General features: G+C 46.8%; 8 protein-coding genes across 21 annotated transcripts; 2 read left to right on the top strand and 6 right to left on the bottom strand.

Annotated features, from left to right (window-relative positions):
* Positions 1-42518: 42518 nt before the first annotated feature.
* MN1 (MN1 proto-oncogene, transcriptional regulator) lies at positions 42519-74738 on the bottom strand. The gene is made up of 2 exons (XM_080628835.1): positions 70945-74738; positions 42519-43591 (listed from the first exon to the last, which is right to left on the bottom strand). Exons 1-2 carry the CDS (start codon positions 74366-74368, stop codon positions 43410-43412), a joined length of 3606 nt encoding a protein of 1201 aa, XP_080484961.1. The 5' UTR covers positions 74369-74738; the 3' UTR covers positions 42519-43409.
* Positions 74739-87540: 12802 nt separating this feature from the next.
* Positions 87541-106385, bottom strand: PITPNB (phosphatidylinositol transfer protein beta). Its single transcript, XM_080628275.1, has 10 exons — positions 106264-106385; positions 104413-104443; positions 103376-103521; positions 102611-102716; positions 100932-101006; positions 100504-100587; positions 95971-96048; positions 93552-93662; positions 93208-93330; positions 87541-89338 (listed from the first exon to the last, which is right to left on the bottom strand). The coding sequence occupies exons 1-10, from the start codon at positions 106281-106283 to the stop codon at positions 89288-89290; spliced, it is 825 nt and encodes a 274-aa protein (XP_080484401.1). The 5' UTR covers positions 106284-106385; the 3' UTR covers positions 87541-89287.
* A 3561-nt stretch (positions 106386-109946) lies between these two features.
* TTC28 (tetratricopeptide repeat domain 28) lies at positions 109947-233731 on the bottom strand (the record flags this gene model as incomplete). The annotated part of the gene is made up of 22 exons (XM_080628552.1): positions 109947-114054; positions 114519-114626; positions 115711-115840; positions 118727-118803; positions 119218-119449; positions 120506-120630; positions 121058-121778; positions 122260-122439; positions 123025-123169; positions 128326-128466; positions 130973-131138; positions 133180-133398; positions 133822-133951; positions 134230-134339; positions 135763-136286; positions 136665-138006; positions 145930-146437; positions 159931-160061; positions 161047-161319; positions 162843-162990; positions 226982-227260; positions 233639-233731. The coding sequence occupies 22 exons, from the start codon at positions 233729-233731 to the stop codon at positions 112442-112444; spliced, it is 7395 nt and encodes a 2464-aa protein (XP_080484678.1). The 3' UTR covers positions 109947-112441.
* Positions 233732-235445: 1714 nt separating this feature from the next.
* On the bottom strand, positions 235446-251709 carry CHEK2 (checkpoint kinase 2). Of its 5 annotated transcripts, XR_013957924.1 has the most exons (15): positions 251453-251709; positions 250780-250904; positions 250366-250513; positions 249519-249609; positions 248482-248587; positions 246721-246774; positions 245890-245951; positions 245319-245418; positions 244603-244689; positions 243841-244004; positions 243511-243626; positions 242060-242145; positions 241785-241923; positions 236187-236267; positions 235560-235585 (listed from the first exon to the last, which is right to left on the bottom strand). XR_013957924.1 is itself a non-coding variant. In XM_080628424.1 (14 exons), exons 1-14 carry the CDS (start codon positions 251700-251702, stop codon positions 235490-235492), a joined length of 1566 nt encoding a protein of 521 aa, XP_080484550.1. In that variant the 5' UTR covers positions 251703-251709; the 3' UTR covers positions 235446-235489. The 5 variants fall into 5 exon arrangements, 4 of the variants coding, with proteins under 4 accessions (XP_080484550.1, XP_080484552.1, XP_080484551.1 ...); XM_080628424.1 differs by lacking the exon at positions 241785-241923 and having other exon boundaries at positions 235446-235585; XM_080628426.1 differs by lacking the exons at positions 235560-235585; positions 236187-236267 and adding an exon at positions 238601-238637.
* A 176-nt stretch (positions 251710-251885) lies between these two features.
* Positions 251886-255307, top strand: HSCB (HscB mitochondrial iron-sulfur cluster cochaperone). Of its 2 annotated transcripts, none has more exons than XM_080628439.1 (6): positions 251886-252277; positions 252348-252444; positions 252868-252957; positions 253497-253641; positions 254500-254547; positions 255159-255307. In XM_080628439.1, exons 1-6 carry the CDS (start codon positions 252006-252008, stop codon positions 255248-255250), a joined length of 744 nt encoding a protein of 247 aa, XP_080484565.1. In that variant the 5' UTR covers positions 251886-252005; the 3' UTR covers positions 255251-255307. The 2 variants fall into 2 exon arrangements, with proteins under 2 accessions (XP_080484565.1, XP_080484564.1); XM_080628438.1 differs by having other exon boundaries at positions 252348-252717.
* A 154-nt stretch (positions 255308-255461) lies between these two features.
* On the bottom strand, positions 255462-265247 carry LOC308226588 (solute carrier family 2, facilitated glucose transporter member 11-like). Of its 5 annotated transcripts, none has more exons than XM_080628428.1 (12): positions 264715-265247; positions 263692-263790; positions 262546-262706; positions 261923-262047; positions 261532-261661; positions 260909-261057; positions 259724-259911; positions 259110-259220; positions 258895-258996; positions 257726-257801; positions 257211-257338; positions 255462-256355 (listed from the first exon to the last, which is right to left on the bottom strand). In XM_080628428.1, the coding sequence occupies exons 1-12, from the start codon at positions 264757-264759 to the stop codon at positions 256158-256160; spliced, it is 1512 nt and encodes a 503-aa protein (XP_080484554.1). In that variant the 5' UTR covers positions 264760-265247; the 3' UTR covers positions 255462-256157. The 5 variants fall into 5 exon arrangements, with proteins under 5 accessions (XP_080484554.1, XP_080484555.1, XP_080484557.1 ...); XM_080628429.1 differs by having other exon boundaries at positions 265029-265247; XM_080628430.1 differs by having other exon boundaries at positions 256140-256350.
* A 125-nt stretch (positions 265248-265372) lies between these two features.
* On the top strand, positions 265373-272279 carry CCDC117 (coiled-coil domain containing 117). Of its 5 annotated transcripts, none has more exons than XM_080628435.1 (6): positions 265373-265492; positions 265771-266096; positions 266759-266809; positions 267177-267410; positions 268823-268960; positions 269486-272279. In XM_080628435.1, exons 2-6 carry the CDS (start codon positions 265774-265776, stop codon positions 269736-269738), a joined length of 999 nt encoding a protein of 332 aa, XP_080484561.1. In that variant the 5' UTR covers positions 265373-265492; positions 265771-265773; the 3' UTR covers positions 269739-272279. The 5 variants fall into 5 exon arrangements, with proteins under 5 accessions (XP_080484561.1, XP_080484562.1, XP_080484560.1 ...); XM_080628436.1 differs by having other exon boundaries at positions 265392-265492; positions 265768-266096; XM_080628434.1 differs by lacking the exon at positions 265373-265492 and having other exon boundaries at positions 265503-266096; positions 269486-269762; positions 271821-272279.
* A 1819-nt stretch (positions 272280-274098) lies between these two features.
* On the bottom strand, positions 274099-276623 carry XBP1 (X-box binding protein 1). The gene is made up of 5 exons (XM_080628440.1): positions 276328-276623; positions 276162-276258; positions 275960-276088; positions 275241-275404; positions 274099-274438 (listed from the first exon to the last, which is right to left on the bottom strand). The coding sequence occupies exons 1-5, from the start codon at positions 276528-276530 to the stop codon at positions 274249-274251; spliced, it is 783 nt and encodes a 260-aa protein (XP_080484566.1). The 5' UTR covers positions 276531-276623; the 3' UTR covers positions 274099-274248.
* Between the last annotated feature and the right edge of the window lie 11735 nt (positions 276624-288358).

Here is a 288358-nt window from a genome sequence, read left to right as displayed (position 1 = left end):
CCATTAATGTCGGCTGGAAACAGGAGGGCAGAGAGCTAGGTAAGAGCAAAGCCACCCTCATTAGTGTCCAGGCACACCAGCAGCTTCACATCCTGCAGAGACAGCCCCAGACCCCACCACATCTACTGGAAAAGGTGCTGCTAAACACAGGAGCAGGGGCCAGCCACGTGTGCCAACCACCCATAGCCAAGGGATGTCTTTAGACAACCCTTCCACGAACAACAAGTTCTGAGAAACAGCTCAGGTAGCCCCTGCGACAATGCCAGGAAAGCAGATGAGACGCTCCAGGACAGATCTCCTTCAGGCTACAGTGGAAACACAAAGAGCACGATGCAGAGCATGGCACAGAGCATGGCCGGGTGCCGAAACCCCGGCACCAGCCCGTGCCTGCTTACACAACCACGTTACACAACACCCGCTCCAGCGCGTTGCGTAAGGACAGGACAGGCACACCTCGAAACCCCACAGCCGCAGCGTGCTGGGACAGCAAACCCACCCAAGAGCACCTTGCACACCTCCCGAGGGGAGGCAGCCCAGCACAGCACAGCCCCATGGGGCAAGAGAAGCAGCTCTTCCACCACGTGCTGGGAAGAAGCTGCTGTGACCCCAAATCACAAGACCAGGAAGCTCCTCCTTGTTGGACTATGAGAACGTTTTAATTCCTCAAGAATATGAAGCAGTTTTCATTAGAGATCGGCTGGAGGCACAAGCAGCAGTTTCACACACTCTGAGTTTCAGCTCAGTGACAAATGCAGCACCGTGGTCACCAGCAATTCAGAGCTTCTGCCATACAGCAGGTGTGAAGTTCTGGTCTCTGTTTCAACTACATCCACCCAGTACATCCCAATGCCTCCAGCAGACAGCACGTAGAGAAGGCTGCTGGCAAGGAGGAGGTTTGAGTTTCTCCCCAGCTGGTAACGTTTCTGTTTTCTGCACCCGAGCAAGGATTTATGACAGAGCAGGTTTCAGAGTCCCTCTGCTTCTCTAGGAAGTACCAGGAAATAAAAGGGCAATTGCATTAGTCAGTGTCCTGGTTTAGCAGTAGCAGTCATTTTTTCTACTGGTGCAGTGCTGTGTTTTGACTTTCGACCTGGGAATAATACTGATAAAGCCAATGTTTTCAGTTGTGGGTCAGAATGTTTACCCTGACCAAGGACTTTGTGAGTCTCATGCTCTGCCAGGGAGGAGGAGAAGCTGGGAGGAAGCAGGGACAGGACACCTGACCCAAACTAGCCAAAGAGGTATTCCATACCATAGCACATCATGCCCAGGATGTAGAACGGAGAGTTCCCGGAAGGGCTGGATCATGGCAGGGTGGGGGTGAGGTACCGGTTGGTGAGCGGTTGTATTCTCTTGCTTGTTATTTCCTTTATCATTATTACTATTAGTGGTAGCAGTAGTGATTTGTGTTATACCTTAGTTATTAAACTGTTCTTATCTCAACCCGTGGGAGCTGCATTCTTTCGATTCTCCTCCCCGTCCCTCCAGAAGCAGAGGGAAGAAAGGTGGGGGGTGAAGTGGACTGCATGGTTCTGATTTACGGCCTGGGCTTAAACCACGACAGTCAGTCATCAGGAGTTTGAAGTTTCTGCTTCGTTTCAGATGACAGCAGGTAGAATTGCTCAGCTGCCTGACTGCAGCCAGCGGTGTCCACACAGGCAGGACGGAGCCCCTGTTCGCATGTGCTACACACACACTACACACTGTTTAATGACTGAGCAGCCACAGCAGCACCACAGCAACGTGCCTGCTTCTGGGAACCACCAAGGCCAAGTTCAGGTAATTAGGGCAGGTCCTGGCACATGCCAGTGCCTCACCCTGGGCTCTGCTCCGCTCCAGCGGCTGCTGCCTGTGCAGGGGGATGCAGTGAAGGGTGAGCCTGCCCAGGGAGGTTCTCCTGCCTGGTGGGCACAGCAACACCTCTGCTGAAAGCTCCCACCACGATGAGATTTGCCTCTCTCACAGCTGCATCCCACCAGCAGCTCTCAAGCCCTCACCCTGCCATCAGCCAGTGAAACCAGCCCCTGATCCCGTGTGTATGGCAGTAGCACCCACAGCAAGACCACGTACCGAGCCCAGCCCCCACTGTGCCCTGCAGCCTGCTTATCAGGATGCCCATCCACACGTGTCGAGAATGCTTTTCAAGGTTACAGTATTACCAAATTTCATAATCCAATTCCAGTTTTTCTTGCAAGACAATTAACCCAACGCTGCCACCGAGACCCAAGACTAATCCTTGAGAACCTCACTAACATCCTCCCTTCAGCTTCCTTGTGCCACCCTCCACACAGCTCTGCTCATGTCCATACAGCCAGTTTCACCCACAGTGCTGTGCCAACTAACTTGTTTCTTATCCAAGTACCATCTCCCAAAAGGCAAAGGCTTCCAACAAACGCTGAGGTAGCCAAATCCAGCTACTACTGGCCTCTTTCCCTCTCCTCCCCCCAGATATAAATTTTATTCTTGAAACTACTAAAGTTGGCTGACAATAATGATAACTGACAGATGCTGGGTTAAATAGGCCACAGACTTTCCCTCGGGCCTAATTTAGACCGGATATCAAAATGATATAAAATATCATTGCTCGCCTTCACTCCATCAGGACAGACCGATATTAACTCTTTCCTAGGAGAGTTTTGTTTGCACTGTCACCTTGGAAGAAAATGCGTGTTCCATCCAACCTCTTCCTGCCCTAAGCCCAAGCTCCAAGGCAGCTCCACAAAGTCACTGAAGTTCAAGCTCACCACCAGGCATTGGGCAGGTCTCTCAGACCTGAACCTTCAGAGGAATCCGAGCACCCTGACACAACGCTGTTGAGATGTTCCATGTACAAAGGGCTGCGTGCCAAAGAGCCCACAGTAGGAACAACACACCTTGAGAAGGGTTCCAAAATGCTAAAACACGAGGAACAGGAAAATAGGGTATTTTATACTGTTTTCTAAACAGATTTTTATCATTACACTTCAAGCGAACATCTCCATCAGTGAAGTGTCACTGTACCTCAGCAGGAGTGGGCATCACTTCTGGGTACTACCACCTTGTGCTGCACCATCCAAGTGTTAAAGCAGTCCTGCACCACACATGGGCTCAGAGGCACGCTGGTGTAAGCTGATGCCAGCTGATGCTGGACACCAATCTGGCAGCCTCATGAGAGCCCAGAGCTGCTCTGCCCTCAGTGAGGAGCTGATGCTCATGTGTGACAGGTTTCCTCTCAACTAGACTCAGACAGCTGGAAGCTGTGCTCAGGAATGAGTAACTCATCTCTCTCCTTGGAGCCCATGCAACTGGCATTAATTAACACCTGGCTTGAAGTTAATCAGGAAAAGGCCCCACGCCTAATACCAAAATGCCAGCACCATTAACCCTTTTATTGCTGGTCCCAATCAGACTGGAGAAACAGGAGATCCCTCACAGCAGTCTGCTCTCAGCAATGTCTCATCAGCCATTCCTTGGGCTTTACAGCAGGAAGAAGACCACCAGCACCAAGTCACACACAATAGATGTTCCTTTGCTTATTTTCAGTGTGACTCCCCACATAGCAGGAAGACTCAACATCTAAACTTAAGGAAAAGCCTCTTCACTGCAGTTGTTTCATGTACTACTTGCACAAGATGCTTCTGGAGCTTCATCAGCCCTTTAAAGACATAGCTGAGGGAGGCATCAGGATAAATCCCAGCCATCCCTGACCAACAATGCTTCACACCTATGGGCAACATCGAGACCGTCTACTGGGTCACTAACTATGCCTTGCACAGATAAGCACTCCACTTGTGGGCAGTGCTGAAGAGGTACAAGACCTCACCAGCCTCCAGTAGCAACCAGAGGAATGTTTTCAAAGCACCATATGGATTTCAATAGAATTCATCCCTGCATGGAGGTACTAGGCAGGGCAAAGAGCTCACCTTAGCTCTAAACAGAAGAGCAAAAGCACCTCTAGGATACCATACACTTCTAACTGGCTTTAAACTGGATTAGGCAGCATGTAAGCTTAGTGCCAGTGCTGTATGTGAACACAGATCCTTTTAGTGCAAAGATGCTGCATAAGAGAGCACAGGTGGAAAACCAGCAATGAAAAAGTCAATATAATTCTGATGTTTCCAGGACATCACCAAAGCTGTTTCCTTCCATTTGTCTTATGTGCTATTTCTAATCAAAGAAGGATATTTTGAACAGCAGCAGCAAAACCTTTTAAAAACCCTCTAAGCCCATTTTCCAAGGCTAAGAAAGTCCAGCTGAGAACACACTGCTGCATGCTAATGGCACACACAGCAAGCGACAACAGCTCAGCTCAACAGAGCCCTTTGTGCCTCGCTGCTCAGGTCAGTTCTCATCCGTGTTTGCCCACAGAAGGGCTGGAGTTTCCTCATCCCTCTGGAGCAGGGCTGAGGCTCACCATGGTCTGTCTGCAGCCTGCACCCAGTCCACCCCACCAGCTCACACTGGGTGCCCATTGCCTTCAGCCCAGCCACTCCACATTTGTAACAGCACCAAAAGTCAGAAAAGACAGACCTTAAAAGTAAATGTCCATGGGAACGGGACAGATGCAAGTGCACCTCCACTGTGCACCAGCACAGGGACAGGAGTCAGACCTAACCCATGGCTGCACAGCGAGGCCATACATGTCTGATGTGGCAGAGCTCACACTGCAGCAGCCTCACACTGATAACCCACCTGGCAGCACAGAATCCACTTCTGCACTTGGACACACACAGCTCTGAGCTTCCGACATGTAATTAGAGACTGTATTTTAATGAATATGCACAAGGGGGCAGAGTCAGAGTTGTGCACCTGAGGTTACGTTTTGCATATTTTAGCTTCAACACTTAGCAGTGCAGTCTCACTTCATTAACCTGACCTTCTACATCTCAGTTCCTAGGAGGGTTGTTGGGTCTGTTTCTCTTAAAAGGAAAACACAGCATTACAGGAGAGGTTCCTTTGTTTCCATTGGGTGCCCAGGATAAAAGAGTTTTGGCCTTGGATCATTCTGGAAACAGGAGTTTGGTTTATATCACTGTTAGACAGTTCCTGCACTGAACATGCAGTAAAACGCAGTTCAAGTCAAAGCAGCAGGGTTACAACCACCTCCGCTCCACACCCACCTGCAGCTGCATGGCCACCATCCTCAGAGCTCCAAAGGCTCTGAGCATCCAGCATCTCCGCAGAGCTGGCCAAGACTGCAGAGAGCAGTGAGTGCTTTAAAGTGAAGCTGAATTCAAAGCAAATCAGTTCATCAGGTTTAAAGTTATAAATGTTAAACTCAGCAAGGGGACCACTTTTGCTCCCATAGACTCGTAAAACAATATTACACATTAAGTACTTTGTTAAAAGGACATTATTTCTACATTTCAAATCCAGCATTCAGCAGTCAGGAAAGCCTCTGCAACCTGAATTTGACCTTCTTGTTTCTCTAGATTGCAACAGACTGTTACACTGGTTTTCCTGCAAGGAGCTGGGTGCAGCACTGGCTGCTGGAGCTACTCTGCCAGTCAGCTGGAGATGCAGAGTGGTAGACACTGCTGCTGTTAAAACACAGCTTTACCTGCTGGAGCTGGAAGGTGCATGGATGGCAGAAAAACGTTTGGTGGGTTAAGGGAAGACTGCATATCCTGCCAGCACTACCTGCTGTACTCATCACTGGTGCTGAGCCCCACGGGGCTGAGAGCCAGGTACACCCAAGGGCAGCAGGGGGATGCGGCAGCACCCCAGGAAGCGGCTCCCTGCCCTCAGCAGCTCTGCAGACCCAGCAGCTCTCCCCAGCCCTACAGAGCCCTGCCCCAGGCTGGATGAGCCCTGCTGCATGTCTGACCCACTTTGCAGGGCTGCAGGGCACAGGCCCAGCCTGGCACTGGGCAGCACAGGCAGGAGCAGCAGGAGCTGCTGCGCTCGTGCACTGGCAAATCACACACTTAACTGGACACGGAGCAAGGCCGACCTGTCAGCGTGTCAGCACGGGGACTCCTAATCCGAGCCTGTGTCAGGGACAGCCAACAGCCTAAGTATAATTGTGGGGAGGCACATGCTAGTGAATCTGGCAGCAGAGATGCTGCTACTGATCTGATGTGATGGAGCAGGAGAAGGCAGCAGCAGCCACTAGATCATCCAACCTGACCTGCAGAGGAGCCCCCAGCCCATGGAGCTGTCCTGTCTGCCCACCAGCCCCCCATAGGCTGCGACACTTGTGCCCCAGCAGAGCCCAGGCCCTCACTGTAATTAAGCTCACTCTTTTCCAGAGGGCCGGGAAAGCAGGAATGCCACAGGAAAGGGATTGCCTCAGCCTGTGGGCTGCCAAGTGGTGCTTTACCTCTCAGAGCGGCAGCATGCGCGCGGTACCCACCGCTCTGCCAGACGGAGCTGCAGGCTGCCCATGTGGAGATGTCATGTTAAAGAGCCAAAGTGTGTCAGAGCCCCCAGCAGCACCTATAGTGGGTTTACTCATGTTATTAATTACACTTTGAGATTAGGAGAAGGAAACGGCATAGCTGCTCACCAGCACTGCCAAGGGATTGCACCTTCCCAGCAGGAGAACCTAGGCCTGGACTTGTGCTTCCTACCTGGTGAGGCAGAGGCTCAGGTTGTACTAAAGCACAGGAATACATTTCTCCTGCAAAATGAAGCCCTGTGCATTGCACAGCAGGATATGTTCTGAGCTGACATCACCACCAGCTCTCAGACAGCACATCCATATGGAGGGCCAGCAGCACTCACGTTCTTTCACTTACATTTCCCTAAAGTTTTGCCATTACACCAGGAGCTACAGCAAAGCACTTTAATGCATAGGCTGATCATGGAGCAGTGTTGTGGTGAAAGGGTTTTCCCCAGCAGCAGAACAAGCAGTGATAGGAGGCCGCATCACCCACCAACCAGGCTCAAAGCAGAGATATGTGTGAGCAAAACCTCCCCCCTTGCTCCTGCCTCAGCGCTGAGGGGGCTGCACACATACCCCTGCTCTGCCCCATACACACCCTGCATGCTCCCAGTCAAAGCAGACATGGGCCCAGCAGCAAAGCCACCAGCAAGGTGCCTGCATGTGAGCAGCCGCTCCTCCCTGTGCACTCCCACAGCAGGCACAGCCCCGGGGTGCTCCCATGGGCACCGAGGAGCAGATCCCGCAGTGCCCAGAGGGACAGACGGAGCACGGGGCGCTGGGGCAGGCTGGGGGCAGCCGATCCCCGGGCAGACACCCACCAGCACCTGGGTGGGGGTCTCACCTCCATGCCCAGCTCCTCCCCACCCAGCACAAGCCAGGCAGCGCCACCCCCACCTCCAGCCAGGTGCCGGTGGGACTGAGAAGCCATCTCCTCTCCCGGGCTGGGTGGCCTCTCCTCAGTGAGCAGACAGAAGGAGGCAACAAACTAGTTCATTTTTACTATTTGTATTTGACCTTTTTATATTGTTTGCTTTTTCCAGCATAATCTCTTAAGAACATGACTCCAATGATTTATAACAAAAGAATATCTCTATAGTGGGTGCCTTGCAAGACCTCTCTCCTGCTGCTTTAGAGTGATTTACTTTTGGATTAGCCTCTGATAGAGAAGGGCTCGGCTGACGATTTGCCCTCGTATATCAAAAGGGAAATCCTTAAGACATCACTATAAAACAGCAGGAAAGAACACCTGCCTGACTCATAAACTTATATGATGTGGTTTATTCAGATAGGCCATCTGCTTCCCTTACATACCCATATGTCCTTTGCTGTTCCCTGCTACCTCACTGTTAACTTCAGTGATTTTCCTCTTCAATTCTGCAAAGCTAAAGAGAAACAAATCGAATGATAAACTTTGACACAGATGGGAACAAGCAAAGTGGCCATTGTCTCTGCCTTACAGTTAATGGAATAAATAACGACAGTGAAGTTGAGGAAACACGCGTCTTCTCTTAATTAGATCCATATAATAAACTTAATGTGCCAAATCCTGCCCTAGCTTACACCCCACAGCTCAGCTCAGGTGGAGGGAGAAGAGAGCCGCTCTGAGTCCCTGCCTGCCCGTGCCCTGGTCTGGCCACGCTCCTGTGCCAGAGCCTCTGCCCCGCAGCTGATGGAGGGTTGTGAGCTGGGGTCTGCCCCAACCATGGCCCAGCCCCGTCACTAGGGAAAAAACCCAAGAAACCAGACCCAGAGACTGCTCCTTTCCCTGGGATGGGATAACACCCTCATGATTACCCATTGAGGGGCTGAGTGAGCCAACCCGTGTGTCAAACCATCACTACCAGTAACAACAAATAGACTTTTGTCCCATGAACTCACCCGTTTCCCTTCTGAATCCATTTCCGCTTTGGCTTCTATAACAATCCATAACCATTAGCTTCAGTAACATAGTCAGCACCATAACAAAAAGGTACTTCAGTCTCAGAACTGCTGGTTAACTCTATTACATGCCCCTAGCTCTTGCACTGTAACAAAGCAATTAATGAACCTTTACTTCTAATGAACCTTTGCCTTCCATACAGAACTATCCATGGCTGGCTAGCACTCTCAGGACCAAAAACACCATCCCCTTCCCAGCTGGACAGGCCTGCTCTTCTAGCCTTCCTCACACAGAATTCCCTTCTCCTCTGACAGATGTTGACCCCAGCCACTATCCCAAGGAAAATGCCAGTGTTCTCTCCCAGTCCTGGCTGGTCACTCACCAGCTAGACCAGCCTGGGGCTGAGAAAGGCAATGGTGGAGCAGGACAGGACCTCCAGGTCTTCCCCATGATCAGCACTGGGGTCCACAGGCCTCATGTGCTGGCAGATAATGCACAGCCAGCAAGAGGCTGTGCTCCCCTGGCAGGCTCTCTGCTCCCCTTGCTGAGGCAGGAGCCCCGAGCTTCTCAGTATGTGGCTCTGGAGGGGCTGCCAGCAGAGCATCTGCAAGCAGCTCTGGAAGCTGAAAGTGCCTCCAGTGGAGGTGGCAGCAGCACTAGCGAGGCTGGGGCAGGGAGCTTGTCCTGCAGTGACAGCACATCTGCATCCACCCAGCCCCAGTGGGCCACTGCAGCAGGGGAGAAGGGGGCTCAGACAGACCAGCTCCAAGGGCATGGAAGAATCAACCCCTCCACAGCTCAGCAGGGATGAAAAGCTCCTGTTATTTACATTCCTTTTTCATTCCATCTTGGTTTTTAATTTCCCAAAACCAAGACTCTGGGAGTTCATTTTCCCCCTCTGCAACAGGGTAAAGCAAGCAGAGGTTTTCCCAGCTCTCTGGAGAGCTGCCTATAGCCTGCCACAGAGTGGATAAAAACCTGCATGAAAAGACCACCCAAGGGACTGGGAAAAGTGGTCCCCACAGGAAAGAAAGAGGCATTTTGTTTAGAAAGGCTGAAGTGCAGACAATTACCCGAAGCAGAACAATGGCCTGAAGCCTCCTGCTCCGCTGTCCCCGGGCCAGAGCAGAGGAGCCACCTGCACCCAAGCAGGTACCAGAGTGCGCATGTGTGTGTTTGTGTGCACACGTGTGTGTTTGTGTGCACCAACATGCGTCGTTATGGAAAGCCAGGGAGGGTGTCAGCATGGGAAACCTCCCTGCCCAAGCACTCACACTGTTTCCCCTTCAGACACTCAGCTATTGCTCATGAATACTGTTGAGCAAAGGACCCCAGCCAAGCAGCTGATCTCCAAAGACTCAGCTATTGCAACACCCGGAGCCAGCTCACCCAAAACGTGTCCTCCTGTCTGCTCCCACACACCCCACAGCCCTGGGCTTGCACAGCCGCCCTCCAGGGCACCCCACTGCGGTGACACGGGGGGCAGCGGGAGCAGGCAAGGCTCGGGAATGGAGCAGTGGAGCTCTCCCACCAGCCTCCAAGGACATCCTAGAATTCAAAGAAATTAAAAGTAGAAAAGGCACCACATTAACCCCCTTAATTTTTCATTTCTGACACAGATTGTTTTCTCCTCATTTCAAAGAATTTCAAGTTAATGTCTGGAGGGCAGAAAATCCATTTCCCAATCCGCTGCTGCAGCTCTTTCACCAATCGACTGCCCTTCCTGCTACAATCACTGAGACATTGATTTTTTTTTTCTAGATCATCATCCAGAAATCTATCAATGCAAACAGCATCTTTGAAAAAAATACCAGCAATCCAAGAGGAGCGGCCTCCTCCACCCTTAACCCCAGTGCTGCAGGAAAACCTCCACCCGGGACCTGCTCCAGCAGCATCTCCACATCAAGGCAGGGACCACAGGCACACCCGTGAAGCACAAGTCAGCAGCAGCCTGTGGCCCAGGTCTCCTGTTTGGTGGGCATGGTGCCTGGGGACAGTGTCCTACAGAGGAGCAGGGGGGAAGGGAGACATGCCAGAGCCTGGCTATGAGGACTGAGCCAGGGCCACCTTCCCCAGGGACGGAGAGTTTCATCCCCCTCCTCACCCCAGGGAAGCAGCAGCCTTGCAGCCAGGCAGCAGACAGGCAGGAGGCTCTTGTGCCCCTGCATTGCCCTCAAAGGGGCAGAGCCTGCAGCATGGTTCCAGATCTGGTGAGCCTGGCAATAGCTGCCTCCTATTACTATGCTAAATAAACACTTCCCTCTACAGCCTTGGCACTTATTAAGCACCTGGGAGAGAGACTGCCTCATGTTGTCCAAAACACTCTTAATTACTGTTTAATCAAGATCTCTTCCCTTCTAGAAAAAAAAAGGCAGCTAAACATTTGCATGTATTTTCCACTGCAATCACATCACACATCTTGGTGACAGCAAATTCTTGGCAGTGCTCAGGAGGAACGCGCTGTCTGTGCAGGAGCATCGCAGCACAGCACACTAATCCAAATAGCCTTAGGTCTCCCCTTCTTTAGGTAGGGGAAAGGAACCAGGAGGATTTCCTGGCCCATGGACTAATGCTATCAAATGCTTCTTTTATTTGTTGTTGACACATGTATAGCAGTTGAAGAATCACTAAATAACCTTGTAATATCTTGATTTATGGATTATTCTTTCATACAAATAGCACATGGTAAGGACAACATGCATGCAGTTCTGCCTTGTATCTCTGCTCTTACAAGAGTATTTGATTCCTGCTATTAAGCACCTGCAAATCCCAGGCAGCACAGGACTTGCGGACAGGATGCCCAATCCCCCCCCATCCGAGTGGCTGAATGCACAAACCGTGTGGGCATTCCAGCGCAAATCTTTCCTTTGTGTAAACCAGCTCCTGGAGCTGGATTTTCTGCTTGGCTCCTGCACACAGCTTTAGAACTGTTCCCGGCATTCCACAGGCCAAAGACCCGAGGAGCACTCTGTGGTGCAGAGCAGGCACAGCACCTCCATCCTGAGCTCCCCATGGGCGCACAGCAGAGCCTCTCCTTTCCTTCACTTCACATCATCTCAGCTCTTCCTGGAGATAACAGGGATTTGTCCCACCTGATTTAACCGGCACTCAGTGCTCGGACAGCTCCAGCAAAAATGAACTTGCATCCGAGTAGTGTGAGGAAGAGAAGGGCCTTTGACAGCAACACCACACTGCTCTGCACCGAGGGCCAGTCCCAAATGGGCCAGGCAGGGCTCAGCCTGGGCTGCACCTCCACCACGGTGAGAAACACATTGAGCAGCACTAGTGGGAAGGCTCAGAAGAGCAGCAGGAACAAGTAAGGTAAAGCAGAGATGTGTGTTGATGGCAACTGACACAGTTACTGGCAAAATCACCCCAAGAAGCCCAGCTGCAATATTCCAGTGCAGATCTCCATGCTTTACGTGGAGGGGACTCTACTGGAGAGTGGACAGACTGGCTCCCTTGCACCCCTTACACTGTGACTTCATTCAGAACATCCAAAGCTCTTCATGACAGGCTTTGGGGAAAAAGAGCAAGAGTTTTCAGAGCTGGGCAAAGATGTCTTGTTTCTCTAGGACACATAAGCAAGATGTGGGTATAAGGGTCTCCAAGTACACATTAAACAGATTCATTTACCCATTTTTATAAATGACTGAATTTCTTCCATTTCTCCTTCCTATTCACAGTACAAGGGTCATCCTCATGCACACAAGAGGCAATTGGGTATGTTCACACCCATTAATGTGACAGCTACCTGACCAGGAGCTGCATGACAAAACCTAACAGCAGACTTCAGCTCCAGAGCAGTATTCCAACACAAACTGAGCCTGTGTCAGTCCTCTTGTGCAAACCAAACCAGTCTAAGATTACCTCTGTTCTCAACTCGTTTACCAAATAGGTCTCGTGGTGAGCATGTGCTGACTCTTGATCTAGGGAACGCATCCAAGGAAAACAGCTGCCAGAGGCTTCACGGCGAATGAACGCTGTGTGCTAAAGGAGTCTCTCGCCTGACACGGAGCTGGAAAGTTGGCTAGGAGGTTTACATGGGGACAGATGAAGAGCCAAGGTTTGCTCCCTCCTGTGCCACCTCGAAGGAAGCAACACATGGACACAAAGGAAGGGGCAGCAGCTCGCAGCAAACCCCAACCTGGACCAGTCCTCTACCGTGGAGCAGCCCCCTCAGCACAGCCATAGAGGTCTGTGAAGCAGCACTGCCTGCTGCATGTCCTGCACCAGTCACAGAGCTGCCCCTGCCCTGGAGCAGGAGGATGGAGCACCCAAAACCATTCCAGCCCCAGCAGCAGAGCTGGGACCACCCCCAGCACCCTCCAACCCAGCCAGCACTGCTCCCTCTGCAGCCTGAACCAGCACTGACAAACCTACCAATCAAGAACCTTGGAATGGCTTCGAATTAACTTTCCTGGGCAACAATCTGAAAAACAAAACAAATCTTTCGTTCATAAACAGGGAGCGGAGCCAGGATATCAGCGTGCTGCAGCCAGGAAAACTAGCCCAGGGACGGGGCTGGTGCTCTGCCCTCCTCAGGCCTTGCCTGAAGCTCCATTGCTGTGCTGCAAAGCTTTATCACCACAGGCAGAAACACACCAGGAGAAATGGGCCGGCTGCTGCTCTGCCATTTAAATGAGACACATTTCACATGTTTCCAGTTGTGAAATTAGCATCTGACTTCATCGATTTCTCCCTCCTTCACCCTCCAAAAATCTATTTCCTCCAAGATTTTGAGAACCTACAGCAAGGAAGACAGAAACCAGTTCAGGGTATGCAAAAGAAAGGCCAGCAAGTACATCTGGATCACTTTTAAAGATTGTTACTTATTTTCACATCCTTCTTCCATTTTTCTGGCTGGGAGCACCGGACACCCTGCAAACAGCCCTTCTTGGACTGTTTTCTTGGTGCACCAGGGCACCACGGGTCTTGAGAGGAAGCTCTGAAAGCATTCAGACCTGTGCTGTGATACCCTTGCATCTCATCAACATGCACATCCCAGTCAACAGCCAAAGTCTGGTGCAGACGTACGTGCGCTTCCCGCTGAACCCACCAGAGGATTACCCTGGGCTGGTTTAGCAAAGTCCCAGCACAATAGTGTTGTAAGGCCCTCAATCACACTGTGCTTTAACAGCATTCCTTGGCCCAGAAGAGCACACCAGCAGTATGAGACATGAACACTGGCCAAGCTTTGTTTCCATGTTCCTGTCTCCTGAGCCCATGAGGAACATCTGGTTGCCTTCCTTCCATTGCAGAGGGTGGGCATGGGTGGGCCTGCACTGACAGCAGCAAGGCTACAGCAGCACACCCCAAGCAGCCTATTGATCAACACAAGATGAGGCAAGATGAAGGGCGTGCTTGGAGAGGTGCCTGCAAGACTCAAAAGTCGTGCTGGCAGCAGAACCAAGGGACACAAATTAGGATCTGCATAAATGTCAGTGCAAAGAAAACCAGGATAATGTGAGATAAAAGACATCTGACCATGGCCTGCAGAGAAAGTAGTCACCCAGTTCCTCATCTCTGCAAACTAAAGGGAACCACAGCACTTTGCCACAAGACGCTTCCTGGTCCTTGCCAGGGCACGAGCATCCATTCAGAGGGGTTCAACCACATCAGAAGGTCAGCAGCAGGAGTGCACTTGGGTTCACCCCTGATCTGAAGGGAGAGGCAGGACCATAAAGCAGAAGCCAGCATCCCACAGCCTGCGCTTGGTCTTAGAAGGGTTCAGAAACTTCCACAGAAGTTTCCCAAAAAACTGCCTGTGCAAAACAGAGCCATGGTCCTGTCTGAGAGACATTCAACACATGGGATTCATCACCTAAGGCAGGCGAGGACACCCCTTTTCCACCCAGGAACACAGCAGCAGACAGAGCACTCCTTGCTACCAGCGGGTTTAAGCTCCAGGTTTATTCCTCCTCTCCGGCTAAGGTAGGTGCTCCCTGCGACAGACAAAGCAAGAGAGCACACACTTGTGTCTCTGGGGAAAGAGAGGCTTCTAGAAAATAAAATATCTTGATTCTGTGTTCTTTTACAAATACTTCATATAAAGCAACTCCAGAGTCAGCCTGTCTGATTTGAAAGCCAAGGCACAATTCAGAGAGGTTTGGGGGCCATGAGATCTTGGCAGAAGTCACCAAGTCCCAAAGATTTCAGGCACATCCCTGCCCCACAGTTTCCTGCCGAGGAACACGGGTGGTTCTGCTACCACGCTGGCTTTGGCATGCCATATCTGCAGGGACTGAGAGCCCCTGGGGCTGAGGCTGCAGACACAAAAGCCTGTCCATGCAGCGTGCCAGGCTCAGGGCAGAGATCTGCTGGTGCAGGACGGCGATGGAAAGCGGCTGCCTTGGCGTGCTGCTCCACCAACCTTACCCCATCTGTCCCAGGTCCTCAGGGCAAGGGCCCTGCCAGCAAGTGACACACTGGCTGCAGGCTCAGCAGCTCCCTGCAGCTGGGAGTCCAGCACAGAGGGAAGCCTGGATTAGCTGCTGGCACTGTAGGAAGTGCGATAATAGCAGAAGCAGAGCAGCAGGCAGCAATTGTGGAGCCTGAGCAAAATCCCTTGTTTTCACTGGCTAGTTCTGGTTTCATGTTTCTGATCTTTTAAACATCAGGCACTCCCTGAGCCTAGCCAAGAGCTCCCTAACGCAGCACTCTGCTCCCTGCCAGCAGCCTGACCCGTGCCAATGGGTTCCCTGCAAACTGCCAGCTCCAGTGGAGACCGAGCTCCAGCCCCACCACGTATGGACTGGCAGCATCCCGATGGCAGGAGCAGCCGGGCTCGGCTCCCTGCAGCAAAGCGGCACCATCCCGCCCGCCTCCAGCCAAAGCTCACAACAGGAAAAGCTTTTCCCAGCTTATCTCTGCAAGCAAACCCACAAGTGTCCCAAACCAAGGCAGCTGAGGCACAGGGAGCACCCTGCAGCAGTGAGACACGAGGCCAGTATAAAGCAGTGCCAGTCAGGGGCACTAACACGTGCTCTGCTTTCAGCCCAGCCACTTAACCATGCCGTTTTTTCCCTGACTGTTAAGGCAGCCACTAACACAGAGCTGCCGGTCCCCCTTTCCAGAGGGGGAAGAGAGAAAGGAGCTCATGGAACATAAAAACCACTCTCCATAGCCTAGAAAAAGCTGGGTGTTAGGAGACCACAGAGAAGATGAGAGGTCACGCAGGCAGGTGAAGGGTTAACAGGTAGAAGTCAATGTCCCTCTACCAGGCAGCCAATATTTCTATCAATAAATTATGCATCAGCATCTAGTAATAATGACCCAGCAGCCAGGGCTATTTAAAACAAACCAATCAATGGTATTAACATAATCCCCAGGAGAAAACAAGACACCACACACGGAGCTAAGCCAGGAGCAGACCAGGCCAAGGAGAAAGGGACCTTTTGCTGGGAGGCCAGGCAGGAGCCCTGGCCAGGCCAGGAGCCCAGAACAGAAACCACTGCCCAGCCCCACCACCGCAGCCACCGGGGCCTCAGGAAGGGCCAGCACCAGGTCCACCAGCCTGGCCCAGGCCCCCGCAGCTGCTGTGACCCAACTCATCTCCCAGGTCAGACCCTCCCAAGCACGGAGGCTGCGCAGCACCAGCTGTGCCCAAGGGTCCAGGCACCCACATCCCAAACACCCCGGTACCCAGCCCCCTTGTGAGGACACAGCTCCCCCCAGCACTGAGGCTGCACCCTGTGCCCCTCATCTCTGCTCTTCCGGAACGGACAGGGATGTCTCTGGTGCCCACTGAAGGAGCCATTGCATCCCAGCAGCCTCCCACTCTGCTCCTCCTCACTGTGGCCAAGCCCCAGGAGCACGGCACCCGTGCACCGACACAGGGATCACCAGCCCATTCCTACAACACTTCATGTGCATTCTCCATATTAATAAATGGGGAAAGAAGGAACCATAAATCTGGGAACTGCCAATTTGCACAGGACTAGCTCTTTTACTGGCTACGCACTAGCACCTTTTACAGCCCATTAATTACTTTCTCTAATAAAGTTTGACAAAATGATAACTTGCCCATGAAAAGTGTTGTAATAAATACATTTTCTCTAACTTTGGACCATTCTTGCATGTCTGGCTCATAAACCTCTCCCATGGTTCAGTAATTTGGGGCCTACCTGTACTTTTCAGCCAAGGAAGGAGGGGGTCACAGCGCAATGACCCCATGGACATCAGCACCAATGCCACCACCAGTGAGCAGGGCTCCTCCTGCAGACTGGGCAGGACTGGCCCTGGCCCGGTGAACACACCTCCTCCAGCAGGGCTGAGAAGTGGAGAGCACTTCCCATGCTTCCCACTGCACTTCCACTGCACACTGGAGCCCCTGCATGCCTGGCAGGTCCTGGGTACCCCCACCAAGCCTAATCCATGGCACCCCCTTCATTTCCCACCTCTCGACTCACACCCCATGGCATCTACAGCAGCACCAGCTCTGAGCTGGGGAGGGTCAGGGTCTCCACTCCTGGCTCCCACACATGTGCAGCACCTGCACAGCTTCTGCACACCCTCTCATCCTGCTTCTCACACCAGGCACCAAGAGGCATCACATCTCCCAGCCCCATGCTCACAGCTTGGGGTGTTCACTGCTCATGGTATGTACGTAGAATAGTTAGGGTTGGAAAGGACCTTAAGATCATCTAGTTCCGTCGTATTTACATAAAGCCAAGGGTGAGCTCAGCAGTACACAATGGCCAAAGCTGGTCTTTGGTAACACAGAAGCAGGAAGCAATGCATCTGTCTTAATAATCCCGAACTATAAACAGTTTAAGACTTTCTTTTATTATGATTCAAAGGAGCACTAAGAGACCCAACTCACCTCTGACACAGAAATTCAGATCTCTCTTACCAAGCCAGCCTGTAAACCTGACCACTGGCCCTGGCTCAGGCATTGTGACCAGCACAGCAGGTACCACGCAGCCAAAGCCCAGCACAGCCACCCGGTGCCTCTGCCTGCCCCGAGCAGCCGGCGCTGCACTGTTCCCTCTCACCCCAGCACAGGCAGTGCTTGCAGGGCCACCACCTCTGCTGAGGATCAGAGAGGTGCAGCAGCTGCCAAGCGAGGCCAGAGCAGGCTCATGCCATGAATCCCAGCACGCACCCACTGCACCCAGGCAGCCACAGGCTCCTCTCCCTGTTTAATTAGTTGAGTGACTCTGCTCTGCCCAATGAAGCCCTCACCCCTCAGCAGTGCCATGCCGGAGAGATTTATGATCAGAATTTAGAGGCTGAATTACCACTGTCAGTACCTGTGCCATGTGAATTACTCAGTCATATTAAATTCAACTGTTGATTTTGCAGGGTTATATGAAGCGGGAACACTTAGAGCCAATGAAATAACGGAGGAAAAAGAATTATGGTCAGGGACATTGCATTAGCTGCTCAAAGCACCCTGTGCAGGACCCACCCGCAGCAGTGCGCTGTGCCAGCAGTGCAGGCTTCCCAGGACCATCCCAGTGCTGCTGGAACCTGCCACTGGTCCTGTCCCCACTCCACTTCCTGGGCAGCAGGAGGGTCCTCTGCTGTCAGAGAACCAGAGACAGGAATTAGAGTTAAGGATCTCCATCAGAAGCCTGCACTGGCATGAAAAAGTCCTTCCACTCTGGAAAACACTGTTGCCCAGGGCTCATGCTATGGTCACATCTGGGCTCATGTCTATGTCCACACAGACACAGGATTTGCTGGTCTGCAAAGCCCCAGCAGGCAGCTCAGGGACACTCAGTACAGTCCTGTTTGCACAACCCAGCACTGATCTTACTTTCACAGGCAGATACTTTAGAGGAGTCACTCAGTCACTGATCTACCCTGCAAAATCAGATCAATGAGCTTCAATTCCAGCCACACCATACACACTCGGCCCCAAACTTCACATCCTAGCAGCTGGCTCTGACAGCACAGCTTGATTTGTGCAGAGGACTTAACCAGAGCCCTGCAATGCCACAAACTGGAATTTTGCATTAAAACACAAGCAAAACCCCTCTGACTTTAAAGCCTAAACATAAAGGAGCTGATTTTGGAGTGATGACTAACAGCTTATGGGTAGGTAGGATCCCTAATGCACAAAAGAGCAACATGCTTTTGTATGTGGAAAAGTATTAAGCAACTACTGCAGAAAAGGTCCATCGACAAAAAAGGCGCATGAACACCCTCACTTATCTCTGCTCATAGGCAGCTGAAGCTCTTGCAACAATGCAGAATGAGGATGTTCTCCCTTTCTTACAGACAAGCTTAACTTACGTTTACAGTGGGCAGCCCTGCAGGGGAAAGTGGCTGCGCCAGGGCCTCTTCCAGGTGCTCACACAGCCCAGATCTCCAGTGCTGTCCTCCCCATTCCCGGCATGCCAGAGACTGCCAGTATTTGTTACGAAGCCTCGTCTTCTACAGAGCTCCTAATGTCCACCCAAGGCCCTTCTAATCATGGAGAAAAGTGCAGATAAAAATGCGCATGCATGATGCCATCAAGTGCATTTATCTGTGCAGACAGCCCTTCGGTTTGCCAAGATAATGTCAGAAACTCTACACAAATCATCACAATTTACATCCTCCTCCTCTTTAGTGTAAGGCAGACTCTACCAAATCAAGGGCTAATATATCACATTATTTCTAGTAATCCAAGGGCTGCCTCCTGCCACGTGCTTTATGAAATACCTATGTCTTTGATTCATTGATCCCTGCCTCATCTTGGGGGTAGAAAAGCTTTTCTCCCTTGTACAACTTCCAGTTTAACACACTATGTACTGTGCTGCTGGGCCAACATCAGTCCTCTCCCAGGATTAACCCCTCCTGTGCTAATATAGGACCATGTGTATTGTGGAAAGCTCATCAGGGATTAATTTGTTAATAAAAAAAAAAGGCTTTTTTCCTCCTTCCAGTGACGAGCATGAACATTCCCCACTGCCACAGCCAATGCAGTCATCCGGCACTGGAGGGAACTGCAGAGGTGAGCACAGCTGGAGGGTGCCCCATCACCATGTGTCCCCCCCTGCTGCAGCCCTGCCCAGCACCTCTTTTTGCCTCGTAGGAGCACACAGAGCCCAGGACAGACACCCCTGTTCTGGGCATGCCACAGCAGTGCGGTAACAGCAGCTGCCCCCACACACTTGGGTTTTTAATAAGCCTTCTCTGGTTTGCATGTAGGAGCCGCTGGAGCTGCCTCCATGAGCCCAAAGAAAAACAGCAACCAAAAGCAACTTCCAGAGTCACATTGAAAGCGAGGAACCAAATCCAGCCAACCTGAGCACTCAAATCCCCACCTCTGGAAGCTGTAGAGTTCCCAAGCTCCACAGCAATGTGGGCAGAGGGCAGGCAGTAGCGAGGGCATGGCCCATGGCAGCACATCGAGCACATCCCTTTGACACCCCAACTCCTGGGCACCCACGAACCCCACCTCCTGAACCTCAGTCACTCAGCAGGGGAACCCCAGGCCTCTTCAGGATGGATGGTCAGACCCAAAAGTGCTTGGGAACAGGATTGAACAGTTCTTTGGCCTCCTCCGCAGGGTCTGCAGAAGTGGTGCTCATGCTGTTGTGAAGCACCAGCCTCCTGCAAGCATCAGCCCTGCCTTGCGATGGAGACAACTTAGTAATCCAGTGGTGCATCTCAGCAGCACGCAGTAGATGGAATGTGCATTGATAAATACTGCTTTTGGTGCAAGAGTCCACACAGAAGTTACCAAGAGGAAAAGAAAATGTGTACAGCAAACAGTAAGCACACTGGAGAATACAACTGCAATACAAAGCATGTCCTTCTCCTCCAGACACCAGCTCCAGGATGACTAATTCTGTGCAAGGATGCCAGTCACAAAGTCCTTAAATGCCCTCCTTCCACAGCTCTGAAAACTGAAATACAGGTATGAGACCATCTCTGTCCTGCAAAACTGTTGCCTGCAGACCCAGGTGCTCCTGTGTGTCCCCCTTCCACACCAACAGGCCTGTCACTGCTCCTCACACTCACCCATCACTCGCCAGCTCTCATGAAGCCCCACTCATCTCATCACAGCCCTGTGCTGGGAACAGCCTCCCTTGTGCCTCACATGTTCACAATGGCAGCAGGTCCAAGCTCCTTGTCCAGTCCAGGCAGACTGGTCCTTCCCCAGGCTGCCACAATCCCCAGCTTTGGGGTGAAAATCCAGGGCCAGTGGGGAACAGACGCTGAGATCAGTTCCTGACCAGGCATTTAGCACATTGTGTGTATTTGTCCAAGTTACCAACAGCAGCCTAAAGCTCTGTGCATGGAGAATAAAATGGAGAACACCAGGGAGATGCCCCACCACATACACGGGTGATGCCTGGCAAGGAAGGGCAGGGCTTTCCGGACCAGCCTGGATGGAAAGCACCCCCCCACCAGGACGGTGCTCCTGGCTGTGAGCACTGCTGCACAGCTCACCAGCTCCCACCACCTGGGCTGAAAGCATCTGCCTGCAGGGCCCTACCCTGCCACAGCCCCAGACCATCATCCTTTTGGCACACATAAGTCTACAAAAGGGCCATTTTACATATCAATAACAAAGTACATGATAATGCAAGCTGCAGGAAAAGAGAGGAAAAGGACATGGAGCATTCCCCCCCCAGACAAGGGAGGCTATGGCCAAATCCTAGGGAGGTGGGAAATGAATCCTTCCTCTCCAGAGCTCAGGCTGGCCTCTATGCCCAGGGAAGGCAAAGGCAGCTCCCCCTCCCATGGGGTGAAGGCTCCTGGGTCAGAGAAGCCACCTTGCCAAGGGGAAGCAGCCACAGCCTCATGCTCTCAGCCCCCCCGGCCCCTCTCCAGGAGGCTGCAGCCTGGAGCAGGGCAGGAACACGCAGCATACTCGGCATGGTTATTTCCTCAGGAAAGGAGGCTGAAACACCCCCCAGCCATTTCCAAGCCTCTTCACCAGCCCCAGCAGGACTCTCTCGCTGTTAAGGACTTCAAGGAAAGGAAAGCAGGTCTGAGCCCCATCACCAAGAACCAGCTTTCTCACCTCCTGCTCTTTTACAGATGTCTCTGGACCCTTTCAGCTAAAACCCCTTAAATGCAAGTTCCTCTCTGCTCTCCCTTAAAGGGCTATAGCCCCCTTGCTGGCAAGCTTCTTTCTCGGGCTTTCTGATCTAAAGGCACCCTCTCCATCTGCGGCCCTGCAGCACCCGGGGGAGCAAGGGTGCCTGCTCTCACACTGAGCCCAACGTGAAGGCACTCTGCACCAGGAGAGCACATGAAGGATGCACTCTGCCCACTTACAGCCTTTATCATGGGTGTAATTTCAGATGGGTTTTGCAGATTAGGAAAAAGGGGATTTCTTTTCCAGGAAGCAAGTCCGGGGCCACCATCTTCCCTGCATCTCATGTCCAGTAGCAAGGTCTCCTCTGTTCATTATAATTTTCAGTGTAACTTCTGCTCTACAGCTCCTTTAATCACATCAGATATGGGAACAGAAAAATGTCATTGTTCCTTGGCCATGAACAATGCCCTTCGCAGAGCCATGAGAAAGTGCAAGATGGATATAAAGAAGGCAGGCTCTTGTCTGCCCATAATCTCTTCTACAAATTGACAAAAGAGGGTTTTGTATAGAGAAAATTGTCACATACAGAAACAAAACAAAAATAGAGCATGCGAGCTGGGAGCACTTTTATCTGGAGAGGCACCACAGGGAGATATGCCAAACGTGATTCATTTTAACAAGTTCAGCCCCTGAGAGACAAGAGCAGAGCCCCCAGTTAAGAGTGAGGAGGTTGGCCAGGAGAGCTGGGGTGAACACAGCCCTGAACCCTGCTCCTGCCCTCACTGCAGAGCAAGGAGCTCTGGCATGGGGCAGGCTCATGGAATAGACTGGCCTGGGGTGGGGATGGATCTGGGGTATTTTGTTGTTATTTGGTTAGGTTAGCCTGTGCATTGGCTCATTTAGTAATTAAAGGATAGAAACAGAGAGGTTCTTGCTCTCCCATCCATGGCAGGCAGCTAGCAATGATTAACTACATAACCCTTTGGGGAGACTCTTCCCCTACACAGACACCTGAGCAAACACCCCAGAGCTGCCAAGCAGCTGTGTGCAAAGCACCAAGCAGCTTTGGTACAACATCAGACAGGCATTGCCTTGTGTTTGGGGCCAGCTCTCCTGCTCCCCAGGCTCTGCAGGTAGCAAAAGGCCCAGATCAATACAACTGAGAGACCCTTTGAATGAAATCAATGCAGCTGAACAAGCGTATAAGTCCTGGTGTCACCACATTATTTATTCCCCAAAGTCCCCATCCCGCTTCAGAGGAAGCACTCAAGCACATTCCCTCCCTTTGCTCTGCAGCATGCAAATAAATCAGCAGCTCAGGTTCTGCTTCCTGATATACAAGGGGATTACAAACTGCTGGTACCAGGCACCCTGTTAACCATCACCAACCCAGAATGAGCAGAGATAACAGGGGATGGTGGCACTGGAGCTCTCACCCAGAGGAGGTAGAGCCAGCACCCTTCTGTGAGCAGCTCTGAGCCTGCACTCCTCACAGGTTCTCCTCCTCCAGCTCTTCATGGCCTGCCTGGGATGTCACTCTGTTCACTGCCTCCTTTCAAGCCATTGTTAGTTTATTAAGTGCTTTTTAAGAGATGCAATTTGTGCCCCAGGAGAACAAGCTGCAGAGAAAGAGCTCCACAGTCCTGGTGGCCTCGCAGCACCAGCCAAATGTCACATCCAGGCCCAGCAGGCAGCAGCATGGAAGCAACCAGCACTGTCCCCCACTGTGCAGCCAAAGAATGGGTGAGATGGGCAGAGCCCCACCGCAGCATCACTAACACTGTGGGGCACAACAGGAGACGGCCACGGGGCCGGGCGGGAGCCGCCTCTGGAGCAGATGTGGAGGTAAAACATGCCCTGGCCCCATCCCACACTCCCCTGCAGCCGCAGGACTCAAGCAGGGCTCAGGCAGCTCCAGTCCAGCACCTTCTTCCCCAGCCATGGGGAAGGGCCCCGTGCAAGATGTGCCACCCCCCCCGCCATGCCCACAGCCCACCAAGAGCAGCCACCAGCTCTGCCTTCCCTCCCCTTGGCACAGCACACACAAGGAAAGGGCTGGCAGAGCTCCTTGGTGTGACCACAGGAGCAGACACACACCAGCTCCTTCAACACCAGCCCTGGTCAGAGCACAGCACCCGGGGAGCCGCAGGGCTGTGGGAGCAGGGGAGACCCCTCCAGAGCACCAGCTCCACCGGCAGGGATGGGGGCATGGAACGCTTCTGGCCTGGAGATGCTGCGGGAGCCCGGAAACACCCTCCCCTTGCTCTGCTTTCACGTATGTTAAAGTGCAGTTTAAGCAACTTTGTTACAGAATCCTTACACCAGACCACAAACATGCTCCATGTCTAGCAGTGCTGGGGAGCTGGATCTCCACAGCTGTGGGCTGCACAGTGATCCATAAGCGGCCATCACCTGAAGGCCCTTTCCTTCCACCAGCCAGGCAGCAGCTCAGGGACCAGGAAAGCAACACCCCCCAGCACATCATCACAGCCTCCCATGTCACCCGGTGCCAGCCTAGGCCTTCATTGCTCACCCTCCTGGCTGGCTCCAGGCCATCAGCACCCAGACCTCAGGCAAAGGGAAGGCCCCCTGGAAACACCTGCTTGTGCCAAGGATCATCACCAAATCTAGACATTACCCACAACCTGCACGACAAATAACCCATCCTATGTACTTCCTTGCAGGCTGTGAACTCCTTGCCCAGAGGCTCTGAAGGCGATGCGCGTCTCAGCCTCCTGTGCTCGCAGCATCCCACGTACACCTCACACACATTTGCTTTTTTCAGGTTAATCCATATTCCCACCCATGAACAAGTGACAAGTGTCTCATTTGCCACCTTTCACCCAACCGAGTCAGCCAAATCCCCAGTCAAAAGCCACATCACAGATTTGGTTATTTAGGATTCCTGACCAGCGCTGTTAGCTAAATCCCCAGCACTGTTAGTTATGTTTCCTATTGCCAATTTACAAAGCAACGCTATTGATCTTGCCCCTACTCTGCAAATTACAAAGAAATGGCCAGAATTAAACACCAAACATGCAGGAGAGAGATTTTCCCCCAGCAGAGAGGAGGCTGGGTCCTTCGCACAGAGCATAATGGCCAGGTCTGTCTGCAGGCACCAGCTCCCACAGAGGCTGTACCACCAGCAAATGCAGAGCCAAGGAGGAGGCTGTGAAACTAAGCCGAGGCCAGCCAAGGAAACCGTTTATTTCCAATAAAAGGACTGATCAGAAGAAACACAACAACTATTCCCACTTCATGAAGGCTCCAGCCAGGCTCCCACAGCCCCCAGCACCGCAGGACTGACACCTCAGCACTGCTGCTCTGCCCTAAGTCTTCCTGCAAGAATGGCTGCAATGCTGCCATGTTCTATTCAGGCACTGAAGCAGAGGTCTAAAGAGCAATATATTTCTTAGCTGTGGTTATAGCTTGGAATTAATGATCTTCCCACAAGCACAAAGCTAACCTGAGATAGAAGCCACATTTTCCATTATCTCATTGAGCGAAAACATTGCTATAAGTACCCAGTGCAGGCAGGGAGCCTGGGAATACTGGGAAAATTAGAATGTTCAAACAAGTGTAAGAGTTTAATTTGAAAGTGGGAGGTTTCCTCATTCCTTAAATGGGCAAATCCCCACAGCAATCTCCCCATGGCCCTTTAGGGATGCAGTAGCACCTCCGGGGCAGGCAACAGGCTGCATGGCCAAGGTCAGCACTGCTCCTGCTCCACTTCATGCCAGTCACAGCTCCATGCAGAACCAGGGCTGCAGACCTGGCTCTTACCACCTCCTGCCCAGGGCTGAAGCCAGCCCTAAAAATCTATCACTTGCTCTGGTAGGAAAAGGCATTCTTTGTCATTAGCTTTATCAAACCCTCATGCACATTGATCTTATTACAGCCAGAAAGCTCATTTAGACCCTTAACACAGAGAATGAGCAGTGATTCTGAGCACAGCCTACCAGCAAATCACAAATCCGCTTACACTGAGGATACAGTTCCTGTTGCATTCAAGCAAGAAATCTATCAAGTCACTTCAATTCTCCTTCAAAACATTTGTGTGCAGACTGGAAAGGTTGCGTCCCCTGCAGCAAAGGTGGCCAGCGGTGGTCACCAGCCTCAGGCAAAGCACTGCCAGCAGGCCAAGGAACAGCACTGCCATATGGCTCACACTGCATCCCAAACAGGCAGCTCCTGGGCAAAGGGAATGGGGCACATGGGGACATTCACACCTTGGTCTGTCATCACCTTGGCCACAGGGACCATTGCAGGCTGGTGAACACTGAACAGAGAGCAGAGGCTCTCCCATGCATCTTACACTGGGGATGGCTGCAGGCACATGCTGGAGCAGAGCACATTGCACTTGTGAATATCTACAGAGGGTTGCTCTTCCCTTTACTAGACTGTACAGAAATTTGCCTATAATTCTGTCACTAGAAAAATATTGAGTATTTCCTCATCTACTTACAGCTGCGGGTTGCAAAACTCGTAGAGCACGAGAAACATTCACCCAGACTTTGGGAAGATGAGCCCAACCAGAACAGGGGCAAAGCAACCAGGACTGACAAAGCACTGCAGAACCAGCCCCAGGAGAGACACTAGCACTGTCCAGCCACAAAAGACGAGTGTGTCTAGATGCTTCACTGACAGCACAGAGAAACAAAACCACTGGGAAAGAGAACCCTTATGGAAAATGAAAGGATGGGAAACTGCCATGGGAACACAGAGTGAGGGGCAGGCCAGGAAGAAACCCAGGCTAGAAAGCAGCAGAAAGCTTCTAGAAACTGGAAAGAGTGCTCCAGAGTGTTCTGTCCCTTCTCTCCACACAGCCTCTGTGTAGTGCCAGCAGAAGCTGCCAGTCCACAGCAGCACACAGCTCATGGACACGAGTGACCTCATCAGCCCAAGGACCTGCACAACCCGCCTCTCCCACATGGCTCCATCCCACCCTCTCGGCCCCCCTGGCTCTGCTGTGCCACAACCCCCTGCAAACACCCCCTCCCCAGCCCGCCTCAGCAGGGACCCGACCAGGCACCGAGCTCCCCCCTCAGAGCAGGCTGAGGACCCACAGCAGGCCCTGCCCATCGCATCACCACCCCCAGGGCAGCGGCACTGCCCGCCCCCGGCCCCCCCCGCGCAGCCGGTCCGTGTGCTCCCGTCGGGGAACCGAGCGAACGCCTACCGGGTGACCGGACCGGGAACGGCGGCTCAGCAACGCACGTGAGCGCCGCGCTGGGCCTTATATAGCTGCCGGGGGCAGGGCCAGCCGGGATTGGCCAGCGTGCAGCCAATGGTAGCCCAGGAGCCTCCTCCCACCTCCGCGGAGCTGCCGCTGCCTCGAGCCCGGCACGACCCTGGAACGGCGGCGGGACGGGAGGGGACGGGAACGGGAACGGGAACAGGATCAGGATCGAGATCGAGATTGGGTTCGGGATCAGGGTCGGGATCAGGGTTGGGGTCGGGGTCGTGGTCTCCGCGCTGTGGTCCTGCCGTGGCAGGAGGCCCCAAGGCACCGGCCACGCCACGTGTGCCCAGTCAGGGCCCTCCCGCGCTCAGCGAGCACCACACTGCCTATGGAGCAGCCCTGGGAATGGTTCGCTGTCAGCCGCACCAGGAATCCGAAGCACCAGTGGAGGCTTCATGTGGTCAATGTCTCCGGACACGACCCGTGCCCAGCACCGTCATGTTCAGACAAACTCCCGAGTGTCTCAAATTAATCCTGACGCACCCTCGCGGGCGGACGGATACTGCACAGCAGAGCCTGGGAGGTGTGCTGCCAGATTTGAGAAACACAACTTGCTCAGATCCCGTGACACATCAGTCCCCTCCCAGCTGCTGGCACATCCACACAGCATGGCAGTGGGCCCCATGCTGCTCACACGCTCGGCCGGTTGGGCTTTCCTTGCAAACCCACCCAGCATCTCATTACTGCCCATCACAAGGCCCCCAACACCAAGCTCAGATTCACTTAAGCAGTGTGAGCCCTGCACTGTGCTCCCTAGTGCAGCTGAATTAATGGGAAAAACATCTTCGGGAACACCTTCACCAAAATAGGGAAAACAGGAACATCCCCTGACAGTTCTTAGGCAGCAAAGCACAGATCCCCAAAGTGAGAGAAGCTCAAAGAATCTCAAGACCTGATAGGGCAGGGACCTCATGAAGATTCTTCATGACCTGCCTTCCTCTCTGCAGAAAGGTGCCACAGTTCAAGCACAGGAACAGGAGGTGCCTCCACTCTGCAGACAGGATTCCACATGAAAGGAAGATGGTAGAATGTCAGACTCTCAGCACTGCAGAGCGAGAACTAAAGTAAGATGGGAAACAATAAAAGTGTAAAATACAAATAAAAGAACTAAATTACAGTAATTCACTGTGCTGGAGATTTTTAAGACACCTGTTAGCTGAAGGACAAATATTTACCGTCATTAAGAGAAGCACTCAAAATACAGATGAAAGAGACAGATTGCCATCAGTATGCTCCCATCTACCTTTACCTTAGCTTTCACAGTGCTGTGGAAAGGACTCTGGGGGCTCAAGTCAGCTGTTAACCAAAAGAGATCCAGATTTGAAAGTTGTTGTCTTACCTCCCTGGGCACCTTCTGATAAAACAAGAAAAGAAATAATTAACTGATAAAGCAGAGGGTTTGCTGTTGATTCATGTCCCATTAAGTGCAGTAAAGAGTACAACTGCTCATGAGCCAAACCTCAGAGAGCAAAACAAGCCCTTCACACAATTAATAAAAGTTAGCAGCTGCCATTATAACTTCCTCCAGCACAGGGCCCCCACGTTTACAGGGCAAAAACTTGTGCCAACACACGAAGAACAAGGCAAATATGTGCAACAGTGCTTGACTTCCATGAACCCTGGCCTGCTTCCAGGCAGAAGGTGGCTTCTCCCAATCCTGCTCTGTGAGGGATGACGTGGGCAGAAAGGCTGCCACTCTCCCCAGGCACGTGTGTCTGTGATGGGATGCAGTGTGCACATGAGCAAGTCAGGGCATGGCATGAGTCTGGACCTCGAGCAGGTTCCCTGAGCTCCCAGGGGTGTTGGTTGGGCTTCCCCAGGAGCCAACAATGATCCCAAGACTAATTCCTGTGGAGAACTTGCATGTGGAAACAGAAATGAAAGCAACCAGTGAGAGGACTTCATGCAAACTGCTGTCTGGTTAACCTATGAGTGTTGTAAGTTTAGCTCTACCTGTTAGACACAGCTCACTCTAAAGGAATGTGCTCACCAAACCCACAGGAAAAAGTTGTGGTGGGAGCAGCTACTGACCAAGGCAAAGGAAAAAATCCAGCTTTATTCTCGCTGGTTCTCACAGTGCAGCCAAGGCCATTATGGTAACTTCCATGGCATCACTGGATGCTGAGGATCAAGTTACACGACCCATCCTCACTGTGTAGTGAACCAGGACCTTTTCACTGAATTCATCAAATTCTCTCCTCAGTGGCTGCTCCTGAAAGGAACAAATTCCCTCATCTGCAGGAGGAGAGGTGCTGTGCCTAGCTGTACACTGAATGAGAATCAGATTGGGAGCTGTGTTGTACCCTCACTGCAGCTTGCCCAGCATCAGGGAAATGAGAACCTGCAGCTCCAAATGTACACACAGCTCCTGAAACAGGAAGACATTGGAAAATCAGACTCTGGTCCCCTGCTTTGCCTTTCCCAAAACTAACAAATGATATTCTAAATGTTATCTTTTACGATGGAAGAACCAGGCATTAGGATGGCAAGCAATGGATTAGCAGCCTATGCATGAGGGTGTGATGGCACAGAGCACCACTGCTGTGGACAAGCCACCCAGGTGAGTTGCCGCAGTTCCTTAGATTCGATGCAGCCGGCGCTGTGTGCCTCCCACATGCTTTCCAGATCAGTCTGCAGTCTTTGGACCTTCTTATCAGCCACATGATCCACTGGGTCTCGCTCGCAGGATGCAGCCAGGCTGCCTGCTGAGCCCTCCCCAGAGGAGGCATGGCCCTGCCTGAGGGATGCAAAGCAGAGTGGTCGCCACACACAGTGGGAGTGCACCAAATCTGCTCCAAGGGTGGCAGCTGTGAAGGTGCATTTCCATAGCCTGCATTTCCATAGTGTCATGCTGGCAAAGAAAGAAGAGTGCTGGGGAAGGGCTGGCTCGGCAGGGCTGAGAAGAAGGAAGGTTCTTCTCCACCAGCCTTTCAGATACAGAGGTCGCGGGCTTGCAAGGGTCAGCAACCCCTCTTAATATTCACCAAAGTAGCAACAACAAAGGCAAGCTGGGGAAAGGGAAGCGTTCCTGTGGAGTCCCGTCTTCACTCTGGATACCGCTCTACAATGAAGTTATTTCAAACCACCCATAGGTTAAGCTACAGCTTTCATCCCAGTGGCAAAGTTCCTGCTGAGCTCTGCCTGCAAAGGCACATCAAGCAGAGACACTCCGATGACATCTAACCTCACCCGGCTCACTACAGCAGCCACCTTTCTCAGCCAGGCTGGTGATTTAGATAATAGAAGAGAGTGTCTCAAATGCATAACATTTAATAGGACCAGAAGAAGGTCAGCAGCCCTGCCTGAGCAGCACTTAAAAGCTCCTATCTGATATAAATGCTATCTTGGACATCTGCAGTGCTTGGTAAATAAAAAGAAAAGCTTCACCTTCCAAAGCAAATTCCATGAATGATGCTTGGCTTTGATGATGATTCCTGGGAGGCAACTCTCTTATTTCCCCTTCATACACCTGGGCATTAATCAGAAAGCGAAGGTCACTCACTGCTTTCTCATTCAAACAATCTGGGTTATGTTCTCCCTGAAATCGTTACCCGGCTGTGACAGCAGCTGAGAAGCCAGGGACACACTTCCCTGCACTGGGCAGCTGCCAGCAGCACTCCCGTGAACCCAGCAGCAGAGCAGCTGTGACCGCAACCAGCACGCTGGGACACAGTGGCCAACATGGAGCAGAGGGGCTGAATCCTGTCTTTCGGGCCTGTTGTCTTCATGATGTCAGAAGCCCTTCCAGGTCTTGACACCACCTAAAGCTGCACTTTAGAGCCTGGGTGTCAACAAACCTGTAGAGGACTAGGCCCCAAGAGTATTCCCTTCCCAAACCATGTCTGTAGAACCAGAGATGTGGCTGTCACTGGAACAGGTCACCTCCCAGTTGTTTTCCCTTGGGTGTATCAATCACTGAAAGAGGGATGTGGCCAGCCCTCCACAGCCCCAACCCCTGCCAGCTCCACACCCCTGCTCCACCGAGCCTCATGTCCCCCCCACGGGCACTGCATTAGCAGCAGGGACTGGCCAGCAGTGTCCTGTCAGCCTCACGCCTTGCCGAGGCAGAGGAGCTGTGAGAGCACACGAGGAGTTAAGCTTTTTCTCACAAAACGCGTAAAGATGTGGTCTGCGCACTTGGTGAGCTGCCGCACTTGGGGCCAAAAAATTCTACTGCATATTTCTGAAATTATTTGTCAGAAAAGAACGTCAATGACATAGAAAATGAGTTGCAGATGTAACCTTTTCAAGCATCAATAATAACTTAAGACATTTGAAACTAAATCTTAACTCACAAGTGACTACATCACACAGGGTAGTTTCTGAGGCAAGGGCTAGCAGATCAGCTGCAGCACTGTAACAGACTCCAGCAGCGGTGCCCCCTCCAGCTCCCCTACTAGCAAAGAACAATTACATTCCTGCATTTGCCAAAGCTGCTTCCCTTCCTGGGACCTTCCTTCCTGATTCCCAGGCTGCTCCTGGACCCAGTAGGCACTCTTGGGTGGGATAAGAGCCTTCCAGATCAGATCCAACAGCCAAGTCCCACAATGTGCTGAAATTGCTATGGCCAGAGTGCTTTCTCAGAGGCACTTCTCAAGAAAGGCTCATGTTTTAACCCTTCCTCATTCACACCACAGCAGCAAGTCCACACCCCAGACTCCTTGAGCTGCACGTGTGTTGCTCCTCAGACACATGAAAGATGAGGACTCCACTAGAACACACGGACGTGCGCATTGCAGCATGCTCAGACAGCAAAGGACAGAGAAGGGCAGAGAAGGACAGTGAAGGACAGTGGTGTGTTCCAGTACATGCAACAGCGTCCCCAGTTCTGTGCCCCAATGTTGTGAGCACCTCGGCGGCCTGCGGGAGCTTTTCCAATGGCTCAAAGTCCAATGGGGCCATCACAGCTTCAGGTCTCCTGACATGGCTGGAGAGCCAGCGCTGCCACCACACTGATACTTCTGTAATGAGTATCACCACCGTGTTCTCAGAGGCGCATGCTTAAGGAATTTAACTACTTTAATACAATGGGCTCAAATTGCCAAGGAATGTTTGTGCATCAGTGTGAAATCAGAAATTCGGGGGGATGGGGGCTTTTATCTGTCAAAGGCCAACATCAGGGGGCTGACAGAGCAGACAGTGGGAAGCTGGATTGCATTTGATACGCATCAGCCCATCAAACACAAACAGCCTTTAAAGTGCTGGGAGGTGGAGCCAGCCGCGTTACCGGCTGTAACTGCCCCGCCGGGTCCCACTGGGATCTCTCCCTGTGAGCCAAGCGGGACCACGGGGGCCTCCTGGCCTCATCTCGCACCATAAATCACCGGAAAAGGGACACTTCTTAACAGCTGAAATTGAGATGAAAATGCCTTCACTGTCAGGTCAGCAGCTCCCTGTGCTGTCCCCTGACCATGTGTGACTGTGCGGGATGCTCTGCCCTGGGATGCGCCAGGCACACACATCAGACCTGCTGCAGGCACCGTGGATGGGCCGGGCAGATCTCGCACCCAGCCAGGCCAGTTACCATCAGTTAACGACTGTTCAACTACAGCCTGCTCAGGATGCAGAGCAACAACACCCCAGCCCAGACCATGGGCTGCTGGCACCAGCACCCGCTGCTGGTCCATGAAGGAACATGACCCGAAACTAAGATCATGCCGGGACGAGCAGACATCAGCCAAGCACAGGCATCACCCGGATGGGCAACGTTCCTGTGGCAGGAATGCTCCCACTGCTCCACAAGCATCCTCTGCTGGAGGGTTACCAGTGCCTTAAATTATCCCAGAGGTCAAGGAACTCAAAGCCCTGCCTTCAGATTAACCCCCAGACATTCCCTCTGAAACGACCCTTCCTGCAGCCCCCTGGTGCTGAGCCCCGGCCCCCAGCCCAGCCCTCAGAGCTTTCCCAAGGGACTCCACAGTCCTCAGACCACGAGCACAGTGAGGAGAATAAATAACATAGCCCCACATGTGGAAAATGGGCTTTCCTTACAAAGCAAAGTCTCAAATAGTAACTGAAGGAAAAGGAACGGGGGGAACATGCCTGAGCAACCCCTGCTCACCCCCTCCTGTGCGCACAGTGTCACTCAGCTGACCAGGGTGCACGGCAAATAATACCCACTCTGCTGTCAGCCCTGCCCAGCTCCAAGACCCCACGCACCAGGGAATGCAGGGGAACAGATGGATTTTCCATGGGAAGGAGCTGCGACTGCTCCTTCCAGTCAAACACGTCAGCCCCACAGAGCCACGTGTGCAAACCATTAAACCCTTTGCTGGGACAGCAGCACTGGGAGAGGGCTTCTGGGAATGTTCGGAGAGAAGAAATTGCCTTCAGCCTGGCACAGGGTGGATGGGCAACAGCTCAGAGGGAGCCATTATCCCCACATGTCCAAACCTCCAGGATTGTCGTCTTCCAGGGGCTTCTTGTTGGCAAGATGGAGCAATGGTAGAACATTAAATTGCATTGAAGCCACAGTAATCTCTCCACACAATGAGCTGCCTTCACTAGGGCTTGTGAGCAAGAGCCTTGATAAAGTATATCAGGCTTACAAGGCAAACACATTTAGGAGGTTATTCACACACAGCACAAGCCACCAGGGTTATTTCAGGCCAAATCCTGCACGGAGTTTTGTGCCAGGCACAGGGAGATCTCAGAGCTGCGGGAATCAGCCGTCGATTAGGGAAACGGGCAATTCCCAATCTCACTGCCTCGAGCTGAGAACCTGGAAGGTCCATGCAGTGAGATTGTTTGGTTTAATTACAAAAACAACACACATCTCTATTAACCTTGGAAATTAAAACAGTTCGAAACAGGCTGAAAAGCAGCCCCTGCCATATCTGCTGATTGCTGCTGGAAGAAAGGCCACAGCTTGCAGGGAAGGGTAGCTCACTCCTTGCTGTTTTCCCTAGGAAGGTTTAACGACTTTATGTGCGAGATGTTTCCTTGCATTAAGAGGAGATGCAATGCTGATGGGCCAGGAGCACAGCCAGGGCCAGAGCACCTGCAGTTCCTGAAGGTAAATGAAATTACACCCCAAAAGAGCAGTGTTAGAAGGCGGCTCAGCCTGCAAGGTCCAAAGGCAGTGGGTGCCAGGGCTGATGCTGCCAGCAGCCCCCAGCCCTCGTGCAGATGTGCTGGATCCAGCAGCTGGCAGGATGTGCCATCTGGAGGGGTGGGCAGCAGAGCACAGCTGGGTTCGTGTGCCGGGTCCTTCCCAGAATACCTGGGTTTATTCCCCAGGGACAGGATTCACTTGCCTTGGGCAGGCACTCAGCAGATGGGCAGTCTCATGCAGTAGCAGGAAAGGCAGCAGGAACCTGATACAAACTCATTTTTCTGGGTTTCATCCCAAAACGCATTTCTCTGGGCTGACACTGGAGTTGCTCTGGCAGCCCAAGGCTTTGGAGCGCAAGCCACAGACCTCAGACCACTTGAAAATGTAAATATTCTAATAAACACCGAGAAGACCTTGCTGGTATGGGAGGGAGGCACTCTGGGGAATAGGTCTCTGCAAAAGCATAGTGTATATGTCCTGAGTAGTTTTTTCTCTCTGAAACAAGAAGAATGAATGAGGTTTCAAAGCCTAAAACGTTGCAAGAGGTGCAGCTCACACTGTGGCCACAGTGCCTTGTGTCTCTCCAGTGCCTTTCTCCAGCCCAGCGTGCTGCAAAGCACGCTGCAAAGAGGGGTGCAGGGCCGAGAGGGTGACAGCCCAGCTCAGCCACGGCTGGGGGGGACACGGCTCTGCGGTACAAATGCACTGGGGAGATGAACGCGAGGAAGGGCAGGGTTCCTGGAGCACAGAGGCAATCCCAGCGCAGGGACAAGCAGCCACAAGTTTCCCAGGCGCTGAGGGGCCGGCAGCAGGGAGGAGACGAGCGGGGCACCCTGCGGCAGGGGCAGGGACCCAGCCCGGACCCAGGCTGTGCCGCAGCGGTGCCGTTAGCGGGCCATCGCCGGTCCCGCACGTCCCCGCGCCGCACGGTGCCCGCGCTGAGCGCGTCCGGCGCTGCGGGTTCGGCCGCGCTGCACCGGCGGCTGTTTACTTGGAATCATATGTTTTCTGCCCCGGTCCGCACTGTGTTCAGAACAGTTACTTAGCTTCAATAAGCCCCTTGTTAAACCTTTTTCCCTTCTGTAATCTCATCAAACTAACCAAAAGGAGTTTGTTCTGAAATAGAGTCCCATTTTGTAACCTGGCTTCCTATAGGAGATCTCCCCATGCGCGCTCGGCCCCTCCACCACAAAAGGGCTCTGCTTGTCCTGGCGCGCACAAAAACAGTGCGTCTGTTTGGGTTAGTCAGCAGGGGGTTAATGAAAAGCCCGGCCCTGGGGACTCCCACCTTATCTGCAATCATGAATTTATTGAAGAATGTGTTAATGTGCTGGATTTTATTCATCAGGGGTCAGGGCTTTTCAAATTCTTCCTCCCAGCTCCCCCCCTTTCCATCCCTCCCCAGCAAGCTCACAATGCTGTTTAAACAAAGGACTTCCAACACAAAGAGCAAATTTACACAGTAAAGTTTTCTTGCAAGCCCAGAGCAGAGTCTGGAAGAATTCCAGCTTTATAAAGAGAAAAAGGGGTGGGGGGAAGAAAGGGGGAAGGGAGAGAGGGGCATTTTGCAGAGGATAAAAGGAAATTGAGAAAAGTTCCCACCTCCTGAAGCTCAGCACTGAATATTCTCCACCAGTTAACCCTGATGCCTTACAAATCCTCGGGGTGTTGCAGCAGGATATAAGCCCTCCCAGCACTAAACATTCAATATAAAATTAAGGGTGGCATTTCAACAGCTTCTTTATCTGTGCACTAGCCTCTAAAAGGACACAGTAAACACTATCTAGGGCTCACAGTTTGTCCTTTGTGCCAGGTTTACAGGTGGTGACATAAGCGAGATAGAACAGGGAATAACGAGGCTAAGCAACGGCTTACAGATCCTGCAGTGACAATGTGTCCCAGGCCAGGCAGGAATGTGAAGGGCCCTCCATTCCCACCCCATCCATCCCATGAGCTATCCCAGGACCGAGGCCACCAGGGCACTGTGGGACCATCCCCATGTGCCACCCGCCTGGGCTCCAAGAGGCACAAACCCACCACTGCTGCGAGGGCAGGAACAGAGCTGGCGAATGCCAGCGCAGCCTGGCCTGCCACGGGCTCTTGCCTTCCATCGCTTCCAGCGTTATCCCCATCTCCGCACCCAACAGCGGGGATAAAGGGTGGGTTGGTTTTATTTTCTTAACTAAGAGGTTAAGACCCCCCCAGCTGCTCTGCCAGGTTTAGTGGCGCTGGTCAAAGGCCTGGGGTTAGAGAACAAGGAGCAGCCCTGCTCTAACTGACCAAAGATGACCTCGATGGTTTTCTTCAGGTCTTGTCACCTCCGCTTTCCACACTATCGTTACTGAGCTCTGCAATGTCTCAGAAAAGAGGAGAGCTCAGAACAGACACCACCTCCATGTCCAGCTCTGCCTAGCAGGCACAGTGTTATGAGTTCACCTGAGCAAAGAGCTTTCGGCCTGTTTATGAACAAAATACATGTGATGTTATTGGCCATAAAGCTAAAACTGCTGGGGAAGTGACAAGCTCTGCTCACCGGGCAGGAAAGTAACTGCTCCAGGAATATAGCTTGGAGACTTTTGTAAATACTCAATTAATATTAACAGAAACCCATCATAATTCCATTTTCTAACAGGTTTCTGAGCCAGAAGGGTATAATTGACCCAAATTTTCATTCGTGTGATTATTTGCTTTGGTCCACAGGGAATGCAAAGCCTCCTGCCACACTCCCTCAACCAGCAGCACCCCGTGAACAGCCAGCACAGACAAACAACCCAGGATATGGGGGTTTAAATGACTCTGGATCTCACAGAGCCCACAGACAGCCACGCCAGAGGTGAGTCTGTGTACCTCTGCTGTGTGCCCTGCTCAGACACGGCCGAGAGGTTCACAGGGGAGGCTCTGCAGGGAAACAGCTCCTGATGCCCAAACCGGCTGCAGAGGGCCCAGGCAGATGTTGGCATGCGGGATCCAGCTCTGTTGGTGGTGGATCCCTGACTCTGAACATGCCATACGTATTTATAGGGGCTCCTCCATGACAGGAACACCAAAAGCCTCAAAGGAATTGTCGTGGTTTAAGCTAAGAAGGAGAAAAAGTGACTGCTGCTGCTGAACCCAGAACAGGAATTAAATCAGTTCAATGGCTTGGGAAAAGAGACATGGCTACAACCCTTGGCAGAGTCGCAGGGCACATGGCACAACCATTAGGAAAGCAAGAACTATAAAAGCTTTCTGACCAACTACTTCCCTTTCTATAGCTAATAAACCATATTCCCTGCTAACACTGACACAGACCAGAAATGAGCCTCTGAGCACAGAGCACCAGGACAAAGGCAAGTGTTGGGTGTAAGCAAGCACTGTGTCGGCATCACCAGCGGTCACAAACATTACCAGAAGACAAGTAAAGCCAGACAAGGAGCAGGAAAGCAAAGAGCAGTCAGTTATCTTCACCTGTTCATGTGATGAGGGTGAACACTGAGCTCCTGCTGGCTTCTGTGAGCCAGGAGCTTGGAGAGGAACATTTCTGGTGCCGAGGGGCAGCTTCACTGCTGGAGCAGCAACAGGAGCCTCTGCATGGAAGGAGATCTGGCTGTTGAGAAACCACCATCATGCACAGAAAGTCACTTGAGTCCAACTATCAGCAGGGCTCGTGGCCAGTTTGGACCATGTACAGGGTTAGCATCCCTTGAGCGGCCCTGGGATGGGCTGGAGAGAGGTTGGGAGCCATCAGTGGGAATGAGGAATATCAGAAGCTCCCCGTTGCCAAACCAGCACTGGTCCCACAGGGAACAGGCAGCTGGATGAGGAGAGGGGAAGGTCTCATCTCCTGTGGGTTTCCACTGCAAAGAAGGCACTGCACGGCCAGGAACGCTGCTTTTATTCCTCTCTTCAGATCAAAAAGAAGTCCGAACTTAAAAAAACACCAATATTGAAACAGTAATTTCAATAATTTCAATGGGTTTGAGCTGAAAGTTAGGGGGAAAACGTGCACACTACTTACAGAGCGAGGAGCAAAATGCTGTGACAAGATTCACTTCCCAGGAGGGTTGCATGCAGAAAAAAAGCCAGCAAGTTGTGTGTTTTTAAAGCTGGAGTTACAAAGCATCTAATGTATAATTACCAGATTTAGCAAGAGAGAAAACAAACCAGCTTTTTATAGCCAAAGTTAACAAATTTCTGTCTATCTCCACACCAGCCAACATAAGGAGCGGTGAGATCACGTCTCTAGAGCAGATGATTACACTTCTCTTCCATACATTGTTTTCTCCCTTCAAGGATATTGGAAGTATGGTTTGGAAATTAATCACAGCTTTCTCCCTCCACAGGCTTGAGATGGCTCAGAAGAGTTTCACGCTCTCACTCCTGCTAGTGGAAGGCCTGTGGCTGGGGCTGGAACTGGATGAGCTTTAAGGTCTCTTCAACCCAAACCGCTCTATGGTTCTGTGGAAATTTTTCCACATGTGCTTTCAGTGTCACAACACACTGTGGAGGGATCAGAGGGAGCACAGCGTCTCGGTGCCTCCTGATCCGATGCATCATGTTTGTTCCTAGGTTGCAAGGGCTGCTGTTGAGGTGCAGGCACAGGCACAGCATCCCCCGGCTGCACAGGACACGCGGTGGCCCCATTTCACACTGGGAAGCGCAGGGCAGCACCAAGGCTGCAGCTTCAGCACCTCACAGCAATGGGGAAACCCACGAGGCCGAGCACTTGTGTGCTTCCCCCAGGTATGAACCATACGCAAGGGTGTTTCTTCAGTTCAAACCGATGTGTTTGGACACTGCCTGCACTATTGCATTGGGTTTTCTTGCTTTGGAAAACATCGTGCAGCACTTCTTGTGAAGGACTCCTTGGAAAGTTCACAGGAATGTGAAAAGATTCCGAGTTCGAAATCTGAATAACAGAGATGTAGGGTTTTTAAGAACCTTGATAACAGCTCTGCCTGTTTACTTCTTGTTCACATAATTCAGCCCAAAAGTCTTTCCGGAAGTGCTGTGGCAGATCCAGCTCCCTGCTCACAGCGGGATCCGCCTCTTGTGCCGGGGGTGCTTGAACCCCAGAGGAGCCTCCTCAGGGCTGAGGGTTTCTCTTTCCCTGCACATGGGGCAGCTCAGCAGAGTCCTGGCTCTGGCATCTGTTGGATCAGCCCATCCAGCCCTCCCTGACACCCACCACTGCAGGGAGCCGGCCCCTGGCGAGGGGCTCCCTACACCACGGCCAGGACTGGTACCCACCACCGCGAGGCTCAAGGCTTACCTGTGTGTGACCAGATCCTTCACTTCTCACATCTCAGGGGAAGAAGGCCTTACTCCAAACACAAACGAACATGGCATGAAATCTACAATAGCCACCATTAACATCATATTTATTGTTATTTAGTTGCTCAGTAAAACATATACAGATATGTACAATATGCATGAATACAGAAGACTGCACTTTACATATTTAAAAAAAAAAAAAAAAGAAAGAAAAATACCACTCAGTTTCATGAGCTATTGTCACAGTCTTCCAACCAAGCATTTAGGAAATGAATTTAACAAGAATCAAAAAAAAATAAAACCCAAAAAAACCCGAAAAAGAAAAAGAAAAAAGATTACAGGATTGCCTAACACACAGCAGAGTCAAGTTTTCGTATTTTACATGTGCAATAACAGTTTCAGAAGAGTTTGCGATGCAGTACGGATTACCAGTGTTTTGAGGTGTTTTCTTCTTTTCCATGAACCAAATTCAGTACAAAGAAATAACATCCTTTTGCTTAAGGCTGTTTTAAAGCTGTCATATTCGTGGGTAGTGAATAGTGATAAAGTTATAACACCCGGAAATCACAGCCTGCAGTTTCATCAGTCAGAATCTATGAGCGGATGGACTCAAACCAACAATTTTAATAGAGGATTTCTAAGACAAAATTAGACTATTTCCTCCATTAGCCGTAAGCAATAAAGGAGAAACAATTCTATAAAAATGGGTTATGCTCTCACACTCCATCCATTGAGCAGCCGTGAACCCAGCCCTGGAGAAAACCTCACACTGCAGCTTCACAGAAATAACCCAAATTCACCAGGTTTGTCCCTGTCCGCACTCCGCCATGTCCCACTGCCCTGCGCTCCCCTCACGGGAGGTGGGAACATTCTGCCTCGTTGCTGGTGCCTGGAAGCCTGATCCTGACTCCTGGCTCAGGAAAGCCAAGCAGCCCCAAAGATGTACATGCAGATGTACAGCACCCAACACAACCCCTGACTGGCCCAATGGCACAATTCTGATGTTCATTCCCTTCCACCCTATCCCCACCACGAAACCCTTGACTAAATAAAATGAGTCTAAACCTCCTGTCAGTGATGTTCTAACAACCGAGCTAGAGGAGCATAGAACCAGTAACCCTACGAAAAAGTCATTTGGGGAAGAGTAACACGAGTATTTCAGAAGTAAGGCCTGTTCTTTCTCTTTTTGGCAGAGATACTTTATCCCTCCTCCCAGTTTAAATGCAAGAGACGTTTTGCTCTGTTTGCTACTACATTTTAACTTGAAGACCAAGAAGCCAGGGAGCTGGGCTTGGAGGTCAGGGAGGTTCAGGCAGCCCCTTCCCAATGCCTGGAGAACCCAAACCACCGAGCAAAGCGGGGGAAGTATCCAAAAGAAATGCAAAGCTGCATTTTAGCTGTTGTTCACAATACAAAGATTGGGCACAACTTAACAGGACAGTCACCAGTCTTTGACGTATTGGCACAGCCTGCCCCCGTTGGCACAACCTCCCCCCCATCTGGAAGCCCTGTGGGATAAGCAGGAGCTAGCTCATGTTGTTCTGGCTTTACCTGGTCACTTGGGGAACACATGGGCCGCTGCATCTGTGCCTCAGCTGCCCTCTCCATGAGAGTGCAACTTACCTTGTGCACCACAGGCTTTTTCCTACAGCTTTCAAATAATACTTCAGCTGGAAGTATTCTTATTCAGAAAATGAAACCATATCAATTCTTGCCATGTGGGGCTGTGCTGAGCCTTCATACGGTAAAAAAATATAAATCAATGCATTCAGTGTCAAATTAATGGAGAAGATGCCATGACTGCAGGCAACACAAGCTTTGCACAAAGTTCTAGCCTTCTGCGTGTGCCGTTAGTACCAAATACACCAGGTTGTGAGCATGAAGTGATGCTCCTCCTGGTCAGTGATATGTACCGTTTCTGTTCTGACTCTTGGCAAGAAGCAGAGAATCCCTGGCTTCAGCACAGCCCTCCTCACCTCACACGACTGGAAACTGTCAGGATTCCAGGGGGGGTTAAAGAATCACTCGCACTCTGTATTTCTATGAGCAAGTGAAGAAGTCGGTCCCAAGGGGATGAGGACAACTCCAGCAGAGGGGTACAAGCTGCAGAGAGCAAACCAGAAGGGTGGGTGAGACCAACTGAGTCACCACCACATTTCTGCTTCAAGGAGGATTTCTCTTTAAAACAGATCTGAAACACTGGATGCGTTCAGGGAGAGGTCTCTTCCTGGTAGCAGGGTGTGCATCCCTGACCTCAGGAAGCCTGAAAAACCTGTTCTCCTGAATGCAGCAGGAAAAACTAAAAACAAAGAAGTTGGCCATGGGGCTGCCCTCGGTGCAGGAATGCCACTGGACCACGAACTCTTCCTAGATTTTCAGCTGTAAGTGCTGAAATGCGGTATCATAGATCTAGGCGAGTGTTTTGCTGGGGTTCCTCCAAGACCCACCTGGCTGATATAGGCAGGAGCTGCCAGGATGGGGCAGAAGCCAAGGACGAAGCCCACCACAGCATCACTCCCGGCAGGCACAGCTTTGCCAGGCAGGATTTCAGGTTCAACACCATTTTGGGTGAACCAGGACTTAAATCACAGGAAAACAGGCATCTTCCAGAGTGGGGGCTGGAAAGTATTACCCACCAAGAGATATTTCAGTGGGATGGTGATGTTTTATTGCAGGTACAGGGAGGAGCTCTGAGCTTTCGGCAGCAAGCACACACCTACAGAAGGTACAGAACTCAGAACCATCCCATTCTTTTGTTCAAACTAAGTGGGTGTGAGGCAGCTCCAAGCCAATTGCTCCAGGATGGGCAAAAATCCTCATCCTTGTGGCAGGTCCAGCTTCAACAGAAAGTAAAATAGTATTGAAAATCAAGGTTCAAAACTATCCAAATTTATCCAAAATCAAGTCACTGTCCAGATCCATAAGAGGAAATCAATCCATGCATGGTTAATAAGAGCACATTCAAATAACACTTCCAAACACTGTGAGTCTCTCTGAAGCCACATACGACCGAGTGAGGATTTCAGACCACCCCGTGCCACTGGCCTTTTAGGCAGAATTTTCTCTCTATTGGTGCCTACTGAGACCATTACTTCAAAATAATTAAAGTCCCAGCACAATCATCAAAGATAAAACACAAAACAGTCTTCACACTCTGTCCCTTGAGCAGCGACACATTCTGTGAACTCATGACAGAAGTAATAAATAACCCTAGAGGCCAACCTTTATTTCACAGCTAAAACCTAAATCTTCAGTGATGTTCTAAGGCTTCGGGGAGCAGAGGGAAGGGAGCTCCCTGAGCGGGGTGGTGTGCGTTCCTGAGTGGAGGAACACAAAGAACAGGCAGTGGGAGGGTTGGATCATCGCGTCAGTCCGGGTTTTATCTGGTTTGCTTCCAACTTCCTTCTCAAATGAGCATTATCTATCTCGAGCAGGAAAAGTAGGGTTTTCCTTTAATTGTGAGCATGCAGTAGCACTGTTCCTTAATGCATGGCAGAACCAGGGCCTCGGATGAGTTCAGGGGTCTAACGTGGGGTCTCCCTGCCCTGGCAGATTAGGAAATGCTGACCCTGGGCATGCAGCACCTGCATCCCCTACATGGGCTGACCCTGACCACCACCACCACACCAGGACAGCTGCAGCAGGAGCCGGGCACCCACAGACAAGGGCATGGGACACTGGACCCCGCTTTGTCCAACAGTGTCTTCCTTCAGCTAAAATGGGCTCTGGGGACACAGGACACACTGGTGACAGCCCCAGCCCCAGCTCTGGGGGTAATTTTTCCGTCAGATATGAAGTGGCAGCTGTGGAAGCATCACCAGGACCAGAAGCTGCATCCCCGCTGCCCCTCACAAGCAGAGGGGGAGCCTGGGCACTTGAAGGAGGTGATGATGACCCCGAACTTTCAGCAAACTTCTTGACTCCTTTAGAAAAACTTCTCTCTCCCTTCCCCAGCCGCGCCTGAACCAGACCGCTCCTGACAGCTCCATCCCTGGCCTTCACCAGGGGACACACAGAAATGTGCCCTCGCCCCGCTGGGGCAGTGGAACATTATCAGTGGCAGCTCATCGCTGTCTCAGGAAAGGGCAGGCTCCTTGCCTGAATGTTCAACAGAGCGTTTGGCTTGTATGTGACTGGCAAAAGCTGGGTGCCAATATAATGTGTAATATAATGATGACCATTTCACTTTAACCGGCGTTTATTCCTGAACTGCTGTTCTTCAGGATCACCATTGTAATAAGCACTGAACAAAGCAAAACAAAACAAAAAAAAAAAGGCAAAACAAAGCAAATGAGGAGGAGGAGAAGCTTTGTCTTATTATGACATACATGACTTGGACATACGCTGAGATGAAAAAGGAAAAGGCCTCATCTATGAATGTATGCCAAGGTTACAGAATAATGGGAGAAAGTGGTTTAGCAGGAAAATCTGAAGCAAAAGTGTGCTAACTGCAGAAGGGTTAACACTGGTAACATACTGTGGCAGACGATTAAAAAAAACTTGAGGTTTACTTTAAATTAACCCTTTCCAGTCCATATGCCACTAAGCAGGTACCAACCTAGAAAAATAGTCCACCTAGCAGTAGCGGCCCTTTGAAATTAAAAAGAGAAAAAAAATAATTTCTTTTGTTCAAGTCAGGGCGGCCACGAAAGTCCCAAATCTGTTGGAGATGTCCGAGTGCAGGGACCTCCATGTCGGCACCGCAGTCCGGCCCTTCGCCTCGCCCACGTCGTCCGTGCAGTGGACCGAGAGGCACTGCAGGTGGCTGCCCGTCTGCGCCGCCGACGTCTTGCTCGGGGGAAGGTCGTGGGCTGAAAGGGTTCAGAGAGAGCATTAGGAGAGCTGCAACACAACACATCCACATGCACAACCCATCAGTGGAACCTCACCAACACGCACAACCCCATCCACACAACACAACCACAGCATTCAGGGAACTCCTCAAGCTTTGCTTCACGTCATCCTTCTTGTGTTCCACAAAGCCAAGCAGTACAGGTTTACCACCCTCCAAGGGGCAAGTTGTATTCCTTTCACTCAAGCAGTTGCTACACCAGACACCAAACAGGAACTGAACAGCTCATTACACAATCACAGTGATATTAAAACAATAAACTTAAACTAGTCTAGAAGTCCCTGGTTTAAACTAGAAAATGCTTTTAATGCTTGGTTATAGAATGCCAGAGATGCTCGTATCCAAAACAGTATCATAACACCAGAGAGAGAAATTTTAGAACCTGGGGACACAATGCTGTAAATGACGGGAGAAGGAACATGGCTCCAGAGCAGCACTGCTGCTGCTCCACCACACGCAGCATTAGTGCAACCATGTGCAAACCCCACACAAAGCTCCATCACACACCTCAGCCTGGCACAGTCATACTCTGGGCTTGCACTTCTGCGGGATGCCCTCACCCACTGCTTTGACAAAGGATCCAACACCACCAGGTCAAAGATGCTTGCATTCCCTAAATCCCAAACTGGATTACAGTTCCCTGTGGTTGGCATTGGTTTTTTAGTCAGTTTTGATAAATAAGCAGCACCAAGGAGCAGAGTTCATCACATAATACCCCAAAGCAGAGTTTAAGCAGGCAGAGATGAATTGACACAGCCTGCCCTTGCCCAGCACGAGAAGCTTCTACTCTTCCCTCCCATTCTCCCTGAGCCTCATCACACCCCAGACCCTCCCTGCACAGCCTGTGCTTGCCTCTGAGGGGTAACAAGCGGCTTTTCCTGCCTGGGGGTGTTTCCAGCTTGGCCCTTGACATGAGGGACACATCCGTGTTGCGGAGCTGGTCCACTGCATTCCATACCCTGTGGGCACAGCAGTCCCGGCCACTGCATCCCAGGCTGACATTAGGGTGCCACTTCGGGAAAATCACAGGGGAAAAAAAGACTCCCTAAATAAATGCTATATGATGAGATGTTAAATTTAAACTCACTATCCTGAATGTAAATATACCTGAATAACTTTCTATTTATAAAATATTTAAAACTCAAATGGGATTGTGCAGAGAACTGAGAAAGGGAAACAGTTTTTCTTATTTGTATTTGTTCACAAATACAGATAGCAAACACTTAGAGTGCACACAGTACCCGGCATTTCTTATTCTTAGGTCTCCCTGACTGTACAGGACATGCTGGTCTTGGTACAGGAAAAGCCAGCGCCTTGAGATTAGTCTTCGTGACAGAAGCTTTCTTCCTCTGCTGCAGAGAAAGAGGAAAGAGTCCCACTGCTGATCTGCTGTCACAAGGGGCCCCAGGATCGCGGTGGGGTTTCTGCAGGAGCATTTGCTGCAGGCTCCAGGGACCGGCCTCTCAACAGCACGTCCCCAGAGTGGGACCCAGCACTCAGCTCTGCGTGCCCGGTGCTGGGCCGGGATCAGAGCCAGGCCTGAGCTGCGCTGCACTGGCAGCAATCCCTGCATAAGCCATGCCCACACCACCAACACCAAGAACGGAGCAGGTTCTCACCAGTAATTAAGTCAGGAAGCTCACATGGTATAAACATCTAAAGAATAAAAAATTAGCCTTATTTACTCACAAACCAGCACATTCAGAAGCAAATTACTGATAAAGGAATCAATGCAAAAAGCTATCCCCAGCGATGAACAGGATTTGCTGGCCTCAGAGGAAAACCCAAGGAAATGAGGTGAATGGATATCATCCTGTGTTTGCAAAGTCAACAGCAATTGCCACTGTCCACATGATGCCACATGCTGTGTGGGAGCTCAAGCTCTCTTGGTCTGTTGTTAAAGAGCACAGAAAATGTGAGCACAGAAATCTCATTCAAACCCAAAACACACAGGGGATGAGAGCCTGCAGTAAGTCTTGCATCTGCACAGGTCTTCTCAAGCCAATCTGAAGGGACAAATTCAGCACAATTTACTTTTTTCCAATATTTCCATCTTGACAAAGCTATGATGCTTTTCTGAAGGAAAAAATAAAAGCAAACCCAATCCCCTTTGTATTAAAAACCTAAAGTTGTGCTGATCCACCTGATGAGAATCATGTTCTTAAGCAGGAGATACTGCCCAGTGCTTGTCCAAACTCTCCCAGCAGACCAGTCCCACCAGCCTTCCTCACTGCCTCTGCCTCCTTCAAAGCAGCAGTGCCCAGCACTTGCCTTCTGCAGAGCACACACACCTGGGGATTTTGCTAGTGGAGACTGATGGGACTCAGCAGGTTAAAATTATTTGGGTAATGCAAAACGGTGTCATCACATCACCGCCTCGTGGTTGCCAAGTTTCAGATAAATCACTGTCAGTCATGATGTACACCTAATTGAAACCAAGGAATTTTCAAACAAATTATGTTTAAACATAAGAGTGACCAGCAGGTCAAAGGAGGTGATCCTGCCCTTCTACTCTGCTCTTGTGAGACCTCCCTTGGAGTATTGTGTGCAGTTCTGGTGTCCTCAACATAAAAAGGACATGGAACTGTTGGAACAAGTCCAGAGGAGGACACAAGGATGATCAGGGGACTGGAGCACCTCCCGTATGAAGACAGGCTGAGAAAGTTGGGGCTGTTCAGCCTGGAGAAGAGAAGGCTGCATGGATTAGAGAGAATAGAAGGCTGCGAAGGATTCTGGGGAGGGACTCTTCATTAGGAACTGTAGTGATAGGACAAGGGGTAATGGGTTAAAACTTAAGCAGGGGAAGTTTAGATTGGATCTAAGGAAGAAATTCTTTACTGTGAGGGTGCTGAGGCACTGGAATGGGTTGCCCAGGGAGGTTGTGAATGCTCCATCCCTGGTGGTGTTCAAGGCCAGGTTGGACAGAGCCTTGGGTGACACGGTTTAGTGTGAGGTGTCCCTGCCCATGGCAGGGGGGTTGGAATTAGATGATCTCAAGGTCCTTTCCAATGCTAACTATTCTATGATTCTATGAAACTGCACAACTGCCTCTATTAGCAACTACTGCAAGAAACTTGTGCTATTAGCAAAAGCAATACCCTTCTAATAAGAGGCCTCCTCCATGCCCAGGATCTTGAGATGGTCTGGGTGGAGACTTCCTCTCCAAACAAAAGGACATGACACAACAGAACCTGGGACAGACACAAGTAGAACCAGCAGGTGCTGCCTGAAAATGGCAAATGTTAAAGTAGAGATAAGAGATAAAACGCCACATGCAAGCACACAACGTGTTCACATGGAAGGCACGAAAGCAAGGAAGTGACCAAAGACCAACACGAGTCTGGAAACAGCTCAGTCGTGACAGTGTCCTCAATCCAAAGCACCATCCTCAGCACACGCCCCAGCAGCCCCCCATAGGTGATGGTGGGGTCACTCCAGAGAGGACAGTCTCCTGCAGAGCAAAAGCCACCAACTGCCTGCGACCACCGTGGGTTCCTCTACCCAGGGCCCACAGCAGTGGCAACTCCTCACACCCCACAGTGGGGTGACATCGGGTGGTCCCAAAAGCCAGTTCCTACATGGATCGAGCTTAAATTCCAGCACTGGAAACTTTCTTCCTTTTTAATTCTAATGCCCCATCCTACCATTATCCTGCCCAGAGCACCAACCCATACTCCATATTTCAGAGGCAGACAAAGAGGAGGCAAACCCAGCACGGTGCATCCCAACCAAGTGTGCAAAATTGCTCACTGCAGAGAAAATTCCTGCAATAATGACTGAATGCCCTGGAAGTTAACATGAGGTTTGATTAATAATATTAGCTCAGCTTGTGCACAGGCACTTCCAAGAGGCAGCCACAACATCTGGAAGAGCTGGGTGGCTACAGCGAAGAAATATTTGCAAACATTCATTGGAACATGAAAGTGAATTAAGTCCGGCCATTTTCCCAGCCCTTGCATGTTTGTGCTCAGCAAACACTCCAGCAGGTTTGTTTACTGCAGTTCAAACCGTATGTTTTAGGTAAATATTTCCAAGCAATCCCTGCACAGGTTGCTAACATTCATGAGTTACAACAACAAACAGAAGCAATGGTAAGGATTGTAACAAGCCTCTGGGACAAACACACGGGGCTGCTCTCCTGCAGAGGCAGATGCACACTCGGACACCTTCCGCTCCCAAAAGACCAAAAAGGTTTTAAAAAATGTAACATTAAATTTTGTTTCTAGGTAAGAGCTGCCCATTGAGCTCCTGAGCAGGCTTTACCCACACACACGTTTCCATCGCCAAGGCATGGGGCATGGGCAGAGGTACGGGAAGGCTCAGGAGCCTCCTCCAGCCCAAGCTCCTGCTCTGACCTGCACATTTGGGAAGTTCTCTCCTGTCCTGCTCTACTCCCAAAGCCATGAGAGCCTCCAGAAAGCCACAGGGTGCTGTTTGTGTGCGCAGCAGTGATGGCAGCATGGTAAGAATGCAGGAGCCTCCCCAGGGGCATGGGCACCCACAGCTGGGACACAGGGAGAAGATGAGGAATCCTGCTCCACCACAAAATTCAATACACACACTACAGCTGCTCTTTCACATCAACACAGGAAAAACATATTTCTCTCTAGCAAGATTAGATCCTGACACTCTCCTCGCTCCTGAAGACACCATGTCCTGAAGACACTTCCAATCCTTCCAGCTTCCTTCTCTCCCTCTTTCCACAGCCCACCTTAAGCTGCTCTGTAAAGCCTCTTCCCTCACGCAGCATCTTCTCAGGCATTCTTTAAAAATAATGTGTTCTCCTACCCATGACGACCCCACCAAGCACTGTGCAAATCCAGATGTGCCCCGATTTTTAGGTAAGCTAATCCCATTAAAACTGAGTTCACCTGCTTCGCTAGCATGCATTATGTGCATCGTCTGGTGAGAGAAGAGATTAATGGAGGGAGCAATGGGGTGTAGCCAAGGCAACCGTGGATGCTACATAGCAGCACTGGCAGTTTCTGATGCTTTTCAGGTGCTGCTCATGCCATTCCTCTCATTTGCCAAACCCACCACCACCAAAAGGAACGGGAGGTAGTGACAAGCAGGCGTGAGTGCGCAGCCAGAGTCTGATAGCGGTCTGGTCGGGAATGGGTTCCACTCCACATTTCAGTGTCCCTGCAAGATGGAAGTGACAAACGGGAGGTGAGGATCCCTGGAATGGCTCCTCGCCCCAGGGCTCATCCCTTACACTTCTTCACCAGCTCTGACAAAGCCCCGGCTGCCCGTGCTGCCCAGGCTCCGGCCGCCCGCCCCGCTCAGCCCCGCTGCTGCCGCCCTCAATGGCCAGCGGAGCGTGAAGCCCTGCACTGCTACTGATCTTGTTAAAGCTAAATCGCAGGATCTGGCCAAAACCGCTCTATTCCCTCACCAGTGATCAGTTTCCCCTCTACCATCTGATAACTACTCTTAAAGGATGCGTTAATAGGCTTCTGTTCACCCTGTGCCGGTTAAGCAGAGGCTGAGCTACGGTAAGAGAGAATAGATTTGAGTAATGATCTCTTTTGAGGCAGCAAACCTACATATAGTGTTTAAAATTATTCCCTTAGGACAAGATGTTTTTCACCAAATCTCCCACATGACAGTTTGACATATTGGTTCAGGCACATAGCTCTGTATTTGTACACAGCACAGAATCATCTTTTTCAGTTTTCAAGAAAAATAAGGTCTGAAAACGTTTCATGTTTCCCTGCACACTGGACCGAGCCTCCACAGATTAATTTACTTCCAAAATTGTATTTCTAAACACAACTAGCTCATTTGTGTTGATAAATAAATGAACCATCTCCTCCCTTGCCACTGTAGCACCAATAAAATCCTGGACAAAGGCATTTTCTTGACCAGGAAGTGCACGTCTTGCATTTGATAACAAACACAAACATGGCACCAGCCATATGCTTACTCCATGAACTTGCACTACTTCTGGTCTTCACCCAGGGAACCTGTACTCTGCTTTGGACTGGACCGAACTCTTCTGTTTTTAATGTCTGGCTTTGGACGCTGCAGCACTGAGCACTCTGCCGGCGCTCAATGAGAAGCCCCATCTGCCAAAATCCTTGATGTATTTTCTGTAACCAGGGCAATTTTTAAAGCCTGTAAGATGCTTAAAGGTGCCACCTTCCCCAGCATTGTAATAAAAAAATAAAGGAAGTCAGAAGTGTTTGTAGTTAATAAGAAAAGCTGATCCCAAGGACTCGTAATGAGCAGCACAGCCAAAACAGGGACCAGGCAATTCCCCTCTTCGCTGGCCAGGAGAACTGTGCAGAGATACCCCAACACCAGGTATCGGCCACATCTCACTATTAACATTTCAAGAAGTCATTTGGCTTGGTCAGCCCATAGATTTATTGCCGAGATCGAGCCAGCTGAGCCTCACTGTGAAAGCCTTTCTCACAAAGGAGAGAAGGCTCTTCAGCCAAAAATGCGTGCACAGCACTGAGCACTGTCCCACATCACTAAGATATCCCTCAAACCAGGATTAAATTTGACTTTGCTGCACACAGATGAGACACCTCTCACCTGAAGGCATGGCACAGCCAACCCCGCTGGCCAGGGATGGGAACATAGCCTGTTTACCCTCTGAGCAGTGCCCTCCCCTCCATCAGCCCATCAGGTCTGGCAATGTCCTCTAATCCTCAAAGCCTCTTCCTCCACAGACAGCATGATTAATTGGAGGTGCCTGCGACTCTAAAGGGAGCATATATCAGCCCATGCTGCAGAGATGTTTATTTTGCTTTCCATGGCCTCAGAGCTGGCACGGAGCTCCAACCCCGCTCGCTGCTTGCACGGAATTCAGATAACAGGAGACACAGAGTGCTTGCTGCAAATACGTATTTTTACTTTTTCTCCCTTGACCTCTTTTCACACTCCTGTTTTCACCAGGAGCAATGGGAGGATGCTCACACCACAACAGGGAGGCTGCCCAAACCCACAGCAGCATTAAGGGTTTGTTGTTATGGCTGTAGGGCTACAGTCAGACAGCAGTGTCCTACCCTACAGCTCCAGCAGTCAGCCAGGGCAGATATGACTTGGGGACAAACTCAGCCTGTTGGCCACATCCTGCGGACTGAAGAAACTGGTGAAAACACCAGTAAGTAGGAAACATGCTAACCCCGCTGGTGGAGAAAGTGGCAGCCACCTTACACGTAGCATGACCTTGAAGACGCAGAATGAACAATGTGTGGACGAGAACAACACTGCTGTTTTAAAACACATGTTCCCTCCACCCTGACTGAGGAGACTAAGGAACCCACAGTTCCCCACTTTGCTGCCCACTGCCCAGCCTAGAGCAATATGTGCCCAGGGCTTTATAGGAAAGTGTGAAACTCCTTACACCTTTTATTTCTCTGGAGGCTACTGTTAAATTACTGATTTCCAGGTCTATGACTCTCTGAAAAGAAACCTAAGCTCTGTGTTGGAGAGGGGAGTCAGAAGCTCCGTACCTGGGGACAGCACTAACTCCTCCTAAACAGCCACAGGGACAACGGACTGTTTTTAACTCATATCCTTCCTCTCTTCTGGATACTTTCAGTTCCTCTTTTCAGTTTAACACATTCACTCTTGGTCTGGCTTTCTGCAAGATACAGAAGCCACAGAGGGGTTCTGCCTGGCCCCCTTGTGAAGAGGCGAGGTTGGGGTTTTGCATCTCATGTAATAAAAGACCATTCTTGCAAACCAAGTCCCATCACAGCTGCTGCTGCTTCCTGCTAGCACAGGCCTGCCTTCTCCCATGCAGGCAAACCACAGCTGTGTCTAACAGCCACTGAAAGCTGATGGCCAAACCTTCAACCATGGTCTAAGTCAACGCAACCCAACCACATGACTCTGAACCGCTGGTCAGGCTCCTCCAGTGCCATCACCAACACCATGCTCTTCTAAGCTGTGCGTGTTATGAGATGCTATAGCCCTGCCCAAGCGAGGAAAGATGGCTTTAAAAAATCAAATCAAACCAGCCGCCACCAACAGTAAAACCATTCCTGAATGCTTCCAAGAGAAAACAAACAGAGTCTGGCAACTGTAACTCATCCCAGCATAACCGATTTAGTGCTCCCAACATTCATACGCTGCCATCCGAGACCAGCAAATCCTCTGGGAGCTCTGAGCACTTCTGCTCATCTTGAAAAGGAGTTAACTGCCTAATCCTGCCTGCCGACTCCACCGCATTTACACTCAGACCCAGCACTGGGATGAAGGCTACAAACAGCTTCTCCTACCCCTCCTTCCAAAGTGCTGCAGCTGCCTCAGCCCTGTCCCTACCTCTGCATCCATCCAGCACATAACATGAAAAGGAGAACTCCATGGTAGGAGTGAATATTGGCTGACTGATCCCATGTTTTCTCTGCTGTTGGCGTACATCACTCACTTGCACTAACTAAATGCTTTGAGCCTATTTTCACCGAGGGTAACAACCCACACATCCATGATGAGTAAGGAAGTGCTGGTTTTTGCATCCAATACTTTCACATTTATTTCATATGTACGTAAATTATCACACGGCAGCCTTACGCACCACTCCAGCCCCTGGGAATCCATCTCTCGACAGCCAGAATGCACGAGCAAGGAAAAAGTTGGTCATAAGGCCAAAGGTTGGTCATTTTAGGCCTTGGGTGACATGGTTTAGTGTGGGGTGTCCCTGCCCATGGCAGGGGGTTTGGAACTGGATGATCTTAAGGTCCTTTCCAACCCTAACTATTCTATGATTCTATAAAACCCAAGGTGGAATTTTCTGCCTGCACAGAAGTCAAATGCAATTGTTAAATACATTCCAGTGTACTGAGGTACCAGTATCGCCTTCAGCCTAATGCAGGTTTCAATGCACAGAGCAAGCCTCCAAAAATAGCAGGAAAATGCCCACTTACCCTGGCAAGGGAAGTGGGTGCATGAGCGGGTTTGTAAAGGCAGTGAATTGATGGTGATTATGCACAGAGCGCAACAGAGGAGGAAACATGTAAATTCCAGCTCTCTCTCGTCAGATTTGTGCAAGGGCTTCTACATAATTGCTGGGGAAAAAAATAGAACTGCCAACAATAAGTAGGATATTTAAGCCCTGCACATTATACATGGAAGTCTTTATTTTCATTAAATGAAGTGAAAACAGAGTGAAAGAAGAAGTTCCCTTCAAAGAATTTTGTGGTCACTTAGTTTCAGGATGCAAATTAAATGAGTATAAGGCCAAGTATAAAAAAGGTCATTTGCCACTGAAATATCACTAGTCTCTTGTGAGGCAAAGGCCTGGGTACAGCTGACCAAAAATTCTGATGTGCTTAGTTGCCTTGTTCCCAAAGAAATCAACAGACATGGCTGTCCTCATACCCCAAAGCCAGATCTGCAGCCAGCTTGGTGGCCAAGGCCAGGACCAAGGGTCCTCCCGCTCCCATCCCTCCAGGCTCCTCCCAGCTCCTCCCACAGCTCCTGGAGGTGCCTCTGCCCGATCTATAACTCACAATTATGAGATTATTAGTAATACAAAACTGCCACAGGCAAAGTCAATCTCTCCCAGGGGCCTCACACATCTGAGGCTCTTGAACACCAAGAAATGGTGATCATGTGCATTAATGTTCCAGGTTAAACCACACGAGTTCAAGGATATTCATGAAAATACAACTGGAGTTTACCAAAGGCTAACAGTAAGAGAGAAGAAACATCGTCCAGGATCTTCAGCTCTTTTATCCCATTCATTTATAGTGTTACCTTGAAATACATCCCCATTCCTCTTTAGGAGACCTCTAACTGCAGTTGATGGGTTAGAAGTAGCAGCTTATATGAGGGGACCTTGGGCCTCCGTGAAATCAAAAGGAGCTCAAACAATTTCACCACTCACAGCGTAAGAGACCAGAGAGAGCAGAGACCCCAGAGCAAAGCCAGGTCTCACCAGGGCACCTGCAGAGGTGCAGTTCACAGATTCTGGTACAACCCCAGATTCTGCTATTTCTCAGATTTTGTCTTGGCCACAGAAAGACGGAAATGTTGTTGCCAAATAGTGGATTTGGTGCATTCAGAAACACCACCTAAAGCAGCAGGAAGGTGTGGTGATTCAGCTGGGGGTCACAAAGCTAATGGAGGACCAGCATTTGTTCAAGCAGCACATTTTATAATTAAATCGATCTGAAGGAAAAGCAAACCACTCATTAGGAAGAAGAAATCCACAACCATGTGAAGGACGAATGGCAGCAAGGGAAATCCATCTTAAAAAAAAACACACAAAGAAACTTGGCTTTCTGAGGTACGTCTCTAAGTGCCACTATTAGGGTAAGAAAATATAAGCTCATCTTTTTCTTCCAATTGTCACATCGCTGTGGAGAGACTTCACAAAATTCTCAGAATAGCAACGAATCAGGAGCAAACAGCTGCCGAGGCAGGGAAGGCACCGGCACACACACACTGCACTGCTCCAGAGGAAAAGTCACTCCAAACCAGAAAATCAACAAAATGTGCCAGTGCAACATGGAACGGACAAGTTGCGTTTTCACACCCAGCGCTGAAATACGGGCTCCCTTTCCAGCCAAATGCTCACAGGCTTTATGATCCACAACAATGTCAATGTCCCTGGAAGCTGTAAGAAGGGAATACATTCAGCTCAACATGTGCACGTTCCACACAAGCCCCCTCACTTCTGAAATAAAGCCAACTATGAAAAAGCTACATGCGATGGTGTAAGGACTACCTTTTCATCTCCTGCTGCAACTGCCCCAAGAAGGGCACTGTCTGCACTCAGAGCTCTGTCAAACCAGGCCAGAAGTTGCTCTTCAGCACCTGCTTCACTACCATAACACAAATGCAAAGGTGGCACCAAACAATCTCCTCCACGCCAGCGCTGAATCACATCGCTGCTGCGCACAGGCAAGGTGATGCCAGGATCACAGCTCGAGTCACGCAGCCACATCTCTCACTGAGCCCCAGCTGTGAGCCCCAGCTACTGCTTCTGCACCAGCCAGGGCTGCTGTGCATGTAAACCACCGCACTACCCACACCTTAAAGCCTGTAAGATACCGAGTCAGTTGGCCCAGCATCAAACCTGGTTATTCCAGAGGCAAAGGTATTCAGACTGGTCTCCAGGTACCTTCTGAATGCGAACCTAAGTCACGCTTCTGCCCAAAGACGTGTCTCCCAACAGCAGCATCCCACCCTTCACAGATGAGTGCTCTGTTTACTGGAAATACAGGTACACATGATAGCAATTGCAACAGATTTTGCCACCCTTCATCCTTCTCCAAGGTTTGGGTCCTCGCAGCTTCACCTCCCAGCTGCACAGCTGCCAAGGCAGATGAAATGTTGGGCCTGCTGGGCTTAGATAAGAGGGTGAGTGAAATGACAGCAGGAGCATCCATAACAAAGGGGACCAGAGGATTCATGGATGAACAGAGAGGAACTCAGTGTCTTTACATACCCACCTTGCCTCCAGTCCTCTTTCCTGGGCAGAAGGCAGCTGTGCTGAAAGAGTTAACCTTGCCTGGGACAAACGAATCTCCTGTTTCTCAGAAAGTCAGAGGCTGGAGCTAGGCTGCCTGCTCCCTGCCTGCAGCCTGACCCCTGACATTTCCACTCTGCTTCTCCCTGGCATAGAAAACTTAACCATAGACAAACAAACAGGTTGGGAGGGCAGATAAATGGAAGACAGAGGAGGAGAAAGGGAAAACTTCTCAGATTCCTTGTCATAGCCCTGATTAAATAATAGCAGCCACCACCAGCCGTGGGTGAAGGGCTGGCGTTTATCAGTAAACCCTGAAGTCTACAGCAAGACATCTCTAATTAATCCTGAAAGGGTCCCTTCCCCCTTCGACTTCCCAGGGAGGTTTTCATGCTTTAAAGATACAGTGAGTCCATTTTAGCTCTTTTCCTCACAAAACACAAGGGCAGAAAGCGCCTGTTTGAAACCACAGCCAGGATTTACAAACTATGGCAGATTTCCATCATGTGCAACCATGCAGGCAAACCCCAGTGAGAGAGTGTCTTGATTTAGTCATGCTTAACCTTCTGAAGTGATACACCCAGCAAGTAATAGTCTTACAATGACCTGCTGGAAGCATGCACACACGTAATCATAACCAGGAACAAGTCTGCAGATTTTACCTGAGTCTCCCACCGTTCCATCTTCACCTATTTTCCAAGGGATAATCTGCTCAGTGCTTGATGCAGTTCTACTGCCCCCCATTTATGTCCAGTTTTCCCATCACTGTGATGGCACCAACATCACTCAGTGATGGAAGAGATTGCACATACACCCAGAGCAAGACAATTACAAACACTAGCCTTGGTCTTTCATTTAGCTTGGGGAGGCTTCTGAAATCCATTTCAGAAGGTCTCCTGCCCTTTGATCCAAGGCGAACATCGTACTAGTGCAGAGCATCACAATTTAAGCCATCAACCATGAACAGCCACAAATTGTTACGTCTCTCCACACCTCAGCAGCAGTGGGAGAAGAGCTCTGCTTCCAAGGCACCTTCATCCTATCACCACATTCAGGGAGCTGCTACATGCCACTGAGCACCCATCACAGCACCCATGGAAACTCTTGTCCCTGGAAAGTAGACAGAGCACAACCAGTACACGTCACGTAAGCCAAAACACAGTTTCCAATGGAAGCCACTCTCAAGAAGCAGCATGGCAGGGAGGGCCTGACAGCAGAGCACTTGGTCCCCCAAGTCACCAGTCACCACAGCCAGCCAACAGCCCACGCAGGCAACAGCCGTCCACACACACATATACTTCTTAAAAGTTGGCCATGAGAGTTCATCCTTCCTCTCTTCCTTTTGCTTGTAACCATAAAAACAAGTGTTACTGTTTATTTAATCACTTACCTCCCCTTTTTCTTTTCCAACATTTCTAAAGCCTTCCCAGCTTCAGAAAACAGCGACACGCAAAACGGAAAAATCTAGTATTTCACATTCTTTTTTTGGTAAAAGAATAAGCATTATTTAATTTCCTAACCCCCCTTTTCCATTCTCTGTTTTATTTCTTCCCAAAACTCGTCTAAAGCTGAATAAACTGGTGCTAGAATTACAGAGATTTATTCTTTTTGGGTGGTGTAAGTTGCAAAAACAGCAAATGAGAAAGTGGAAGAAAATCTTTGAAATCATGATCTCTGGTGCCATCAAAAGCAAAAAGAAGCGTGGGGGGGAAAGGGAAATTTTGAAAGTCTAAGTTCAAATTGTAAAAGGAAGTTCTATTTCACATCAGCTTTATGAAATTCCCAGGAAAATAAAAAGTCAAAACCAGTTATTTTCTTGAAGATCTATATTCTTAAATACCTGTTTTCAACATAGTCTCTTTTATAAAGCAGCACTGGGATGGGGATGAACTGTGATGAACTGAAAAATGACTCCGTCTACCCAAAAAAAAACTAAATCATTCTGCAATGACAAGAGACAATCCAGTGTATAATCAAAGACAGAATCCTGACACATTCAAAGAGAAAATTATTGTAACAGCTGAGACTTTGAAGATGAGAAGGGGGGTTTTTTGATAGAAACAATGGCCATCAAAATTTCTACTGTAGCAACCAATACTTAAATGCACAACTTAGTATGCAGCGTGTCTGCAGGTACAGCAAGCACCACAGCAAAGTAATTAATAAACTAGTGACGCATAAGAAATCCCTACCTAGCGTGGAACCGAGCAGTGCTCTGGGTGAGTACCACCCACCCAGGGCAGCAAATGCTTCTCACGACAGGCTCCCTGCTTCTGCAGCATAAACCAGCACAGGAGTGTGAGAGCAGCCCACAGCCAGGCTGGTCGTACCGCTCTCCTGTCTCGGACACCGAGGTTTATGTCTCCTGACAGTACAAGGGATGCACAGGACCCAGGTCAGCAGGATCTCTGCACTCACTGGGCAGGGGCAGAGCTGATCTTGCATGGTGACGTGTCCTGCCCAGCTGGTGACAGCCCAGTGGCAAAGCTCCACAACTGCCCGCGGCTCTGCCCTGCGGGGCTCCATGCTCACCAGCACTGCAGAGCCCTTCTGGGGCATGATAAACCCAGCTCTCGCCGGAACTCTACACACCAGAGCGCCCATTTTCAAGGCCCACAGTTGAAAACACTGCTGCGACTCTTCAGAACCGTTTCCCTTCCAGAGTTACTCCAGACAATGGTTTCTGTGGGGTTTTTTTTAATTTCACTTTACACAAAACCCCTCAAGAGCCGAAGTCTCCAACGCAAACCTTGAAAGTTACAAAGGACCACCCAGAAATATTTAAATTTCTAATGTTACTGCCGTGGAACCGCACATTCGCCGCACAGTGTGAGCCGCAATCTGCTCTGAACTGCCATGATTCACAAAAAGTGAGTCACAAAAGGGAAATTTTGTGACTGAATAAATAGCTATTGTGTAACCCACCTAATGAGGAGTGTAGTATTTTTCTGTTCTTGGATTGGAAGATTATTGGAAGACGACTCTAAGTAGACAAAGCCCCACTGCCTATAAATATCCCTTTCAAAACCAGATTTTGGATTAAACTCAGTATTAGTTCGGAGCAAGAGAAAGACAACAAACAGATGCCAAGTCTTGAGTAAGGTACCCACCACCCAAACGTAGAGTCACAAACACAGAGTCCCTTGAAGTGTAATTTCTCACAAAAATGACGCACAAGGCTGCTCATCATTACTGCCAAAGTGATTTTTAGTTTGTACATAGAGACTTTGAGTTGTATCAAATCCTATCCATCTCTCCATCATCACAAGTAACGCTTATACAGGGGAGCCATTTCACTAACACTAAGAAACACCAAGCAATTTATTTAGTAAAGCATTTTCCCCACTGCAGCTCAGCAGTGAATAGCTGCTTAAAGCAGAAAACTTCCCATTAGCCCTATTCCTACGATACAGTTTTGCTCTTACCGTAAAACCCTTTAGTTGAAAAGGAAACCATCAAAAAGCACTAATATATGATTTGGTTTTCTGGTGCCTAGGACAGGTTGCTCCTGACTGTGGCACACTTACTGGGAAGGCTGGGATAACCCCAACACACTCACCTGTCTCCCAAAGGAAGGATGAGCAGATCTGCCACAGCATCCTCTGGCAAGCCAGGTCTCCAGAGGCACCTCTGCTGCCATTTCACTGCACCACCAAGAAGGATCCCTTCTTTTACTTAGGCATTTATTTACCTTCTAGAGAAAAGGGATGTATTAAAAATCGTGCCTGTGTGTTTGCAAGGGGCTGTGTGGTGCTGTCCGGTCACACCACGTTCAGGCTCATCGCCTCTTCTCCAGATGTGCAGTGACGAACCCACACCAGGTGACACTGGCAAAGGCCACAATGGGCTTCACCATTCTCCCTTTGGGACTGCTTCTGGCAGAAATGACCTGGTAAGTGACATATTCATGTCTTCATTGCATGGTGGCCACAGGCCCGGAAAGAGCACAGCTGGCATGTGCACCACAAACCACCCCACCAGCAAGCACAAATCCAGGTGTGGTCACACGGGTAAGAGGTGCTCCGTGACACGTACCCTGCGAATGGACTGGAGTCAAATGGTGACAATGGCCTCTAAACCCAACATCTATTCTCCATAGTGTATGCAGGCAGCCCACAGTAGTCTTTCCAGTGAGATTTAACTAAAGCGGGGGAGCACTGAGGATAAAGACAGATCAAGTTTGCTCTAAAATTTAAAATTAAACACTCCTGTTTTGGAAAGAATTTCATTAAGGTGAAAATATAATACAGAAGTACCCATTTAGGAAGAATGTGCTATTAATTCTTAGCAGTGTATGCAGAAGGGAAAATGGCATTTTTATCTAAATGGTTTTTCTGCATAACCCATTTACAGTATTTTTTTTACAGCTCAGTAATGGGAAATTTTCACATTTCTATTTGGGCCAGACCACTGTGGAAGGAAGGCAGCCTTCAAGAACACCTCAAATATAACCCCTTGAAAGAGATTCCAAGAGAAGCTCCACAAAAAGGCCAGTACAGCACATCCTAAAAGATGGTAAGGAAAAGGAATGGAAAAACCCCTCCATCTTAAAGATGTAAACCAGATTCTGAGGGGGAGAGGAAAAACCACGTGGTTTAGATTTTTTTTTCCTAGGGAACAATAAAAGGTCTGGTCTTCCCCTGTTTTCTTTACGTGAAGCAGGAACAGTTCCTTAGTGCAGTGCACAGGCTCAAACACACACAAGAAGCAAAATGGTGCTGTGTAATCACTGTGAAGAACTGCACAGGGATGTTCTGAGCTGTAACAGTTCCTATGACATACAATGAAAAGCAATGTAGGCTATGAAAAACTATTTTTATCATCATAAGCAAGTGCTCATTTCTCACCAGTTTCATACAATCTGAAACTGAACATAATCTAAACAATAATGTCAAACAATTGACCCCACGATCCAAGTTTGCTGATGTATTGCCATCAGGCAGCAAGAATCAAAAAAGCAGACTTGGCACTGAGCGAGCTGTGTTTTACCAGGTTTGCCCAACCCAGGACAAATAAAAGCAAACATTAAATTCAATGTTTTTAGAACTCTTCATTTTATCATCAACTCTCTTAAACCCAAATAAACACAAACCCAAAGTTTACTGGCCTCGTGTTTCATAAACACAGCGGCTGGTCCTGCAAACAAGGCAGCGGGGCTTACAAAAGCACTCAGCTGTGTGCTTTCTAAGCATTGTTCATTTGACATTCCTCACCTCTTCCCCCCCCACTTTGTTGGTTTTTCTCAGCTTACTTCTGAAAATCAGTATAACAAAAAATTTCATCTTTCAAAACAGACAGTTAAAAGTGCAGCAGTTATGGAACTGCAATTGGACAATGAGTAGTTGTTACTCCCTTTACCTCGCTCGCCATACTCCTCACAGCAAAGCAGTAATTACAGGCATCTACTTCTGTTTTAAGCTTTACAGTAAGCTTTTCCCAAACTTCAGGCCAGCAACCAACCCTTCATTATGCTTAATAGGTAGACATAAAAACGTAATTGTATCACAGTCTCTCCAACTGTGTGTTCTTCCAGCTCCTGCAGCTCACACTTGTCTGATTCAAGGGAGAGATTTTTAATCTCTTCTGTAACTCCAATATTTCAGCACCATCGGCATAAACCACCTCAGAAAAGAACACAGGAAAATACAGGAGGATTTGGAAAATCAGCTGGAGCAAAACTTTGCTCTGTTAAACCCCATGTTTCCAATGTGGCATTTGCCAGCCCACAGTGGCCAGGCATCTATCAGTACCTTGGGGTGCCCAGAGCATAGCACCCTCCTGGGAACCTGGAGCATCCCAGAACCTGAAGCACCCCAGAGCTGACGGCTGCAAGCGGCAAATCTGTTCCTGCAATTCCCACAACGCCCCAGCTGAAGTAAGTGAAAACAGGACGGAGCACGTTAACTGGATTCATCCACAGGACAAACCCCTTTACCATGTAATGTATAATGCTACTTTGCATGCACAAAGTGTAAAAGCAAAGACAAACCAAACAACCACGGCTGCCCTGAGCTCCCTGCGGCTTCTCCAACCGTCCCATTGCCAGCATTTAGAGCCATCACAACTCACACCCGATCCACAGACAGCTACAAGGAATTAACGACGGTGGTTCGGAACTTCCCGGTTGTGGCAAGTAACAATAAAAAAGAACCAAAACGAAGAAGTGTTTCGCTCTTCTCTCTTTTCCGTTATCTGCCCATCTCAACAATAGCTCCTATCGATTTTAATTACATTTGAGACAATCTTATTTTTTCCTCTGCCTCTAGAACGACGGCATGGTAGAGAGCACAGGGAGCTGGGCTGCGAGCTGTTCCACCCAACATAAAAAGAACAGCATGTGCCTATATTTAGAGGTAGAGAAGGGAACGACAGCATCCAGGGAAAAAAATCATACTGATTTTATCTTTAAAAAAGCACTTATGTTTTTAGTGTGTTTAAATCAAGAATGTGTTGCAAGTGTTTGACCCTATATCCAGCAACAATAAAATCTGTTCCACCATAAAATACCAGCTGCTTTGCACTTTGAAAGATAATACTATTTTTGAAGTGTTTCAGAATTATTGTCTTGTAGATTGTGGTAATTTTTATTATGATTACTGGGGAATTCCTTTTTTTTTTTTGTTTTTTTGTTTTTTTGTAGAATACAAACAATAGGCACATTTATAGTTTTCTTGCTTTTAAAACTGTTTGGTCTGAAATTTTAGCTACTTTTCAGACTAGGCAAAAAACAGTTTTTTAGCCTAACATGTTGGCACCAATAAAAATTAACAAAACAAGTGAGTCCAATCAAAACTACCAGATGCGAACAGTTACCTGATTGCCTGACACATCCAAGGGACACCCTGTGTGCAGCACTATGACATCCAGACCATAGGTTGGAATCTCACCAGAGTATGGACAGCTCAGAGCTCGCTCAGGTCCTGGTGGGGGTGGACCCTCCTCTCCCCTTGCCCAGAGGAGAACAGCAGAGCAGAGGAGCCCATCCATGGTGATGCTCCATCCCCAGGCACCTGGAGGAGTGAAAACCCACCTCGCATCAAGCTACTTTCACATCATTTTGATTTCTTTTCCTGTTGCTCAGACTGAGAAATTCATTTAGAAATTCACACACACTGGATCACCAGTGCTGCAACTGTGGGGTTTTCTTGCTTTTCCAGGAGAGGAGAAATGCCGTACTGGGGAGACAGCACAACTGCACCATCCCCACCACACACACTGGCAGAAGAAGTAATCGATGCAGAAATGAGATTACCAAGTGGAACAAGACACACTCAGCTCTACATTCCTCCCTGCACCCACAGCTCATTCCCACCCTGACCACTGCAGCCAGAGCCCAGTGGCACACTCCACCTGGCACTGTTCAGTCCCGAGTGCCAGCCTCTGATGGGCACCCAAGTACCCAGACTCATTCCCAGGGTTCCTCTGGCTCTGCCAGCATGGGACCCCACCACAACCCTCCCAGCATCCTCTGCCAATGTCCCGGTGGCACCATCGTCGCCGATTTCCTGGGCACTGGTGAGGCTCCTCCGGCCACCACACGGCCGAACGCCACCTGGTTTCTCTCATTTGGACTGTAAATCTTTAGCAATGGGAACATCTCCCGGGTTTCTAAAGCACTGTGACAATTTATGGTGCAATAAATATGGTCTTAATAAAAATAATAATAGAGTGGGACCTGAATATGGACTGCACAGTGATCTAAATCAAACATAAACCCAAGTATCCATAACTGCAATGGGAATGACTTGACCAACTGTGCCACCTAGCCAGGAGTCAGGAACGCTCAGGCAGACGCTCCCTCCTGCCTGCTCTCACCAGACAGACAATTCCAGCATCACCTCCAGCAGCAGAGGGAAAGAAGCGCTCAGCCCTGCTCCCCAGGGACATCCCCACTCGCAGTGCATCTGCATCTGCGCCTCTCAGACATCCTTCATCTCCAGCATTCCTGTTTCCCAGCACCTCTCTTGTCTGAGACCAAAACATTCTAAAATGTCATCACGGAGGAACATCACAACCAGCCCAAAAAAACTAGTGAATGATTTTTCTAGGAAAGAGATGCAAAAATTCTGACCAGGTAATAACCCCAGCCCACCCTTCACTCCCTGTGGGAATATGGGAACAGAGCATTTACATCTTTCTAGCAAAATGGTTTCAGGGTACAGTTAAAAAAAAAAAAAAAAAAAGGAGAAAACGTGGTGCCTTTCTCAAACTGCATTTTGGGAGAGGATCAAGGGGAGGCAGGAAGGATGTGACTGTTTCCAGGGGGTTTTAGTGTATTTGCTTCACACAGCAAATTAATATTCTCAATTTTAAATCAGGAATATATTCTTAATTAGGGTATGAAATGTTTTAAAATCTTCCTCACCTTACAAATGGCTGCTTTTTCAATTAACTGTGCTTCCTCAGCCTCAGGATGATCTTTCTATTAGCAATACAAATACTTTCTAATATTTTCTGAATACTAATTCACAAAATTAATTAAATGCAGACTTAACTCTGAAAACATATTATTTTACTACAAAAAACTGCTGCCTCCCAGCTCCTGACTGATTCCAGGCTTCTCAGTGATGAAGAGTATCAAGTCCTAAAGGCCCAGCAGTCAGAAATGAAGGTAAGAGAGTGAAAAGAAAACAGAGGAAGCAACTCAGTTCCCTCATCTCGCTTTTTAAAAGCTCATAATGGGGGGAAGTAAAGACAAATGTTCAAGAGTGGCCACAAAAGCGGGGCCAAAGCACTGTCCTCAACACCATGCTGTGCTGGGGAAACCCCGTCAGAGCTCACACATGTGCTCTTTGTGTTTAAACTCAAATAAACTGTTTTTATTTTAATGTAAAAAATTCTATCAAAGCAACTCTTAAATGTAACCGGATTTCTGCTTACCAAAATAAAAAAAAAAAAAAAAGAGCTTCTTTAGACAAATTTTCAAAGCTAGTAAGAACATAGACGGCACGGTGTCGTGCACAGCACTGTTCTGTTCAACACTGAGCAGACACAAATACATCTCCTCAAATTGAAACCAAACAGTGAAGGCTCCCAGCAGAAGGCGAGCGTGCAGACAGGGCACATTTCACCTCAGGAGCTTCCCATGAGTGACAGACACGTGCATCTTGGGGAGGGAAAGCATAAGGTGTGACAGAACAGCTACTGTCCAACGGGGCAAGACAGGACGTGGGAAAACATCTAAAAATGGCCAACATGGATCAGACCCAACCCCATGGGAGAGGGATGTACTGTAGGTCAGAGTCAGGTGTCTCACAAGGGCATGAGCCCAGAACACGCGGCTGCTGATCACAAACACTCTTACCATGACGCTTGTACCATCACACAAAATAACTCAAGTACGGGGGAGAAGATCACAAGAAAAGCAGCAACCAAAGTATTTTTGCATCAGTATATAGATAAAAAGTGCCGCACTAAGAGGGTGCATTTCTAGATCTTACCACTCATTACAGCAACTAAGGAAAATGCATTTCCCACATGCCTGTGCTTTTGTCATTTGCCAGGAGATGAGCAGAACGTGAAGACTCAGAAGGGAGGGCGTGGGGGCAGACGAGGAGAGGGGGTGCTGGAGGGGAGCAGCAAAGCAAAATCATCTAAGATGTTCGCTTTGAAGTATTAAGAAAGCTTGTAAAAATTAATGGATTAGACCTCCAGCTGTTCCATTCTCAGCTTTAAATTTAAAAGGTGCTTTACTTTGGAACATTGGCACGTAATCCATAAAATATATATTTTAAAAAAAGAAATAATATCTTCGCATTATGAATTATTAGTGACCTTTTTTAATGTTTTAACTGCACCAACACGAAAGTGTTTTGCAAAAGAGAAGCAGCTAACTACAAAGAGTATCAGTATTTTTACGCAAGTTAATCATGGTCTCACTGTGCAAACTGGGTCCATCTACGGAGCAGCAAAAATTCGGATTTCCATTTTAAAAGTTGAGAAATCCAACCAGGATCAGAAGGTCAGGACAGATCTTGAGTTTCCTGAACATTCCACAGCTTCACCTACTTTATTTCCATAGGGTTCCCTGCCCTGCATCCCTTACACAAGGAGTGGTGCTGAGGAAGTGCACAAGAAACCCATGTTCTAAATATACCTCATCAATGGAAGTGCTTGCTTCTAAAACACCCCTCAAATAAATGAAACCAGAATAATTCTGTATTTAAAAACCCAACACATCAATCTTCAAAATGTCCTGCAAACTGTTAGCACGTATTTACATGCACAGACTCTGCTCTTTCCAAGCAAAAAGCCAGGACACTTTGACCGACAGCACTGGAGCCAGGTGGCTGCGGGCACCCGCTGCACGGTGTCCATGCCGCCTGCACACAGAGCGCTCCAGCACAGGAAGGATGATCTGCTTGATGCTGGTGATAAAACATGGAAGGATCCCACTACCCACAGTCTGGCTGCTCTCTCCTGATATTCTCAATGTGCTCTAGGAATTAAGTAATTAAACTGTTTATGGTATTTCAGTAAATTTAGCATTAAAAAAGCATATGTGTCGGGCCACCTGAAGATTCATTTAGAGCTGGCTGTACATGTTCTGTGGAAATTCCACTCACACGTGTATTTAACAGAAATATACGAGAAACCAGACTGAAAATGCACAGTAATTTGTCTAGTAGTAAAATTTTATATGGCCACATAAAGACATTTTGCTGTAGCAAAACCTCCCTCTCACAGAACATTGCAGAAGCTCGAGTTAGCTGTTACAAATAAAACCAGCCTATATACTTTGACTTTTGTTTAATGCCTTATCCCTAGCTCTATACAAGTAACAACAAACTGCATCTGTAGGTATCGCTCATGAATAACATTTTTTAGCAAAAAGCTGTTGGCGGTTTTATGGCAGAGCATTCCACTAGCTTAAGGGTAAAAACACAGGTATCAAACGTTAAAAATTAAGAGCAGACATGGTGTAATACATCACAGATCAGAATAAATCTGTGCTGTCATCTAAGCTCATATATAAATATTAAGTCTAAATCATTTCCTTTAATATCGTATGTAAAGATATGAAGCACACTCACACACCAATTTCAAGAAATAAATCCCCCAAAGTCAGTCTCACACACTCGCTCACACTCAGTGTGCACAAAACAGCCCAGCTAAGACTAATCTCACCATTGAACATGCCAGCATGAAATAACAGACTGGTATATGACAGCACCCACTTGGTCATCTGCAATAATTCAGTGCAATCCACTAAAATAAGCAGAACAGGTAAATATGAAGACCAAAAATTAATGGACAGACAGACAGACGGATGGATGCAAAGGCAAATAGGGTGGCTATGGTAGTTACTGAAACGCCAGTAAATTCACACATTTCCTGCATTAAATATCTCAGTGCATTACAGCAGCAACAGCAAATACTATTGAGAACTCTGCCACTTGCCTCTCTAATGTTCGGCATAAAGGTCTACAAACACTCTCCTGCAGAGTGTTTATAAAACAAAGGAAAACGTTTCCAAACAGGACCATTTTCTATTAGAAAACATTAAAAATGACAGTTGCTCAAAGTAAACAATACAGTGTTCCTATCATCCACAGGAAGCCAGGCAGGGGCAACCTCTCTATTTTTATTAACAGGTCAGAAGAGTTTAAAAAGATCATATTAAACCCAAACCTCAGGCACACTGAACTCTCTCCTATGATATGCAACGGGAGTATTCCTTCCCCATAAATCTGCATGCTAATCCAGAGCGTTTATTAAAGATGTGTATTACATTTCTGTGGAGTAGATCACGTAACTTCTTGGCAAAGGCAACAGCATTTTTTTTTCCACTAACTGTTAAAATTCCTTGTGTAAGTTTAAACAGCCCTTTCGAGCAAACAAAGCAGTGTCAGGAATCACAGATCCATCGCTGCAAAGTGCGCTGAGCTCCGTCCCTGCGAACTCATTTCCAACACCCTCACTACATAAAACCCGTTCCAATCACACACTGCCTGCAATGATATTTACGTGTTTGAAATGCCTCACAAGGGGTCCAACAAACTCGATCTCAGTAACACAACCAGTCCCTTGGTAAAGCCTCCAACAAAATATAGCAGTATTTAAAATAAAAGCACACAGGTTTTATTAGCTGTGAACATAGTATGAACATAGGAAAAGAAAGAAAACAAAGGCTTCTTGCCGCATCTGGACCAAACCTGACCTTTATTAATGTATTTGGTGGTAATTTACAGACATTCCATGCTGGCCTGTGGGCTCGTTCAGTGTTACGAGGAAATATTAACAAAAAATCAGAGATGGAAACTAACTGTGCTGCAAACTGCCTGTGCCCATCAGACTCGGACAGACGAGCCCAATGGCCACCGAGCCACTGAACACATTCTCATCTTTTCCAGTCAGCACCTGCATGGCTCTGGGTTACACAGGGACATCTTCACCTGACATCTGCAGTATGGGACCATCAACATTTCAATTAAAAACTATAAACAAAACACCACCACCACTTGACTCCTGGGTTTCTAGAAAACACTGATCAGCACTGCACTGAAGGGGAAATTGTTCTGGTTCAGTCAAACCAGGCAAAGCAAAACCCCATTAAACTGGCCCTGGGTTTTTAAGTGAATTTGATCTGGTTATTCTTTGTCAGCTAGAGCTGCGACGCTGAAGTCAACACAACCTCTCTGGACTCAGTGTTATTGTATCTCACTCCCAGCTCTGGCTGCACAGCAGAGGAAGACCTGAAGTCCTAGAAAGCATTTTTTTTTTTTGAAAAAAAAAAAATAAAAAAAAAATCCCAAACTGTCAGCCACTTCACACAAAACCTGTTAGCGCAAGCTGTGCATCTGAGAGAACTCCTCATGGAAAATTCACATTTCAGCAAAGACCAACATCCAGCCAGCATTAATAATGTTAAATTCAGAAACAAAACGTGCACACTCACACACAGCTCGCTAAAGGCAACCACTAAATGGTGTCGGTGTGGACACATAACACAGGCACCTACAGCACGGTGCCTGCTTCCAGCCACCTTCCAACCTCACAGCTGGCACAGATTGCCAGGTATGAGCAAATCCTGTTAATGCCAGCAGGAGGAAAAAAAAGACGAGCTGTAAGGAATGTGACCAGACACTAAACAACTCGGACAGGTTGCATCCCCCCGTAATCCGCGCAGTAGCCGAGGATTTGAAAAGTTCCCGATCCGCCGTGGTCTGGGGAGCTTCCCGCGCCAGCTGCCCCCTCCCCACCGCCACCGGCACCGCAGCCGCCGGTTCCCGTCTTCGGCTCCACGGAGGAGCGCAGTGGGAATGCGATCGGACGCGCACACAACGCTCCGCCGAAGGGACGCCGCCCGCCGCCGCCCGTGCCTGCGTGGCCCGAGCCGTCGGTGCACGGCAGGGCCACACCAGGAGCCAATCCCCCAGTGCGTTCCTCCGCCACGGCAGGTGGGATTAAGCAACCACCGCCAGCGGCTGTGTGAATTTGGGGCTAACGACCAGCCTCACCCTTATCAACACGGCACAGCGCTGCAAACGGGGAACAGCCCTGAGCACGGTCAGGAACTGCTGGGAATTCGGAGAAGCGCTGCCCGCTGCCTGCGTTCACTCTGCCCGTGTACACCGGGGAGCTGCTGGATGCAAATCCCAGCCGGCCAAAACGCCTTAAAACCTAGGTCACTGGATAAATAAAGCCTTGCCTGCAACAGTTTCAAATACTCAGGGGCACGGCAACGTGAAGTTAAATTATTTCTACCAACAGCCTGTTCTTTTTCACCCATTGCATCTTTATCACTTCCAAAACCAGTTAATTATCTGCTGGTCTGTATGAATTTCCTCATCCAAAGAACCAGCCCATTCAAATCCTTCAAGTGACTAAAGTGTGAAACAAAATGAGTGCCTCTCTGCATTGTTGTAAAACTGGTTTGCTATTTTATGTTAAGCCTCCAAAATACTAAAACATATCCTTATATAGGAACATTGATTAAATGGTTTTCCTTCCAAGTGATGAACTATTTTAACAGCAACATTGTGGTTATCGTGACCAGAAAGCAACTACTTATTTCACTAGATGTTACTAAGAATAGTGGTGATCAAAGTGAACGTAGGAGTGCTGCTAAAGATGTTAAAGAAAGCATCGCTCCATATGACACACATACACAAAATATACCTGATTTTAAGCCAAATTACACTTTTAATACATGTGCTGCTCAGGATTAAATCACTTCTCAGAATTAATTTTTTTTTACCCGAAGTTACTCTTTAAAAATCTATTTCTAAACAGAGCACAGTGTGCGGCTCTGCAGATCTGTATGCGTGTGTGAGTGCATACATAACGGGGTGTGTGTATATTATGAGAGAACGTATATATGTGTTCCAGTCTGCCAAGGTAGAAGTGACAGGAACTGTGATTTGTGCTAACTAGCTATTGATCCAGTCAGTTCTAGATGTTGTGTACAAGAAACAATAAAAGAGAAGGGGCCAGGAAGGATGCTGTGTGCAACTCCATTTAAAAATGGAAAAGAAGGGCCCCAAACAAACCAATTTATGTCCTTGCCTGGGTGAAGCATGGAGAATGCTGATGGGCTTCCCAGAGTCTGCTGTGCATGCTAAACACTCCAGCTTGAAATGAGAGGCTCCTGCACTGGGCATTAAGCATGAACAAAGAGACAAACCGTGGGGGCTAGGATTCATGCTTCAGAAAGCCAAAGCTGGAAAGCCAACCAGAACCGGGGGCAGGGAATCACCCAGTTTTCAAACCAGCTCCCTCCTGATTTTCCCAACACCTTCCTTAGCAAAATTATTAAACGCGGAGGACTGTAAAAAGTCAGTCTGTGCCACCAGCTGTAATGAAAACCATTTCAAACTACCCGAGCGGCACCAAACCAGCAACTTTCCTAGGCACAAATAATGAGTTTATATCGCATAAATTACACACGTGTACTTAGCACATCAGAAATTGTCGCCGTGTGTCCACGCAGCAGCACATGCACTTGCACCTATTGTAATATTCACCCACATCATCAGGCAGTTTGGAAAATATGGCTTTGACAAGACAAAATAGAAGCCAATTGAATCTATAATAATCTTTATCTCAAACAGCTTTTCTAATAGACGGCTTTCCATTAAAATACTTTTTTCCTGAGCATGGGGAATTATGATGCCCTCTGAACACGGGGAAGGATCAAAAATGACAACTAATGTTGAAATGAAACATCTGTCAACTAAGCAAGTTTTCTACCAGCACAGCCAGAGCCTCGTTTTAAATTGCCTTTCTATTAAAGAAAAAGAAATTATGCTAAGAGCCTTTCAGCTCAGTATTGCACCACTGGAAGGCTTCTACTGCAAGCAGGGAAATACCTGGCACCGGGGAGGACAGCACCACTCCCAGCGTGGCTGCACGGCTCAGGAAGAGCCCTCTGACAGGTTGGGGGAACTGGCTGGAAGGCTTGGCCAGTGCGGGGCTTGAGGAGCTCCCCCTCACAGCACCCCACACCCACAGGGCTTCATGAGGAGCCCCCTTCTCAGTGCCCCATGAGCGGGAGCATGGCTGGGTCTGCACTCGGAGACCCCTGCTCAGCACTTGAGACCGCACGCCAGCCCCCTGGGAGGGAGGGGGTTGTCTGCCCCCAAGAGGTGTGATGGGGATGATGGTGGCAGAGACACCATAGGCCAGCATCACCTGGTGCTGGCTGGGCAGCAGGCGCTTCATCCCTACCACTGCCCCCCCCCCGGCACAGCCACCAGCATCCCATGCCCCAGCCTGGTGCAGGAATGCACCCAGCACCCACTGAGGTCCCCACCATGGGTCTGGGGTTAGAATGTGCCCAGTGTTCCAGGGCCAGAGCTCTACCACCTACCACCCCCCCTTCCCCAAGCAGCCCACTATCCCCTCTTCGTGGGCCAGCACCCATACAGGATGACAGATACCTTCTTTGCTGGGATTCGGGGGCTTGGGCTTCTCCCAGGGCACCATGGGCTTGTCCTCCTCCTGCCCCTCCATCAGGGCCTTCTCACCAGGCAGGTACCAGGTGGAGTTGTGCTCCGCCATCAGGGAGTCCAGGTCGATGGTGCTCATGGCGCCCTTGACGCTCTCTGAGCAGCAGCTGCCCAGGTCGCTGTCCCCGTTCTGCCCTGCACACTCCCCTTTCTTGCTCTTCAGCCCCAAGGGCTGGTCTTCCGAGATGCTGAACTGCTGCCGCTGGAGCTGGATCTGTGCCTGCAGGATCTCCAGGGGGTGGATCTCATCCTGGGCCGAGGTGCTAGTGGGGGTGCGCACCTGCTCCATGCTCGGTGTGCCAGGGTGGGCACCCGCTGTGGTGCTGAGCCCGTAGCTGTCAGGGGTCGAGGTAGACGTACTGAGGAGGCCAAGGGCCAGGGGCTTCTGTCCGTTGAGAAGTGCGTGCTCCCCACGGGGCAGCTTGGGTGAGCCGCCCAGCAGCGGGCTGCGGGTGGGTTTGGAGGCAGCGTTATCAGAGCTGGAGGACACCTCGTCCTCATTGCCATAGCTGGTGCTGACCTCATCGGGAAAGTCCACGTGCGGGGAGCTGCCATCCGACTTGGTCACGCTCTGGATGCCACTGTCCAGGGAGGACATCAGGTCGGGCTGCTCCCCCAGCAGCAGCTCGCCGCCCTTGCCCCAGGATGGCGAGGTCAGGGGCTTGTCATGGGGGGTGCCCCCACCACGCTCTGTGCCCGCGGCCCCTGGCGGGCCCCCCGCAGCCCCCGGCTGCCCCGGGCTGACACCGGCCCCACTGCCCTCGGTGGTCGAGAACTTCTCGAAGAAGGTGCCGGGGCTGACATGCCCGCTGTCCCGTTTCCGGCGGCCCCTCCCCCGCCCGCCACCCGCCTTCCCCTCGCCACCGGCCGTGGGCTCCAGCGCGAAGCCGGGTGAGAGGCTGCTCTCGGCAGGTAGCAGTGGGGCTGTGCCCGGCGCCTTGCCCGTGGATCCCCCACCAGCTGGCGGCCCTGGGGGGAAGTAGTCCGGGGCAGCTGGTGGCGGCGGGTCAGGCTCGGCCTGGCTGAGCTTGCGCTTGGCCTCGGCCGGGCTCTTCTTGTTGAAGGTGACGTTGAGGTTGGGGGCACCCAGGCTGGCGATCATGTTCTGGCAGGCGGTGGAGAGGGCGGCCAGGCAGCTCTGCCCAAAGACGTTGTCCTTGCTGGCCGGCTTGCTGAAGGAGCCCAGTGAGAGAGCGCCCAGCTTGCTGGCGGCAGGCCGTGGCGGCGGCGGGGGGAACTCAGATGGGGGTGGCGGGTATGCACCCGGCGAGGCGCTGAGCGCGGGCCCAGCCCCATGGGCTGCTGGCTGCCGCGCCGCTGCTGCAAAGGGGAAGCCAGGCTGGGCAGCGAAGTCGGCAGGGCCACGGCGCTCGGCAGGTGCACTGGGCAGTGCCACACCACTGCCTGGCGACTGCAGCTGAGAGAGGCCACCCATGGCAGGTGTGAAGGGCTGGTGGACACCAGGCGAGGGCAGGGCCTGTGCTGGCCCCTCGCCTGCCATCCGCAGCGGCTCCTGCAGCCCCAGCCCGCTGGCACCTGGCCGGAACAGCACGGCGGTGCTGCCCGGCTGTAGGCCCAGCTCATGGGGGGCCGCCTCAGCCGGCAGCCCTGGTGCCGCCATGCGCTGCGGCAGCAGCTCCCCAGGTGGTGGCGGCCCCGCAAACCAGGCGCTGTCGGGGGCCAGGTGTGGTGCTGGCGGGTCGAAGCCACGGCTGCTGCTGGCCTCGCGCTCAAAGGCAGGCGGGGGCAGGCCGCCGGGTGGGCCCACCTCACCGTGGTGCCCCAGCTGCTGCAGGCTGGGCGGCCGGAGGCGCTGCTGGCTGCGCGAGGCCATCTGCTTCATCACCAGCGCCGCGTTCTGGCGCTGCGCCAGCGCCGGGTGCTCGGGGCCACCATGTGGCAGTGGCCTCCCGAAGGCCTCAGGCGCCGGTGGAGTGAAGTCGCCAGGCAGGCCAGGGTAGGCCGTTGGGGAGAGGTGGCTCTCCATGGCTGGGCCATGCATGCCGCTGCCCCAGGAGGTGCAGCGCTCAACGCCGGGGTTGCCAGGGAAGTCAAACCGCGGCCTCTTGGCGATGCTCACATAAGGGGCATCGAAGTGCTGCAGTCTTTGATTTGGTGGCTGTGGCGGAGGAGGGTGCTGCATATTAAACATGGGGTCGGTGTAGGGATGCATATTCCTGTTCTCCAGTCTGTGAATAGGGTATTCAAACTGTGCATGCTGGTTCTGCATTAGGGGCCCATTGTCCTGCAGGTTGGGGTTGGGAGCGTTGGCTTCTGTTTGCTGTTGCCTAGGGATGGCTGGCGGGCAGGAGTTCTGTCTGGCCAGCAAGCCCGGCGGCGGCTGCTGCGGCGGTTGCGGTGGCTGCTGCTGCTGCATCAGCGGGTGCCTGGCGCTGGCCACAGGCTCCAGGCTGGCGGACATCTTCCGTGTCCCCCCAAAGCGCTCGAAGAAGACCCCGTGCTGCTGCGGCGGGTGCGCCTTGGCCACGGTCATGCCCGGTGCCCGAGGCAGGGCGGGTGCCCCGGAGAAGCTGCCGCCTGCTGGCACGGGCCGCCCGCCACCATAGTGCGGCAGCTGCCCCTCTGGCTCCGACGGCGAGAACACGGGCAGCTCGAAGTGGCCGGCGGGGCCGTCGCCGGGGTAATTGTATTCCAGCGAGTCCACGCTGCCCTGCGCGGGCAGCCGCCGCTGCTCCAGGCCGTGGGGCTCGGAGGAGCCGGCCGCCGGCAGCCCGTGGAAGGAGGCTGCGCGGTTGGGAGACTGGTCGAGGGGCAGGCAGGGCGCCGGCACGGCGTGGCTGGAGCTGCCGGCGCTGTGGTGCTGGAAGTCGGGCAGGTTCCCGGGTCGCTGCTGCCCGAAGCCCTCGCCGCCCTGGCCCTCGGCCATGTGCTCGTAGCCGTCGGCGAACGCCGTCTGCCCGCCCAGCGCGCCGCTGTAGCCCAGGAGCCGGCCGCCGTGCACACAGGAGGCGCCAGGGTCGGACCCGAAGTTGCCGCCGAAGTGCGGGGGATGCTGGTGCGGGTGGTGGCCGCCGCCGTGGCCGCCGTGAGCCGTCTGCCCGCCGAAGAAGCCGTGCACCGGCGGCTGCATGCCGCTGCCGTGCAGCTCGGCGGGGCCGCGGCCCGGGAAGCCGTAGGCGTCTGCGGGCAGGCTCATGTTCATGCCCAGGAGGGGCGGCTCTCCCAACGCTCCCAGGGCCGGGTCCACCGCCGCCGCTGCCGCCGGGCCACCGCCGGGGAAGGCCGGCGCCTTGAAGTGCGCGCTCATGCTCAGTCCGGGCTGGCCGAAGCCCCGTTCCGCCTGTCCGCCGCTCCGGCTGCTGTTCTGCGGCTCGAACTGCTCCAGCCCGAACATCCTGCGCTGCTCCTCAGCAGGGCATGGCTGCTCCGCTCCGCCGTCCCGCTCCGCGATGCTCGGCCGCCCCGCTCACATCCTGCCGCGCCTCCGCGCCGCTGGCATCGGCCGCCCGCCTGCGCTCGCCCCGGCGGCTCTCTGCTCGCTGCCCCCCCTGCGCCGGCCGCGCTGCGCTGCCCGAGAGCCGACGGGGCGGCGTGCCGCCGCTCATAGGCTCCGGCGTCCGGGAGCTGTGCGCCGCATCGCCGGCCCGCCGTGCGCTGCCCGCGGTTCGCAGGGCTCCGGCGGCGGCAGCGGGGCCGGGGCGAGCGGCGGGGCCGGCGCTGCGTGCGGGCGCTGGAAGGGCTGCGCCGCGCTCCCCGCCGCGCTCCCTCGCTCTCACCCGGCGCTGGCGGAGCAGCAACAAGTTTTGCATTTCAGCGATGAATTTCAGCCATCGGGGCTGCGCCAATGAGCGCGCACCGCCCGGGGCGGGGCTCGCCGTTAAGGTGGCTCCGCCGCCGGCCCGGCCCCGCGCTCCGCCCCGTGCCCAGCGCTGCCGCCGCTGCTCCCGCGGAGCCCTGAGAGCGGGAGGCACAGTGGCCGGAACCGACCGGCGGGACCCGGACCGGAACGGTCAGTGCCGCGCTCCCCGCCAGCCCGCGACAAGGAGCAGTTCAAGCGGCCCCGGAAGTGCCCGCGAACCCCCGGCTCGCCCCGTCGGGCTCGCCCAGGACGGCAGCCGGAGGGGAGCCGGGAGTTAGTGGCAGCGGGGAAGTCCGAGCCCAGTGTTCCCGTGCGGACAAACGCCCCTCAGGTCCGGGGCACCGAACCTGCCGGCGGGATGAGGAGCGGCTCGCACACGCGGTGGCCTAAAAAGAATACCAAAAATGAAAATTACTCTCACCCAAAAACCCGGGATCTATAAATAAGCGCCCGCCCGGTATTTGTATATGGCAGGAGAGTTTTAAGGGGATTTTTTTCTGCAGGATCAGGATGCTGCGTTGTGATTAAATATTGATTTTGTGTAATTAGTTTTCATGTGAACTATCCTCCTTGCTGATGGCTTGGAGATTTCAGAACTCGAGAAGAAATGGAATTGGACATGGAAATTATTACTTAGCAAAGTGACGGGGGGGCCGCGGGATGCGGGGCTGGCACCGGGGCACGGAGCGGAGCGCGCGCGGCCAGACAGCGGCACAAAGGAACGGGGGCTGGAGGGGGGTGTCCCGCTCCATCGCAGAGGGAACGGCGGTCACGGGGCCGAGGTGGGGAGAGTAGGGGGGGAGAGTAGGGGGAGAGAGGAGGAGGGAAGAGGAGGGAGGGAACCGCCGGCCTCTGTGTCCATGTCCCCGCAGCGCCGCCGCGCTCCGCACCGACCGCGGCCCCGCGCCCAGCTCTGCGCCTGCGTGCGCGCCGTCGGAGCCGGCTGTTCCGAACGGGCATAGCGCCCCCTGGCGTCCGCCCCACCGCCGGGCGGGCGGGCGGCGGCCAATGGCCCGGGAAACCTCGATGGCGGAGGCACCGGGACCAGACCGGTTTGAGTTTAGAAGAGACCTTAAAGCTCATCCAGCTCCAACCCCTGCCACGGGCAGGGGCACTTTCCACTAGAACAGCTTGCTCCAAGCCCCTGTGTCCAACCTGGCCTTGAACACTGCCAGGGATGGGGCACCTGCATGCTTCTGAAAAAACAGATATTTACTGATTTAGAAGATTTACCTTGCATTTCATGGAAGATTCAGAATCTGCCTGTTACTTGAGCAGAGCCAGCACAGTCTGTAAGTTTCTGTAAGAGCAGAATAATACCATGAAGGAGAGTGCAGTTAGAAGGATGGAGACATCCGCAGACTGACCATCTCAGGTGCTTCTGGGCAAGCATTAACCCTCCTCTCTCTTCTGTTCTGGTCCTTGCCAGGACCAGCAGCATGCTCCTTCCCCAGAGGGCTTTTCTGCTCCTCCACTGTGGGCCAAGGCTATGCTGCCTTCCAGGGGCAAATTTTAAGGCTGGAAGTTCCAGCGCTGTAACACACCAGCAGCTGAGGCAAGTGAAGTGGTAAGGTGCTCCACCAGACCAGCCCTATACAGGCTCCATTACTATCTGATAACATTTCTAAACATTCATGATTTAGTAGTGTTGTTAACGTTTGTAAAGGTTCACTATTTATAAGCATTCACTGTTTGTTACAGTCCAAGAGTGCTCTGGACTAAACACACCCCGGGGCCACAGACCTCCTATGTACATCTCAGCCTTCAGCACAGAGCTGAGGACAGCTAGGATGGGACCAGCACTGTGGGAGCACTTTGGTCCAAAGGGTCACTCTTATCCAGCCAAACAGAAGGAAACCTCTCAATTGTACCGAGTAGTGAAAAGCCCATTTTACAAAACATTTTTACTTTCAGTCTTTGGGTTCTGGTCATCCTGGGAAGCAGGGAAAGGCATTATTTAAATAGTTGTAGCTGCAGGGGATCATTTTCTAAATTAACAATAGTAATTGCCTCTGCCAAATTGAGAGTTGAGGGGATTCATTTCTTTCAGCTCTCAAGACAATAGCACGATTCGGGGTTTCATATTGCAAGCTCTGAAAACCAAATGGTGATGTTTTAAAAAAATAATAATGCAAACGGCACCAATTGCTGAGCTGGACCCTGCTGCCGCCACCGCTGGGCCCAGGGACCTCGAACCCAGGAAAGGCTGCTCAGCAAAAAAATCCTTTTTAACAAAATGAATGCATCATACATAAAACATCGCGGAGCGCACAATTAGTAAGCAAATGTAAGAGTTCAGCTCAGTTCATAATTATTCAGCAAACCTATTCAGAATTATTTTTTTCTCCCTGCAGCAATCAACTGTGTGGGCTCATTACCACTGAGGATCTAAGGAAGAAACCACCACATAAACTGCACAAAACAAGCCCAGATGCTGGAAAAGCTTCAGCCCAGCTCACCATTAGCAAAGGGCCTTTTAAACTCGTCCATCGAGCAAAACCACATCTTACTTCTCTGTGGTGCTTATACCCCTGCTCTATAAAGACACCATTTCATTAATATGCCAGGCCACAGGTATATAAATTTGAACTCCTAAATAACCTCTGCAGTGCTGGGGAGCGCAGCCATCTGGAACAACACAAAAAAGCATTCGGTTGCCACTACCTGTCACACAGTTGCTGTGGTGCTGAGTCCTGTCTTCAGAGCAAGGGCTCCCCCCACCAGTTACTTTGCAGAAAAGCCAATGGGTTTTTCCTGGCAGGGATTTTCAGTGAACAGAGTCTGAACATTCTGAAGGACAGGTTCCCAAGTCTGGTGGCTGACATTATGGGGAAGGTGCTCAACATTCCTGCCTGGAACAGTTCAGGAAGCTATCACCTCTTCTCCCTCCCAGAACTACTGCAGACACAGTGGCCGGACAGACTCAGAAGGCAAATCTGCAACACTATCACACGAGCTGGACAGTGCAGGGAGCACAGAGCAGGGTCAGGCAGCAGATCAGATGTTCCTCCCCAGGACAAGGTGTCTATTTGCATGTGCCTGCTCAGTTCCTGAGAATGGTGCAGAGCTTTGGTTGTGGAATTGCTCTGCCCTGGCAGGGTGCAGGCCCCTGGGATCTGACCTGCTCCATTGCTTCTTGTCCTTCCCCATGTGAGTGGGTGGGGGTGGCTATCTCATAACTGAGACTGAGGACAATTTCACCTGTAAAACCTATTACTGCCCACACAAGTTCCCCGTACTGATGTAAATATTCCCCTCTCAGTCTTGCCAACAATGTTCTGGAAATTTCTGGAAGCTTTAAACCAAATTCCTTCAGGCACTCGACTGTGTCCCATTTTGAAAAAATGCATGACTGAATAATAAGAGTTAAGGGACTAAAACTATTCCAGTTGTTTCCCGCAGAGACCAGCAGCGGTTTCAGAGCTCAGCCTTTCACAAGGGTTTTCCTGGTTGTTGTTCTGCAAGGCTGGTTGCCTGGTTCACTTCCTTTACAACTCTGAAGCTGTGTATTTCCCTGTTTGGGTTTCCAGGTGCCTCAGTATGGATCATGGTATTTCCACGCTATTGGTATGCTTTTCCATTGCTGCAAAGAGCGTCTTTGTATCACGTGAGTATACTGGGTCCCACTTATGTCAGTTCAGTGGAAACCCTTAGGGCATATGCAGCACTCAGGTGTACATGTGGAACACACTGAACTTTTTCAAATTCAGATCACAAAAACCAAGATAGTGCTGAAGTAACACAACACTGGGTTGTCCAGTTAGGAAAAATGCTAAAGCAAATTTTCCCATCTATAACAACTGTATGACAGAATATACTTCCTGGGCTTTTTCCCCCCTTCAATTTCCCAGCTCTAAAACACACACTGTAGGGTTACACATGAGGGTGTGTGTGGCAGAAATTAGGTCATATTTACAGCACAAAAGATTTAGCTTGGCTGCAGTAACAGTAGAAGTTTTATATTTCCTAAAATAACTCTGTGAAACCTAAATAAAAGTAGTACCTCTGTCAAGGTAATCTGCATTTAACTCTCCTCAGCATTTTATGATGGGGTTTGTATAACTGACTTGGTTCTGTTGTTTTCTTAAACTTGAGCCAGGTGGGAATATAGGTAAGTGTGATGGGGCAGGAGCTATCTTTGAGCACCTGGAAAGTCTGGCTCTCAGTGGGCCAGGCCAGCAAACCACTAATGTTAATTCATTCTTCTTCATCTTATAAATTAAACTATTGTGAAGGGAGAGAATCAGGGGCTATTTTGTAGAGTCCTGATGACTTCATTTTCCCTCAGTGTTAGCTTCATGAGAGCATTCATGCCTTTCTACATCCTGACTTCCCGTGACATCCACAAGCAGCATTTCCAAGTCCTTCTCTTCCACCACTTGCAAGATGTCGTCCCCTGCCTGGGCGGAAAGAGGCTGTGCTGGGGGAACCGCGGGGGCTGCTGGATGCTGTGTGAGACATCACCATTTCACAGCAACTCACCCAGCGTGGACTAGATTGGCCTATCCTGGAGAGGATGCGTGGATCCATGGGAGCTGAGCATCCCACATTCCCACCTAACACCCGCAGGATGCTGCCATCAAGATCCCACCACTGGGCCACTGGTAATGCTGCTCTTCCCAGTGCTCCTCACACAGGGGTCCCAACCACCTGGTCTCAGCTGAAGAGCAAGCTGCACTTCCTGCAGGTGAGAGGAACACTTGAGAATGTGATGCCCAGCATTTGGAGCCTCCAGGCAAACAGATATTCCTGTATTTATTATTGGTCATGTTACCTCACAAGATTTACAGAGAGACTCATGTTTCTGAGCAATTGGTGAACCTTAGCTCACAGTCCCAACTTGTCAAGTTCAAAAACCAGTGCCTCTGCCCATGGGAACTCGTGAAGTGCATCCCAAAGGCAGCAATGCTGGGTCTGGCAGCATCTGGGGTGCAGTGCTGAACCCCACAGCCAAAGGTGCCCATGCACCTCTGCCAGGGATCCCAGCTCCTCCCTTGGTCTTCTCACAGGGCTGGATTTCATCCATAGAAGTTGCTATCTGCTTTTCCAACAGGAATCACGCCGGTGATGGGCAAATGCTGCAGCCCTGGGTACCCCAACACAGCGCTGGCTGCCAACACTCCTACAAACACCCCCCTGGTTCCCCACCACAAGCACAACGTGTTAAACACCTGCTGCCATCATAACCCAGCTTCTCTATCGCATGGCCCCTCAACATCTCCTACAAAAGCCTGATTTAATGCCGGCTACAGACGACTCACGTTGTACTCACAGACTTCTAGCCATGTCAGGCTATCGGGTTTCCAACTAATATCCAAGGCACAACCCAAGCCCGGAGCAGGAACAAAGGCTTCTTTGTTACTGGGGAAAAAAATTCCCCCGAAGATATGAGCAGCACAGTAGAGTTCAAACTGTTAAATGATTCAAATATTGTTTAATGAATACATTTGAAATGAGGTCTCACAACCCGGAACACTTTTTAGATCATCATTTACAAAGAGCCCGCCTCTTCGTTTACTCCTATATGAAGTTGTTGCTTTCAGGTTTTCATTATTGCCATTCTCCTTCCAGGCTGTTGCAGGCACTTCACTTGCTGGAGTAGCTCTGTTCTTTTTGTGATTGGGTTTAGCTGGTGACTGCTGGATGTTTCACAAGTCCTTAGAATCACATCCCAATTATTTACCTTGGATGGCATTTCAGTGGCCATAAAAGACCTGGGAAACAGAGAGAACATAGCAGAAGCACCAGCCCTAGGTGCTGTTCTACAGGGTGCTAAAAGCAAGCTTTTAAAATTAGGAAATTTGTTAAATTAGATTCTCAAGATTTTAACTAGGATTGGAGAAGCTCTGCAAAGGTCAAATCCAACAGATACTTTGAGTTCTTGTTCAGGTCTTGGATATGTGATTCTAACCAGAAAGCCATGTAATTTTAGAGAGAAAAACAAAATTAAAGAAACAAGATCAAAACCAAAATGTGCCTGAGCTGGGAGATGAGGTTCTAAAATTAAACCTGACTTCACTGTGCTACAGCAGCACAAATCCCACGGCCACTGCGAGGCGCAGCGGGCAGCATGGTGCCCATACGGGCTGGAGTGGGTGCCTGGGAAATCCAGCGCATCCAAGTAAAGTGGGGAAAAGAGCAACGGAGCAGAGTAAGTACAAGAACAATGGCAGAACAGGCAGGAGAAGGAGGACCAGAAAACAAGGCACAGAGCAAAAGCAGAACTACTTCCAGCTCCGGTCAGCAGAGTGCATCACAAAACAGAACATCAAACACACAACACCCCTGTGCCCTGGCACAGCAGAACCACCTCGGCTCTATAGCGGGGGGGTTTATACATTCACATGGCCATTTCAGGTACATCCCTGTGGAGGGAAGGGGAGGAACACCAGGATCATAACCCACTACGGTTGCATGTACTCGATCTATATGAATTTCACTCTAGTCAAGCTGAGCTTGCCCTCAGGCAGGCAATGCCACAGGTGGAAGTCACTGAATATATGTCTCCAACAGCAGATGAAACATCCCCATGGGCTCAGTGCCCGGGTGACAGGCACAGCAGTCACTGTCCTCTGGACCATTTCATTTCCCACAAAGAACTTCTCATGTAAAGGAACACTTTCCTTGCTTTGGCAAGCTCCTTTAAAACTGTTTATTTCCAGCCTAAGCATGAATGAGGCTGAGTCCAAACTTGCAGGGCAACACTGTACGCTTGACAACTGGGGCTGGCATAGGAACACTGTAAAAAGGAATAGGAGGGCTTGAACTTTCACAACCCATCATCATTTGCTGAAGCTAATGTTAAATTTGGGAGACACCATTATCTACAAATATACAGAAAGTGAAAATAAATGTCTGCTTTAGCTAATTGCCCAACACAGATAGTGCACAATAGAGCAAAGGGTGCCACAGATAAGACTTTTTTTGAATTTGAAGACTGTGGAACAAACCCTCCCTTATTTCCCATCATCAAGCAGAGGCTGCAGAGTTACAGCCCACATCTCATTTTGTCAGCCCTAACTTTGGAGGCACTGGAGCATGTCCCCACAAGATACTTGTTCCTGAAGCCTACACCTGAACGGGATTTTAAATGTTTTCTAGCTATTAGAGACATAAAATGTGCAGTGAGCAGGTATTTCCTGGTTACAATTTAAATGCTTTCAAGATTAGCATTCACTCAATTACAGCATCTTCTTTGTATATCTATTGTGCAATCTGTGGTGCAGATCCACAGTAGGAAAAGCCTGACTTCTTCCTGCTCTGACCTCTGATACAGACACAGACAGTGGTAAAGCTGGAACAGAAAACTAAGGACAGACACTGTGTTCATACATGTAGCTTAGGGAAAAACACATGAAGGAGAGAAAAACAGTGAGTAACGTCCCTGAATGGTGCTATAGACAAATACACGCACCCTGTTTTCATCAGTCTGTATCAGCAAATACATTGCACCCAATTCTAACAGTTTCTTCTTAAAAAAAATAAAAAGGCAGGTCTCCTCTTTCAGAAGGAATGTTAATGCCACTGGGAAGTCAGAACAAACAGATAATGCTTGTTTACCTGCAAGAGATGCATCGAATCCCCAGACATTCAAACATATCTGTCATGTATGACAGTTTCAGCACTCATATTAGGAAATTGCTTAATTCTTACCTTGAAGTCTTACTTCTTTCATTTGCTGGAAACCCCTGGAATATATCATGCTTACTCCTACCTCCACTGGAGCAACAGAAATAAGGTTTTTTACATAAAGAGAAAAGCATAAATTGCAGGAAATATTGTAAATATTGATTTTGCCACCAAGGACTTTACATTAGAGACTGATTGCTGGTATGGAGCTCCAGGAATCAAATCTTTAAAAAAAAAGGATGTATTAAAGCGCATGACAAAGTGAAGACAGGCTACAAAAGCTCCTGGGAGCAACCCACCACTGCATGCTGCTGCCGCCACCAAGCAGCTTCAACTGGAAATCTGGCTTTGCTTTTGCTTCCTCAGCTATCTGTATTTTAGAACACAAGCAACTAGCAAACATTCCACCCCAGCAATGTGGGCTACAAATCCCGAAGAAAAGCTTCTGTTGATGGGTTTCAGGTGAGCAGAGACTGTTCTGGTTTCCTCCTACCACCCTATTCCAGCTGCAATCGTCAGCATGTTACAGAGGGGCTGGGGAGGGAGATGCTGTAGGAGCCATGGGACCAGGGTGAAGTTCAAATTGTACATGAGTGATATACAGTAAAAATGTTGCTCTTTTTAGCCAGTTGCCCCACTGAGGCTGGGTCTGGAGTACGCTGCGTGTAACAGGGTGTTTTGTGTGGCAGAGATTCTAGCGCCGCAGGAACAAGGCCAGGACAGAACAACCCTGTCCCCACGAGCAGGGGTTGCCAGGGCGCACCGGGAGCCGCAGACCCATGGGGCTCTGCAGCTGCGGCGCTGCTGTTAGCACTGTGGTTACACAGCAAGAGCAAGTGGACCTGGGTGGCATCTGCCCAGGAGGAAGGCAGAAAGGGGGGGGGGGTGTCACGTCTGCCAAACAGCAGGGGTGCTTTAAGAAGAAATGCTATTAAAGGTCTCATGAGCATTGCATACCCAGTTAATCGAGGGATAAACAACCTCGGAGCGTGACAGGCTTCACCTTCATGTACCACAGACTCGATAGGGAAGAGCAAATAAAAGCCATTGAAACCTTCAGCTGAATAAAATGGGAGTTTTAACATTGCAAGGCTTTCCCAGGCATTCCCTGAGCCCTCCCGTGCCTCTGTGGAGGTGAGCACCAGCCGCAGCAGAGAGGTGCTGCTCACCGGCGTAACCAACGTGGGCATTAATTTGCAATGTTCAAGTGCTTCCTACCCAGCCATCATGATCTAACGATGCACAGAATGTCGCTGCTCCACCACAGCGCACCGTGAGCTCCTCCTCTCTGCCAAACAAAGTGAGAGTGGCCGAGAGCGGGAGATGCACGAGGGAAAAGCCCCCCGGGGCTGGCCCCGGCCCCCTCGCACTGTGCGCTCCGGCCATGTGCAGCATTCCTGACTCGTGGTAAAGCTGCGGGGTCCGCACTGCCCCTGCCCACCCACAGCCCAGGGCTCTGCAGAGCCCTCTGCGCCCGTGGTGGCCTGGACTCGCAAAATGAGGCTTTTAGGGTCTGGTCAGAAGGGAAGCAAAGAGAGGATAGAGACCCCTGGAACCACCTGGAACAGAAGACGCTGAAATCAGTTAAACAATGACAGCAAAGAAAAGGAACCACAGCCAGAGGAGTTTGGCACCAGCTAAAGAGCCATTCCTGGTGCTTGTGGTGGATGGGCCCTGGCTGGCAGCCACGGGCACCACACACCCACCCGGTGCACAAACCTGTCCCACACACCAGCCTTTCTGTGAAATCACGACTGCCAAGTGAGGACGACAGCATCAGCTCCAGCACGTGGTGGTCAGTATCACTCCAGGCTGGTTTGGATTGCTCCTACATTCTCTGGGTACCGGTGCTGCAGCATCCGTGTGTGCCAGCAGCTCGCGGTGCCGGTTCATGTGGCAGACAATGGATCTCTCGTCACGCCTCCCAACACAAACAAGGCTTTATTCCCATGGATCCTCTGCAGCAACTCGTTCTGCAGGAGCCCATCCTGCCAACCAGTGCCCCTGGGGCTGCAGCCCCACAGGGACCTCTCTGCTCAGCCCCAGGCACCTGCTCCCCATCGGGGGGACCGGCAGACCTCAGACTTTAGTCAGCATCCAGTGTGCTGTCTTGATCTCCTCTGAGCAAGACCTGCTCGTCCTCTCCCACTGCATCACCCCGGGAGAGCCCAGGGATCTGGTGTGTGTCACAGCAGTGCCTGCAGAGCCAAGTGCTGTGGCAAACGGGTTGCAGCTTCGTGTAAGTCACAAAGCTATTATTTATTCCTCCTGACAAGTTAATCGTACTATTTCAATATTTAAAGTGAAGCACTTGCTTAGTCCAGCTCTCTGAGGACAAGTCACAATGTTAAAATCCATCTGTCGGGCATGATTTAAAACAAAGCAGCAATAAGGCCTCAAGGCAACACTGTGCAGCAGCTCCGGGCTTCAAAGGATGCAGAGCAAAGAAACAGAACATCACCACTGTCACCATCAGACCTGACACAGGTTTATCTGCCTGTTGGACACGCTGTGACCATCCTGCAGCGCATTGGTGCCATCCTGCTGCAGGTCACAAGTTCAGGTGCTGCAAACATGAAGGTTTGAGCAGCAGGAGCAGAATAAATCCTGTGCTTTTGCGGGTCGATGCTGGCAGGTGACAGCAGCGTGCTGAGGCGCTGCAAGTGCCAGGGTGACAGCTCAGACGGATGCCGTCCACGGCTGCTGGAGCAGCCCCAGGGCAGGAGCAGCGCTGCCTGCTGCTGACGGGACCTTCACCTCAGTCCCCTCTGTGCTTTACTGTGTGCAGGCCAGGCTTTAAATACCTCTGTCCCCAGCCATTGACCAAGCTCCAACCCGGACCCAGGGACCTCCGAGCTGTAGCTCTCTGGAGAAGCTGTTCCGCTCCCCTCTGTGGGACAGGGGCAGGGTTTGTTTGCTCAGCTCTGTTATGGAGCAGGATCTGCCCTTGGAGCAGCAGTGGAAGCACAACAGGAACCAAATTTGTGTCAGTTTTCAGAAGTGCTGTGGAAATACAACACCAAACCCCTCACAGCTCCTTCCCCACCTTGTCGTGAGGATTTCACATGGCCTGGGAGGGTCCAGCCAGAACAGTTTTGGCAGGGGATTAAATAATCCTTGTTAAATCACTGCAGAGTAATGGCCAGGTCACATCCCTCTGCAATTCCAGCATTCCCTGGGCTCGGGCTCCCACACTGGCATGTGCCCCCACACAGAAACCTCATCCCCTCTCCCTTGTCTGTTGTGTGTATCTCAGATGTGTTTATACTCTTTAGTGTGGTCTGGTGTCCTTAGAGAAACAAATGTGTGGAGCTGCTATAAATAGGCACCTTGTGGGGTTATTTTCAGTCCTTTTGGCATGATTCCATTTTTAAATTGTAGCCAAAATTAACACAAAGTTAAGGGACAGTTTTAAAAGCATTTACAGTTGCTTAAAGACTCTGTTCCTGGTTCAGGAGATGGGGGAGAGGTCCTTTAACACCAGCAGGTGAACAGACAAAGAAAGAAAAGGGCTCATAAGTCCCTTTTAGACCACACTCGTGTGCAGCCAAGTGATGGATTTAAAAGGTTACTGCTGGAATATGGTTCACAGCAGTCTATTGCAGTGAATAAGTATCACGTTTACATATCCATTATAACAAAACAACACTGTGCTTCCATTACTTCATGTTGGTTTGCCATCTGGAAGCTAAACAAGCTGTGTAGTAAAAAGAAGAATTCGATTTTGCATGTACCAAAAGGAGCCACACAAGTTTCGGTTTATAGCAGGCTGTTTCCCAGCCTTCACAAGCAGAAACCTGCCCATAGGAGAACCGATTTCACCAGGCGGCATCAGCCCAGAGGCTCTTCCCGTTCAGCCTGGGGGATGCACACAAGCCAAGCGTGAGCAGTGGCGCTGCCACGCTGTGCCCTGCACCAGGCTTTGTGCTGCACGTTCAGAGACACCCGAGGACGTGGCGCTGCCGTTTCCTGAGCCTGAGACAGAACCCGTGTGAACAGCGCTGCCCATCACCACCCGAGGCACCCTGAGGGCAGTGGCTGAGGTGTCTCTGAGCCCAGACCTGGCAGAGCACACCCAAGGACGATGCCATGCACCGCTGTTCCATACACAGCCCTTTGGTGATTGCTGAGGTGAACCGAGCATCTTTCTGCTGGCAGTGGAAAACCAGCTTGCCAGTTCTGAACTGCTTTTCTTCCCTGGAACCAGCTCTAGCCAAGATCCCAGCCCGCTTCCTGCTTGGACTGAGCCCCAGCGCCAGACCCTCTGCCCCACACGCTGCTGTGCAGGGAAATGCTGCAGCTCTGTGGTACCTCTGGTCTAAAGCAGCACCGGGAATCACTCGTGCAAAGATGTCTTGTGATATGCACCCGCTGCTCTCAGGCCTTTCTGTAACTGATCAGTTGTGTGACTGAGCAGAGGGGTTTTCCTGCCACAATTCTGATACCCAATTCCTCATTCCAACAGTTTGGTTATTTTTAAATTCTTGAAATAAAGACCAGGTCATTACTGGGATGCTCAATTGTAAGAAAGCTGAAGCCAGGAGGGGAGGCTAGACCCAGCTTCCAACGGGAGGAGATTGTGTCCAGTACTAACTGAGCACAAAGTCTCTTCTTATTTCACTCTGCAGGTCCTGCAGCCTTTTCAGGGGAGTGCAGGGAGCAAGAGGACCCTGCAATACCTAAGGATGACTGTCAAAAAGCCGTTCAGAAGTCACACATGCTTTCTGATACCAGCTTCAGCAGCTCGGCTGCCCACAGCCCTATTTTGGATTTCTTATCCCATGGGACAATGGCTTTAATCAGCATCACTGAGCTCCTGCTCCTTGTCTGGTGGCCACGGAACTTGCCAGGAGACACCTCACCGGTGACACAGCCAGGGAAGGTGGGAACATGACATGGCTGCTGGCATTCACACACAGGACTGAGCTCACAGTCTCCGAGCGCACCCCCGCAGCATTTCCAGCCTCCTCATGCAGCTCCACAGCACTAAACCCAGCTCATCAGCCACCTGCAGACACCAACACCTAAGACAAGAGACAGAGCACTTTATGATCAGATTTATTTAATTAAAGTCCATTGGCTGGTTCACTGTAGGTCACACCCAAGGCTGCCAAAGCAATCTGAACATGTTACATTCACTACAAGATGCTCCCAGGTTTTCTCAACTAGTCCCAGCCACAGAAGCCCCAAGGTCTCTTCCTTCACCTGGCGTCAGGATTCACGTTAAGGGCAGCGGGACTCGAGTTGCAGCACTGAGCTGAACCGAGCCCCTGGACCCCGGTGCCAGAGCCCTGGTGGCTGCCGGCGCCTCTAAAACCACCTGTGTGTGTGCACGTCCTTGCATTTACAAACCCACCCTCCTGGTACAGGGCACAAACACCGGCTTCACTGCTAACCCAGAAAGCAGAAACAATCAGCTCTGCAGGGGGTGGGAGGGGGCAGTGACAAGGAGCAGTCCCAGCGCCGCTGGCCCTGGCACACAGACCAGCCCAGCTGGAAGCAGAGGAAAATCCAATCTCTGCCCATCACCGGAAATCAGATCGCTCCCTTGGTAAAGCCAAGTAGGTCCAAATGACTCCAAAATACTTGGATGGATGTGGGATTATGAAAGTGAAGCTTAAGCAAGGCTCAGGCTCCCAGAGGTTTGTGGGGACACTGGAAGAAGCAAGGCATTAATAGAGCTCTATCTAACTCTGTCTTTAAAACAATCTGATCTGGCTTAGCAAGCATTTTGATAATATATCTATGACATGCTTTGGGTTATTTCCTTAAAAAATGCTGAAGACATTTTCCCTACTTGAGAGTTATCTACAGGAGGTCTCTATGACACCAGCTCCTCTTTTACATGTCTACCCCTAACAAACATCAGAGAAATACGTCAGATGCTACAGGTTAAACTTTCATCATATCTGAAAGTATACATCTCTTTTAAAGCGTATTTTCAACATGAAAAGAGCTAAAATTACAATTGTATCACATTGTGCAATGTGTGTGAAATCAAGACCATTTGCACAGCTTCCAAAGTGGAACTCCGGAGAACAGCGACTGGGGAACAGTGACCGTAGGGAAGGGGCTGCCACCCTTCTCCTTCAGAGCACGGAACTTTCTACACTGTTGTCAGTATCTTTGGCTGAGAAGCCAGCTCTTGGAGAACTTCAGGTTGCAACCACTTTCAAAATCACAAGCCACTTGTCCTTAATTTGCCAATTTTAATGAAGAAAAAACATTATTTAGCATTTCCATGTACAAAAGTCCAATAAAACATGATTTTTTTTTCCTTTAAATCAGTGAATGGGAAAAGTTCAAGTTAAACTTATTCAACAGTAAAAATCTTCCAATTTCCACTAATAGAAATTTTTTTTCTGATGTGACCATAGGATAATGACTATCCAGAAATAAATAGCTATAAATACATTCATTGTTCCTATTCCAAAAATAATCACATAGGGAAGACACAAAACTGAAATTAACTTGTTTGAATCTCTTTCTCTAAAATGAGATATGGGCAAGTTATAGCAGAGGGGCTCAAGACAGGAAAAAAAACCCAAGTAGGGAATAAATTGGTCCAGTATTGACATTCATGAAACATACCAGTTAGCATAGTTCATCCTTTAAATGACACTACTCAGTCGATTTTTATTTGCTTCAGATATACATAATGAAAGCAGTTTCCTTTGAATCTTTGCTGAGGACAGGTATAGTACCCTGGAGACACTGTAACAACCCCTTCAGTATGCATGTGCGTATATATAATTATATATAAATAATCATGCATCCACACACACATTTGTATATCAACACTGCATGTGACGGTTAAATCCATCATCATTCATCGTTGGCAGCACTTGTTCCTCTGACTTGGCCTTGATTACGTAACTGCGGAGAAAGAAAACACACCATAAAGCATCAACAGTTCCCCCCAACAGCAACTTCCAAAGAGGTAGTTTCATTAAACTCCAAAGAAAATAGGGCAGGGCGGTTAAAACATCACCAGGGCTGAGCACATCACACCAAAGCAATGCAGGACCTGGCAGGGAACCTCAGTTTGGGTGCTGTCCTCTCAGGGAGCAGCAGCTCCAGTCTCTGAGGACTAAAAAACTGCTTTGGCTGGGGATCCCCCTGCAGCATTAATACAGCCACAGTGGGAGACACCAGCGCTGGAGTCCTGGCACAAGGGCTCAAAGCTGCTCCTGCGCAGCTCTGGGACAACCTGCTTCCCGCAGGAACCGTTTTAACACAAGTTACTATTTGTAGCTATCTGTGTGGAACTCTATTTCCAAAACTTGCCCTGCTTTGAAGATGACAGGCCACAGCTGCCCTAAGTTCAGTGGACTAAGCCCACACATCACTTTGCTACTGAGCACATTGCAAACAATGCTCATGGCTTTTCTGATTTGTGCCCCAAAAGCTCCCTGCAGGCTTCAGAGCTCAGTGATGAACAGGTCGACACTTTGGTTTTCTGCACTAGATAAGCACAAAGAACCAGGTTACGTGGCCAGTGCCACAGGGATCCTGCCACCGCACTGAGCACTGGCCCAGCCTCACACAGTGCCCATCCCTGAGGCACCCTGGACACCGAGGGTCACCCCCAGCTGTTGATCACCACAAGGTTATCACACAGGAGGGAGGCCAGGCCTGGAAGCGTTATCTGGATACGCGTCCGTTTGGGCAATTTCTGCCATCAACTCCCATCCATCAGAACATTACTCATTTTTCTCCCTTTCCATCCAGCAGTTGACTTACACAGCTTGATTTGCCTCAGAACCTACAGAGAACTCCTCTAGACGTCAGCAGCCAAAGTGCCTCGAACGGAACCCTTCTTACGCATCTAAACGTAAAATAAAACTGTGAGCTACCACATAAAGAACCTGTCGTACCCATGTTAGTAAGAGAAGTAATGCTCATCATGACCAGGACTGCTTTTCCATGGACAGCACCAGAAACAGCCCCAGCTACAGCTGAGGGGGGTTGGAGATGGGGTACACACTATTTCTTTTTGGTGAGGAAGCATGTGCAGCTTTATAAATGATGCTTCTTAAATGTTTGACAGCCCATGATGCTTCACCATGGAGCCACCGTGCTTGAAATACCCAGTGTGGCATTTCCACCCTCACAACAGGGTGTCGTTTACACCACAACAAGGAGTCAGATATATAAACTACTAAATGAAAGATAAACAGTGAGAAAAGGATGGGTTGGGACAGAGAAACTCTGGAAGAACACTGATGAGGATTCAGAAAGGAACAAAAAAGTAACAAAAGCAGAGATCCTGACTATAAAAATCAACTTTAGATGAAGAACAGGACCAACAAAAGAAGCGAAATGTGCACAGAATCCAAAGAGAAAGATCAGTTCAAACCAGGAAGAAGAAAGGGTGTTAATGAGAAAGGGAATAACGACAGGAAGCGATGCAAGAAAACGGAATGCTGCCAGTATCATCAGGCTTGCCTCCTGCAGTTGTTTGGGTTTACGTATCATAGAACTGCACAGTGCAACACTCATAAAAGCTGACTGCTCCTCTGCAGGGATGGAAGCCTGAAGGTATTCCTGTTGTATAAAGCACCATATCACTGAGTGCTCACTTCCCCGAGGTCCTGGCCATAAAACCAACATTTTGTGGTGTACTTGGGATTTAATGAAGCTTACTGCTTAGCACACTTGCTGAAGTAGTTGAATATGAAACATAAACCCAAATTATTTGGGATAAAATCAGCATTCACGTTTATTTGGCATCATATATAGGTGTTAGTAGATATTCCTATTATAATAGTTGAGAAAACAAAATGTTTTAACAGTAGGTCCCCACTCCTGTCCCATTTCACAATACACATAGAAAAGGTGTGTTAGTGGAACTAATCAATAAATTTCTCTTGTGAAAAACTTCAGTTCCTGATGCTAACGTCTTACACAACAAACTATTTGAAATTTGCACTGCTTTGAAAAACAAGAGACTAGTAAATAAATACATTCAATATCTAAGCACAAGTGTTACACCCGGAAACATGTAACCCAGCTTTTGCTGAAGAACTAAAAAGCAGCAAACATTTCTCAAAAAATATTTAAAAGCCATTACTTACCAGTGAGAACTGGAAAGAACTTTCTCTACAAGATGACACATCCACAGTCCAGAGACACACAGAAGGGAAATTCTCTCATGCACAGAGATGTGTCAAGTGCTGCTCACTCTCTCCAAGACATGCCCTCCTCACACTGCCACTAGCCTTTCTCAGAGAAATGGGATGAAGTTGATCTCACTCCAGATAAAGAACAATGGGTGTGCAAAAGAATCCTTCTGACAAAAATCAGTTACAGAGAGGAAAGTGTTTACTTTTCCTCCTTCACAGACACCCAGGAACAGGTGACTCTAGGAACAGGAGCTGGCATAAAGTAGAACTAAAGAAGAAATCTTCATGACCTGAGAGAACACCTGCCATAACCAAAACCACCCAAATGCCACTGAGAGAACCCCATGTTTGCAAGAGTGCGTGAGCAGCATTGTTTTCAAACCATGTTGTGGGAACTGCCGAAGCAGCCAAGCCCTTCAGCTTATCTGGAAAGGGAGTTTGGTTTTGCCAACATCTACCTACCAACACTCAGAATAGTGAAGAAACTTCTTCCAAATCCAGAAGACATCTCTACACAATGTAAGATCATTCCACACAGATCATCCAAACATGGAGAGCAGAACAAGTGGGGATGGAGAAGCTACTGCTAGTTTTGATACTATTAGATGCGGTAGGCACAAACTAAAAAATGCCCTTCAGAACTGCTGTCTGTGGGACTAAACCACCAGGCAATCACTTTAAAGATGTTTGGCAGCTGAAATGAGTTAAACCACACAAAAAAGCAAGTTATGGCTGAAGACACATCGTGTTTTGAAAGAACCAAGACAATTGAAGGAAGGTGACAAGCCGAATGGGTTTGGGGCATAAAGCAATTGGCAAAATGGGAAGGAAATTGAATTGCAAATCCACAGACTGCAAAGAACCTAAAAACCCTGCAAGATTTAAAATGAGAAAGGCTCAGGCCAAAGATCACGCTCTAGAAAGACACTACAGAAAAGGCTTCCTGCCTAGTCTGTGATGTTCCTCCACCTCTTAAGGGAAAGAGTAGAGAAAGTGGCCTATGGACGAGTTTCCTTTTAGGCATCAGCCCAAACACAGACCACGCTATACATGTTTGGCCCTCACAGACACTAAAGCATGAAAAGCAATGCTCTCTCAAGCCCATTGATTTTACTGACTTCTTCTTTTCAGGTACTATTCTAATTTTTGGTGTGCTTCTCAGGATGAGTGAACAACTGTAATGTGACATGTAGCAGCTTGCTAGTAGACATGTTTGAAGAGAAAAGGTAATCAGATCTAATGATGATTAGGAGGACACATGATGGAAAAGCAAGATGTCAGCCCTTAATCCTAACTGATAAATGGTAAAAAAGCACCAAATGGGACTTTGTGCAATGGGTACGGTGCCATAAAGAAAGAAGTGCTCAGGGCAGACATTCTGAATTCAGTGACAACAGAAATATTTACCTTACAGCCACTTCCAGCTTGACAAACACATTATTCAGAAGCTTGATGTGCCTGGGTCTGCGCAGGACAGCCACTAAAGGGGCTGGATTGTTCATCAGCAATTGCCCAAACACACACAAGGGGAGGAGCACAACATAACTTCTGTCAACTCCCAAACAGATAAATCTACAGATAGATAGCACACACCCCTGAACTGCAAAAAAGCATTCTTACTGCTTCTAGCTCCTTTTGAGTTTCATCCTCCATTCTCCTAATGTCTTCCATGGTCAGGTCAATCCACTTGTCAATCCAACAGAACAGCTGGCGATGAAAGTTGGTAAATATCCTTTTTTCTTGCTTTAAGAAGATAAACAAGCATTAGATAACAGGCCTCATGTTGCGAAAGCCTGCTGAAGTGACTGCAGCTGCTCCATGGGAAAGGCTCTGATTAGAGTAGCTGTCAGTAGCTCAGGAGTAGCTGTCTCCCACTGCACTGGCTCAGCCTCCCCCAGCGCTGGAGCCACAGACCCACCTGCCTGCCCACCCCAACCTACTACCCCCAGCAAGGCAGCACTTACCTTCTGAATGAAGTTTTCCACTTTGTTCTGCAGTCCCCACCATTTAAATTTGATAGTCACCAACTTGTAAGCACACATTTTTGGACACTCTTCATCAGTTGCCAGCTCCTTCTGTTCAGGGATAATGGGAAGGAACCTTCACCTTTTTTTGAATTTTTACTTCAGTCAAATGAAATATAATTATTAGAAATTATAAGTCTAAGTATTGCAGTAGAATATGGAATCATATTATTATTTCACGGTAAATAAAAAACCCACTAGCTTACTATAATTATGAATTAGATTCTAAGTATTATTAAAGCTATAATAATACTTAGAATTTTAAGCACTAGTAAATACCTAGCACTGTAATGAGAACACAGAGCAACAGAGATTAACAATCAGGTTAAATCTGTAAGGCAGTTCCATCCATGTTGCAAACATACACTATCGATCTCAGTCGTTAGCGGAAGAACCAAGCAATCAACCAAGGAAAGCCAACAGTATTTAAAAAAAAGGTAAAAAATTGTGTGTTTGGCTTAAATAAGCAGCAAGTGCCATCAGAAATCCACAGATTCTTATTCTTTAGATCTGCAACAAACTAGTAGAAAGTAGAAATGCTTTAGAGCTTTTTTTAAGCTTGATTTCTTTTAACTGTCAAACAGACAACTCCAGTTGGACATGCACACAGTGAGCAGCAGATTGATCTGGTCACAGAAAAATCCGACGTACAAATATCTGGTGAATAACATGCATTTAACACAGAACTTTTAGCACAAATACTCATCATCAGAGAGCACTTAAATGAAAACAAATTATCCTGAGAAGACTGATGTTCTATTAATGAGCAAAAAAAAGTGCTGCTGTTGTTTGCTATTCCCAAACAATACAAGTCTATGTCCAGGCATTAGTAAACGGCCAGAACTAAATGGAACACCCAAGTTCTGTGCCACCAGTTCCAGGCATTCAAAGTTTTCCTGCTCATTCTACAGCCATTTATAAAAAAATCACACCAGTCACTCCCCACTTCTTTTGTGTCATGCAGGCTCAACCAGGCCATTCCTGCATCAGCCTCCTGCTTCCTTCCTGAGCAGGAGCAGCAAATTCCCAAGGCAGCATGCACATTTTCAGCAGTGTACAAAAAATAATCCCTGCGACACTTTTACCCTGCCAGGAGAAACACTTGGCCCAGGTAGAAGGAGCATTCCAACAACAGGAGGTGGAATAAAAGCCTCCCCTCATCATCACCTTTAAACACACAATATGCTTATTCTTCCATGAGACTAAGCTAACACTCAGGCCCAGGACAAACCCATCAGCCAGAACAAAGGTCTACCTGCCTCAGCATTCAACAGCGGCTAATGGCAGAAACCCATGGGAAAATATGAAACCCAAAGGAGACAATCTTGGTAATTCACTTACAAACTCTACCAATGTCCAGCTTTTTATAAGCTGTGAAACTCTGTGCAGCAGAACTCCTTTCTGTCCTTGGACACACAAAGGGAAGAATTAAAGCCATGCAGGTATGTGTAGATTGTAAAATCAGGGCACTGCGGAGGCTGGAGGGGATGTTCCCTGACCCCTGGCACAGGAGCCTGTTCCAGTGTTTGACCATCCCCACAGCAAAAATAGTGTTTTCTGGTGTTCAGGTGGAATTTCATGTTATTTCTGTGTCTGTACAAAGGTGAAGCATCTTCTGCCTACTGCTTGCACAACCACGTTTTAGGATAGGGAATCAGAGACTGAGAGCTTGCTGGTGCAACGCATCCTACTCTAAGATCTGATGCCTGCCTTGCTGCTTTGCAAAAAGTAGTGGTAAAATAACTGTGACATCTAAATAACAAACTAGAAGAAAATTCACACCTCTCAAGAGTAAGCCCTTCACATTGTATTTTGACAGAAACATTCATGCTGTATTTAGAACTTGTTTGGAAAATGAAAGACTGAATGTGTTTACAAGAAAATTTAAGAAACAGGGGCACCATTTGAAATGCATTCAAAACCCCATAGCACTTCAGTGTAATTCATCACAGTACACACTAAACACAAGTAAAAATATGCTACTGTCAATGACATTTCACTTACAGTAAAGAAAAAATTGAAAAATCATATTCTAATTGGTAACTAGGGGCCTGTTCCTGACAGGCTGTATCCATTCTGTGTATCCATTGTAGCATACAGCAGCTTTCTTCTCAGTTTCTATGAGGTTATCTGGTGTAACAGAGAAAGTTTATTTGGCTTTAGCAGAGATGTTGAACAAGTAGCAGACAGTACCTTTGCTTACTAACACACTCAGAATTTTCACTCAATACAAAGAAGAAAATGATTCAATTTCTGCTCTCTCTTCTGAGACTAACATTGCTGGTGCTATGGTTCTCTAAGGAACCGTGAACTTCTTTTTTTCTGCTGGTAAAGACTTTGTAACGGCAGCTCTCAGTACCTTCCAATTTGGCCCCAAAGGTCCTCTCTTCGTCTTAACCGACTGGAATAACGCAGGGTCTTCATCAGCTTTGTAGTCCTGTAACATAAAAAAAACCCACAAGAATTAGAAAAAACTCCAACTCCACTCTATTAAGGTTCTGTTCAAGACTAACAGATTGTTGGAAACACTGTAAAACCCCTCCTAAGTTATCTACAGGTAAAATGTATAAGCGAAAACAAAAAAAAAATCAAAGAAAAAAGATGAGTTGTGGTAAAATCTCCTATGCTAGAGCCTACATACAGAAGCTTTGAACCAAGATCTGTCAGGACTCAGTTAAACTAAATCCTGTTACGGACATTAAACACCCCCACCACCCCACCCCCCCGTCTAAAGAACGTCTGGATGAACAAGAGAGTATTGTAGGAACTCTTCTCAATGCACAAACCCTACCAGCATGTGAGGAAGATGACTGGACTACAGCCAAAGTACAAATAAACAACAGTTCTTTGCACAGTTTAAGGAAAATATCAGTGCAGTGCGAGCTTAACTTCTGACAGCAGCAAATCCTTCTTAGGAAGAAAAACAGGCGGCTGTTGGAACAAATATTACAGCTAAAAAACCCTGAAGCCCTCTTGAAAGCCAGACAGGCAAAACACCATTATGCAGCAGCTAACAGTACAGAGGAGCTAAAAACCATTTCAAAGAAGTACACAAATATCATTTCATAGGCAGTTTCTGCTCAAATTCTCAATATAATATGCATGAATGCAACAAACTGTCCTAAAGAATTATTGAGAGACTGCAAACCACACACGATAAAGTAATGATCACAACAAATCCAGGGCCTGGGTGCTTCTTTACAATTCTCATTCTCATTTATGAGACCTGCTATAAGTAACAACAGCATTCCTGCTAGCTCACAGTTCACTCTACCAAGCAGCATGAAGCTTGAAAGCATATACACAGGACAGAATGATTGTAAGATTTTTAGAACCTAACATTAAAATGATGCAAGTCTGATGCTTTATCTGCAAATTCCTGAGAAAAGCTTCCTGGACAATGAGTGGTGTCCTGACAACTCAGGACATGGGGACACAGCTTCTGGCTTTTCAACTCAGCATCCCATGAGGTTTTAAACAGGAGAACACTCAAACTGTTAGTCAGCAGAAAACACTACATCTGAAACAGCAGAGATCCACCTACCAGAAAGCAGCCCTACCACACAAGAATTTTTTAAGACTCTTTTGCAGACTACAAAAGAGGAGCATTTCCTATATTCCACTGTATTGCTTCCAATGGTGGAACAAGGGATACTACTTACTGCACAGCTCATAGAAATCCTATCTCTTGGTGCACGCATTAAGTAATTTCACTGATTTGTATAAAACTGTATTTTTAGAACTTTGTTTCAAGTAACATGAGATCCACCATGACTTAGAACAAGACCTTTCATTTCTTCATTGTACAAAAATAGCTATAAACCTGATTTCAATGTCTGTGTTTCCACAACACTCTACTTTCTTACAAATTGTTTCCAAAAACGTAGCCTCTCCTGATGTTAACTGAGTGTTCACTTCTGCTTACTCTTGAAAAAGCCTTACTCTCCTAGGAAGTGATTTTTATATACAAATATACAAAGTTATATACAAAGTTTATATACAAAGTTACAGAGATTGGATGCTGCAGATGATTAAGAGAAGGCAGGGTTAAATTTATATCTAAAGAAAGCCACAGATGTCAGCCAATTTCTTTCTATACATACTTCAATGAGCACTAGTCAGCATATGAATGCCATTAGTATCTTAAAGAAATTGACTATTTTTATATTTATGCTGATTGTAGTTCTGAAACTACAGTAACTGCTACACTACAATGGGTTGGACAAGGTTCATTCTCTGAACAAAAAGATAAATCTGGAATATATGAAAACTTCTATCAAAATTGCTGGATCTTATAAATGTAGTTCCATTCTTTCAGCCATGCTGTTATCCAAGATAGTGCATTTGAGCTGCTTTTCCAGGCAAAACTATGACTGAGAAAATAGATGTACAAACAAAACTTTCCTTTGGCAACACTATCCTTTGCCCTAAAAAAAAATATGAGGGCACCAAGAAACCTATCAGCCACTTAGAATAATTCCCAAACCACAAGCACAGTTACAAGAAAAAACCATACAACATGCCTGACTTCAGAAACCACCCAAGAGAGTGAACCAGTGACTGCTCCAGCACCACTGAACAAAGACACTATATGTCTGGACAAACCGAAGACACAGAAAACAGCTGATGCTTTCACAGGGAGCAGTTACCTTGCAAAACCAGTTGCCTTCTCTGAAGGCATAAAGTGAGAGTGTAGATCCAGGACATAGCTGGACTACCAAAACAAAATTCCACATGTTCCATTACCTAAATCCTATAAAGATACTGGCTTAAATGGAAAGTCTCTCTCATGGAGTCACAAGCGCTAAGAGAAAACAAAGGCCAGAAACTACAAATTCTCATAAGAGAAGAGATTACAAGAGTGGGTCCCAGAGAATTGTCTAATCCCCAACTGTCCAGGAAAGGGGCAGAGCAGTGGGGTGAGAAGGGCACCAGCCTACAGAGTTACCAATGGCTGCACAGGAGTTTGGGTACAAAGTCAGTCTTTGTTTAATGAAATCAGGACTTGGCAAAACTGAGTTTCTGGGAGATGAAATGGAAATGAAGGTTTGAATCACATGGTCAAAGCAAGTCCCAGATATTCCTACACAATGATGAGCTCTACTGTGAGCTTGGATTTCACAATATCCACTCAAAATATTTTCTACAAGCACAAATGGCTTTAGAAGTTACTAAAAAAGAAAGAGAATGGAGAAACATCAGAAGACATGTAAGAGTCTGGATGAAGCCACTCTGCATTCACAGATGCGATACTCTGCAAGTCAAATACACAATAGAAAACATTAAAAAAAAAAAAAAAAAGGAAAAAAAGAAAAAAGAGGATAATGGACTGAAAATCATTCCATGGATTTCCACACATGAAATCGCTGATAAACACAATAGGCCAGATATAATCTGGAGCTCTGGAAGCTCTTTAAATACAGATTTATCTTTCAGAGATATGCATCTCTCAGCTCCTAGTAGGTACTTCCCAAACTTCTTATTCTTCCACAAGTATCTGCTACAGGCCACTAACAAGATATTGGGTTGGATGAATCTTTGTTCCGAGCCAAAAGTAGAACTTCTTTTAGCACAGCACCATCTGTCAGTCTTCAGAACAAAGGAGGTGTGGAAGGCAGGCCGAGGAACAGTGCAAGAGGGTACAGCACAAGCAGTGCTGTTCACCAACAGTACCTCAAGCACAATAAATACTTGGGTTCAACTCACAGTAACAAGCACAACCCTTTGTTTACATGTATGGTGGTCAAGCAAGCTCTGACAGGTGACAGCATTGTAGCTGTCTGCCACAATTCCAGGCATGGAATAGTGAATGGACAACATTAATTTACCTGCGAGTTCAGCTCTAAGGTCATAAGGAATGTATGAAAGAACAAGGTGAAGCAAAACGATGCCTCACTGCATTAAAATAGGCAAGACATTTAATTTGGTTTACAGGGAGGATCTGCATACAAGGCATTGTCACACATGTAAATCCACAGACCACTGGTAAACACTGGCTAAGCCACAGTGCAGGCAATACACCTATACCAGTAATGCAAGTGGAAATTTAGGAAGCACAAACCTTTCCCTTTCACACACCACAGCCTTGCCTTTCCTGCCCTGCAAAGGAGTCCTCTCTTCACAATACAGGATATCCAAGTATTTATTTTCAGAAAATAACAATTAAATAGTGTAAATGTCTCCTTGCACAAAACCAAGACAACTACATTTATTGTGCAAACACAAATTGCTAAGTATCAATATTGGTGCATACCATTTTCCTACTATCCCAAAATTAACGATTACACACAAAATGGTCCAGCTGTTAAAACTCAACAACCCAGACAACTCCAGTAGACAGAGATGCATAGAAAGCAACAGCAGTAAAACCAAGTAAGGCAGCCACAGAAGTACAGCGAAGATGCCCTCTAAAGCTGCATGAACCAGCATCTAAAATCAATATATTCGGCCTTCTTAGATTAATCACATACACTACAGAGAAACTGGACATGCCCTGGCTGTGTGCACTGGCATCCCAGACTCCCCCTGTGTGCTGGGCTGCACTCCCAGAGTGTGAGCAGCCATTTGAGGGAGGGGATTCTGCCCCTCTGCTGTGCTCTGAGAAGAACCCCCCTGCAGTCCTGATCCAGTTCTGAGGTAACAACACAAGAGGGACATGGAGCTGTTGGAGTGAGTCCAGAGGAGGCAACTCTCTGGTCAAATTCAGTAGACTGAACTGTAAATGCATTTACTAAGTGTGAAACTTTGGAATGAATGACTCTATTCAAGATGATTTTCATTCATCTGCTGGGTAAAATCACTACCCATCTCAGTTTATTCACAATCAACACAAAGCATCGATGGAATTAGCTGCATGCTACATCCCTATACCAATAGCAGAGCATTTACTTACTCCTGGCTCTACTTGAGTTCTATCTGCAATGTCGATATGGACAACTTCAACTGTCTTCCATGTGTTTGGATCTAAATTGTGCACCTGCAAGAAGGGAAAAAGCCTTGTGAAACAAACAACTTATCAGCCTAAGTCACACTAGCATGCCTAAGGTAACAGAACATGAAATTAAAAAGAACTTACTGAAAATCTACTTAAGTATTTGAGTGACCTCAATATAAAAAAATAAACCCCTTCTCTTGTTCTTGCATCTCTTTAGGTGAGACCTTAAAAGGATTTAACTAATGCTTTTCTTGTTTTACATTAACCACTGCTAGGGCTTTGACTTCATGCAGTAGTTATCCACCATTACCAGGTATACAATGCATTATCTGAATGACACTATGTTGAAAATATTACTCATGCTTGGTATCCAAATCCCAACTCACATTTTCTGATGTTCCCAAATCTGGTTTATGCCAGGTCTCAATTTTTATGAAGAAGTCATCTTTCATGTATTCATTCTGCAACAATTAAAAAAAGCATAAGAGTGATTACACCTCTCTGCTTAAAGTATAGGTAAATGGTATTTACATCTAAGTCACCACTAAGCCTTGACTAGCAACACATTCTGTTTAAATAACAGAATAATTTTCAAATTATTAAGACAGTTAAAAAAACTAAAATATATTTCCATAAAATTTTTAATAAATGAGACAAGGGCAGGGGAAACAGCTAACGAAGAGTCCATGTTACTGTACAGCAGAAGTATGATTGTGAAGGTCCAGCTACCACTAAGTTGTGTTTCTGAAGACCAGCACAAGCCACTTCTCATGTCAGAAGTAAGGAAGCATACACCAGCGTGCACCTGTACCAAGACAAGTCAAGCTTAACAGTTCACAAACTCACTTGTTGCACCCATCTAGTAACAATCTAAATTGAGTTTGCAATCGAGCAGGTAAAGCAATTTAACATGAAACTTATCAGCTTCCTTGAACACAGCACTGAAATACATACACAGGGAAATAGTCTCAATGATCTCTTTTCCACGCATCTTAAAACCCCAAAAAACCCCAAACCCCCAGCTATTATAACCCATTTAGATTCTCAATTGACCTGTTTGAACTGAGGCTGGATTTCACTTTGCAGAAATGGGATTTCAGATACCAATTTTATTTCATTGGTCTTCCTGCATTCAAGAGTGCAGAAACCTTTGAACTGGCCTTTTTTTTTTTTTTTTTTTTAATTTTTAAGTATTATGTCTTACAGGACAGACATCATGCAGCTGTATGTAAAGGTACGTAAAGGCATAAAAGAAGATGTAAAAAATGAAAGCATTTCTCTGGCAAATTATAGTTCTTTCTAAATATAGCCATGTGCAGACAAATAAAGTAACAAGGAGCTGTATGCCAGAAACCCTAGCAAGACATACAGGAAACGTTGGAGCTTGCTTGCTAGACTGAGAGTCAACTTTAGCAGTAGTAACACAGAAAATACATTCCAAAAAAAAACCCCATAGGACTGATAGTAATTCAGATACTCACTGTCACAACTGGCCATTGGAAACACATGCAATGAAAATGAAAAGGAAACAAAGTATTATTAGATGCAATCCTTTCTGAAAAGTCTCACATATAATGATTGCTTCACAGTACAAGAATCATCCAAAATCAGTCTAACAGCATTTGTGTGCAGAGTCAGCAGAGTTCAGCAGACTTTGACTTGCTTGCCTTAACCTTAAAAGTTCTATGTAAGATACTTCAAACTGTTCAATAGGAACAGAAAAGAAACAGACACTTTTCCTAGAACTTAGGCAATCAAAAGTATTAAAATGAAGCAGTTGCCTTATTCTAACAGGCTCTGAGGAATTAAATTCTTTTCAAACAGGCTGTTCTAGATCATAAGAGAATCACCTCTTCGGTCTTATCCCAGGGACGCAGGATGCAAAGACTTTGTAGGAAGCAGCAAACTGGTCCCCTGAGGCTGCTCTCCAGAAGCAGCCCTCCTCTTCAGAGATCTCACAAACACAACATTAACATTTTAAACATATTTTCCACTTGATGGTACCCTCTTTTCTTTTTAACCATTTAAGACCATCCCTCAACTGAACACTGACAGCAAAACACACAATGGCAGACCTACTTGTTCTACAGTAGGGATACGCATTCCAAGCCTTCTCATGGAAGACCAGAGAGCCTTCTGGTGCAATCATCCTCACAAAGCCAGGAACTTTACTGTGAAAAACAACATTTTAGAAATGTTTGCCAGCTGAAATTCCTCATTGATTTCTTCCAATCTAGTAACAAAGGCAGATTTTACCTAAGCATTTTCAAGGTTATGATGGCCAAGTTGCCCACAGTTAAATATGCAGGAACCCCAACAACGTTACTGAGCTTGCTTTCCTGTTCAGGAACAGCAGACAACTGCTGACGGAGAGATCTGCTCCAGCAGAACTGCAGGCTCACCAGTGACCAAGCCTGCAACCCGGCTGCTCCGTAGCCTGGAGGGAAGGACTCAGGGACTTTAGCTGTGCCTGAGGAGGAAAACTGCAGCTCACCCCAGGCATCAGAATCACCATCTCTGGTAACTGCCCTCTAAGCCAATAGAGCATCACAGGTGGGAAAAAAATGGATGCTTGGGGGAAAAAAAAGTACCAAAAGCTGGTATAGATCAGACATTTCACATGGTTCTCCATTACTCCACCCCACATACTTCAAATCCACTGTATCTCACATCACTTACCAGAGCACTCATGCTCAATTCAGCACATTATACAGAGGTAGAAAAGCTCAAGGACCCACCCCAGAGCACGGAACAACAGGAGGCTGCCCTCACTTTTAACATTCCCCGCTCAACACCAAGCGACCACAATATGTACCAAAGTCCTCCTCACCTCTTTAAATGATAGATTTTGTGAGTATATTGCCCCTTCTCGCCATCCTTCTCATAAGGCTCGTTTTTTAAGACTTGAATTCCTTCACCACCTCCTGTTTCGTTTTTGCTAGCTTCTGCCACAGAATAAAGTTGCCCAACTTGATACTGAAAAGTTAAAAGAAGGAAAATTTCAATATTAAAGTTAGCCAAAACTTTTAACGCATTAAAAATTTAGATACTTCCAGTGAAAATTTAGTAGAATAAAACTATCATTAAAGTGATATACACCATATAAAAATATCTAGTAAAATATAACAATCTGCTGGCAAAATGTATCTGTAGTTCAGAGCACCAGGTCTGTGATTAGCAGTTTCACTTTAATGTCACGCTTTGGTAGAGCACAATAAACTTGTTATTCTTTGTTTTTCATATCCTAAAAGCAAAGTGCATACATTGTTCTTAGCTGTATAAAAGAAACGTAACTTTAAGTTTACAGATGGTAAAATAACTGATTTCCAGCTCTGAGCCTCCCAAACTCATACTTTCAACTGACTAGATAGGCTCTCACAGGACCCATAAAATGTGAACTGCAGAAGAAAGCGAGTACCCCGCTTTCCCTCAGAAGCACATTCAGACATCCCATCGTGACTTCCATTTAAATGTATCTCAGTGCCATTTAAACTGCTGGCTTGAGATTTTGGAAGATGATTTTGCCTTTAGGAAAAGGACTGGAGTCACTCAATGCCTTGATCAGCAGGAAAGTTTTGCTGTAGTGCAGAACTGCACAACTTTTCCTTCCTTGCTTGTAAGCATGGAGCAGCTCAGAAACAACTAAAGGTTTTTTGCGTGCAGGCATTTGCCTCCTTTGGATTTCACTGATCTACATGAGGTTAACCCTGCCTAGCTGCTGGCTTACACCTGATGTAACTTTCCTGCGGCAGGCTGGTGGGTCACAGCACAGGGAAAACTGGGATCCAGGCCAGTCAGATTTAAATACGACTCTAACATTGTCCCACCCATCACCCCAAAGCAAAAGCAAGCAGGATGAGGACGTACCTCTTGCACTGAGCAAGGTAAAATCACTCGGCTGAAAGAGGAAAAGAACAAAGTCAACAAAAGTAACAATTAGGCTTCAACAGCAGGTAACATATAAACTGTAACAAAGACACCTGTCGAAGGGACTGCCAGAAGAGTTCCTGCGAGTTTTCTTTTTAGAAACGCTCTGTGCCAGGAAGGTGCATGGATACACTGCAACAAACCCAAGTGAAATCCAAGACAAATGTGTTACAAAAGGAAAAAAGTGGTTAAGAACATTAGAAACTGCAGAGAAGGGCCACAAAATCTTTAATCTCCTTCCAGCTCTGCCATAACTCTGTACTGGGCTGAATGTGTTCAAACCCTGAGGCATGAGCTTTTGTCACACCACAACCAGTCTCATCTGTGCAACAGAACACGACAAACCCTCAGAGCCTACAAATGAATTTAGGCAACTACAGCAGTTACGAATCACCTAAGAAGGATCCACAGCTCACACCCTTTCAGGTGGCAGAAGCAAGTGCATTTGAGGTGAGCAGCTCAGTTCTAACACAACTTGCTGTGAAGCCAACAGTGGTGCCAGGGTTGCAGAGCTGGGTTTTCACAGCCACAGGAGCACAGAACCCTGCACTGACAGAGCCCCTCAGCTTCACCTTCATTAACAAAACAGACAAAGATGATGCAAATTATGATTGTGGCAAAACAACATCACAGAACAACTGCATTGTTCTTAGGGCTGAGAGTGACATTACCTCCTTGACTGACAACCTTATGGACATTAAAACTCAATGCAACACAATTCATCCCGAAAGCATGAATATAATCTGAGCCTATCCATGATGAGAACTTACAGGACATACACAGCCCACTGTCAGCTCGCAGGAAACACAAGACAGATAGCTTCTCCTACAAGGACTGGCGTGACCTCTTGTTCCAACATGAGTGGGACACTTAGTTCCATATGTCATCCCCTGGACACAGCACCAGTACCTCAGCCTTGCCCAGCTCCTCCAGCTCTCTGAAGTTCAGGAAAATCTGTGAAGTATTCTCAAAAGTCTGTTTGGAACCTAACACACATTTGCTACTACCTCCTGTTTTGAACCTACGCATCACCTTTACTCACAGCAGAGACCACTCCTGACTTGGAGACGAGTGGCAGGAACACATCAGCTGGTGGCTTGTTGACAGAAGACCTTACAAGTAAGGTCTACACAGCAACATGGAGCTCCTGGCAGCACCAGCTGAGCAATGCAGGGCAAGACACCGCTCCACCACTGCCACTCGAGTCCATTCCTAAGCAGACCAGGATCCTGATCCGAAACACCCGCGGCGGACCCGTCAGCCCCGCAGGAGCACATCGGCAACACGTCAGTCCCGAGGGAACGAGATCGAGGAACTCGTTGTGCGGGGCCATAGCCCATTGCTGCGGGCGGGGACTGCCGCGCAGGAGCGCCCGGGCACGTTCACCGGGAGCCAAGCCGCCGCTTCGGGCTGAAGCGCGGGACGCGGAAGCGCTGCGCCCGCCCGCGGAAACAGTAGGAGGCAGAAAACGGACCCGCGCCCCGGCCTCAGCACCAGCCCCCGCCAAGGCGGGGAGGCGGCGGCGGCAGCGTCCACCCGGCTTGGGGCCAAACACCGCGCTCCGCTGAGAGGAGGAGCGGCCGAGGCCGGCGGAAGCGGCCGGCGCCCCGCACAGCAGAACCGCGGGAGGCCCGGTGAGCCGCCGGCCAGAGGCAGGGAAGTGGGCCCTACCCCGCCGGCGGCGGCCGGGCCGAGCCGGACCGGACTGGACTGGGCCGGGCCGGGCCGCGCGGGAGGCCCCGCCGTGCCGTTCTGTACCGCACTATCGCGCCCCGCTCCCGCCGCACTCACAACTCCTTGGTCAGCACCATCTTCCCCCGCAGGCCGCACCGCGCAGGCGCCGCCCGCCCATGCTGCGCCGCGCGCTTCCGGGGCAGGCCCCGCGCTACGGCGCCACCAATCCCGCCGCGGCGTGCGACCTCGCGCCCGCTGCCGACCCGAGCGCGCACCGGCGCGCTGCGCACCCCACCACCAATCCGAGAACGCCTCACCCGCGGACAGCCAATCAGACCGCACCGCCACGGCGGCTCTGTGCCGCTGCAGCCCCTCCTCTCTCGCCAGTTCGGTGACGTCATCTCCGTGCGCCGCCGCTGGCGGCCCCGCCCTCCGGAGGCCCGGGCAGGGCCGTCACGCGCCGCTGCCGCCACCGCCCCGCCCGGTCTCCGAGCGCCCCCCGCTGGGCGGGGCCAGCGTTGCAGCGCCCGCTCCTCCGCGCAGCCCGGCGGCAAGACCGGCGGTCCTGAGCGCACCCGCACCGCTGCCCCGCGCCAGGGGAGCTGAACCCGCAGCTTCCCGGCTGGACCCGGGCGCTCGGGGAGCAGCGGGTCCGGCCGCGCCGCTCTGCGGTGTGCTCCAGCCCAGCCCAGCCCTTGGGCTTGGCCGCCGCATCCCCGGGGCTGCCCCTGCTTTGCCACACGAGCGGGACGCGGTCAGTCGGCACCGGAACCGCGAGTTCCCCGCAAACGGGAAGGCGCTTTCACCGCTGCAGCAGCCCCGAGGAGCCGCGGGTGCCCTATCAATGCCGCCCTCTTGTGAGAGGATTCACAGCCGCAGATGGGGACACCCGAAACTGACAGCAAACCCGGCTCAGCCTCGCCTGCACTCCCCGGGCCCGCAGAGCCGCCGGTGACACGGGGCCACCCAGCTTCTTTAAAAACAAGCAGAAAAGGGGAAGAGCCGACGAGTCCCGGGTTTTGGAGTCGTGGAAGGAGGCTGGAATCAGCCCCAAGGGCAGAATATACCCCATGAGGCTCCCGAGCCCATGTAGAACCTGAAACGCTGCCCCTCGAGGAGGTAAACTGCCGGCGGCCCTTGGGGTGCTGGTGCCCCTGCCCCGGCAGCCAGCCCTGCTCCATGCGAGCGAGTGGCAGCGTGAGGGCAGGGGCGGGACACGCTACAGGGTGAAAGAGCTTCACGTCTCCCGGCTGCCTTTATCCAGCACATTTCTATTGATACAAACAGGGGAAGCTGCCTAAAGCTTTACTCGAGGCATTGGATCCCAGAAGGGAAATACACACAGCTCCTCCGAGTTCAAACAGGGGGTCTCGCGTAGCACCAAGTCTTTACACAGGGACTCTGGGATACCAGAGCACAGTGTAGGATTCCAGAGCGAAACCAGAATTGTAATTCATGGGAAGCTGATGCACTTCAATTCTTCTGCAGGGAATTGGTGGTGGATTTCTGCAGCTGGGGTCTCCTGTTTGCACAGCCGTCTCCACACAGTGCCCATGTTCCCAAATTGCGTCCTTTTCTTTCTTCCAGACCCACCCCTGCCCACCTGTTCCCTCCAGGACCCATCTGCTCCAAGTTGTTTGCCAGCAGCTAGAGCTGCTGATGCATTTACACAACTCCACTAAAGGAGAGCAGAAACTCAGTAAAATTCAGTGTTGCCGAAAGACCCTCCCACAGAGGGCTGTGCCAGGGCAGGGCTGTCCCTGGGCGGTGTGATGGGGCTGTGTTGCCTTCCCCAAGTTCTCCACCATTCCCTATTTTCCTGTATTTGGTTTTCCCCAAGTCCCGGCTGAGCGCAGGCCTTGCTCCTTCCCCATACGGACAACAGTTGTCCTTTGCTTCCTCAGCCGGCTGCACTGTGTGCTCTCCCCAAGCCCCTCTCTTTGTTTATATCTAGATGATACCACACTCGATAGCAGCAGCCAAGTAGCTGCTTCCTGCTGATTCCAGACCGTGCGTACACACGCGCCACTTCAGACCTGCCCGGCCTCTGCACATGGAGAGGAAGCTTCCCCCCCGCAGGCCTGCAGCCCAGGCTTGCCCTGTGCCAGACCATCTGAGCCTGCTGAACACAGGTTTGTGTGCACGGAAGGGGGACGGTGGCATTAGAACACAAGAGCACTGCTTCAGGAATCCTGCACACAGGGACCAAGTGGTCCTCGAAGCTCCTTCCAGCCCAACAAGTGAGCAAATATCGGTGCTCCACCACCTGCAAGGGAAAAGAAAAGCAATTTCCAATCCTGGTTTGTAATAGGAACTCTACATTCTGCCACAGAAAGAGGAAGAAGTTCTCAATGAGCCCTCACTGCCACAGGGGAGGCTGAGCACAGCAGCCCAAGTTACTCATACTTTGCCACAGGATGATCGATGTGGACTGCTTTGCTTCTCAGCAGGCCAGAGGAGCACATCAGCAGTCAGCTGGGTGGCAGTGTTCTAGCAAGTTCTTTCCCAACACCATCCTAGACCATGAGACTGAAGTACTGAGAGAACTCATGCTTTAATAGACACAGAAATCACAAAGGAAGAAGGCCAAATGCCTTAGCAATTTCAATAAAAATATGAAAATCTTTTTACATGGTAAATTTCATAATATAAAAAGTTTAATGCTGTCTGGAAACAGTTTTAATTTACAAAGAAAGTCCATATAGGCCAAACATGGCTAACACTGCATACAAGGACAGCAAGTGCTAAAGGGCTGCTGCTTGGAGAGTCTCTGCTGACAGTCACTGTCCTCAATGTGCCGTGAAGGAGTTCTGCAGCCGCAGGGCCACGTGTTGCATGCATCTCTGCAGCCTCTCTGGGCAGCAAAACCCAAACCCAAACCTACCACCAGCTGACAGCCACCAGAGTCTCTTCACAGGTTCAGATACTTTTGTGCACCTGGATCTATGCTGCAACTTGAAGGAAATGCTCACGTAAGAAGTTTGACCTAGTGAAAGGAAACGTGGCCTGGAGTGATGCATGTGGCTGCAGCACCCCTTCGATGCTGTTCCCTTGTTTAAGTAAGGTGTGGTTAAAGAGAAGGAAAATCAGTACCAGGCCAGAGTCCAGGCTAACCAACATCAAATTAAAGTGGATTTGGTCAGAGCTTGTTACTGTTCCCATTTAGTTGGAGCTAAAGACAGTCAATAAAAATCTGTAACCTCACACAGTAAAACATACAGGGCAAACCCAAACTAAAATAGATTCTATGGCCTTGGGGAATGGTTGCATGTGGCAGGTTTAGTGTGAAAGTGGGTAACACCTAATTCTTATTGCTCACTGTATTAAGCAGTGTTGTCACTTGTACCATGCACAAATACAACATCAACAAACGCATTTAAACTTCACAGAAGGAATTCTAATACCGAACAGAGAACATGGTATTTCATTTCCTGAATTTCTCCACATATTGGGCAAACCTGATTAATTTTTTTTTTTCCTCACAAAGGGGTCATTTCTCATTCAGGGGGTGGAGGAGTGAGGCATGAGGTGTGGGTGTCCCCAGCCATGAGTAAGCATGCACCTTCATGGCTCTCATCAAGCCAATGGAAGTGCCCTGTGCAAGTCAATGGAAACTCGTTTCCCAAACAACTTGTTCTAGTGACACTCACCTTCCATATTTATACACCAATTTCCCAAACACTGAACTTCCTCTACATCTGAACCCTTCCCTGTTTCTAATGCTTCCCCCTCCCTAAAAACCCAGGGAAACATCCCACCCCCCACCCCAATATACCTTTTTCTGAAAACTCTTAGCCAGTGTGAAACCCACTGGAACATGGGGATGGCAACATGGAATTTCTACAGAGTAAAAGATCCTTTAGTTATGGAATTAGACTACAAATAGAGAGGCTTATTTCTGGCATGTTATGCAGCACTACAGGGAGCATTTGCCGTTGCTCTGCACAAAAAGCTGCCCACTTCCATCCTGGGTGTTCCTGGGATGTCATTTCACAACAGTTATGCTGGTTAGAAACAGAGCAGGTCACAGGAAGGCTCTGGGCAGTGTGGTGGCCACCACAGGGTCACTGCATGGGGGGCAGACCCTGCACCCATTAACCTCATTTTTCCTGCCAAGTGACAAAAAAATGGTATCCAGCACCAAACCATCACAGGGAGATGTAACGTACAGACACATAACTTGCATCATAGGAGCTGAACAGATTTAGTCAGCTGTTTTGCTACATTGTATAATATGAGTAAACGAAAAACTAGGCTTTGTCCTTCTGCACTGACACTTTTGTGATCACCCATCCCTTGTTAGCTGACTGTAACAACACAGCCCTATATTCTTTGCCTTTAGCGCTTGTGGTAATTTCTTGCAATGGCAAAAAGGAAAACATTCTCCCACACCCAGTGGATTATGGAACATACTCAAAGCAAGCACTTGATACATGCACTGTGAGTAACTGAGCCTATGTAATGTTATATTCCAATATCAGAATTGAATCCTCTGCCCTGCTATCATGCTTTTCCTCTAAGATCCCTATCACAAAGGATCAGATCCATATTTTCAAGAAGAGCATCCAGACATGGTAAGTGCAACAATTACCTGTGTCAGCAACGTGCCCCAGCATGTTTACAGAGCTGACTGCACTCACCATTCAGGTTGTCAGTCCCACAACCAGAGGCTGACTCAAGATCCAGGTAAAACTCAGGGCCTAATTAAGCCTCACATCACCTCTGTGAGGTAGGTAGGTAAGTATTACTATCCCCATTTAGATAGAAAGGGAAGATGAGGCACGGAGAGGTGAAGTGATTAGGCTTCAGTCACTCAGCGAATTTTGGGAGTGTAGAGTAGAACCCAAAAGCCTTGGTGATCCAGTGCTCCGACTTCATAGCACGTGGCCTGTGAAATTCTTGCTCGATCTCCGTGTGCCGGTGGCCAAGCTAACGCCACTGCCTGCCCAGAGTCTTCAGTGCACGTAAGATATCATTCTGAGTCTGGTTCCATCACTGCGTTCAACAGCTGCTTCAAAGAAACAATCTCCACCTTGCCGCGCAACACCCAAACACCGCCTCGCCCAGGAAAGCTCTGCTCACACATACCACCCAGGGTGCTCTTGGTTCTCTTTTCTCCAGGGATCTGAGGGTGCACAGGTTCTGCCTACAGCCACTCTGCCTGTTGCCTCATGTATGTAGTGCTTGGACTGCACCGACATCTGCTTAGACCCGTGTACCTGCTCCAAAAGAAACTGGCTTCCACAGCAGGAAGGGTTTGCAGACTCCCATGATGAGCTACTGGGAATGATTTAGCAGGTCCAGCGAAGGATTTATTTGTCAGGTGATTTCTAAGTCACATTCCTGCCTACTAAACAAATAACACTCTGAGCTTCAGTGTCTGGAACCCTTTCCTGTGCACGCTTCAGACAGAAGACATCCGCGCTGCCCAAATACTTGCCAAGATGAACATTTCACCATCATAACGCTGTGAGCCGGAGATCAGAGCACTCGGGAAAACCAGAACTCGTCTCTCTGACACACCCCCCCCACCTCCTGCTGAGGCTCACCCTGATCGCTATGCCCCAAACTTCTTTCTGAGCAGACCAACCAGCAAAATAGCACCTGAACGGTTTCCCCTCAGGAAAGGGTTACCTGAGATGCAGGTTTTAGAATGCGGCACTTCTGTCCTCTTGCCTTTGTTTCACCAGCCTCTAAATGATGCAAGAGAACTGCCAGTATCATGCTGCTACGGACTTTTACTGCCAGCAATTTCTCGTGCTTGGCTAACTTGGCAGAGATGTGGTTATGTTATCTTGTCCTCTCTAACAGCCTTCAAAAGCAATCAAATAAATGGCTTGTACTTCTCCAGGCAGAAGCCTGTGCATACTTTCTCTGTGGTATACATGAAGTTCTGCCGCCTCTCTGATCCCTGATATGTATAATTTCTGTAAAAAGGCCAGCTGTAATATACCTCCTGTTAGGTTAAGAAATACACGTACATGGCTTAAAAACTAGTGTTTTATGAACAGACAATTAGATTCATTGGACCTGTTGCTGCTAATACTGAACACTACATAGAACCTATTACCAAGTGAGTCTGGCCAAGGTTCTGATAAGGGAAACCAAAACCCATATGTGTAGAGCCCATGTTCCTGTACGGTGACAGACGGGGCCAATCTGTCACGTTCCTGTGCATTGCCAACTGCTGGTATGACCATGGCTTCGTAGATAATGGTTCTGTAATGATAAAGGCAAGTGGGCAGAAGCAGATACTTGAACAGATTGTGAGTCATCAGCTGGCACTCAAGAGATTTCAACATTTGGAGGAAGGAAAAAATCTTCCCGGTGACAGGAACTTATAACCGTTCCCAGACGGCAGCCTGACGGGGCGCATGGTGCCTGGAGCGCTGCTGGGAGCTGGGGAGTGAGTCGGCGTCACTGCACTGGTAGTTTCAGAGCGCTTGTGTCCATTTGGAGGGGAAGCAGCAAGGTGTTGCTCATTAGACAGGTCCTTTAGTTCCAGCTTATCGACACCTTCTTTGCTGTGCCGTGGAGATAAATTGAGCAAACTGAGGACATCTTTCTTAGAAGTCATTGTTCCAGGAGCCCCTCGCAGAATCTTTACAGGGCCAGAGGAGTGGTGGGGACTGCTCTGCCAGAACATCTTTAAGTTGTGAATTGCTTGCACTTTTTCATCAATGGCAGCCATTTTCAACTTGTCTATGTCTGGGGCATCAGCTGGACTTGAGCGAGCAGAACCAGCTGAGGAGTAAGAAAGAGCAGGAGATGGAGTGCTGCCACCCGGAGACTGATGCCCTGAGCTCGGAGAGATATTTCTGGGTGATTTAGAAATATGAGCACTGTAGGGAGAGCTGGGATACTTGAGCTTGAGGTGAGGCTGCTCAGTTAAGGACACATGTGAATCACAACTTGGAGATGGCTGCCCACTGTATTGGCCTGTGCCTTCTTTGTTTGACATCTCTGAAGATGTGGGGCTGTTATAGCCAGAACTCACTTTCTGAAGGGATGAACTCCTTGTGGGAGGCTTTGGTTTCATTGCAAGAGGTGAAGACTGATTCTTCTGGCTAGAGCTGATGGGCCGGCTGAACGCGCTGGTCTCTGAAGATCTGAATGCGGATGCACTCGCTGGGCTGGGAGCCCCATCATCGGAATTGTTGCTCTTGCTTATCTGGCTGCTGCTCCTCTGAAGACGTTCAACAGCAATGAGGTGACTCTGAGTTTCCTCCAGGATTTTTTGGGCCAACTCCTGCGGATCAAGCTTTGGATTACTGTCCTCCTGGGATTTGACAGTGCTGTCAGTCTCCGTGCTAGACTGGTCAGATTCCCCAGTATCAGAACTTGCGAGTTTCCCAACCTTTTGGAAAGGTGAATTTGGACTGGGAATAAGAGTAATTTTAACAGGAGAATTTGGGGTACTTATGCTTCCTTTGGAGTTGACAGACTCTTTAATGCCTCCAGTCTGACCAGTTTTGGACTGTTTGTAATCAGGGGAAAATCTTGGTTTTAAGTTTTCTTGGTAACTGGCCAAAGGCTCGTTGCTGATTATAGAAAAACCTTCATACTCTTCCTCATCTTTGCTGACTACAGTGCTGCTCTGTGGTGACAACTGGCTCTGTCCTGCAGACCTATGTGGATAGACATTCTTGGGCTTCTCATAGTCCTGGCGTCCTCTGTGTCCCACACCATCTGCCATGCTCTCTGGCTTGGAAACAAAACTCATGGAAGAAGCAATGGAGCTCAGGCTATACACAGAAATGGCATCTGATGCAATGTTGTCTGGACAAGTAGGGGAGAATGGAGAGTTTTGATACTGGGGTATGGGGTTGGAAATAGACTGAGCAGAAGCCAGTGACTCTAGTGATGAGGAACTGTCCAGGCTAAGGCGCTTAGGCAGCTCTGTGGAATCTAAAATAGAAGAAAAGAAACATGTACAAACATGCCCCTAGACACACAGTAAAACCAACCAAACTTGTTAAAGGAAATGCTACAAAACATACTCGCAGTCTGTGCTACTTCAGAAAACCCAACTGCTACGTAGGTGAGAAAAAAACTGCACAGCCCGAGAAATGCACAGGCAGGAACCTTAGTGCAGGCACCTGAGATGAAACTTGTCAATTCATTCTCATTTCACATCTCAAACCCAAGAGTTCTACATCCTTCAGCTGCTGGACTCTTATTCCCAGCTCTGGCGTCAGCCAAATCTTAGTGCTTGTTTCCCATATAAAAACCACACTTGCTGTTGTATGACCTACAATCTGTAGGACACGTGTGTGATCTCTCCAAAGGCAAGAGTGTGAGGTTTCTCTGGAAGCCACTCTGATCAAATCATCAGACAATATAGGAGAAACAACTACTGTAAGTAGCTTTACCAAAAAGTGCCAGCAAGGATTGTAGGGCAAAGTGCATGGTCCTCCTGTTAGCTTGTTTCCCAGTTTTCAGAATCACCTCCTCCTGGCCAACTTCACAAAGGTCAAAACCTGTAGTGGAACATGAAGCAGAAAATAACCTCAGAAAGACCCAGCGTCTTAAACAAGTGTAAACCCATTTGTAACACAGGTGGATCAAAGAGAGCTGAGATCCTGCAGTGTCCTGGAATGATGACACTGCACTGCAATTTACACTTTGTGGGTTTGTTTTTATTACCATTTATTACTATTTAGCACTCCTCCAGCAGGTGCTGGGAGCTTTATAGTGCTGGACTGCGAACACATACACATGAGCACTCCTGTCCAAACTGACAGACAAAATACAGTAGTCTGTACTTTATAACTTGAGAATTATTTGGAATCATTGGGGCATGACATGGAGGGGACAGTGTCCCCCATGCCCCCACCATTCATCAGTCCAAAGCTTTCTCACAGAAACCAGTCTGGAGAAGATCGCAGACCTCGGAATTTGGCAAACAAAGGCTGCACTGCAGGAGGCATGGCTGTGTGTAAGAAATGATGCCTGGCTTCTACAAGCTCCTCAAGCAGTTTTCTTGGATGTCTCTTCCTGCCAATGCCTTTTTACTAACTCTAAGCAATGTCCAAACCAGAATAAAATCTAGTTTGCTATTTAGTTCTCATATGTCTTTCCTGCAGGATGTAGACCCTGGTACACAGAATCACCCTGGTATGTCCTACCCCTGCCGACTGTACAGGTTTCTCTGCAAAAGGAATGATTAGTTCACTTCAGGCAGAAGGCCAGAAGCAAGCTCAAAAGTATGTGTCAGGAACAAGAGAAGAACAGAATCCTGACACAAAAATGGGTTAAACCAACTTGACAATACCAAGCTGCTGTCAGCCCTGAAATCTGTGTTCTGCTGACTTGGCAGATGTTTTCGTGCATGAGAGAAAAACGTCCCTTACCACTGGCCAGGGAGTGAGCAAGAGAGCCCTGTGGGTGTGAACTGAGATGGACCAAGCAGGCAGGGATCACACCCAGGGATGCAAGTACCAAAGAGCACCCAGACAAACAAATCTAAAGCTGTGAGTCTTGTCACTACTTGAAGCCATCATATGAGACACTAGCAATAGTTCTGTAGTTTTAAGAAGACAATAGAAAGAAGTGTTCTCCTACCTAGAGCTGCCAGGAACTCATGACAGCCGGGTAGCCTCCAGAGCTGGACACTGATGGAAACCTGGATTGGTGCAGAGGAGAAATCTTGCTCCTTCTCGCCTGCCTGAAGTTGAACCAGGACTTGATGCAGCTGAAGGTAATGATGCAAACATTAGCCATTGCTTACAATCACACCACTGCTTTTCTGACAGTCACAGCCCAGGCAACGCACTGCAAACATCCCTTTCCCTGTACATTCATGTACTCAGCTGCTACTCCTGAACAGAACAGTGAGACGAAAAGGTCTGGCAGGGGAACAGTCCGGGGACAGCAACAATGGACAAACTTGTACAGCAGGAAAGGCAAGGACAGAACAGGGGTGAGGGCTGGGGGAAGGGAGAGGAGGGGAAGTGTGTGGCCAGTGGAAACTGAACAAGAAGCACAGGAGGAACATCTGTGAACTGAAAGAAAAGCAGAGGTGCTTTGAGGCTGCTCACACAAATATACTAAAGCCCATTCCACGACTGAGCCGTACTCCTTATGCAAGTCCCAGGAAACTCCTTCTCAGCGTTTAACTGGGCAGAACAAGTCATATGAAACCATGGAAGACTTTCCTAATACCTCCATGGCCTCCAGGAAAGAAGTTTCTCAACTGTGCCCAAGGGACAGGAGTAGCAAAGTAGAAAAGAAATGTGTTTATGAAGATCTGACACAAATTAAGGTGCCAGGATTCCATATTATTCAAAAACACAGCCAGGGCAGGAAAGATGGAAAGTCATTAATGAGGGACCAGCTAACCTCAGGACCACCCATCTCTTACAACCCACACAAGCTTGCATGGTGTTTTTCCCACAGTAGGACATGAAGAAAATTCCAGGCCTGAAAGCAGGAACTCTGAAGGCACAGGGAAATGGATCTGCAGTGACTGAGGCATTCTATCCTGCACGGCTGTGTCATCCCCCAGCATAATACTCACCATTCCCACCATATTTTTAACAGCCTTCGGGCAGCATATAACAAGAAAGGAAAAGAGAGGAGAAAAGAAAGAACACAGGTTATTCTGTGCTACACAATGCCTGTGATCGGGAGCCCTGCAGTGACACATCCACATGCAAACCAGCATCCTGACTGCAAGATGCTCTATCCATAGAAAGAAGGGAGCAATGGAAGTGGCCTGAGCCACAATCAGGAGTCCAACAGCGTGGGAACAGGCAGCTGGAATCTGGGAGTGTCCAGATCACAACCAACTCCAACAGGCACACTCAGGCCAACCCATGTTCTGCCAGAAAGCTGAACATAAAACAAGCTCTTCTCTTGTTTTCCCTGGCATACATTATTGGCAATCCCTAACTTTTGCTTGCACATGTGGTGGTGCTGAAGTGCTCTCTTTGGTTCCTACCTTCTGCTTTGCACTACAGATAAGCATTTTCTATTCAGAGCAAAGACCAGGCTCCCTGCCTTGCTGCTTCACGAATGCCAAGAGCTGCTCCTGCAGGACACCCATCACCCACACAGGAGAAAGGGTGAGCACCAGCCACTGCCTGACTGGTCACCACGTTTTGGGTTTGAACAAAGTCTCCTCTCCTCTGAGACAGGCAGAGTGGAGCTGCTCACATCTGAGCTGTGGAGAAGTGGGAGGGGAAGAAAGGCAGCAGTGGCAGGGAAAGGGAGGGCTCAGCTGAAACTCCCCCAGCCTGTAGCTGGATAACTCTGTGCAAAGGAAATTCTGCCTGGGGCTTGGGCTACAGAGGAACATCTGCAAAACCAAAGCAACACCCTGCCAGCATTTACTGCATGGGGCAGCTGAGGAACCATGAGTGCATCTTTTGTTAGTTGTGTTCAGGCACCTGAATGCTTTTCCTTGGGTGATTAAACAATTGGAGGCAAGAAGGCAATTGTAAAATAATCTCATGGACACTAACACATTTGGATTTATTGGAATGTTTTCTTTTCCTCATCACATCCCTTCAACTCTTGAGCCTCCCTCTGGTGGCACTAAGGAAAATATAAACCTGTTACTCAACCACAGAAGTCTCAGGCACTGACAAAAAGAGCCAAGGCAAGAAAGCAAAATGCCACGAAGGACAAACCATAAGAAATATCTTGTGCACTACTGCAGATCATAACAAGAAACCCTTTCCTTGAAGCAGACTCAGTGTCATGGATTGACAAAACAGGCCTCTTAGTGGGTAACAGCAAAGCTGGGGCTCTTGTTTTGTGTGTTGTGCAGACAGGCAACACAACAGAATGAAGGGGAGTCTTCTGAAGCTACAGAGATAATTCCAGCTACCCACCATGGAACTTCCCTACAACACTTCTGCATGGGGAAGGAGAAAAGAAAGGTGAGCTGTATCCCCATTTGCTCTGTGCAGTGTGCTCATTCAGTAGAGCAGGCAAACGATCAAGATAAATGTCATTTGAGGAGCAACTGGGACAGCAAGAAACATGTAATGGAAAGCCAGCCAGGCTGGGGCACAGGGAAGGGTTAAGATAGGCACGCTAGAGAGACTGGAGAGAGGGAGGAAAGTGAAGGAGATTGTGGGGCCCAGGGAGGAGTCCCACTGCCTTTCTCCTGAAGGCAGCGATCCCGTCAGCAGAGCTATGAGCATGCACACCAGGAGCAGCACAGGCTCAGCAAGTTTTCTGACAGACCTTGCATTGTCCAAAGTCAACAGTACCTTGGGACTTTGGTAATTACAGTGGAGACAGACCAGCCAACACGAGCCCTAGACAGGATGGCCAAATAGCAATTAGTGGTTCTGCCACTCATTTCCCATATTTTGCTTCCCCCTCACTGCAGTAGGTATCATGTTTTCACTTCTGTCACAATGGTGAGGCTCAAGGCCATGCAGCCCAGTGATATACCTGCATTTTTCTCTTCCGGACACAGACTTCCATTCACACAAACAAGTAAGTTTGGAATTTCAACCCTGAGGTCTCATTGAGCTCTGGATCTATCAATCAGGGCATAAACCATTCTGGGCGTTCCTGAGGAACCATTCGGAAAATGGTACTGTGGGAAAACTTCCCAACTCACCCTGTTGATAAGCTGTTCTCCTGTTTCTGAAGCTGTGATAAGCTTACAAAGTGCCTGAAGTGCAGGGTTAGGCAAACCTGAAAAACATCAGCAGAAACAGGGGTTGTTCAGCATCTGTCTCTCGACTGCTAGACATGCAACAAACCTGAACAGAACACCGACTCAACTAATTCCTAAAATCTCTGCCCCATATCACTGACCAGAAGAGCAACAATTTCCAGAAAACAAAAGGTTTTCCCACTTTGCATCCGATTATACATTTTCTGACTGAGAGCTGGGAGAAAGGAATGGTCACTTCATGTTTCTCAGATTCTGGACCCAGGAGTAAGTGATTCCCATCTATGACAAAATTCTCAATAAGCACTGTCAGAACTTTTACCCTGCTAAACACTTCATTGATGTAAAACATCAGTGGTTTACAGCTTCCATCACAGGAAGGCAGAGGAAGGTTGATGTCTGCTTGGAGAGAGCCCATGCTGACCTGTTCTTACCTAGGAGGGACTGTATGGTGGTGCTGCAATGCTGCAGCCGGTCACCAGGGTCAGAGGTTGGGAAGAACACTGCTGCTGGCAGGCCACTGGCTGGAGGGTCCAGCCGAAATCCTACTGCAGTGAGTAGTGCCTGCCAGCCTGGAATGCCACCCACTTTATTCTCCACACTTTGCTGGGAGGTATACATGGAGTTGTGCTGCCCATTCTGGATTCGCTGCAACGATTTCTCCACCTTTGGGGAAAATACAGCATTAGGTTATTTTAGAAGAGATTTTTGTTAACTGGCTCTTTCTACACAGTGAGAAGGCAGGAACAGCAGGCTGAGAGACAGAAAACACATGGTTGAACATGCCTGTCTTACACAGAAGGATGTTAGTGCTCTTGAAAACAGGCTCCAGTAACTCGGCACTCACAGCTCTAAAATCACTGTGATGACTGTCAATGCTCTCTGGGATGCTGGGGAAGGTAATGCCACAGGAAACTAAGTACCAGTTTGTCTGTGACAGTTTCCCCTAAGCCTGGCAGCTGCATTTCTCCCTAAAAGATCTCATGTTCAGATTGCCGTTGCTTGCAGCCACTTCTTATCACCAAGCAAGAGTCTGCAGCTACATGGTAAACAGCAGAGATGTGTGTCCACAAAACACAGCAACTGGGAGCACTAGCGGTATTTGTAGGTTTCCCTCATCCTATGGACACTCCACATTCTTGTGGGACGGCAGAAGACACATTGGAAAGACAAGTATTAAAAGTCATGAAAGATTATTCTAGCCATCTGGCAGTTTGGCTTCAGCCTGGCTGCTCCCCACAACAGGCTACTCCACAGATGGGGATAAAAGTGCCTCTTGCCTTCCAAGCATGCAAAGAGGCAGCAGACACTGCTCTGCACTTCCACGCCTGCAATATTCAGAGCTAGTTTCCTTTAGAAACAATTAACCCCAATGATTACTTCATTTTTAAAGCAGAGACCCACCTTAACAGCTAAAACAAACCGGATGGGCCTGGGGAGGGTCTTGTCACAATACAATACAAGACTTCACTTACTTTGCCTCTTTTTGCTCTGGACACTTAATCAGGTGTCCAGGTCTTCCCACACTGACCCAGAGTTTTCACAGGAGATTACCTTATGGTAAGGGAGAGGGACTGAAGGTGCATATTCAAGTGGAAGTGGCTGCACATCAGGGTGTTTCTCTTTGTATTCACAATTTACAGGTGTATATCCACAGGTAACATTATCTCACGGCTACATTGGCAATGCCCTTTACCATGCCTGTGGTTTTCTCCCTCTTACCAGATGTAGCAGGACACGCAGAGCATCTCGTGCCCTGTCGGGGTGCTGCAGAATCTCAGTCAGGGCCTGTCCTACTAGTGAAGAAGGGCTGTTCAGCTTCATATCGCTCCCAATTAGCATGAAGCCTGCAGGATTCAGAGTAAGAGACAGTCAATCACCTTTTGTTATGGACAATGTTCAAAACAGAAGCAATAACCTCTGCCCTCTCAGACCAATGTTTCACTGCACTCAGCAGAGTGATACTCTTTTCCCAGAGCAGCTCCCTGCCCAGTCTCATAGACTGAACTTCCAGAAAGCTCTTAGATGCTTCTTACATGTCCACCTCTATTAAATCAATAGTGTTTTCCTGTTCAAGCAAATGGAAAAACACTGCATTGCAGCTAAACTTGTCCTAGCATGCTCCAGGAGTTCTTTAAAGCAGGACTGAATTCTGGGAAAGCACAGGGCACATGCTACTCCCAGCTACCTGGTGGCACTGCTCCTTGCTTAAATCAAATAATCTGGTGTAACAGCAACTAGAAGCCTGTCTTGTCAAAAGCAGATTCTTCCTACCTGCCCAGTTGGACGGATGGGAGAACTGCTTGCTGCCCTGTACGGTTTTCATTGCTTCTCCAAGGGCTGCACTGGCTTTCATCCCATTTAAAAGGGAGGAATAGAAGGCATGCACAAACATTTTGGAAGCAGACACAGGAACGGGCCAGAGTGACACTAGGACACACTGAGCCCCAGCAGCCAGGAACGCTCTTGTCAAACCAATGACTCCATCAGCAGTGACTTTGCTGTTGGATTCTTGGTAGGAGCCAAGAACCACTAATTTGACAGGAAGCCGCAGATCCAGGACATCAGCTGCTGTAAGCAGAAACTCCTGCAAAGGAGGGCAGTCCGAAATGCTCTCCACATCACTGGCATCATCCTGCATCCGAAGGGATTCTGGGATTGTGTAGGCATTCCCAAAAGAATTCTTGCTGCTGGCTGGAGTGCTGTCAGTGTTGGGTGTCAGGACCAAAGCAGCCAGTTTCCAGGAGACATGGGTTGCAAAATGGACGCATTCTGCCTGAGTGAGGGCACTCATGACCCTCTCTTTAGTTGCAGCAGAGCCAACTAACGGCTGGCAGCTGAGTAGCTCAGACACCATATATGCTTCCTCCTCTGCAGAGGGCATAGGTCCCCATAGCCACCTGTCCATAACTGCTGAAGGGAGCTTGGGATTTCCTATGACAGCTGCCATTGAGGTAGAACTGGAGTAAGCAGAAGTATTCTTCCTTGCATGGGACTACAGAGAGAAAGAAAAAATGGGGTTCAAAGATCTGTTTGTTATGGTGCTGGTAATGAAACAGCCTGTCTCTTTGCCTCTAAACAGGAGTCTGGTTGTCTTAGGTACAAAACCAACCCCTTTGTGTTTCTTTAGTTTCTTCCATTTAACTATTCCAAGGAACATCTGCTCTTGAGCCCAGTCAGGATTTCTATCCCAACATCTTGGGTGAACAGATAGGTAAGAAGAGAAAGCAACAGCCTTAGGCCAGGTCCCTTTGAGGGCTGTAGCAGAGCTCACAGCATGAAGAAGATCCCAGCCCCCCACCTACTTCACAGCTGAGGTGCTCAACACTCTCACCAGGGCTGGGAGTGCCTCGGCAGGGCAGCACATTTTGGGCTTCTGTTCTTGTGCCTGGCTGCTGCTTTTCTAGCACATGTAGGAACCTGCACTCCACAGGAGAGGTTCTATGAGAGTGAAGATTTATAAGGCAATGTCAGACCTTGGAGCTGGGATTCAGCGACTGGATGGATGGCACTGCAATGAGGCTGAAGCGCTCGTAGAGGTACTCATTGGAGGAACTGCCCTTCAGGAGAGCAAAAGGAATGAGGTACAGTTCTCCCTCCAGAACCAGGATCAGTTGGCGGTGGCGGCCAACAGGCCCACTGGAATGCATCAAACCCTAGAAAGAGGAGAAAGAGAATCAGCTCAGTCCTTTCACTCCAACCAGTGTCCCACCTGTGCTTCCCAAGGTTTGAAAATACCACATCAGAATTACACTCCATGTGACCACAGATGTGACAGGTGAATCCACACTGGAGTGGACACATCTCTACAGCTGGGCTGTGCTCACCTCTGCACAAACAACCCCACTGAGATGAATGAGCCCTGAGCGCACTGACAGGCTGCACAGACCCCACACAGCAGCTCCTGCTGCAGTACAAAACCATTGTGAACACCAACCACCGATATCTTGTCAGTATTATTCTCATCTTATCCTTTGAAAGGGAATATTTTTTCTGATACTGCATTTCAAACCAGCAGTTCCCTACATGGAACAAGCAGGGTTCACACCGTGATCCACCAGCACAGCACTCAAAGGTCCCTGGCTTCCACCTTCAAACACAGCCTGTCTCACTCTCTGGGAAGACCAAGTGAAAACCACCACACTTCAGATACAATCCCCAAGCTGCCTATTCTTGCTTTCCCACATTGACAGGGAATTTTGGTAAATGAGTCTCCATATTTGTCAGCACCAAAAGCTTACTCCTTCCATAGGTCCTATCAGTAAGTCGTAGAGTGCACGGAGTGGGGGTTTGGTGAAGGAAGTCTGCCTCCTTGGGAGAGATGATGTTCCATCCTTAACAGGAGACATGGTGCTGCTGAACAGACTGCTCATGCTCTGACAGCTCCTGTGGGCAAAAGGCAAGTGAGAGGTCAGCTGCAGAAATCTGAGGTCCACTGCAGGTTGTCCTGACTTTATAATGCTGACTTCATTCTCCCATTCAGCTTCATACCACAATGAACAACAACACTAATGGCAGGGTGAAGCAGCTGCAGACAGCATATTACATTGCTATGGAGCTTTTCTACAAACTCAAGTGCCTGAAGTGATGTTCACAGTTGTTACTGCATATGAATGTACAGCAGTTGTGTGCAGGCAAAAGAGACCCATTAACAACTGACTGCAACCACAGGAAGATTTGCGCTTGGGTTGTGCACCAACTAATCTAGCATGGCACCAACAAGAACTGTATCTATAGGCAAACAACAAGAAGTGATGATTATGCCTGCACTTGCTGCCACTGCTCTGAAGGGCTCCATAAAGTCAGATGAGAGAGCTGACCTGGAGCCCACTTCTGACATCCCCCCACACCCCTGCACGGGCTCCTGGCATCACCAGCCACCAAACACCATCATTCTGAGGAGACTGAGATGGCTACAGAAAGTTACTGCCCTGCTGAGGCAATGATGTTGCCCCATTCTGGTCTCACTAATCCAGCAGCTGTGCTCCCCAGAAATGTTACCCTTGTCTTGGTGCCACAAACAACCATTTTATGGGAAAAGGATAACTTCCCAGAGTTTTAACAGGTGGGCCTTAAAGAAAGAGCAGAGCGGGAAATAGGACATTGCACAGCAATGGCAGTGCACATCCCTCTAGTCTACGCTGTGGGTCTAGAAGGGCAGGGACACCTCACTGCTCACCCCCGCGCAGGTAGAGCCCCGGTCCAAGCAGAGCAGCCCAGCCCTGCCCTCCACACGCGCAGCCATGTGCCAGCAGGCGGCACTCGCCGCCTCCCCTGCTGCCAACACCAGGATTCACTGCGGGGAGCAGGGGCTTGATCATCCTCATCCGCGGAACCCCCTTCAGCTGGCTTTCACAGCCAACCAGTTCCAGATTTTTTCCTTCACCACTCAGACTGCTTTTTATTAGAGCAAAAGCAAGGGAGCATCATAAATCTTTCACATCTCTTGGCTGTGTGTTTGTGTACACAAAGAAGAGTGAGAAAATCTATAGGAGGAGGATGGACAGAGATCTCCTCTAGCAGGCAGCACAGACCTGGGGCCCCGGCCAGCCCACTCCATCCTCCCAAGCCAGTGCAAACAAATGGCTCTCTGGGTGGCTTGTCAATCTGATTTTGAGTGCAGGTGATTTCAGTGGGACAAGAGGGAGACTTGTCAATCTTCTGGACAAAAGCCCCTCTCCAAAGCACCCATGCTGGCTTCCCAGATCCTGCACTGACCATTTCTACCCTGCTCTTGCAATGTACACGGCTCCCGATTTCTGGGGCAGTAGAATCTCCCACTGGACATCTCTGCACAGAGTCTGCAGTGCTGCTTATGTAACCCTTTGTGTAAGGCAGCCTGACCTACAGCAAGCATAGGAAACAGCACAAAAGAAACAGCACAAACAGGGACTCAGGACTGCAGCATGGATCAGCATTAACTCTGCTTCCGCCCTTTGTCTGGGAAATGCAAGAACAAAGCAACGATCCCATGACAGCCTCAGAGAAAGGGGGAGAAAGCCCATGTCCTGCAAGCCTTGAGCTCAGACTGATCTGGCCTAGCACCAGCTTTCCAGGGCCTGGCTCTGCTTGCCAAGATGAACGTGGCTGGGCCTGGGCAGGAAGCAGGGACTCACCCCAGCATCAGCACAGAGCTGCTCTGGCCTTGGCACTCATCAGGACGCTGGACAAGTCAAACGCTACTCATGACCAAGCACAGCCATTCAGAAGGGCTGGGAGTCAGACTTAACTGCTGCAGTGGTCCAACAACAGACATCCATCAGGCCTGATCCTCTGCAAGCCTTCCTCAAAGAGGCTCTTCCTAGAGATACAGCCCCGAATCCACATTCAGGGCCCTGACACACTCCCAATACCGAGCTGTGGGAAGCTCCAGAAAACATTCAGATATGAGCTCCCTGCAGATGATTCCAAGGATCTGCAATTATCTCCAGAACCCACCAGTGGTTGCACAACACCCACAGACCACCCAGCACTGTGCTTGTGTGGTCTGTACTTGGGCAGCTACAGTGCTGCACCCTGCATGGAAGAGAACCACACAAATAGGAGATACTCCAATGCTGCTGCCCTATCTGTCCTCCAGAGACCCTTCTTTATCCTGGGCCAGCCAGCACTCCTGGAACAGCTGGAAAGCTGCCCAGTGGGAAAGGACCTGGGCGTGTTGGTTTACAGATGGCTGAATGTGCGCAGCTTGTGCCCAGGTGGCCAAGGACAATGGCATCCTGGTCTGTATCAGTAATAGTGTGGCAGCAGGACCATGGCAGTGATTGTGCCCTTGCACTTGGCACTGGTGAGGCCGCCCCCCGAATCCTGTGTTCAGCTCTGGGTCCCCCACTACGAGAGAGACATTGAGGTGCTGGAGCGGGGCCAGAGAAGGGCACCAGAGCTGGTGCAGGGCCTGGAGCACAGTGTGATGGGAACGGCTGAGGGACCTGGGGGGTTCAGTCTGGAGAAGAGAAAGCTCAGGGGGGAGCTGATCGCTCCCTACAGCTGCCTGACAGGAGGATGGAGCCAGGAAGTGGCTAAGCTCTGCTCCCAAGGAATAAGGGATGGGACAAGAGGAAACAGCCTCAAGCTGCACCATGGGAGGTTTAGGTGGGATATCAGGAACAGTTCCCTCCCCAGAGGGTGCTCAGGCATTGGAACAGGCTGCCCAGGGCAGTGCTGGAGTCACCGTCTCTGGAGGTATTTAAAAAGATGTGTAGATGTGGCACTGAAGGACATGCGGGCTTGGCAGTGCTGGATTAATGGTCGGACTTGATCTTAAAAGGTCTTTTTCAACCTAAACAATTCTATATTGCTCCTTACTCCCCAGTTTACCTTTTACAAATTCTCACCATGCTGCATTGCAGTAACTGCCCTTAGGGAAGTGTGTTTGACCCTCTGAACAGCATGAAGGCTGATTTTCATGTTTTCTGCAGGTGCATGGGAAGAGGACAAATTGCATCACCATGATGGTGGAGAGGTCATAGAAAAGGTGGGGAAAGTATATGCAGGTACAGACAGTGATCAAGTCCCTTGCTGGAGCAGAAGATGACCAGCAGGGAGAAAACCAGATTTTAACCTGAAAACCCAACAAAAGTCTAAGAGCTCTGAGCAGCTTAGAAAACAGAAGCTGCATTGAGACATGAGCAACTGGGACTACCCTGGGGGCTGTATCAGTGGCATCCACAGCTTAGGCAGCTATTGCCCAGTACGGAGACCACTGCAGCATCCCTTCAGTGCTTCTTTCTCCTCCAAAGCCCATGTCTTCTCAGAAGTTCCTTAAGCTAACTGCCAAACCCCCATGGTTTGGCCTTTCTAAGCAGAACTGCCCAAAAGATCTTACTGTTTTCTGCTTACAAGCCAGGTTACCTGGTGACAGCAGCCAGAGGGCACCCATCCCAAAACCAAGGGTTTCCTTTCAGTCACCCGCTTGTCGCCAGACATGGAGACTGGATGGCTCCAAACAGTCCCAGCATCTCCAGGGCCTCATTTGCTAACATGGGACCTTAACAACATGTGCAATTCCTGTGCGTGAGGGAACTTGCACTGGCCCAAAGCCATGAAAACTCCCTTGAGGATCTCCAATATTCAAGCACAAGATGTGAACATGCATTCAGCCCTGACATGAGGAATGCAGGGCCTGTCTTGGCAGTAGGAAAGACAAGCTCTTATTCTCAGCTTCAAGCAGGCCCTACTTCTCTTCATCCCCTGCAGTGCAGAAGCCAAAGCAAATAGGCTCCATACCTTCAATCCCTGCTTGTGAGCCACAGTTCTACCATCATCTGAAGCACTAAAGCAGCAACAATCCACTCAGCATTGACCTACAGCTACATAAACTCACTCCAGTACTAGCTCCAGAAAAAACATTGCACAGAGGAGGTGAGCTGGAGCATAAGGCTGCAAGATCAAAGCTTGTGCTCTAACCATTCAATCCTGTTACTTAACCAAAGTCTAAGAGCACAGAAATGCTCCCATTTCATTTCTTATCTCTTCTGCCATGTGCAAAACAGACGTGGCAATGAGCCCCCTGGTATGCCCCATCTGCAGGCAAAAGGTGGGCAGGCAGGCAGGTCATACAGCAGTGTCTTCTCATTCTCTTCATCTCAGTGCTCACGGTGAGATGTCAAGGACATGGTTGCTTCTAGTGCTCCTCTCAGTGCTTTTGTGAGAGTGCTTTTAGTTCAGTGCCCAAGTTGCCCCATCCCTGAGCTTCTCCTAAAAGCTGCAAACCAGTTACCTGACAAGGCACCCAAGGTAAGCTCCTGGATGTGGGTTCAAGGGAATACACTTAGCTCCTATGGAGCAGAAAGACACAGGTGCTGCATGGCTGGCCTCTGCAGTGTTCCTGAGGATTAGCATTCCCTGAAGCAGGATCAGATCATACTTCCCCCTGTAATCAGAGGGTCATTCTCCTGTCCTTCTAAGCCTGAGGAACTAGCAAAACATCCTGGCAATTCTGGGGATCTGCCTGTTTGATCCAAACCTCACAAGTACTCAACAGTTCAACCTCAGTGCAGCAGCTCGAGCAGAAATGCATGTGGAGTCTGGGAAGAAAAATCAGGGCAGTTGTTGGTGCCAACAGGCAGCTCCCAGTTTCACAGGGATGCTGTTACAGCTCACAAGCTCCAGCAATGGCTCACAGCACTGCAGGCTGATCACATTTCTTTTCCATCTGAGAAAGGCCTACGGTATCCTGCATTCCCAATCCATGCTGGAGCACAGATCCAATCAGAAACCCTGTGGTGCATCATGAACACAAAAGGACTGAAGGGAAAGGCCTACGGGCCCCTCTGCTCAGAAGCGGAGGGGGCTGCATGGTACTAACATACAAACCTTGTTCTTAAGAAAGATGCTTAATGCTCCCTTTACATCCACACTGTGAAGAATGGATGCATGAAGGACAGTACCAGTTTGCTGCCTTGTGCCCCTACAACTTGGAGCAACAGGGAGAGCAGGAGCAATGACACTGGCTGCACCCTAAACCTGCCATTAAGAGAAGCCCATCACCAAGACATGTCATTGTGCTTGCTGATCCCCACAATGCAGTGCTGTATTCTCACCTGTTCAAGAGGTTGTTCCTGCTGACCATCCGCAGGAAGCCAGTCGGGTCAGTCATTGCATTCAGTTTGTTATTCATCTCCTCAAACTGCTGGTCCATGATATCCCCAGCTTCGCTCTCGGTCTCGCTGCTGGCACAGGCTCTGCAGGGGAACAGCAGGGTGAAGAGCTCATTGATGCAAGACAGAGCAACAGCTTTGTGACAAATGCTCAGCCAGGCTGAGGGAAAAAGCTCTTTAAACAAAACCTCAACCAAATGCTCTCAATTTTGCCTGGTTTGCATCACCTCCTCCTGTTAAGACATACAAGAGAGTAACAACCCCATCCCCTCCTCTTCTCCTGGGTTCTTCAAGGTTTAAAGAGCGGCACACACTGATAGAAATACAGGATCCAAGCTCCCATGCACTGACAGCATTATGGAAGGTAGTGGCACTGAAATTTGAACACACAACTACAGTGAACTTAAGCAAGCAATGAACTGAGAAGTCAACCAGCAATTTTCACATGTGCTGTATGTATTTAAATCCCTCTGGTCTCTGCTAGCAGGCAGAGAACAGGTTCCAGGCCCTGCAGATGATAGCTGCTCCTGGGGTCTGGTGTGCTGGAGCACAGTGGCAGTCAGCAGTGCTGTAAGGAAGTGCCTGATTCACGTGGGGAAAGGGTTTCAAAGCAGAACATGACCTTTACCCACACCCACATGGAATACACAAGATTTGTTTAACTCCCTGCATATAATTGTGAAGTGGGGAAAGAGCTCCTGCCTGTGATCATACCACACGAGCCCCATGATCTCAGAGACAAGCATTAAACCCAGAATCCTTAACCAAAACCATACCACTACCATCACCATGAAGAGAGCAGGAAGACGACATCACAGTAAATTAGAAACTCATCCCTAAACCTAAAGACCGAAGGACTCTCTTCACCAGTAGGAGAATCTGTGGTGATAAATGGTTAATGGGACTGAAAACAGTGTCTGCAAATCTGTTACATGAGGCCTAACTGCAGATTTCAGTTGTGTATATGCATGTCTACAGGGTGACATTCAACCATCAACATGTGGAGACAGATATAATCTTCTGAATCACGCAACCCTGATGCTTTAGGAGACGGGTAGATGGAACCAATTCACTCCTGATTTTTTCCCCCCTCTTGTCCTTCCTGTCAGGATTCACACCTTAGGGTGAGCAACTCTGTTCTCCCAGAAAGAACAGAGTGCTCACAGTGCAAGTGCACATTAAGACAGAAGCATCAACATCAGGAACACATTTGCAAAACCCAGGAAACGAGAAGGCTGGAGGGAGCAATTCCTGCGTTTCCTTTAATGGGAATCACACAACTCGTTTCCAAGCAAGATTTGATATACATCATTCAGAAGGTGTGACTGAAGCTAATAGAAGCAGAAGTCTCAGAACTGATTTTATGTAAGAACCCCAAAACCTGAGATACTACCACCACCAAAGATCAGCCACTTCTTAACTGCACTACTCACGTTAGCAATAATGTCATTACAACGATCACTTGGATAGGCAGTGCTCATGGGCTTGTCGATTCTCAGGGGTTTAATATGGAGGAAGCTATTCCTCCATTTATGTCTCTTCCCTTACGTTTCAATTACTCAGCTGGCTGAGAGACTCTCTGCTTTTTCTCGGAGTACTTCATAAAAATCCCAGGCTAACAAGCAGCTTGTTACTGCTCACAGTGAAATGAATAATCCAGTCAGCAATAAAAAATATTGGTTTCCCTTCAGAAAGCCACCTTCACAATCATAAAAGTACAAACCCAAAATGCATCCAACCAAGACACAACTGTAGATCCAGTACACACAGACATGGGGATCCCTGGAGATGAGTTGTCTTTCAGTACTTCTGGTTTCCAACTGTCTCAACATGATGAATTAAGCACATGCCCACCTCGGCAGCACGTGTTATTTCCATCACTCAGTGCACACGTGAGATTGGTGGGTAACTGCACGAAACGGCAAGCTCAGGTCAAGTTCAAGACAGAGAACATAAGTCCAACATGACTGCTGACTGCAGGCTTGCTGTGCCAGAGTCACTGGTTTGGCTGCCAAAAGCAGCAACTCACCTGTCCATGCCCAGAATCCACTATAGATATTGACAGTATTTCAATCACACAAGGTCTGCCTTAGCTGGACTCCATCCTCGAATCTCTTGTCTCACTGCATGACTAAATCTCATCCTCTCCCAACGGCAATACTAAATGCTCAGGGATCCTTCAAAAGAATTTCCAGACTCCAATGTCATGCTCAGATAAAGAGGCTCAAACACCACATTCACCAGGAGTTTTCAGAATTGTAGTATAGATTTTTTAAATCTGTTTTTATCTTGTATCATCACTTACAAATAATCAGTGTCGTGGTTACAAAAAGCCATTTCACCCAATATAGAGATTCATTACCCAGCCTATGGGTTCAAACCTTACCTGCATACACCTATAGAGACACTTGGAGAAAACAGCCATACACAAGAAGATAAAGCAATATTTTTTGTTGTACAGTGAAAATTTGCCCCTGCTCTGACTCTCAGTTCTCAGACTGCTCAGCCCATCAGCTCAGCCCAGATTGCTGTAAACTGCTTTCAAGGGGAGAGTGGGAACCAGGATGTCAGACTCCCCATCCCAACATACCGGGTGTAGAAGGATTCCACTCCCAGGGCCTCCCGCACACTCGAGATGTGCTGTTCCAGGGCAGAGTTTGTTACTGTCTGCAGGGTCATGCTGTTGGCTTCATGGAAGTCCCCGGCATGTTCTGTCAGGCTGTCACCCAGATAACATTCATGGAATTTCAGAATTCCTGCAAGGCACCAGAATCACAGGTGATTTTTGCAGGGCAGACACAGTACTCCCAGCAGCTGGCTAAGAAGGTGGCACAGCCCCAAGCATTTGGCATTTCCAGGACAACTGAGGCACAGTATTCTGTGCCATGGCTCCACAGGGCTTTCCCAGAGTTCTCTATTAGAGCCTGGCTTTTAAAATCTGGTTTTGTACTTTGGAGATGGTGGCTCAGAGGTACAAAAGCAGAGCAGTACTTTTATGTAATGCTCAGAATGTATTTGCTATTGCAGCACTCTCATAAATTATAAACCAGATCTTTCATACAAGCACCTACCAGAGTAATTCACATTTCAGTAGATGTACATGAAAAATGCTTATTAATAGCCTCCCATCACATAAACTGAACACACAAGGCTGAAATGCTGAACAGGAGCATTGTTACTACAGCAGAGTCTCCTCATGTCACACAAAGATTTTCTTTTCACTCAGATGCATGAAAATACATTATATACAAAGAAAGAAAAAGAAGGATTAATGCATAGTAAGATATTAAAAGACAGCTTTCCACAATGGGTAAACCAGCTAAAGGACACTCAATGTTTTGCTAAGAATTCAACTATTACTGCAAATAAAACCTCTCTTCACTCAGACTGGCATATCCTTCCTGATACAATTAATACTACAGCCTGTGATCAACAGTAAAGGCTGCTCCGGATGCCCTGTTTGCCTCAACAGCATAAATTATTGAACCAGTTAAGAAGAGAGGAGGAAAAAGGAATAAAGCGACTCCTGCAGCAAGAGCAGCAAATAGAGAATCAGTGAGAAGGCTCTAAGGGTACCATCTCAGTGGGATAATGAGGCTCTTGGGTTGTCACAACAGCTACGCTCTCTTGTCAGCACTAACAGAACAAGAAGAGGTCATCAGGGCTGGGCTGGAATCACTGCTAAAGAGCTCCCCAGCAAAGCTGCTCAAGTGGAACCCTTGAAGCACCACAGCCCCTCTCCTGCCCAACACCTGACAGTGGCTTTCAGGAGGCAGTCACCAACTCACACACTTGAAGAGCGCAACTGTTTTTTATCAAGACCCAATGTGGGCAAGGAGAAGACTGGTCACAAAGCCTAGTAACAAACCCCATACCTCTGATCCACATAATTTCAGTAAGCTCAGCTTGATATTAATACTAGAGAATTACTGACATTTTACTGTGCAAACTGCAAGCCTGAAGAGCCAGTTAGAGACTGGCTGCATAGCAGGACACCACCGTCTTACATGTGTACATCCAACATTGCAAAACGCCTCAAAAAGCACATCTTCCAGTCACTGTCACCCCATCTGAAGTTAGGCAAATGTCAATATTTACTTCCCTTCACCAAGCATTTCTGGTGCAATCTCAATAGTGCTTTTTATCGCTTTAGCTGTGTCACGGCAAAGGGCTGCAATTATTAAATTATAGCCAGAAAGAACTCATGAAAATTTGCAGTCACCACTTTACTAGATAATGAAGAGCAGCTGCCTGCAAAGAGCCTTTCAAATTAATCCTCCTTGCTTCTCTGTGATAAGTATTCCCACATTCAGATGAGGAGAATTCAGAGGATCAGGCAGTTCAATGGCATATCAGGAAGTGGGGACGCCCTTCTGTTTTCTGCAATCCACTTCAGTGAATAAATGTCAAAAGCTTTTGGAAGGATAAAGCACAGAAATATAATTAAAGTAGGGATTCTTATGCATAGAAGATTCTGACAGAGCCAACATACTTGGAATCTCATTACTGCTCTGCCCTGTAGGAAATATATACAGATTGGAGGCTGAAAATGGAAATATTAAACACGTGAAACATTTCCATCTCCAGGTCAACATCAAAGCCCTGAAAAAGCACTTTTATGTCATTATTGCTGCAGCTATGCCACAGTTTTCAGTCTATTCAGCTTTAAAGTACTGGATAGAAAGGATTCCCTTGTACATTCACTCTGTTCCCAGACTTATTCCTAGGTACAAATGGTACAAAACTCTCCCTTTGTAAGGCTTGTTCACAGGCTCTCATCTCCAAACAGGACCTCACCTGCCCCAGGAGCCAGCAGCCAGCTGTACAGATAACCTGCAGCCAGTGAGTAGTAGAGAACAAGTCCCCTCTGGCCATTCACTGTCTCCAGGACCTGGTCAATGGTCACCGGAGAATAGGGGTCAGAGTCCTGCTGCCCAGTCTGACGTTCCACGAGCAGGTCAGCAAATGCCCTCGTTCGGCCTCTCTCTGCTACTGCCAATGCTTCATCATGGTGACCTGAAAAGACAAAGTCATCTCGGACCTGACACCAAAGTGGTGTGCAGTGCAATGTGCAGGAACTGGGACAGCTGCTATCCCAGCCTGAACTAAAACCTGAGGAAGCAGAGTCACAGCACTTCCTTCTGAAAAGAGTGGCCTTTGCCTTGGAATACAGTTCCACAGATCATCTTGGCTGCAGAAAATAACACAGTATGTGGAAAATGAGTCACATAAAAGCAAAGGAATGGAGGAAGCAAGAAAGAAGATCCAAAGGTGCCCAAAACCCAGACCAGGACAGCCTTATTTATGCTCTGGCAAAGAACTACTGTGGTGTGATGGACAGCTGGGGAGTGAAGAATGTAAAATGAACATGCCATGACATCAGTTGAGCTCTTGGCATGAGCTTGGAATTAAGACTCACCATATGATGGCATCTCTTACCGAGACTGACAAGTACTCGCTGCAAGGCCTGATAGGAGGATGTCTGCAGGTCAAAGAGTGACAGCTTGTAGTCTGTGCTGAGCTGCACCTCATGCCGGATGGTTTCAAACAGCGCTGAGGCCCGGTAGAGCTGGGAGGGAAAACAGCCACAGTCACATCCCTACAGACACAGCACAGAGCCCTGGCTGGGGGAGCAGGAGGATCCAACACACCCTCAGGCAGGGGCGGTCTGCCTCGACCAGCCCCTCAGGATGGCAGCACCCCAGCAGAGGGGAGGTGACTTCAAATGGAGCCTGAGCCTGAGTCAGCTCCTCCACAGGATGCACCAGACATTCCCTCCCCTGAGGACAGGAATGACCCACAGGGCTCCGAGGGCACAAGCCACCAGCACAGGCAGAGCAGGTATACCTGGTGCTGAGACTCCTCCAGGTTCCCACTCGCCCAGAGGGAGAGGCCAAGGCCATGACGGATTTTGGCTTCATCTTCTCTGCGTCCCAGCTGCTCTGCCAGCCTCAACCCTGAAAGGAGTCAGAGGGAGAGAGGGCTGAAGGCGAGAAGGGCTCCGGCAACCCAGGGGAGCCCTTCTGTGGGCTCACGTGGGCCCAGGGCACCTGTGGCAGGCGGGAGCTGGAGCAGTTCCCTGAGACACACTCAGTAAGCCCCTTTGGGAAGTTTGACTTTCAAACCTTGAAAGACACGCAGACAAAAATCACACTGAGCTGCCAAACAATGCCATAAGAGACACCTCCTGCCACATTAATGACTCATTTCCCACCAGCTTTCTGGCAGGCTCTGCAAGGTTCATGTACCGAGCCACAGCACAGGAGAGGGTCCTGGCATGAATGATCTGAGGCTCATTTCACTTTCAGCAGCACCTTGTGTTGTCCCCACTTCCATCACACTCCAAACCTCTCACTTCCACAGGCCCTGCCAACAACAGGGATGCCTCCTCTGAGGCACCTCAGGCTTCCCACAGGTGGGGAGCAGGGCCCTGGCATGCAGCTCGGCTACAGGCAGCCTCAGCAGGCTCCTCAGGAATCCTGTCACACAAGGAGAAGGAGCTGTATTCAATTTCTCCCAACTGAACTGAATTCCCTAAGCACACAGAATGCTGCCAAGGCCAGTTTCAGGAAAACCAGACTAACTGATGTAATTAATTCTTCGGCTTCCAGCTTCATACGCTCCAGCTATGCTGCTCATCTACTTCATCAAAGAGCCACCACCTTGAACAGACACTGTTTGCATGCTGGGATCCCCTGCAACAGCACAACTCCGAAGTCAGTGCTGGCCCTGGGGCTCAGCAGCAGCAGATGGCTCCAGGACTCTGAGGACCGAACCTCCCTCACCTCCCTATCAAATACAGCTTGTTCCCACTCACATCTTAGACGACACTTACCTGCCTGGTCTCACTCCCACCTGAACACAGAAGGAAAAACCAGGTGGCTATCAGGAAGGCACACATCAGTTAAGAACTTCTCTTAGGGTCAGACAGATCCATCATGACCTGACGTGACGTGGTTCTCCAGAGCCAATTCCTGGTATGCAGTGCTATTCTTAGAGAATGTTTACACCTTCTAGGCTCAGGGACAAACCAGCTTTATAAAGAGACTCTGCCAGGCACAGTCTGGATTAAAGCTCAGAGCTGAGGTGCCCCAGGAAGGCACAGATCATGCCTTGCAATGCTTTGTCTACAGGACACCAGGAAGGCTCTGACTGACACAATGTGCTGACCACAACAGTCTCCTTGGACAGCTGCTCACACGGATGGTCAGCAGTAGCTACGATGTCTGCAATAGCTTGTGCATCAAAGGCCATTGCCAGCCAGACACATCCTTTTAGTGCCACGCTCATAGCACCTCGCTTCCCTCCATGTCTGCAGGTTTCCCTCCTATCCCCCCACACCTATCACTGCATGTTGTGCTCCACAATTCAGCTGCTTACCTTCCTGCAGGTACATCACAGCCTGAGAGTAGTTCTGCAAGGCATGATGAGTCCTCCCCAGGCTGCTGTAAGACACAGTTTTGGCTACCAGGTCGTTCATCTGTGCTGCAATGCTGAGGTGCTGCTCCTGATAAACCACTGCCCTCTCATAGGTGCCCAGGGACTCATAGGTCAGGCCCAGGTTCCCGTAGGCTCGGCCTTGGCAAGCAGGGTTGTTGGTCTCCTCCGCAATCTGCAGGTCCAGCTGGTGGTACTGCAGGGCTGTGTCGTACTCTCCCATCTGCTGGTAGACGCCACCGAGCCCACAGGCAGCATCGCTCTCCAGGGCCCGGTCCTTCATCTCTCGAGCAATGTTGAGCTGCCGCTCCAGGCAGGAAATGGCTTGCTCATAGTTGCCCAGCTGGCTGTGCAGGCTGCCCAGCTCCCCATACGCCTGTGCTTTGTTAAATGCCTCCCCCAGCTCATGTGCCACTACAAGCCTCTTCTCAAAGCACACCAGAGCCTGCTGCAAACTTCCCATGGCCCTACAAGGAAAGCAAACAGCAGCATTTATTTTGCCAGTATTTTCCTGAAAGAAGGTGTTCTGTCATTTTCCCTAGAGGCCAGCTCAGGCCTTTCCAGCCAAGACAAATGCCCCCTCCAGGAGACATCCCCAGCACCTTTGAATCAACCTCCTTCTTCTGCCACCCTGTGAACTTCTCTTCCTCTCAAGGCAGAGCAGCATCAGCTTTGTAATTTGAGCCAGTAGCACAGTCCTCAGCACCCAGAGGACTCTTACGCACTCCTGTGCCACATCCCCATGCACGTGTACAATGGCCACACAAACACACCACATCAGTAACACAGTGCACCCGTTTGTACTTCCCCATTTGTCACTGGAGTATGCATGCAGTGCTCCTTACCTGTGCCCATTGCCCAAGCCCCGGTAGGCCTTTGCCTGATCTTGCATGCGGTTCAAGCTCTGAGCCACAGACAGGTACTGTTCATAATACTTGATAGCTTCCTCAAAATCTCCCAGAGCCTCGTAACAGTCTCCCAGGTTCCCATATGCTCGGCCCCGATCTAACACAGACTCATTGCCACTGAGCTGCTGCAGCATGGCCAGCTGCTGTTCAAAGTAGCCAATAGCCTCCTCCATGACATTCATGTTCATCTTGGTAATGCCCATGTTACCATAGACTTGGGCTTCTACGCTGGGATCCTTCAACTTCTGCCCAAGCTCCAGCTGTTCTTCGTAACATTTGAAGGCCATGGTGTACTTCCCAAGTGACATATACACTGCGGCAAGGTGCCCGTGTGCTCTGCATTCACCCAGCATATCTCCCAGCTCCTGGTACACCTCCAGCTCCTGCGTGTGGTAACCTAAAGCCTTGTCACACTTCTGTACCATTCTGTATGCAGAGCCCAAGGCTGCGTAGGCACTGGCTTCCAGTCTCCTGTCTTTAACATGATGGGCTAAGCTCAGCTGCTGCTCATAAAATTTTATTGCACCATTTACGTCTTTTTTACAGACAAAAATATCCCCCAAGTTCCCCAGAGCTCGGAATTTGGCCTGGGAATTGTTCAGAGACTGAGCCAAGGACAACAGGTACTTTTGACACTCCTCTGCTTTGCTGAAGTCCATCAAGGCTTTGAAGGCCAGACCCAGGTTGCAATAGGCTTTAGCTTGGCTCAGCTTGTCATGAAGATCCTTCGCTAAGGCAAGGTCCTGCTCGTAGTACTTAACAGCTTCCTCATAGTTCCCAAGGCAGTAATGGGCGTAGCCAAGGTTATGGCAAACCTTCCCCTCCCCTTCCATGTCCTGCAGCTCTGGGGACAAGCGCAGGTACTGCTCGTAGTAAGGGGCTGCCTGCACGTACTCTCCTCGTGAGCAGTGGAAGTTGCCCAAGTTGCTGAGGGCCCGTGCTTCACTCTGGATGTCTCGCAACTCCCGGGCAATGTTGAGATGATTCTGGTAGTGCTGCAGAGCACGGTCATGAGCACCCAGTGCTTGATAGGCAACTGCTAAGTTCCCGTGTGTGGATGCCTGGGAGGCACGGTCATTGACTTCCATGGAGATCTGCAGCTCCTGCCGGTGGTACTTGACAGCCTGGTCATACATGCCGAGCGCGTTGTAAGCATTGCCCATGTTGCCATAGGCCCGGCCCTGGGCTGCATAGTCGCTCAGCTCCTGAGCTATGGACAGATGTGCCTTATGCAGCCGCAGCGCAGTGTCGTAGTCGCCTTTCATCTGGTGAATGATTCCTGGAAAGCAACAGAGACGGGCTCAACAAAACCACTGCTCCACACAAACCCTTGTGCAGGACTGCGCCATGCCCAGGGCTCCCTGCAACCCTGCCCTTCCCCACAGCACCCAGTGCATCGCCAGCACGGCCCTTCTCACGCGAACCACTTCATTGCTCCTAACAGGCACATCCCAGAGCAAGTATTACACGTCAAGCACAGAATCACAACAACTGCACGTCTTGGCTTATAAAATGCCCATTTTCTGTTTTAAGCATGCTACTTCCCCTCACCCCCGGCACTGGTGGTAGCTGCTGGCTCCAGAGCTCATACTCCACATGCTGAACAAGGAAGCATTTGCATTTGCTTTTCAATTTTAGTCAAATCATCCTGTACTCATTAAGAGACAGGAGCTCTGACTCTGCCAAAACTAAATGTTCTGCTTCAACTGAACTCTGTGCTAGCAATACACGTGGCTCCTTTGCAAACACTTGTGAGCGGGCCCAGAGATTCAGGAGCCACTGAGGAAGCCCCTGCAGACACCAACCCTGCAGATTCATCAGTTCCTTGATACCTGAAAACAACTTCAGGTCTTTCCTTGCCCCTAAAAGAAAACAGCTTCCAATTTCCATCTCCACATCACACCCACCGTGGTCAGGGGGAAGAGATGTGGAGGACTGGGATGCGGCTGCCCTCCTGTCACTGACCAGTGCAGCATGCTCTGATCAGGCCTGTGCCCCAGCCCTGTCTTGGTTTGAAGACAGAGGTTTTCCAAGTGAGCCCAGAACATGAGGGCTGAAATTTGCTTCCTCGAGGCAATTTGGACCTTGCAGAGTGAAACCCCAAGTCCCATTACGTCAGCACAAAGCACTGTGGCTGCATTACCTGTGCTTGTCACAGCAAGTTGCTCAGAAATCCTGCTCACTTTCCTAACGAGGCATCAGGACGAGGCCATTTAGAAAACAGGGGCAGAAGAAACCAGGATCCAAACAGCAGACGCTTGGCTGCCGCTGACAGTTCATTTCTCTCCCCCGCACTGCAATCATGACCAAAGCTGGAGCTCATGGCAGGAAGGACTTGGATCCCCAGTGTCTTAGTCCACCTCTTGCCCAAATCCTTCCTCAGCTCCAACAAAGCTGGAAGGATGGGATTATTATGGAGGAAAGATGAGACAACCTTATGTACCAGTGCAACAAGAATGGGGTGATGAAAATCAGCAGTAAACTAAGCACAGACATCTACTTCAAAACTACCAGGGCAAAGTCATCATCTGGAAACAGGAAGAAAAGGAGCTATCCAGCAAATTATTTCCAGTATAGAAAGGCAAATTCCTGTTGGATGCAGAAGAGTTAATTTAAAGACCAATGCTGGTGTAACAACAGAGGGCATGAATCCTAGAAATTATTTTCACTAACTGAGCACCAAGGGTCCAGAACAGCTTTCTTGTTGTTCTACTGCCCTACAGTAGAACAACATCACTGTAAAATGGAGCGTGGTTAGTTTATGAATCATGGTATTTGTATTACATGGCATGTGCAGTAACAGGAGACTGGATTTGATGCCGCTGGAGGCATCTTCCTCTGTTCTCAGTTTAATCACTGATTCCCTGGGTAACTCTGAGCTTCTGCAGGTTTTCTGGGAGAGTGTCTGAGGCCAGCAACAACTACTCATGAGCTGAAGAATTACCCCAGGAACCAGCCATGGTGCTGCAGAGCACACAGACCATTTGCTCTTAGGCCACCTGCTTGAAAGTGCTTATGCCACCAAGTCATGACATGAGCAATGTTATCCTAGCCTGAAGTGCCTGCTGCAGGACAGGACTCATCGGCAAGCCTCTCTATAAACACATTCATAGATCATTTCCTTATGCTTCATCAATCCCAACTGTGTCATGCTGAGAAATAAAACAGAGCCTTACTCCTCATGGAACTTAGTAGGAAAAACGCTGCCAGGACACTGCCAGCAGCTCCCAGCCACAACCTGCTGAGGTTTGCAGATGGCAACAGGCTGAAACACTGAGCCACAGGCAGGCAGGAGGAAGACTGGCCGGGAGGAACTCATGCAGGCCCTTCCCACCATGGGGCTGGAAACACCCCCCAGATCTCACAGAGACCACACGGAGAGAGCCTGCCAGCGACGCACCACACACTGGCTGCTAGTCCCTGCTGAGCCTCGCTGCCCAAGTGCCTGCAGTGAGAGCCCTCACCCAGCTCACTCCCTGCTGTGTTGTTGCTACTCAGTGGTGCCCATCATCCTTTCTGTACAAGCTGCCATCCCTGCCCTGATTTCCAAACATCCTGCTCTGTGTCTCTCTGGCAATTGTGTTTTCCCATCCTCAGTCTACCCTCAGCTATACACTTAAACAAAGCTCTTGCCAAAGCCAGATTCAACGCTGGCTCTGGACTGGAGACACAGGGCTTGCTCCAAGGGGACACTGATTGCACTTTGCTACTGGTTTCACGTATGTTTTATCTGCAAGCCATATCAAGCACAAACTGTTTCACATTCCTTCCCATGTCCTGTGCAATGCAAGCTCCTTCACTGCAATCTTTGGCAACAAAACAACTGCAAGAAACAGACCAGAAACCTCTTAGGAAAAAAAGAGAGGCTCATTTTGGGCTGCAAGGGATTCTGCTCATTCAGAACATGCTTTATTTAATATCCATCTCCCTACACCTAGATCAGTTTCCAAGTTGATACCTTAGAAACCAAGACAACACCCAGGAAGGTCCGGCCTCTGACTTGGTGCCTCTATTGTTCACATGGCACTAAGATGGGAAAATTTACGCTGAAAAAACCATCTGCAAGCTGCCTGCCTGCAAGAAGGGTTGGAGCAGCATGAATTCACGTTGCCACTTTTAACATCTGATACATTAAAAGAATGTATTAAGAGATAATGTCAGTAGCTTGGTGTGAAATCCATACTTCGGCTTGCAATTTCTCTTGTGCCCAAGGAATCCTTCTAAACAGCTCTTGTACTAGTATATCTACTGCTGTGTGCAGAGCACAAGACGCTCAATCAGGCTGAGGTTCCTCTGGCCACCTCTGTATCACCAGCTTTAAGATGTGAATCATACTCCTGTCACACAGTTCCTCTCCTTATTTTTCCATCTCAGCCATCTTACCTTCCTTGGATCAATATCTCTCATAGCACTGGTGATTATTTTAGCAAATACACAGATGACTTGACAGAGAAGAAAAGTCTTGGGTATCCAATGTCTTTTAGGAGGCCCTAGTGAGCACACAAGATGCCACAGCTGAGCCTCAAAGGTAAGTACCCTGAAGAAACTCCACTTCACTATGAAGAACAAGAGAAGTCAGCAGACAGTGAACCCTTGTTAAAAAGCCATTGACAACTCAGGTGCTGTTTCCACAGGAGTGGTGGATAAAGGATGAGGATGCGAGTGAGAAGTCCTACGCTCACTGTATTTGCCACTCACCCTTAACATGGAGAAACTCACAATGGAGGAAGAATGTCAGGGATGTTGACCCAACCCAAACTCTCTCCCCCACTGCACTTCATACTACACTTCAGGATAGATATGAAACTGAGTAATCTGGGGCTGGCGATAGTGGGAATTCCTGCCCCAAGACACCAAACTCTCCTGTCCCACATGATGGAAAAAGCAAATGGGACAGGAAGATGGCAAATCAGACACTGAGCATAGCTTTGAAAGGCAAATGGCAGCCAGAGTAATACAATTTATACTAGACAGTTACTGAAACAGTCCATGCTGCCACTCTCTAGAGAGGCTATGGATGGAGTTTCACCCTGGAAACTACGTCCACCAAAAAAGCTGCTCTCTATCGCAAGCCCTGCTCAAGCAAATTCCCAAAATTTCATCTAAAAAGACTGAGGTTGCTCTTGGGGAAAAAAGGAACCTGGTAAGAGACTCCACACAGCACCTCCTGCTGTGCTTCCATCACTTGCCAGCAGTAATTACAAAGGACAGCCCAGGAAGGAAAGGTTCTGACTTGGACTCCAAAATCATCACCTACCAAATATATTCTCTCTTTGTGCATTCCTCAACAGACAAAAATGAGGTTCGCAGATGGATGGGAGATGAAGCCTTCAAAGTCCTAAATGTTTTAGTCATCCTCTTTACTGCCAAGAAAGGAGAAAAACAGTGAACACATGTTTACCAGGAGATACCCAGGACAAAACCAAGTCGCATAACAGAGAACAAAGCTGCACTCTCCTCACCCTTGGAGCCTGCTGTCACATTAGTTTGCTCAAGCTGTCACCCATCTGTTGTGGCACTTAAGAAAGAAGGATCCAGAAACACACTGTTGCATCAGTATTCTGACTCATTCTTACAGCTAAAATCATTGACTTCCAAGTAAAAGAGAGTCTTCTGGTCAGGGAATTAGACTACACTCTGGAACAGCACTTAAAAGACACAGCACAACAGACGTAAGACAAGAACCCAGCAGACATGAAGGGAGATGGCCAGAGACAGCCTTTACTGCCTTGTATCTAATATAAAGCACCAAAACCGGCACAAGTTACATTAATTCACAAGCTTTCCTTCCTTAATGATGAACATAGATCTGGGTAGAAACCTGAATAAGACATCAGCAAAATAATCACAGAAGATGTATTCTGCCTCTGCAAATCAGTGATTTTCCCAGTTCAGGCACAAATCCTGGGGTAAAGGTTGGACTTGATGATCTTAAAGATCTTTTCCAACCTGGCTGATTCGATGACTCTGTGAAATCGGCACAGTAAAAACTGCCAGACCAACTCTGGAGCAGTTTTTGTAGCTCCCGTGCTGGAGGCTGGCAGAAGCCAAAGGGGTCTCCAGCCCTCACTGGCGTTACTCAATGCAGAGCAAACCTCTGTGTCGTGGTGGGGTTACGTCGTGGTGGATGCACCATGGCTTGTAGCTTAGACTGAGCTAAGACTGCACTCCACGAACCTGCTTCCTTCAGAACATGCTGAAAGCTGACATGGAGCAAAAGAGGTTCTGAAGCTCGCACATGGTGGGAAAAGCACATCCCAGCCTCTGCGCTGGTGCTGACAGTACCTATGCATGCTGCACTGTGGCTGAGCACAGTCAGAGCGGGGGCAAAGGGAACTGAGGCGATCACTCACCTTCAGCATCAGGGAGCAGGTGGCCAAATGCAACCACCACTTTTTGACCCCAACTGAAAAAATGCTTCAAGAGAAAATACCTGGCTTCTTTGGACAAGATGCCAAGCACATGAACACAGGTAGAAAAGTTCTCTTGTAACTGCAAAGAGATGCTAAGCACCAAGGGAGACTTTAAACCGTGTTATTAATCAACTGAAGTGTCCTCTCTCCATCGCAGTGAGGACCCTGAAGAGCTGCAGAGGCTGACAGCCAGCTTGCTACATGGAGCCTTGGCATCTGGAACCACCATCTGCTTTGCAAAGGTTGACAGTCTGAGACTTCTGGTTAAACTCCACATCTCCTTGTTGTGGAGGGCTTGGTACGCTGTGACTTGTCCTCAGTCCATTACCTTCTGCTTACCGAGTCCCAGAGCGCATCATGTCTCCCTGCAGAGCACTACAGCAGCTGCGCTGTGTCACGCTCTGTGTGTGTCTTGCTCAGCATTAGACAACACACTTAAGAGAGCTCTCTATCTAAATCTGTGAAATGCAAACAGAAAATGTCTGTCACTTCAGCAGAGGCCAACTCCAGCACTCTGGCGTGGAAACACACTTAGATACATTTTTTTTTGCCTGTCAGCATGGTTATTTTGATGAGGTTTTGTTTTGCATGTGGATTAGATGAAAGAGACAATTAAGACTTGGCTTTTTAATTGGTACTGAATGCATTTTAAACAACAGTAATAGACTTTCTCAACAAGAACTGTATGTTCTCTTTCTCCAGTATAACTTAACCCTGACAGAGAAGACAAAAATACAGCCAAATAACGGCTGAAACGTGAGATCCTGCACTCAGAAGCTAGGAAAGCTATTCAAATATGAAGTGCAAAGTGGCTGAGTCAGCATACCAACTGAGAGTTAGATTTAGGCTTAAATCCAACACAAGAAAAACATTCTTTGCTGCATCAAAACTCCTTGTCCCCCCCACTCCCTCTTTTTTTTACAAAAACTGCTGGAATTACATGCTGAAAGCATCATTAAATCCAAAGCTGCTCTAAGATTAATAATGATATTAAGTTGAATTTTCTAGTTCTAACTTGATTGATTTTGAGCCAGCAAAACGGTGACAGAATTTAAGCTGCAAGCGGTTCCTGTGAAGGGTGAGGAGCAAGAGCAGTTGGTTCCTTTAGCAACAGTGCTTTTTCATTCTGGGGTGAGGCAAAGCAACTACAGCGAGTATCAGCACTTGCACTGAACTGCTAAGCCCATCTCCCCTCAATGTTTCTGTACCAGTTACCAGTTTGTTGGGCTTTTTTCATGATGCTCAGTAGCCCAGAGACAGACTCCACTGAACACAGAGGCAATTGGAAGAAATACTACAGAACTTGAATGAAGTTTTTTCTTTCAGCAGGATTGCTGTGGTCTGCCCAGCAGCAAAGGGCTCACAAAACCAGGAGGAGATGATAGGGAAACCCCAAGATGGCTCATCACCACACTGATGTAGGGAATTGAAAACCTAGTGACAGCTTCCATTTCCCTTTTTCCTCAGACTGCTTCTCCTCTGTTTCATGGATTCGCTTAGAGAGAACTGGGGCAATTCTCCAGAGAGCAGCAAGTGCTTCAGAAAGAAGGCAAATGAACGTGGATCTGACCTCTGCAGGTTCACCAGTGTTGCTCAGAGCACGTCCACCCCCATCTCACAGGTGCTCATGGCTGAACACAGCCATGCCACCAGAACAGCCTGCACACCCTCTGGTCAGCTTCCACTGGAAACAATCACATTATGTGAAGGTTCACAGCAAGAGGAGCTTTCCCTCGGTGCTGACCATGAGTTGGGAAGCCAGCTGTGTTCCCCCAGTCCAGCCGAGGACAACACCTCCATCTCCCCACCAAGGACGCAGAGTTCACACCTCACCCTGCTCCCTGCCTGGACAACCCAAGATCCTGCCCCTCCATGCGGGTCCCTCTATCTCCGTCACAGATCACTGGGTCCCTCATGTTTCTGCTTCTCCCCAAGACCAGCCCTATGCTGGCACCAGAAATGGGGGACATGGTTTGTGCTTTGCTGGATGCATCTGCTGCTGTTCTCTGCAAAAGCCCTTCCATAAACATTAGACGAATCCAGATGCAAGGCTTCATCCCCCCACCCTCTTGTCTGTATGATGCCTGCTGCTAAAAGAGTCAGTGCTCACTGCTCTCTAGCTAAGTAACCACAAGCACTTTTGCTTCACAAATCTGTTTTGCCCCACACATGCCCCAGTTCCTGTAAAGGAGCAGATTCAAAACACTAATGAGAAAGCCAGGCCTGTTCTGTGTTCTTCAGTTCACCTTACCTTCTTCATTCAGCTCCTGAAGACTCAGCTATTAAGAGAAATTAAGTAATTCATCAAGCTCTTTTTAATTACCTGCTACTGATAACATCAGAATACATTAGCACCTACAACAGAACCAAGCACCAACTGCCAGCAGCTAAATTTACAACATGGGGCAGCCTGCAAGAGATTATGGGGCTGCCAGCAAACACACATTTTGTTATACAGACACCAGCCCTGTTCTGCCACTCCCAGCCAGCTGAGAACACATCCCCGGTGGCAGCTGGAACATCAGCAGCACAACCACCACATCCCATGGCAGAGGTGGAAATGATTCTTTGGAGGCTTCCACATCTGGTGCTGTGAAGCAGCAGCACGAACGGACTTGTGATACACTACATCAGCACACAATCTGCCAAGTGCCTGCTCAACTAATGAAGACAGGCTGGTGAAAGTGGGTAACTGAGAAGATAGCTCACAGGAAACCTCCTGCGCCCTGGAAGCAGCTCTGACAGTCACTGCGTTCCCTGACAAATTCTGCTCCACGTCAGGGCCTTACCTAGATTGGAGGAGGCTCTGCCTTCAGCAGCTTGGTCCTGCAGACTCTCAGCGATGTGCAGCTGTTCTTCATGGTACTGCTTAGCCCTCTCCAGGTCCTGCATGCATCTAGCTGCATGGCCCAAGCCAGCATAGGCTCGCATCTCAATGGCCTTCTCAGCCAGCTCCTGGGCCAACTCCAGCACGTAGTTGTGGTAGGACATAGCTTTGTCAAAGTTTCTCCGGTAGTGGTAAGCACTGCCCAGGTTGCTGTAGGCTCGAGCTTCCTCCCGCTTGTTCCCCAGCTCCTTGGCGATCTTCAGGTGCTGTTCATGGCACTGCACCGCATTCTCGAAATCCCCCATTGCAATGTACACTGCCCCCATGTTGCCCAGCTCCCGTGCCTCGGAGAGCTCATCTTTGGACTGCTTTGCAAGGAGGACACACTGCTTGTGGCTTGCCAGAGCGTTTGGGTAGTCCCCAATGGCTGTGTATACATGGCCCAGACTGCTCAGTGCTGAGGATGCTGCCTGCAGGGATAAGAGAGAGAAGTCAGTCAAGTATTCATGGAAACAAGTCGGATGGCTCCAGCCTAGAAATCCAAGCCACAAAAGGCCATTCTGGAGAAAGAATGTGACTACCAGCTAGAACACCTGCTGAGTTCTTCTACACCCCTCGGAGCAGCTGAGGCAGGGGCAGGAGGAACAGGGTTGACTCAGGAAGAAAGGGCAAGGATTAGCTCTTTCTCTGAAGCGTACGATGTGTGCATGGTAGAGGGGAAGGACAGCGCTGCAGAAGTGCAGAGACCACTGAGGAAACAGAGAGAGCCATCACTGCAGGAAACTGCTTCAGGACCAACCTGAGCTGTCTCACAGAGCAGAGCCCCCCCTGAAGGCAGCCACACCTCACATCACCTCCCAGGACCTTTAACATCTTTAACATCTACACCAAGTCCTGCCAACATGGCAAACGAATCCATGTATGGCAGCTCTTCAGAAAACAGACAAGTGCTGATACTCGCCTGCAGAGTACATTGCAAACTAACGCCTTCTTCCATCCTCCACCAAGTAACCTCACATCCTGAGACCCTGCAGGCTGATGCCAAAGCACTGCCAGAGACGAGAAGCAGAAAGTTTAACCTGACATAAGGATGCTACAGGCTGGGCCTCTGTGAGGACTCTGCAGCCTTTTCTTTCCAGCACAAACACCCGTTGAATACCTGCTGCTGGAGAACCTGCACACTTGCAGCTAGCATTTGCTTGAAGACAGGAGATGCCTCTGCTGCTTACCCTATAACACCAGCAGGCCAGAGTGCATTCACCAGCATCTTTACATACTTCTGCTTTGCCTATCACCCCATGGCTTTGAAGACCACAGTCCTCAATGTGCAGCACCAGGGCTCTTTTAACACAACATTGTTATTGACCCCCGAACAACCTTGGGACTGCAGCAAAGACAATGGTGTTCCAGTAGCTGGAGCATCTGTTCCCTTGGGACATCTTAAATAAACGCAGCTATTTGAAAACTTGAGTTCTTTACCACTGAAAAGCAGCTGTAATTTAACAAGAAAAACTATCTGAGAAGCAGCTTCCTTTGCCGGCTCTATCTGCCAGGACACAGGCCTTGCTTCCCCCTGGCAGGGCCAGAGCAGATGCAGCCAGAGCAGGGCAAGGAGCCAGAGCAGGGACATGCTCCTCCTGCCGGATGCACATGTGCTGCCTCAGCACGGCTGCTCCCGCCAAGGCCCTGACCCAAGTCCTCGACAGTCCCTGCGTGTGCATTTCCTTTGCTGCCCAGCTGCTGCTGTGACGCAATTCCAGAACAGCCGTCCCCAAACCTCCAGGAAGGAGCAGTCAGGGTGAGTGAGTGCACAGAGATCCATCTCTCTTCTCCCTAGCACCCTGCTCAGGAAAGATCCAGTCCCCCCTTCCACTCGAGATGGTGATAAGGTATCTCAGGACACTTGTCCTTGCTATTTGAAATAGCATAACCCTGTGCTACCAGCGAAGAGGCAGCCTCACCCTTCTCCCCCCTCTATGACTTGGATGGCCCCCCAGCACACCCAGCACTGGTGCTGTTTGGTTAAGGAGCTCAGCACCTCACAGTTGGAACCACACTTTGCTATTGAAATTGCGTCTCTGAAGAAACAAGCCTTTTGTGACTTTCAAAACAGTGGCAGGAAAAACCATCCTCAAGATGATTTCTACTAAAACTATTACCCCAATTGGAAGTCGTGCTAAGGCAGGAAGATCTATTGGCCAGAGTAAGAGGCAGCAGCATTAACAGAGCAGCATTTCCACACCAAGGAACTGTAAACATGTTGTGCTGATTCAAATTAACAGGGAAACCATCTTTTCTGATGCAAGAACCCGAGGTGACAGATTAGCTATTAAACACAATTTACAGGTCATGAGATAGAGAAGTTATAAGAAGCTCTGTCAATAGCCAATCTGCATTTGCTCTCCCTGAGGCCTCCTTTCAGGCAGCTTAATTATAATGGAAGAACTGCCACAATTCTAACGGTCTTAATTCTTTTCACTTAGTGCTGCAGACACACTTCATCCAGCACAAGGGACACTGGGAGAGCAGCAGTGGCAGAGCAGGAACCGCTCCACAGCATCTCTGTAGCACCACAGCACCGCGTGTGGGTCGGGCAGCTGTGGGTGCAGTGCTGACTGCATACTGCCAGGACATGCCATAACCGACTACGAGTAAGTTCCTTCTGCTGCTGTTAATTAACACAGACCAGTGACGGGAGCAGCAACTCCACAGTGACACCGTGAAGGGCTGGGGACTCAGCTACTGACATGCTGCCATGTGGTCAAATAGTTTCTTGGGCTTGGGAGGTGTTTGGCCAACAGCAAGCACCTCAGGTGCGTGCAGCATCTCTTCTCCAGCACAGTGAGGATCAGGCACTCATGGGGGCAATCAGTGGAACAACTGTGGAGCTTGACATTAAAGCAGTGTTTAGGAACAATGTGGTGGTTACGTCTGCTGGGGGACACCAATGACTCACTTTACGGGGGTAGTAATAGGATTCCAGAGATAAATTCTTCACTGTGGACTTAATAAATCCTCCCCAAAACAGGATCCACTGGGAGCTCCAAGCGGCTCACGCACTGCACCAGCAGGTATGGCTATTCCCAGATGCACCCACCAACTAGTCTAAATTCTGCAGCAAGAGTGAAGGTTGGTATGACTGAAACACTCCAGCTGTGTTAGCACAAACCCCTGCTTGGTAGCAGGGTGATGGGAGCTATAGCTTCACACCAGCAGGCTTTGCACCCGCAAACAAAGAAAATCAATGCTTTATATATCTGACAAAGACAAAACAGTGGGGGTTGCTCACACCTCCAATTACGCAATTTATCACTTTAATAGAAAGCATATTCTTCTGCCACTGAACTGAGGCACAGAAGGGAGTTCTGAAAAAGGTTTCTAATTGCTCTTTTTCTTGGGAACAACAGGCAGCGTCAGTTTTTCAGCTGAATAAGGGTGATGTTAAGCAGATGTACATCACAGAATGACAACTAATAGGGACCTGGTGTCTGGGAGAGATGTGTTTCTTAGATATTTCACCCTCGCAAGAGAACAGCAATTTCCTAATTACGTTACATTTAAACAATTCTTTAACTGATTGCACAGCCTCCTTAAACAAGAACACTTTATAACAGGTCTAAAATGAGCAAGGGGAGAACTCCGTGCCTGGTACCTTACTATAAGGCAGTCTTACACAGACACCAATTAAGACTGATCAGAGACTGAGCTTTTACAGCCAAGGCAGAAGAATAATGGGCATGTACTAAGCATTTGTGAAACTCAAAAGCCCGCTGCAGCATGCTCTTGCATGCTTTTTCCTCTCCACTTCCCTTCTCCCTCTGGGCATGGGGCAGCAGTGCCTGATCCTACAGGATGTGGTGGGGCTGTCCCCAGAAGATCAGCGATGCACATTGATACCATCTGTAGTCAGGCAGCAGCGTGCTCTCCTCGAGAAGCAGCACCTCCTCACAGGCATGTGCTTGCTCTTGCATGTAAGCAAACGTTTCCTGGTTCACTGAGTGTATTCTGGCGGTGGTGAGGGGAAGGCAGCTTCAGTAGATTGGTTCTGAACACACGCAAAAGAACACCTAAATCTGAAAGCATCACAGGATGAGTTCTGCCTTCACCAAATCCCACCGTATCTTACATCAGTGTAACTGTTCCGTGTAGAAGTAACAGAGGTTACCTTACAGTTAATGCAACACTATAAGCATTTAACTTCTTTGCATGTGTAAGCTCTGCTCGTGTTACAGGTATGGGCTATTCCACTGCTGTGCACACAGGCAGGACAGCAGCGTAACAGTGCAGCGCATGAGACCAGGAACACTACGAAGTAGACCTCAGCATTGAGTATAAGCATCACCCAGCACTCACATATCTTGATTCCAAGTAGACAGAATTTGGTAGATTTCTGGACATGTCTAAAAGGCTCCTGTGTGAAATCACTTTAGGGAGGATGGCTGACTTGACAGTTTTAGTGGTGATGTAAGAAAAGAAGCCCTCATTTAAAACCACAAGCTTCTCCGAGATGGGACACTGAGGTGTGACTCATGCCCTAGTCAAAGTCAGTCCTGGAAGAAGCAGCCACCATGTTCCAAACTTGGATCTCACAGGACCTGGAGCAGCTCTTTGTGCAGGCAGAGCAATCTCTGAACTCCTGCAGTGGGTGCTGCCCTGTGCCAACCCCAGCACTACTCCCGCTCGTAACAAAGCTGGGTACCACTTTCACTGGAAACTCCATATGGGAGAGCCCTGGCTGAGGCGGGCCTGCTGAAACCCAAAGAGCTGCTCCCCGACGTGCAGCCCTTACACACGTTTTCTGCCTCATTGTTCTGCTGTGATCAGGTACAGGCCTCAGCAGAGTCTGGGCCCTGCAGACACTGTGAGAGGTAAGTAAAACCAGAAGACTGCGTTTCCTTCAGCTAAAACCCATGTGCTGTGGAGGTCAAGTGGGGACATTTAAAGGAGATCCTCAGGAAGTATTACATTTCCCTTTTGAGTCAGAAGTCCAAACAAAACAAAACATATGACCTTTTTAGTGCATTCCCAAATTTCCTGCACTGGCCAGACTTCCCTTTGTTCTGTTTAATCCTATCACATTTGAACTGGACAAACCTGTATGAATCCAGTCAGGCTGACTTTGTCCAAAAAGAGCTGCTAAAGACAGGAGAAAAGCAAAGGATCCATGGTCTCTTATACAAATCCAGCTACTCAATACTCAAGCATTATGGTTGCTCACATCGCCGAACTCACCTCTCAGCCAGAGGTAACCAAGGCTAAGATGTAATGCAGCCATAGTGCCTCACAAGACCCAGAGTCCTCAAATGACCTCACATGGCAAGGGTTCTCCCAGCAGTTCAGCCTTTCTCCAAGAAAGCAAACCTTCCCCCAGGCATGGGGAGCTTGTCCTGGAACCCTCATGAAGCAAGGTTACCATCTGGAACCAGAGGCTGAAACCACTGAGGCAAGGGGCAGAAGCACGCTTTCTAACAAGCGTTTCAACGTATACCTGCATCACAGGTCAGGCTGCTGAGTCCCAGGGGTTAACCAGAGGCCTCTCAAACACCAGCTGTTTTAAGGGTAAGTCTACGTGGGAGCAGTATGAACTGGCAAGTGTATGTCTGTAACACTGTACACCCAACAAAGCCAAACATCTGGAGCAGACAAAGAGTGAGCTTTGGGGAACTGAACAATGCTGCAAAAAGCATCCAGGAAGACATTCTACAGACTGAGATAGATCTCCCACAAGTTCTCATTAAGCTGAAACCACAACACCTGCAGAACCTTAGACTTTAAGGGCAGCAGCGGCAAAAATAAGGTTTCTGTCCTGTTAGGAAGTCTGGAAAACCCATCTATCCCAGGCTCACCTAACTCCACACTAGCTGCTACACACCCTTCCTCAGCAGCCTCTGCAGAGGGATTCAGTGGTCCTTCACTGCCCGATCTGCTCAGCCAGGTCCTCCTTGCAAGTGGCCAGAATTGAGGCTTCAGGTTGATAAATCAGATCCCACTCAAGCCTAGCACAAAATCAGTGATGATTCCAGAAGACAAGACCAGGATCTGCAAACGCCTCCTCAGAAAGTTGTGAGCCCTGCTCCAGCTCAGCCTCCTGGCTGACCCCTGGGTCCTGTGAGACCCTCCACCAAGTCAGCCACCCACTGGGAAGCCACCCGAATGCAATGGAAAAGGATCATCCTTCCTGAGATGATACTGGGGACTCTGAAACAAGAACACGACACTCCTGCAGTCATTGTCTCTGTGATACACATGCACGGGACTTAAGCAATGGGCTGTAGCCTCTTGATGCTCTTGTGGTATCAGTAACAGTGAAACTACGCTCTTAACAAAAGCTCTCATGTTGTTTCCAGTCTCTTCTCTTGAAAAGCTCGAGTGAAAGCTATTTGTTGTCTCATACAGTAGCAGGGGTCACAGCCTAAACTTGCCATTCCTGCTCCTCCATTAGCAGTGGCTGCATTAATAACCAATACATCAATTCGCAAAGCCCTCAGCCTGTTCCTTACTTCTGGAACCCCACTCAGCTGTGACAAAGCTATAAGGAATAAGGCATATTCTCTTCTTAGTCTTTCCTGTTCGTGTTGCTACAGGCAGCTTAATCCACTTCTGGCAGACAGCTACATAATGGATTACTTTGAAGCAGCGGCTTCACTTAAGGAGAGAAGAAGGGATAGAAAATAGAGAAGCAGAGAACAAACACCTTCCTTGCTCAGTCTCTGCAAAGCCCTGTCACTTACTGCAGCAAGTACAATTTCCCTGCTTTTGCTTCCACAGCCTGTTTCTGACATGTTAGTCAATGTTTTCGTGCATGACAAATTACTTTAGCCTGAAGACTCGTTTCAGTTCTCATTTGTGAGATATTTATATCCTGTCCTCATTTTCCAGACTGTTTGCAAACATAACAAAATAACTGCGGTATAAGATTCCCAGACTGTTCCTGTCCAAACAAGCCAGGAGGCCCAGCACTGGGCAGCCCTTCCCAGGGCCACGGGCAGCTGATGAATTCACCTGATGAATTCACCTGATGAGCAGCACTCCACCTGGGACTGCTGATACTGAAGCACAGAGAGGCAGCAAGGGACCAGGGCAGGATCACTGCAGGATTTTCAGTGAGAAAGAGACAGAGTTGGTCCTATGAGAAATTGTATTTCACAACACCTGAAAGCCACCTGAATGCAATGGGAAAGGATCACTGCTATGAATTATAACCCACGCAAAGCTAAATTCTCCACCAAACAGGAGCAGCACCCAGCCCACTGCTGTGCACCTGAATAACTAAGGATACATGAGCAGAAGAGTCAACAGGAAGGGTTTCTTGGCAGCAGTTAAGATGCTGCTCAGAGAGAACGGGCAGACGCATAAAGAGCCTGTTTCACTACACAGTATGGAAAGTCTGGGTTGGCTCTTCATTCTCCCGAAGACTTGCTACAGAAATCAGAACCTAATACAAATGAGATGATGCAAGCACATGTTCACTAACACAGGAGTCTCCACCTTTCTGCATGCATTTCTCCAATTCTCTTAAAAGCTACCAACAATTGTAAGAAAAATCACACACATGCACAATGTTTCACTCACGTTAAGCTCAGGATGTGACTGGGAAGTGGAATGGGGCAGTAACGGGCCGGCCCACAAGGCTACAGAACAACAGGCTGCAGGGCTCTGGCCTATGTTAAGCTGTGTCTCATGAAGCCGGAGCCGAGGGCACGGCTGGGGATGTACACTAACCTAGTCTGGGCTTTTGGCACAGGCGTGGAGCCTGTCACCAGAACCGAGACAGGAAGGTACCTTTCCCAGGACCTCATTGCACAGCCTGACCAGCTCCTGCAGCACCACTCACATTTCCTGGGGCCTGGCACACACCAGGCTGCCATGTGTGCCTGCGCTAAGGGACATGAGACCCCTGCGTGTCCCAGAATGTGGTGCACGGCCCCTGCTCGCAATGGGACTGAGGAAGCTGCCCCGAGCTCACATCCTGCTGTGAGGTCAGGCACTGCTTCTGCTCCAGCTTCACCTCAGTGACAGAGGAAGTCTACACAGCTGTGGAAGGACTCTGGATGCCTGACAAGGGAACCAGGAGGGGAACCCAACCCACAGCTAATCAGCTGCACATGTTCTGATGAGCTCACTCCACGCAGACATGCCCTATGATGGCTTCTCCAGAGAAGAAGGGCTGCACAGATACAAGCTTCCAGCCAAATCTGCAGCACAACTGCAAGCACAGGGACCCTCGCAACCGAAGTGCAAACAGTTGTACTTCCACCCCTTGCAGGAGCCCCGTGGCTGCCAGCAGAGTCCAAGCACAGAAACCGCTCCGGCCAGGCAGGGATGCAGCAGGCAGCCAGGGAGGCTCCTGTGCTGGCCGTCAGGAAGTTCAGCCAGGAGCACACACACCTTGCTCCAGCAGGAGCAGAGCTGAAACCGCCTCAGCTCAGTGCACACCGAACACCCCGCACATCCTGTCTGAGGAAGAATGAAGAAGGCAGAACCACTCCTTCAGGGCAGCCATGCCCCTCCTGGCTCAGACTGCAGCACAGCCCTTTGCCTCATCTAACCCAGCAGAAGACAGATTTCTAAAACGACTGGCAAGGAACATGAACAAACAAACCAAAGCAACCCTCTTGCCCAGTACCACAAGGCACACAAGGAGTTCAGGCAAAAGGCTAAGTACTTACAGCTTTGCTATTTACTAAAGATGTGGCTTGTACAGACAAAGCACGGCAGGAAGGACACCTGGAAAGATTTCCCCTTCCCTTCAGGAAGGGGCAGAAAACCTTGGCTTTACAGAATTTACAGATTTCAGTGGAAAGGAATGATCTAACTTTCCTTCTGCATCTCCTTCTGGAAACAGGAAAGTGAAATTCAATCTTTGACTTGCACAGCCTGACAGTAAGTAGCTGTAGTTTACAAAATGTAGGAGCTTTACGCTGTGTGTCAGTGCTGGCTCAGACACGCTTTAAAGGGGACTGGGAGAAACTACTAGAATTGCAAACTGAAATAGCCACCAGCAGCTGAGCTGCACCCAAGTGTGCTCAGACAGCTGCAGAGCCTGCATCCCAACCTCAGCCAGGCACTCGCTCTGCCCATCACAGCGGCCGCGTTTCACCAGCACTGCTGCCCCCGACGCGCACAGCAGCTGGTTATCCCCAAAGCCCCTGCACCAGGACCGTCCCCTGCTGTCAGCAAAGGTCTCTTGGCAGTCACTCCACAGTGATACTCTCTCTGCAGGACACAGGGCAGCATCTCACTGGCCTCTGGAGTCTCCTGGCCTCAAGCCCACAGCTTTTCCTTATAATGGGAATTTCTGTATTCTGGTGTTTCCCCTGCCACACAAGGACTTCCAGACATATGCAAAAAAAAGGTGACACAGACATCCAAAGCCTGCTTGATAAACACCTTTCCTGTATGTCACTTAACCACACGCTTCTAATTACCACCATCATCATCCCCTTTTTCTGCAAATCCTCAACCTGCTGTAAAAGACCTCCTGCAGCTGCAAACACGGGCTCTGCCTTACACTTGCAGTTATTTTAAAAACCATCCAGACAGTAAAATCCAGTTCATCAGTGCTGTTGCTGAGCACTCCCCCCTGCTGCAGACAGTTCTCTGAGCCACAGAAGCTCATGCAGATACCCAAGTGCAGCAGCCACTGGCCAGAGAAACAAGCAGTCAGTCAGGAGACGGCACTGAGCCCTGGGGCCAGCTCTGCATCTACTCCTGCCAGCAACAGCTGCTTCTAGAGGGGATGTGGGGGGGAAACCCCTTCAAAACCAGGCCAAGACAGATTGCTGCAAGCTGCCGGGCAGCAGGATCAATGCAGGGCCAGGCTGGCATTGACACAGCCTGTCCGCCCGTCCCCTGCCCTCCCCAGGGCCCTGCTCCCTGAGAAAGGGAAGCAGCAACCAGAGCCGCATCGTTCAGCTGCATCTTCACCCAGGCCCAGGAGAGCGCAGGGGCACAAACAATCCACTTCCTCATGCAGCACCTTCTGCTCCTGGCCCCTGGGGAGGAGGGACTCTGCCTCTGTTCTGAACGGCCCGGCTGAGCTCCCCATGTGCCGGTCAACGCATGGGAGCTGCCAGCACCCACTGGCTGCCTGCCAGCATCGGCCTGCCCTGAAGCCCAGCGCTGGCAATGCACTTCCACACAAGCACTCATTTTACTATGGTTAGTTTATGATTTTGCCTCACTGTTCTGCTATTTTTGCACACGGGGCTGTAATAGAAGACATCTGACAGCCCAGGAGAGAGCCATTACACTGCAGGGTCTCTGCGGTGTCAGTGGCCTCTGCAGGACAGGATCCAAGCACAGCCTACGTGAGGGTTTGGACTGAACCTGAGGAGGAGCTCCACAGCCTTCCTTTCCCTTTCTGCTTGTCAGTCCTCAGAGATTCAAAACACTCCCTCAATTAGTACTTTTCCAAATGAAATGCATTGCAAGGAACACAGGTCATCAAGAAGGGCCACTCCAAACTATCCTGAGAGATCACCGCCATTAGCTCTGCCTGGGCACTCTGGCCTTATGGAATCTGTAATACAAGAATTCTCTTGTATTGCTTGCACAGCAGCTAGAGATGGGGAGGAATGGGGACACAGGAGACTAGTACTCTAGTCTATTCTAGTCTAGACTAGCAAGCATTCACATTTACTTCTGACTCCAGTCTCTCACACTGGCATAGCTCATCAGCTGCATTACCTTTGTCTAAATCACAGGTTGCGATGTGGCATCAACACACACTATGTGGATTACCTGATGGCTTTCAGAAGATAAGGTTACCTGGTGTTAAAAACAAAGTAATTACTTCAAAAATACAGCACTGATGTGACATGCTGCATCGAGCATTCTGCTGGCTCCGAACACAAAAGGGAAAAATAAGCCTGCACCTTGAGGCCCCACCAGCCCAATCATGTGCACAAATTAAGTGGGTCTTGGTTGGAGCTAGTGCTAATGGAGCTGTGCAAAGACAAGCTCCCCAAGGCACACACGTACAGAGCCACGGCACTGCTGGCCTCCAGTCCTCGTGCTCGCTCCGTGTCACAAGAGCTGCACAGCATCTACCCAGGAAGGGATGGCCAAACTGTACTGTCTGCCTACTGCTGTACAGATGCAGTTCAGCCACGGCCACCCTGCCACCAGAGGCATGGATGGGTATATCCACATCAGCATCACTTCATCCAGCCCAGGAGACATCATTGCAAGAGCAGCAGCATAGACTTCATCAGGATTCTCAACCTGAGTACATTCCCAGGGCCAGCAGCAGGCCAAGACAGCCCACACTGAAATCTGTTCAGCTTAATCTTCACAGAGAAATGACAGACTACCAAACTGTGCTGCTATTTCCTCTGTAACTGCAGCCAAACTCACTTCCATCAGAAGAGAGGCAATGGTCCTTCTACATGGTCCTGCCTACCTTCTTCTCTTTTATTGCATCTCAATTCTGTTGTCATCCTTTTCAGGATGGTATCCTACTGACCACAGTGACCACCTGCAAATCTCCACAGGAAACAAAGAACACACAGACAGCCCCTTATGATTTCTCCTGAATCAATGGTACTTTTAAGTCTAATTCTTTCAGGAACAATCTCATAGAATTAGCTCCTCTGAATTTCTTAACCAGCCACTGCAGCTGGTCAAAAAATCCAACCCTTCAACTAACAGTGATGGAAAGCATTGGAGTAACACCGGAGATGGTCACTTCACGGTGCCCATTACAGCGTCCCACTAAGAACCAGTCTCTTACTTGTCTGCGTAGACCAAAGCCACACGTATGTCAATAGTCCAAGGTCTCTTTTGGAGACCCTAGAGAATGCCAAATCCCAGCTGCTTCTGCTCCGTTTTCTCTCTGGGCACAAGCACCACAAACCAGGCTGTGGAGATCCCCAGGGTGTGCCTGCGCAAAGCGGGTGAAATGTGTGCACGCAGGACTGTGCTCAGTGTGACACGGTGCTTGTCACAGGAGCTGCACAGACTCCCTGCGCCAGGGGAGAAAAGCAGTCGCAATCTTCAGTCCATGGAGCACCCTGTGTGATTCCCACTCAGCTGACAGCTTCCCTTCACCAGGTTTGGGGGGGGACAGACCCTCTGCGCCTTCCTCCCTGATTACGGGTGGTAACACAATCCAACAGAAGCCCCTGGTGCAAACATTTGCCTGAGCAAGCTCCGAAGCTGGCACCACCTACGACGGCAGCCGTGTCCACACAAAAGAGCACGTTCTACCTCTGCATCAGCCTCCCTACAGTCGGAGGTAAAACAATTACTTCATTACAGTCGCACACCAAATCCCTCCTGTGGAATTCACATCAGCACTACTGCAACTTTATAACATTTGCATTATAAAAATGTCTGCAAAGGAGGCCAACAAAAACAGCTTTTTGTGCAGAGGAAGGTCTGTGGTCAGGATGATGTCATCAGAAAGCGCCAAATTAATTTCCTGTGGTTGCATCCTACAGGAAATCCAAGGAGCTCAGCTTTCCTGCTACACTGAGCAGTCATTTGTTGTCAATAACCATTAATTATGTGCCCAGATGTGTCATAAGCTAAGAACTATCACAATCAGCCTCCATTCCCTGGATTCCTCCCAGACGGACTGGGAGGATCGATGTTGATCCACACCCAAAGCCAGTGCAAGGCAGCAGCCCTCGTGTCCCGGGGCAGCCTGGGGGCTCTGGGCACGCAGTGATGTTCCCGCCACCTCCTTCAGCCCCCTCCCGCAACAGGGATCTGTGGCTTCGAGAAACACCACGGAGGAGCAGCAGCTACACAGCCTGATTGAGCAGGGACCCCAACCAAGAGCACTATAAAAACAGTGGTGAGTAACAGCTTTTCTGCTCTGCAGGAACACAAACAGCAAAATCAGGAGTGATACAGGAGGTTTTCCAGCTGGTGAAATAACCATGTAAATGCCCAGCAGGTCCCTTCCCTGTCACAGGCTTCCACAACCTAATGAAAGATGTATTTCTCCAAGGCTTACTTCATATTTAAACTTAAAACACTTTAGTAAAGCACTTAGCTAATTCAAATGGATCTTTCCAATGACTTCTCAGAAGGAAACTGATCCCCCTCAGTTTCCAGCTCTCCCTAGAACTCCTTGTGTTCACATGAATTCACACCTGCCCTGCTGCCTCTATCCACTCCCTTCACCAGCCGTGCAACCCACAAGCCATTTTCCCGTTCACAGCAGAGGGAATCCACTGGAGGGGGGGGCAGGGATAGCTTCTGTATCTGTAACTTGCACTAAAATTATGATTCTGTCCTTACAATAAACTTTCAGTAAGACCCTCCTGTGGCAGACTCTTCAGTCCATGCAGCACGCTTCCCTGGCCTGGCAGGGAGCCCAGCACACCAAGAGCTGCATGGTAAGGGGTCAAGGCAAATCACATCCATTCTGAGCACCCCCTACACCTCACACAACGTTGCATTTTCAGGATTCTTTTCCTTTTCACTGCTTTTTAAACAAAATGTATTTTATGTGACCATTTGAGACAGGGACCCAGCTCATGGCTAGTCTGGAAAAGGTACAACACAGGGTGTGCCCTAATATAATCCAAATTGGTAGCACCTGTATCACAGGGAAAACGAGCTGATGACAGCCAGGGCTCAACTGCAGAGATGCTGCATTGACATCTCCTCAGCAGCAGCCTCTGCCCTCAGATCCCAAAGACTATGTGGGCAAAATGGACAGGAAGGGAGAAGGAGAAGAAACAAACTGCTCAGAGCCCCACAGAAACTAGAGATACAGGGAGGCAGAAGGACAAACCAAGCATCCTGCCACCTGCGTTACATACTGTATCTACTGGTGCAAACCATTTCCTTAACAAGAGGCAAGTGAACAGCTAGAACAGAAATCGTGCAGCTCCCAAATTCCCAGACTAAAAAGTGTCAAACAGACAAGGTCACTTGACACGTTTGTATCTCTCCAGAAAACCACGCAGTACTGACTCCCAATTGGTCTACTTAATAAGCTTCCTACCTCTCTGTCCTTGAGTTTCATGGCGAGCACCAGCTGATGTCTGTGGTTAGTGAGGGCCTCCCGGTAATTTCCTTTGGAGAAGAATGCGGAGCCCAGATTTCCGTGAGCTCGGCATTCTCCCGTCTGGTCACCTGGGTCACATGCAAACAAAGCAAAGGTTACCTAACAGGGCATGGAACACGCTGTGCAAGTGATGCTCCAGTGGGAGAACCAGCATCAGAACAAACTCATCCTTATGTTTAACACACAGCCTGAACTCTCCTCTTTGCTGGCCTTCAGAAACTTCTACAATAGCCACCAACCTTATTTTTAGAGCTGTTTTAATAGCTTCTTTCTTTGGCCTGACACTTGGCAATTTCCCATCCTTCCATGTTTATTCCTTGCTTGACATCAGCAATTTTTTTGTGCAAGTCAGTCAGTGGCCCAGGCTTCAAACAAGCAAAGAGCATGTCAGCTTCCTCCAGAAAGCAGTTCTGCAGGACAGCTCAGCTCAGCCTTGATCTATTGCTGTTATCAAGACACTGAAAGTAGCCCCTGTACTTTCAGTGAACTCTCCTGGCTGGAGCCCTCAAGAACCGTCTTGACCTCTGTCTCACATACTTCCTTCTCCCTACAGCACCCAGAAAGCTTGAAAGCTCTGTGCTGTGCAGGGCATACTGTACATGAGAGGAACTCTTCCAGTTTGTTTCTTGCTTCAGCCTTCCTGTTCATCCATCGTCTCACTCTTGATTTGTTCCTTCCCTGGAAACTGCCTCAAAAGCTTAGACCAAGAATCTTTTTCCACTGAACTCTCGAAAACAGACTGCTTCATTTAAGACTCATTTAAGGCTTTGAGCCCGAGTCTACAGAGGGGACAAGGCCAGTTCCAGCATACCTGACACCAGAGAATCCCAGGACCCTGTAAAACCTCAGCACATTCATTGATCATCTGCCCTTCACACACATGGTAAACAGGGATGAACAAGCCCATAGCCTGCACATTCCCACTTCAAATGTGATTTAGCAGCTTGAGAAATCCCACAGACACCTGAGTATTATAGAGATGCTGACCATTGACACAGATCTGTTCCACCTGTTGCAACCCAGCGCTCAGGTGAGCAAAAGGAGAACTCTTACCTAAAGTCTTGGCTACATCCAAGTCCTGCTGCATGTATCCAGTGCTTTTCTCCGTGTTCCCAAGGGACCAGTACGCACTGCTCAGTGCGGAGAACACCGATCCCCGCAGCTTTAGGCTGCAGGTGCCGATCTTCAGGGCAGCCTCTAGCACCACCACCGAGGCCCCATGGTGGCCTGCTGTCAGAAGCTCCTGGCCGATCACAGACACCACGACAAAGGGGCTCTTGTCCAGCTTCATCTTCTGCAGTTGCTGATAGGTGGGCTCCAGGGACTCTGACAGAGGGAAACGAAGGCAGAATTAGTTATTCAACAAACCATGTTATTTTTATCTAGATATCACCTTCACAACTCCTCTGTGCTTTTTGGGAACCAAATGCCATGCGAGTCATGGGCCAGATTGCCCAAATCAAACCAAGATTACAGAAACTCAGGGCTCAAATGCATCATCTAACACCTAATACATGAAGATACATCAAGTAGCAAGCTTTCCCTGGAAGACAGCACAAACATGCCGAGCAGTCTCATACTGAGCTCTGAAGACTGGCCTAATGGCAGAAGGAATTCAGAGAACACTAAAGAGTTTTGTAGGAAACTGGAAATGGGCCACCAGCAGTAAACACGCTGCAGTGTCTGCTGCTGCAGCAAAGACTTACAGCTGCATGTCTGCAAAATCTGTGCCTGTCCAGACAGCACAAGCACAGCACCATCATGCACCAAGAGAGGTGACAGGAACCACAGAGCCGAGCTGCTCCTTATGCAGGAGACGGTTCTCCTGACGATAGCACCGGACCTGCCGGACTACCTACAACAGCCAGATTTGGGGATGCTTACATAGAAATACCATATCACCTGCACTCTAAGCAGCAGCCACAGTACCTTTGGGTACCAAATGAAATTAGCTTCACAAGGTAAGTGCTATATAGGACAGAAGCTTCCAGATGAATTCATTTTAGAGGCTGGAGAAAAACACTGTTAAAAAAAAAAAAAAAAGAAACACCAATGGGAATGTTTTTTCATTTCAGCATTTCTTGGCTCCTGTGCCCTGGGGCTCCCAGCAGCATCTGCTGAGGGTGAGAACTGCCACATTCCCTCCTGGGAAATACCACTAGGACATTGCAATACAAAGCCTGCAAGAGAAACAGAGCAGCAGAGAAACAGAGGAAAACGACTCCTCCTCCCCTCTAGAGAGGAAAAGCCTGAAAACAGGGACATTATGAAAGAAAGGTACTGCACAGCCATTATGGTTTCAAGGTCCCTGTGATTTCAACACTTCCTGAGTATCAGTGAATTAGCCAAGCAGCCTTTTTTGCCTTCTGGAACACTCTGTTTAGAGAGACATTAGTGCCATGGGAAAGCTGCTGATGTGCTCTTCTGGGCAAACACTGACCCGAAGCATTTAAGACTCCCTATTCCCAATGGTCAAGCACCAGAACATCATGGGAAGATGTTCCAAGCAATAATAACACCAGGGCCACATCAGTACACAGCTCTCTTATCTACAGTGGTACTGGACAAAAGACAAATGAGCAAGGGCCTCACTGGAACTGCTGTGCAACAGCAGCCTCATGAGCTGTGTATCACCATCTTGCTGTCTGAATTGGAAGAATATTCATTGCTCCTCCTCCAACTTCAGGCTTCTTTCTCAGCAGAGAAGCCAAATCCTGAAACATTTCCCTTCAGGCTTCCAGGTTCTCCCCCACCTCAAGCGCTGGCGGAGTCAACGATGGACTGATGCTACCACCTCTAAGTACCTCAGCAGATGATTGTCATCCCTGAGAAGATCCCCTGGTGCTCACCTCTCATGGGAGATTTCATGGCGGCCTCGACCATGCCAACCAGAAGCTGAAGACTCTTGGGATCCTGAGCCAGTCCTGACGCAAATGCTGCCAGTGCATCCGCATGACGCCCGAGATACTGAAGGGCTACACCCTGTCGGAAGTATGCCTGGAAAGCCAAAGGGAAGAAGAAATGCCAATTACTTCATTGGTAGAAGTCACAAATACCAGCTGTGCCCATGCCCACATGCTGGGGGACACTGGGGCTACACAGGCACGTTCTGGCTCCTTTGGTCATGCTGGCTGTAATTGAAAGAGAATAACAGCACTGCCTGGCCTGTGAGAAGCATCCAGTCACCCCCTCCCGATGTGATGACATTCCACCCTCTGCAGAGCCTCTGAACTGTTCTGGAGACCAGGGGTGGCAACTACTATAAAGGCAAAGCTTTCCCCTTGGACTTGGCCGATTACTTATTCTTAGCTACTTATAACCAAATGATCATTCTCAAGACCTCCACTTCAGCTCTCCTGTCTCACACAGCATACAAATAACCTGCTTCCTTTCTCATCAATTCATACCAGTAGGTCCAATATAAACATCTAGTACTAGCAGAGATCAGAATGTACTGAAAGCTCAAGTTGCAGTGAAACACAATGAATGATGCAAAGATCCAGACAGAAGCTGAATCTTCTTTCCCCACACATATCCCCTAATGCAGATACTATGTAGTACAGAGGTCCTGACTCTTCAAGCACCTTTGATGCCCATTTTTCAGGTTTTATCTTCACGGCTAATACTCTTCTGATACAAACTTTGCTGCACTTCAGGTTCACTCAAAGCTATTTCAACAGCACAAACAGCTGTCAGAAGATAAAACAGTATTTGCATTTCATTAGAAGTGCTTTATAAACACAAAGCTGCCCCTCCCAGAGTGGCTCCTAGTATTGCTTTCATGGATGAGACCTGATCACTATCTCCCTCCATCTGTAACAGACACCTGCTCAAGATACATTAACTATACATCTGTGGAAGTCTTTTTACATAAACAGAATAAATCTCCAATTAATATCCAAACTGATATTTCATCAGAGCTTTCAAACACTTTTGGAATCCAATCCAGGGAGGCAGAGATTAAGGAAAATCAGAAATGACATGACAAATTTATCGACATGAATATTTAATCTCTTTCCATTAGTAAACCTTGATTGTAGAACCACCCATAATTAATTAGATGAAAGCAAAATTCTTTTCATTAACCTTTACTATAAATGTGTTTTTATTGAACCAAACAAGCTACTGTACTGGAAACCCAATTCAATGTTAATTAGATTACTAGTATGAAGCTTTAAATCAAAGAAAATGCAAAGAACAACGTGCAGTGGCCACCAAGAGCAAGACCTCTCAGCAGCAAGTGAGCTGTCACCTAAATTATGGTGTACACTTTTACACTCTTTTTTCCCCAGAATTATCATCTAATTACTTTCTTTAACACCTGATGACAGAGGCAGTTTGACACAGCACTTCCCTGATGGGGACCTTTCCAGCCAACAAGCATGCCTGCCCGGTTCAGTTACCAAGGATAAGAGCACATACATGCAGCTGGCAGCAAGGGAATGTTGTACCGCAGGCAGGTGCCCCACATCTCCTGCTCTGCAGGAAGGGAGAACCTGCCACCTCCTCCCTCCAAACGCACGATAGTGGGACAGACGGCACATCAGTACCAAAGTCAGTGGAGCCCAGCACCCAACAGTAGCTTGCACACAGGGCCCCAAGGAAAGGCAGGAGGGAGGGTCATGCTGCAGGCCACGCAGACAAGCCTCCCACAGCCTCCACAAGACAGGAACACTAAGGCTTCTGTTTCCAAGGTTCAGAGGTACCACGTAGTGCAATTCTCTCTCTTCCTATCCCATGCACACAGTGCTGTAGGACAAAAAATGTCATACTCGTCACCTATAGGCATGGCAACAGCTCATGTTCATGTCTCCCATGAAGGAAAATGGTCTCTGTGAGGAAAACAGAGAAAAGGCAAGCCTTTTCTTGCCAACAAAACACAGGCGAAGCCTCTGCCCTACTTCCAGTTCTTGGACAGAGCTCCAAGAGAACATCATGTCCCAGGCAGAGAAAACGCACCACAGGTGCAACACCAGAGTCTGCATCCCCTATGCTCTGCATCCTGAGGGCACCACAGGCTCCAGGTGGCAGAAGAAAACAGGACAGGGATGAGGCTCACAAGCAGCACACAGCTCCCTATCAGGCACCTCCAACATCCGCTCCGGAAAGCATTTTTGTGCCCTCCCCACATCTATTCCTGGAAGTCCCTCCTGGAAACCACTTAATTTGAATACAAACAGAGCATTCAGAGCCCAAAAGAAAAACCTATTAATTGTAACTGAAAGGAAAATTTTAGCCAACTTTTTCCTGCAAAACCCTTTCCTTCGTTTCTCCTTCAGTTTCCAGTGTATACAGAACACTCTCCACACATTGTGCTCCCCAAAGACCATTAGCAAAGTAAGCAATGAGCATTCACACCACCTATTTCCTCCCCAAGAGGCATACGCAAGTTAGTTTAACATTGGAACGAAGACACTGTATCAAGAGAAAGATCTGTAAAGGGGAAACAGTGAGAATCACCCTTTAAAAGAAGAGAGGAAAAGGAAAGGCAGGGAGCCAGCAGCTGCAGCTGAAGCAATGAGGCATGGAGCAGCTTTCCAGTCCTGACACACGCAGGGTCTTCCCACACCACAGTGAACTTCACAGTTATAATCACACCATGTGAAGGTAGGGGAGAACTCCCTCCACAGCAAAAGTTATGCTCATTCTCCAGTGACCCCAGATAAGAAAGAACTAGTGATTCGTTTTAAGAAGATTAAAGCCACAAGAGAATGATGTTTTGCTAAGGACAAGACAGATGAACAGCAGGTGTTTTCTAACCTGTGGCTCTCTGCATCCTCCACGTAACACAGAGAGCTGGAGCTGGAACCACCTCCTTCAGTTTTTCAATCTCCAAATCACACTTCCCAGGAGCCTTTGGGAGAGCGATAGCACTAAAGGCTAAGAGACAGCTCTACCAAACCCCTAATCTTACCAAGTCACCAATATTACATTAGAGAAGTTGTTTGTGAATAATCCTGTGTGCCCATGGACCTTGAGCTCTGGGAAATCAGACCACATGCCCTCTCCATGAACATGTTTTACTCCATGGACACCTAGCCTCACTGCAGCCAGGTTACAGATTTCATGCAGCCAAGTGGAGATGGCCTGGGATGGAGGATAGGGAATAATTAGTGCTTTTTACCCGTAACACCACAGAACGCACAGCTGATATTCTGGAAGCAAAACCAAGTTACTCTAATTAACTGGCAAAAAATATTTGGCACGAAACATCAAAGCCATGCAGAAAACTGGCCCTGTAACAAGCCTGCTCACACGCGAGCCCGGGCACAGGGAGCCAGTGGTGCAGAGCTGTATCAGGACCCATCCGAAGCCACCAGCTCGTCCCGCCTTGTTCAGGTTTCACCGGCTCCTCCCCGCTTTTTCAGACCTCTCTTTCTGCCCCATGCTTTTCAGCACATGACAGGTTCTCATGGCAGGAACATAGTTTTTGGTGCTTTTCTCTGCCTTCAATTTAATTTTACAAGAGTTGTATGGACAGAACAAGAAGAACACGGAGCAAGACCCTCCTCATGGGCCGTGGCAGTTTGGCGGAGGCGGCCAGTGGCAGGGCTGCAGCAGGCAGTGCCTGCCCAGCCGGGCAGAACGTCGCTCTCCAATTCTATGCACGAGTCCTATTTGTTCTGCTCAATTTATTGACAGCACAGCTTCTGCACAGGCTGGTATTTTTCATCTGTGTTTATTATAGCCCATTTAATGCACAAGGAGAATTTCTATCTGTCCTAGTAGGAGCTGGCACTGGACTGACTGCTGCAGCATCCAGGCAATGCAAACACAAACGCGCTTGTTAGGTTTTTAACTTTCTGGCCCAGGAATCCAGGCAAACACTCATGCTGTACTGGCATCTGCAGCAGGCTCTGGTACAACTCTCAGAGCTCATACCATTTTCCCCAGTAGAATCCATAGCAATGAATCGTTCAGACCTCATATGCAAGGCTTGCAAGAGTTAGAGGGAAGCAGCAGCCACAGGAGTTCAGTCCTGTCTTACCACAGTCTCTTGTAAGTCTGAAGCATGAGCTCATGTTTCTGGAATATGATTTAGTTCCAGGCTATAAGCATTTTTCTAACAGTAGCCCATACTGTACTCTTCACTGGACAGCATAGTGTGCTGTTTAGAAATGCTTTCAGAACAGCTCAAACTGCGGGATTATCTGTCCTGTCGCCCGGCTGCCTCAGGACAGAGCCTGCAGGCTGCCCTGACGCAGACTATCCTGGGATCTCCATCGGCCAAGGGTGCCAGGGGCTCCCGCGCCTCCTCCCTGCTCTGCACAACCCTCTGACACTGCACACAGCAAACCCACCGCCATGGGGGGGGGCTCATCCCTTAACGCTGTCAGCAGGCTTCATGCTCAGATGCTCATTTACATCATGAATTGCTGCCCAACCTGCAGCTGGATAATGGGGGCAGAGGAACGGAACCCGAACTGCATCAGAAGAACCAGGAGCAGAAAATTACTGTCAAACAAATACGGAAAACCTGGAGAAAAAAAAAGCCACAGCCTTAGACAAAGGCTCCCATTGTACACAGGGGAGGAAATCCAAAACACCTTCGTATTCATGTCAGCTTCGGACCCTAGACAGCCACTATCCGGACAGGAAAGGCAAACACAGGGAAAATGCTTTTTTCACAATGCTCCCTTGGTTTGCCAGATCAGGAGATGATGCCAAGAACAGCACGAGTGACCTATGAAGCACCTCACCAGCCTGTTCTGAGCCTGCAGAATGTCCCGCACAGATGGACCCGTGGGACGGGGCAAGTGGCACTGCCACCAAAAAGGAGGGAAACGAGGGAACAGCCACTATGGCTTCTTGGGGCCAAGGACCAGGTTGAATCTTTCCCCTCCCCTTGTAACTGCTTTACAGCCAAATTGTAGAGAAAAACACACAACAAATCTCTGCTGTGGGATTTCAAGAATGTGAGAAGAGGGAAGAATGCGCTTTAATTCAGAACACATGCAGCACATGCATAAATACTGCCTGCTGTTCAGAGGAACTGAGCTCCCACTTCCCAAAGCTAAGGCTGCACCCTAGGAAACAATCTTCCTTTGCAGCCCATACACTGGGCAGGCATCTGAACTGCTGCCCCTTACCCTGCCCCAGAGAACAAGCAGAGCCCCGATGGGTCTCTGTCTCTGCAGCACAGCTTTTCCACCTTCCACCCACTCCAGGGTGTCTCCTACAGAAGCCACACTACTCGGAAATGGAAATTTCCTCTAATCCCCATTGAGCCTATACAGGAAAACAGGAAGAGAGCATCACGCCTTGTTTTATCCAAAGTGCATTTAATTATTCTTATTAACTGTGCACCCATGACCTCCAGTAGAGACTGTGCACAGATCACTTGCTCACCTGAATGAAATGGAATCATCAGTAGTGAAGAGTCAAATCTGTGCTTAGTCTAAGTTAACAGCCTAGCTTTCTGCATAGCTGCTTGCTGTTGTTCTGTTCTTACCTGCTTCAGGCTCTCTCTAGAAACAGCAGCTCCAATCCAGATCCCCTCTCCAAGAGCATCCCCACCTTCCACAGCAGGTGGTGGTAACAACCTTCCCATCTTTATCACATACAACTCTTAAGTCTCATTGAATAGCAAGAACAGCCATGAGTGAAGTGCTCTGGACAAGTAACCACCAACCAGTTGATGCTCAAATTCATAACAGGGAAATCACCAGCAGCCTCTTGTGTTTAAAGCTGTTGGGCACAGATGCATGTGCAGCATCTTTTAGAATCCCTAAACAGAGACAAAGTTTTGCCCAAGTTCTTGCTGAACAACCGGTTTTAGAAATTGCACAAGAAAAGATAAGTCACTTTTCAGCCTGCTCAGAAGTGACACCCATACTGGTAAGATAGAACTGGAGATTTTGTAGATACAGAATTACACAAAACTTACAATAGATGGGTTAGATGACACCTGTAGGCTGCTTCTCAGTGAGGTCTGGGGCAGCGTCAGGACTGTTTTTAACACCATATTACATTGTGTGCTTTGCTTAGTTTCAGCACTGTGCCATGACTTAAATTGTATTAACATCTGGTATTTAACTGCCAGTGTACATGTGCACACAATTCTCCCAATTCTAACAACACCGAAAGCATTGAGAACCTTTGCAGAGCTCAAGAATATACAGACATGTGCTACAATTTGTTCTTATACCCTTAAAAGCAAAACCAAATTAAAAACCAGTACAAAGGGAAAAGAGGGAATAATAAAAATCATGTCCTAAACTGGAAGACATCCACCACCAGAACTCTGCTATTCAGCTTGAGTGTTCTAGCACAGTTTCATTGTCTCACTTCGAATTACTCATCTGAGCAGCAGCTCAAATGACTGCTCCCCTTTAGCACTTCTCCATCTCGCATCTTGCAGGCTCTGCAAGCTTCGTGGATCCCATTGAAAACTGACCATAAAATCCAGAAATGAGACATTAAAGCATCTGGTCAGTACACAGTGGCGAGGCAAATCCAGCAACAGGGATAATTCAAAGATCAATGTTATGGTGGTGGGGCTGACATGCTGAAGGGAGGGATGGGATCCAGAGGGACCAAGGCATTTTATCCAAATGACTCAAACCCTCCATAACTACTGAGCGTCAGATAAATGTTGATCAGCATCAAACATAAACAGCAATTTGCATGTCCAAAGAGCTAGTGTGCCACAATACCCTAAACAGGCAGGCGAGGACTTTAACACAGGCGGTTTTCCCTGTACAAGACACACTGCACTGAAACAACACCTGTGCACACAACCAAATACCTGCAGAGGTGCAAGTGTGCTTGGAGGCACCTTGAGAGCCCCAAGGATTATGCTGGGCTTTGTGGTAAACAAACCCTGAAGCCATTTCCCTTCCATGCATCTCCATGGGTCCATTCTAAAAACTGCCTTGATCTCAAGCTACATCCCTATCTCAGAGCAGAAACAACTGAAGAAGAAAAAAATCTGAACAGTACAATTTCCAAGAGCTGTCAAAATAGAGGACAAAAAGCAGTAAATAGCAGAAAAGGCACTGGATAATGGCAAGTTGTAATGTGTCTGTGCCCAGGCGGCTGCAGCGTGCCCTGCGAGATGCTGGAGTTGCTCCACACCCTCTAGAGAAGCACTTGGTGTCCAGGAGGAGCTGTGACAGAGAAGCCAGCACACATCTATCTCCTGCAGACATGGGCTCCTGGCTCAGCGTCCCCGTTCCGTCCTACCCCGAGTGCTCAGCCAGCGCTGCCTGCCAAGAAGGACAAAGCTGATGATGGAGGAAAGGGGAAAAATCAAGTTTGCACAAGTACTAAATATATAAATCTCTTTGGCCAAGGTGAACGTGGGAAAAATTCTTCAGGAGGGGAGTCACACGCAGCAAGTTCTGCCAGATCATTACTCTTGTAATGCAAAGGGGAGAAACAGCAACACCAGGTTTCCCTACAATGACTCAACCTCCTTTATCACAGATCTCTGAAGCACCAAGTAATTTAGTAGTTGCTATGGAAACTGCTAGTTTTATTGAACAGCCCTGTAAGGGTCAAGAGGTACCATCAAACTGGCCAATTACAAACTACTTCCCTGCTAAACATCTGCTTCATTTTAGCTGCCCTACCACTTCTCTGTTTTGCTGTTAGAACAGTACATGGACTGACTCCAGAATAGGAGTCATCCTTCAGTGGGGCTTCAACAGGTAAGTCCAAAACCAGCAATTCTCGTGCCTGAATACACTGTAAACTCCTTCACAGAGAGAAGCCATGCTGAGGGCAGAACGGCTAAGGGGCTGTGGACTACAGTTTCTCCCACACATCAGCACTGACCTGCGACAGCAGGAACCAGCATGAAGAGTTAGTTTGCACGGTGATCCCAAAAGGTTTCACACTGCTGCTTACACCAGCGATGAAATGAACAACCCACCAGAGTGATCCACTTGTGCCTTCAGAGAAGGGATGAAACAGAGCAGCAGAAGAGCACCCACCCTAGGCTCAGCTTCATAAATGGAGCAGCGTCCCTTCCTATCAGGGTCTGTGCTCTAGGAACACAAAACAACCCCTTTGCCCGCTCTGCACTACCACAAAACAATGTCATCCACCTTCCTTCATCACAGGAATTACCAGCCCAAATTACAAATGCCAGTTAGCAGCATCTGTTCCTACAGGCAAGGAGAACAGCTAGAGCATTGCTTGCATTTCCAACTTTGCTATTGAAGTCACTAGATTTCAGTCCCACAGAAGTACTTTGCTCCATAAGTTCCTTATTATAGAATCACAGAATAGTTAGGGTTGGAAAGGACGTTAAGATCATCCAGTTCCAACCCCCCTGCCATGGGCAGGGACACCCCACACTAAACCATGTCACCCAAGGCTTCGTCCAACCTGGCCTTGAACACCACCAGGGATGGAGCATTCACAACTTCCCTGGGCAACCCATTCCAGTGCCTCACCACCCTCTCAGTAAAGAATTTCTTCTTATATCCAATCTAAACTTCCCCTGTTTAAGTTTTAACCCATTACCCCTTGTCCTATCACTACAGTCCCTGATGAAGAGTCCATCCCCAGCATCCTTGTAGGCCCCCTTCAGATACTGGAGGGCTGCTATGAGGTCTCCATGCAGCCTTCTCTTCTCCAGGCTGAACAGCCCCAACTTTCTCAGCCTGTCTCCATACGGGAGGTGCTCCAGTCCCCTGATCATCCTCGTGGTCCTCCTGTGGACTTGTTCCAACAGCTCCATGTCCTTTTTATGTTGAGGACACCAGAACTGTACACAATACTCCAAGGGAGGTCTCACGAGAGCAGAGTAGAGGGGCAGGATCACCTCCTTTGACCTGCTGGTCACGCTCCTTCTGATGCAGCCCAGGATACGGTTGGTTTCTGGGCTGCGAGCGCACGCTGCAGCCGGCTCATGTTCATTTTCTCATCAACCAACACCCCCAAGTCCTTCTCCACAGGACTGCTCTGAATCTCTTCTCTGTCCAACCTGTAGCTGTGACTATCCCAACTTCTTACATGTCTATTGCCAACCTGAAAGTATCAGTGGGAAGTTACAGGAGTGTAGAAGTAAGGTCTCCTCTACGGAGGAATCAAACAGGTTTTCAGGACAGGGGCCCTCCCTGCTGCTTTTTTCCAAGGCAGGCAGCATCACCTGGAAATCCTCATTCCAACACCTTGTACCTCCAAATTAAAACTGAGTTAATTCAAATAACTCAAGTGAGCAGGAGAGAACAATCTACTACAGAGCAGAGCCGAATTTAGGAGGCCACATGCTTTCCAATGACAGCCATGCCCAAGCTCTCTGCCCAAGGCAAGCCAGCAAAGGGCAGACTCCGTTTCCTCCCCACACTTTTTCTCTGTTCTTCCTTTGGCTGAAATTATCCAAGTGATGATGAAGAAAGAAAAGCTACGTCTGTGTAGACAAGTTCTGGTCTTTCTCACACATCCTGTGAACTCCATTACTTCTGTAAAGTTCTGGCTTGGAAGAAAATATTCTAAACTCTGAGGCATTTGGCATGCATTGGTACAGAGACTCCAGCCCTTACTCAGACTTTCCATCCTAAGGAACCCCAGGAGAAATGAAAGCATTTCTCTGTGCATCCACAGGAAAAATCTCCCCTTCATCTGGTGCTGAATTCATAATAGGAATGCTGGTTCTCTTGTCTAAAATTCTGCACCATGCACTAAAACCTCCACAGGGATGGCCTCTTCACTTGGTGTGAGCTGTAACAACGGGAATAACCTTGGGCAACAGCTTGAAGCCAGTAAGCAACAGGAAATTTTCCTTCACAAGGTACCAAGAAAAAGCCACAAGAACAAAGAGCAGCAAGCACTGCCTGCTGCCTGCCACCAGCCTACAGATCCATCCAGGTGCCAGAAGGTGAACAAGCAGCCTCGGTGAATAATTGAAGACACAATAATGAAACCTGAGAATGTCAGAGACATAATATGCTTTTGTAGGTTTCACCAGGAAGCCTTTGCGTTCCCAAATAAGACACACTGAATAATTTATCCCTTGGTCAGCAGCTCTTCACTCACAGCTAACGATGGTCCAACACACTTCAGGACACTTGAATGGGTCTGGACAGATGAATGAGCAGGGTCCAGAGGGAAGAGGTGATGAAACCTCAGCCCATTCACCCATGCACCCAGCAGCCCCGCAGGTTCTGAACCTGCTTTAGTGCCACCCAGCAGCTCCTCGCCCCGATGCTGCTCCTCAGCAGCAAAAGCAGGAAGGTGACCTGCGCTGGGGCTGGCGTCCACCACCCCGACACCTAGAGCCACGCCCACCCAACTCGAACCTGGGGGCTCACCGTGGTTGGTGTACGGCACCTCCCAGCTGCACCAACCACAGCACAGGGCACAAAGCCAAAGGAGTCAGTCTCCTCCTTCTGCTGTAAAGTACTCACTCTCATAGAGCTGAAGAGACACTCACCCCCAACCTGACTTATGGGCCTGGTTAAATAGGAAGGTGAGTGTATTTGGTGAAAAATAAGCCTGACTGACAATATGAATTATAAATCTGCTTCTTTCAATGTGGAATGCTCCCTGTGGGCTTCACAAAGCACTGTCTGCTGCCCTGTTCCTGAGCCCATCCTCAGCTGCACACTGACACAAGCTGTCCTCAGAGACATCCGTGAGGCGATGGACAAACGTTTCACAGACCCACCACATTCACACATCACATGCTGCCAGCAGCCACCACTGACAGACCTGCACCTGATAGACACTGCTTGTTCACCTCTTCAGCGCTCACATGTTCAGCAATCCACATCTGGCCGTTTTAACCAGTAACTGTATGGCAGCAGCCACAAATCCCTGTATTTCCAAGAGAAATCCCACAATTGCCACACTTGACTGCCCGTGATAGCATCAAAGAGCACAGCTCAATCTGACCTGGAAATCCGCTTCCCTAGAAATCTACTTCAGACAGTAGGAATACACAGATACCTAACACACACACACACAAACAAAGCTTTTTAACACAAAAAAAGCAGGATTTAAGTCAATTCTCAACCACCAAGGACTCATTCACATATTCCAGTCCTGAAGCAGCCCCATCAATACTAACAAACCTGGTGGCATGAGTAATTACCTCTTGGTTCATCCTTTAAATGACAGAAGAGTTCTCAGCTGAGCTATTCCCCTGGGAGGAAAGGGCTGTGTGTCAGAAGCAGAGCTGTGTGCTTGCAGCTTTCCCTGCAGAACAGGCAAGCGCTCACTAATGAATTCCCCTTTCCACCAAGGCTTACATCAGCTTTGTAAAGTATCAGATTATTTGAGGGGAAAAAAGTAAAATGCAATGCAATTACACCGTGCACATGTTGGTTTGGCTTTGCTGATAATAAATGCTTTCTGTTGTTCCTCTTAATCTTATCATTTCCATGATGCAGAGGCTTCTGGATGCCATCACTGGTAAAGTGGGACTGTGTACCCCTGATCTTAAGTAAGTCCATACAGAGAGGATTCAAACAATGCCTGGTGCTAAAAAAGGAGATGAAACATTTTTAAAAGAAATGTAAAGTGAGAATTAAGAGTCTGGAAAGATTTGGTCATTTAAATGACAACGTGTCAGACAAAGGCAAAAGACAAGCAATGAAGAAATCAAATTCACTTAAGTGTGCACGTGTGTGCACTCATGCATATGTAACAGAAAGACATCCAGCTGCCAATCAATCATGCTAACATCATATTAACATCAGAAACCTCAGCTTTGTGTCAGTGTCTGCACACCGGCACAGAAACGGAGACACAACTGTACCCACTTCACCATGTCCCTGGACTGCCCTGCAGCAGCTTTTGCAGCAGATTAATTAAGCAGTCTTTAATTTAATTATTGCATAATGAAGTGAAAAAACAAGAATCTCATTCTTTACATCTCTTAAACACTTCAGTAAATAATTCCACGGTTTTCACTCTTCACATGTCAGTCTTTTAAGGTATCTGATCTTTCTCATCACACATCTTCAACTGTACTTCTAACCAGGGTGCCATGTGTCAACAAGGAAATCACTATGCAAGATCACAACCACCATACTGGGGCTGACAGAAGGTCCCTCTAGACCTGCCATGTGCTGCTGGCAGGAGCTAGGCAAGCAAGCAGTAATGGTCCTCACAGCACTGCCCCAACTCCAATTAGTTGTGACTCAGTTCAGCCTGGAAATGAGAACACACACTACATTATTTGCTTGTATATCTTGTCTCAAAGTTTTAACGCTGGTGTTTCTTGTGTGGCACAGCCATGTACACCTCTATGCTACAACAGCTGCTGGCGATGAAGGGCGTAGCAATGATGCCTACAACCTCCAGGGAGACTGAAAGCCGGTGCTCCTCTGAGACTAGAGTTGCTTTAAACAGAGGCACAGCAAGACCCTATCTCAGCAGCTGGAGACACCTCTGTCACATTAGGCGACTGGATTTCCCCAGTAGGAACTCAGACAACCAAGTGTTAAACACAGGAAACACCATTTGCTCAGTAGACAATAGTGTTGGATCTCAACAGCTACTGGCTTGGTGTGATCGCGGCCAAGTCACTTCTCTCTGTATCACAGCTGAGCAGATCTGCAGAGAACACCAACCACTCTATGCAAATAATGCAAGACCCATGTGTAAGGAAATGCTTCAAGTGTTGTAAAGCAGGAGACAGGAGTCTCCTACCTAATGCCACGAACCATGATGAGAGATCTGCAGAGGCACCTTCTTCATCTAACCAGGCCATAAATACGTGGATGCTGAAACCTCCTCTTAATTGAAAAATGAAACAATTAGGAAATGCCTTTTTCTGAGCACAAGCTGCTTCCACTGCACATGACAGGGGTTATTTTGAAGTTATTACTTCGACTGGATTCAGCTGTAAGTAATTAAATTTAGTCACAGAAGTCTGATCTATAAATGGAACCTACAAAAGCAATTACCATGGCTTCCATTAGATCAGTGAGCAATGGCAGCTCTGTTTGATGTAAACCGAAAGGAACATTATTTATACTGCACAAGAAATCATAGCAACTCAGTCCCCTTACAGAAATTTGCTTTGAAAACTGGTTTGCAGCGAAGAGAGTCACAGGTTGTAAATTTCAGCCATGCTCTGCTCCTTCCCATGTAACAGCCTCACAAAAAGACAATTGTATCATAGGATCCAAAGGGACTCTTCCAACTCTTTGGTGGGCACGTGACATCCAGCGAGAGTCAACCACCTCACTATAAATAAACTCTGGCATTTCCTATTATGCAAAGGCCTGTTTGACTCAGCATCCCTCAGGGTTTACATGCTCCTCAGTTTGTTTCCAATTCCTTTCTATTGATCCGCTAGTCTTCTACTCTTCAGAATCAGATTTTAGGCACATCACACCATGCATCTGACCCAGCAGCACAGACTATGCAATCAGGGTAGAACAACTAACAAAACAGGGTGCTCCTTTAGCATAATAAATACAAACTTTTGCTTGCTGCCTCTTCCCTCACAGGGGAAATTCCAGGTTTCAGTGAGCATTACATCCACCATACAGACAAACAAAAACCAGAGCGAGAGGAATGATGCAATTTCCCACTCCCAGGAAGATGTTGGGACCCTTTCTGCACGACTGCTCACCCGTGAGCTTCATAATCTGGGCTGTGTTAGCATCTCATGCTGCAGGTCGCAAGCGCTTGTTCCTTCTGGTCTGTAAGCTGAGAGAAAACTAAACAACAAAACCAGCACAGCACCAAGACCAAAACTAAGAGAAGCTGTATTTATGGGTTTATTGCCAGCAGAGACCACAGGCAGGACAGCCCTGCGCCTGCTGAAGGATGTACCCACAGCCCCGTGCCCCCTGAGCAGCACTGCACACCCTGCAGCAACCAGAACCAGGCAGGGCACTGCCGCCTCTGGCCATGTCCCCTCTTCCCCTCTGTCTCGGCTTTTGCTCAGCCAAAGGTGCACACTGGAAGCGCAGCACTGACTCATACATGAAAAACAGGTTGAACACGCTCCCTCTTGTCAAGAAGACAAAGAGCCTGCGTCTTGCTGGGGGCGAGATCTGCCACATGCCCACCAGATTTGAATCCCCAGCTGAACTGCGGTCCAGGCACCCAAGAAGCAGAAGGTCATTGCAGTGACCCACTGTGCTCAGACACCAACATTGCCATCAACATTACAATGCTCACCCTCATAGTACTGGCAAGGGTAACAACCCACTCTTCTTTATCACAACTCCTTTCACTTCACAGAAGAAAGCAGAAACAATCATTTGCTAGCAAGTAAAACATAATTAACAGGGTAATAAAGATCAGATCCACTGCACGCTGTAAAATCTTGGCTTGGTTTTAAAGGAGTTTTTGACAATTAATGACATTGTGTGATGAGGTCTCCAGCAGCACGGCAGCATTAGGAATGATTCACTGCCACAAAATACTTCTCAACCAATGTAGTCAGGAATGCACAGTCTGCAAGCTTTTCCTAATCAATCTCTGGGCATAAAAACACAGGGAAGACACAAGAGCTGTGAGGAATGAACACAGATCCCTGCAGACGGAAAATAATACAGCGTTGTTATAAATATCTCACAAGACATTCACTATCAGATGTTCTGATTTCATATGCAACACCAAAATTATCATTTGGTAAGAGTGCTGGAGTCATTTCTCAGTGGGACAGAAAACACAGACTTTGCACATTTACGCTGCTGTGGAAAAGCTGCGAACACACAGCCCATCAGAAGTGGGACACACAACAGCTTTCACACAAGAGTCTGCCATCAGAAAATAAGTCAAACATACATTAGTACGTCAGGAAATGCTCTAACAATCTCTTCAGGGCAGCTACTTTGAACCTGGAGCCTCTTAAGCCTGAATAGGATGAAGTTATTGAAGATCATCTCGGTATTTGCATTTGACATTGTCAGAAATCTCCATGAATAAAACCCCCAAACCCTCTTATAGGAAAACTGAAAAACATATTGCCTAGTACAGCCTGCTCACCAAGAAAAGCTGCCTTCTTGGCCAGCTGAACATCCACTGCTGTCCTGCGTTAATATCAACAAATATCAATTCAGTTCCTAGGCACACTTCTCACACAACAGATCTTCCTTTGGGGAGACAGAAAGCTCAGAAAAGTGGTATATCAAACAACAATGTTGACATGTAATTTTGTGACTGTGCATTTCATTACAACTGGGAGATTTGGTACAATAATCCAGTGGAAAAGCAGCCAATAGCCACCACATCTTCAACAAGAACAACTGCTTTATACACAGCAAACAGTGTCTCAGCAGCAGGCATTTCACACCATACACAGCATTTTAACCCTGCAACCTCTTGTCACTAATCTATCCCAGACGGGGATGCAGTAGTTAACATAGATTTGGGGAGCTCTAAATGTTTGTTCCTTCAGTGACACAGTGTCATCTGAACAAACGAAAATGAGTAATTCAGCAGGGTATGAAGGTTTAAATTTTAATCATCTCCCCTTTGTCCTTTCATACAACTGTTCCCAAAGGAAATTCTGCTTCAAAGCATCACTATTTCAGGCACCTGAATCAATAAGCCTCTGCTCTGAAATACACAATAGGAAGGGAATACACTATCCCTACCACTTTTAAATACACATCCTTGTCTTGCCCGTACACACTGATCCTCTCCTTTAGACACACTAGCACTCCTTACATAGCCTGCTATGTACTCCCTTCACATCAGTCGCACACCAAAGATTATAGCATGTGAGGACAAACTGGACAAGTTCACCGAGGAGCAATACCACGGGCATGTCAGAACTTGAGAAGGCACCAATACATCACACTGCTCTGAACACATCCTCACCTGGGCTCACCTCTAACTGCATTCGATGGTTATCAGCTCATTGTTTCACTGAACTTCTCATGGGTTTAGTCCTGTTGTACACATGAAACACACTTGTTCAGAGCAGCTGTAATCTCCTCAAACTGGAGAATGCATTATTCCCAGCTAGACAGGAAAAATCAGAGTGCTATGACAGTTTATGTTGGCAGGGATATGCCAAAGCAACATAAAAGGTTTGCTTTAAATTAACAATGGGATGGAAAATGCAGAGTTAGGATGACGCACAACCCTGCTCCCAGGCTTTGGTGCTATAACCAGCTGGGAAAGACAACTTTCAAGCCAGCTCAAAAGATCCGCCCCATACAGCCACCGCTCCAGTTCAAATAGATTCTAGCTTGAAGGCAAAGATTCAGCTGGAACTTAAGTCTGGAGTTTCCGAAATGTGTTTTGCATTTATTAAGATACTATTAACATCAGTGGAAAAGACAACCAGTCAGCTCATACAGAAGCCCAGACTCATTTAAAGGTTGTTCAGAAAGATTCAGCAGGAGAGGTATGAATATAAGTGCCATGAGATGCAAGAGCACGAGATGCCTGGCAGAAGGTGTACTTCTAAAGCAGTGTCCTGGAAACAACATCTAAAATATCACTAATTCCTGCAACTGCTAATTCTGAAAGTAAAGTCCTAGACCCCACCTTAATATTTAGGCTATAGTCCAAACTTCTGAATCAGAGCAACACCACTACTGACCCTGCGAAGTACTTTTGAAATGCCAGGTAACTGCAGGAAGAACAGTGCAGACAGTGACCTCCACCAGTCTGATCACATTAGTCCTGATGCCAAGTCCTGTTTCTCTCCAAGTCCTACCTGCTGCTCTATTCATTGCTAAATCAGATGCTAGATCTTGCAGACACAGCCACCAAGGCCAAAGATGCACACACCCAGAGAGTTATTTTTGCACCAATCTTGGTTTTATTCTTCTTCCTTTCTCTGTAAGATTTTCTATGTGTACATCAGAAAATTAAAAAGCAGTAGCTTAAGTCACTGGCTTTATCGCAAAAGACAACTAATACCCTAACTTATTGTTGGGAAATTTCCCTACTTAACTGCTGTTTCCCCCTTGCTAATGTAATCCCCCATCATCTCACCCTGAATAATCTCTCCCCAACTCTTCCCTCTGTATACATGTTCAATAATCACAGACTTTCATGTTTCTCCTTCACTGTCAGTCATCCAAATGATACAAATTTATCCCCTTTTATCTCTCCTCATACATCAGTCCCGCCGGGCCCCTAATCACTTTTTTCACTCTTCTCTGAACTCCCTCCAATAATGATGTGATTCTGATCCTCTGAAAGGAGACACTTTTGGCTTCAGTTCTTCACACAGATGCCAGCAAACTAATTCAGAGAGACTTCACAAGCTCCATGCGCAGCACTGTCACCAGCCACCACACAGTAAGCCGCGACACTGAAACAAAGCTGGGATTGTCTCATGAACACTGGGCCATGCCAGAGGCTGCAAGAAAACACAATGAGAATTAAAACGATGAGCTGATCCGCATTTTATACAGCCACCAGGACTTGGTATGAGTAAACACCGCGTGTAGGAGACAGGCACAGCTGCCTGCTGGATGCTCGGAGGCAATGGTGACAGTCCCGGGATCTTACAGAACTGCAGCTCAGGCAGCAGCTTCATGATAAATACACCAGGTAAAGGGTGGATGGAGCCAGCACTGGGGGTTCTGACAACTGCCACGTGCCATCCTGCAGATCCACCTTTCACTGCTAGTACCAGCACAGCGCCTGGCAGCCCACCATTAACACCTTCAGCAAAGACCCCAGTCAGCCCGAGGTCTCCAGAGGTGGCACAACCTGTCAGTGCCACAGCTCACGTCCAAGCTTGGACACGGAGTTAGAACCACGCTTAAAAAAAATAAGCAAAAAGAACGGAACACATTCAACAACAGAACCAGTTGAAGCCGCGGCTTCTTTTGTCTCCCTTCAGCAGAACAAAGCAGATACAAGCACTGATCGCTTCAGAGAGGTGCTTACACTAGCTGCTGTACCCAAGAGACTGAAGTCAACTCATCAGGAGTTAATCCTGATGCAGGGAATCTCATGGTAAGGAAAGACCTTATATAGAAACCAGGAAGTTTATAGGGACACCACATTGTGTAGTCAGGCTGCAAAGACACCTCAGCCAGCCTGAAGGGCAGAAGAGCATGAAGCCCGCTGGAGAGCAAAACCAGCTCAGCAGAACTCTGAATTTCCAACAGAACAGCCTCTCTCGATGATATTTTCCATGTTCACAGCTCACTATTCATGATGCTCAGGTGATCCTCTCCTCATTTTTACTTGAGTCAGTGTGTATACAACCCCTCCACCACTCTGCCTAATTTCCTTGTGTACTCTTTGCTACACAGCAGTCCTCGATATTTCAGATGATTTCCCTCAGTGCACTCTCTAGTGAGCACATAAATAAACTAAGACAAAATGACTCTAATTTGACAACCAGTAAGTAAATACCCTTCAAATTCTTTCCACTGACGTGCTGCCTGATGAGCATGTTCTTCACTATAGAGACTAATTTTCTGGCAAAGGAAGGTATCTTTATCAGAATCCACAGGGCTCTGCTTGCTGCAGAAAACTTCTCATTTTATGCACTGGGATTACACAGGGTCCCTCATCACACAGGACTTACATGTGCTCCAACCTGATCAGTTACTGTCTCGCAGCTTCTCCTCTGGGTAGGATGCAGATCTCCTGCCTTCTCGCACATCACATGAAGCCAGAAGAAGCCTCATACAAAAACCAGACGGCAGAACAGCACAAACCACTGCATTTCAGTGACTAAAAGGTACCAAAGTAAGAGAGAGACACTGCTGGGCTGGACCACAAAGTGTTACATCCAACAGCTATATGCCTGGAAGGGCAATAGTACTGTGCTACGAGCACAGAGGAGATGGGATTCATCAAAGTGGGATTCAAACCAGGAAGCACAGTGACAGGAATGGCAGCAGCAGGGAGGAGATGCCAACTCAGCATCACTGGGTGGCTGCTGGTGAGGCATCTCCATGGCAGCGAAAGCAGCGGGAAAGGACAGTGATGGGAAAGGATATTTGGAACACAGGAGGACTGAACAAGTGCTCCAGCTGCCACAGCACTCCCTCCTCTGTGCTTCTACATGAGACAAAAGCTAGGTGCAGAGTAAAATTCCAAGGATAAGAACCCCTCAGACAGGTTCAGATGATTTGGGAACAAGTGATTTTAATGCAACATTAAGTGATCTTTTGCACAAGAGCTGCATCCAAACAGTCTAACAAGTCTGGGCTCAACACCTCAAAGGATTTAATGCTGTTTAAATTACAACATTATTTTCCAATGAAAATAAGTATCAGGCAAGGAAATGCTCAAGTTCCACTGGAATCTGCATTTGTGAAATGGATTCAACAGGACACAGTGAGTCAAAGAGCAGCAAATAGATGGGAGTGGGCACACCTCCTTGAGTTCCTTCATTGACTACCAAAGACACAGACAGACCTCGGGTACAGCCTGACATTAACATAATTATCACTTTGACACTTGGTACAAATGGCACTAGACATATTCTGGCTCCAAAGGGATGAACAAGCACATCTGTGCTCACAGCACAGATTATCCTGGGGTGGGCTCTGGGGTTTCCAGGATTTAATACAGAAGCTGTAGATTTTTCACACAAGTGGAGAGGTCAACCATCCACCAGCAGCATCATGAGGATTCTAATAGTCTTGCTAATAATGTCTCTGGGGATACCTGCAAGATCTGGGGTCACTTTTACTGCAGTGAAACACAAGTCTACAAAGAGGGTACAGGTTAATGAACATCTATAATGGGGTGAATCCTAATTTTAGCTGCTTATTGGAACAAAAACTTTAATCAGTCAATGCTGAGATGATTAATGGGTTAAGATTAAGGTTAAAACTAGAAAAATCTATTAACTTATTTAAGAAATAAATCTTGCACCTGGATGTCATCAGTCTTTTAAGCCTCAAAGGTTTAGGTGGTCTAATCAAACAGGAAACTGACTCATGCAGCCAAGGGCTCTCTGTGAAGACTAACCAAACTGTAGTTGATTTGCCACACCAGAAGCCATGTACCTCCTTACTCCTCCATAACTAAGCGGAGTGCCACAGACCATCACTTTAGTTTCAACTGCAACAGACAATGCACTACAAGCACTGCACGGGCTGGAAGGAAAGTCCGAGCTGGTAAGAGGTTGCTACATGAAACAGGAAGCAGGAAAAAAGAAATCAGCATCTGGAATGGCAGATGCATCTTCATGTCTGTATCCTAACTGTGAATTCAGCTCAGAACAAAAGCTTCAGTCAGAGAAAGAAATTCGCCCCATCTGTCTGTTCTTATCCGTGTTTATGCTTGTCACTCACCTGCCACATTTACCCACTCTGTGTGTTGTGAATAATTGGAAAGAATTTTAATTATGCCTCAGAAGACGCATCTACTCAGGAGACAGAGACACTCAGCCCATGGGCATCTTTCACTCTTAATTTCCCTCAGGAAAATTTCCCTCTGTTGCGTTATTTCACATCAGACAGGCCGGGCAGAGCAACTCTCCATTCTGCATCAACTGTTCAAGTTTTGTGTTTACCACTTCCTGCTTTTTCAAGCCATGAATAAAGCCAGTCAGGACTGTGAGAGCCCAAAGATGACCTATTCAGAAGGATGCTGCACACCACAGAAATTAGAATAGAAATGCTGAAGATGCCAGGGGGGCTGCTCTGTCACACACAAATCTAGGAATATCAGGAACATTGTCACCTCGACAAAGAATGCAGCTCAATGCACAACTCACAGATTAAATTCTGTAATAATAACCCATACCCTAGCACTGGTGAGAATGCTCAGCTATGAGATTACAATGTAAAAATATGGTTGGATAACTGGAATCAAATACCAATATAGTGCCTTGCGCTTCTCACAGGTAACTAGAGGTTACCTGTCTCCAGGCACGTTTGCTCAAGTTTGAGGGGGGATTAAAAAGAGAGCACAAAAGGCTCAGCTCTAAGTATTTACTATGAGACTTGGCAGAGATGGGTTTCCTCAACAGCACAACTAGGATATGAAGAAATAACAGGAAAGCAGCTAAAGAGCTGTCAGCCCTGACCAGGCAGCCCCTGCAACTGACTCTGACCTCACTTTCCAGCAGGTGCCACCCAGAAGACACAAAAGCTGCCCCACATGTTTGTGGTCTGGACTCTGGGAAACCAAGAATGAAGCGACAGTGATTCAACCTGCATCCAGGAATCTCAAACTCCAGTGTGCTGGGAACTATCCAGTGACACTCACAGCGGCATCAAGACCTTGTCTCAGGTGAAACTGAACACATGTATTTTTGCAGCCAAGAGCCTTGCTCTGTAACTGCGGGAACCAAAGATCATTCCTGCTTTCCCAAGACGTCTCCTGCACGCTGAAGAAAACTAGGGAAAAGCTAAAGTAATTTCTGGGGAAATCACTAATAGGAAGAGCATTAGACTGCTCTTCAGCAGAACTGTAAAGAATTTACCCTGCCTTCTGTCTTCACTGATGTGTCACATACTAGATTCTCTTACAGGAACTGCTTATTAGTCACGAGCCTAATGAAGCCCATGGCTGTCCTCAGTGACATCCTTCCCCTTCCAGCTGGCTCCTGCACTCGTCAGTCTGATGCAGCTCATCATTAACTTCTCAGGCAGAGCTGGAGACCAGCTGCTGCCTGGTTCACACTCACTGCCTGGGTCTGTCAGCCCTTCAGCCTGACAGACCGCGACACCAGGCTCCAGCTTGCACTTGTCTGCGCCCAGACTCATCGAATGGTATGGGTTGGAAGGGATGACACTGGACACATCCATGGGCAAAACAATGGACCTCCGAGCTTTGGAGAAAAAAGACTTCATAGGAAAAAGGTCACAGAAGACAGTAATTGGGTCCCTGGAGCACCTCCTCGCTAATTATCCCAGAGTGCCCATTCACTGTGTAAGCAAGGAAGAAAGTGCCTCAGACTTCAGGAAAGCTCCTCAGCAGCTTATAGAACACTTCTCTAAGTCATGATGCAATTAATTGCCAAGAAAGTGTTGAGGCAGGCAGAACTAGGAAACTGTAACAGATCAAGTACATAATCCCGCAACATTTACACTTAAGTCAGCTGAACTGCTTACGACTCAGAGTGCTATAGCTTGTTTACAATTTTACTTCATAAGATCTGATGTCTTATCCCCTGAGCAGGACAGACGAAACAGTCCAGCTTCAAAGACAAAATGGGAAGACTCAAAGAAAGTCCTCTCCAGCTTCCTGACCTGGGTGGCAACACGTGCCAAGGGAAACCCCAGCACATCCCAAAGTCCCTGTGAAAATCCAGACCCACTGAAGAACCATGATCACCCCAGAAGTCCTTGATTACCTCATAGGAAACTTGAGTGCTGTGTGACATGGAGATCACCGGGTGCAAAACCCTTTCACATAAAAACAAGGGTGCGAGAGCTTCAACATTCTTGATGCAATACCCACTCAGCTGGCAGAGAGAGGAAAGCAACTTCTGCTATGTTGTTAAAACCAGCTTGAAATCCTGTCTATCTCCTCAGCACTGAAACAGGTACCAAACAGGACGCAACCACCAAACCAGGAACTGTCCTTGAAGTTAATCTACAGCGCAGTCTCTTCCGTCTTGCCTTCTAAACTACAGTTGTCAGAATGTTATCTTCCCCAGGTTCCTGTGTTACCCTGTAGCAGAATATCAAGTGAGCTCCTTTGAACCCCTGAACTGTACCAAAATTCCATTCTCCTAAAACCCTCACAGGACAGAATGTTTTTTAAAAAGCGGGGGGGGCAGGGGAACAAGGTGAGAGAAAATGGACATTGCTGTAGACTCTGAAGGCTCCTCCAGAAGTCTATCTAAACCAAACAAAACACACCAAAAAAACCCTGAACACAAAACCCCCCACTTCTTTCTTAAAAGCCAGTAAAGGCAAGGGATGACAAAATCCTAAACTTAAGCTACAGTACCAGAAAAAGAACATCCACTCTTCAACACTAATGTCTTCAGCAGTCCCAGCACAAAACTGGCGGAGCAGACCCAGATCCAACAGCTACTGAAGGTGATAGGAATTTCTCCATTTACTCAGATGAGTTTTAGACTGAACTGCTGCTAATTGCTCAGAAGATAATGCCAGTTAGCCACACACAGAGCCACAACGTGCTGTTATCTTCTGCCAGCTACACAAAGAGCAGAATAACTGCTTCAAAAGCACATTTAAAGGGACACCTGTACTCAAAACGTCACCCTCCCACAGCAGCGGGATGGAGTTGTGCGACACACCGCGATTTGCCAATTCTAAGAGCCCCCCTGCGGCAGCAAATGCAGGGCACTGGGGGAGAGGGGATGTGCAGGACACGGGGCGGGGGGGGACGGCACTGGGCTCCCCGCAGCACAGAACAGGACACGCTGCTCGCAGCAGGGAGCGCGGCGGAGCTCAGGCATAGGGTGCTTGCTCAAAGCATCACAGCTGAAGCACCGCTGCACTTCTGCTCACACAGCAAATTTCTCTCTTTAATGTAACTTTGATACTGACATACTGTCGTGGTTTAAGCCCAGGCCGTAAATCAGAACCACGAAGTCCACTTCCCCCCCCACCTTTCTTCCCTCCGCTCCTGGAGGGACGGGGAGGAGAATCAAAAGAATGCAGCTCCCACGGGTTGAGATAAGAACAGTTTAATAACTAAGGTATAACACAAATCACTACTGCTACCACTAATAGTAATAATGATAAAGGAAATAACAAGCAAGAGAATACAACCGCTCACCAACCGGTACCTCACCCCCACCCTGCCATGATCCAGCCCTTCCGGGAACTCTCCATTCTACATCCTGGGCATGACGTGCTGTGGTATGGAATACCTCTTTGGCTAGTTTGGGTCAGGTGTCCTGTCCCTGCTTCCTCCTGGCTTCTCCTCCTCCCTGGCAGAGCATGAGACTCACAAAGTCCTTGGTCAGGGTAAACATTCTGACCAGCAACTGAAAACATCGGCTTTATCAGTATTATTCCCAGGTCGAAAGTCAAAACACAGCACTGCACCAGTAGAAAAAATGACTGCTACTGCTAAACCAGGACACATACGTTAAATCTTTGATTTTAGTGGCAGATGCTGACTGTATCTGCCTAACCTCTGAAGCCCTATGATTGACAGTGTTAATGCACTTTTCAACGGATGAAAAGGAAAATGACAGCTTCCAGCTCACTTTCAAGCCCATTTCTTCCCTGCAGAATACCCTATAGCTCAAACTGCTTTTCACACAACTAAGAAATCTACTCTTTATTGTGTTGCTAATAACTGGTGGCATACTGAAGAAAACAGGAGCTCGACAGGAATTCTTACTGAGGGAGCTACTTTACTTCCCAAAAGGAAGATGCTTTCTTCCTTTCTTTAATTTGAGCTACACTGATCTGATCTCAGACAAAAGTTAAATAGAACTTCAAAATAACTTCTTAGCTTTTTCTACATCAAACAAAGTTTACGCCCAGACTTCCCCGGAAAAGCAGCCATGTGAGAGGAAACTAGCAGTCCAGGCGTCAGAGGCGATTTGCATGGACTGCTGTCCAAACGGCCACCTCTGAGGGCAGAAGTCTGCATTCTTACATGTGAAGGAAATCGTTCATAGAATCACAGCATGGTTTGGATTGAAGGGACCTTAAAGCTCATCCAGTTCCAACCCCTGCCACGGGCAGGGACACCTTCCACTAGTGCAGGTTGCTCCAAGCCCCTGTGTCCAACTTGGCCTTGAACACTGTCAGGGATGAGGCAGCTACAGCTTCTCTGGGCACCCTGTGCCAGTGCCCCACCACCCACACAAGAAAGAACTTCTTCCTTATATCCAGTCTAAATCTGTCCTCTACCAAGTTCTGTGAGATTTTATAGCAAGAGCCTGACACTCTATGCAGGCCTAAAAGCCTGTGACAGGACAAAGAGAGGACCATTAGCAGAAAAAGAGCCTAAACTAATTCAACAGCTGGCTGTAACAGTGGCCAGTTATTTTGCAAAACTTGCTATCTAGAAGATTATAGCAAGAACACAGGCAGAGTTTTTAAAGAAAACTGCTTTCCTAAACACAGAACCCACCTGGTTACGAGGTCTGGCTGGGTGACCATGAGATGCTGACCAATCGCAGCTCACCAGCACGGTGAGATCGTAAGGATGGAAGCTGCCTTCCAAAGTTTGCTGCTCTTCAAAGCCCTGTAACTTTAGCATACTTAACGGTAACAGGACCTGTGGCTACCCAAGTCCCCACTATGCCAGACCCATGGCTTTATGACCCCTTGGTATTTCACAGGTGTAATCAGGAAACCAGAACTCCCACTGCCAGGAAGGCACCAGGGACTTGCCAAGAACTGAGGAGGTCTGAAGAGGGAAGACCCTGTGGTATGGATTCCACATGATGGCAGACTGGCAGCAGGGTTTCTCTGCCCAGGTACAACAGGTATGGGTCTGCATCCAAGCAAGAGCTAAAATTCATAACCCAGAAATTCATGAAAGGGCTCTCCAACCATAATAGATTAACATTTCTATGGAAAATTGGGAGGGTGCCAAGTAGTAACAGTCTCTGTAAAGTCCTCATTAAAATGAGTAACACAGCTGGATATTTTATATATCAACCTTCTAAGTCCCTCCTTCCTGCTACTTAAGAGTAAAAATAGTAGAATGTTTTATGGAGGTTCACTCGTGGCTGCTTAGGTGTGACTCCACTTTAAGAGAAGCAGAATTGCTAGCCCCTTGCAGTCATCCACATGGGAGGCATATGGCCAGCCTGTCTTAATGGTGTTTGCTGAGGGAAGTTACAAAACAGCAGGTTTGTCAGGGAAATGTGGATATTTGGCAGAATATCAATGGAATCACCTTTCCTTCCATTCCAGACTTGGGTTTCAAGGTAGATAAGCTGATATCATCACCTGGCAGGTTACAAGATAATGTAACAGAAAACAAAATAATAATGACAAGGTAAAAAGAAAAGCACAAAAATCTCTGAGAAATCAGCGCAGTTTGTCACAAGCTCAGACAGCTGTTTCATCACCCTGATAGCAGGTTACTTCAGAATACATTTTGGCTTGCTCTTCACAGATACATCACATCTGAACTAATCTGAGGAAGTGGCAGCTCCCAGAACTGCAGGACTGCATTTGGCTCCTGCGCCAGCAGAGCTGCCGGAGAGCAGCGCCTCGACCAGGAAGCCTCGTGGCCAGGTCACTCCCAGGGCTGCTCAGGCACTTCTGCACCACAGATCCCAGGCAGAAGAGTAATGGCAGACATCACCCAGACCTTCAGCATCAGCTCCCATTCAGCTGGAGTCACCAGCATAAGTCTCCAAGGGCTCCACCGTGTCCAAGGCAGGGCAAATAGCAGTTTGTGTCCAGGGAAGATTCAATCCATTTGTGCACCGACCGCCCAAAGTGCTTTTACAAACTATTTTCCATTAAAAGGACAAATTATTTGTAACTAAAGCCGCAAAACCTAATTCTGATTCTAGACTTTTGGAATCCCATAGGCTATTCTCATAAACATTCCCATCTCAGCTGTATAATTTTGTTCCAATGTAGTGTACATGAGGCAAGAAACTAAACAAGCCTAGATCTGGGTAATTAAAATAGCTGAAGTTACGAGCTGCTCATGCCGAGGAAAGGCACATAAACACAGCTGGCAAGATGATGTCACACTAAGGCTCATCTCACCATCCTCCTTTACTCCAGTAAATGTAGCAAGAAAGTAAATAATAAAAGAAGCAATAAGACACTTTGATAGGAAGAGTCATACTTCCATATCATGACAAAAAAAAGCTTTTTCGAAACTACGACTTACTCCTGAATGCCACCTGCCAGCAGCCCCACGTGAGGAGGGTCAGCTCCAGCCACACAGCCCTGCTTAAGGGAATGAACCATTCGCACAGCTTCAATAAATACCCCAGGACAAGCACTGCTGCTGCTGTTACTAACTGTGGCTCACCAAAGAGTAAAGACCTCGGAGATTATTCCAATCGAACCAATGACACAGGCAGGTAGTTTATTATTTATAAAGTCCTGGTTTTCTCAGCACAGGAGGAAGCAATCAGAGAATATTTCCCCATTCATCATTCCAGACAACCGCCATCCCAGGCTTCTGCTGTTATTCCACACTAGGCACTTCCCTAGTCTGGCTTTGGAATCCTCTTCCACTCCTTCACACACAGGTTCTCCTTCTCAAACACTTTATGGCTGAACCAGTTCACCCAACCTGTATCAATAAGCTGTACACCTTCACCTTCTTGTGCTTCTGTATGTTCATTTTTAAGCCCTTTTGTCAGCTCTTAATCAATAACAAAAATCATGTTATTGATTTTTCTTCTAAACCAAACTATGTTTTAGCAGAAGCTCAACAGGACAAGCAGGATTAAAAGGGTGATTTTAGATATATCAGAAGGTTACAAAGCCCATTCACAGTAATGAAAGAAGACTGCATTAATCTTCTAAAAGGATTCAAATGCAGCAACTAGAGCAATTCCATTTCTTAACAGGAACAAATTAAGACAATTTCCCTTGCAGAAATTTCCCTAATTACAAGTAATTATCTTTTACTCCGCAATTCTCCAGTACAGCACCTACTGCAAAGAGTATTCCTATCAACTGCTGTAGTTAGGAAATATAAGAGGAATTGTTTCTTGGTGAATTGTATGTTGCCATCACATGGACTAACCCACAGCTCTGCTCTGCTGGAACATGCATCTATCTTTGATATTAACAACAAGGATCACCAATCCCTATCTCATGACACTATCACTAGGTTGTTATGAAACCCTAAATATACAGGCTTCCAAAACTGCATACAGAGAAGAGGAGGAAGAAACCACATCTGCAGTTTGAGCCAAAGGAACATTATTTGTAACACTGCACTGGACAACACAGCTCTTCTCTGCTGAGTAAAATCAAAGGCTCGAAGACAGCGTCTCCATGTGCATTCCTTTGGGCAATGAGGACAAGTATGGCCACAGCTGCTGCAGTATTTGTAGAAACTGCATAAACTCAAACGCAATACCAGAGGTTACAGGAGACTAAGCTTTGCATTCGTTGTTCTTGCACATAAGGAAAATGTACATCAGGAAACTGTAATGTCAGTTATTTGCTATTTTTCACAAGAAAGTACAATCCCACATATGTTGTCACCAACTGTGGAAGCAGAGTCTGCTGGAGCACTGCTGCCTCTGCACATCTCTGCTGCCATAATATCCCTGTTCATTCTTTACTCCTAATCCTGTGCTGCTGCTTCCAGCAGCACAGCAAAATGGAGCCTGCTCCAAGCCCATAAGCAGAGCTAGTGCAGTGCTCGCTAAAATTCACTCCCTAAACCAATACAAATCTAAAAGATATAATTATGACAGAAAGACAGTAAAATTCACAAGAATTTACTAAATGCATGTTTTCTTCCGTACTGTAGGAAACTGAAAAAGCCATTTGATTACAGACAAGTTATTACCTATGAATGAATCCTCTTCCTGAAATGCACTTGGTAAATACACCTAACTTTTGCTTGTCGGTAACAAAGTGATATTGCAGCTCATCCCTGTGTTGTCACTAATGATTGATTGGTTCTGCCATTAAATCTGCACCTGACAGCCAGTGGTTTCAGGTTTTGTCCGGCATTTTGTCATCATAATTGAGTAGCAAGTGACTCCTATACATAGTTTGTGTCACTATGTAAAACAGCTTCTGTTCTCGGGCTTCTTAAGCACACAAGATACAGCACAGTGCTCCTGCGTAACAACTTGCTGGCCATGATAGCTTTGAAGGGGGTGCTCTCTCCTCTGAGCTCCAGCACCCACCATGTGAACACAAATATAGTGACTCTTTTATCACTATTCACAGATAGAAGAATCTGTATTGGCAAACAAGAGCACATCAGCCCCCAAGCCATCCTCTTTTTCTATCAGCTGAGGGAAGAGATCCAGCAAGAAGCACCACAGAACACCCAGGAAAGACAGTGAGCACCCCTGGGATCGGGCACAGGGCACACTCAGCCTTCCACCGAACCATACCCTGAAGCCAAAGGAAGCTTCAAAGAAGCTGTGATAGGGGATGCTGGAAAGCGAGCTGTGATTCCTGCAGCCTGAGCCACTCAGCACTGCAACACGGCTGATTTGATGCTTTTCAAAGAATATAATCAATACAGTGCATCAGCCATTTCTGTATCCAGATCACGTATAATTTAATTACCATCCTCCTGAGAGTCTGTCGGTGCTGTTGTGCTCACCCTAATGCCCTGGGCATCTTATGCTTGAATTTAGCCTGGCTTCTCAAGGGAAGAGGCTTCCGTATGGCACTGGCAGCCCATCCATCCATCAGTCCATCCATTCATCCATTCACCCGCCTGTCCCAGTGGCTTCAGATGCCACTGACCATTTATTTGCCAGAGAAACATATCCCATGAGAGGGGCCACCAACATGAACCCTGCTTTGAACTAGGCACCTGCCAGACACAGATGAGGGGGAACCCGGGAGGAAACAGAGCCAGAGGCAAGTCATGGAAGTCCAAAGGGAAAGAGTCTTTATATATTGTGGTGCTTGAGACACACAAAGGCAACAGAAAATAAGTATTTCTGTCACATGCAAACACTTTTTTTCATTGCTGAAGGCAAGAGAATGCCTTACACACTACAGGTGACAGTGGTACCTTAGTACCATCAAACAAAGGAGCCTACTCCAGGTTTACAAACAGCCTCACAAACTGCATGTGATCCTGTGCTGCACAATTTAATAGCTGGAAAAGCAAAAAATCCCTCAATAAACAAAACACCCTAAACATTCAATAACAATTAAAAAAGAATGGATAAACCAAATGAACAGGAGTACAAATACAATAAATTCAAGGAGACCTCTCATTCAGCACAGCACACGCATGTTCACTGCTGCACAACAGCTCTCACAGGGGGTGTTTCACACAGCAGAGGCAGGCAAATCACTTCTCCAAAGTCAGCCAGAAACAACCAACAGTGACAAATGCACAAGGGCTACAGGAACGCTCCCTACTACACTGTCCTGCTCGGTCTGTATCCTACCAAGGGCAGCAGCGCCTTCTCCCATGGGCTGAGCATGTTCTCACACAGCCCTGCAGAGGCCAGACCCACCCGAACCTCGGCTGCGCTCACCTGAGTGCTGGCAGCAGCAGCAGCAGCACAACCGCTCCTGGGTTTTACTGGTAGAACACTCCAGAACAGGACCTATTCCAGCATGAACATAGTTTCCATCCCATCATAGCAGGAGCAGGAATTATGTTTTGCTCACACTAGTAAAACACTCAACAGTTCAGACAAGTTCAGCCATCTCCTGAGCTCTCCACACAACCAAACTTGGTTGCCCAAAATCAACTCGATTTGGATACAGATGATAATGCAGACAAAAAAAAAAACAACCATCTGACATGGTGATTTAAGCATACACGGGTGAGCCAATACTGCAAGGGTGAATCCTGACACTTGAAACGGAATCTTCCAGAGCTGAGGAGTCCAGCCAGCAGCCAAGAATAATATTTCAGTGGTTCAGTCGATACTGCTGTAACCATGGCCTGGAGGGGTTTCCACAGCCATAACCACACAACCACTGAATTTTAACATTCAGTTAAAAACACTAAAAACAGACACTTAAAAATCTATAGCTCTAGACATCTCAAAACCAGCTTGAAAGGAGGCACAAAGGGGCCTGAAAAGCACATGGGCACTCCCATCGAGCCTGCCCATCATCTGTTTTATCTTGCTGAAGACACAACAATTTGAAATAAGAACTCTCACTAGAAGGCATTGCCTTGATGAAATTCAAGGCACAGCTTCGGAATCGCTGGAAGGAGAGGATATGACACAAAGCCTGGCGGGTTCCCTGGGCAGGCAGCAGCAGCACACACCCCATCAGGACCTTCTGAAGCACCGTTCACTTCCACGTCCAACACTCCAAGCGAGAGACGCTCTCATGCGTTTCACATATGATTCCTATTTCTCCCCTGATGTAAAACACAGTAACGCACATCACGCTACAAAGAAAGCCGGAGCCCTGCTGGTTCGAGCAGGTTTTTCCAAAAGCAAGAGGAAAATAAGGAGTGTAATAGCCCGCAGCTGCCAGGAGCAGGGGGTCACTGCTGGGGGAGCAGCGCGCTCCGTTTGCTGGATTTCCCCCCCCAAAGAATGTCAATAAAAAGCGCTGCCAAGCGCGCTGGAGCGGGAGCGACCTGACGGGCCGAGGGACCCGCCGGGCTCGGGCGGGGCGGCCCCAGGTCCGCCGGGCCCCGCTGACCGGCCGCGCGCCGTGGCTCCGGCCGAGCAGCCATATTAGGAAGCGGCGCCGGGCGGGCGGTCCTCGGAGACGGCGCGGCCCGGCCCAGCCCAGGCCCATGCCCATCGGCGGAACCGGCCCGGCTCCTCTACCGCTGCTCCTCGGCATCCCGGCGGGGCGGGCGCGGCACCCGCCGCAGAGAGAAAAGTTCGCGAAGGCTCCTGCGACTACCGGGGCTGCACCGGCAAGGGGAGATAGCGGTCACAAGGCGGAACGCGGCCGCCGGACGGGACCGGGACCAGCCCCGCCGCTCCGCCCGCGTCTGTGGGACAGCACGTTCTAGGAGACCGGCAGCGGCGCCGGCCCCTGCGCGCCACTCACCTTCTTCCGGGGCTGCCATTTCATCATATTTGTAGAGCGGGGACGCGGAGCATCAAGGTCGCGCTTGGGAGCCGGAGGCGAGCGCAGCGGGGCCGCAGCCCGCGGTCATGCTGCCCGGCCCCGCCGCCAGGCCCGCGCCGCGCTCCGCCGCGCCCGCGGGAGAGGAGCCGGCCGCGCCGCGCGGGCCATCGGAGCGGGGCTCTGTCAGGCGGCGGCCGCCACAGCCTCGGCGCGGCTCCGCCGGCACCGCCTCACGGCAGCGGCCCGCGGGGAGCCCCCGCGCGCATCGTGCGCGGCCGCCCCGCGCCCACACTCGGCCCCCGCCCCGCGCCGCCGCACGGAGGCAGAGAGGGGCGCGAGCGCCGGCACAGCCCCGCCCCCCGCGCCGGACCGAGCCCCGCCCGGCCCGCGGGCCCCGCCCCGCGCCCGTCCGTTAGCTCCGGAGCCAGCGGCTCCCGGGGCACCGGCAGGATCCGGCCGCAGCGGTCGGTGCCGCCAGCGCTGCCCGAGCGCCGCGTTCCAGACAGTGCAAGCGTGGGCTCGTTGCCGCAGTAAAAAGTGCAGACAGCTTGCTCGCGAGGTGCTCGCCAGCGGCACTGAACGATGACAAACCCCTACAGACCCCCGGTAACCCCCCTCTCCTCACTCAAAGCAGCCCAGAACATGTTTACTCGCGATGCTCCGTGGTGCAGCCGCTCAGGGCTCACCAGAGGAAAATGTCTGGGTTCAGGGAAGTATTTTGAGGCAATACTTGCAGGGCTGAGGTCATCAGCAGGAAAGCCACAAATCCCACCATGTGTCAAATCTGAACTGACAAACGGCGACAAGACCAAAGTCACCCTGTGTGAGGCATTGGCAGCACAGGGTGAAGGCCATCCATAGAGCAGACAGCAGAGGGTACTCTGGGAGAACACAGCCTGTTCTGTTCTGTTCAAGCTCACGTCCAGGCAAAGGGATGAACAAACTGGGATAAAGCTGGATTTTCCCGTATAATTTCCTACTCAGTGCATCTGCTTTTCCCACCCATCCTCGATCGCCTCATGTGCACTGAGGGAAATGACAACATTCTCTCCCTATGGCGGAAGTGTTTGGATTGTTACAGTGGAAGAAACCCAAAGGTGTTACTGGTCAGAGCTGGCATACCAGGGAGCTGTGCCCTCCTAAGGTACTCACAGCACAGCCGGTATGTCCTGGAACTCAACGACTTCCATCAGTTCAAACACTGACAATCCTCAAGAGTTCTGTACTGGCAGAGTCGGTACTCCATAAGGAAAATAAATGCTTCGAGTCAGACAATGCCATTTACCATGATGCTGTCAGAAAGCAGCTTAATTTAATTCACAGACAGATTGCAAAATGTGTTGTTTTGACAAGATCAACAGGAGGTTTTTGAAATTCTTCCTGAGTAAAGATTAATTAACAGGAAGCAAAGCAGGAGCTGTGCTTATACACCTGTCACACAGGGAGCAGGCTGCTTCACTCTGGAGCCTAATGCTTACTCCAGTGATTGGCATTTCTGCTGGATTTAAACTGCTTTATTTTTTTTCTGCTGTTGAAAAAAGAAATAACATTGGCACTATTTCCAAAGCCACTGAAAATAGCCAGAACGCAGGCAGCATAAATGCCTGGTATCTGAAGGAAACGGCAAACATTCTTCCCTCTTTCACAGTCAGAGAGTTATTTGACTTCTTTAAGATCAAAGAAAATGCAGTGTGAATTTTGGTTTTGTTTTTAACAGTTTCTCCTCCCAGGTTGGAAGCCACTCAGGATGTAGTGATTCAATTGCCAGAAAACGCTGAAACCATCCTCGTAACACCGGCAGCTTCCATTTCTTCCACCACAAGAACAGGATCCTCGTGTCCATTTCAAAGTGAACCAATTCATTTCCTCAAGTAATCAGCAATGCCAAGAAACTCAAGTGTTAGAGCTTCTGTAAAGTCCAGTCTGAATCAGTGGACAAGTTGTGAATAATACAAGCACAACGTAGAAGATAATGTTGGACCATGGAAGCTAAATGCCTCTCTGCTCATTAAGAGTGAAATGGCTGACAAGAAACAGTCAGCTCTGCTCCCCAGCAGCCCTGGCTTACAACACTGCTGTGTCTGGGGAGCCGTGTGCCATTAATGTGCACGAGCCAAGTGCAGGATCACGCCTGTTCATAGACCCCATCACAGGTTACTGACATCTCTCCTCTGTAAGAAGCAGCACCATGAACCCATTCTGAATGGTCAGACTTCTGGGCACTGGGACCGGAGCTCCCAGGGATCAGAGTTTTCTCTTCAAACATACATCAGTAAGGAATAAACATATTTTGTTCCAATATTTATGAGTGAATAATGGTTAGCAAAATGACTGGCTATACCAATACCTTTTTTTTTCTCCTGTCCTTGATTTACTGCTATTTTTAAATCTCAGACTATGGATCTGTCCAACATATTGTGCCAAATACCTGCTTCTTTTCTCCTCAAGGTGTTGACTAGCCTAGAAGAAAGCTGTGTGTTATTAACACCTATCTGATATTAGATCTCATTCTTGCTACTCTATGAAAAAAAATCTTTTAAAGTGTCATTTTCAAATTAACCCTTGGTGAGAACCTAGAACTATTTAATGTACTATCTCCTTTCTTACACAACCCTTGATTTTCAGTAACATAAGTTCTCATACATTTATTACACCTTGAAATTCCTCCACTCAAACAAAGTGCATCACCTAGAAGCAATCACACATACTGCAAGTAGAAAAAGGTCCTGCTGGAGATGGCTTGATGAGCAGACTGCAGGTTAGGCTATGCAAAGTGTATGAGAATTCAGTTTATTGGGTCATTCTACAGCTTAGCAAGCATCTAAATTGGATAGTATTCAGCAGGCACATAAAGATTTGGAGTTACACCTTGATTTTATGACGTACATGTTCCTGTGAACTCACTGGACTGGTAGTCTGGAAGATGCCAGCATTTTAACAGTTAACAACACACCAACACAGCAAGGAGGATGTAGATCATGCTCTTAATAGCCCAGTCCCTTGGCAAATTCATGAAGCATAATAAAATGAAATCCTTTTATTTCTGAATTTATTAAAGCAGCTTTCAATTCATTACAATGATTCTGTGTCTATTGCTTTGTCTGCCTCAAACTAGCACACTGAACACAAACACAGCACCTTGCAGTGGGTTAAGATCAGGTACAGCAGGTTCCATCTGAGCTACTGCAGCCCCAAGCAAGTATGCACTATGAAAGGGAGAAAGTGTTCCAGCAAGTTCTCCTAAATCTGAGAGAAGGGAACCCCCTTGAAGTGCAGTAGCTGGGGTGCTGCTGTTCTAATCACTGCTCTAGATCACCAGAAACCAGCAATGCTAACTCATCTCTCCATGTTAGCTTATGGCAAGTTCTCTGCAATTTACAATCAGAATTTACTTCCAGCCTCCACACTAAGTGCACTTTGAGCACACAATCTACTGTTTGTTTCTCATATAGGGAGAAGTACAAAGTTCAAGTAAAGGGGCTGGGGTAATGCAGCACTATCATAGTACATACACCAGGGAGAGGGCACAGTGAAGGGCAAGAATACAGTAGGCCAGGAAAGCAATTCAAGGTCCTGTGAAGTTTTTGCATGTTCTGATGGTCTTCTGGTCCGTCCAACCTTTTGTTCCTATTGCATTTTGCTACTATAGCATTTCACCCTGTTCTCCTTATAATGAAGATTGAGTGATCTATGCTGTGTAGCAGTAGCATGGATTATTCTCATGATTAGGTTATCTGGGGTTCACATTTCAGCAGCTGACTCTTTTGAAAAGACTGAGACTCACTTTAGAAAATATTTTGTTTAGTCAAGCAGAAAAAGCCCTTTTCACAGGGATATAATCCAGGCTGAAAAACCAAGGAGGGGGCTTTCAGAAATGAGGATATACTTATTGGAAAATACCACTTCTGACAGGAGAAGCAGCTAAGAAAAACTGGTTGCTAAGACTAATGAGAGAGTTGTAACACAATTTAGTTCAAAGAGATGCAGAAATGAAATGAAGATAAAAGAGCCTAAAGCATTTATTCCTGGCAACTGGACCCATGAAGACGGAGGGGCAAGGGAGGGAGGCGTCACACAGGCCAAATGAGCTGAGGGCTGTAGGTGCCTGTCACTAATTACAAATTATTCTGTGGTACCAAGAAATGATCAAATAGGTTGATACAAGATTAGGGCTGATCTTGTTGCAGTGGAGTCCCCTCTCAAGTACTGATACCTGAGCTAGGCTTAGGGAATGGACTTTTGCACAGGTACCTCTTGCCCGTAGTCACAGGGAGCACAGGAAATTGTGCTGCATGTTTCGCTCCTGTGATTCCCTGGCTTTCAGGCACTCACTTTTAAATATTTTCTCCAGAAAGCAAATCCAGCTTGCAGTGATATTTGCCTAATACCAGGGGGCTGGAAGTAGATGACCTTCAGAGGTCCCTTCCACCCCAAACCATTCTCTGATTCTATGGGTCTGTAACACAGGTCACTGACAAGCAGAAACACAGGAGGCAGCAGGCTTCCCTGCCAAAGATTTGTCTACAATAAAGAGATGGGTAAACTAGGAATGTGTATGGCAAATAAACCCACCAGACCCACTCATCTTTGGAGGCCTTGCAAATGCATGTCCATATTTTCTATCTTATTTGGGGCTTTTGCCCTAAAATTAGGCAGTTCTTTTTTAATTAATGGACCAACTCTTGTGATAAAACTTCAGCCATTTCACCCCCTTTGGGAAATAACTGGTGAAAACTACATCATTCCCTATGCCACTCTTCGGTATTCCAAAAGAGAGCCCCACTCCACACCTTGTAGAAGAAAAGAAAAGAAAAGGGCAGGGGTTAGGTGGGACACGGAATGGCATACTGGCCCATTGCACCATCTTCCCTTCCACAGCATAGCAGGAGAGTCTCCCTTGGACCATAACTGTGACATAAAATACAGAAAATGTGCAAGAAAACAAGCACTGTCATAGAGTGAGAAACAGTGAAGGCCTTGATGCCTTGTAGGCCCAGTTCTGCAAGAGCTAAAACATTTGTGCATTACCAACACTGTTTTGGTCAAAAATCTAAAACAAGGCATTGTACAGTCTGCTGTGAAGAACATCAACTCCATCCCCATCAAGCCTAGTACACTCGATGCCCAACACTTCAACAAGGAAGATGCATGTAGAACACGTAAGTACTTCCCAGGTCCACACAAGGAACTAGAAGGAATTCTGCCCACACAAGGGTGAGTTTAATGTTAATAGAATAACCAAACTCATCTGCAGCAGGGACAAACAGCCGCAAAACACAGAGAAGCAGCAGCTGAACTGACATGGAGATGGCACTCTGCCTCGCCATGGGCAAGCACCCATGTCAAGATTCTAAAATACTCAGAAATGAGTATGAGGGACAAATCCTTCTCTATTTGCAAGGGAAAAGCTAATTACACAGAGCACCCTGTAAGACAGAGACGGGGAACTTCCAGATTAAGCCGAAGGATGAAAGTTTCAGTCACAAATAGAAGTTTTCTGGCTAGTGACTGTACTCATCGAGAGAACCATTATTTAAATATAATGTTGTGCCTGTGAAATATTTATGTGATAGTCTCAGGGCAAAAGTGTATTTCTGTAGTTCACTGGATAGGAAATACATCCTGAATTTTAACTCTATCTTACCAAGGAAGGTATTTGCTTTTGCACTGTGTTATTGGCTTAAGAAGCTTCAGCTCCTTCATTACATGACTCCAAGCAAAAAACACCGTGTTTGGGAGCTGCTTCTCATTATGACTTCCCCCTCCCTTTTTCCGTAGGAAGCACAATTACTGCTGCTATGGAAACAAGTGTAATTCAGTCAAGATGTGGGTCAAAACAATACTTGGGAGGCAAAGATGTACCAAAAAGAATCATATTTGCTGTCTGTCCTCTCCTGGAGAAGGGTTTTCTTCCAGTCTTCTCTTGCTGACATCCATCACCATCTGCTGTCTCAAGTAAGAAATTCAGAGAGCCAGTAAGTTGTGTGTAATGATGTAGCACACAGGTGACACCAGGACAAGCAGGGAACTGGTCTGCTCCTTGCAAGACTGGTGACTGCAGGGCACAGGCCACAGTGGAGCCGCATGTAGAGGGATCGGCCTCTGAGGGACAGGTGGTCACTTCCTCTGCAGATCCTAAAGGAATGCAGCTTGAGGTTGATGGGGGAAACCTCCTCCTACCTCAGAGCATGGAAAGTGCACCTTGTTTTCAGGGCATGTTATTTGTTGTTCATTAACGTGGAACTTACTGTGCCACAGGCCTCAGCCAGATCTTCAGGAATAGCATTTTCCCAAAGAATCCACAATACAGCACAGAGATCTAAGAAGAGACGTTAAGGGAAGTGTGATTATCTGGGCATGCTGGAAATGAGGAGGAGGAGGAAGGAGAGGGAGAGAAAGAGCACACATGGCAAAGGGAGCAGAATGTCTGAGAAGGAAAAAAAGAGGATGTGCACAGGAAGTGATCAGGGGTCTGCATGTGCTCCTGTGTGTGGTATCTGCTCTTGTCCCCAAGCTCCATGGCTCTCCACAGCACCTTAATCCACCCCATCGAGCAGCAGCACTGGTGGACTCCAAAAAGCTGGCAGCAAAGCTGTGGAACCATGAGCAACGATTAGACCAGGGAACACACAGTGAGCACTGTCAGTTGGAGAGGGGAAGGGAACGTCATGAATGGGGGAATTAGAAATAAATATTTTCACTGTAAGTATCAGAATTCAAAGGCAACCACAGTTTCATTCCATGTCCCAGTATTCACAATATTCCCTCACATTCCCAAGAAACGTTCCCAAATACTGCAGGTCTTTGAGGAAACTCTCCCATTTCACATGCCAGTGATTTCGGAGAGGACGCTGTTGTTCATACATTCACCTCCCTCCCTGCTCCTGCCTGTTGCCAAGCAACTCCAGGCCTGTCTGCAGGACCTGCCTCCCAACCACCAGCAGCTCAAACCATTACCCTGTACTGAAAAACACAAATTTAAGAATGAAAACAGACACGGCTAAACCAGAAAAACATACTTCCCTTTAGTGCTTGGATCATTTTGTGGGAACCTTGGAGGCTCCAGCTTGTCTGTAGGCAACAAACCACAGAATCCCAGGAGGACTGAGGTGGAAAGGGACCTCTCTGAAGATCACCTGCTTCACCAGGGCCACGCTCAGCTGGCTTCCACAACCATGTCCCTGGGCAACCCTGTGCAGGTGCTCAGTCACACTCACAGCAAAAAAGTGTTTCTTGATGTTCAGAGGTGTCAGTGTGTGCTCATGGCCTCTGCTCCTCCACTGGGCACGGCTGGGAAGAGCCTGGCTCCATCCTCTTTGCACCCTCCCTGCAGGTATTTATATATTACCAAAACCAGCAAGTGTTAAAAGCATTTCAAAAAAATCTGCAAAACAGTTTCTGAAGTGCTAGAAAACATCAGGAGGGCAACATCAAATTAAACAACAGGTTGTTTTCCAGGATGAAGCACTGCTTCCCCCCCTCTGATGTGAGTACATCTATATATCTGTAGAGTTATCCCACACTACTCTAATTATTACTCAGAAGCCAGAACGGACTCTCCAGCAGGCACAGCAGGCTTGAAGAAGCTCTTACTATCCCAAAATGGCAGACTCACACTAATTTAGTGGAGAAGGCTATATAAATTAAACCTTTTTCTAGATACACTTAAAATGTTATCAGGTTCCTGCAAATCCAAAAACATCAAAATACTGCTTTTATTCCCCAAGATCCAGATGGGTTGACTGCTCCTCATACTACATGTTGAACATATCTGTGCAAATTCCTCCCAAAGAATACAGTTGCAATTTAAATTTTCTGGATGCAGACAGTAGTAAGAAAACAACCTCACTCTTCCCAGTATGATGCTGCTGGGACTAAAGGGCTGAGACAATCACTTGCTGGAAGAGACGATGATTTAAAAGATTGGTTTGTGTTGAAATGAAGGAATTCTGTGTCTGACTATGAAATAATACCAAGCAGGAAAGTAGGCAGCTGAGGTACCTTCAAAGAAACACCAGCCCTGTGGAAACAGATCCATCAATATACAACAGAACAAGAACATCAGAACAACCTCTGAAGTCCTGGTAGCATTCTAAATGTGGCAGCTTTCATCTACAGTTTGGAATCACACTCTCACACAAGACGGGGCTCCCAAAGAGGTGACTCCAGACACTCTGGAAAATAACATGAAGAAACTGAAAGTAAAATATATTAAACATGTCCATCGGCCAGCGTATCATCCCAAATACTGAATCCTGGCATGTTGCTAAGGAAGACCCAGGTAGTTATACAAAAAGAAGCAACACTACAAAACAGAAAACATCATGCTCACTTATCAGTGTCTCAGAATAGGAGCAGCTTTAAAAAAGTTTATGAAGCATGAAAAGCCAGGAAAGACAAGCAAAGGAGAATTTAAAGAGACTCATCACAGGAAGGGAGGTGAGGGAGAAAGACAAAACGTGTTCATTAACTTCATGCAAGAAATGCAACGAGCTGCATAGTGGGATGAATCGCCTCATTTGCCAAGAGTCTCAAGAAGCTGCGTGGTGCCAAGTGGTGGAGACTCTCCTTTGGGACAGTCCATCAGAACTCTGCAGTGCTTAACAAAACAGAAAAAAACAGAAACAACAGAAACTGCTTTAACAAATACCTTTGCTGGAGCTCACAGATTTCTCTGGAGACAAAATGGGGGAATGTGGTTACTGAGCTTTGTGACATACTCTGCGAATGAAATTTGTCCTGCTTTTCAGGGCACAGAACGTACTTTCAAAAAGTAAGGAAATGCAAGGTTTAATTTAACATTCTGGTTTAGTTTCCTTGGAAAGGGCTACACAATAAAACTATTGTATTGTAAGAGATCTGGTTTGTCTATTCAGAATTTCTCTTCCACACAGTGCAAATGTAGGTACGTTACACCAGCTACCCCACTCCTGAGCCACAAGATACTCCACAATGATCCTGTAGCCATCAGAAATGGCACTTACAGTTCTCTTAGGAGTCTTCTCTTACTGATTTACAATGATAGACAGTTCTACTGCTGAACTTCCTTGTAAAATGTGGAACAAGAATTTCGCTTGTGTCTGTTCACATATTCAGCTGGGACTGCATGAATAAGAGATGTGACACAATTCATCCATATGCAGTCTCCTTTTCCCCAACCCACAGCGTGCTGAAGCCTTACAGCAGCACTTTCTACTGTTGCAGCGTTACAAGATGGAAGAAAGGAATAAACTGAACTTCTGTACAATTACAAATCGTCCACAGACACATAGCCAACAAGGTCTCAAAAAAAAAAAAAAAATCAGACAAATCTTCGGCAAGATGTTCAAAGAGCAGTTCTTTCTTTAGGCTACAGTTACTGTGAAGAGTAACTCGTCATTGCCATGTCGGAGATAACAGCTCTAAAAGCAGGAAACAACCTTGAGGTGCTGTAAAACTGTACAGCATCCCTGAAATCATTGCAGCAGGAACCATTTGGTCTCACTGAGGAGTTACATCTAAGATTCTTAGAATAGAATAGCTCCAGTTGAAAGAGACCTACAAGCAATCACCCAGTCCCAACTCGCTGCTGCAGCAGCGTGTCCAGATGTCTACCTGACACTGTCCTCATTACTGACATGGCTGTCAGCTCAGATCTTTCCACAGTGTGTCCATGCCTAACCCAATGGGGTGCAGCAAACCCCCAACTCTTGCAGCAAACCCCCAGCCTGTTCTTCCAAGAGTGGGTGTATCTACCCGATGAGCAGACGTAAACATAGTCTAATACACTTCAGCACCATGATGAAGAGTTTCTGATGCAGTTTTATTTAGCTTCACTACCACAGACACTGAGTTTAGGAGAGCTCATCAAAATAAGAACTTAAGAACCTGCCAGTGACCAAGGCAAGTCTCAGCTGGCTCTGCTCCACCATGGAGAGGCCAGCATGCGGACTTACTCAGAACCTCACTTGCAATGACATTTTTCAGCACAAAGCATAAAGTTGTGAGTGCATTTAAGAATAACTAGGACAGCTGCTGGATCCAGCCTAAAAATACAGAAGATCATAGCTGCTTCATTTAACTTTGTACGACCAAGCATCCAACACCAAAAGAGCATAAGGCTAAGTGAGGTACTAAAATTTTTCTACTGCAGGGAGAAACAGAAAGAACCAACCATACAGCAGTTTCCACCCAAGCCTGAAAGGAAAGATGGCTATCTGCAAGAACCAAAAATAAGAAAATATTCAATCTGCATCTACGTAAGAGTGGCTCCTGATGATGAAAGATTAATTTTAAATACTTTTTAAAGAAAAAAAAAAAAAACACCAAAAAAATCCAGTTAAAAGATTATGTAAACAGAAGTTTATTCTATAATCTATTTTTGCAATTATCCTCTTTTCTTATTCAAGATCTATTACAAGAGGTGATCCCACAGCAGACAAGTCACCTGTACTCATTTTACCTTTCTTTCTCTCCAGCTCAGATTTTACCAGGAAGGAAACTCCTTTCTGATGCCACTTGTTAGAAGTTTGTGCCTTGGAGACTGAAGTCTGGGAGCATTTACCATGTCCATTCAAACACAGTGGTATTTACAGGGCTACGCTCTTGTTTATTAAAACGACACTGAACATGATTTGCCTTCTCTGCTACCAAGCTTGAGAAGCACCAAGGCATGCTGCTGATACTGTATGCTGCTGGTTATTACAGGCATGGCAGAAACACTTCAGCATCCCCAGCAGAAGGAAGAGGATCCCTTTTGGGTTGCACAGTCTCAAAACTCAGCAGAAGAACAAGTTCTACTCTTATAAGTATGAATCTTCCAGCAAGTCACAGAATTCGCATTTCTCTGAGCAGCAGAGTATATCTTGACCAGAGCTTTCAAAACCAGCACAGATTCCAGAGCAGCAGTTTACCTGGGTAGCTATTAAAGAAGACTTTTCCATAGTCTTGTATACAGACCAGCAAGATTACAATACCATTAGATAGCAGTAAATCCTTTCAGCAGGAAAAATCATCAGTAAACATAACAAAGAGCACAAATACACAAAACAGAAAATATCTCTCAAGCTCGAAATGCTGTCCCATTTGGTTAAGGAATTCCTGACTTTCTGAAGGCCTTCTCCTATTGCTGCCTTAAAGCAGCTCCCCTCCTCCTTTAATCTCCCAGAGTCTGTGCAAATAGGAGAAGCAAAGCTAACTCTCTCTATACCAATGAGCAGGTAACATATACTGTACTGAACACACACATAAAAAAAGTCTCAGTTGACCTCAAAATCTGGAATGAAATTGTATTTTCACCTGGAAGTACAGAAAAACATAAACCTACCTTTGGTTTTATTGCACGTGAAGCACTGTTGGGTAAGAGATTCAAATACTCCCTGGAAGCATGTTAATCTGCAGAGCGAGCTGTGCATCACTGAAGAGAGCAGTGCCTGGAAGCAGAGGCTTCTGCTGTAATGATAGGGTGACCATTCATTACAAGAAGTAAAAGAAGAGCAGAAACTGGAGTGAATGGATTCCTTTGATTCTCATCTGCTGCAAATAATTCATACTGAGAAGCTCTAGATACGCTTTCTGGATAAAACAGAAGCTTCTCAGAGCTCATCTCTAAACAACAGGAAAATGCTGAATCAGGCCTTCCACACAGATTGCTCCAAGCACAGAAACCTGGGGTTTAGGAGTGAGGAACCCCATAGAGTGTATCTGTACTCAGCAGATATTGGGCTGAGACCAGGCTCAGCACAAGACATATTTCTCAGTATCCTTCCAAAGCTGGTTTTTCCATCTGTGGAGTGTTTCCAGCACACATCTGGCAGCGTGCTGCAGTGTGAACAGCATTTACTAGCTCTCCGGGCATGTGTTATGCATCCAGTGACATCATGCGCTCTCCAGCTTGCCAAAGCTCCATCTCTACTCTACCGTACAGACCACCAAAACAGAGCCTTAGAATCCCCAGGGGAAAAGACGGCTAACTTCCAACCCAAAAGGTTTTCCCCTTGCAAAAGCTATTTAATGCTTCATCTGCTGTGCTGTGTTCTCTCCTACTCACATCCATTCTACTTCCCATCTACTTGAAAACAGTTTTCAAATCATTCCTGAATTGCTTATATTTTATCCCTCCTGTAAACATTTTCCCTGTGCACAAAGCTGTGACTTCCCAGAAGAGAACATGCCTTTTTCCTTCTATTCACATTGGGCTTTAACTCTTTGATGACCTGAAAACTGGAAAATCTGTATTTCTCCCCAAAACATATCTGTTTTCCCTTGCTCTGGGTAATAGCAAGCAAGGCAGCACAGACTCATTGTTCTCTGGAGGTGAAATCAATGGCTCAGTCGGTGTGATACACATTACTTATCACTGTCTCACCAGCAAGGAAGCTCTCTAGCACACTTAAGAAAATAGGTTTTACCTTGTAGAGCAAATCAGAAGAAAAATAATTCTGTTCTCTGGAAAATGTTTGTGTTCATCCATAACTAAATCTTTCAAAACCTTTTAAAGAAAGGCAGACATATGGCAGGACAAAAGGCTCATGACCCACATACTCATCTGTGATGTGGAAAGCCCTGAGCTCAAACTGCTGCAGGGTTAGACCAACCCTTTGCAACACACTCCTCCAGCTCCTGGCAATCTCGTATTTATGAGACTCCTAAGAGAGATTTGGACAATGATGCATCATGCTCTTCAACACCCATGAATTTATCTAATCAATAGTGGGACCCAAATACTTACACAGGCTTCTGCACCATCCTGTGTTAGCATATCCCACCATGCAATTAAGTTGTGTGTGGGAAAAATACTGTATTTTCCACACATGCAACCCAAAAGCTAATTACAGCACTGAGATTCAGCATTACACCATGTATCATGTGTGGGTAATCTAAAGAGACATTTTCTTTCATTCCCTGCTTGAGCTACCTGGACTTTGAACCCTCACTGCCCGCTTCCTCCAGCTAGCTGCCCTCCAGTCTCTGACTTTGAATAGGTAACCATAAAAATGCTTAGAATGCTATGACAGAATGAGATTTAATTTGGTTTAACTGTGTGCAACATATTCTTTGGGAAGTTTGTACTTTTTTATAGGTCAGACTAAAAACACTTGAACGACTTCTAAAGCCAGCAATTCATAGCTCTTTGTCCCATACCTTTCCTCTGGTTTACTTCATATCATTTTCACACACACTGAAGGCTACCAAGCACACACAGACACCACAGGCAGACGGACACCAAGCACATACGGACACCACAGACACACGGATACTTTTGTGGGGAAACAAACACACTGTACAAAGAGAATCCCAGTTGCAGATAAAGTAAAAGACCTTAGAAATACCAGATTTAAAAGACACTGACACAAGGAAGAGATCGTAAGGGTCAACCTTGAACTCCTAGACTTACTCTTACAGGGTTGGTTTGTTTTAGCAACACTTCAGGGAATTCCGAATATTTCTGGTCCTTCCTCACTTGTACCAGCAATTCAAGGAAAGAAGTATTTTGTGTCAGAGGAGTGGAATTTGTGTCCTGAATTTGAGTTCTGTATTTGTTTTCATGGACAGAGTCTTTATAGAACATTTAAAGAAAAGTTATCCTGTAATCTTGGAGATGGAGCACTAATGTGTTTAATTAGAATGCAATGCAGCAACCCTGGATTGAGACATAGCCAACATGATCCCTCACCCTGTTGGAATGGCTGCATCAAGCAGAGGGCGCTAACAAGGCCGCCATCTAACAGCCGTGGCCACCCGCACTTCTCTGCATGCCTGAAGAGGCGTTCTCCTTGTCCATATGCTTCTCTGTCCCAGTCACAGCTGTGGACAGTGCAGGTACCAGTCAATAGATGATAATCCTAATTCATCTGTGGAGACATGGTTACCAAGCAAAGGTCATGTTCCCATGTCTGAGCTTAATTAAGCACAGATTCTGTGAAAGTGAGAAAAAACACCAGTTGTGTACAGTTGCCAGCAGTGTAAAAACCCTGGAAGTTAACCAATAGAGATAGAAGACCAGCCGGCCAACCTTGTGGCAAAAAAATTGTCTGTGAACTAGGAGCAGAGACCTTGAGAGGAGGATGTGTAAAGGAGCAGGGGAAATCACCGAAATGCACCTGGAATGTACCCAATGCTGTATATGCCAGCCAATCACTACGGGAAGCTGTGTGTACGTGGCGGTTTGACACTATATATACCCATTATTTGAGCACAATAAACGGATCACTTTTATCAATCATATTGATTGTGCTTGTGTTCCCTCCGTGCGCGACGACATTCATCATCTTCTCTATTAGCAATTACCCTTGTTCATTTCAAAATCAAGGTCAGTGTTATTTAGCATATTTATCTTTCAGAATAGCATCAATGTTCCGAGTATTAATGGCTATTCAGCATCAACTAGTAGTTACATAAAACTTGGAATCTTCACAGGATTCTTATTTCCTAGCTGTTTATAATCACATCAAATCAAACAAATTAAAAACTTATCTCAACTAATCCTTTGAAATGCATCAGCCAGTTCCCCCACTTCACTCACAGTTATAACGATAACAAAAACCTAGAGGTGAAAATGTATTTCCTTGATTTTTACATTTCAAAACATCTTGAAGAAATATTTGACTATAAAAGGTGTCTGAACCATATCTGGAAAGCAGACTGCAGGTTAACCTACAGCTACCTGAAGTTTATTGGCAGATTCTTGAACTGTCACTTGCTGTAGTTTTAGGATGCTCCTAACAAGGATTTGGCCACAAAATGTGAGGCACCAAAACGCATGGCCCATATGCTCCCCATCAGTGTATCCACTGCATTCTGAATGCAGAGGTCCCAGCCACCTCTCAAGTCAGGATCTGAAAGGAAAACTCTCCAGTTATAACATCTCCTCCACAGACTAGCTTGTTTCCAAACCTCCTGAAAAAGCACCTATATTACACATTTGCTTTTGGTAGTGTATGTTTGGACTTGATGGTCTTTAAAGCTGCCTTGCATCCCAAGCCAGTCTATCATTCTACATCACAATTAAGTGTGGGATATAGACTTGCAGTTTGCAGAGGATTGAGTTTTGCATTGAAGTGAATGGTAGAAATTTCCTAATAGTCTTCCAATGGTTTCCAGTATATAATATGCCTGCAACATGTGGTAGAGACCTCCTTGCTGGCTATTAAACTTGCTATGCGTGCAGTATAGGCACTACTGGAATGTAAATAGTTCTCACATGGTTATTTCTGATATAGGCCTGTCTATACCACTTATTATTACTCTTCCCTGTGAAGGTGCTGAGGCGCTGGCACAGGGTGCCCAGAGAAGCTGTGGCTGCCCCATCCCTGGCAGTGTTCAAGGCCAAGTTGGACACAGGGGCTTGGAGCAAGCTGCTGTAATGGAAGGTGTCCCTGCCCGTGGCAGGGGGTTGGAACTGGATGGGCTTTAAGGTCCTTCCAACACAAACCAGTCTGGGATTCTATTGAAAAGTACTACTGAATCCTACTTACATCTCTCAGCATCTGCAAAAAGCTGCAAGCCACACCAGCTCTATTTCAACTCTTCCATTTGTAACACATCTAATGAGCAGATGGCTAATTTTGCGAGGGAGGGATAAAAACCAAAACAACTTTTGTCGGTGCAAGTGACTGGGGGTGCTTTAGTTTTTAAAAGCCAGTTGTTTTGGACATCTGCTGAAATTCCTGACTGCAAATTTACCTTTCAGCACATTACTAGAGAAATATTCATATCCTGTATTTGTTTTCAAGTAAAGTAAAAACCTATTAGGTATTGTTTAAATGTTTTTAGATATTTAGCAGATGAGAAATATTTTGAGACTAAAATAATTTTCATGTGCCTGGTTCCTACGTATTACCAGCAATAAAGTCCTTGCCCCTCTTGATCACAAAGGGTATGAGTTTTTCCATCTTTATGATTGCTCCCTCATTGAAGGACAGTAGATGAAGTTCCCATCCAACCTAGGAATAGGTGTCCCTCAAAGGAGGAGGAATACCTCACCTTTGGAGTGAGTTTCTCAAATACAGTCTTAGACTGAACCTGGAGCTACACAGTATTTGAAGTGTGAATATTTGAACAATGCCACTGTTCACTTCTGTAGTTTCATCTGAAAGAAGAAACTATACCTAACAAGCATACTGGTTCCCAGTTGTAATTTCTTTTGAATTCAGAAGAGGCTAGGGTGTTATGCAGACATTGAGGGACTGGGGTGTTCGAACGAAGGGAAATCATGAGATAACAGAAGTTCTGTATGTTGTACTGTTAGGATTTTGGGGGTTGCAATATGCAGACATTCTCAGAGGCACCGAAAAGAAAGCGGTGGCCATGTTTTACTTATCTTTACTGTGATAAAAAGCAAAAAAATGAAGCTAAATGAAAATAAAAGCCCCTTCAAAGGCCTCAGTACTTGAAAGACCAGCTAGCTCATGGCACTTACCTTACTGGAAAAACTGCCTTCCTTTCTCAGATTGATAGAATGAAGATTTGTAGATCTGCCACATCCATGTTGCTTCTTTTCTGTTCTACAGTGTGATTTTATAAAACATGAATTCACAAAAGCTACACTGAATTTTTAATTAATGAAATACAGATGGTTATTTTTATACAAATTTTAAATTTCCCTATTTTATTAAGCACCAAAGCCAACACAATGTGCAACATATTTACAAATACATTAAAATATTTATAGCTCCAGAAATTATTTATCACTGTACTTAACAGTACTGAGCACTCTAAATTACCAGCCATAAAGATTACTTTTCAGTGATTTTTTTGTCCAGCTTAAGCATGATTCTGTGTGGGGAGACAGGAGGAAGGAAGCAGAAAAAAAAGGCATTAGTATTTAGGAGAAGAAATTGTGTAAGAGCAAAAGAGACAATGGATGTTTCTGAGCCAGAACCAAGTTGCTGTTTTGGATCATTAACTAACAGCTCTGATGCTTCCTACTCCTACTCTGCTCTGCTCCATATGGACTTCAGAACCAGTATCATTCTTCAATGCAGCCCAAGTGTGAGACAAAGGAGAGCAAATGTGGGAGGGCATGAAGTCACACAGGCAACTGATTTCTTTTTTATTCTCTGGAACATTAATTTGAGCTCTTAAAAAAGCTATGTTTACTATACACACTCCTCTTATTCACATTCCTTTCCTGCTTCATTCCCTATTCTGTTACAGCTTTCCAAAGCCTTAACGATTGTACGTTGCAATACCAAACATTTCTCTCTGCAGTTAAGTGCACATATTTTCTGCTACAGCTGTCCTTTCCCAAGCAGTCCCAGAATCCATTATTTCTAGGCACACTTTCATAGTGCAACAGAATCCAAGAGCTGACATTTTTTATTTAGTACCCATGGGCTATAATCATGAAAAATTTACTCCCTGAAATACAGTTGCATGCGCTTCTTACCCACCATGCTCGGGATAAAACATAATTTCCTTGAGCACACTGGTAACAATGGTAACTTAACAAAATGTAGCAACATAAAATAAACGTGAGCATGTAGCACATCTGAATTTTCCAGAGTGATAGTAGTCCATGTTCCTAGCAAAGATTTAAATGAGTAAGAGGCCTCGAAGCTTGACACAGATCTCTGAAGGCACGGGACAGAATTCAGGGAAACTGTCATTAAAATAAATTGCTATTAGGGACTACAAACCTCTGATAACGCTGTGGCTCGCTGCCGGTGAACTGACAGAGCAAAAACAAGATGCCCAAGCAATGAAAAACAAAAGATAATCAAGCAGCTTCCATGTATTCCTGTGTGGCAACGGAGGGAGGCTAAAGGTTACATTTACAGCGGAATCTAATATTAGATTGTTTTCAGTTCTTACCCATCTCATAAAAGAAAAGCAAAAGGGAACCATTATTTTTTATTTTAGGCCAATGAAGACTGAATTATGATCTGAGAAACAATAACAAGACAACAAAAATAAGAGAATCCATCCAGAATTCCTGTCCTATATTCCTAGAAGATTCCAGCTGGGCGATGACGGCAGGACAATGTATGCTCTGCCCAGTTCAAGGGGAGCTGTCAGCAACACAAAGCCAAAAAGGTACCGTGACGGTGGCAATGAAACCACGTGTTGTTGGGCTTTTCACACAACATTTAGAAAAATTATGAAATCGAATTCTTCTGAGTGTTACGGTTCTCCAGGAAAAGTGGGCTCAGAAATCACTTAGTTCTTGTGGAAAAGCTTATCAGTGATAACGAAAATGCAAGAGCTTGGATGCAACCTCTGGGTCACAAGCCCATGAATCTCTTTGATGGCTATCAAAGAAATGTTTGCTTGGGAAATGTTCACCCCCACATCCTGCTTCCCTGAACATCTCCTACCCACCACTGTTTAAACTCCATTATGTGGACCTTCAGTCTGATCTCAAGTGACGGTTCTCATGAAAGAAGAGCTGATATTCACCATCTATTAGGTAAAGGGCACAAAGCATTCAAAAAGAGAGAAGGCAGCTTCTTCCATTCTTCACTGACCACCCTATACTATACTGTGAAAGTTGTTCATGGTATCAGCATTATTTGTTCCTTTTTAAAGAGAATAAAAATTGAAGATGACAAAATAAATGCTATACAGAGACATTTATATTGAACTGCTGACAGTATTCACAGTCGTGCCTCCATTCTAAGCAGGATTTTATACATATCTCTGCTAGATGTGCCTGGCCTTGCTATGATCATACAAAGTCCCACTGCCTTGCAGTCAGAATACTCATGGAGGACTGCTTTTGAAACAACATGCTCTGGGTGCGCTATAAAATAGTCCTGTTTGTCAGATACTTTGTTTTATGAGTGTCATTTTGGATGTGTCTCTAGCACCTGAAAGACACAGCATAACTTCAGCTAAACATCAAACAGCACAGATGACTTACCAGCCCAAAGCTCTGCACTTTAAGAACATGAGGGTAATAACAAATTTGGAGCACATCACATATGTCATTCCTTCTCCTATTAGCCCCCAGGAAATCTCACCCTGAAAAAGGATTGAAAATTATGCCCGAACTATGTATTTAATGTAGGTTCCTTTTCACTTCACATATAAGTTCACATAAGCTTCTCTTAACAAAGGTTTCATCAAAGTACATTCTCTCTCTGTTAGCATCCAGAAAAACTAGGGCTTGGTATACACTGAAGTAGTACATTAAAAATGCATCATGAAACCATAAATTTAACATTTGTTCAAATGAAAAATAGGTTTTCCACTTCGGGAAATGAGCAGAGGTCTGTCTAACACATGACTGCACTGTATGAGTTCTAACACAAGAGAACCTAAAGGAATAGTTTTCAGTTACAGGCCTATCAAGCACATTGGACAGGCCTCTTACCAATGCCCAATGCAAGGCTAAGAAAATCCATCAGATACACAGTTTGGTGAGAATATTCTCAAATATGGGAGCACCAGCAAAAATAATGCCTTTATTATCCTTTCTTATATACATCAATATTCATATGATTTATTATTTATACGAGCTGGCTCCTGATGAGCTTTAGAATGAAGAAAGCAATACAGGAATTTGCCAATACCACCAACAACCTCTGGAAAAGTCATCAGAAATTATAAAAATAACTGCACTGAAGAGCTTGCAAACCTTGTATTTCATGTTTGGGTTCTTAAGATAGACTTGTAACAACTTCTAGAGAAATGCGGTTATTTGATTTCTATGATGCAAACTTGACATTCCAAAGTGAAAGGAAGAAGCATGGATGAGGCCTTGGGTGGCATGGTTTAGTGTGAGGTGTCCCTGCCCATGGCAGGGGGGCTGGAAGTAAATGATCTTAAGGTCCTTTCCAACCCTAACTATTCTATGATTGATTCTAAGAAAAGAGTTCCAAACAAACCTAAATTCAGAAAATAAAATCCAAACTAGAGTGGCTATTCACTGTATGACAACCAAAAGTATTGCTCAACATCTTTAAAAAATCCTTCAGGGGTAAATTCTCTCTAAGTGGATAGTAGCCAAACTATTGGTGAGTTATTTCTGTTGTTCCACAGAACAGAAGGGGCTTTATAATTTGCCCTTTGGAACAAAGGGGAAATCATGTACAAAGATGCTTGTGGCAAAGGGGATATGTCACCTGCTTTGTCTGCGAGTTCAGACAAGGGGTGAGACCTTAGCACTCTCAGAAACAAACAGGCAGCAGTGACTCTGAGAGAACAATTGTAAAAAAATTATAAAAATTGCTATAAGTTTCTTCCCTGCTTTCATTAGTTTGAACAGTTAGCATGCTTTTGACTCAGAAGATGACTGTGCTTAATGTAGCAATCATCCCTGTGCTACCTTTACATTGTCACGTACACTCCACATCCTATGTGGCTATAGGAAAATGAGATGGTAGGAATAACGTTACCTGAATAAACTCCTGGTGCATGCCAAAAGGCCAGCAAGGCAAAACTGTTCAGCCATGCACGTATCTTCAGTTTTTATGTCGCTCTCAGGAAGCCCCAGCACTAATCAATTGGGTTTTCCTGCTCTTGGCACAGTGCTTTTACTGTGTAAATGGTAAACTTGAGTGCTTCCTGCTGACTCATCACTCAAGGCAATTCTATGCTTCCCCTATTTTTATTATTTTCTTGTCTACTCGTTCTCCCAAACTCTCTGTTTCACTTCCTCAGAGACTGGTTGAGGTTGCAGGTCTGTGATGAAGATCCAGTGATGTCCAGATCTGCCACAACGGATCAGACTGTATACCCAAACAAGAAATGCAGGTTTCCAGGGGCATTATCATAGAATCATAGAATATTTAGGGTTGGAAAGGACGTTAAGATCATCCAGTTCCAACCCCCCTGCCATGGGCAGGGACACCCCACACTAAACCATGTCACCCAAGGCTTCGTCCAACCTGGCCTTGAACACCGCCAGGGATGGAGCGTTCACAACTTCCCTGGGCAACCCATTCCAGTGCCTCACCACCCTCTCAGTAAAGAATTTCTTCTTATATCCAATCTAAACTTCCCCTGTTTAAGTTTTAACCCATTACCCCTTGTCCTATCACTACAGTCCCTGATGAAGAGTCCATCCCCAGCATCCTTGTAGGCCCCCTTCAGATACTGGAGGGCTGCTATGAGGTCTCCACGCAGCCTTCTCTTCTCCAGGCTGAACAGCCCCAACTTTCTTAGCCTATCTTCATACGGGAGGTGCTCCAGTCCCCTGATCATCCTCATGGTCTCCTCTGGACTTGTTCCAACAGTTCCATGTCCTTTTTATGTTGAGGACACCAGAACTGCACACAATACTCCAAGGGAGGTCTCACGAGAGCAGAGTAGAGGGGCAGGATCACCTCCTTTGACCTGCTGGTCACGCTCCTTCTGATGCAGCCCAGGATACAGTTGCTTTCTGGGCTGCGAGCGCACGCTGCAGCCGGCTCATATTCATTTTCTCATCGACTAATACCCCCAAGTCCTTCTCCACAGGGCTGCTCTGAATCTCTTCTCTGCCCAACCTGTAGCTGTGCCTGGGACTGCTCTGACCCAGGTGTAGGACCTTGCACTTGGCATGGTTAAACTTCATCAGGTTGGCATCAGCCCACCTCACAAGCATGTCGAGGTCCCTCTGGATGGCATCCCTTCCCTCCAGCGTATCAACCAAACCACACAGCTTGGTGTCATGGGCAAACTTGCTGAGGGCACACTCAATCCCACTGTCCATGTCACTGACAAAGATGTTGAACAAGACCGGTCCCAACACCGATCCCTGAGGGACACCACTCGTTACCGGTCTCCAGCCGGACATCGAGCCATTGACCACAACTCTTTGCATGTCCAGCCAGTTCTTTATCCACCGAGTGGTCCATCCATCAAATTGATGTCTCTCCAATTTAGAGACAAGGATGTCATATGGGACAGTGTCAAACGCTTTGCACAAATCCAGGCAGATGAAGTCAACTGCTCTGCCCCTGTCCATCAGTTCTGTAGCCCCATCATAGAAGGCCACCAAATTGGTCAGGCAGGATTTCCCCTTAGTGAAGCCATGCTGGCTGTCACCAACCACCTCCTTGTTTTTCATGTGCCTTAGCATTTCTTCTAGGAGAATCTGCTCCAAGATTTTGCCAGGCACAGAGGTGAGACTGACTGGTCTGTAATTCCCCAGGTCATCCATTTTCCCCTTCTTGAAATTGGGGGTGATATTTCCCTTTTTCCAGTCGTCGGGAACTTTACCTGACTGCCATGATTTTTCAAATATGATGGCCAGTGGCTTAGCAACTTCATTCACCAGCTCCTTCAGGACCTGCGGATGGATTTCATCAGGTCCCATGGACTCGTGCACATTCAGGTTCTTAAGATGGTCTCGAACCAGATCCTCTCCTACAGCGGGCCTAGGGTCTTCATTCTCTCAGTCCCTGCATCCGCCTTCCAAGACTTGGGTGGTATGGTCAGAGCTTTTGCCAGTGAAGACGGAGGTAAAAAAGTCATTAAGAACCTCAGCCTTCTCCAAATCCAGGGTAGCCAGTTCTCCCAATAGCTTCCAGAGGGGGCCTACGTTGTCCCTATTCTGTCTTGTATTCGCTACGTACCTATAGAATCCCTTCCTGTTATTCTTAACATCCCTAGCCAAGTTTAATTCTAACTGGGCCTTAGCTTTCCTAACCTGGTCCCTAGCTTCCCGGACAACATTCCTGTATTCTTCCCAGGCCACTTGTCCTTGCTTCCACCTTTTATAAGCCTCTTTTTTAACTTCAAAGTTTCCTCAGCAGCTCCTTATCCATCCAAGGAGGTCTCCTGACCTTCCTGCTGCACTTCCTTCTGGTTGGGATGCAACACTCCTGAGCTTGTAGCAGGTGATCCTTGAATAACAACCAACAGTCTTGGGCCCTCCTGCCCTCTAGGGCTATATCCCATGGAACCTTACTAAGCAGGTACCTGAAGAGGCCAAAGTTTGCTCTCTTGAAGTCCAGGGCAGAGAGCTTGCTGCACGCTCTTTTCACTGTCCTGAGGATCTCGAATTCAACCATCTCATGATCACTGCATCCAAGGCTGCCCTGGAGCGTCACATTTCCAACAAGCTCTTCCCTGTTGGTGAGCACGAGGTCAAGCATGGCACCTCTCTTAGTCGGCTCCTCTATTACTTGCAGAAGGAAGTTGTCATTCTTGTCTATTACCGGAGAATCCAGGTCCAGCATCCTGGAATCCCCTCATATGCTTTACTGCCATACAGCCACCTATTGGCAGCTGTCAAAAACCGGGAAGTCTCACTGCAGTCCTTTTAATCCACAAGGTCCAAGACACTCCCCCCTTTGCTGCTCAAATACTAATCCTTGGGCAGCCCAAACTAGACCAGAGATTTGGAGGGTTGGTACACTGAAACACCTAACAAAAATTGGACTGTTTGCTGCAGAACACGACCAAAAAACTCTGCAGCACAGTTGTTTGATCTGATTAATCAGAGCAACAAGTAACATAAATATAGCAAAAGGAACAGTAAATGAAAATAAAGGGCTTACAGACACTGTGTTAAAAAATAGAGCCAACAATAAAAATGCAAAGACCAATGAGTATACATAACCTGAGTTTTAAAGCAAGCCGTTCTAGAAAGCACATGTAAGATGTAGCTGCTCTTCTATCGCTCTGCATCAGTGATATACCTTACAGACTCAGGAAGCCTGATTTATTAACACTCTCATGCCAGCCATATCCAGTTTGATATCAAAGAAAAAGAAAAGGCAGTATGAGCAGTATGGCCTTTGTGAAAAAAATAGTAAATCAATTAAATACCTCTTAGAAATATCTAAAACATGCAAATCTGTCTACAGCGTCAATAGACCCCAGCCGCGACTGCTGAAATAGGTGAGCACAGAGCGCCCTCTCATGTGTGCTAATGTGTTAAAATGCTTCACAAATCCTCAACTTCAGACTGAGTCATCATCACAATAGTATTAAGAAAAAAAAATTAATCCCCTAGATGAGGAAACTCAGTCCTCGAACGGTGAGAAAACAAGGAATAAAAATCTCATTTTAATAAGAATTGGAAAAAAAACCCACAAACACTGAGGAGCTGACAGCTGATCAGAAATGTCATCTGGCATCTTAACTCCATTGGGCTTGGGGAGGTGAGGAAAAGAGGTTTTAGTCTAGAACTACCGGGTACAAAATCCAGTATTGTGAAAGAAAGATCAGATTCCTTAAAATGATATCCAGCAGGCTGACTCTCAACGAGCAGGTAACAAGTCACCTTATCTAAACTACAACCCTTGCAGATCAAGCTTCCTTTCTGAAAGTCAGAATTATTTCTGCCCTTGTGCATTGGATATTTAGATATATGAGGAATAAAAAGCACTATACCATTGCTACACAGTACTATAACTAATTCCAAGGGGAAGAAAACTGTAGAGTAAAAAACGATCACCCAGCTACCCTAGGTGCAGAACCAAGAGCAGCAGTGCCACGTCAGCATGATGAAACACTCCAGGTCAGATCTATCAACCCAGATTACAGCACTGCAGTCACCCAGCTCTTCTCAGAGCTCAGTGCCACACTAGCAAGACCATGTTACACGGATGCAACAACATGGCTTGGCACTAGCACAAGTTACCACTAAAGGACAGAACAAACATTCCCTCTTCCTATTCCCAGCTGGTAAAATGAGAACAGCACTACCCCACCACTTGACAGACAGTAAGAATGTGTTACGCAAAATACAGGGGGAAAAAATAAGTATGCATCCTACTATAAAGGGTACACAAACCTGTCACTATATTCAGGACTATTATCAGAAAGCAGCACTGAGACGGAGGGTGCAGAAAGCTGAGACAACTGCAGTCCCTTAATCACAATAAACAACACACTATTAATTAGGAGATCCACCCTAAAACAGACCAAAAAGAAAGAGAGAAAACAAGAAGTAAAAGTGTCTTCTTACTATAAGCAAATAGACAACGATACAGAGCACCCCCCCACCACTGAGTTAGTGATGCTGACTTTGGTACATGATCCAACCTGCTCTGCCAGCAAACAAACCAACCAACAAAACCAAACACAAACATTTACTCAAAGAGGAGAAAAGAGAAGAGATAGGAAGAAGGCACTGAGAATAACAGCAACAATATCTAATGAGAATGTAAGATAAAAACATGTCTGGAGTGCTGGGCTCCTCAGTACAAGAGAGGGTGGGTCAGACTGAGCCAAGTCAAGGAAAAGGTGACAAAGACAATTAAGGGATTGGAGCATCAGTCATACGAGCAGAGCCCAAGATACCTGCAGTTTCAGTAGAATGGGGTCTTACTGATACCTGATGGGCAACAATAGAAGACTGGAACAGGCTCTTCTCAGTGGTACGCACTGAATGGACAAGAGGCAACTGGCACAAACTACGATACAAGACATTTGATTTAAACATAAGAAAAAACTCATTGGTGAGGGTGGTCAAACACTGGAACAGGCTGCCCAGAAAGGTCATGGAGTCTCCATTCTTGGAGACAGTCAAAACCTGCCTAGACAATACCCTGGACAGCCTGCTCTGCTGACCCTGCTTTTGGCAGTGGAGGCTGTGCTACACCATCCCCAGAAGTCCCACCCAACTTCAGCTCCGCTGGGAGTCTGTGAGGCAGGAAGACAGAAACAAACACATGAACCTCAGGATAATGTAACACAGCAAGTTCTAGCAAAGCCAAAAAAATCTGTTAAACAGTTTTATGCTTGGAAAACTGGAATGCATCTTTCTGCAAATTAAAGACAGATTGGAAGCCAGAGGACAGGACTGGAAAGTTCCTTGCTCATCAAATTGAAAACAAGAGGCCTATTCATGAAAAGCTACGTGGTCAAGTCGCATTCTTTTCTCAAAAGTTTTACATGCAGGTGAGGGTGGGCACTCCACTTGCAACTCACTGAGCAGCTTTTAGGTGGTTATGGATTGCCACGGCACATGAGGGTGCGTTTCTAACAAGCACAGCATGCAGTCAGTAGGATCACGAGGAGGAGCAAATGTCTCTTTTCCTTGTGAGAGGGCTGGTCACACGGCTTACAATGAGAGTCACTTAACAAAACAGCAGCACAAGCTCTTCTGATGAATTCCTGCAGTTGCACAACAGCATTGACAACCCTCCCACATCTTAAACACCAAAAGGCCTCATGCCTCAAACCCTACTTTTTTCTTTTTCACTTTTCTTTTCCATCTACCTATACAAAGCCATATTTTTAAATTAAGTGGAGACAAACCTCACTGTGTTTCTGAAGAGCTTGCAGTTGCAGAGGCAAATCAGCTGGTAGCAGAAGTCAGGAGCATAACCTTTTCCCAGTACTACAGGCAATGTTATCATTAAACCCTTCTTCTGTTCTCCCCAGTTAAGTATAAAGACACATACAAATTTACTCTTATTTTGCCAAATGTTTGTAATTTCTTCCAGTAGCCTGAGAACTGGAATGATGCAAATGCTCAGACATTCAGTTTAAATAAAGCCAGCCTTTTTCCAGTTAGGCACTTCGAAAACCAAAGGAAAAAACTCTCACCACCACATTGTACAACCTCCTGTGCTGATGCCTGGACACAGGTTACCCTAATCAAACCCCCACCTATGCCTCCAAGGCTGCTACTTTCCTGTTACAGAAAAGGCTTTGAATATCTCCTTTCCCAGCTGCTAAAAGGCAGAAAACACTTCTGCAGTTGGAAAATTCCACAATCCTTAGACAACACTACAATAGCATTTACAATTAAACTGTTTAGTATCTAAAAAACAAATAGTATTTACCCTGTAAGATAAAAAACAAGTTAAAAAAAAAAAAAAGAAAGAAGGGAGGAGGAAGGGAGAGGGAGAAACGGAGGGAGGGAGAAAGGGAAAGCGAGAAAGCAAGAGAAAGAGGAAATACAGCACCCAAGATCCTGGTTCTTATAAGCCTGAGGAAATGTCTATGTGACACAAAGTGTACCTTAGCTACCACATCTAAATCTAACAAATGAAGTGTTTGCTTCTCACCTTACAGATATTTAACATTTCCATCCTAGCACAGACTGAAATACACCACTGTGAACGCCAGGCACAGCAAGGCCTGTGCTCCACCAGGCTGGTCCCTGCCAGGAGCTGTCTGCATGGATGCTTCCGAGAGTGACACAGGGAAGAGAAACCTGGAGATACAGGTTAGCCTTCTCCCTCCTGCTCTGGAAAATCTGCACTAATGACTGACTCTCATCCCCATAAATTAAAGCTCATTTCTCATCCATCTACTCCATCCAGAACTTTCCTGTAATCCTGGTACTCTCATCATGTGGAATTTTCAAGTCCTTTCAAAGTATAGCTACACTAATGGTTTCCATAATGCACTGCGACAATCAGCTCCAATGGACCGAGAATAGATTATCTGAAAATAATATTTTTTTGTATCCATTTTGAATACATCAACTTCCAGTTTGTTCAGACACCTCTTTATTACTGTAGCGTAAGAATGAGCTGTTCTGTATGCTTCAGGTATCTTGCTACAACATCGTGGACAACCTCTTCTGGGTGACCCTGCTTTGAGGGCGAGGGGGCTGGACTAGTCCATCTCCAGAGGCCCCTTCCAACCTCAGCAATGCTGCTATTCTGTAATACTGAAAAGTTTTTTTCTCTAAGACATTGTCATTCCACATCCCCCAAAGAAAGTCTGAACTCAGAAAACACTTATAAAATCTCTGAGAATGTGAAGATTGGAACCAGCCTCCCACAGGGATTATTAGAAACAGCAGCTGGGGAAAGGCAGATTGAGGGGTTAATGAAAAATTCCTTTTTCTGGGGTTTTTATTAGTATGAAGACATAAACATCAAAATGTTGCTCTAGCAAACAAAACCCGTAGTATTTAATAGATCTATTTGATATTATAAAGATTCAAGTAAAAATATCTGAGAAGTATAGCAGAACATATTGCACAGGATTGATCTTTCATTTAAACAGAAATCACTGATTTGATAAACACCATTTTATGTAGCTGGGTCTAGCAGAGCAAGACCAATGGACATCAAACACAGGTTACATATGTACACTTTGAAGCACTTTGTATACTTGGACTGACACCTAAACATCTGTGGGATCTGAAGAGTTTTTGACATGTGCAGATGCAGACATTTGGAGTCTAAAACTACTCAGGCTACCTGGACCAAGAAAGACTACCCAGGTTCAGGAAAGCAAAATACATCCATTTATAGTTGCATTACACTTGGAACTATTTGGCATGTAAGTATAAACTGTTTTAAGTAAGTGTCTTGCTGAATCTAAATAAAATCATCCCTAAAATACAAAAAACTATCATGTTGCACTTTTAAACATGCTTGTTTGTCTATAGCATCCATTAGCAATAAGCAGTCAAAATCCACCACAAGTCTATTCAGGCACAGGGCAAACTGTAAGTATGCCCCAAGTCTTAGGCGACTCTCCAAGTTAACCCCACAATGTGCAGTGAATGCTTTTATTTGGGATTAGCGAAAAAGCGTACCTTTTATGTAAGTATTTTTGTGTTCTTACTAGGAATAGGCCTTTGTAACTCCACTTTAACTATCACTGCTCTCTGGTGAGGCCCAAATTAGTATACACCTGCAATCTACCTTCTAGTACAGCATTAGACCCAAGTGTAAACCATTTAAAGCCAAAACATATTTTTTGTGCAATGGAAGGATTAAAATACAGCTCAAAATCAGCACAAACGATGAAGAGACCATTCAGGTGTCACAGTCACTGAATATATATCCCTTGTTTTCATTGCCATGCCTCAGGCACTCAGGCTGCACAGCTGAGAACAGAAACTGAATAAAACTTTTCTAGAGCCTGAACAACAGCAAAGCAAAACAAAGAGTTTGGTGGGAAATCAAAGAATAAAATGAGCCTCATCTGATTTGCTTGTAGAGTATTCCCAAAATGCAATTCCTAAAATATTCTGTTACCTTTGCATTTCTCAGTGATATGTAGACAAAGTATTTTCAGGATAGCAGGAGTTAGAAGCCAACCCTCTCAGGCAAACACAAAAAGCATGTTTGAAAGCATGAAAGCAAGAACCACCACTTTCTCACTTTCTGCACTGCCTCATTTCACAGCTTTATTTCACAATGGTTTTGGTTGCCACCCTTTGAAGAAAGGATCAGCCTAAAGCATCAGCCAGTTAGAGAGTGAAAATACATTTATTTCAAACACATGTAAGACTGGGATATTCCTCATTAGCACTGGAAATGCTGATGATAAAAGAAAAAAAAAAGGAATGTAAGAAGTTACAAATTGCACACCTGGGATAAGGAAGAAAGAGAAACAAAGAGAACTCCAGTGAGTAGCTTAAATCTCAGAAAACTTAAGACTCAAATTAGTTTTTCAACTTGCTAAGTAAAAGCAACTGGGTTCTGCATTTAAAACTCAGGCTATAATTGCTAAGCTATATACAAGCTACACCTGTTAAGCTCCCTCTTCTGGCTAATTAATAAAATTGCTTAGATTTTGTATACATAAGTTTCAATTTTCCCTGTTCTGTTCTATAAATAAAAAACAATTATTAAAAAAATAAAACAAACTATAAAGCAGCTTTGATATTGAAACATGCACTGTAAGTGTTTCACTTCTGACAGTGCCCTCCTGCTGCCCCATGCTGACAAGTTGCAAACACGCACAAATTTAAATTAAAAAGTCCATGTACTATGTAGGGAAAGCTCTTCAAACCAAGCCTCACTAACCAACAACCATTCAGACCTGGAGTAAGTTTACAAACACCACTGAGTATTTTCTGATATTAGATATCCAATCCAACCTGAAATTTCTGTGTTCAAAACACATCAGACTAATCACTTTGCCCCCAAAGTACAACTTTCCTTGCTCTAGCTAAAATTAGAATTGTGTGATAAAAATACAAACACACATTTTAGAAGACGCAGATGTTGAAAATGAGGAAAATATACCACACAAACTTAAGCTGCCTCTATTCCAGGATTTTCCACCTCTGCTGTGATTTCAAAAGCATGTCTGTCAGATCAGCACAGCTCCCCAGTATTTAGAAACAGCTGAGGAGCACACCAAAGCTACTCATCATTCCTCCTTACCACCCAAAGAGAGGACTGGCACTTCACAAAGGAGTCAGGGGGGTGAGTGACCACCCTATTTATCTGTCAGGAAAACGCAAAGAGGGACAAAAAACATACCCAGCAGCCAGGACAGTGTCTAACTTCACCTCTGCCTCATCTGTCCAAAATTTGGTTTCCAGTTCAGTCAGAAAACTCATTTATATTTGTGTCCTTCAACTAAGTAAAAGAGAAACAAAAACTCCTCTGTGCTTTTCCATAAAGGAAGAAGAGTAACCCAAGAGCTCCAGCTATTGCAAGCACCGAAATGCCTCTGCTGCAGTGCTGTTTTCTGTCACTGTTCCATAGAAATGCCAAAAAATCCCCGTAAAATACAGTTCAGTCCAGAGGGATGCAGAATTCATCATTCCCTCAAGCAGATAAACAGCCATCTCATAGTGGTAAAATAGTGAACAAGTATTAGTATTCCTTTTATGCACTGACTTACATTAACCTATAGCAACTAGGACAGTTGCTATAGCTGGTATGTTGAAAGCAGAAAGAATTTCATTCTGTTAACAGCTCCAAAAATGAGTAGAGCTTAGCTAATAGGTGTGGGTTTCAAAGTTAACAGGCTTGCACTTGTTAATTGGGTGTTCAAACGAGCTTTCCAGATACCAATTGTTTTCTTTGCCCTTGCTGACATTTTACGGAAACAGAATTAACATGAATTATTTTTAAACAGGGAAGTATCACTAACAGGCTTCAGTCAGATCCAGCAACTAAAGCAACTAGTGCTCACCAAACTAGCACAAATTCAAGAGACACAATGAAGATGTAGTGGCAGCGACTGGCCTGAATTTGCAGATAGAGATGTTTTAAGCCAACAGGCACCCTCACTGTGAAACAGCCAGATTAATGACAACCAGAGCTTGGCAAAATCTTTCATTTTCTTCTAAAACCTAAGTCATTGCAGATGATTTTTGTGGAAACAACAATTCAAAGCAAAAGGGAAGTACTATGTAAAAGAGTGTCAAAATCTGAATTCCAGATGGAATGAACACACAGAGGATAAAAAAAAAAAGTAATCCCTTCAACTGTGGGTTTTCATTATCTCAATTACTGTAGTAGCATGACGGCTCCTTTTTAAGAGCCAGGACACACTCCCTGCCAAGCCATTTTTATGAGACCTCTATCATAACTGTGCACGTGAAGGCAGATAGTGCCATCAAACTCTGACCTCTGCAAATCACTTCCTGTTCAACACCTTAGTGATCCAGCCTTGACAATAAAAGATCAGATCTCACTGCAGATCAGACTTGCAATACACCTACTTATCCTAGAGGACATGACTGAGCCTCTACAGTAAAATGATGTGGGACGATCTGATGATTCACATTACATCCCATTACAATCTCTGAAAGTTAGACTAGCTGCTTCTAGCACGTATGTGATCATATATCACTTGCAAAACTCATTAGCATTAAACACAACAATTCTAAATGCTTGTATTCATACAATTTATTCCTCAACTCTGCTAAGAGCTTGGCTTCAAAGCCATGAACTGGGGGCTCCAAGACAGAAAGCAACTCACTGGTGCTCAGTGTGGGAACACCCACATTCCAGCGGTTGGGCAGTGAGAGGCAAATCCATTCCACATCTCCATCATGAAGGACGGACCAAGTTTCAAGTTCAGCTGGCAGTGGACCTGTGAGACATTCATTGGCCAATGGCCATGGAAAAGGCTAAACAGATACAATCAGCCAGCTCTGGGCGGGAACAGAAGGAAAAAGTGGTGGATGCAATACACAAGCCATCTAACAAACTGCCTCCAGACCAGCACGGACCATAAACGAAGTCTACACCATTTTACAGCACAACCTGATAACAACAGCAGTTACTATAAACAATGTTTTTCACTTCAGATCAAATAGATGCCAGAAAGACATGTTTTAACATTTCAACTTCTGTAGAAAATGTCTAAAATTCAGACTTACTGTGTTTTGGTGTTGTCGGAGGTGGGGTAGAAGCATGATTTCCCTGAATATCAATGGTAGACATACAGTACTTTTGCTGCAAAGGGCTGGCCCTGGGTGAGCCAAGGGTCAATCAGCTACTGAAGTAATCCATTACAGCCAGTGGGAAACAGCCTCAGAAGGAACAAGTAACCAACACCATTTGCTCTTTACAAAATGTTTCCTTGCAGAGTCAGATCTTACTAAGAATGCTGATACGCATTTTTTCAAATGTATATCCAAAATACACTGCACATAAACACTCTTTGAACATGACTGTGAAAGGCCTTATTGCTCCATTACTAATAAGAATCCCCATGCTACCTCAGATCTTGCAACAAAATGTTCCTGGATGCTACTGAATGCTGAGTAGGTTTGACACGAAGATATGTCCGGTCTTCACAATCCAGAAACCATGCTGGTTAAAAATAGTACCATACTCCCATACCCCCATTGGGGAAAAGTATGTTTACACAGAAAAAAGTTTAATACCCAACAGGAAATTCAAGTTAAAAAAAAAAAAAATAAAAAGCTTTAGTACAGAAATATATGCACTTGTTTACACAACTTCCTATGTATGTGAATAACAATCCCAGGCGAGTTACTCTTTCCCCAGAAGACAAATGCACTTTCTTACCTTTGGCCACTTGGGGTTTAGAAGCCGTGCTCTGATTGCATCATCTAGGGCCTTATCATACTGTTGGATTTTCATGTAGGCTGCCGAGCGATTGCTGTAGAGAATGCAGTTCTGAGGGTCAGCTCCCAGAGCCTCGTTGTACAGCACAATTGCTGTGTGGAAGTCACCATCGTGGCACGCCTGGTTGCTCTGGCGAACTTTCTCAACAAACTCAGCTTTGCTCAACATGGAACTGTCAGGACTTTTTCTTCCAAAAGATTTCGATCCAAAGAAAGAAATCTGGGTGGGGAAGGAACAGGAATTATATGTTAGTGTTAAGAAATGCTACTCAAAGAAGGAAAATAAACCCTCAGAATATTAGAAAATGTGCAGCAGCAATTAAAGCCCCGATCATCAGTGCAGAACATATCAGCAATTCAGAATCAGACTCTTAAAAAAGTAAATGTTTATCTATTGACTTTTGAGGGGTACAGAAGTAACAGAAAAGGCCCTTGCAAAACACATCATTCCCTATGAAGGATGTCTGCTAGAAGACTTACTGCCTCATCAGGCATAATGCTAGTTGTAGTGTATTTTAATATCTGCACTGCACATATTCACAAGTTTTTCCTCCTCAGCCATACTATTTGATTCTATGCCATGAAACAGAGTCGCCAGGTAAATAAGTTCATTTCATCTAAAGTTTGACATGTCAATCACACAGAAGCACACGCGTGCACAGACAGTGGAAGAATGCATAAATTCTCTTCAAACCAAAGAACTTGCACTGGTACATCTACTCACAAACCCCTATATGCAGCTACCTGCAAGCTGCAGACTGCTCATAAACAGGAAGGAAAGGCTGAGCCTTTGGAACTGGGTGCACTCACAGAAACGTGGGGGGCACGCAACTTATTTTAGCAGCAGAACAGTCATCATTGGCAGAGCCACCTTCCCAGTGCATCAACTTCAGACAATACAAAATAACACAGAAAAACAAGTTTAAACCTTCTAATTATAAAGACTATTATTCAAAGTGAGCTGCAGAAAGTCCTAGCTCCATGGATTCTGGAACACTCTTTCTCCTCACTTAACCCTACTCTCTCCCAAGGACCCTCAAAACCGCAGCAATATCTTCATACAACTCTTGAGTACCAGCCAGTTGTGAATTCTGCCGTAAAATCATATTTGATGACAGGCAACATACAAAATAGAAATATTCACTAAAGGTTTTGACTACTATAGTTCAGACTGAAGTTCTCTGTTTTCAGTCCTGCAGACCAAAAGAGGTTAAGAGTATCACATACTGTTACCTCAAGACAACAACTGCAAGGCTTAAATACATTACCAGAGCAAGATGAGGCATGTTTTTAGGTGGAAAGGGAAGCACACTGTGTACTGGCATCCTGTCTCAAGCATCAAATGGACTATAGACTTTTTTTTTCTCGTTAAGTCAAACAACAACAATAGAAAAGCAGCAAATTGGAGACTACTGATCTCTTCCTTACGACTATACCCAATTTTTTCTGACAGGTGTTTATCCAAACTGTTTCTAAACTACTTTACTGAAGGAGACTCCATGTTTTACTCAGGCAATGTCATTACGCTGCCTCATGATTTTCACCATTAAAGTATTTCCTAATATGCACCCCAGATCTCCTTTGTATCAGTAACTGTCCTGTTTCTTTTCCTGTCTACAGCAGACCAAACCAAACACTTTGTTCTTTCAAAACACTGGTGGGCCCCAAGTGCCAGGAAGAGCACAGGTAACACCCAGAGATACTGTGATTCACATGTAGGGTTGAATGCTGTAGGAAAATAAAAGAAGCCACAGGAAATGCCATTCTTCTCGCATTTTCATTCACCATCACCTCCCTTTTTCCACTGTAGTTTCAGCAGTATCTTTAATTCCAAGAACTTACGTTTCTGCCTCCTCCTGCAAACACACTGTCATTGTGTAAGATTCTTCTCTGTGGGCAAACATAAACACTACTGTGTTTGTTTTTCAACCATTAAAGTCAAAGCAGCTAATGAATTTTCACACTCTTATTTCCACACTAGCTTTGTTCCTGGAAATTACCACAGCAGTGGAAAACTTGGTTTTACACACCGAAAACCAACACGTCAGAGTACCTACAGGCAAGAAAATCCAACGAGGTTTTACAGAAATGCTTATTGTATATAAGGAGTGTGGAATATTTTAACCTGAGCAATATTCTGCTCAAAAAAAAAAAAAAAGATATATAACCTTTACCTGGGGCCTGAAAGGAATTCAAACATGTCAAAAAATTCTGAAAGCAGCTGAACATTCAGCAGCACGCAAAGCAAGGCCGGGCTAAGAGCCTGAAGAACTCTCGTACATCAGTTTTCAGAAGGATCTGAGGAAATGAACGATCATAAATTAATAAAGGTATTAGAGCACAAACACAGGGTGAATGTCAGAGCCAGTGCAAGGACTCCAGCAATACTGCATATGTCAGAGATCATCCCGACCACAATCCTTGGAAATCAGGTTAACAAACCAGCAAACAGCCCCATGAACACACACTCACCCACACACAGTGTCAAGTGCCATCCTTTTCAAAGTTGTCAGCTGTAACAGCAACAGAAGTTGCTTTAATCTATATACATTTAGAGAAACATTTTGGAATCCTGCTATGTTCTTAGCTTCAATAGCTTCCTGCTACAGTTCTTACAAACCCTAAGATTTTCATGAGCAAAATAAACTTCTGCGGTGCAAATTCAGCTTATTTCAGTTCAGGTAGGTCAGGCACGACAATTCAAATTTCTGGCACAGCTAATATGAATAATAGCTGTACGATACACTTAACTGACCACAAGGACCAAACCAGGCTATCAGAAGGAACAGAACATCTAAGATACAGGTATCTTCTCTTTTGACATCTTCCACAGTTAGGACTGAAGCAAGATTCTAAACTACATTATTTTGTTTGTGCAAGGGCACGTCTCATCAGGCACAATCTCCAGGAGCACCAGCGAGTCCGAAGAATGTACAAGTCAAACAAAGCTGCCTTTTCTGTTTATTAGGCAGCAACAAACAGAAACACAAAGCTGTTAATGATCCTCCCAGAATCATACTGTGAGTCTGTAACAAGGAGGAGAATCCATGAGGAGACATCCTCTCAGGCCAAGTAAAGTGGTTTCTGCCTCTAATATCCTGTGAAGCTTAATAATCTCATGAAAAAGAGGAAAAGAAAAAAAAAAAAAAACAAACAACCAAACCCCCCCTAAAAAAACCCAAACTATTTTAAAGAAAACTGTGATGGTAATTTCTGGAATATGTTATTATTTAATTCCTGCAGTCATGAGAACTGGGTAAGGCAGTAAAACATCACTAGGTAAAAGGAAGAGCCACAGAACAAAACTGAGTCACTCATCCACAAATAAAAAAAGAGCATTATAATGGCACCAACACACAAGAAGTACTTGTTCTAAAAGCATAAGTAAATCAAAAAGAATAAATACCTTGAACATAAACCCATCACTTCCAGAACTACTGTATTAAAAAAAAAAAAGGCAAAAAACCACAAACCACCACATTTCAGTAAAAATACTAATGGAATATATGCTCTGCAAATATTTTACTTCTTTAGATCTTCCTGGCAATTACAGGCAACAATATTTTAAATACAAACTTATCACTAGGAAGTAAACTGATTTCCTAAAGAAAAAGATGTCTTTTCTAAAGAATTTTCTAAAACTGAGAAGCCACTCTGAGCTCCCAATGCTGAGCTTGGAGAGATCTGCAATTGCAGCATCAGTTAGAGCCTCTCTAATTTGAGCTATGCTACATGTTGCTAAAAATTATAACAACAACAATGCAATTCATAGCTAAATTTAAACAATACTTTTTGGTTCATACATAATTTTCAAAAGTAAAGGTTACACAGACCAAATTATGCCCTCACACTTCTGCAAAAGACTTCAGTTCAGAAACAAAATTCTGTTTTCAAGTAAATACTCCAAAACCAGAAAAAACTCAGTTGTACAAATGTTATTTTTAAATACCATTGAGAAACAAACCTGATTACACTGCAAACACACTGCAAAATACTATTTGGATCATGTATGTAATGCAGACTTCTCCGGCCAATCTGTGCCAGGGCCTTACCACCTTCACAGGGAAGAGCTTCTGCCTAAGAGCTCATCTCAGTCTCCTCTGGCAGGTTAAAGCCATTCCCCTTGTCATGTCCCTGCAGACCCTTGTCCAAAGCCCCTCTCCAGGTTTCTTGTAGCCCCTTTAGGCACTGGAGCTGCTCTAAGGTCTCCCCAGAGTCTTCCCTCCTCCAGGCTGAATAAACTTAGAGATCAGGAACAGTCCCTCAGCACCAAGAATACAGCATGTTATTGTCAGTCATTTCAAAGGAATATATGAAAAGAGTTGAAATTCTTAAGGAACAGGAGAAACAGAGTGAAAACACAGTACAGAAAAATTGAGATGAAAAATGAGAAATTAAAGCAGAAAGGATCTCATTTTCTTACTAGGAGGTGGTCAGTATGACACTGAGCCACAGAAAAGAAATAGAAGTTGACTCCCCATGGCTGGAGGGTTGGAATTAGATGATCTTAAGGTCCTTTCCAACCCTAACTATTCTATGATACCGTTAATCTAAAGAGTCGTTTGCTCCCACTGTCATCCAACAGATCTGTAATAAATGTAAAAGGAAGATCTAGTATAAGCTAAAGGAAGCACGGAATCTTAAATTTGGTTGTTGTGAATAATAATTAAATTCTAAATCATCAGTAAGGAATCTGACCTTTTCCTCTGAACTGTCAGTTAGCCACAGGCAGACAGACTTGGTGAAAACAGACTGACAAATGAGTAACACAGCAAATGCCAGGTCTGAACAGGAAGGTCCCTTGAGGAAGACTTGTCAGGCAGCAGGTGCGTGTGTTCCCTGGATTTTAGTGTCTGCCACAAACCACTCAACTGTTGTGGGACAACTGTTGGACACAGAAAAACCTAACATGACAAGAATGAAGGGAGCACAGGTCTGGCAGCACAATGCGACAGCAGCACCCACTGACACACAGGTAGCAGGCACTGCACCCCTGCAGCCCCATCTCCAGTGACCTGCCCCACAGGAGCAGAAGAAACGGGTCACCAGGACACACAAGGGGCAACAAGAGGCTTTCAGCCTCAGTTAAGAGGGGATAACGCAGCCATGAAGAGACACAAAACAAGATTCGATCAATATCCAGCAGAAATATATACACAGACCGATGCTGTTGCAGCAGTGGCTAGCACCTCTTTAAAATTAAGATTAGGATAGTACACAGTATGAGTAATAATTACTGATGTTATGACTAATAATAACCAGTAATTTTATACACTGGTATGACCTAGGACTTCAAAAGACAGACAACCTCCCCCTCCCCAAAAAAGGGAAGAATTCCAGCCCTAGTGCTGACAGAAATCTTCCAATATTGAAGGCACACCCGCTCATCCATCCATTAAAAAACTCTCTTCAAAGGGTTTCATTAGCACCTGAAGACCTCTCACTCAACACTAGAAGAAAGCACAAGAGGAATGATATTGTCTAACATTTTGCAAGCCTCCAAGAAAAATTAAAGGCATCCACAAGTAAACAATGAACAATTCCAAGGAAAGAAGCAGAGGAAGGACAAGAAGGCATAGACATTCCAGCCATTTCAACTCTCCCTTTACTGGGGACAACCAGGGATATCCCTATGGCTGCAACATTAAACTATAGGCATAGAGACTGCCGAGAGTGGTAACATCCTTAATCTCAATCCAGATTACAGCAACAAACAGAACCGCCTTAAATGACGTTTGCTGTCAACCAAAACGCATTGACTTAAACCAGCCTCCAGACTCCAAACTGTGTTAGTAACAAAGCTCTTCCAGCCAAGTTACTGACTTTTCCAACGGCTGCCATGCCGAGCTGAAGTAGGTCCGCTTGAGAACGCGGGTCTGCGCCATCAACTGCAGCAGAGCAGTAAACCCTGCAGCACTGAAAAGCACCTGGACACGCATACCAAGGCAGTTCCGAGGTTCTAAGAAGACAAGCCCGGGTGGTTTTGCCCATCGGAAAGCCCAGAGAACAGAACCCTCACGCAGACACGCAGGGTGCTCACTGCAGCTAACTGCAGGAGGAAACTCGCACCTGGAATACCCGCACACGAGCGGCCGTTCCGCGCTGCCCGGCCCGCGCCGGCACCCGGCCCGGAGTGACGGCGCTCCCCGCCTCAACGCCGTGCTGCCCCCGCGTGCCTGCGGCTGGGCGGAGGACCCGAGCCCACGGGGACACCGTGAAGGCGGCGCGACTCCCGGCCCGTCGAAAATCCCAGGGCGAAGGGAGCCGAGCGCCCGGCCAGGCGGCTGCGGCTGCATCAGAGGCCTGGCGGCCCCGCAGGGCAACCGCCGCTTCCCCCGCACGCCTGCGGCCGGCCGGGGAGCTGCCCCTTCGCTGGGCCTGCCCCCCACCTCACCCCGCCGCCGGCGGCGGCAGGGCCTGGGCCTGCGCCCGCCCCGGGCCAGGAGAGCGGCCCGTCCGCAACTTCCCTCCGGTGCCCGCGGGCAGCGATCACGCCCGGCCCGGCAGCTCCTTCCCGCCTCTTCGGCCGGCGGGACGGGCCGAGCGGCCGCTCCCGCCGCCGCTAACAGCACACGCCGCCCGTCTAGAGTCAGCTCACCCGAGGAGGCTCCGCGTTCCTCTCCCGCCGCCGCCGAGCCCGGCCCCCCGCTACGGCCCCCGGCGGGGCGGGCGGCGGTGCCTGTTGCTCCATCAGGCTCTGGCTCCGCCTCCTTCTCTTCAGGGGGCCGCCGCCACCGCCTCACCCGCCCCCCCCACCCCTCTCGCCGGACCGATCCCGCCCCGGCTGCCCGGCCCGCGGCGCCACGTTCCGGGCCCGGCGCTGAGGAAACCGCACAGCCCCCGGCCCCGCCCTCAGGGCTGGGCCCTGGCCGGACCCCTGGCAACCCCCTCCCGGCGGCGCCAGTCCCGCTCCGGACGTCCTGCAGCCAGAGCCCGGCTTCCCGCCGGTGGCAGGCCGTTCTGCAGCGCCCGGGCCCGCCGAGGGGCCTCAGAGCGGGGCCGAGGGCGAGCCTGGCCCCGCAGGGCCGCACAAAAGGTGTGAGACGCTCGCTTCAGCGTGAGACCTCCGAAGGCCCGTCCTCAGGGGGAGCACAGCTCAGAACCGCTGTTCTGCCGTCGGGGTGGAAGAGCATCTCCCAACGACGGCAGCCGCCTTAGCAACAGCTGCTCGAGGATAAGCGGGGCTCTGACACCCGCCCCGAGCCCGGTCACGCGTGGCTTGGCTCTTACCGGCACCGAGGGGCACATCCTTTGTCGTCCCCCTGTGCTCGTACAGCCGGCATCCAAACGCTGTCGACCCATGCCCGTTGAAACCATGCAAGTTATGCTGAAAACACTCATGCTGTGAATAATAAACAATAAAGAAACAATAATTTTTTGTCTAACTGAAAATTGGATGCGATTTTACCTCAGCAGAATTTAGTAACACCTCCCAAACTTACTCTTTTGTGGAAAATGAAACTCAAGAAAGCTTTCTTAAGTAAAATGAACACACAGCATGGGCTCAAAGGTTTGACTTCAAATGAGTGACATCAAAGCTAAGGTTTCACTAGAAAGCAGGTCTTAGGACCCAGAGAAAGACTCCAAGCACAGTAGTTAAACAAAACAAAACAGCAAAACAAAAAAGCCCAAAACTCAACACCACCAGCAGGATGCAAAAAAAAAGAGAGAGGAGTAAGTTACAGTTTTCTATCTAAAGACCAAGTACAGTTAATTTGCAGGATAAGCAGCAGCTTGCAAATTACCTTCTCATCTGCAATGATGCAAGTCTTTTTAAGCTGGTAACCAAATCACAAGGTCCTGACTTTTGCCATACACCAGCTCACAAACCTGGCCCAAACACACTGAGTCCTTTGTGATGCTTTTACTAGCAGATGGCAGCTGCATATCCCTTTTCCTTGAGGTGAGCTATAGTGAGTAGCAGAACTCTTGGAGGATGTTCCAATTGATAATGCAGGTACACCAAGAAGGGATTGTTGGAAGGACAGGTGTTTTTTCACCCCTGGGTATCCAGAGTGGATTTGAACCAAAACCACATACCAGTGTGGTATTTTTTTAAATTCAGATGCCCATGGATGTTTCTCCATCTGGTTCATGTACAAGAATTGCCATTTTATCATTAACATGGATGTTAAATATCAAATGTCTCAAAGCACAAAAGATCTCTGCAACAGGCAGATATGGGAAAAGCCAACTCATGAATGTCTTACCTTAATTCCTACTTGATGTTGGTTATTTCAGGCTTTAGTCTTTCCAAATCAACTTACAGTAAGTGTCTTTAACCAAAAGATGGATGCATACACAGCAGTCACTTCAATCTTACAAAGTGATTTTTATTTAGCAATTGCATCTTCAACATTTATTCCATTATTAAGATTTTTCTTAAGTAAAAAAATCTGCTTTCTATAAAAAAGCTGTAAGTAACAAAAGTCACTTTCTCTTTTTTTCTTCACCTCATGTTCTGCAATGATGTAGAAGGAACAGCATGCTTCGAAGAGCTAGATTCTTCCTCATTTTCACGGAGACGCTTTCTTGTGGCGATAGGCTAAAAGAAAGACGCAGCAGGATGGCTACATGAAGCAAGGTGAGACAGAACCTGACTGCTTTGTGTGCTACAGAATTACAGATGTTGGATGAAGTCTCCTTTCTGTGACCAAACAGCAACATGACTAACAACTGTTTCTCTGCCAATATCTATCTAATTGGTTTTGATCCTTCTCATATAAGACACTGCCCCTCAGCTTTATTCATCACTAATTTAAAATTCTCCTAATTAGCATCCAGTAATGAAGGTCACAATAACCAGTCTCAACTTTCACTAACTTGAGAATTTTTCCTTTAATACCAAACATTCGTGACTCTAATCCATCAAAATATACATGTTAAACAATTTAATTTTCAATGTACGCATAATCTTTAAAGCCCGGAAGACTGTTTCTACGCATTTAAGCAAAGCGCCTTGCCAAAGCACAAAAGTCCATTGCTTCAATGCAGAAATCAAAGGTAATCAGCAGACTGCTACATACAGCCAAAATGCACATTTCTCAAAGTTCTCAAAATTAATTTATTTTCTTATTATTGATACTTTGAAATCTAGTTTCTCTATGCACCAAGTATTAATCTTCAAATTATCTTGTTACACATACCATCTTTGATGTTTGCAGTGGGTTCATACTGGCACATGTCTGAGCAAGTAGCTGTTGAAAGGTACTCTTCATATCTTCATCCTGTGAGAAAAAAAGCAATAACCCTTAAGTAGAATATGGAATATTTAAGACTGTGGCAGGGGGGTTATACTAGATGATCTTTAAAAGTCCCTTCCAGTCCAAACCATTCTGTGATTCTATGATTCTGATATGCTCCACGGTAGAATTTTGAGCAGGTGGTTTATGTGCAGTGCTGATAAGAAAAAATAGGTCTATTTCATTCTACAAATACACAGTTTTCCCTTAGTAACTACTTAGATAATACTAGTCAAGCTAAATTTGAACTTGCACTATCATTCAACAAAGCGTAACAGCACTGAAAGAACAGAACATATGGGCTAGGAGTTTCTGCAGGTAATTCATTAGGCAGCCTTAGCAGAAAAGGCCTCATAAGGACTTGGGGCCTGCTCTCACCAGAGTTAATTGCTCTTGAAAAACAAATATTTTCCTTACTGCCTTGCATTTTGTTCTCATAATGACTTCCCTTTCTAATAGCATATTTTCATTTCTACTAGCTCAGCTTCATCAGTATCCCAAATTTGGGTAGTTTTCATTACTGCCCCTGCAAAGCAAACCTGTGGTACACAATAAGTAGAGAAGAACCAGCTAGAACACCCATACCCTAAAATAAAAATGAAAAACCCCACCCACACAGCAAACTTTCAAACAAAATGGTATCTTAAAATTATCCATAGCTAAGTCCATAGAACATATTAAAGGTTGCAAATGGAAACATTTGGAAAGCATTTCACTGAAGTTTCCCTTTTGAAAACCCAAATTATTATCAACAAATATTGTATTACTCATAGAGGATTCATATCTCTACTCAAGTTCACTGGATACTACAGTTCATTCTCTGTGTACCCAAAGTGGTAAGCCAGAAGCTGCCATCAGTGGAAGGAAAATGTCTGGGAGAGATGCACTGAGAAAAAATTGAGCTTTTAAGTCTCAATTGTGCATAACCAGGCCTGGCTGCAGGAGCATCAAGAGGAGGGAAGGACAGCACAGGGGCAAGGGCAGCAGAGATCCTTTGTTAAGAGAAGCTAGCTTAGCAGAAAGTCAGGCATGTTTTAAGAACAAAAGCTAGCATGTAATCTCATTGTGGTTCAGTTGCCAGTGACTGGGGTGCTCTTGGTATATGCTGGGCAACCTCAGGGAGCAGGACATCAGTCCCACACGTTGGCTAGTTGACATAGTATACTCCCTGTTTTACAAAAAAATCTCATTCTCCAGTTTCAGCAATTTCTTCTGCAGGAATTTTATTAGAATGGGTTGCTATGGATTGCCTGTAAACCCTAAATCAGACTTCCAAATCTGAAATCAGGTCTTTAAGCATTTCCTAGGACTAAATGAAGCATGTTGCTCATAGTGATTTCATAGAGATCATTTCCTTTGGCTGAACTGTGGCTGTGTGTTCACCAACTGAACAACTGATCTAGAACCAAAACCCAGACTGTTTATTCTAAACAACAGACCGAAGCTAAGAGGTTGTGTAATTTGGTTCTATTATCACAGCACAGATTGGGAAACTCAAAATGAATTAACAGGAAGTCACTGATAGAGACAATTAGAAATAAGGATCTTTGAGCTCTGACGGATTTAAAATGTTTCAACTGTTTTTTGGGGGTGAAGGCAGAGGAGGGGGTTCTATTTCAAAGCCATGGAATATTGCATATCTCTTTTTTTTGGTTTAACTATGTTCTGAAGTACTACAAAAAGGCTTTGATGTGAACATCCAGTTTATTTTATATAGAATTGGGACTTGACTTTCTTTCCCAGTGTCGCCTGTTTTGACTGTTGGTACATTTGAGTTGATGGGCAAGATAAGATAAATATTTTTCCATTTATGTAACAAACACTTAGGTTTTTCTTCAGCATGCAACCAAACTGATCTTGTCCCATTCTAATCCCAGTGAAGTTTTCAGAGGAAGAAATAGGAATTAATTGTTTATATGCCTTTGAAAAATGTTTTATTAGGACCTGGTAAATACAGGTAAGATATCTCCACTGTACTTAGGTTTAAGCAGCCCACTAAGTTTTAAAGTTTTAGATTTAAGCAAAGAATGGAGTAAGCAGCACAGGTATTTAACACACTAATTTGAAAGCTCTATTGGTTTAAATAAAGCTGTAGAAATTGTTCTGTTTGGAGCACATGCTTGCTTTTAGTATCTGAAAAATTCTCTAGTGGACTCCAATTCGTTAGAGAGGGCTAACAGGCATTAGCATGGCACCTCATGCTCTGTTGTGGTTTTTCCTTATTAACTTTTAAAGACAATACTTACAGACAACACAAGAGGGAGTGGGGAGCCAGTAACTCCTTCTCACTACTCACAGTAACAGGACTCAAGCTGCTCTTTGGGTTGTAGTATTCAACGTGTATGATATCTAGAACTGAACATATTGGACATTGGCCTTCCAAGCAGGCAGTGAACATCACGTATAAACAACTAATACTCTTAGTAACAGCCCATGAAGGGAAACAGATTAAAGAATGGCATCTGAACACTAGATGACATTTGGATTTGCAGGTATGATGTTTCCTGAAACTTTTTGTCCTGTCTTCAAAATTAAACATAAGTGGTGTCCCTAAAGGGAATATATCTCAAATTCTTAGCTTGTCTAAATCACTGTCATATATTTCCCCTTTCCCATTAAGCATGCCAGCAATTCTTAAAACTCAGTGTTGTATAGTTTATCAGTAACATTTCCTGCTCAGAATTATAACCTAAATGTACGAATCTACATCTGATTAACTCACTGTAGAAGTTACACACAAAAATACAGTAGTAAAAGCCAGGAATGCCAGGAAGAATTTTCTGATGCCCAACAGTACAATCAAGACAAATTAATGGCTTCAAAACAGTCATCCAAATGCATTTTCTGTCACAGGAAGCTGCTAGTTGTCGAGCACTGAGTAATACTCCTTTGTTTCCACCCTGCTTCTTATGCTCTTTACCCAAGCATCTGAAACAGGACACTGTTCCCAGCAGGGGCATATGAATAGCATTATGCTTAGCATGGGTAAATAGAACCTGTTGTGTGGCTCAGAGGTAAGCTGGGTGACTTTCTTCAGCCTCCTCAACCGAAAATATCCAGGAAAGCTCACAGGCCACTGGTCACCTCTGGAGTGCCAAAGTTACTAAAAGACCATCTAAAAGACAACCTCTCACAAAACTAACTGGACTGCAACAGGAGGCAGAGAAATGATTGTCTCCTACTCAGATTGTTCCCAAACCAGTAAGATTTATTCATACACATCATGGTAAGAACACAACAGTACTGGACACTTGCCAGAAACAAACTGCAGGATTCGGCACTGCCTGCCTACACAAATAAGATGAGAAAGTAGGACTCTGTCATAATGCTCAAGGGAGGCAGTCCATCCTATCAGAACCACAATCAGATGTGGTCTCTAAAAAACACATCTCAATCCCTAGACGTTAAAGAGTTCTGAGGTGCCTCAGAAAGGATGCAGAAGCTGCTGGCTGTATTGAAAGAAGGTATTCAGCAGAATACTCGTGCCTTTTCTGCAGGCCTCTCTGCTGGGACTAAACATTTGAAAGGACAGACTAGCTACAGATGCAGACTAGGCTTTATTTTCTATTAAAAAATCCAGAGATCCAGGATTTTCCATTAAATCTAGAGCAGATCATGGAGGCATACAAAGGCTGTTGAAACAAGGCTAGAGTATGGCAAGGAGCAGCTTAATAACAGTTTCCTTCAACAAACGCAGAGGCCTGTCAACCTCTCTGTTGAGCTGGCACACCTTTCAGCAGAAACCAACTGGCTGGTGAGAATCAGTGACAGGAAAGTTAGCACTAAACAGAGCAACAGACTTGCAGCTTGTTGAATGGCACAGCACAGAATTAGAAAGAACTGTGTGTGCTCAACCACTAATGTATGGTGTTGACCCAGGCAGATATTTGGAAACTACCTATTCCAAGTATTCCTGAGCAGAGACCATGAAGAGCTCACTGCTGGCATTTAACCCTTAACAACTGAAGTCTGATTCTCTTAACATCAAAATCAGTTTCATCTTCCTCCCACAAAAACAGCTGTTTTGATGGAGAGGCCACAGATGACAGAACTGCAGCAGTCCTGATGCACTATTCAGCTAAAGATGATAGGCTGGAATAGGACCTAGTTTAGCTTGACAGAACTGTTCAGTACTCTACAATGCCTATAAAACTTGATCCAGAGTCAAACATCAGTGGAATAACTACAGAATAGTGACCATACAAATTGTGAAATACCTTCTTCCAGCTAGACAGGCAGACACGTTATAGAATCTGAGTCTTTCTCCCTTACCTGAATACAAGTTACTGAAGATACATCAGCCATGGGATATAGGATATCCCGTGTGTGGATATAGCCTGAGAGAATTACCTCACTTGGCAAGGACCCAAACTGCTTTTAGCCACCTTTATTATATGACAATGTAATAAAGATCACGAGACCAAGAGAATAAAAAGCTCTGCTATACAGGTTTGTACGGCTGCTGTCAAGGATCCTGACACACACAGCAATAACACACATTCTCACATGTGTTAGGCTGCATCAGGAGGTAATCAAATTGGTGAGGGCTAAGTAATGCCCTCAACCTGTGCAGAGACAGCATACGAGGTCACATGAGCTGCAATACTGTTAGTTAAGCCACAAAGACAATGGATCATCCAGCTAATAAAGAGAAAAGGCAACAGACATAAACCCAAGGATAGTGTGGCCACTGTGGAGCTCATGGCAAGGTGGAGGGCAAAGAAGTCAAAAGGGAAATCGAGCAAAGATGTTTAGGGTGGGAAAAGGCACTGAACACCATCAGGCAACGCTACAAGACCACACACAGCAACAAGAGTTGAAAAGGACCATGGAACTGAAGGACTGAGAAAGCACACCATGCTGTAAAAGCAGCAATAAGAAGGGGTAACAGCTATTGAAGGTTTGCTAGGGACAGGAGCCAAGAAAATGAATGGAGCGAAAAACAATAGGGGGTCTAGTTGTCGTTGCAAGAGGAAAAGACAAGGAGAACAGGAAAAAGAAGAAAATCTGTGTGCTGCAGAGACAGCATTTGCTTGTTGGGAGAGCAAAGAAGCAATTCTGTATGCTGCAAGAAAGAGAAGACTGCATCCCACAAAGGTTTTGACACACACCAAGGTACTGCAAAATCATCTTGCTTCCAATAGAAAGAGATGGCAGCAGTTTGTTTAAGACACTTTGTCTGCTTTAGAGCTATCCAACAGGATGATGGCAGCTACAGTATCCGGGCTAACGTCATCCTACAGGCTGGGGTCTGATGGCTTCTCTTCCTACATGTCATGACAATGCCAGTAAAATGAACAAATAATTCCTAAATGTACAGCCTTTTCTTTCTCTCTTCTCTTTCCATAAGTAGGCAGCAGGATCTCTCTGGTCTTACAGCAGCAGCAGAACTGTTCAGCCAGCTAGCAGGCAGCAGTGCATACCTATGAGAAGCACCAAATGACAATTGCTCTTCTGCTGGCTACTGTCAAAGACAACCTATGGGCTTAAACTCTGACTTACAGTAAGAGTCGTTATTCCCACGGAGCTAAAGAATTGAAGCTCGTATAGCCCACCATTGTATCCCTTTTATGGTATCCTCCACAGAAGCAGGATCAGGCAACATGTCACTGGTGGCCACAGTAGTCAGTGTTCCTGTTTCCTTGCAGAAGCAAATTATACTACATCAACAAAAACTCACAGCACTCAGGCTACTGAACTGCCTTTGTATTTACATGAAGAAGTTATCCACAGAACAACCCAGCTTTGCGGTACTTCAGTTAAGACTCAGTTCCTACCTGAAGCCAAGGATGCTCTAAGGCTTCCTCAGTTGTAAGACGCTTGCTTGGATCCACTACTAACAGCTTCTTCACAAGATCCAGAGCTAAGGTAATAAAAAGAGTTAGTTGACATATGATCAATAAATTCATTACCTGAAAATGAATTCTGCAATAGGCATACATCAAAGCTATGTGCAACAAAGTGTCTTCTAACACTTCAGAACAATGCCAAAAAATACTGGCTGGGCAGATCCCTTATTTTTAATATGCACAGGAAGGGCTGCTGGTTGCAACCATTCTTCCTCCACATGCATGTGATTCAACACTTTTCAGTACACCAAAATTACTAGCAGATATACTGAGCATGTCCACAATCCATGCTCTGAGCATGCGAAGGAAGTTCAGCACTTTCCTAACAGCTTCAGTATTACTGTGGACAAGCAAAGACAGCTTAGTTTAGTTTTCTGGTTTATGGTGTCTTGGAAAGAAGATTATCTGCCTGGGAAGATGGAAGAGACAAGACATATACACATGCTCAACACTGTCACATAATCACTGTTTTCTTAGGAAACTGCTTAATAGGCACTGTGAAAAATATGGCACTTATGTTGTATTTTATGACTCCAAATCTTCCATATAGGAATTCTGAGCAAGACTTACTTCTCCTTGTATCTGATTATTCTGTTGTACGTACCATTAGGACTATGCATGACCATAACATAATTTCCATTCTCATATATGTCTGACTTATTACTGAATAAGCTTCAAATCATTCAGAAAGGAGTTATATTTGGTAAGCTTATTAAAAAAGAATGACCACATGATTTATTAGAAACTCCTCTGCACATACAAAAGAGTATCCAAGGCAAATACAATTATTTTGTGCATATAAAATGTCCTCAAGAACAGCATGCAGACAGTAACTCCCATTTTGGTTTGCTATACAAAAACACAAATAGTTCTGCAGACTATTTAGCTTAGAGTGGCCCAACTCAATAGTTGATTCCACAAACATGGCTGATATTTTAAGCACCGCTGAAGACTAGCACCACTAAATTACTCTTAATACTTCTATCTTGGAATTCCAACTCATTTTCCTTGAATTCATGTCATTTTTAGTTCAACACCCGAAGAATCTTCGAGTAAGTTTTCAGACCAGCCTGATAAAATTCAGAGGAAAAAGCAAAAAGAGGAAAACTAGATGTAAGTGTCCACAAACTCAATACTTCTGTAGTTAATAAAGCAAAATATCACTAAGAAATCTCTTCAGTGAAAATGTGCCTGCTCTTTCCAATGCTTCAAACTTTGAACTTAAAAAAACAACCCAAAACATTTTTAAGAGACTACTTTAAAAACTAAATATATCAATATGCAACATGCCATAGAGCATAGAGAAAGGAAGTTAAAGGAAAACAAAAACTACAAGAAAAGAGCTAGATACTCTGCTACCCACAGCAAGGGAGTCATACCCAGGTGTGACACATGCTTCCACTCTTTTGAAATGAACGTGTATTCTCCACGAGTGATTTGATCTCTCAGAGACAGTTGAGTATTCTGCTCATTGAACGGTGGGTAGCCACACAAGCTATAGAAAAGGAAAGAAGTTAAATAACACAGATTTTGTCATAGCAAGTGAAACACTAAAATTACACATTTTAAAGCATCTGCTAACATAGCATTTTTTTACATGTAAATAGTTTTAAACACATTTTCACTTCCTAATAGAAATACTCAATTTGCCAAGTCTTGAGCCATATCAATGACTGCCCGATGAAGGTAGCATCTACACAGTATCTTACCATACAAAAAGAATAACTCCTAAACTCCAGCAGTCCACAGCTCGGCTGTATCCAGCAGTCCCAAGTGAATTTAGAACCTCAGGAGCAAGATACGTGGGAGTACCACATAAAGTTTTCATAAGAGAAGTTTCTCCAAGAATCTTGGATTGTCCAAAATCTGTAATCTTGCATTTAAAAATGGTAACACCACATTACATATTAGGATTGATTGTACTAGAGCATATCATACTGTCAACATACATCAGGAGGTAACATTGAGTTTCTTCCTTCCAAGTCAGTTCCAGTCCATGACTGTGAACAAAACTGACCCCAAACTTTATTAATTATTCAGTAAACAAAACAGAGAATGGGAAAGGGGGAACAGGGAGAAGTATAACAGAGGATCACACTTTACAGGTGTGGATCTCAGGTTTGGATGTAAATCAGCAACACAAATGAAGGAGCTATGGATTATTAGAAGAGATTACTTGAAAAAATAAGCAGTTCACCATGAAAAAACCCCAACCCTACCCCCCCCAAAGCTCCATTTGAAGTTATGTACTCAATTTAGTGCCATAAAAGCACATTTTTCCATTGGTCAGGTACGTGTAGGCATTGAAATAACCACAGAAGTAAAATTAAAATTATTAAAAACCCCTCAATGTCTCACAGTTTGTATGACTAATTGCATAATATTTTTTTGATATGCTTAGCTAAATATTTAGAAGATGGGGAAGGAACACTCCCAAATTTCTAAATGAACAAGAATGCAAGTTTCCTTACCTTTATCAGACATGTCTCTTCAGAGGATGAAAGCAGCACATTCTCTGGCTTTAGATCTCGGTGTATAATTCCATTGTCATGAAGATACTAGATAGATGCAGATCAAAGAAAAATAGACTATTGACATTTTTCAAGTGTAAGCTTTCCGATTTTTCATTGCTCTCTCTCTGCAGTTGCAAGATTCTAAAATTGAGTCAAAATGAAAAAGGGAAAGAATTGATCTGAAAGCATATTCAGGTTCAGACAATTAAGTCTAATGTAGAAAACAATCTTGCAGAAGTTACTAACGAAATATACTTACCATTTCATGAATTTATCTAAGGGCCCAATATTTGTGGTCTACTAAAGTAGTCTTAATCTGCTGTCTGCTGAACTGAAACATTTACTCAGGAGTGCACAGTAAAGCATCTGATCACTACATTTTTTGAAGGCTACTATACAGATGGCTCTTTGCCCACACGCTACTAGAAATCACACATGGTAATCTTGCCATCAGTGAGCACAGCCTGGATTATTATTTCAGTCCTGTTATTAATAAGTAAGACCGTTTCAATGTTCTTTGGCTGCACTGAGGTAAAGAATCTCCTTAAACCAACCTGTCAAGAGCGTTGTGCTGATCGCTTGCACAGGTTTCAGAAGTGACAAATGACAGAAAAATTCATCTGACAATTATATGCATAACCATATTTCTCTTGGTAGAGTTTAGAACTATGTACCTTTACAGCCAGCAGCATTTGATAAAAATACAACTTGCAGGTAGCTTCTTTCATCTTGACTGGCCTTGACAGTCTGTCATACAACTCTCCTCCTTCCATCCTAAAACAAATGCAGGGAACAAGTCAATATATTAAGTCCAAAAAATTCATCTCATTGGACAAGACTGAGATCAAAACATTTGGCTACTTTAGCTACAGAGGAAGCATACACTTCTGAAAAGGAGTAAGCAACATCCTAAACACAGCACATGCACTACTGAATTAGGCCTGATCTCCCAAGTCTTCACTGGGAATTGTTACAAGGGGTTTGCTCAGCCTCTTCCTACAAGCTCAAAATCAAAAAAACTAGCAGCAATCCACAAGAGCAGCGAAGTGGGCACCTACTCAGGCACTAAGTGCCTGCCAGCAGAGCAGGATCACTCCCCAGTCACTCGAGTTCCTGATTGTATAGAGGTTTTGGAAGACAGAAATAAAAACCAAACCAAACTTCCAGAGTTCAGAATGATTTCTCTTCTGCGTGGCTATGAAAAATACCAGGTTTTATGCATTTACTTCCAAACAAGTTACTTACAGTTCCAACACAATGTAGTAATCCTCTGCTTCAAAGAAGTTTTTGATCTTGATTAAGCAAGGCTAATAAAAAAGGGAACACAAATGGACACACACAAAAAAGTAGAATCATTTGTAAAAACTAACATTATCAAGAGTTTATCATCCTAAAGCTCCTATTTCAGTCTGATTTCAACTAGGTCAGTTAAACTAACACTTAATACAATTGAGTTGTGCCAGAGGCTTTGGCAAACACTTAGTATTCAAGTCTGTTGTCTTCCCCCCATACCTCCACACACAAAACCATCCAGCTCTTGCAGTGACTACAGCTCAAAAATAGCATTTTTTTCCAGTTGTGAGTCACCATATCCTCAGTATTTTTTTTATATGCGATAGCACATTGGAAGCAAGGGAAAGTTCATTAAGCTATGGAAACTTTCTACCTAACAAAAGTAAAATAAATGCTTTTTGCAGGGCAGGGGAGGAGCAGAAGGAAGAGAGGATACAAGTTCAAAAAACTCACAGTGGAATCTAGTCTTTCTATGTAGTTATCTGGCAGTATTTCCAAAAACAGGCATTAAGGACAGATTTCTACAACAGTGGTTCAGTTTGAAACTGTGAAATTTCTTCTCAAATTTACATTTTAGTTATTCAAAGTTTAAAACCCTCAAATCTGCAGCTACTTAAAGAAAACACATTCATAAATAAGACTTATTTATAAGACAAGTTATATGCATCCTTTCAAACATTTTCTAGACAGATAAAATTGATCTTTAGTTACTACACTAAGGTCAGTGAACTACAGAAGCAGAGTAGGCAGCAAAAAGGAGTAAAAATGTACAGTAACACTCACATGATCAATTTTCTTCAAAATTTCAATTTCTGTATTGATATTAAAAGCTGGATTCTATTAAAAGAATCAAATATCATACAGGTAAGAGTGCTGTTCTGGAACAAGACACATCAGAAATAAGAGAAAAAAAGAGAAAAAACATTGTTTCATGTCCCTTGCTTCTTTAAGTGACCATAACATACAGTCTTTTTCCATAAACTCATCAGGTGTCTTCAGTGAATAAAATGAACAGTCTGCTTTTACTGTCTGTAGCAAGATATTGGTCCAGACATATTGTTTCACTGCAGGTTAGAAATCTTCACCCAATTTCCAAACTACACCAAAAATATCTTGGTGAGTATGTACCAGTATTGTCCTCTAAACACCTTTCCTCCCTCCAAGATGCTTTCCATATGGGCTAACCTTGACATTAAATGCTACTTTCTCCGAGCCCTCACTGCAAGATAACATAAACAGATTCTTTTGGCTGTGGCTTAAGCTCAACTCACTAAATCAGCCCAGCATTTATTTTTTTTCTCTTCCACTCCAAATCGTCTTTGACCACACACAATCAAATCCACATACAACATTCCAGTGCAGTCTCATCTGGTTTGTACAATAGCATTTCTTAATCTTTATTACAAATGTTTCAAAGTTGCATTTTGCAATTTGCAATCATATTGATGTCACATATTCATCTGCAAATAATTGCACCTTCTCCTCTGAACTAGGGAAAGTGTAGGCTATAGCAGAACCTGTCACTGATTTTCAAGTAACAACCTTGCACTATTAAATATTATCTAACCTGTATTTCTCCAGCATACAAAAGTATCAGTACTGGAATCGAATCTTCCTGCCTGTCAGCAGAGACTTCGGGTCAGTGCCAAAGAGTTGAATTTGTGTTTTCCCGTTTTCTGTACCATGATGTGTAAATGAAATAGGATGGAAGACTAATCTCAAGACAAATTCTCAAACCTGCCACTAGTGACTAATTCTGTTCCACTGAAGCCTCCTGGCACCCCTTCCTCAGCTGCCTCTCTTTCCACCTCAGAATTTTTGTCTTCACAAACATATTTCCCAATGCAAGTAGTAGTTTCCTACTTGTCAGTTTGAACAGACTCTGTATATTGTATCTGTGCTCTGAAGGCCATTTTCTCATCAAAGAAATTGATAAGGTTAAATCAACTTGAATTAACTTTAGTAAATCCACAGCAGCACAAGTTGCCCAACTCCTCCTTCCATGCACTTTTGCCTCTAACTGTATTTTTCTTCAAAGTTTATCCTATACACTTACATAAAATTTCAGTAATAGATACGAAGTTGCTTGGATCTCTCTCTCTCACGCTGCAGTAAAGCCACTTGGCATGTTTTTCTCCTACAAGTTCAGGCTTCTGCTACAAGACACATGGAAAGCCCTTCCCAAAAGGCTTTTTTTAAGAAGTGTGATGATGGAGAATACAGCAAAATTAGCAGTTTGTAGATTTTTGGTCAGACTTTGCTGGTTATGATATACCTACCTCATGCCTTGTAGGAGATAAACCCCATGGTATTCCCCACCACCCTTTGTATATACCACATGAACAAACAGTTCCAAATTATGAACATGATGAAACGTGGTCAAGGACTAAAAGCAAGCACTTTCTAGAGAATTCTACCTTGAAATTACATCCAGAAAGAAACTGGTCTTTAGTTTAAGAGAGCTGGGGAGGCAGCAAGGTTGCCAGACATACCAGGAGCACTGCAAGACAGCCAACAGACAGAAAACCAAACAAAAACACTTACTGCCTCAATCCCACTCGCAAGAAACTTCCGTTTATTGATGATCTTCACCGCGACTTTGTTACAAGTGCTCTTCTCAAACGCCAGTTTGACTTCTCCACAGGCGCCACTAACAAAAGCACAGCTAAGTTAATGCTTGCAAGTAGTTTACAGGAATGTGAATAACCAGTACAGACAAATGGAATGAAAGCATTGGATTACACACAACTGGAGGCTGCTGCTCTCTAACTTTCTGAAAATGGCATGTTGTCAAAACTTTCTCGAAACGCGTTCAATAGTTTGGAAGCCTGTTTAAACAGCAAGTGATGTCAAAGGCCACCCACTCAAAAATGCATCAGTAGATCTGTAGAGCAACTACTCTGTTTGTACAAAGGGTACCAGTGAATATCAAGGACAGGCTTTGTCAGCATTCCCATCATACAAATGCATTTAAGAGAAGAGAACCTCATGAAGAGTTCTCTTAGCACCTAACTGCACAAATCTGAATGGGTATGACAATACTTATTCTAAGTAGCAATTATATTACAGAAAGAAATCCTTGTATTTTGCACTCAGATTTGTTTCCACTTAACCATTCTCCAAATTCTTGACTGACCATCTTTTTTGAAAAGATAAAAGAACAGCCTCCACTCAAGACCTTTCCCCTCTTTCCTGAGAACACTTCTTCCCCATTTTGTCTGAAGGCCTCAACAGTGTGTACTCTAACATAAAGCTCTTCCTTTTACTTCCAGTAACTAAATCAATCTACAAGGTAAAGGTAAAACTTGTTAAGAATCTACAGACTTTATTCTCTTGAAGAGAAAAAAAATCACTAACAGTTTCATAGTTAATGGGAGGTTACAAAACCCAAGCCAATGATGGGAATAAAGCTAAAAACCCTGCTCTAGCTGTTAAAGAACAGGTTCATTCAGGTGGTAGCATTCTGGTTTTTTTTTTTTTTTTTTGCAGCAGCAGCTCAATGAACACTGGTAATTCCAACCCAAGGTGCTAAACCCAGTAACAAAATGAATACTTAATACTGCAGAAAGCAGGAAACTTACCTTCCCAAAGTCTTGGACATGATATATTTCTCCTTGAATTCTCGAGGAAACACCAACTGATCATCCACCATAGGATCAGAAAATACAAACACTAGGAAGACAAGTGGAAATCGTGTTCCTGTTATTAACTTTAAAACTTTATATAACAAGCAACTATGATTCCTGAGCTTTTATACTCAACAACATAACTAAGAAAGTGCTACCTGCTAGAACAAAAACATACATATATTTTAAAAGCTAATTGCTGCTCTGGATGACATCAGCTGTGAGTTAGCAAGGTGGTTTCAGCAGTGAACATTTTTGGTATCACCTTCACAACAGTGCTTAAGAAACACTACATTTAAGGACAAAATAGGCAAGAACTTTGTCACTTCTCTTTACTACCTGCTGTGACATCAATCAGGAAGGTGGCATCTTGATGCAAACGCAAAGATAAAGAAACAAAGCCCCAACCCTGCTCATTTTTGTGAGGGTGTTTTAATTATTACACAGCACCTGGTAAGCACCTGGAGTGTTTTCACCTTCCCTTGAACAGCCCATCCCGTTTCTCCATGACATACAGAGCTACTGATGCACAGAAGTGTTTCAAAGACAGGAAAACAACTATGAAAGTTTATACTGTGGTGCAGTGGTCCCTGATGCAGCTTCTTTAAAATTTTCTTCTTCCATGGACATGGGTATGGGTAATTTTTATGTGAGGACTAAAACAGCAACTGATGCAACCCTAATGGCTGTATTTTAACAGCACTCATGAAGCAGCTCAGCTGGCAAGAAACATATTCAAAACACTGCAGAAATGACCATGTGTCAGCACATGAAGAAACTACTTAGTTATAGGACATTTTACCCTTATTAGTCTGTACAGACAGTGCAATTTCAGAGTTGTGAGTCAGTGGAAGCCTCTTCCCTTTTCCAATGAGCTCTCTGTTAAGAAAGGTTCCATTTGCACTGTGGTCTTCAATGTAGGCAACATATGAATTTCTTGGACCCATTTCCTCAAAGAGAAAAAAAAAAGGAAAGATAACTGGGGAACAATGACTTTTACTGTGAAGGCATGAAAGACTATAGAAAATTACTATTGTTGGCTCAGGAAATCACACTACTGAGGTTACTCCATAATGGAGCATTGCCAAAGGTCTTGTTAAAGGAGTCAACACTGCATACACTTGAACTTTGATTTCTTTAGGATCTGCCCCCACCAAAGACAATCTTTCCAATTATGCCAGGATAGAGAGGCACAGTTGACCTTTTTAGCACCTACCCTGAAAATTCGGAAGTGCTTTTTGCTATAGTTCTGGTAGAAGCCAGTCTCAGACAGTCCTAGCTTAGAAAAACTATAGTCACAGCTTTTGTCTCTTCCAAACCAGTATTCATCATTCACACAGTCTGTAGAGGAGGGAGAAGTAAAGCAGAGAGAAAACAAAATTGCAGGAAGTTATTAACTGTGGCAGTACAGAATGATGCCACAATATAGTGAGCAGGGTAACAAAGGCAAGATCCTTTCCATACAATCAAGGGTATTTGTCTTAATTCAGACAAAGCACCTTGTACTATCAACACCTTGCACTGATTATATTTTAATTTTTTAATATTTTACTGATTTTACACTCTTTATTCAGAGCAGAGCTTCCAGTTCACCTCAGCAATACCGACTCCCATGACACATCAACACAACAAACTATGAAATGGAAAAATGAAGCCAGTAGCAAAGAACATGAATGCCCCAGAACTCCTTTAAGCCCATGGAAGCCACGTATCTGGTACTCGGCATAGACTGTAGTACAGAATACAGCATCACTACATTAGCTGTAAGCTCGTACTTAACTTCGCTTGTACTTCATTTGCAAACGAAGCCTCTGCTCTGTATCAAACCGCCTAAAGCTTTTCTGAGGTGCCACAAATGAGCCCAGAGGCTTGTAACAGAACCAACATACCCCAGTTGCTGAAACCTTTCCCGAGCGCAAAGAGCCGACCCCACGGCTGAGGAATAAGCTCTTCAGATTCCTGGTCCTCAGGGATGGACGGAAGCTCCTGGGTAGGAACAGTGTCCAAAGAACTGAGCGTCCCCGAGCTGGAGGAAGACTGGCTGGTGCCCTGGGACGCCCCGGAGGAGGAGCTGGCACCGCCCTGGGACTGCGGGGCGCCCTGCGGCGGCTGCGCTTCGCTCCCGCTCTCTCGAGACATGTCGGCTTCAAAGAGCACGTGTAACAACCGTCACTGCGGCAGAGGAACACCGGCGGCAGAGACAGCGCGGCACCGCAGCAGAGGCCGCACCCGCAACGCCCCCTACCGCCCCGCCAGAGCACTGCCGCCCTGCGCAAGCCGACGCCGCGCGGGCTGCGCCACCTCGCCCCAGGCCGAGCCGCTGGGAACGGGGCCGGGAACGGGGCCCGGGGTAACTCACGAGTGGCGGAATCGCCGCTGCTCCCGGTTGCCGCGGTGCTGCGCGCGCACGAGCCCGGCCCCGCCCCACCGTGAGCTGAGCCAATGAGGGGCGGGCAGGCGGATGGGCACGGGACCCGCCGGAAGTTGCGTGTCGGGATGTGGGCTGCTCTGCGGTGGGTTGGCGTTGGGTTATGGCTGCCGCGTGCCTCGCAACTCGCCCCGCGCTGCGGCAGGACCGGCCCGGCCCCGGCTCCGCGGTGCTGGAGCTGCGGCAGTGCGCTCCCTGGTGCCGAGGGGCTGCCGCTCTTCTGCCCCGGGTGCCGCTCCCTGCAGCCGCCGGGACCGCGGCCCGACCTTTTCCGCCTGATGGCTTGGTGAGTGCGGGCGGGGCGGCCGCGGGCCCGGCCGGCCGCGGGGCCTCACGCCGGCTCCTGTCGTCCGCAGTGACCGCTCCTTCCGCGTCGACGCGCAGCAGCTGCAGCGGCGGTTCCGGAGCCTGCAGCGCGCCGTTCACCCCGATCGCTTCGGCCAGAGGCCGCCGGTGAGCGCAGGGACGAGCAAGAGGCGGCCAGTCTGCCGCCGGCGCGGCCCGCTCGGTTTTCCGGGTTGGGCGTGCGGCGCTTGCGGGGCTCCGGGCGGGAAGAAGCCGCCTCCTGCGTCCGGCTGCGCCGTCCTGGGCGGCGGCAGAGCGCCGGGGCTGCGGGCACTCCTGGCTCTTGTTTCCCGGTGCTTAGAGCAGACTTACAGGCCCAGACTCGCGGCAGAGGATGGTGATGAGGGGCTGGCGCTTCCGAGCGCGGGGACACGTGCACAGGTGCTGGCTCCCCGCACCCCAGCTCTGCCAGAAGCCACCCTTCGGCTTTATGCACACGTGTGGCTGGGGAACGCGCTCCCTGCAGGTAGCAGTGTGATGCATTTGCTGCTTCTTATTAACTTGTTACTGTTATTTATCATCCATGCGCAGGAGGAACGGTACTACTCTGAGCAACACTCGTCCTTGATTAACAAGGCGTATCAAACCCTCCTGAACCCTCTGAGCCGCGGCATCTATCTGGTAAGGTGTCACTGTGTATTTTGTCACTGCTCATATAGCTGATCATAGTGACTGGGGCTGCTGGTGGTAATACACTGAGTCAGACATTAGCTCCATTGTTAACACGCTGATTTGTGTTCCTCTGAAGAAGAGGGCTACTAGAGATTGACAAGAGACCAAAACAACCTTGTCTTAAAACTTGATAAGCTTTTTGAATATTTTCTTTAACATTTCACTGACTGTTGCCATCTCACTTGCTGCTCATGTCATCCTCATTTGTTTCCTGCATCTCACGCTGTGTTTGGCCGTAGCTGTTCCTTGGAAATTCCAGTCTGGCCTCAAAACCTTTGCTGTGATTTTTTTTCCTCTGGCCAACAGCTGATTCGCATGGTTTACCTCTGGAGTCAGTTTTAAGCCAACTCATGCATATTTCCTGGAATAAAATGCAAGTTTATCAGCTATGAATCTGAGTGAGCCCTGTTCAGGGACTAAAGAATCAAGAAAATTCATACTGAAATAGATGTAAGAATGAGCATTTCCAAATCCCCATCATTCCACAGCTGGAGCTGCATGGAATAGAGCCAGCACAGGAGACAGACTGTGATGCAGACTCCGTGTTTCTCATGGAAATCATGGAAATTAATGAGAAATTAGCAGAGTCTAAAAGTGACGGTATCCTTGAAGAAATTGACACTTTGATTAAAGGTAGGTTATAATATGAGGTGTTTATATAGCTCTAAAATACTCTATCTTGTGTAATATGAGAGTCTAAGACTCTTTATCAACATATTTTAGTATCTCTAACTTGTGTTAGTCTTGAATTGACTCACTGCAAGAGCTTCCCCCCAGAAAAAGTTGTCTGTACCAGTTTATGCCATTTTTAATTTAAACATCAGCTCTGTCTGGAGAAAGTCTGCACAGTAGGACCTGTTCTGGTGGCAAAAGAGGGATAGCAACTGACTACATAAAGGCACTTACTCAGCAGATCAGGGCGAGTGGGCTGTTGTAAAAGAACGAACCACTCAAAATGAAGTTTAATAAAATGCTTGACTGACCACACTAAATAATTTAATTTATACTGAAATTGTACTTCTTTCACCTTCTTCAACTTAAAACCCATTATATTAAGTGGTTATTATCCTTATACAAGCAACTTCCTCAATTATATTGTTGGTGATGCCCAAAACATGAAGTTTAGTGGTCTGTTTAATTCTTTGCAATAACAGTGTGCCAAAAGCAATTAGAAAAACAAAAATAAAAATTAAGTAGAATAGACTAAAATTAATTGTAGCAGAGTGAACACCAAAAGTAACTTAGAGCTCTGGGAAGTTAGTGACCATTGATTTGCATTGCAGTTGCTTTCTGTAAACCTGTTTAATCAAAGAAGCTTATCTGCCTGTAATTGTAATTACATGAATCACAGCATTAAGATGAAAAGCTCGCTCAGCTCCCAGAAGAGTGTGAGGCTATCAACTAGGTTTCCCACCACAGACAGTCAAAATGCAGTGGTATTCAATATATTAAGTATGTAACAAAAAGTGAATGAAATTATTTGTTTTACAGTTAAACATGAAGAACTGACCAGAGAGGTGGCTGCAGCTTTTGAAAGAGGTAGCTGTTCTGTGAAGCATTTGGTTGCCATACAAACCTGCTCTAAATGCTTAAACCCCACATTCCTACTGGCAAATATTTCCTGAACTACAGAACAGAAATACTGCAAACACAAGTGTTCTTTGTATGATATTTAGAATAAATACTAAAAGCTGACCTTTCTGCTGATGCAGGAAATTCAGAACCTCGCATTAGCTGTAAAAAACCCCATCCAGTACAAAAGTTCCAGTTAATTCAATCTGCACCCAGATGATCCCTTCCTATGGGAATGCAGATGCTAAAAACTGTTTTGGTTGCTTGGTTCCCAGAGAAGCAGGAAGGTCAGACTTGCCCAAATTTAGCACCAATTCTGAGGTTTCAGACTTGCATTTGGGGGATCTTGCTCTGACAACAGAAGCTGTCAGTGGAGTACCAGGTGCTGAGCACCTCAGTCGAGGTGTTCCAAAGCGATCCAAGATGAAACCAGTAGGCATGCTGGTTTAATAGTGTATTATGGGCCCCTGCAGCTTGCAGCTTTTAGTGCTGCAGCAGGTGCTGTCATTGAAATCTTGAGATTGATTTGAAGATGAAAATTCAGCCTCTGTAACTAATCATGTTTTCTTTCATTTCAGATGACCTTCAGGAAGCAAAGAAGCTTTTAGCCAAAATGAAGTATTTTGCAAACTTAAAGGATAAACTAAAGAACAAGAAGATCCCTTCCTGATGCTGCCTCCTTTACTGTTAATGTTATTTTCAATTAAACAGCTAATTTAGTTACCAAGTGAGAAAAATAGTGTTTGCTTCCTAACTTTTGACTAAAATCTTTCACTCTGAGAGAAGGGAGATAAACGTAAGAGAAATCCAGCACTTACTGAGTAATAGATGGAACTAGGAAATGCTGACACCCAGGAAAAGCTGTAATGGGTAAAGTAGGTAGGACCAGTGTCTCAGCAGTCACAGGTACAGACACGAGTATCACAGAGTACACAAACACTGGATGTAACTGGGATTTCTTACATTTTGGCTAATAAAATACGAGTGATTTCTTTTGAGAAAGAGCCCCGGATAAAATGGTGGAGATGAAGCAGACAGCTCGTTCAACAGGTCCTTCAAACTCCATGTCCTCCTTGGGTCTGTTCTATCAGACCATCTTGAAGGATTTGTGGAGGTGAACTGTATTTAGTTGCTGTCCTCTCTGCTTCGTAGTGCTTTTTGTGATGGTGATTTCAGTCTGCCAGAACTGACCTTCAAAACTAGAAGCTTCACCCTGTTGCTGAGTTTAAAATGTTAAGATGCTAGTTAAGGCAAAAAAATAATCCCAAACTCAAACCTCATAATCTGTTTTATTTGTACCTTTTTAGGAAAGAAGTTTTTCTAATAAGATGTGTTACAAATAGCAGTAATTCAGACAGGTGCTGGCCTGTCTTTGTACAGATACAGTGGTGGGACTAGATTAGGAGTGTCCTTAAATCTTTCAAAGAAGTTATTTAAGTTGCCTTTTATTAAATGTCCTCTAAATACACAGGAGGCTTGAATAAACTGCTTGTTCATGGGATTGCACAGCTAGTTTAGAAGATGCTATTCATAATCTTCATGGAAGTTCTGCAGCAGTGAAATCCCACAGAAGGTTTTTAAAACCCATCATGGAGTTGTCTTCTTTCATAAAGCTCCATTTCCTTTTTATTTCTTCCAAAATTAAGCTTGTGAAATTCCTTTTTGATTGCCAGGAAAGATTTGTTTTTTGTCTCAGGAATTACAAAGAAGAGGAAAGCAGCCACAGAGGAGCACTCCAGTAAGAACACCAGGAAGCAATACTGCTTCAGTCTGTTCTGAAAAAGAAATTTGAATGTAAAATATTTCAAGTCCAAAAGTGGTGTCTGGAAAATAAAAAGCTTTTTTTTTTTACACCTAATGCTGCTGCTCAGATAGTTTTAATAAAAAGCCATTCAACATATCCTCACCTTATATGTAACCTTTTACATTTGTTGTTTTTTTTTTTTAGATAGAAGACTACCAAGCCCTGTGCAACACACTTGTTAGGTCTCTTATTAAAAAAAGGAAGGCCATTTAAACCCGACCAAACAATCCACAGTGTTAAGATTATCTGATTTTTCTGAATGTTAGTATTTGCCAATGCTATTCATTAAAAAAACAACTATCTTGCTGGTGGGTCAGGCTGCCCTGTCACCTGCTGCTCCTGCATGTTTTACTCTCAATTGGGAACACAAAGCTGGGGATGAAAGCCTCCACTGTTTTCCTAGTAATCCTCCTGATCACAAACTCCTCTGTACAGAGCTCTGGGAGTTCTCAGAGCTGTGAACCATCAGCCCCAGGCACTACTTCTACTTCACTTTGCCACAGAAGCACAAGGCCCCATTAAGAGATGTGTTATCTGGATCTCTGCATCTGATGACCTTTTTCTAGTTTTGATGCCTTCTGTGGTCCATTTTTTTTGCTCTGAAACCCAGGCATTACTTTCCATTTTCATTTATCATGGTTTACTATTTTTTGTCTGAAAAATAGTAAATCCTTTAAGAGGGATTGACTCTAGTTACACTTGGTTGAGGGGTAGTGAGCACCCTATGTGTAAGTGCTACTGCATCAGGAAATAACACTATGATGGAGCCTGAGAGAAGATTAAACAAGAGGTGAGGCAATCTGGAAAATGTGTTGCACGCACTTACCACTACGAAGGGGAACAGCATCCCAATGGTGAAGAAACTAACCCAGCTGATGGTTCCTCCTATCATGTAAGCAGCAGGACGTGATGACTGTATGAACAGTTCAGCTATCAGGGTATTTGTTATGCCACCTGGGGAGTGAGTTTCAGAAACAAGGAGCTGTTGACCTAATTGTATATATATTCATAATGGCACATTTTTGAATCCACTGCCCATGCAGTAAGTGTCCTCCTGAGGAGCAGCCCCATTGCAGCACTGCTCAGGGAGGCAGGGAAAACCAAACAGGCTGCTGCTTGCTTCGTGTCTGACTGGACTGAACTTAAGGCAGAACAGAGACTGCTCATGCATAGCTGACCCACACTGAGGCTATGGAGGCAAAATGCACTAGCACACAGGCTCACTGTGTCCCTTTGCCAGAGCACAGCAGCCTTACAGAAACACCAGTGCCTGGCTTAGAGAACACAGCTGCTGCCATTCCCCTCACCACTTCAGAACATGCATTAGTTACTGTGTCCTACCTGGCCCCAACCCGAAGCTCAAGATGAAGGCAAAGATAGATGTCATGCTCACGTAAGGCACCCATGGGTACAGTTCCTGCAGCAGAAGAGAAGAAGGTTTAGTTCAGATTTTGAGAATCTGGTTTTAAAGTCTGGCTTAACAGTTACATTTTCTTTTGTTATTTTATTGCCTTTAAGGCAGTCATTCATGGCTGTTTACAGCTGACTTATTTCACAGTATTGCTTCAGAGAAATTAAATATTGTTCATTTAGTAATTTGTACTAAATGGAGTCTAGCACTTCTGCTGAGATTTGGAATTAGTCCTCTGAGGCTGTAAATTGACATGAACACTGAACACAGCAATTACATGTTATTAACATTTTGTCAGTTTATTTTGGTATTTTATACTGATCCATGAGTTAGCTGCCACAAACCACGTTCACAGCATGAACAGATTCCTCCTATATCATTATTTATCTATACACATATTTCAATAGCACAGTAAAGAAACATTAGCATTACTATATACATACGAAACTGGGTGCATTAGAAAGACCAAACTTAAAGCTTGAAATTCCATTATTCAAAAGCAAACAGACATTTACAGAAGTTACAATTAGAACAATTAAACCAAGGCCTCTGCCCAGGCTGACTCATTCAACCTGCTGCCTGGCCTAGCAGCTTGCTTCACCTCAACCATGCAGAAATCACTGCAGGTAAAAAGCGGGGCAGGATGTCATCTTTGTATGATAAGTGTAGAGCATAATTTGAAGTGAATCTCTCTAGTGAGTTTCCGACAGTTTTTGTGAAATTACACTTTGAATTTAAGTATCTTTTGAACTTCAGCATCCTGACAATATTGTTTGTTCACTTTATAGTTCAATGACTGAACACCGATGCTTAGTATCATAACTATGAGGATTTCATCCTAAAATGACTTTAACTGCTAAAATAAATGCCATTTTGTCATCACTTAGTTTTGTCAGCATTAAACACAGCTGTAGCTTTAAGACAAATACATGACCAAATCTCTTATTTTAAGGAAATACAGCTGCAGAATTGATCGAATCTTTCAAGTGCTGTCACTTTTTATGCTGCTGTTTAAACCTCTCTTCCAGCTTCTTTTAGTGTCACAGATTTTCACTCACTACAGTCGTATCATGTAATATTAATGAGTCCTTCTTTATACCTGGTAAGTCAGGGAGAACGTTAAAACAATGCTCCAAAGGGTCATAAGGAGATAACCCCCAATGATGAGATACCTTCTTCCCACGTAGTCAATCAGTAAACCCTGTGTACAAGACATCATTTTCCGTTACTATGTTGATCTCATATTTACCCGTGTTCTTATTCAAGAGGCATCTGTACTCTTGACATTAGGAGGTAGGATAAATCGCTACTTACACATGTGAGGGCTGTGAGGCATTCACAAGCTCCAGTGCCAAGGGTCACATATGGGATTTGTTCTGCTGAGATCCCAGCTTGTTCAAAAATGTAAGTTGCATAGAAATAAATCTACAACAGGAAAAAAATAAATACTAATGGGACTTTCCTGGAAGTTAAATCATCAGTTGGAAACAAAGTCAAGTTCATACTAAACACACAGCTTAATGTGTGTTATATTTGAGTTATTAATTTGACATAAACAGCAACAAAAATCTGCTTAATTCATATCTAGGTAAATACATTGCTATGATACAAGCAAATTTAATTATCCAGCCTACTGAACATAGTATTTCACATTCTGAAACCAGACACAGCGGGTGAGCTGACTGACCTTCATCTACTTTCTCAGAAGAATATGGAAGTATTAAATCACTCTTTAAAGAAATTTACATACTAGAAACACAGACATGAGAAAAAATTTAAGAGAAAAACACAGAAGTACCACTAAAATATTCTTTCCCACTTATCCCATTTCTATGTGGGATCTATGTGGATCTTTTTGTTAATAAAAGGTTGAAAACCACATGGAAATTAAATCATTATTAAAGCCGTTTGTAGGTACAGAAACTTACAGCATTTATCCCACTAAGCTGCTGGCCCATAGTCATCACAGTAACAGTAATAAGCTGCCATCTTACAGCACGGTCAGTGAATAACTGCCAGGGCTTCTTGGCCTTCTCCCCATCCAAGGCAAAGCCTTCCTGCTGTATGTCTTCCATCTCCCTTCCATACTCTGAAGAACCATGAAATCGCTTCAAAGCTGAAGAAAGAAGAAAATACTCTCACAACTTCTGGAAAATATCTCCTGACACATATCTGCTGGGATATGAAAACATTGCTTTTTGACTTGGCTTTTGCTTGCTGGTTTCCAACATTTTTTGCTGTGGTGAATTGCAGTTGCTTCCTCTGTTGAAGATCTTGCCACAAGGCACACTGGTTTATCTGCTAGTACCTTTTCCAGACAGGTAAAAGTTCATATGTTCATCAACAGCACTTCAAAAGAACAGAAGAAAAGCAAGAGAAGTGGTTTTTTCTTTATTTATGCATATAATGAAAATTCAATCGAATGCAACCCTATCAATGCTAAGAAGGTAAAATCTCCTTTGTTAAAGTCTCTCATTTATTTAGCATTTTAAATGGAAGACCCAGGCATCACAAGTGTCATTTTATGTCACTGTGAACTGTATCAGTATTACCATACCAGCAGAAGTAGAAAAACTGAACACATTTCTGAAAAATATGTATTTTATTGTCCAAATTTGTAAATTGGAATCTCATTTTTTCTGTCCTCTCAATTTTATTAACTACTTATTATTTTAGAGACGATCTTTTCATATTTTTTTAACAGACCTTAACCTGAATAAATTGAACCTGTTTACTTATAGGGACTAATACTTCACTGTTTGGAGTACTATTCCACCTGGTCTCCCTGGCAGGGAAAACACTCTCTATGGCATGTGAGGACACGAATGGCCTCAATGTCTTCTGCATTCTATTGTGAAAAAAAAAAACAAAACTATTTTTGTGATGTTTAGGTTCTTCTTGTCGTATGAAGAGAAGCGTTCACAATCAATTACAGACTCCTGAGTTCCACAATCCCTATTTTCATATAAGTTCACTGAAGGAAAAACATGGGCCAAAAAGGACTATGCAATAAAAATGTGCTGTGTTGATACAGACAAAAGGAGAATCCGGAACCCAAGATACTCCTTGTACTCTTCTGAAGACACAAAGGAAGTATAAACACTGAAAATTACCTTTGACACAGCTCAGCTCATCACCCTTGTCGATAAGAAGATATCTGGGGCTTTCAGGAAACCATGGCAGGAATAGAAGTTGGGCAAATGCTGGTAAACAACTGCTGGATAGCAAGAGAGGCCAATACATTTCTTCACCTAATAATTCCCTGGGAGAGACATGGAAAAAGAAGGGGCAGAAGAGGGGAAACCCTACAATTAATTAGCTTATTGCTGTGTTGGTCTTAAGCATTATTTTCAGGTTCTCCAAAACAGTGTTTTCTAGCAACGCAGGAAAGTAAAAGCATATGGACATCACCGTCAGGTCAGCAGCATCACTTGTTTTTGAAAATTACACAATAATTTTGGACAGAAAGGAACTCAAAAAAGTGTAAATGTAACTGTTTTACTGATGCTGCTCTAAACTGAGAATATCTCCCTGAGGAGACAGCAAAGATGGTGTGTAGCTGTGGGAACAAGGTGACAAAAGGAGGGTTTTCTTCTTACAGGTAGACATTGTAAAGCGTGAAGTTGAGTCACTAATGCTGCAATGGCCACAATGAACATTTTGCAGGGAGCTGCAGGGAACTGGAATTCTTTACATGCAAGTAGCACAAGTCAGCAAAACAAAATGCATTTCTAACCTCAAACCAATTATCTGTCCCATCAGAATCCCCCCAGTCAGAAAGATGGAACTCCCCATGGCCATGCCACCTCTAAGATGTTTTGGGGCAACCTCCCCAAGATACAGAGGCTGCACACAGATCCCAACACCTGCAAGTAAATGGAAGAACATTTTTCTATTAATAGATTTTGCTTTGAAACAAGTTACTGAACCAAAACATGTAGGAAATCAGACTTGGTTAGTTTCCTGTTACTTTAGCTGCCTTCAGATTCCAAGTTAGACTACACAACATTTTTGTTATCATATCTACAAAGCAGCACACAAACACATATCAAAATACCTAAAGAAAAAGCAGTAATAATTTAGCATTCACCATAGTTTACTGAAAGTAAGAATAGGAGAGAATTCACCTGAATTTATGCCAATCAAAAACCTTCCAACAATCAGCAACTCAAACAATCCTGTAGGAAAACTGATCCCCATTAAGATGGAGGCCAGTATTGCTATAATATTATTCATCAAAAGAGCTCCTTTCCTAAATAGGACAAAAAAAGTAGGAAAAAAAATTAAAAAATAAGGAAATCTGCAATAACACGCTCTTTAAACATCTCCTTTCTGGTAATACGGAAAAAAATTGGGTTTATACTGAAGAAAGGAGTGGGGCTTTGCTCATTTATGCTGTATCTATAAAGCATGCACACAAAATGTTACAAATTACACAGTATGCCCTTACTGGCATGAAGGCTGCAAATGCATACATGGGACCTGTGTTTCCTGCCATGCAGCATGTGCATATACTCCTACTTAGATTCCAGTAAATGTCATGGAAAGACTAGACTGGAAGGCTGTAACTCAAATCTCACCTTTTAAAGTCAAATTGGAGCAAACTGTAAAATTCTACTAGAAAACTCTGCTTCAAAGTGAAAACCCTTTTTAGTCACCTAAGGTACATTTTCTCCCACTTTTTTCCATTTATGTACTTTCTATTCCAGTGAGAAAGTAGAAGGAAGCATGCTGAACCTGATTAACTCACCTGCCCAGCCGAATTGCCATGCTGCCTCCAACAAGGGCTCCACACAGGCCCCCAAGTGAAAATACAGAAGCGATGACAGACCAAAGAAAAGTCAGCAGATCTGGGTTTAGTGCCTTGTGATAACGATTAGTCCAGGTTTCATTTAAGAACCTGTGTATATGCTGCAGAAAAGAATTATGAATGTGGAGCATTATGTGTAATCAGAGGCTCCAGTTTTAGCCAGCAAACAAAGACTTAACAGAAGAAGAAACTGCCTGGCCTCCCCCTCCTTTCCAGCATATTACATGTTCTTTCACAAACAGCTTATTTTAACCTTAGTAACAAGCATACGATGCTGTGGCAAATTCAATTTTCACAGTTTCAAAAGAAAATAAATGAGCTAACAGCAGATGATAGCCATCACTTTCACCATAGCATCTGCTCAGATCCTGTGGAGTCACCCACAAAATACACAGAATCCTCAAGACCAGGGCAAGGGACCCAAATGTAACAAGTAGGTGAAAATACCTACAAGATAACTCGGACAGTACACATTAAAGTTTTTGACTCTCTAAGATCTTTCTCAGTAAGCTGCCTTTTACTGTAACTATCTTTTATCTCTGTTATCCAGTGACAGGACACATGGGAATGGTTCAAAGCTGCATCAGGGGAAACAGTGGTGACATTTTACAGAAAGGGTGGTCTGGTCAGACATTGAAACAGGCTTCCTGGTCAATGCCCCAAACCTCTCAGCATTTAAGAGGCATTTGGACAATGCCCTTACTAACAGGCTTTAACTTCTGGTCAGGCAGCTAGACTAGGTTGTAGGTCTGTTCCAACTGAAAACGTTACACTCTATTCTTAATGTTTTGGGCTATTTTAGTCAAAAGCGTAACTGGAAGATGTTCCTTATTTGGTCAGTTAATCCTTCTAAAACAGACTTTAACAGAGGTATTTATGTGGCCTATTTGTCACTTTTATCTGACACACCACACCTCTGATGGGAGGTACAAATTCACATGAAACCACTTTGGAAAGCAACACGAATCCTTCATAGGAGAGGAAGCCTGCTTTGGTGCTGTTGTGATTACAGTAGAAGTGCGTTTGGCCTCTCAGCCAGTTAGACAGGATACCTCCGTCACTGCAGAACAACAGACCATGTTTTACCTGGGTGGGGGCATTGATGATGGAAACATTATACCCATACTGAAAGGTTCCTCCAATTCCAACAGCACAAACAGCCAGAAACAAGGTCCAGCTGGGGAGCTAGAGAACAGACGAGAGTAATGGGAATGAAAAGCGAAAGAGCTTTGAACCCACATGCATGTAACATCTATGAGAAAATCGTAGTGAAATATATAATGTATTTAGTTTTGAACAGTTAAAGCATTCATTTAGAAAACTACATAAACTCTCAAACACCTGCAGCAAGAGAAAAAAATTCATGCAGACTTTGGCCATAATCACTGACACCTTTTAGAGATGCAACAATTACAAGTATGCAGGTTCATCGTAAGCAATACAACCATTGCACTGCTGACGGCATAGTACAGCTTCCTCGAGAATAAAAAGTGCTTCTCTGAATGACAAGCAAAGCAATGAATTAAGAGTAAGGGCTGCAGCAAGCACAGTAGAAAAAATAAAACCAGAGGTGGTGCATATTAGCACCGCACACTCAGACCCTTCTGTTAACCAAATACTGACAACATAATCTGTGTCTCATAGGTACAACCTGGAATCTAGAAAAGACGGAAAACAAACAAAACCACCGCAGAACCATTAACATACATCACACAGCTTATGTTCTGTTATGACAGCTCTGCTCCTCCTCCTGCCCAAATCAGTCTGCTCACTACACTAGCATCTTGAGTCACACTGGAGCTTCCATGTATGTTCTGTAAACTACTTCACTCCTGACAGCTTAGAAGGACTGTCACGTCATTTCAGAAACATGCCACACACAAAATTCAATTTACATCCAATGCAAATCGTAAGAATCAGCAAGCACACTTTTACAGCTTCCACTTTACAACACAGCTAGGTGTCTAAGGAAAAAAACAAAACTTCATGAGCCTGCCTATCTAAACTTAAAAGTAGCCATGAAACCATAAAATTTCACATGCGTGCATCACTGTTAAAGCTACAAACTCCCTGCAAGGACCCATCTCCAGAGGCCAAGGCAGTACTTACCTTGCTACGTGCAGTACACCCTCTCAGCAGGGGCTGGGACTCCATTCTTAGTATGGGCTGAATTCGATTTCCTCTGCAAAAGTTAGTAAACTACACTACAGGGATAAAAGGTACCAAAGAATTAAGTTGTTACTCTATTTAAACACGTTTCTGCCTTCCACCTCTAGCCTTTGGTGTTCTCAGTGTCTCTCGACTCATCAGGACGGCAACGTTCCACTCCCGCAAAGCGTCACAGGACCGTTCACCCTTGTCGGAGCACAAACCCGCCCGCGGGCCCTCCGCGCCATGCAGTCACCGACAGCGCCAACGCTCACCTGGCGGTGAGCCATGGCCTCCGGCTCCGCTCCTCTCTGCGTCCCGCCGCGGCAGCTCTCGGAGCTGAGCCCTCACGTCACCGGGATTTGGCGTCCCCAGGAGCAGCCCGCCCCAGCCCGAGGCTCTGCCCGCCACACGCGGAGGTCACACTGGGCCGCAGACAACAGTGCGTCTGTCCAGGCGCTCCCATGGCTGCCGGGGCTTTGCCGCTCTCGGGGGCCGCCCGCAGCGGGACTCGAGCTGCCCTAAGGCCGCCTTGAAGCCGGTGAGACCATCACCCCCCGGCGGCCGCCACCGGAACTACAGCTCCCGCCGTGCCCCGCGTGCCGCCGCCGGGACTACAGCTCCCATAGTGCCCGCGCTCGTCTTCTCCAAGCGCGGCGAAAGGCCTGGAAAGGACTCGGGCTCTGACGGTGTCGTCCATTCCCCGGCCCGGCCTGGCCGGGCCCGGCCCGGCCCAGCGGTGAGCGCTCCGTGGGCAGCTGTTCTGTGCTGCGGCGCCGGGCCGGGCCTAGTGGGGTCCAGGGCGCACCGAGGTGCCGCCGGGCCGGCTCACCTTCGCAGCCGCGGGGCTTTGTTAGCGCGGGTCTCTGCGATAGCGCCCCGGGCGCGAACGGGCCGGCGCCAGCAGCGGGAGGGCGGCTTCGGGCCGGGGCGCGGTGGGGCACGGGCCGGTCCCCTCGCGGGGCCGCCGCGCTGGTGCGGATGGGCGGTGTTTATGTCCTCTTTCTCCCCAAGCAGGAAATGGCAGCGCTGGGCAGGTCTTGCCAGGGTGTCCCCGCAGGCCCTGCCGTGGAGTTCCCGCAGGCCCCGGCCGCGGCCCCCGACCGCCACGGTCCGCAGCCCGCCGTCGGCGGCCACGACCGCCTACAACCACCCGCGATGATGATGATGATGGCCGGGAGTGGAAGCGACAGTACCGATGGCGGCCATTCCTCCGGCCTATATCTCCCAAGCGGCTTCGACGTGGCCTCGCTCGCCGCGCTGGGCAGTTACAACGAAGGTTCGCCGGTGGCCCCGGTGGGCTCCTTCACGAGCGCCGCTCACCCGCAGCAGGGCCTCGGCCAGTAAGTGTGGAGCCAGCGGCCGCGGCGAGGGAATGAACGTGTTTCTCGGCTGCATGGCAGCGTGAAACAGGTTTTCTTCTCGAGACGGGTTGTAATTTGTTTTCTTGTCGTAGTGTTTCACTTGTACGATGTTAGAATTGTGTTGCACGTGTCTTTACGGCCTTCCAAGTTTGTAAGTGGGGGAACTGAGTAGCTTCCTAAATGGAAAGAAACGTGATGAGGTTTACTGACAACTTGGCATGTGCACGTTTTAGTTTAACTTGCTCTTTCTCGTATGCAAGCACAAAAAGCTATTCCATAAACTGTTGTTGTTTGGTCATCATTAATTTGAGTATGTTACAGGGAGACAAGGTATTAAGAGACTGAAGCTGGATCACTTGTTGCTTGTTGAGCATTTTTTCAGAAATTGGTCTTGTCCCTTGTGGAAAAAAGCAAATAATGTAAAGGGGGAGAAACTAGCGTGGAATTCTGCTCACAAACTAAGTAATTACAGCCTTCTTTGACTTTTTTTGGAACAAAGTGTTATTTATTGTCCCTTCACAGCTGGTAGCAAACTGCGACTGTTGCTCTTAGTGGCAAGTAAAATTTTTAAAGGGAGGAAAATATTGTTTGAAATCTCTGTCACTGGAAGATAGAAATAACCATTTGTTTTTCTTTTGCAGTGGTTCTGTTCGCTGTGGAAAGAAGCATAAGCTAGAAGAAGAGATGGAAGGGTAAATTATATTTGTCTTTTGTAGCCAGAAAATACTTGATTTGCTTTTTATTTTCAATAAAGATTTGAGCACATCTCACCCACAACATGTACAGGAAGGGAACTTCTATCATTGTTTCAATTTGGAATTCTTCCTGGGTTGCACACAAGCCTGAATCCCTTTCAGTTACCTAATGAATTGTGTAGTGCTGGTTTTCTTGCATGGGTATCCACATTTTCTTAGGAGCAGCATGGATTCATGTTCTTTGTGGAGTTTGTTTCCATAGTGTGTCAGATCCGTTGACATGCACATGGCTTTCTATTATCATTTTTTCCTGTAGAATGGCACATTTCTCTTTTTGACAGCTGTAAATTACTTTGTTTCCTAGTTGTCCTGTGCGGAAGAAGAGACTGACAGGAGCCAAAAATTGCCCTTTGAATCCCAACACTGAAGAATGGATTCTCTGTGCAGGTCAGCAGGCAGCTGGGGAGGTAGCAAGTCAGTATGATGGCAGCGGTCCTGAAACTGCCATGTTAGACATTCCCTGTGAAGAAATGGATCAGACAATGGGGGAACAGCAATGCGAGGTTGCTCGCAGGAAGCTTCAGGAAATTGAGGACAGGTAAATGCAGGGATTGAGTAGACCGGCTTTGCTGAGCTTTCCCTTTTTTGTGGGCATTACGGGGTAAATCTAGCACTTAGCAGTGTAATAACACTGTAATAACCTTCTGTTCAAGTGCTTGCTTTTTAGGCTGCCTGTGGTCCTAATGGGTCTTAGGGCTGGTACTATGATCTGAAATCGAGGGTGCTAAAGCAAGAGATGCTGAATAAGTAACCACCTGTTCACAATCATGCAGCATCAGTATACCATAATGGGGCTTTATGCTCTTTTGTGAATTTCTAGAGCTCATATTTGAACTAGTACTATCTGGTCAGACTTGAGTTCATCTTTTTTCAACCAGTTGCAGCTTGTTTTATAATTAATACTTCTAAATGCTCAAGACAGATATGAATTTGTCAGCATAGAAAGTAACATGAACCAGAGATCTCTCTCTGGACATACGCAATGAGGCTGAGGTTCACCTTGCTGGTAAATAGCAGATAGCTTGATACTGGGGTAATGGGGTGGCCGTGAGCAGTCTGTTGCAATCACTTAGTAAATGTACTATGCATTTTTGTCTGAAAGATTTCTGGGAATGTTGTGTGCATTTTTCAGTTGACGGCAGTTGAGGTAGTATTCCAAAATACCTAAAATGACCACTGAAGACAGTTGTTAGGAAAGCCAAAAGTTTGAAAGTTATAAACCAAGGTGTTTTTTTGGATAATTACTCCATAGATGATGTGTGAAGGGAAGCAAGGTACTGTTAGATCATTTTTCACAGATAAATCAGAGTAGTGATGTGTGTTTTTATTATCTGGCTATAATGGCAGTAATGCAGTCTGCTTTGACCTCTCAGAGGATTGTTCTCCATCCTTCCCAGTTACTCTGCTGAATTTTCTTTAAAAGGTTTACCAAAATCAAAGGCGATACCTCCAGTTTGTTCTAAATACTTTTTGTGCTGTTTTAATCTCTGAAGAATTGGTGCAAAATCGTTAAAGGTTAAGAACTGCATTCAGCACCTTTTCAGTTAAGATATGGGGAATTGAGCAGGTGAAGCTACTGCAAAACTGATTTAGCTAGATCTTGTAATGCAACCAAATGACCCAATTTCCCCTGAAGTGAATTTATGTATTTTCTCTTAGTGTTTGTCTGCATTGCACACTGCTGGATGATGCAGGGATAACAAAGCTAGCTCAGGTACCAGAAGTGGCATAGCTGCTCAAGTGGCTTCTATGAGTACAGTTGTTCTTAGGGTATATTGGCCCAAGAGAAACTCATGTTAACATGGCCCCGCTGCTTCTGGTACTCAGCCTAGGTTGGATATCTACATGGTACAGTGCAGTGCACGGACATGAAACTGTAGTCTGCGGTGGATGTGCCTGTTAACAGAATGCTCAATAGTATTTATCTCCCTCTTCCCCCTCCATTCCTAGGATAATTGATGAAGATGAGGAAGTTCATGCTGATGGAAATGTTAGCAATCTGCCCACTCTTATCCTGTCAGATACCCTTAAAAAAGGGATGAAGAGGGATTTTGATGAAGTCCTGACAAAGAGAATAATAGAATCTATGTAAGTTCTGGAGGAAATCATGGTGCTATGTAGCTAACACATGCAAATGAAAAGAGAGACCCGGTCTCATGTTTGTGGAGATGACCTCAGTTTTACTGCATGATGCAGCCAACACTGTGTAACAAACGATTCAAAATAGGAAAAACTGTCCTGATGTACAAGAGAAGTAAACATAACTCTGTAGTGGTCATCAAGCTGTCTGTTTTGTACTCCTCACTTCTACAGAGTGAAATTTGTTGAATAAACCATTGTATCTCGATTTTCATGTATGTGAGTTTCCAAAAGAAAGGTGGTCCTGAAGTGTGACCAACAGTGGTCTTTAGTTTGGTGGAAAATACAGGCTTAGAACAAGAAGTAATGAAACTGGTTAAGGAAGAGGAAGTTTAGTAGGGGGAAAATAAAAGGTCCGTGGATTCTGGAATATAGTTCCAGGCTAGCAAAAAGGATGAAGATACTCACTGGTCTTCTGCATTTAATAGTTGTGATTGGAGAACTTATATTTAACTGAGACTCCATCCCTTCTAGGAGCCGTCCTTCTATGGAGCTGGTGCTTTGGAAACCTCTTCCTGAATTTCTCTCAGATAAACTGAAGCCTGTTTCTGTTAAGAACTTCAAGCAGCAGCGTATAGAAGGGTGTCAAGCTAAGCAGTCAACACCAAGAGCTGCTTTTGACCCAGAAACTGAAACATTCCCTGAGTCACAACAGACTGCCATGTCTCCAGATCCATACGCTACTTTGGGAATCTCTGGGTGTGCAGAAGAAGAAATGGAGTTGTAGATACCGGACTGAAGACTGAGAATGGTGAGCTTCAGATGGGTTTTGTTCCTTTATTTAATTCTCTCTTTCTGGTTTGATGTGTGAATCTGAATTTTTTTTTTTTTTCTTATTAACAATCATAAAAACATGGATTGGCCAGACACAAGGTAACTGAAAAAACTCTCAAGATTTCTGTACTCTGGCATGTTGAATATTCTTGTTTTTACTGAGGAGGTAATCCAGAGGCCTTTGGAACAAGGAAGTAGCTTTCCATCTTGCTTAATGGTGGAATATCCTCTTAATTGTTCTTGGTAAAGTATAAAATCCAAATATTGAATGTAACTGTGGCTTAAGCCACATCTTTCACATACTGAGCCATTAAGACTTTGGTGCACATACTATGATTGGTCAGTTAGTTTTGAACTACAAAAAAGTATGGAAAGGAAGAAATACTTTTGAGTCTAGACACAGAAGAGCAATCCCTATGGTAATACAGGTTTTCACACTACTACGTTTCTGGCTGGTTTGTACTTGATGCAAACTCAAATGTAGAAATTGCACATTCTGCAGTGTGATAGAAAAGGAATGTTATAGCTGAGCATAAACCTCTTGCTTTCTAGAAAGTAAAACCAGCTACTAGCTTGCAAGGTATCTACTAACTTCAGTCATCATCTTTGTCTCATTAGCTCCTAAACTGTGCTTGTGGGTTTTTGCTGCCACCCTCCCCAAACGATGTAGAGTCTGGAAAAAAGTGTTTCTCAGCCAATTGATTCACTTACATTGTGCTGTGATTCTTTGTATGCATCGAATTGCAAAGTCAGCTAAAGGCAGTGTAACTTTTGATGAAATAAATGGTATCCTTTAATTTTTATAAACACAGTAAGCAAATCAGGTAACAGGGAGCCACTTTCTGGCATAAACAAGGTCGAATGCTGGTTATCTATCATCTGTAACAAAGTCCCAAACTTGAGGACTTGAGACTGCTGGCACTGGTAGTGAAGATGTTTGTCTTCTGTGGGAATCTATACTTAAATTTTAAGCCAGAGCATGTGCCATTAGCATAATGTCACATAGTTTATACATATGTATGCCAAAAGAATTCTGTACCCAGCTTAGGGTGTTAAGAAAAGGAATCCTCAATGAGTTATTGCTTGTACCTTTCCTCAATGCACAACAGTTCCATTATGCTTAAAATGCTTAGACAAGGCAGAGAATCTTATGTTCTGAAGTCCTTGAGGTTTCTCAGAGATACATGAATTGGGGCTTTTTGTAAGAAATTCCTTTCAGGGTAATAGTTTCTGTTCAGTTTTAGCATCCCAGTCTGTTGTTGACATCTTGCTAACATAAAAGAGGAAGTACACAGCTGACACCAGCAGCTTTGTTCAGAAGATACCCCTATTTGTTAAACTCTTGCCTATCTTGCTGCTCTTGTTAAAGGTTGTGTGAAATTTGCTGTCTCTTACTAAAACATTTCAGAACATCACTCAAAACATTTCAACACTTGAATAGGTATTACTCTGCTAATCAACATATGACTATTCTGAAACTATTACTAAATTGGGAAATGTGCAACTTTATTTTGCTATTATGTCTAATTTCATTTCAAGGTCTTCTATAAATCTCTTGCACATACTGTGTAAAATTTCTCATGTATTATTAAGCTGCTGAATGTGCTTAAAATCTACAGCCTTTGAAATGCTACGCTCTTTGAATATAAAGTCAAACAATGCAGTTTGGAGAAGGCTGCTGTCACTGTGGGTAGAGAACGTACCTCCAAATACTTACATGTTTCTAAGCTTGCGGGATTATAGTGAAAGTTCAAGGTTGGAACTGTTTTAGCTGATAGCTCTGAATCCTAAACTGAAAAGATAAATAATTCAAAACCATTTCAGCAACACTAAAAATTGCAAGAGGCTGTAGAAAACTGGGAGGCCAAAATAAATCAAATCTAGATGCAGGGTTTTCTCTTAAAAATGAAAATTGCTCATCAAATTTGCAGAATAAATTCTTGTAGATGGCTTTTAAGCTTACTTTCTTCCTGTTACATTTGTACCAAAGGTTGACTTTTAAAGATGCATTTCCTCTTTTTTTATGCTAATACAGCACCACTGATTCCTGTTATTCAGACATCTGAAACACTAATACAGTGGCAGGCTATTGACAGAGACCAAGACGGGAGGAAAAAACCCTGTGTCCAAGCAGTGTGCTTCGGTATAAAACATCATTTTCATAATTAACTTCTGCCCTTGCAATAGGAGAGAACAGTAAGATAGAGAAGGAATTAAGGGGGAAGACAGAGATGCTTGTTGTAGCCATCTTCTGGAGAGGGCAAGAGAGAAGCAGCTGTGGGGTGTTTTCAGACTTCTGTGTTTGTAAGAGTTTCATTTGTTGTTAGCTTCCTTAAAAGATTTTATTCATGCTGTTTACAAGCAGGATGGCAAATTAATGCAGTATTAGGAAAAACTTTATTTTGAAATATGATCTGATTGTGGTCTGTCTTCTCAGGGGACCAAATCACCCTTTGTATGTCAGTTTGCAATAAATTTTCTAAAATATTTTTTAGATGGCTGTGTTTCATTCCTAACAAAAGTGAACACCTTGAGAGCATATGTCCAGTCCTTCAGTTAGAGGGTAAAATACTCTTCAGCCCAAGAAGATTTGTAATTTAACTACATAGTGCCAAGAGCCTGTCACAGTGTTCAGCAGGAGCATAGCAGCAGGGTGTGAGAAACCTGAAGCTGCCAGAAAGGAAGCGCTGTTCCATATCTGTCATGCCACAAATGTTTGAGTATTAAAACAAATTCACATTTTATTTTTTATCTAATACTTTGCTCATCTACTGAACATCTGCTTCAAGCAACAACTTATTCTCAGACTCTCAGTTTAACTTTTTTCATGTCAGTTCTGCTATACTGCACAGCTGTCATTTTTACTGCTGTTCAGTGCTCAGATAGAATGCTTTATTACAAGCTAGGTTATTCATCACCTTGGTTAGTAACCAGTACCCTCTTGTCCCATCGCCCATTTTCTTCCCTCCCTCACCTCAAGCTATTTTCTGTCAAAATCTAATGCACAGCATGACAACTGAAGTCAGGAGCAGTTGAGCAAACCCTTGCAACAGCTCTCACTTTCAGAGTAAAACTTCAGTTCTTCCTTCATGGTTCCAATTTCAGTTCCAGTTCAAGTCAGTTTAATGCTGTAATATTGGAACAAATGGATGGGGACAGCAAAAAAAGTCCTCTTGTGTTATTTGAAATTAGCTCCTGCAAAGTTAATTTTATGCTTCAGAAATTCGTGTGGAACACAATCTTCACCTTTTTTCATCCCATGTATGTCACACAGCTTCAGTAACACTGGACACCGCTTGAAGTGCACCCACCTTAAGACTGAGCATTTTGAATGACTTTACTGGTGAACAAGAAGATACTACAATAATTCCATTCAGACATCAGGCTACTGCCAACTGCATTCCCTATTCAGGCTGATAGATTCTGCTCTAGCAGCTCCAGCCATCATACAAACCCATCTGTCTCAAACAGTTTGCAACATGAAATGCTCTCAGAAGCTGCCAGTACACTACAGAAGTGCTGCTGGATTGGTGCATTAAGGTGATTTAATGACAAGGCACCAAGACCTAATCTGCTAGAGCTTTGAATTCTGCAAGGCCCACATACTCTCCCCTCCCCACTGAGATCCAAGGCAAAAAAGGAACAGTGAGCTGCACTGCACTTTAATTGCACCAACAGTTAAATATTAAATGGAGAAAGCAACTCTACATAGCAAATGTAAAAAGTATTTACATAGCAAATCTGTAAGATACACAGACTGGTTTCAACCCAGCTGTCTATACTTGAATATCTCACTGCAGTTTTGGGGGTTAAAATTACTTTAAATTGAAAACAAACTTTTTCAGGTTCATATAGAATTGGCAATTCTTGAGAAACCACCTTTCCTCCCTCATAAGCCAACAGTGATTGGGGGGGGGGGGCAGGACAGGGCACCCTGGGCTTTTTGATACCAGCAGAAATGCATTGGCCATCGCTCCATTTACCAGCACAGGCAGAAGTTAGCAAGACTTCCCTGAATGCACTGGATTTCCATCCCCACCCCAAAGGGGCTTATTCTGTTATCCTGTTTATCCAAGGGGAGTTAACACTACTGGGTTAGACACTGATCAGCTGGGGAAAGAGTTCATGAGCAAAGCTATCCTCCCAGGCATGGTCAGTGTCAAGCGGAGAGGACATGTCACTGAAGGGTGACAGGGATCCTTCATATCCAGAGTCACTACAGGCATCCAACAGAGAGCTTGAGGCTGCAAGACTATGACGAGAGGAAAGCAGGTGAGAAGCACCCAGTTCAGGCATGAAACTGTCTACTGGCTCCTCCTTCAGAGATACTGGGACCTCGGGGATAACTTTGTCTTCAGATGGAGAGAGAGATACTTCCTCAATTTTCACTAGCATATTGGTTTGGTTGCCCATTTTAACAGGAATCTCCAGTATCAGGGGCTTGGTGTACACATGATCAAACCTTATGAGTTCATTAATGGCCTCCAGCTTAGCTGATGGGGACCCCAAAGAGGAAGAGGGGGAGGCTGGTATGGAACTTGTTTCTCCACAGATCTCTTCCTCCAGCTTTTCCAGGCACGTTGACTCTGAATCAGCATATTTAAGAAACATCTCTGGGTCCAGGCTGTCCAGAAAGCCCAACAGGAGATCAGACTGCAGAATGAAATACTGTTTTAGAAAGAGCGCCCACTACTGTTACAGCAGAACATCAGTTGCTACATCTATTAACCTTCATCTGGAAGTTAAAACATGCTAACATAATCACAGAACTGCAAGTTACACCAAGAACACTGCTGTAAGAACAGCAAAGGCAATTACTTCTGTTTCAGAAGTTCTTGGTCTGTTAGCTTTTTTGTAAGGGTACTGACAATCCTCATAGAATTCTACATGTATTTTATACTCACAGCCTATTAGAAACTCCTAAAGATCTTGGACCCATCAAGTACAAACACGCTATCCTTCTAGCTTCACACAGCAGGTACCAGAGCATGGTGTGATCAGACTTGCTCATGACTAAAGCTGCAGGTCTAGGGGGGCAGGGGTGTTTGTGCCTTGCTCCTGCCCTTACATATCTGGAAGTCATTGATAAGGGTCAGGTTTTAAGTTCAAACAGCTTTGCCAACACATCAGCAAAATGATAAAGTTTGTTTTCAACAAGAGTAAAAACGCAGTGTGCTTTTGGCATTTGTACACTTTTGCTGTAAGAGCTAAAAGACTGTTTCAGGCAACAGCCTATCACATTTAATGGAAACTGGACTTGTTAAAGTTGTATGAACTCCTGTACTCACTGGATACAGCCTAACACAGCTGTTCTGAGCCACAGGTATGGCATTCCAAGACTTGGAAAGCAAACAATGAAAAGTCATCAATTGACTTCAGATAAGTTACAATACTAGTTTCAAATCCACAGTGGTTCTGAATGTCACAGGTGTTATAGGTGGGAGCAGATACTCACCTCTGAGTCTGAAGAGTCACTGCCATCAGAATCCATGTGGAAATTATCAGAAATGGTGACTGCTGGGCCTGCACCTGCTGCAGAGGAACACGTAGTCTGAGTGCTGCGGACTCAGCGGACCCGGTCACCAATCTAATCTCATCCACCTGTGATTCCTTCACAACCTGTGCCAGAAGAAAAGGTCCAGTCAGTCACTGCAAATGTTCTGGCTGATAGTATACACATACTCCTGCAGATCACACAAAGGCTTCTACCATTAGACTCCCCATTTATTTTTGGGCAGTAGAAACCTGAAGATAAGACCAGTTTCAAAGTTGGCACAGAATTTATCTGCAAAATCACTTAAGTGAGAGCCAGACCTCTTCCACTATACACCATTCTTTCGAGACTGACCCGCATGAATGGAGCAGCGACTACTTCTAGAACAAAGCAGAACGATGAAATAACCTCAAGCCAACTGGGAACTATTCAGCCTGCTATCTCCCACACCACCGCTGCAGGACTGCGTATCTGCTAGGTGTGGGAAAGCCTCTACTTGGAGAACAAGAGGGCTTGTGGCACATAAAGCGTCCTCTTTACAGCACGGCAGCAACAGTCCGAGGGCTCTCGGCACCGAGATCACTGCTCACCGCCACGCATGCGCCTCCAGGAGAGGCTCTCCGCGGCCCTGCCTGAGGCGGGGGGGAAGAGACCAGTCAGGGGCGCGGCTGGGGACTCACCACGGACTCTGTCTCCTTCTCTGCCTTTAGAGCATCCAAACCCAGGCGGCAGCGCAGCTCCTGGTTCTCCAGCGTAAGGCTACACGTCTTCTCGCGCAGGAGTCGGTTTTCCAGCAACAGCTTCTGGTTCTGCGGAGAGCCGTGAAGCAGGGAGGCGGCAGGGCGAAAAGCGGCCCCCATCCCCACCCCCTAGACTGCTTACCTCCTGCTCCAACTCCCCGACCTGCTGCTCCAGCTCCGCCATCCGCGCCTTCTTCCTGTCCCTCGCGCTCTGCGCCGCCACGCGGTTCTTTAGCTTCCTGCGGGGCAGGGCGGCCGTCAGCGCGGTGGCGCTGCCGCGGCGAGCCCCCGCCACCGGCCCCACTCACCTGCGCAACGCCTTCTCCTCCGGGCTCAAGTGGGTCAGCCGCTGACGCTTGCGGGCCGGCGGCGGGGCCTCCAGACCCGGAGCGGTAGCGGTGGCTCCTCCTGGCAGGACAACAGAAAGATGCCGGCTGGCCGCTGGGGACTCGGCCGGTTTGCCAGGGATGAGGAGCAGCCGCGGAGCTGCTGTGCCGGGCAGAGCAGCCATGACTGAAGACGAGAAGCGAGAAACTGCAACCCGTCAACGCCACGACTGGCAGTGCTTTGCGGTCTCACAGCCCCGCCCGGCTGTCTGCGACCGTGGCTCTTTCTCATTGGTAGGTACGGCATGACGATACGTCCTGCCTAGCTCGCGATTGGCTTGCTGCTGAGGGCAAGCGGGGAAGTGGATTGCATCAGACGCTGGGGCCGGTCAATAAAGACGTGGCGAAGGGGCGGGGCCATCGGAGTTTCTGGGATATTTGGGAGTTTGGTCGGGTGTGGTCTGGGCCTCTCGGTGCTGCTGCTGTTGATGCTGTGGCACTGGTGGGGTGAGGGGGTTTGCTGCAGTGAGGAGAGTCTCGAGGAGGGACCCGGCAGGTCAGACACGAGCTGAAACCGGGGAAAGGCACAACTCTGGGGACACGAGTGCCGTGAACAGACCTATAAAAGATGCCATGGGGATGGGAGAAAAATAAGCTAAAAGAGCAAAAAAGCTGAGAGAAGGTTGGCGGTTGTTGAGCAGAAGCTTCAGGAGAGCGCGCTCGAGTCCCTGAGAATTATCCGTGCACCCACCGCAGAGGCGGCAGTCTTGTGGTTAGCGGCGGGAGCGACCGCTGATGCCTGAGGAGGGGCCAGAGCCGGGAGCCCTGGGCCCAGTCCGGTGCGGGGCCGGAGGTGGAAAGCCTGGAAACACTGCACATGGGAGTGCCGCTGCTGGCAGTGTGCAGGCTGCGGGGCACAGCCGTACACAAACACACGCAGCCACCTGGGGCACAGGGTTGTCCGAAATGCCGACCGCAGCTTGGCGCCCGAAGCTTTCCATGCTTTGCTCATGGCAGTTGTTCATGACGTGGGGCAGCTGTGAAATGTTGAAACTTCAGCCATTTACGTTTATTTCAGGAACTCATCTGTGCACTGCATTTAAATTCGTTCAGATTATAGCTGTAGTTAAGTCCTGTAACTACATGAAAAACATGAACCTTAAAAGTTCAAAGGCACTGGTGAGCTGGTTTGGCATTGCTACAGCATTGGATTTCTGCCAGGCCTTCATGATACAGAGAGCAAGTTGCTTCTGTGAGTTGGTGTTTGTTCTTCCCTTACTTATTGCAGCATGACATTTAGTTCAGACTGAGAGTTCACCTTTCTACTTTGACACCGTTGTGAATAATACTGCTAGTGTTCAATAAGCCTTTTAGGCTGAGTGCTAAAAGGTTGTTTGTGAATTGCGAAGCCCCTCAGGTTCCCATCACTGAAAACTTACCTGCTGCTCCTTTGTACATCTCTTCTGGGTTTGGACTCACATTTTTTCTGCAATTCTAATCCCCAATTAAAAACACTACTGTTTTTTTAACAAAATGCAGGTCTAGTATTAATGCCTTTCTCTGATTTCAGACATTCATTTCAATTATGTTGCCCTTCTTTAGAGCAAACACGACCCTGCTTGTGCTGTTTTCTGATATTTATAGCTATACTGGTGAGACTAGCCATGATGTGATTTATCATATAGATACCCAGACTTCTTGGCATTATAGCTGAAGACAAATCCAAACTTCCTGTCTATATGCGATTTAATTTTCCTATTTAATTTCATATGGAACCAGAGAAAAGACATCTTTTTCTTTTTGCAACATTTGTGATCATGAATAAGCTTCAGAAGTGCAGAGATATATCTGCTAGTTACTGAGAATACATTTAGGCTCACAAATACTGTGTTACTACCATTAGAACACATAAAGTCTTTTATTAAATGTATGAGTAAGTCACAGGGTGAAAGAGTAGCAAAGAAAACTTTGATAAAGCTGGTCTTGTACTGAGACACCCTTTCAGAAAACATTGGTTAAAAACCTTAAGGTTTAATTCTAATTTTTCACCTTTCCCTTCCCTCCAAGCCCCAAACTCGGTGTTTACACATTCCAGGTTTTGTCATTGGATCCAAGCCTGTGATCCACATGACAGTGCCCTAGTTCTTCAAGAATGCTTCTTACCCTGCCTTTTAGTTCAGCACCACCATCTATCTAAAGGATGTACTAGTGAGGATACTGTTGGCTGTCCAGCCAGAAACATTAGTTCATGTTAACATAGCTTTATGATGTATGTCCCAGAAGGTCAACCCACCAGAGGAAATAGTTTTGTTTATCAGAGGTGGAGAGGCTTTGCCCTTGTATAATATCAGATACAGAGGAAGAAATATGAATTGAATGTTATCTGTGTATGAAAAGGGGGGAATAGGGAAAGAAATTGAAAGAAGAGGGTGTAGCAAAAAGATAGGTTAACTAAAAAGCATAGTCTGAGAAAAAACTTTTTTGCCCAATGTGCATCTGAAGACACTTGGAGAGTAGTCCAGGGCTCATGTCCACAGCTGGAGTATTCCCAGATCTGTATCAGTAGCTGATTAAATGAGAAAGGGAACTGTTCTACAGCCTAAAATGAGGTCATTCTAAGTCTACAATGTTTGTAATTAAGTTTGTATTCATTTTACTTTTTCTTAAATTTCATTAGTGGGATTCAAGAGTGCACTTCTCAAAATTCTGGTGCTCTTAGTCTTAAGGTGGACAGTAACCATTGCCTGCCTGTGAGACTCTACTAGCCTAGTTACTGAGTTCATTGTCAGCTGGAGCAGGGGAAGAGTTTCAGTTCAGCAATGTTATTCAGTTTTCTGGGGTACTGGCAACCCTTCCTTTTAGTCTTAACAGTTGAGGTTTTTTGGGAGCACACGTAGGGTTCATGCTGTTCCTTGTGCTCTGAGTGTCAGAGTTGTTGTAGAGGGTGGGGATTATTTATAGGCAACATGTTAATAAAGGGTATAGCACTTTTCATCAGTCTGGCAAGCCTAGTCGGAACAATGACATACCTTTTCTTCAGCAAAGAGGTGGTACTCCTTTAGTACTAGGAATTATGCAGAATCTGTATCTTTTGCCTACTGCATGGAACTGCAACCTATCCATGTGCTCTGGGAACTGACATTGGCTTTGCCTTCCCTTAGCACTGCCATGAGCAAGTAATACAGAAAGGTGATTTTTTTTTTTTTTTTTTTCCTCAGCTATCATTCCTTCTCTATGTATACTTATTATTGAGACTCTGCCTCACTGGCCTCTAAGCTGTGTAAAAGAGCCAGTAAGTCCAACTTTAAACACTGACTCTTTTGCAAGCATCTTGTGAATGTGTACCTTGTGTTCCAGTTCCTTGTCCTCATGTTCCACCAGCATACATTAGTGGTACCTGTTACTACCCAGAATTATAGGAATAGTGGATAGATCTGCCTCAGTTCCAACATGGATCTATGTAGTGGGCCACAGGCAATGGCTAGAGATTCTTACTTTGATAATCTTTATGGCTAAGTCCTGTGACCTAACTGATTTTGTGGTGAGGGAGAGATTCCATCACACTTGTACCTTGAGTGCCTTCTGTTACAGCTCTTTTCCAATACCTTCGGAAGTTCATGCTGGAGATCCCTCTATTTTCCCCACAGTGGTGTCCTAGTCACTACAGGCAGCAGCAGTTGGCTCAGGCAGCATGTCTTGTGACAGAGATCACATGTCCTCATAGTAGGCTACTCTGTCTCCCCATCCCAACAGAATCATTTCTCCTGTCACCACAGTTAATGAAGCCTTGCTTCTGATTCACAGGAGAAGTCTGGGTTAACTCAGACAATTATGTTAGTGTTTCTAGAACAAAGATAGTCTGGAAGTTGGGCCTTTTACAATGTCTTTTCTCAGGAAGAGAGGGTCTCCCTTCCCTGTCACTGGAGTCCCCAATAGCCACAGACACTGAAGCTCACCTTGGAGCGCCTCATGGCAGTTTAGTAACATTGCCTACATTCACAGAGGTTACGCCCCATTCCAGGTTTAGTGGTAGCTTAGTAGCAATAGATTTGATGCAGTACTTCATAGCAAAGGCAGGTGGGAAGCACACTTCCGCAGACCAGTGGTAGATGCATGTACAGCACCTGATTAGCTTATTTTTTGAAAAATACGAACCTATGTTGTTGCCCTCTCCTGTAGTAACCTTTCTGCACCACAGCTTGCTTTTGGTAGCAAAATGATATCATGCTTCATGGCTTCCCACATTTTGAGTGTGGAATTCCTTTTTTTAACATTACAGAATACAATGTGGCAAATTTTTCTTAACAAGCTCTAAAGATACATTGTCTCAATTTGCATTTATAACAGTAAATTTAAGCTCAGGCAGCCTATGTAGAGAGCTCAGAATGTTCCTTGCATCTACATAGTATCTTATTTTCCCTGAATTGCCCTTGTATTGTAATTCCCATCTGCTTCATTATGTTAGACTCCTCTGAAACTCAAGAATTCTCTGGTCTCGGCCAGGACCTGTCATTAACTCACATGTCATTCTACAGAACTTGCAATTATTTGCCAGTTGAGTACTTTTCCCAGAACTTGCTCATTGAACAGCAGCATGTCTGCTAAGCACCACTCGCATCTGCAAGTTGATCTCCGTCTGTCATGAAATGCTGATTATAAAGGGAAAGCCTACTTGTTTACAGGGAAATTCCAGTACTTTGGGATAAAGAGCTCTTGATTTGATTTGTTCTGTCAGACTGAGAACCAAATTTCTCTTGCACATTCAGAGACTGGAGCACACCATTCATTGGAATTTAAAAGATAAGATATCCACACCACAGTGAAGGGAAAGGCTTGATCCCAGCCCTATGCTACTACTTCTGTGAAAATGAAGCATTACCAGAAAGCTTTGCAAACACTGGTCATGTAAACGCATTTTTATACATAGAAGCTGGGTGCCCTTGGGAGGATTTATGTCACCCTGAAAGACTTCACCTGGGAACCAAACAGTGTTGGAACAGCTGGCCAGGGAAGCAGGCTCAAGTCAGAGTCTGTTTGGTGGGCATGCCAACTAGGTGATATGTGAAGGAATCCTGCAGGTGAAGGGAAGGTTGTGGTCGTTCAGTGTTTTGCTTTGGGGCTTGGGCTTGTTCTGGCTTTTGTTTCTAACCAACTTGCTTAATATTGAGCCTATCCCCCTCCATGCCATTCCTCTATCCATGACTCTACTTCATTGCATGGATTCCCTTTCAGTGGTCTAGCTGTTGGCATCTCTGGTGGTCAGATGCTGTTTGATTGTGATATCTATTTCCATGCTGTAGTACTACTTTAGCTCTTGAGCCATTTTCTGTCTAGCTTGGTCCCAAGAACAGTATTCCCCCACACAGGTCAAAGTCTTCTTCATAGTGCTGATGTGCAAATGTGGACCAGAGAGTTGTGCAGATTGTGCAGGGTTTGGAGGTTCTGGAAGATGCCACATTTAAATGTGATTTGCAAATGTGATTAAGGTCTTGGCTAAACTACAGGGTAGAGTTGTGCACTGTGAGTTCTGTCTTTAGATGTGACGTTACTTGAGAGGTATTGCGTCCACTGTTGTATACTAATGCATGGTGGTACATTGGTGGTAATCACAAGTGAAAGACAGAGGTAAATGTCTGACCCTTAGCTGAGATGGCACAGCAGGTGCATCACTGGGGGATGTTTGCTGCAGACTGTGCTTGCTGGTGGTGCAGTTCCAGTGAACTGACCACCTCTGCTGGGCTTTGGGTGAGTACTTGACATATTGAGCAAGCCCTCTAAGGAAAATAGCAACCACTGAAATTGCACATGCCTGAAAGCTCCTGTTCCAGTACATTTTTCTGTTTGCAAATCCTCATTCAGAACTGGAACCTCTTCTTGGAAAATGATATGACAGGTAAACAACTGTGCTTATGAAAGCTTGATGATGACTTCCTGTTGGCAGAAGCTAGCTCTTCTTTGGAGCAGTGCCAGCTTTTGAAAGGAAATGCCTTCTCTTATTTCTTAGTCATTCCCTAGGTTTTGAAATCCTTTTAGAAGTTAGGAGCCCTGAGAGTCCTGGCAACTTTCTCAGTTTGTGACTTTAAAATGACTTCCTTATATTCTTCCATTTGAGTTCCTTCACCTAGTGCTGCCTCTTGCCCGCAGGAGCCTGCCTCCAGCTATTGCAAGAGACTGTGAGGAAAGAGGCACAGGAAAGTTATCAGGAATGCCAAGTTAGGAATCATCTCTGTCTCAACATGTGTTCAGCGTGACCCGAAATGTGAGGAGTGTTGTCAGAATAGTCTGTCTCCTGCCTCATACATGTTTGATTTGCTGTATACTCTCAGGGCACGGGGTAGCAGCTACTGTTCACAGAGGGATGAATCTTTCATGCTTCCTTTTTGGCAGCCTCATTTACTTGCTCTGTTAGCACTTGACTCCAGTGATAACTTTCATGTAAATGGTCAGGAAGAGTTGAAGCCCTTTATATACTAATTAAATAGATCATATGTTAGTACTTGAATGTGGAAAATGCAGTGCTTTAAAGTAATTAGTTAAAAATGCCAGTCAGATCTTGTATCTTAGGTGAGTCTTTAACATAATAGATAACCTAAGATAAAATAAATAGTTGCTTAATTCACCTTCACATGAATGAATCAGTTGTTAATGTAGAAATTCCTTCAGTTTAGACAGTCACATGTTAAGAATGGGGCTTTTTTGCTTTTGGTAGTCAGAAGTGATGAAATCTATTTGTTTGCTTTAGTCATAGAAGGTCTTCATATTGCAGGTTTATCCATTGCCATCAGTATTAGTACCTGATACATTACACACTTTTAGTACCTGATACTTCACACACTTTAACCATGTGCTTCAAATTTATTTTGAGTTGTTTACATGTTGTTCACTTTAAAGAGTGTATTGCCTGAAGTAGGACCACATGAACAGCAACTTGTACCATATATTTTCTCCAGAAATACTAGGAACAATGCTGAATTGAAGACAGAAGTCTCAGTGTTTAGCTTGTATGTAAATCTGATTTCCAGGAATGTGCAGGGTATGTTATTCATATGTTGTTTACCTTGGATACTTCTTCAGTATTGTGACAGAAGACACTGCTAAGTGTTGACATAATGAACATATAAACTGAACAGTAATCCAGGATATAGTGGAGTTGTAACTGGAAATAAGTAGAGATGATATAGAGCAATCTCAGGGATGGGAGACCACAGTGAAAGACATTTGTGTGGATGGACTTGAAGGTACTTCTTGCAGAATGAATGGATACTGAGAAACTTGGAGAGTATGGCTCCAGATGTTTTTCCAAATTCATTCTGTTCCCAGCTGTGCTGGCAGAGGTTCTAGGTGGTTAAACAGCACAGAGCAATGGTCTCCTAAGATGATTAGTATTGAGTTTTCTTTGTTTGGTAACATGATGTGCTGTGCCTGCATGCTTGGTGAGGACCCTGCAGAATGCATTGTGCATGTCTGTTCTCTGTTGCAACTCTCATGTAAGCTTATACCTTACATTGGACAATAGTTTGCAAAAATAAAAGTCTACAGTTATCTAAATAAGGACATGTTTAGTACAGTTTAACATATTTCAGTTTTAGAGGCCTCATTCATTATTATCTTTCCTCTTCAGTAGATAACTACATGCATAGAAAGAGTGAAGGCCTCCCAAATCAGAATGTTTTCCCTTCATACGGATTTATAAGACTACACATTGTTTAAGACATTGGAAACCTTAACTTTCCAAACTTTAATAGGGAATTTTGTTCACAAATAGCCTTTGTAATTAAAGTTATCATGGCTCGTCAGTTGGTTGTTTAGATTGCTTCAATGCTGGTTTATTTGGATAAATTGTGTTTCCAAACTTTAAACAGCAAGAGGCAAAGCCACAGTTGCATATCATTTTTCTTGACATAAATCTTCACTGATTTTTCTCTGTTGGTCTTTAGTTGAGCTGATAAGTTACAATAGTTTGTTACTTTACAGTAATTGATGGTATCGATGAAAACATGGTTTTCAGAACTGTAATGGACAAAATGTTTTTATATTTAGCTTTCAGTTCCAGATTGCAATAGTAAAGTTCGACTGCGTGAACGTGAAAGGCTGTGGGAGACATCTTGAATTCAAACGAATGTTTCTGGAGATATTTTGGCATGCTTCACTTGTACGTGGTGGGTCTCGCCAAAGGGCAAAGGAACTCGCCTGGCTTTTTGAGTCTGGGAGGTCACCTACTGGTTGCTCTGCCTCAGTGCATCCCACGCCTCGAGTGCAGCATCAGGAACGGCCTGAGGAGCGCTGGAAATGCATCTGTCTCCAAGTATCGAAGTTGAAGCTCTCGATGCTGCTTCAGGAATGGAAACCTACCGTGCACTCAAATACATTTAAGTAATGCTTTCAATCAGTCCTAAGCCTGTGTTTGAGCTGTGCAATCACGCCTCTAGAGGCTTGGAATAACAGTTTTACATGGTGGTGAAAAAGGGCATGCACGTATGTGGCACTGAATTACTAGGAGGACAGCTCTAGTTTCTGTTGCTTGTTAGGAGGTATGACAGTATATTTGATTATGAAATATGCTGTAGGAATATTGGCCTCTGGAGGGCACAGTGTTAAAACATGTAGGGAATGTGGACAGTAGTCAACGCATACCCGTTACCAACATCATCTGGAAAGGCAGGTGTGGTAGTGCGAGTGAGAAACAGCTCTCCTTATCCTTCCTATGGACTCTTGGTCTGCTATGAGGACTTCCCACATACAGTTTGCTGTGAAAAGAAGGATCTCAAGTCTGATTTAAGAAATGCTTTAATGAAAAACTCTGCTCATCAAAACCCCATTCTTGTACAGAACTCTCTGGTGTGAGGTTGCTTGTGATACACATTTAAAACTAGCATAGATGTCACCACACTGCACCGTGCAACGAAGGTATGTCCTGAATCCTGCTATGGCGTTCTTTAATCTACACAAGGGGACCTCTGACCACCCACTTCTTAAACTCCAGTGTCATAATCAGCCAGAATTCCAAGGTGAATGCTAAATAAGTATCTGCAATGTAGGAGGAAGATGTTGAGTCACATAGTTTACAATTATATGATGGGGCTCTTTTTCCTTCGCAGTTTGGTTGAAGCAAAAGGCAGATACGTCTTCCTTTAGGTGGAACAGATATAAATAGAACTGTATTTCAACATAAAATTGCTTCAAAGGAAATTGCTAGTCTCCATTCTCCATTAAAACAAACACTTATAACACTTACAAACCAGAATGAAGAGTACTTAGAATACTTTGACTAATTTTTAAACAGGAGTTGTCAACAAATCCACTGCTACTCTCCAGACTTTCTTATTTTGGTGGTGTTTTAAATGTAATGGTTTATCCTGATTTGTCCATTGGTGTGTTTCTTCTTGGTTAGTCAGTGATGTTTTTCTCAGTTTCTCTTGTCTCAACTGGGCTTTGAAAGTCTTAAGCATGGGAAGACAAATTAATCACTATTATGATTGAGCTGGCATGTGAATTTATAAGCTAGAAGTGTCTGAGGTAACTGTGTGTTTCCATCCTCCAGTTAATGTGAAGTAATCTCATACACGCTGTTTTTTCATGACAACTTGCTTATGTGCCCACAGAAGTACATCTCTCCTGTATCATCCCAGTATTGCCATGGAAACTAATAACATGCCCCTGCTTTTGGGAAGTGCACTCAACACTGTAAGATTAACTGTTTTTTTTCAAATGAGATAACGGGGCTGCCTTTGCAAGTTGTTTACTTTGTCATAGTTAAAGCAGCAGCTTGGAACCCTGATTATTGTCTAACATAACCTGAAGATGTATCCACTTACATCCTTTTTATGTTCATTATGTTGGCTCTCAGTTCTTTCAGCATCTTAATTTAGTACTATTCGTGGCTCAACACTTTAGCTGAAACTCCCCTGGTGATTTGTCACTTGGTCCTCTGTGTCAAGTGACAGCTTCCTGGGACATGATGCCTGTTCACCCACCTACCATCCATACTGGGTGTGATCATAACCTTTCTACTGCATATAAAAGCCTAATGATACTTTTGTGACTATCAAAGTTGAGAAGAAGATGTGAAGGTTTTGTAGTCATCACTGATTCTTTAATTGCCTTTACGGAGTAAATAGAAGGATGAGAAGCAATTGTGTATGATCTAATTTAATCTGTGGTATTATAGGGGTAAACTGCTGTCTTTTCCATCAGCACCTCTCCAGTGGTGAGAACTGATGGAAATCTGTTTTCCCAGGACTAAAATTTCTCTTTACTGGTTGTCATTGTCATGAAAAGAAGGTGATGAGGACCAGCTTGTTCTACTGAAACATAATCCATATTTTTTTTTCATAGAATTTATTCTCAGCCACAGTTCCCATTTGCCACTGTATGTTCAGAACATGTTTATTAACTGGGGACAGCAACAGTGGTGATTTGTGTGTGTGTCTGTTGTTTTGATTGTTTGTTGGGGTTTTTATTAAGTGGCAGCTTATAGAACTTACCCTGAACACCCAGTAGTTAAAGGCAAAACAATCTCAGTCCTAGCATTACCTGCAAATGCTCACAGCCAACTACAAAAAGGTCATTGCTCACCAGTGGGGGGAGGCAGTCATTGGACCCTGCAGTGACATGCTGCCCCTGCTTTGGGAGTGGGTTTCGCATTGCAGTGTAGCCTTGCTGAGTTCTCTGGGGTTATCAGATCACTTGTTAAGATAAATCATAGGACTAAGAACAACTTTTCTTACTATGTAGCTGAACAGCCCCTTTTAAGTCATTTTCTTATTTCTTTACACAGTGGATGAGAGAAGGAAAGAAGGTCTGGCTGATCCTGGAGACAAACTCAATCAAATGGAGAGTCAAAATCCATGGTAACTGAAATGCGTTTAATCCATGCTCATTGGTCACTTTGTTTCTTTGGAAAAGGGTCGTGCTTTCCTTTGTTATGCTAGGCTCTAAGAAAACATAGGAGGGGAAAAACGTTTATTTAAACATTCACATTGCTACTGCCTGAAAGTCTGGTGTTTTGAGTTCAATGCTGCCATTGCACTGGAGGCTGGCACCAGGCTGGCTTTCTGAAATGTGTCTTAAGAAAACACTGAATTGAAAATGTCATCTGTTTTTTTGCTATACTAATAACTGATACGAGGCTTTGAGGAGGGTCCCTCAGTAGCGGAGGACAAACAAGTTGGTGCCAGAACAGCAGAGCTAAAGATGCTTTCCTGATGTCCTAGCTCCTCCCATGTCCTTTTCGGATACTGTTGCAGTACCCAGAGTCCAGAGCTTCTGATTTTCACAAAATTTGCAAGAATGTACTATCTTAAGACCTCTGTTCTGCCCCTAAGCTTGGTTAAATTAGCAAACAAGTTCAGAAGAGTGACAAGGCTGACAGGCAGATAGCATATGTTTAATTTCATTATGAAATAGAGCTGAAAGAGGCTCTAGAAGGGATTCCCTTCAGGGATCCCTACAGAAGGGATGCTGTTGTTTGTGGTTGACTGCACAGATATGACACAAAGCAGCTATTGGACATCTCCAGCCAAATGTATTTTCAATTACAGGGATGGCAGGACCAGGGAAGTTGGGTTCCTGCTTCATTTAATGGTGAGAATGGCTGATGGGCATGTTGTGAGTGGCTTACTTGGTGTTGCTTTCTTCTTGCCTGATGGAGTGCAGAGCTATAGTTCCTGCACAATATTCCAGCTCTCCTCTCAGCACAAAATGATTGATTGTTTTGGCTTTTTCTGTAATGCTCATCACAGCAGAATGTGGGTACTTCACTGGCAGTGTTTTCTCTCAAGATTGTGTGGGGAGGACAGTTCTATAATACTCATTTCTTTGCAAGAGAAAGGAGATGTAGGAAGTTTCACTCAAAAACATCCTTTAGTGTTGATTGCTGTCTTCTGAGATAGGATCAGAGAGTCATTTAGGCTGGAAAAGACCTTTAAGATCATCAAATCCAACTGTTAACCCCATCACTGCCAAGCCCACCATGTCCCCAAGTGTCACATCTACACATTTTTTAAATACCTGC

Source organism: Psittacula echo (assembly GCF_963264785.1).
Source record: "Psittacula echo genome assembly, chromosome: 13".
NCBI classification, from domain to species: Eukaryota; Metazoa; Chordata; class Aves; order Psittaciformes; family Psittacidae; genus Psittacula; species Psittacula echo.
This window is presented reverse-complemented; position numbering and strand designations above follow the sequence as displayed.

Bases quoted from the DNA above. Each gene is read 5' to 3' on its own strand.
- LOC308226588 (XM_080628428.1), bottom strand. From the start codon at position 264,759: ATGGAGTCCCAGCCCCTGCTGAGAGGGTGTACTGCACGTAGCAAG. The intron at 263,791-264,714 runs GTAAGTACTGCC...TCTGTTCTCTAG, and splicing joins GGTGTACTGCACGTAGCAAG to CTCCCCAGCTGGACCTTGTT. The intron at 257,802-258,894 runs GTATAAAGAAGG...CTTCTGCTGCAG, and splicing joins CGTTCTCCCTGACTTACCAG to GAACTGTACCCATGGGTGCC.
- HSCB (XM_080628438.1), top strand. From the start codon at position 252,006: ATGAGGGGCGGGCAGGCGGATGGGCACGGGACCCGCCGGAAGTTGCGT. The intron at 252,278-252,347 runs GTGAGTGCGGGC...TGTCGTCCGCAG, and splicing joins CTTTTCCGCCTGATGGCTTG to TGACCGCTCCTTCCGCGTCG. The intron at 252,958-253,496 runs GTAAGGTGTCAC...ATCATTCCACAG, and splicing joins TGAGCCGCGGCATCTATCTG to CTGGAGCTGCATGGAATAGA.
- CHEK2 (XM_080628424.1), bottom strand. From the start codon at position 251,702: ATGTCTCGAGAGAGCGGGAGCGAAGCGCAGCCGCCGCAGGGCGCCCCG. The intron at 249,610-250,365 runs GTAAAATGTCCT...TTGTCTTCCTAG, and splicing joins GTCTGTACAGACTAATAAGG to TGTTTGTATTTTCTGATCCT. The intron at 246,775-248,481 runs GTAAGTGTTTTT...TTCTTTTAATAG, and splicing joins TTGCGAGTGGGATTGAGGCA to AATCCAGCTTTTAATATCAA.
- MN1 (XM_080628835.1), bottom strand. From the start codon at position 74,368: ATGTTCGGGCTGGAGCAGTTCGAGCCGCAGAACAGCAGCCGGAGCGGC. The intron at 43,592-70,944 runs GTATCTGTCATC...GAACCCTTTCAG, and splicing joins CCCGAATCCCAGCAAAGAAG to CCCACGACCTTCCCCCGAGC.
- CCDC117 (XM_080628434.1), top strand. From the start codon at position 265,735: ATGGGCGGTGTTTATGTCCTCTTTCTCCCCAAGCAGGAAATGGCAGCG. The intron at 267,411-268,822 runs GTAAATGCAGGG...CTCCATTCCTAG, and splicing joins CTTCAGGAAATTGAGGACAG to GATAATTGATGAAGATGAGG. The intron at 268,961-269,485 runs GTAAGTTCTGGA...CATCCCTTCTAG, and splicing joins AAGAGAATAATAGAATCTAT to GAGCCGTCCTTCTATGGAGC.
- PITPNB (XM_080628275.1), bottom strand. From the start codon at position 106,283: ATGGTGCTGACCAAGGAGTT. The intron at 103,522-104,412 runs GTACGTCCTCAT...TTAACTTTTCAG, and splicing joins TACCTTGCTCAGTGCAAGAG to TATCAAGTTGGGCAACTTTA. The intron at 102,717-103,375 runs GTGAGGAGGACT...TGTTTTTCACAG, and splicing joins AAAATCTATCATTTAAAGAG to TAAAGTTCCTGGCTTTGTGA.
- XBP1 (XM_080628440.1), bottom strand. From the start codon at position 276,530: ATGGCTGCTCTGCCCGGCACAGCAGCTCCGCGGCTGCTCCTCATCCCT. The intron at 275,405-275,959 runs GTGAGTCCCCAG...CTTCTGGCACAG, and splicing joins AGAAGGAGACAGAGTCCGTG to GTTGTGAAGGAATCACAGGT. The intron at 274,439-275,240 runs GTGAGTATCTGC...TTCATTCTGCAG, and splicing joins GTGACTCTTCAGACTCAGAG to TCTGATCTCCTGTTGGGCTT.